Source organism: Bufo gargarizans, chromosome 3 (assembly GCF_014858855.1).
Source record: "Bufo gargarizans isolate SCDJY-AF-19 chromosome 3, ASM1485885v1, whole genome shotgun sequence".
NCBI lineage: Eukaryota > Metazoa > Chordata > Amphibia > Anura > Bufonidae > Bufo > Bufo gargarizans.
This window is the reverse complement of record NC_058082.1, coordinates 389365466-389653823: the sequence shown is the minus strand read 5'-3', so window position 1 is coordinate 389653823 and position 288358 is coordinate 389365466. Positions and strand designations below refer to the sequence as shown.

General features: G+C 44.6%; 1 protein-coding gene across 5 annotated transcripts; it reads left to right on the top strand.

The window, feature by feature from the left end:
• Positions 1 to 122494: 122494 nt before the first annotated feature.
• Positions 122495 to 267986, top strand: PARL (presenilin associated rhomboid like). 5 transcript variants are annotated; one of them, XM_044288241.1, is made up of 12 exons: positions 122495 to 122573; positions 132631 to 132751; positions 145647 to 145818; positions 152183 to 152323; positions 155051 to 155099; positions 163235 to 163330; positions 173865 to 174014; positions 175837 to 175911; positions 199019 to 199120; positions 209290 to 209396; positions 209694 to 209791; positions 267474 to 267986. In XM_044288241.1, exons 2-12 carry the CDS (start codon positions 132690 to 132692, stop codon positions 267577 to 267579), a joined length of 1158 nt encoding a protein of 385 aa, XP_044144176.1. In that variant the 5' UTR covers positions 122495 to 122573; positions 132631 to 132689; the 3' UTR covers positions 267580 to 267986. The 5 variants fall into 5 exon arrangements, with proteins under 5 accessions (XP_044144176.1, XP_044144177.1, XP_044144180.1 ...); XM_044288242.1 differs by having other exon boundaries at positions 175837 to 175907; positions 267474 to 267984; XM_044288245.1 differs by lacking the exon at positions 209290 to 209396 and having other exon boundaries at positions 175837 to 175907; positions 267474 to 267971.
• The last annotated feature ends 20372 nt before the right edge of the window (positions 267987 to 288358 follow it).

Below are 288358 nucleotides of genomic sequence, written 5' to 3'. Positions count from 1 at the left end.
CCACCGCTGGGCTCACTGACACATCATGATAGAGGTTGGTTTGACTATTATGCGGCGTGTGGCTGCCCTGATGCCCCCTCCATTAACCCCACTGTGTTACCATGGCCACTGATACGCCCCCTTGACACTACGTGGGTGCGGCCTTGTCATGTGTCCTCTCCTTCCCTCCACCCGCCGCCCTGCGCCTACGATGCGCTCCACTGGGAGATGTTGCGTCCCAGGGTGCGTACGTGGTGACGCGGCGACGTGGGGAGGTGGATGAGGGACGCATGGCTCGGCGCATGCGCGTGGCCGATAGGGAGACGCTGGCGCGGGCGCACTCGTCTGGTCCATGACGGTGAGGTCCACCAGTTTTTAAAGTTTAATATGATGCAGCTGCATCACGAATTAGCAATTTTAACCCCTAGTATACAGAGCACTTTTATATTTACACTTGATAAATTGGATGTTGGATATAAGGGACACTGTATAGTACATCTGACCACTCTGTATAAATGAATAGTATATAGATTGCATGATTTACACTGTTGACTAATGTTATAGATTATTTATGAAGATATTACCACTTTGATGTGAATATGTAGTATACACAGAAAGTCATGTGATGATGTGATGTTTGATGATCATGTGATCTTATTGTTAACATGTGTTTTCACTGATTGCACTGAGTTTGTAATGAATTGTGGGTATATATACCCCACAACAAGCACTGTTGTATAGCTTGACAAAGGCCTCATTGAGTAGGCTGAAACGTTGCTGTGAATCAAGCTTGGGGTCGTTACCCTACCACCAAAAGCTGGAAGTGCTGCCTCATTATTTGCTGAATACATATCTTGGAGGAGAAGCCTGCCTCTGTGAGGAATCTTGCACCCAGTGCACAACTTCTGACTGTGCTGCTGCAATATTTGTGTATATATAAAAAATATACAGGTCCTTCTAAATAAATTAGCATATTGTGATAAAGTTCATTATTTTCTGTAATGTACTGATAAACATTAGACTTTCATATATTTTAGATTCATTACACACAACTGAAGTAGTTCAAGCCTTTTATTGTTTTAATATTGATGATTTTGGCATACAGCTCATGAAAACCCCAAATTCCTATCTAAAAAAATTAGCATATCATGAAAAGGTTCTCTAAACGAGCTATTAACCTAATCATCTGAATCAACTAATTAACTCTAAACACCTGCAAAAGATTCCTGAGGCTTTTAAAAACTCCCAGCCTGGTTCATTACTCAAAACCGCAATCATGGGTAAGACTGTCGACCTGACTGCTGTCCAGAAGGCCATCATTGACACCCTCAAGCAAGAGGGTAAGACACAGAAAGAAATTTCTGAACGAATAGTCTGTTCCCAGAGTGCTGTATCAAGGCACCTCAGTGGGAAGTCTGTGGGAAGGAAAAAGTGTGGCACAATGAGAAGAGGTGACCGGACCCTGGGGAAGATTGTGGAGAAGGACCGATTCCAGACCTTGGGGGACCTGCGGAAGCAGTGGACTGAGTCTGGAGTAGAAACATCCAGAGCCACCGTGTACAGGCGTGTGCAGGAAATGGGCTACAGGTACCGCATTCCCCAGGTCAAGCCACTTTTGAACCAGAAACAGCGGCAGAAGCGCCTGACCTTGGCTACAGAGAAGCAGCACTGGACTGTTGCTCAGTGGTCCAAAGTACTTTTTTCGGATGAAAGCAAATTTTGCATGTCATTTGGAAATCAAGGTGCCAGAGTCTGGAGGAAGACTGGGGAGAGGGAAATGCCAAAATGCCTGAAGTCCAGTGTCAAGTACCCACAGTCAGTGATGGTCTGGGGTGCCATGTCAGCTGCTGGTCCACTGTGTTTTATCAAGGGCAGGGTCAATGCAGCGAGCTATCAGGAGATTTTGGAGCACTTCATGCTTCCATCTGCTGAAAAGCTTTATAGAGATGAAGATTTCATTTTTCAGCACGACCTGGCACCTGCTCACAGTGCCAAAACCGCTGGTAAATGGTTTACTGACCATGGTATTACTGTGCTCAATTTGCCTGCCAACTCTCCTGACCTGAACCCCATAGAGAATCTGTGGGATATTGGGAAGAGAAAGTTGAGAGACGCAAGACCTAACACTCTGGATGAGCTTAAGGCCGCTATCGAAGCATCCTGGGCCTCCATAACACCTCAGCAGTGCCACAGGCTGATTGCCTCCATGCCACGCCGCATTGAAGCAGTAATTTCTGCAAAAGGATTCCCGACCAAGTATTGAGTGCATAACTTAACATAATTATTTGAAGGTTGACTTTTTTGTATTAAAAACACTTTTCTTTTATTGGTCGGATGAAATTCCTTTTTTAGATAGGAATTTTGGGTTTTCATGAGCTGTATGCCAAAATCATCAATATTAAAACAATAAAAGGCTTGAACTACTTCAGTTGTTTGTAATGAATCTAAAATATATGAAAGTCTAATGTTTATCAGTACATTACAGAAAATAATAACCTTTATCACAATATGCTAATTTTTTTTAGAACGACCTGTATATACATATAAAAACAAATAAAAATAAATAAATAAAAAAGGAAAAAAACACACAAAAAAACACCAGATATATATATATATATATATACACATAGATATACGTGGAAAATAAAATCACTCTAAAAATATATAAACTGGAAAGGGAAGGGGGGAAAGGGGGGAAAGGGGGGAAAGGGGGAAACCGGCTGGGCACGTAATTAATCAATATTTTGTGTACTCGAGACTCTCATTCAGGCCAAAGGGTGTTAGCGTGTTCACACGGTAAATCTAAAACATCTCCTTCCTGGCCAAGTTCTGGAATGAGGATGGGACCCATTCAAGTGGGGTGACAAAAAGAAATTGTGGGTTCCCATCATGAATCTCTGAAAGTGTCTGGAGACACTGTGAGTTAATACCTTTCTTTTAATGTTCGACCGATGATCATTCATGCGCTCTCTAATCGTTTGGGTGGTTCGACCTATATATTTTAATTGGCATGTACATTCCAGCAGGTATATAATGTTTGTGGAGCAGCAGCTCAAATGATGTCTAAGGGTGAACACTTCATCTGTACCTGGACCTGGGATATTTATTGCCTTCCTACCATGTGTGATTATCTTGCAACATTTACATCTGGTTTTATAACATTTGGAGATGCCCGGACTAGCGGCTGTCATAGATGTTGATGGATCTCCAAAGATGGACGTTTGGGCATGTTTTTGTTTCAATTTGGGACATGAAGGGGACAATATGTTTTTTAAAATGGGAGCTCTTCTGAAAGTAAGCGAGGGAATAGGTGGAAGGATTTTACCTAATAATATAGGGTCCTTTTGTAGGATGGGCCAGTGTTTGGCTATAATTTCCCTAATCTTTTTGTGTTCGGTGTTATATCTGGTAACCAGGTAAGATTGGGTTTCTATCCTTTTCGTGGAGCAATCATTCTTGACAATACTCTTAGACCTAAGAGACTCTTCTTGTGAAAGTACCCGTTTTTCGGATCCTACTATAAGTGGTTTAGGACATCCTTTTTCTCTGAAGCGTTTTTTTAGAAGGGTTAGTTGCCCTTTGAGGATCTGATCATCAGAACAGTTCCTTCTCAGACCTTTCATTTGACTGAAAGGAATATTCCTTTTCCATTTCAGATAGTGGCAGCTAGCAAAATCGAGAAAACTGTTTGCATCCACTTTCTTAAAGAAGGTTTTTGTATGGATATTGTTATTAATGGAATTAAGGTGGATATCTAAGAATATGGCTTCTAACGGGTGTTGTTCGATGCTAAAAGATAAGCCCCAATCATTAGTATTAAGAACATTAAAAAAAAGAGATAAAAGTTCGATATCAGAGCCCTCCCAGATAAAAATGATGTCGTCAATATAACAATGGTAAAATCTAATCTTAGGATTGTGTAGAAGGCTGTGTAGTTCTTCAAAGAGGCCCATAAGGAGATTAGCTTAGGATGGCGCAAATTTCGTCCCCATCGCGGTCCCTTTCTATTGAATATAAAATGTATCATTAAAAGTAAAATAATTGTGATGTAAAATAAAATCAATTCCCTTGCAGATAAATTCCTTTTGTTCGTTTGGTAATGATGGGTCACCTTCCAGAAAATGTTTAACTGCCATTAGACCTAAATCATGTCTAATGTTACTATATAATGAGGTCACATCAAGGGTGACCCAAATATAGTTATCTTGCCACTGTATATTTTTAAGAAGATTAATTAAGTGGGACAAATCTCTTAGATAGGAAGGCAATAATTGAACATATTTTTGAAGGAAGGAATCAACGTAAGCTGAGAGATTAGTGGTGAAGTATGTATCCACTGGACTCTGGGGTCGAGTGGAGGGTGGACCATAGGCGCAAAACACAACCAGAGTTTGTTTCAAACCAATAGGTTTTTTATTTTTGTTATCGTGACAACGCATTTCGGGGTTCTGTGGACCCCTTTTTCAAGTCTAAAAAACATGTACATACAAATTATATAAAAAGGGATAATAGTAATAATAATATGTCCGTCAAGCTTAGATTTAGATGTAGATATAAATGAATGGATACATATATACGTCAATACCATGATGTCAATAAAAAGTAAAAAAATTATATAATATAATAATAAAAATATAAACAACTATCAATTGTAAAATATGGAAATAAAAATGTAAATATATATATATATATATATGAGAGGCGCCAATTGATTACGTGGCTGAAAATAAATAGCTGTTTGCAGGGCGCGTGTAAGGTTAAACAATCTTGATATAGATATGCAATATAAAGTTTAAGCAGTTAAATATTAAATTTCATGGTAAAAATGCCAATACGATTAGTCAAAAAAGAGACGCAGGATGAGCATTGCATTATTGTTACAGCGTCACTTTTGTAAGTTTTAGCTGAGGGTCAATGAACCTATATGGTGGATACATAATATATAAAAAAACAAAAAAAAAAACAAGGGCATGATGTGCTATTGGGTGGTAATATAAGGACTGAGGGTGAAGGCATGAGGCATGATAAGGTGTATACAAGAGGAAGTGGTGAGGGGAAGGAAGAGAGACAAGAAGCGCTGGAGTACATACCGGTGAGTGCTGCTGATGGAAGTTGCGCTGCTCCCAGCTTCTGGCACGTGCGGCGTCCAGATGCTGTGTGCTGGGAGCGCGCGCTGGGCCGGCAAAGAGGAGGAGAAGTGGGCAGGGACTGGGCCGGCTGGGTGGTGCGAACATCCTGAATGGGCGGAGCTAGCTGCTGGTGGTGACGCAAACGCCCTGAGTGGGCGGGGCTTATGTAGTGGGCGGAGCCTAGTGCCGCGATGCGATGCAGTGCCGACGCATGGACGTGGACGGGGGGGGGGGGGGCAAGGCAGCAATGTAGAAGGGCGGGAACGATGTGTGTGAGGGGGTGGGGCTATGAGGAAGCAGGGGATGACTGCAGGATGAGACTGAGAGTGGTGATGGGGACAGGGCGAAAGGGAGGGAAGGGAAAGCAACTATGCTAAGGGTGAATGACATGATGGGGGTGGGCGGGACGGGATATGAGGGGGGTGGGATAGTGAGTATGTTGGGGATGCAGGGGAATGAGTGCAAGGTGATGCTTGGTGTGTTGGGGGGAGGGGACGCAGCAATACTAGGGAAATAAATGGTGTAATGGTGGAAATTGAGAAAAGAGAGAGTTATGGGAAGGTAGTCCTGTTGGATTTAGAAACATTTGTTTTCTAAGCTTTCATTGAGACCGTAAGGGTCCAGTGTTTGGAGCTTGTATATCCAAAACATTTCTCTCCGTTGTAAAGTTCTGAAACTGTCGGAACAGCTGTCAGAGATATGTTCGATGGGCGTGATGGTTAGCCTAGTGGGATCCTTGTTGTGGATGGCCAGGAAGTGTCTGGACACACTGTGTTTTAGGTAGCCCCGTTTGATATTCCATCTGTGGTTGTTTAGGCGTTCTCTGAGGGTCTGAATGGTTCGACCTACATATTGCTGTCCACAGGCGCATTCTAAAAGATAAATTACAAAACTTGAAGCACAGTTCATGAGGCTTTTGATAACGAATTCTTCCCCTGTGGTGTTGCTCTTAAAGGTCGTTATGCGGTTATTGATATTATCGCAGCACTTGCATAGTTTATGGCTGCATTTGAAGCTCCCTTTAGATTCGGGGAACCATTTGGATGTGGTCATTGTGGCACGTTTTATTCTTTTTAGTTTGCTCGGGGCTAGTGCATTCTTTAGTGTGCGGGCCCTCCTAAATGTGAAGTGGGGCTTGCAAGAGATAGTTTCTTTGAGATAGGGATCGGCCTTCAGGATGTGCCAATATTTTGTTATGATGTTCCTTAGTGTTCCATGGTTGGGATTGAAGGTGGTGATAAAGGATGATTTCGATTTCATACGGTCGACCATTGTGTCTGGTTTCTTTTTTTTTTTTTCTTTTTTCTTTCTTCTCCCTGCCCACTTCTCCTCCTCTTTGCCGGCCCAGCGCGCGCTCCCAGCACACAGCATCTGGACGCCGCACGTGCCAGAAGCTGGGAGCAGCGCAACTTCCATCAGCAGCACTCACCGGTATGTACTCCAGCGCTTCTTGTCTCTCTTCCTTCCCCTCACCACTTCCTCTTGTATACACCTTATCATGCCTCATGCCTTCACCCTCAGTCCTTATATTACCACCCAATAGCACATCATGCCCTTGTTTTTTTTTTTGTTTTTTTATATATTATGTATCCACCATATAGGTTCATTGACCCTCAGCTAAAACTTACAAAAGTGACGCTGTAACAATAATGCAATGCTCATCCTGCGTCTCTTTTTTGACTAATCGTATTGGCATTTTTACCATGAAATTTAATATTTAACTGCTTAAACTTTATATTGCATATCTATATCAAGATTGTTTAACCTTACACGCGCCCTGCAAACAGCTATTTATTTTCAGCCACGTAATCAATTGGCGCCTCTCATATATATATATATATTTACATTTTTATTTCCATATTTTACAATTGATAGTTGTTTATATTTTTATTATTATATTATATAATTTTTTACTTTTTATTGACATCATGGTATTGACGTATATATGTATCCATTCATTTATATCTACATCTAAATCTAAGCTTGACGGACATATTATTATTACTATTATCCCTTTTTATATAATTTGTATGTACATGTTTTTTAGACTTGAAAAAGGGGTCCACAGAACCCCGAAACGCGTTGTCACGATAACAAAAAAAAATAAAAAAAAATAAAAAAAATATAAAAAAAAATAAAAAACCTATTGGTTTGAAACAAACTCTGGTTGTGTTTTGCGCCTATGGTCCACCCTCCACTCGACCCCAGAGTCCAGTGGATACATACTTCATACACTGACCCAGACGGCGGCCTGGCCCCCGCCAAAGGTGAACACGGACGTAACCGGCAGCACCAACCAGCAAAACTTAAACCACTCCTACTCGCCTCCAGTACAGTTGCACTGAACATTAGGTGCAACGACAGCAGGTGAGCAACACCATTCTTCCTGAATTGGAAGCCTGTTCTGAACCTACTCACCCTATGAGCGCCTTTTTCCTCCTTTGGCCACTTCTTTCTAGATTAGTGGTGAGGGAGTCAATCCCTGAAATAATTGGTCGGCTCGGGGGATTCTTGTAATTTTTGTGAATCTTGGGTAAAAAATAAAAAATAGCAATGGCCGGATGGAAAGGGATAAGAAATTGTCTTTCTTTTTTGTCTATGTTCTATTAATGATATAAGTGACTTTTTGAAGACATCTGTCGGATCACCATCTAGGGTTCTGTGAGTATTTTATTGGCTTCTTTGAGGTAATAGTCGGTATCCATGATTACGACTCCCCCTCCTTTGTCAGCGTTCTTAATGACAATTTCATTGTTGCTTCTCAGGTTTTTTAAAGCTTTTTTTCTCCTTGAAGGTCAAATTATGTTGTTTAACACCAGAGGATGACATTGGTGGTGGTAAGGGATTTAAACTCGTCAAGGACCATATTATAATAGCTCTCAAGGTGTGGACCTTTACTCTCTAGGGGGTAAAAAGTGGATTTCATAGAGAGTTTGGATGGGAGTGGGGCCCGTGGGGGGGTGAGCAACTTGTTTATCAGATGTTGGGGTGAGAAGGTCAATAATGGACCGTGTAGTTTCTGTTGTGATAGCAGTAGTGGTTGTCTTAGTAAGTTCTTTAATTTTAAAATGGCGTTTGAGGGTGAGATTCGAATAAATTTTATTAAGATCCACAAAGAGTTCAAAGGGATCTGGTGGATTGGATGGGCAGAAAGATAGCCCTTTACTAAGCAATTTTGTTTTATCGGTCGACAAACTATATTTGGAAAGGTTAAAAATGCCTTTAGCAATAATAGACTAAAGTGGAGGGGGAGTACAATCTATTGGAGTAGTATCAGATAAAATGATGGCCTCACTATGATGCGGGGTGTCTATTGGGACAATGGACACTTCATTTTTCTTTTTCTTTTTTTCTTTTCGGGTATGTTTAGATTTGCCTCCACGGCATCCTCTAGAACGTTACGCCTTTTTCCTGGATTGGGATAACGGGGTGAAGAATTGGGAAATCTTGTGATTCTGTTGGTCGGATGTCACCCTGTAGGGTGATGGACCTGTTGGTGTCAGAAATGGGGTAAGCTGTTGGACACTGCACAATGTAAGTCTGGCTGGTGGTGTCGGGGGAAGTGAGGTGGTATCTGATTATTAGCCTTTGATGCGTTCCATGCCCCGGAACTTCTGCTTTGTATGTCCTTTATGTTGTAATCACTACATTCGCCCCGATTTGTAATTATCAGCTTTCCCCCTGTTCTTTGGGTCTCCATATACACCTTACCACCCATTAAACATCCCTTTTCACTGTTATTTTCAGCCCTTGCTTGCGTCTTGTGACGGGCCCTTGGAACGCACTTCCGGTTGTTGCGTTCCATACACCGGAAGTTCCTTCTGCTGGGTTCGCATTCATTCCGACACCCTTTTGTGGCTCTTGGAATACTCATACCAGTCATTATTGGGACTGCTAGAGCCGTAGAAACAATATAGAGTATATACGGTGTTCTATTTCTTTAATACTTGTATTATTTGTATGTTTTGCATTTGTTACTAGTGAGGTCACTTCCGGAAGTGACACTGACGACTTTTTTGGCGCCAAATACGCCCCTTATTCTAATCTGATTCTGCTATTTATAGATGTTTGTTTGTTTTAACCCTTTGTATAAGCCTATTACTTGCTCTGCTCCTGAGGAAGGGGTTTATGTATCCCCGAAACGCGTTGAGCCCACCTGATTTATTTACCTATTAAAGGGATTATACCAGAAGACCCCTGGTGTGGACTACCATATTTTCCAACCATTCTACAAACAAACCAGGCGAGGGAGGTGGCTGTATTGGGCTTTATCCCTTTACACCCCTCCCTGGTGAAGTGATTTTCGGTGTTATTTCACCTTTTACTATATATATATATTTTTTTTGCTCTTATGTACTTTACTGAATATAGACTAGCTGCTTCTGCGGCTCTATTTTAGTATACGTAGCATTGTTGCGTACCGCCCCTATATTCTAATAAGGGGCTCATATTTACTATATACCAGTTTTTATACATTATATATATATATATATATTATATATATATATGTACTTCTATCTATCTCCAAACTCTATCTTTGGGATACATTTTACTCTAGCATCTACTATATTTTATTAGCGGTGTTGTGGAAATTTTATTATGCGGACATTTTATCTTAGGATGTGTGTGTGTTTTATAGATTGTCATCATGTCTCTCAGTGGTAATGGTAGATTATTGTATACATGTGTTTGTATGGGGTGTGTCTGCACATATGTCATCACTTCCTGTATCCTTGTCTTGGGCCAGCCCCTTTTTACACCTTTTGTTTTAGTCAATAAAGGACGTACTGGGCATGGAGGAGGGAGGGGATGTTCAGGAGAGTTGAATCAAGATGGTGGCATTTGTGTGGTTCTCTGGCTGTAGCTGATGGAGGATGGAGTTGCCTTTTCCTTACACTAACTTTGATGCGGGCTGATTACAACTATTAATATTTTACCACAACAGCGGATAGGCGCCAATCAGTGATTTTTTCCCTTTTATTGCTCTCGGGCACCCATGTGACGTCCATAGACACATCATCATCGACGTCACCTTCCCCACCACTAACATTAGAGATCTCGGAGTAGGCAGCAACAGCGGGGACCAACCTCCTTGGGCTGATCTGATCGTCAGACTGCTGAGTGGCGGCCGTTGCTACCTCCTCTTCCTGTTCCCATGCCAAGAATGGCTGCGCATCGGAAATATCTTGTGATGGATTGGAAAAAAAAATCTGTGACTCAAGCAGAGGGTATATGGTGGTGGTCATGTTGTCTTTGGGGGTGCACACAACAGAGAGTGAAGAGGGTGCAGATAGAGAGGAGGAGGAGGTTGCAGAAGCGGAAGGCTGAATGAGCCACTCAACCAAGTCTGGTGCGTCCTTTGACGTAATCGAACGCACCTTCTGCAACTTACCACTTTGGCTCCGGCCTGGTGCTCCGGCGCTACCCCTACCACCCCTGTGGAAGGGCCTGCCTCTTCCTCTGCATGTCATTTTTTAAATGACCCTGTGACAAAAGTCTCTAGAGAAGTACAGTGTATATGCTCCAATCTTTCGTTTTGGGGGGCCACTGGTATATCACACCAATTATAATACTGTTTTTCCAGTAACGTTTGACACTGTGTGTAGCAGAGGTAACGTAGCAAAAGAGGCTAAATTTCTGCAGTACCCAAATACACTATTATGAAAGTATATGGTTATATAACACCCCGCTTCAATCTGTCGTTTTGGGGGGCCACTGGTATATCACACCAGTTATAATTAGAGTTGAGCAAATTTACAGTTCGGGTTTGTACCGAACTTTAGGGTTTTCGGCACCTGGACCCGAACTCGAACATTTACGTAAAAGTTTAGGTTCAGTGTTTGGCGATTTTTATGGCGCTTTTTGAAAGGCTGCAAAGCAGCCAATCAACAAGCGTCATACTACTTGCCCCAAAAGGCCATCACAGCCATGCCAACTGCAGCATGTGACTCAGCCTCTATTTAAGCTGGAGTCACGTAGCGCCGCCCATCACTCTGCTCGGATTAGTGTAGGGAGAGTCTGCAGCTGCTGTGAGGGAGATATCAGGGAGAAATTTGATCAATAACTGATTTATGTACTCAGTGACCTACAGAAAAAGTGTTTTGTGGGTCCAGTGCACAATTTTTTTAGGCCTGCCCTGAGCCAACTACTGCTGAAAACAAACTTTGTTTTCTTCAGTTAGTCAATATCAATACATGATTGGCAGCCATTTTATGCAACGATAGTGCACCAGCATAGGCTTTCGCAAGTCCAGAAATACAGCTTTGGCATACTGGGGTGAAAACCCTCTAATATACTGCACATCTGGGATTAGAGAAGCATAAGTGACTGTCCCATTTAGGACAGAAATACAGCTTTTTGGTTAGGGTGAAAAAACCCTCTAATATACTGCACATCTGGGATTACACGTGCATAAGTCACTGTCACATTTAGACAAAAATACAGCTTTTTGGTTAGGGTGAAAAAACCCTCTGATATACTGCACATCTGGGATTACACGTGCATAAATCTCTGTCACATTTGAGACAGAAATACAGCATTTTGGTTAGGGTGAAAAAAGCCTCTAATATACTGCACATCTGGGATTACACGTGCATAAGTGACTGCCACATTTAGGACAGAAATACAGCTTTTTGGTTAGGGTGAAAAAAACCTCTAATATACTGCACATCTGGGATTACATGTGCATAAGTGACTGTCACATTTAGGACAGAAATACAGCTTTTTGGTTAGGGTAAAAAAAACGCTCTAATATACTGCACATCTGGGATTAGACATGCATAAGTGACTGTCAGATTTAGGCCATAAATACGGCTTTGGTATACTGGGGTGAAAAAAGCCTCTCATATACTGCACATCTGGGATTACACGTGCATAGGTCACTGTCACATTTAGGACAGAAATACAGCTTTTTGGTTAGGGCAAAAAAAACGCTCTAATATACTGCACATCTGGGATTAGACATGCATAAGTGACTGTCAGATTTAGGCCATAAATACGGCTTTGGTATACTGGGGTGAAAAAAGCCTCTCATATACTGCACATCTGGGATTACACATGCATAGGTCACTGTCACATTTAGGACAGAAATACAGCTTTTTGGTTAGGGTGAAAAAACCCTCTAATATACTGCACATATGGGATTAGACGTGCAGAAGTCACTGTCACATTTAGGACAGAAATACAGCTTTTTGGTTAGGGTGAAAAACCCCTCTAATATACTGCACATCTGGGATTACACGTGCATAAGTGTCACGCCGGACGGGATATCAGACATACAGATAAACCAGCAAACCAGGCTCTAGGCGAGAAGCAGCGGAAGGGTCACCTCCTAGCAAATCCCTGACTTCTCTCCCTGCTCTGGTCAGCCCACATTCAGACCTAGATGGTAGGAATGATGTGTCCTCGTGCCCGGGCTAAAACACCCTAGATTACCTGAGACGGTCAAAAGGGGAATAGGAGCAGCCTGCTTGCAAAGAACCTGGATGAGAGAGAATGACACCAACACAACCAAGATAGCAAACAACAAAAACTGAAACCACACTTATCTTTTCTGAGCTGGAACAGACAACCTTCCTTCGTTGCTACCAAGGCCAGAATTATTTTTATAACCCGCTCAGAGCACTGGGATGGAGTGCTATTTAAACTAATGACCCCACCCAGTGCACCTGATGGGAGGCGGATCCAGCAGGGCTCCAAAACATTAAACACATGCTGCTATTCTGGCCAATCTCTGCACATAGTCAGAGCAGGGCATGACAGTACCCCCCCTTCTACGGGTGACCTCCGGACACCCCGGACCAACCTTATCCGGATGGGATCTATGAAAAGCCCTCACCAGTCGGCTGGCATTGACATCCAGCGCCGGAACCCACATCCTCTCCTCAGAGCCGTATCCCCTCCAGTGCAGCAGTTACTGAAGGGAACCCCGAAGAATTCTAGAGTCGAGAATCCTGGAGATCTCGAACTCCAAGTTTCCATCGACCAGAACAGGAGGAGGAGGCAATGGCGATGGTTCCACCGGTTTCACGTATTTTTTTAGTAAAGACCTGTGGAACACATCATGGATCCTCCAAGTCTGCGGAAGATCCAGCCGAAACGCTACAGGATTGATCACCGCAGGTATTTTGTATGGACCAATAAATCTTGGACCCAGTTTCCAAGATGGCACTCTCAATTTGATATTTTTAGTGGACAACCACACCAGATCACCCACACACAGGTCCGGACCAGTCACACGTCTCTTGTCAGCCATTCGTTTATACCCCTCACCCATCTTCTCCAAATTCCCTTGGATCCTCCACCAGATGGAGGATAAGGCAGAAGAAAATCTGTCCTTCTCTGGCATCACAGAGAAACCAGTCCCAGAAAAGGTACCAAACTGAGGATGAAAACCGTATGCGGCAAAAAATGGCGACTTACCTGTGGACTCCTGCCTACGGTTATTCAACACAAACTCTGCTAGGGACAAGAATGAGGACCAGTCCTCCTGATTCTCCGCCACAAAGCACCTCAAGTAGGTCTCCAGGTTTTGATTAGTACGCTCCGTCTGACCATTCGACTGCGGATGAAAAGCCGAAAAGAATGAAAGTTGAATGCCAAGCCGAGAGCAGAAAGCCCTCCAAAACCTGGAGACAAACTGCGTGCCCCTATCAGAGACCACATCCGAAGGAATACGATGCAATTTCACAATATTATCCACAAAAATCTGTGCAAAAGTCTTGGTGTTAGGCAGACTAGTTAATTATATAAAGTGAGCCATTTAACTGAAACGGTCAACTACCACCAAAATCACTATTCTCCCGGAGGAACTCGGCAGATCCGTAATAAAGTCCATAGACAAGTGCGTCCAAGGACGAGACGGAATAGAAAATGGAAGAAGTGAACAGCCGGTCGAGTATGAGCAACCTTTGACCGAGCACAGGTTTCACAAGCTGTCACGTAATCCTCAATGCTCTTACGTAACCCTGGCCACCAGAACCTCTGGGACACCAGATCACAGGTGGACTTACCACCAGGATGTCCAGCAAGGACAGTATCGTGATGTTCCTTGAACACCTTGTATCGCAGGCCCTCAGGAACAAACCTCCCTGGAGGACAAGAATCAGGAACCCCCTCCTGGGCTGCCAACACCTCCATCTCCAATTCAGGGTACAGAGCGGAGACCACCACCCCATCCGCTAAAATCGGCGCAGGATCCTCTGAATCACCTCCCCAAGGAAAGCTGCGAGACAAGGCATCTGCCTTGACGTTTTTTACCCCTGGGCGAAAGGTAACCACAAAATTGAACCTGGTAAAGAACAGTGACCATCTGGCCTGTCTAGGGTTCAGACGCTTGGCAGATCGCAGGTAAGCCAAATTCTTATGGTCTGTATATACCGTAACGGGGCGAGACGCCCCCCCCCCCCGACCAGTGACGCCATTCCTCAAAGGCCAACTTGATAGCCAACAACTCCCTATCTCTAACATCATAATTCCTCTCGGCGACCGAGAGCTTCTTGGAGAAAAAGGCACACGGGACCCATTTGCCAGGGGATGAACCCTGTGACAGCACCGCTCCAACCCCCACTTCTGATGCATCAACCTCCACTACGAATGGCTGAGACACATCCGGTTGCACCAAAATGGGAGCAGACGCAAAAAGCTCCTTAATAGCCAAAAAGGCCTGCAATGCCTCATCCGACCAGACAGAGATGTCGGCGCCCTTCTTAATCATATCAGTGAGAGGTTTTACTATGGTAGAATAGTTTGAAATACATTTTCTATAATAATTCGTAAACCCCAAGAACCGCATCAAAGCTTTCTGATTCTCTGGTCGGTCCCATTCCAGAACCGCCCTGACCTTTTCGGGGTCCATACGAAAACCAGTATCAGAAAGCAGATATCCCAAGAACGGAAGCTCTTGCACCGCAAACAAACATTTCTCCAATTTGGCATATAATTAATTCTCCCGAAGGATCGTCGAAACCTGTCTCACATGATCCGGATGGGTCTTCAGATCAGGAGAGTAAATTAAAATGTCATCCAAGTAAACTACTACGAACCTCCCCACCAAATGATGAAAAATGTAATTGACGAATCGCTGAAATACTGCTGGTGCGTTCGTCAACCCAAAAGACATAACCAGGTTCTCAAAATGACCCTCGAGCGTATTGAAGGCCGTTTTCCACTCATCCCCCTCCTTGATTCTGATCAGATTGTAGGCCCCTCTCAAATCCAACTTGGAGAAAACCTTTGCTACAACAATCTGATCAAAAAGGTCAGAGATCAAAGGCAGGGGATATAGATCCCGGACCGTAATACGGTTCAATTCCTGGAAATCCAAACACGATCTCAGCGATCCATCCTTTTTTTTTTTACAAAGAACAAAACTACTGCCACCGGAGACTTAGATGGCATAATATGACCTTTTGCCAAACTCTCAGCGATATACTTTCGCATGACCTCTCTTTCGGGTTGAGACTTTGGCAACTTAGCCCCTGGGATGAGATTAACTGGAAAATCATAGTCACGATTAGAGGGCAATTAATGAGCCCCATCCTCCGAAAAGACATCCGAAAAATCTGAGAGGTACTGAGGTAAAGCCGTAGGGGACACACCAGAGATAGATGTGCCCAGACAATTATCCGAACAAAACTCACTCCAACCAATGATTTGTCTCGCTTGCCAATCTATAATTGGGTTATGTTTAGTCAACCATGGTAACCCCAAAACTATAGGAGCTGGCAAATCCTTCATGACAAAACAAGACATAATCTCAACATGTAAATCACCCACCCTTAAGTGAATACCATGAGCAATGTGAGTGAGACTCCTTTGAGAAAGAGGGGAGGAATCGATTGCAAAAACCCGAATCTCCTTTTCCAAAGTGCAAGTACTTAGACCTAGATTTTGAAGAAACAGGAAGTCAATTAGGTTTACCCCAGCACCACAGTCAAGGAATACTTCAACAAAAATTTCTCTTGACTCTAGCGCCACCCTAGCTGGAAGGAGAAAACGGGAATTGCAGGAAGCTTGCATACCTGTCTGCTCTACCACACCATTCACACCACCTAGAGTCAGCAATTTTTTTTTTCTTTTTCTCTTCCACCTGCGGTTTAACAAAAGGACAAGCCAAAACAAAATGACCACTTTTCCCACAGTAGTAACACAGTTTGTGCAATCTCCTAAAGTTTCTACTATCAGAACGGCATGAAACCTGACCCAGCTGCATGGGTTCCTCCGCTACCCCAGAGTTACCTGTAACATCACCCGGGGAGGCAGTCGAGACAAAACCACTCACAGAAGGGATCCCTTGTGCGGAGGGAGCCCTACTCCTTTCTCTGATACGTCTATCTAACCATACTGCTAAAGACATTGCATTCTCCAAAGAATCTGGGTACTCATGAAAAGCAAGGGCATCTTTCAATCTCTCAGATAACCCCTGACAAAACTGACTACGTAACGCGGGATCATTCCACTTTGATTCGGTCGCCCATCTCCTAAACTCAACACAGTAAGCCTCTGCAGAATGTTCACCCTGAAATAAATTACGTAATCTCGATTCCGCCATCGAGACCCGGTCTGGGTCATCGTAGATCAATCCCAGGTCCTTAAAAAATACCTCCACCGACCGGAAGGCCCGAGAACCGGGAGGCAGAGAAAAGGCCCATGATTGCGCGTCCCCCTCAAGCAGAGAAATGACTATACCTATCCTCTGACTTTCATCACTAGAAGACGATGGACGCAGCTGAAAATATAATTTGCAAGACTCTCTAAAACTGATAAAATCATCCGTACCCCCGGCAAATCGATCAGGAAGAGCAACTTTAGGCTCCACATAAATTTGACCTCCTCCTGATGCCAGAGCATTCTGACACTGTGTGACCGAACCATGCAGCTCCGCAACCTCTAGGGATAGCCACTGCATGCGGTTAACTAACGTATCAATTGACGCCATCACAAAAAAAATGCTGAGCAATGACAGTCAAAGTATGGTGGGTTATAATGTCATGCCTGACGGGATATCAGACATACAGATAAACCAGCAAACCAGGCTCTAGGTGAGAAGCAGGGGAAGGGTCACCTCCTAGCAAATCCCTGACTTCTCTCCCTGCTCTGCTCAGCCCACATTCAGACCTAGATGGTAGGAATGATGTGTCCTCGTGCCTGGGCTAAAACACCCTAGATTCCCTGAGATGGTGAAAAGGGGAATAGGAGCAGCCTGCTCGCAAAGAACCTGGATGGGAGAGATGACACCAACACAACCAAGATAGCAAACAACAAAAACTGAAACCACACTTATCTTTTCTAAGCTGGAACAGACAACCTTCCTTTCTTGCTAGCAACCCGCTCAGAGCACTGGGATGGAGTGCTATTTAAACTAATGACCCCACCCAGGGCACCTGATGGGAGGCGGATCCAGCACGGCTCCAAAACAAAACACTAAACACGTGCTGCTATTCTGGCCGATCTCCGCACATAGTCAGAGCAGGGCATGACAATAAGTCACTGTCACATTTAGGACAGAAATACAGCTTTTTTGGTTAGGGTGAAAAACCCTATAATATACTGCACATTTGGGATTACACATGCATAAGTCACTGTCACATTTAGGACAGAAATACAGCTTTTTGGTTAGGGTGAAAACCCCCCTCTAATATACTGCGCATGTGGGATTACACGTGCATAAGTCACTGTCACATTTAGGACAGAACTACGGCTTTTTGGTTACTGGGGTGAAAAAACCGTCTGATATACTGCACATCTGGGATAAGACGTGCATAAGTGAGTGTCACATTTAGATCACAAATACCGCTGTCATATAGAGTAAAAAAATAAAATAATAGAGTGCAATACCCTACATCAGGATTTATATTGGCGGTTAATTATTTTTAACATACTTAACCACTTTTTACTTTGCTTTGTAAACGCTAACTATGAGGAAAACATCTAATAAGGGACGCGGTCATGGTTGTGGTGTTGGTGGAGCCTATGGTGCAGGGAGAGGGCGTGGCCGTTCTGCCACAGCTCCATGTCCTACTGAACCTACTACCTCAGGTCCCCAGTAGCTGCCAGAATCTACAGCAATATTTGGTCGGGCCTAATGCCGTTCTAAGGATGGTAAGGCCTGAGCAAGTACAGGCGCTAGTCAGTTGGGTGGCCGACAGTGGATCCAGCTCATTCACATTATCTCCCACCCAGTCTTCTGCAGAAAGCGCACAGGTGGAGCCTGAAACCCATGCCCATCCGTCTGTCATATCACTCCCGTGCATATCGGGGAACCTGTCTGAGCTTCAAGTCATGCAACAGTCTCTTATGCTGTTTGAAGACTCTGCTGGCAGGGTTTTCCAAGGGCATCCACCTAGCCCTTCCCCATGGGTGGAAGACATAGAATGCACTGACGCACAACCACTTATGTTTCCTGATGAGGACATGGGAATACCACCTCAGCACGTCTCTGTGATGATGACGAAACACAGGTGCCAACTGCTGCGTCTTTCTGCAGAGTGCAGACTGAAAAGGAGGTCAGGGAGGAAGACTGGGTGGAAGACGATGCAGGGGATGATGAGGTCCTAGACCCCACATGGAATGAAGGTCGTGCCACTGACTTTCAGAGTTCGGAGGAAGAGGCAGTGGTGAGACCGGGCCAACAGCGTAGCAAAAGCAGGAGCAGGGTGCAAAAGCAGAGCAGCCGTCACCAAACACAGTTCGCCTGCTACTGGCCAACGTCAACAGGGACCGAGCACACCAAAGGCAGCTTCAAGGAGTTCCCTGGCATGGCACTTCTTTATACAATGTGCTGACGACAAGACCCGAGTGGTTTGCACGCTGTGCCATCAGAGCCTGAAGCGAGGCATTAACGTTATGAACTTTAGCACAACCTGCATGACCAGGCATCTACATGCGAGACATGGGCTGCAGAGAAGTAAGTACCTTCAAAACCAAGAAAGGGCTCAGGCCCCTCCTGCTCCCTCTTCTGCTGCTGCCTCGGCCTCTTCCTCCACCTCTGGAGGAATGTTGGCACCTGCCGCCAAGCAGAGGATGTGCCACCAACAACACCACCTCCATCACCAAGCATCTCCACCATGTCACACGGAAGCGTTCAGCTCTCCATCTCACAAACCTTTGATAGAAAGCGTAAATTCCAACCTAGCCACTCTCGATACCTGGCCCTGAATGCCAGCATTTCTAAACTACTGGCCTTTGAAATGCTGTCATTCAGGCTGGTGGAGACCGACAGCTTCAAACAGCTCATGTCGCTTGCTGTCCCAGAGTACGTCGTTCCCAGCTGCAACTACTTCTCCAGGAGAGCCGTGCCCTCACTGCACAGCCAAGTATCGGATAAAATCAAGTGTGCACTGCGCAACGCCATCTGTGGCAAGGTCCAAATAACCACAGATACGTGGACCAGTATGCACGGCCAGAGATGCTATATCTCCTTAACTGCACACTGGGTAAATGTAGTGGCAGCTTAGCCCCAGGCGGAGAGCTGTTTGGCGCGTCCTTCCGCCACCAAGGATCGCAGGGCATCATTCTTTGCCTCCTGTTGCCTCCTCTTTGTACTCGGCATCCTCCTCCTCTTCTACCACCTCCTCATCTGGTCAGCGACAGACCTTCACCACCAACTTCAGCACAGCCAGGGGTAAACGTCAGCAGGCCTTTCTGAAACTGATGTGTTTGGGGGACAGGCCCCACACCGCGCAGGAGTTGTGGCAGGGTATAGAACAACAGACCGACGATTGGTTGCTGCCAGTGAGCCTCAAGCCCGGCCTGGTGGTGTGCGATAATGGGCGAAATCTCGTTGCAGCTCTGGGACTAGCCGGTTTGACGCACATCCCTTGCCAGGCGCATGTGTTGAATTTTGTGGTGCAGAAATTCATTCACAACTACCCCGACATGTCAGAGCTGCTGCATAAAGTGCGGGCTGTCTCTGCCGTTCTCATCCTGCCGCCACTTGGCTGTCTGCTCTAGAGCGTAACGTCGGCCTTCCCGCTCACCGCTTCATATGTGACGTGCCCACCAAGTGGAACTCCACCTTGCACATGCTGGAGAGATGGGTGAGTTGCACTGTGGAACAGCACTTCACCACCAATGACTGGGCCTCCATGCAAGACCTGTGTGCCCTGTTGCGCTGTTTCGAGTACTCCACCAACATGGCCAGTGGCGATGACGCCGTTATCAGCGTTACAATACAACTTCTATGTCTCCTTGAGAAAACACTTAGGGCGATGATGGAAGAGGATGTGGCCCAGGATGAGGAGGAGGAAGAGGGGTCATCTCTAACACTTTCAGGCCAGTCTTTTAGAAGTGTCTCAGAAAGAGGATTTTTGCAACAGCAGAGGACAGGTACAAATTTGGCCAGCCAGGGCCCACTACTGGTGGATGAGGAGGAGGAGGAGGATGAGGAGGAGGAGGATGGGGATGAAGCATGTTCACAGCGAGGTGGCATCCAACGCAGCTCGGGCCCATCACTGGTGTGTGGCTGGGGGGATACGGAGGACGCAGATGATACGCCTCCCACAGAGGACAGCTTGTCCTTACCTCTGGGCAGCCTGGCACACATGAGTGACTACATGCTGCAGTGCCTGCGCAATGACTGCAGAGTTGCCCACATTTAAGCGTGGGCTGACTACTGGGTGGCCTTCGCGCTGGATTCCCGTTACAAAGACAATGTGCCGTCCTTAATTCCCTCACTGGAGCGTGATCTGAAGATGCATGACTACAGGCGCACGCTGGTAGACGCTCTCCTGAGAGCATTCTCGACTGACGCCGGGGGACAAGTGGAAGCACATGGCGAAGGCAGGGGAGGGGAAAGAGGTCACCAACGCAGCTGTGTCAGCGCCAGCACCTCAGAAGGCAGGGTTAGCATGGCCGACATGTGGAAAGGTTTTGTCACCTCGCCGCAACAACCGGCCCCAACTGTTGATATGGAGCGTAGTGATGTCCCGAACTATTCGCCGGCGAACATAGCTTGTTCGCTGCGGCGGGCGAACATATGCAATGTTCGGTCCGCCCCCTATAAATCATCATTGAGTAAACTTTGACCCTGTACCTCACAGTCAGCAGACACATTCCAGCCAATCAGCAACAGACCCTCCCTCCCAGAACCTCCCACCTCCTGGACAGCATCCATTTTAGATTCATTCAGAAGCTGCATTCTCAGTGAGATGAGGGACAGTGCTGCTGCTGCTGATCTAATAGGGAAAGCGTTAGCTAGGGCAGTGTTCTGTGTCCACAGACTCATCTGCTGTAAGGACAGCATCCTGACAGCACCCCCAAAAAGCCCTTTTCAGGGCTAGTACATCAGTGTGCTTTTTTTTATACACACTCACCTAAAGAATTATTAGGAACACCATACTAATACGGTGTTGGACCCCCTTTTGCATTCAGAACTGCCATAATTCTACGTGGCATTGATTCGACAAGGTGCTGATAGCATTCTTTAGAAATGTTGGCCCATATTGATAGGATAGCATCTTGCAGTTGATGGAGATTTGATGGATGCACATCCAGGGCACGAAGCTCCCGTTCCACCACATCCCAAAGATGCACTATTGGGTTGAGATCTGGTGACTGTGGGGGCCATTTTAGTACAGTGAACTCATTTTCATGTTCAAGAAACCAATTTAAAATGATTCGAGCTTTGTGACATGGTGCATTATCCTGCTGGAAGTAGCCATCAGAGTTTGGGTACATGGTGGTCATGAAGGGATGGACATGGTCAGAAACAATGCTCAGGTAGCATGTGGCATTTAAACGATGGACAATTGGCACTAAGGGGCCTAAGGTGTCCCCAGAAAAAATCCCCCACACCATTACACCACCACCACCACCACCACCAGCCTGCACAGTGGTAACAAGGCATGATGGATACATGTTCTCATTCTGTTTACGCCAAATTCGGACTCTACCATTTGAATGTCTCAACAGAAATCGAGACTCACCAGACCAGGCAACATTTTTCCAGTCTTCAACAGTCCAATTTTGGTGAGCTCGTGCAAATTGTAGCCTCTTTATCCTATTTGTAGTGGAGATGAGTGGTACCCGGTGGGGTCTTCTGCTGTTGTAGCCCACCTTTCTTTCCCATTCTGACATTCAGTTTGGAGTTCAGGAGATTGTCTTGACCAGAACCACAACCCTACATGCATTAAAGCAACTGCCATGTGATTGGTTAACTAGATAATCGCATTAATGAGAAATAGAACAGGTGTTCCTAATAATTCTATAGGTGAGTGTGTGTGTGTATATATATATATATATATATATATATATTGCAGTTGCCTGGCTGACCGTGTACGGGAGGCTGCAGGCTCAGTCACAGACAGTACTGTGTGCACACCATTCATACAGGGTGTCACAGACAATACCTTGCAGATAAAAAAAATTATATTTAATATTTTTCTGTGATATAATCGCAGTTGCAAGCCAGTGTGTGTCTGGCCCCAGACTGTACTGTGGCCACTGGCTAGGCCTCCACTCATACCGTTACAGGGTGTGAGTCACAAATACCTTGCAGATAAAAAAATTTATATTTAATATTTTTCTGTGATATAATCCGAGTTGCAGGCCAGTGTGTGTCAGGCCCACACAGACTGTACTGTGGCCACTGGCTAGGCCTCCATTCATACCGTTACAGGGTGTCACTCACTCACAAATACCTTGCAGATTAAAAAAAAGTTACATTTAATATTTTTCTGTGATATAATCCCAGTTGCAAGCCAGTGTGTGTCTGGCCCACACAGACTGTACTGTGGCCACTGGCTAGGCCTCCACTCGGCTAGGCCTACACTGGGATTATATCACAGAAAAATATTAAATATAATTTTTTTTATCTGCAAGGTATTTGTGACTCACACCCTGTAACGGTATGTTACAGGGTGTGAGTCACAAATACCTTGCAGATAAAAAAATTATATTTAATATTTTTCTGTGATATAATCCCAGTTGCAAGCCAGTGTGTGTCAGGCCCACACAGACTGTACTGTGGCCACTGGCTAGGCCTCCATTCATACCGTTACAGGGTGTCACTCACTCACAAATACCTTGCAGATAAAAAAAAAATATATTTTATATTTTTCTGTGATATAATCCCAGTTGCAAGCCAGTGTGTGTCTGGCCCACAGAATGTACTGTGGCCACGTGCTGCTAGGCCACCACTCATACCGTTACAGGGTGTCACTCACAAATACCTTGCAGAAAAAAAGAGAATTCAATGTATTATTTTTCTGTGACATAATCCCAGTTGCAAGCCAGTGTGTGTCTGGTCCACAGACTGTACTGTGGCCCCTGGCTAGGCCTCCACTCATACCGTTACAGGGTGTCACTTACTCACAAATACCTTGCAGATAAAAAAATATTATAATTAATATTTTTCTGTGATATAATCCCAGTTGCAAGCCAGTGTGTGTCTGGCCCACAGAATGCACTGTGCCCACTTGCTGCTAGGCCACCATTCATACCGTTACAGGGTGTCACTCACTCACAAATACCTTGCAGAAAAAAATAGAATTCAATGTATTATTTTTCTGTGACATAATCCCAGTTGCAAGCCAGTGTGTGTCTGGTCCACAGACTGTACTGTGGCCACTGGCTAGGCCTCCACTCATACCATTACATACCGTCACAAATACCTTGCAGATAAAAAAAATATATATTTAATATTTTTCTGTGATATAATCCCAGTTGCAAGCCAGTGTGTGTCAGGCAAACACAGACTGTACTGTGGCCACTGGCTAGGCCTCCATTCATACCGTTACAGGGTGTCACTCACTCACAAATACCTTGCAGATAAAAAAAAAATATATTTTATATTTTTCTGTGATATAATCCCAGTTGCAAGCCAGTGTGTGTCTGGCCCACAGAATGTACTGTGGCCACTTGCTGCTAGGCCACCACTCATACCGTTACAGGGTGTCACTCACAAATACCTTGCAGAAAAAAAGAGAATTCAATGTATTATTTTTCTGTGACATAATCCCAGTTGCAAGCCAGTGTGTGTCTGGTCCACAGACTGTACTGTGGCCACTGGCTAGGCCTCCACTCATACCGTTACAGGGTGTCACTTACTCACAAATACCTTGCAGATAAAAAAATATTATAATTAATATTTTTCTGTGATATAATCCCAGTTGCAAGCCAGTGTGTGTCTGGCCCACAGAATGCACTGTGCCCACTTGCTGCTAGGCCACCATTCATACCGTTACAGGGTGTCACTCACTCACAAATACCTTGCAGAAAAAAAGAGAATTCAATGTATTATTTTTCTGTGACATAATCCCAGTTGCAAGCCAGTGTGTGTCTGGTCCACAGACTGTCCTGTGGCCACTGGCTAGGCCTCCACTCATACCGTTACAGGGTGTGAGTCACAAATACCTTGCAGATAAAAAAAATTCTATTTAATATTTTTCTGTGATATAATCCGAGTTGCAAGCCAGTGTGTGTCTGGCCCAACCAGACTGTACTGTGGCCACTAGCTAGGCCTCCACTCATAACATTGCAGGGTGTCACTCACTCACAAATACCTTGCAGATAAAAATTGTTATATTTGATATTTTTCTGTGATATAATCCCAATTGCAAGCCAATGTGTGTCAGGCCCAACCAGGCTGTACTGTGGCCACTGGCTAGGCCTCCATTTATACTGTTACGGGGTGTCACTCACTCACTCACAAATACCTTGCAGATAAGAGAAATTCAATTTAATATTTTTCTGTGATATTATCCCAGTTGCAAGCCAGAGTGTGTCTGGCCCCAGACTGTACTGTGGCCACTGGCTAGGCCTCCACTCATACCATTACAGCCGGAGGATCTGACATCTCTCCAGGAGCAACTGGACAAACAATGCAGCGACCTCAAAAGCAAGATAGAGGCAACAAAGAGATCCAAATACCTGAGGGACACGGAAGACTACAGCATGCACCGGGTCTACAGATGGCAGGATGCCTCAGGCGCAGCGATTCAATCGTCATACAGAAGAGAGCGCAGGACCGGTTCAGGATCATCTGGTTCTGGGAGCGACATTACAAGTGGAATTCAAGGGCCTTTTTTAGCCAAGCGACGAGGAACAAGAAAGCCAATACCAGGAGAGCCGGGCGCCACCACGCACGAGGCAGAAGCTCCAAGGAAGACACGCTCACAGGTACGCAACAGAACTTAATATTGAACCTATCTTCTAAGAATTTAACTCCTGTGCAAATGAACCTGTTAGCGAAAGGCCTGTCTTTCAGTCCCACAGGGACTTTGGACACATTCACTCTGGACATGGACTTGCAACGCTTTTATCGCAATATGCGACTTAAAGCCCATTTCCATAAGGAGAAGGAGGACACTGACCAGTATGTCTCCACAGACTGTAGTTCACTAACAGCTAAACAATTTAATCTTAAGATTAAGAGTAATTTTATGCCTCCCAAAACACACCACCCAGTGGAGACCTTCATTCACCTGGTACAAAAAGATGTGGATACACTATTGTTACAGTTTAGACAAGGGGGCTTTAAAATTAGAAACAACTTAAATAGAGAGGAAACATCTGCACTCAAACACATGTTGGATGACAATTCTCTTATCTTTAAGCCCGCTGATAAAGGGGGTGCCCTAGTTGTACTAGATAAGGAATACTATATAACAGAAATCCTGAGTCAATTGAGAGATATCAACACATATCAAAAAATAGACACTGATCCGGTTTTTCGTATTAAAGGTCTCATTCAGAATGTTGCTGATAGGGCCAAAGAGGATGGAGTCATCGATGCCAAATTAGGAGAATTCCTGATTAATCAGTACCCAATCACTCCGGTGTTTTACACCTTACCCAAAGTACATAAATCTATGACCACTCCCCCAGGGCGACCCATTGTGGCGTCGACTGACTCCATCCTCTCTCGTCCAGCAATCTTTCTAGAAAAAGTGTTGACCCCTTTGACTCAAATGTCATCATCATATATACGTGATACAGGTCATTTTTTATCTGAGATTCACCGTTTGACAGTAGATGGGGACTGCATATTAGTCACATTTGACGTATGCAGTCTCTACACTTCCATAACGCACGAAAAGGGACTTGCAGCCGTTGCAGAACTGTTAGATGTTAGCACATATGTAAAAAAAGAAAAAGATTTTTTTCTATCACTTTTGAATATAGTGCTTGAACAGAACTACTTTCTATTCCAAGATTCTTTTTACCAACAGCGCCGCGGGACCGCGATGGGATCGAATGTCGCGCCGCCGTACGCAAACAGCTATATGTCATATTTTGAGAGTCATTTCGTTTATCCTGACCCACTGTACACACAGCATTGTATCTTTTGGCGCCGTTTCATCGACGACATTTTTTGCGTATGGCGGGGTGACATTCGATCCCTCACGGAGTTTGCCATGCACCTGAATTCAATCTGGACGGAGTTACAATTTGTCATGCATCAAGACATGGATAAAATTTCTTTTCTAGACACATGGGTCCTGAAGGGGAAAGAGGGTCGACTATATACTGATCTGTTTACAAAAGAGACGGATCGCAATAGCTTACTTGCGTTCTCCAGCAGTCATCCGGTCTCTACAAAGAAATCGATTCCCTTTTCACAATTTCAGCGGGTCAGGAAAATTGTTAGCAATACTGAAGTCCGTGAAACTAGGCTAGAAGAAATGGAGAAAAAATTTTAGCCAGAGGTTATCCTAGGCCACTCCTACAAGAACAGAGAAAGAAGGTAGACATTCCTGAAAAAACCAAGACAGTGAAGCAATCACGCATCCCACTGGTGGTCAAATATCACCCATTGACCCAACAACTAAGAGGCATTGTCAATAAGCATTGGCATACAATCTCAAAATCATACCCTCAGATTGAGGAATTTCAAAGACCCCCCATGATGTGTTTTAAAAGGGCTGATAATATCAAGGATAAAATAGTCAGAGCCGACATTGGTAGCAATAAGCGAGATTTGAGACAGAGCGTGTTATCTTCTCCCAGACAGGGTACATTCCCTTGTCTGAATTGTGTGAATTGCTCAAGCGTGATCAAGGGGTCTTATCTCTCACACCCACATTCTGGGGAGAGAATTCCCATAAGAGGTGTGTTCACGTGCGACAGCAGATTCGTCGTATACATTTTAAAATGTCCCTGTGGACTATTATAGGTGGGGGAAACCTCTATGAGGATCAAAGACAGGTTGAGCAAACACAAGTCCACCATCAGGAAGGGTAATTTATTGCTCCCTATACCTTATCATTTCCATGAGAAGAAACACACAATAGCACAATTACGTTACCAGGTGATTGAGGGTGTACCATTACCTCGCCGTGGTGGTGATCGAAATAAATTACTCCTGCAAAAAGAAGCATATTGGATCCATCGTTTACAAACGATGGATCCAAAAGGCTTGAACCGAGAGTACAATATAAGTGGTTTGATATGATGTTTTATACAAAAAAATTTTTGTTTTATTTTCCAGCGGAATTAATCATGGGACTCCTCTCATTGTTAAAAATGGAGACACATGGAGCTTTCTTATCTATCCTTGTATCTTGTCAGGGGGGAGGAGCCAGTGGTATGACGTCAGTTCCTCTATTTTTTTCTGTTATTTAAGACATGTCTTGAGGATAAGTTTGTATAGTCTGATGAAAGCACATGTTAGTGCTGAAACGCCGCGTCACTATGAATGAATAAGTGACTGAAATTAAATTCTGCATAAAGAAACCAGTGCGAGTGCCGGTCCTTCCTTTACAGCTGTAACATTGGGATGCCTGCCCGTTGACACGTGCACCGCCGAGCAACTTTACAGAGCAGTGCCGGCCATTTCACTTTACATACACATTACAGGGTGTGAGTCACAAATGCCTTGCAGATAAAAAAAAAATATATTTAATATTTTTCTGTGATATAATCCCAGTTGCAAGCCAGTGTGTGTCAGGCCCACACAGACTGTACTGTGGCCACTGGCTAGGCCTCCATTCATATCGTTACAGGGTGTCACTGACTCACAAATACCTTGCAGATAAAAAAAATCTATTTAATATTTTTCTGTGATATAATCCCAGTTGCAAGCCAGTGTGTGTCTGGCCCACAGACTGTACTGTGGCCACTTGCTGCTAGGCCCTCACTCATACCGTTACAGGGTGTGAGTCACAAATACCTTGCAGATAAATAAAAATTAAATTTATTATTTTTCTGTAATATAATCCGAGTTGCAAGCTAGTGTGTGTCAGGCCCACACAGACTGTACTGTGGCCACTGGCTAGGCCTCCATTCATACCGTTACAGGGTGTCACTCACTCACAAATACCTTGCAGATAAAAAAAATCCATTTTAAATTTTTCTGTGATATAATCCCAGTTGCAAGCCAGTGTGTGTCTGGCCCTAGACTGTACCGTGGCCACTGGCTAGGCCTCCACTCATACCGTTACAGGGTGTGAGTCACAAATACCTTGCAGATAAAAAAAACAATTTATTATTTTTCTGTAATATAATCCGAGTTACAAGCTAGTGTGTGTCTGGCCCCAGACTGTACTGTGGCCACTGGCTAGGCCTCCACTCATACCATTACAGGGTGTGAGTCACAAATGCCTTGCAGATAAAAAAAATATATATTTAATATTTTTCTGTGATATAATCCCAGTTGCAAGCCAGTGTGTGTCAGGCCCACACAGACTGTACTGTGGCCACTGGCTAGGCCTCCATTCATATCGTTACAGGGTGTCACTGACTCACAAATACCTTGCAGATAAAAAAAAATCTATTTAATATTTTTCTGTGATATAATCCCAGTTGCAAGCCAGTGTGTGTCTGGCCCACAGACTGTACTGTGGCCACTTGCTGCTAGGCCTCCACTCATACCGTTACAGGGTGTGAGTCACAAATACCTTGCAGATAAAAGAAAATTCAATTTATTATTTTTCTGTAATATAATCCGAGTTGCAAGCTAGTGTGTGTCAGGCCCACATAGACTGTACTGTGGCCACTGGCTAGGCCTCCACTCATACCGTTACAGGGTGTGAGTCACAAATACCTTGCAGATAAAAAAAAAATTCAATTTATTATTTTTCTGTAATATAATCCGAGTTGCAAGCTATTGTGTGTCTGGCCCCAGACTGTACTGTGGCCACTGGCTAGGCCTCCACTCATACCATTACAGGGTGTGAGTCACAAATGCCTTGCAGATAAAAAAAAAATATATTTAATATTTTTCTGTGATATAATCCCAGTTGCAAGCCAGTGTGTGTCAGGCCCACACAGACTGTACTGTGGCCACTGGCTAGGCCTCCATTCATATCGTTACAGGGTGTCACTGACTCACAAATACCTTGCAGATAAAAAAAATCTATTTAATATTTTTCTGTGATATAATCCCAGTTGCAAGCCAGTGTGTGTCTGGCCCACAGACTGTACTGTGGCCACTTGCTGCTAGGCCCTCACTCATACCGTTACAGGGTGTGAGTCACAAATACCTTGCAGATAAATAAAAATTAAATTTATTATTTTTCTGTAATATAATCCGAGTTGCAAGCTAGTGTGTGTCAGGCCCACACAGACTGTACTGTGGCCACTGGCTAGGCCTCCATTCATACCGTTACAGGGTGTCACTCACTCACAAATACCTTGCAGATAAAAAAAATCCATTTTAAATTTTTCTGTGATATAATCCCAGTTGCAAGCCAGTGTGTGTCTGGCCCTAGACTGTACCGTGGCCACTGGCTAGGCCTCCACTCATACCGTTACAGGGTGTGAGTCACAAATACCTTGCAGATAAAAAAAACAATTTATTATTTTTCTGTAATATAATCCGAGTTACAAGCTAGTGTGTGTCTGGCCCCAGACTGTACTGTGGCCACTGGCTAGGCCTCCACTCATACCATTACAGGGTGTGAGTCACAAATGCCTTGCAGATAAAAAAAAAATATATTTAATATTTTTCTGTGATATAATCCCAGTTGCAAGCCAGTGTGTGTCAGGCCCACACAGACTGTACTGTGGCCACTGGCTAGGCCTCCATTCATATCGTTACAGGGTGTCACTGACTCACAAATACCTTGCAGATAAAAAAAAATCTATTTAATATTTTTCTGTGATATAATCCCAGTTGCAAGCCAGTGTGTGTCTGGCCCACAGACTGTACTGTGGCCACTTGCTGCTAGGCCTCCACTCATACCGTTACAGGGTGTGAGTCACAAATACCTTGCAGATAAAAGAAAATTCAATTTATAATTTTTCTGTAATATAATCCGAGTTGCAAGCTAGTGTGTGTCAGGCCCACATAGACTGTACTGTGGCCACTGGCTAGGCCTCCACTCATACCGTTACAGGGTGTGAGTCACAAATACCTTGCAGATAAAAAAAAATTCAATTTATTATTTTTCTGTAATATAATCCGAGTTGCAAGCTATTGTGTGTCTGGCCCCAGACTGTACTGTGGCCACTGGCTAGGCCTCCACTCATACCATTACAGGGTGTGAGTCACAAATGCCTTGCAGATAAAAAAAAAATATATTTAATATTTTTCTGTGATATAATCCCAGTTGCAAGCCAGTGTGTGTCAGGCCCACACAGACTGTACTGTGGCCACTGGCTAGGCCTCCATTCATATCGTTACAGGGTGTCACTGACTCACAAATACCTTGTAGATAAAAAAAATCTATTTCATATTTTTCTGTGATATAATCCCAGTTGCAAGCCAGTGTGTGTCTGGCCCTAGACTGTACTGTGGCCACTTGCTGCTAGGCCTCCACTCATACCGTTACAGGGTGTGAGTCACAAATACCTTGCAGATAAAAAAAAATTCAATTTATTATTTTTCTGTAATATAATCCGAGTTGCAAGCTAGTGTGTGTCAGGCCCACACAGACTGTACTGTGGCCACTGGCTAGGCCTCCATTCATACCGTTACAGGGTGTCACTCACTCACAAATACCTTGCAGATAAAAAAAATTCAATTTTAAATTTTTCTGTGATATAATCCCAGTTGCAAGCCAGTGTGTGTCTGGCCCTAGACTGTACTGTGGCCACTGGCTAGGCCTCCACTCATACCGTTACAGGGTGTGAGTCACAAATACTTTGCAGATAAAACAAAATTCAATTTATTATTTTTCAGTAATATAATCCGAGTTGCAAGCTAGTGTGTGTCAGGCCCACACAGACTGTACTGTGGCCACTGGCTAGGCCTCCACTCATACCGTTACAGGGTGTGAGTCACAAATACCTTGCAGATAAAAAAAAATTCAATTTATTATTTTTCTGTAATATAATCCGAGTTGCAAGCTAGTGTGTTAGGCCCACACAGACTGTACTGTGGCCACTGGCTAGGCCTCCACTCATACCGTTACAGGGTGTGAGTCACAAATACCTTGCAGATAAAAGAAAATTCTATTTATTATTTTTCTGTAATATAATCCCAGTTGCAAGCCAGTGTGTGTCTGGTCCACAGACTGTACTGTGGCCACTTGCTGCTAGGCCTCCACTCATACCATTACAGGGTGTCACTCACAAATACCTTGCAGATAAAACAATTCAATTTATTATTTTTCTGTAATATCATCCGAGTTGCAAGCCAGTGTGTGTCAGGCCCACACAGACTGTACTGTGGCCACTGGCTAGGCCTCCATTCATACCGTTACAGGTTGTCACTCACTCACAAATACCTTGCAGATAAAAAAAATTCTATTTAATATTTTTCTGTGATAGAATCCCAGTTACAAGCCAGTGTGTGTCTGGCCCACACAGACTGTACTGTGGCCACTGGCTAGGACTCCACTCATACCGTTACAGGGTGTCACTTACTCACAAATACCTTGCAGATAAAAAAAAGTTATATTTAATATTTTTCTGTGATATAATCCCAGTTGCAAGCCAGTGTGTGTCTGGCCCACAGACTGTACTGTGGCCACTGGCTAGGCCTCCACTCATACCATTACAGGGTGTCACTCACTCACAAATACTTTGCAGATAAAAAAATTCAATTTCATATTTTTCTGTGATATAATCCCAGTTGCAAGCCAGTGTGTGTCTGGCCCCAGACTGTACTGTGGCCACTGGCTAGGCCTCCACTCATACCATTACAAAATGTCACTCACTCACAAACACCTTGCAGATAAAAAAATATATATTTTGTATTTTTCTGTGATATAATCCCAGTTGCAAGCCAGTGTGTGTCTGGCCCACAGAATGTACTGTGGCCACTTTCTGCTAGGCCACCACTCATATCGTTACAGGGTGTGAGTCACAAATACCTGCAGATAAAAAATAATTATATTTAATATTTTTTCTGTGATATAATCCGAGTTGCAAGACAGTGTGTGTCAGGCCCACACAGACTGTACTGTGTCCACTGGCTAGGCCTCCATTCATACGGTTACAGGGTGTCACTCACTCACAAATACCTTGCAGATAAAAAAAAAAAATATTTAATATTTTTCTGTGATATAATCCCAGTTGCAAGCTAGCGTGTGTCTGGCCCACACAGACTGTACTGTGGCCACTGGCTAGGCCTCCACTCGGCTAGGCCTACACTGGGATTATATCACAGAAAAATATTAAATATAACTTTTTTTTATCTGCAAGGTATTTGTGACTCACACCCTGTAACGGTATGTTACAGGGTGTGAGTCACAAATACCTTGCAGATAAAAAAATTATATTTAATATTTTTCTGTGATATAATCCCAGTTGCAAGCCAGTGTGTGTCAGGCCCACACAGACTGTACTGTGGCCACTGGCTAGGCCTCCACTCATACCATTACAGGGTGTCACTTACTCACAAATACCTTGCAGATAAAAAAAATTCAATGTAACGTTTTTCTGTGCTATAATCCCAGTTGCAAGCCAGTGTGTGTCTGGCCCCAGACTGTACTGTAGCCACTGGCTAGGCCTCCACTCATACCATTACAGGGTGTCACTCACTCACAAACACCTTGCAGACAAAAAATATTCTATTTAGTATTTTTCTGTGCTATAATCCCAGTTGCAAGCCAGTGTGTGTCAGGCCCCAGACTGTACTGTGGCCACTGGCTAGGCCTCCACTCATACTCATACCGTTACAAGGTGTCACTCACAAATACCTTGCAGATAAAAAAATTATATTTAATATTTTTATGTGATATAATCCCAGTTGCAAGCCAGTGTGTGTCTGGTCCACAGAATGTACTGTGGCCACTTTCTGCTAGGCCACCACTCATACCATTACAGGGTGTGAGTCACAAATACCTTGCAGATAAAAAAAATTATATTAGATTTTTTTCTGTGATATAATCCCAGTTGCAAGCCAGTGTGTGTCAGGCCCAATCAGGCTGTTCTGTGGCCACTGGCTAGGCCTCCATTCATACCGTTACAGGGTGTCACTCACTCACAAATACCTTGCAGATAAGAGAAATTCTATTTCATATTTTTCTGTGATATTATCCCATTTGCAAGCCAGTGTGTGTCTGGCCCCAGACTGTACTGTGGCCACTGGCTAGGCCTCCACTCATACCGTTACAGGGTGTGAGTCACAAATACCTTGCAGATAAAAAAAATATATTTTATATTTTTCTGTGATATAATCCCAGTTGCAAGCCAGCGTGTGTCTGGCCCACAGACTGTACTGTGGCCAGTTGCTGCTAGGCCACCACTCAAACCGTTACAGGGTGTCACTCACAAATACCTTGCAGATAAAAAAAATCAATTTATTATTTTTCTGTAATATAATCCGAGTTGCAAGCCCACAAATACCTTGCAGATAAAAAAATTATATTTAATATTTGTCTGTAATATAATCCCAGTTGCAAGCCAGTGTGTGTGTCATGGAACCATGAACCAGACGTACAACAAGAGATGAGTGGAAATAAGAAGGCTTTATTGAAAATAAAGCTGTAAGGCAAATGTCACAACCAGACAGCTGAGAAGCTCTGACAGAGGCCTTTCAGAACCTCCTCCTTGAATTTCTGTGTTGTGGTATTCAGCTCCTCCTCTCGTCAGCCTCTCTCAGCTGTCATGTCTTAATTGCTTCCCTTTAAATGCCTCCCCAGAATGCTTTTCTGGGCGGCTTATATTTCTTCCTGGAGTGTGTGTGCACGCTGATCTGTCCTCCTGTTTGCTTCAAAGTTAAGTGTACTTTTATATGTTAATATCTGTTTGCTGGATTCCAGATGACCCTGACTCCCTCCGTGTCTTGTGTAGGGAGCCGGTGGTCGTGTCCCCTCACTATAGTAGGGTGCTCAGGGCTTTATAGTCAAGGTTCGTGGATATGCAAACCTCCACCATTAGGATCTTTGCATAGGCTGAGCAGCCAGGGAAAGTGCCAGGTCTTCTGCAGGGGTCTCCCTTGGTTCCTTAGTTTTTGGATCCAGCGAGTCGTTTATACATGTTGCTTTGCCTTGTTACCTGTACACATTCCGTGACATTATAAGCCGCCAAAACCGTCTTAAGCATGGATCCGGTTTCACTTTTGGCTGAACGCTTCCAGGGTCTTTCATTGGAGGTAGCTGACCTCCGTAAGACTTTGTCTCAGCTTCAAGTGACCGGTTCAGCTTGCGTTCATGGAGCTTGTTCTGAGCCTAAGATCTCGCTCCCGGATACGTTCTCCGGGGGTAGTGAGAATTTTGTGCGTTTTAGAGAGGCTTGCAAACTCCATTTTCGCCTTCTTCCCCATTCTTCTGGTGATGAGGAACGGAGGGTGGGGATCATTATATCGCTGCTCAGGGGTAACGCTCAGTCCTGGGCCTTTTCGCTGCCGGAGGGGGCATGGCCCCTCCGTTCAGTGGATGAATTCTTTTTAGCCCTGGGTCAGATATATGATGATCCGGATCGTATTGCTCTGGCGGAGTCTAGACTACGTCTCCTATGCCAGGGTAAACAATCCGCAGAAATATACTGCTCAGAATTTCGGAGTTGGGCAGCTGATACTGGTTGGAATGATGCTGCACTCCGAAGTCAATTTTGCCATGGTCTTTCAGAGGGATTGAAAGATGCATTCGCCTTTCATGAAAGGCCTATTTCTTTGGACTCTGCTATGTCTCAGGCCGTTCGTATTGACAGGCGTCTTAGAGAGAGAGGAGAGATCTCTCCTTCCTGTCATACTCGGTCCCAGGACTGTGCAGCGGTCCCATTCTCTGCGCAGGGGTCTCAGTCGCTGTCAGCCCCTTCTGAGCAGGAGCCCATGCAGCTGGGGTTGATTGCTTCTGACAATAGAAGATTCAGCCCGCATGAGAGGGTTTGTTTTTGTTGTGGAGGTATTAATCATTTGGCAAATATTTGTCCCTCTAGGAGATTCAGGCAGTTCTCTGGGTATAATAAAGAAACAAAGAGGAAAAAATCTTTGAAAAAAGTTCCGTCTGTTACTATTGGCAGGATTGAGGCGGAAATTGAAGATTTTCCGTTTGCTTGTAGTTCCCGTTTTGTCCTGCCGGCTAGGGTGGCGCTAGAGAGCAAGAACATTTTTTGTGAGATTTTTGTGGATAGTGGAGCAGCGGTTAATCTCATTGATAATCACTTTGCGATAACTCATGGTTTCCAGGTGTGCGCTTTGAGAAAGGATATTCCTGTGTTTTCTATCGATTCCGCTCCACTTTCTCAGAAGTCATTAAAGGGCATAGTTCACAATATCCGTTTAATTGTGAGTGATGCTCATGTTGAGGATGTGTCATGTTTCGTCCTTAGCGGTTTGCCGACTCCTCTAGTGTTGGGGCTACCCTGGCTCACTAAACATAACCCCACCATTGATTGGCAAGCAAGGCAAATAAATGGTTGGAGTGACTTTTGCAGAGAGAATTGCCTCACGACATCTGTTTCTGAGGTTGCTACTAAGACTGTACCATCTTTTCTCTCTGAATTTTCGGATGTCTTCTCTGAGAGTGGAGTTCAGGATTTGCCCCCGCACAGGGAGTACGATTGCCCTATTAATCTCATCCCAGACGCCAAGCTGCCTAAATCTCGTTTATACAATCTTTCCCAACCTGAGAGGATCGCTATGCGTACTTATATCTCTGAGAGTCTGAGAAAGGGACACATACGACCCTCAAAGTCACCTGTTGCCGCTGGTTTTTTCTTTGTTAAGAAAAAAGATGGTTCTTTAAGACCTTGTCTGGATTTCAGGGAGCTGAACAATATCACAATTCGTGACCCTTATCCGCTTCCTCTGATCCCGGACCTGTTTAACCAGGTTGTTGGGGCTAAAGTCTTTTCCAAATTAGATTTAAGAGGGGCATACAACCTGGTCAGGGTCAGAGAAGGGGACGAATGGAAGACGGCCTTCAATACCCCTGAGGGCCATTTTGAGAATTTGGTTATGCCTTTTGGGTTGATGAATGCCCCAGCCGTTTTTCAGCATTTCGTGAACAGCATTTTTTATCATTTGATGGGAAAATTTGTATTGGTGTATTTGGATGACATTTTGATTTTTTCTCCCGATTTCAAAACTCATAAGGAACATTTACGTCAGGTCTTGCTCATCCTGCGGGAGAATAAATTATATGCGAAACTGGAAAAATGTGTGTTTGCGGTTCCAGAAATTCAATTTCTGGGGTTTCTTCTCTCCGCTTCTGGTTTTCGCATGGACCCCGAGAAGGTCCGCGCTGTGCTTGAGTGGGAGCTTCCTGAGAATCAAAAGGCGCTGATGCGTTTTTTGGGCTTTGCCAATTATTACAGGAAGTTCATTTTGAATTATTCTTCTATTGTTAAACCACTCACTGATATGACCAGAAAGGGGGTAGATTTTTCTTCTTGGTCAGTAGAGGCGCGTAAGGCCTTTTCTGATATCAAGGAGAGTTTTGCTTCCGCTCCCATCTTGGTGCAACCTGATGTTTCATTACCCTTCATAGTTGAGGTTGATGCTTCTGAGGTGGGTGTGGGGGCGGTCTTGTCTCAGGGTTCCTCTCCTGCCAATTGGCGACCGTGTGCCTTTTTCTCAAGAAAACTCTCCTCCGCAGAGAGAAATTACGATGTGGGAGATAGGGAATTGTTGGCCATCAAGTTGGCTTTTGAGGAATGGCGCCATTGGCTAGAGGGGGCCAGACACCCTATTACCGTATTTACTGACCATAAAAATCTGGCCTACTTGGAGTCAGCCAAGCGTCTGAACCCGAGACAGGCCAGATGGTCGTTGTTCTTTTCTAGGTTTAATTTTGTTGTCACGTTCCGCCCTGGAGTTAAGAATGTGAAGGCAGATGCCCTGTCACGTTGTTTTCCGGGAGGCGGGAATTTTGAAGACCCGGGTCCCATTTTGGCTGAAGGTGTGGTGGTCTCTGCTCTTTTTCCTGAATTGGAGGCAGAGGTGCAGGCAGCCCAGTCAGAGGCTCCTGATCTTTGTCCTCCTGGGAGGTTGTTTGTGCCTCTCGCTTTAAGACACAAGATTTTTAAAGAACACCACGATACGGTCCTTGCTGGGCACCCGGGGGTAAGAGCCACACTGGATCTCATCGCTCGGAGATTCTGGTGGCCTGCGCTTCGTAAGTCGGTTGAGGGTTTTGTGGCAGCCTGCGAGACTTGCGCTCGTGCCAAGGTCCCTCATTCACGGCCATCAGGTCCTCTCCTTCCCTTACCCATTCCTTCCCGTCCTTGGACACATCTGTCCATGGACTTTATCACGGACCTGCCTCGTTCCTCGGGGAAGACTGTGATTCTGGTGGTGGTGGACCGTTTTAGCAAAATGGTGCATTTCATCCCTTTTCCTGGTTTGCCCAATGCTAAGACGCTGGCGCAGGCATTTGTTGATCACATTGTCAAGTTGCACGGTATTCCTTCAGACATAGTCTCTGATAGGGGCACGCAGTTTGTTTCCAGATTCTGGAAGGCTTTCTGTTCTCGCTTGGGGGTTCGGTTGTCATTCTCTTCTGCTTTCCACCCGCAGTCGAATGGCCAGACAGAGCGCGTCAATCAGAATCTGGAGACATATCTGCGTTGTTTTGTGGCGGAGAATCAAGAGGATTGGTGTTCTTTTTTGTCCCTTGCTGAGTTTGCTTTAAATAACCGTCGTCAGGAGTCCTCTGATAAGTCACCATTTTTTGGTGCATATGGGTTTCATCCACAGTTTGGGACTTTCTCGGGAGAGGGGTCTTCTGGTTTACCTGATGAGGACAGATTCTCCTCGTCTTTGTCATCTATTTGGCAAAAGATTCAAGATAATCTAAAGAGCATGAGTGAGAGATATAAGCGTGTGGCTGATAAGAGACGTGTGCTTGGTCCGGACCTGAATGTTGGTGATCTGGTGTGGTTGTCTACCAAGAATATCAAATTGAAGGTTCCCTCCTGGAAGTTGGGTCCTAGGTTTATTGGGCCTTACAAAATCCTGTCTGTCATCAATCCTGTTGCATACCGTCTTGATCTTCCTCAGACTTGGAAGATCCATAATGTTTTTCATAAGTCCTTATTGAAACCTTATGTTCAACCCATTGTACCCTCGCCTTTGCCTCCTCCTCCGATTATGGTTGATGGGAATCTTGAATTTCAGGTCTCTAGGATTGTGGATTCTCGTCTTGTCCGCGGTTCTCTTCAGTACCTTGTTCAGTGGGAGGGGTATGGTCCTGAGGAGAGGATGTGGGTCCCAGTGACGGACATTAAGGCCTCTCGTCTCATCAGGGCATTCCATAGGTCCCATCCTGAGAAGGTGGGCTCTGAGTGTCCGGAGTCCACTCGTAGAGGGAGGGGTACTGTCACAACCAGACAGCTGAGAAGCTCTGACAGAGGCCTTTCAGAACCTCCTCCTTGAATTTCTGTGTTGTGGTATTCAGCTCCTCCTCTCGTCAGCCTCTCTCAGCTGTCATGTCTTAATTGCTTCCCTTTAAATGCCTCCCCAGAATGCTTTTCTGGGCGGCTTATATTTCTTCCTGGAGTGTGTGTGCACGCTGATCTGTCCTCCTGTTTGCTTCAAAGCTAAGTGTACTTTTATATGTTAATATCTGTTTGCTGGATTCCAGATGACCCTGACTCCCTCCGTGTCTTGTGTAGGGAGCCGGTGGTCGTGTCCCCTCACTATAGTAGGGTGCTCAGGGCTTTATAGTCAAGGTTCGTGGATATGCAAACCTCCACCATTAGGATCTTTGCATAGGCTGAGCAGCCAGGGAAAGTGCCAGGTCTTCTGCAGGGGTCTCCCTTGGTTCCTTAGTTTTTGGATCCAGCGAGTCGTTTATACATGTTGCTTTGCCTTGTTACCTGTACACATTCCGTGACAGCAAAAGTCCAAACGGATGGCTAAACCGAAGCAGGGTCTTGCGAAACCAGGGATCAGGAACCAGAAGGGTAGTCAGACAAAGCCGGGATCAGGAACCAGCAGGGTAGTCAGACGAAGCCAGGATCAGGAATCAGCAGGGTAGTCAGACGAAGCCAGGATCAGGAACCAGAAGCAGCAGCAGTCTTAGAAGCATGTGAGCACAGGGGGACCAAGCAAGGAACTGAAGCCACAGACCTCCTATATATATGAGCTAGGCATCCAGCTCCTCCCAGTGGGAAGGAGGAGCCGCAGGGTGGGAGGCTACAAGAAACCCAGAAACCAAGATGGCCGCCAGCACATGTCAAACGAAGGAGAACAGCAAGGAGGTAAGACCATGACAGTACCTCCCCCTCAAGGGCCCCTCCTCCGCGGAGTAAGGAACGGTTTCTGAGGGAAGCGTGCGTGGAAGGCTCGGAGCAAGGCAGGAGCATGGACATCTGCGGAGGGAACCCAGGAACGCTCCTCTGGACCATAACCACGCCAATGGACCAAAAACTGCACCCGGCCGCGGACCAGGCGTGAGTCCAGGATATTGCTCACCTCATACTCCTCACGATTGCCCACTTGGACCGGACGAGGCCGAGGAATCGAGGAAGTGAAACGATTACACACCAGTGGCTTCAACAGGGAGACATGAAACACGTTGGAGATCCGCATGCCAGGAGGAAGCGCAAGGGCATAGGCTACCGGGTTTACCCTGCGAAGCACTCGGAAGGGACCAACAAAGCGAGGCGCCAGCTTGGGAGTGGGCACTCGAAGGTTGAGGTTGCGGGTGGACAACCATACGCGGTCTCCGACCTGGTAGGAAGGAGCGGGCGCTCGTCTGCGATCAGCCTGGAGTCTCTGGCGCTGCGCAGAGACCTCAAGGGACCTCTGGATCTGTACCCAAGAAGCACGTAGGACGGAAAGGTGATCCTCCACAGTCGGAATATCCTGGGGAGAGAATACCTCCGGTAACACGGCAGGTTGGAACCCATAATTGGCCATGAAGGGAGACGTCCCAGAGGAAGAGTTCACCGCCGTGTTCCTGGCAAACTCAGCCCAAGGCAGGAGGTCAACCCAATTGTCTTGGTGATCGGAGACATAGCAACGAAGGAATTGCTCCAAGGCCTGATTGGATCGTTCTGCGGCCCCATTGGACTGAGGGTGGTAGGCCGAGGAGAAAGAGCAGATGAATCCCCAACTGGGAGCAAAAGGCGCGCCAGAACCTGGACACAAACTGACTCCCCCGATCCGACACAATCTCCTTGGGCAAACCGTGCAACCGGAAGACCTCCCTGGCGAAAATCGATGGCCAACTCTTGTGCAGAGGGTAACTTCTTGAGAGGAACACAGTGGCACATTTTGGAAAACCGATCCACTAATCACTGAGAATGACCGTATGGCCTCGGGATGCAGGGAGGTCCACAATGAAATCCATCCCCAGGTGTGACCATGGACGCTCCCCGGTGGTTATGGGTTGCAAAAGGCCCAACGGAAGGTGCCGAGGGGACTTACTCTGGGCACAAACGGAGCATGCCTGCTACATATGCGGCGATGTCGGAACGTAGAGAAGGCCACCAGAACAGACGTGAAACAGCCCAGGACAGCTGATTCTTTCCAGGATGCCCCGCGGCCTTGGAGTTATGGTAGGTTCGCAACAACCGAGTGCGCAACTCCTCAGGCACAAAACACCTGCCGTTGTGTCTCCCAGAGGGAGCACCAGATTGAGCCGCCAAAATCTGCTTACCCAGGGGAGAGGTCAGGCTGGTGCGAATGGCGGCCAGGATCTGATTCGGAGGTATGACCGAAGTCGGAATCGACTCCTCCCCGGACAGCTCGGAGTACTGCCGTGATAAGGCATCCGCTCTGATGTTCTTGGAACCGGGTAGGTAGGAGACCACGTAATTAAAACGTGACAAGAACAGAGCCCATCTGGCCTGACGTGGTGTCAATCTCTTGGCCTCAGAGAGGTAGGTCAGATTCTTGTGGTCCGTCAGGATGAGAACCGGAACCACCGAGCCCTCGAGCAAGTGCCTCCATTCTTTAAGGGCCTGCACGATGGCCAATAACTCCCTGTCACCAATCTGGTAGTTGCACTCCGCGGAAGACAGTTTCCGGGAGTAAAACCCACAAGGAAGCAGAGGACCCTCTGGTGTTCTACGCTGAGACAGGAGGGCGCCTACTCCCGTCTCAGACGCGTCCACCTCGAGGACAAATGGCAACCCAGGGTTGGGATGCGACAGAATCGGAGCCGACACAAAGGCGGACTTTAGAGCCTCAAAAGCTCGGATGGCCTCGGGCGGCCAGACCTGGGAATTACTGCCCTTCCTGGTCAGATCCGTGAGAGGCTTGGCTAGCATGGAAAAGTCCCTGATGAACTTCCGATAATAATTGGCGAAGCCCAAAAAGCGCTGCAGGGCACGAAGACCACTGGGCTGGGGCCACTGTAAGACAGCCGAAACCTTCTCAGGATCCATGGAGAACCCCTCAGCGGAAATGATGTAACCTAAGAAGGTTACCTGGGATCGGTGAAATTCGCATTTCTCAAGCTTACCGAACAGCTTGTTCTCTCGTAACCGTTGCAACACTCGTCTGACATCCAGAATGTGGGCCTCCATGGATTCAGAATATACCAAGATGTCATCCAAATAGACCACCACACACTGCTGCAACAGGTCACGGAAAACATCGTTGATGAATTCCTGGAAGACTGCGGGCGCATTGCACAACCCAAAGGGCATAACCAAGGATTCATAATGACCGGTCCTGGTGTTAAACGCGGTCTTCCACTCATCGCCCGCCTTGATCCTTACCAGGTTATATGCCGCCCTCAGGTCGAGTTTGGTAAAGACCGTGGCCCCTTTGAGGCTGATCGAACAGCTCGGAAATCAAGGGTATCGGGTAAGCGTTCTTGATCGTGATGCGATTGAGACCCCTGTAATCGATGCAAGGCCTCAACTCACCGCCCTTCTTTTTCACAAAGAAAAATCCAGCCCCTGCCGGGGACGAGGATTTGCGAATGTGTCCGCGTGAAAGCGCCTCCCTCACGTACTCCTCCATGGCCTCATTCTCCGCTACCGACAGTGGATAGACTTTGCCACGAGGCGGAACGGCACCAGATTGTAACTCTATGGCACAATCGTATGGGCGGTGCGGAGGTAGGGCAACCGCACGCACCTTATCGAATACATCCCGGTACTCCTCGTATTCAGGAGGCAACAGAGAGTCCGAGGAAGTACACAGCAACTTGACAGGCCCATGGATGCAACTAGCCCCACACTGCGGTGACCACGAGAGGATCTCGGCCGATTTCCAATCGAAAGTCGGATTATGCTTCTGGAGCCAGGGGTACCCCAAGACCACCGAGTAGTGTGGAGACGAAATAACCTGGAGACAGACCGACTCTCTGTGAACGGCACCAATGGCCATCCCCACTGGAAGGGTCTCATGAGTCATGTGTGGCGGCAGAAGGGGTCTGCCGTCTATCGCCTCAAGAGCCAGTGGAGAACCTCGAGGCTGCAGAGGAATGGAATTGGCGGCAGCGAACACACTATCAATGAACAAACCACCAGCACCAGAGTCCACCAACGCCTGGGTCGTCACCGAGCCCCCGACCCAGGAGAGGACAACAGTAATCAGTGGTTTGTCAACACGGGAAACCGGGGACGAGGAGACTCCACCCAAGATCTGCCCCCGACAGGATCTCAGGTGCGAGCGTTTCCCGGACGGTTCGGGCATGCCAACCGAAAATGCCCACCGAGACCACAGTACATGCATCGGCCCTCGCGTCTCCGGAGTACCCTCTCCCCCTCGGACAGGCGAGCAAACCCCAGCTGCATGGGTTCACCCCCAGACAAGTCATCCCCAGGAGGCGTGGGAGGAGAGGGAGGCACGGGTGGGACAGCAAACGTAGGCGCCAATCTGTTAGAAGACCTCCGCAGGCTCTCCTTAAAGGAAGGTCTCTCCCTGAGTCTGGTGTCAATCAAAATCAGGAAAGAAATAAGAGACTCGAGCTCCACTGGTAGGTCCTTAGCTGCAACCTCATCCTTCAAGGCATCCGAGAGACCATGAGAGAAAGCAGCGACCAGAGCCTCATTATTCCAGCCCACCTCTGCTGCCAGGGTACGAAACTCAATGGCGTATTCAGCTACGGATCGTGAACCCTGTCTGATGGACATAAGGAGCTTCGCAGCAGAGGCAGCACGAGCCGGCACATCGAATACCTTCCGAAGAGAAGCAACAAAACCGGAAAACTCGGCAACCACCGGATTGTTGTTCTCCCATAAAGGGCTGGCCCAGGCCAAGGCCTTGTCCGAGAGCAGCGAGATCAAGAAGCCCACCTTTGATCTCTCAGTAGGAAAGGCATGTGGCAGCAACTCGAAGTAAATGCCCACCTGGTTAAGGAAACCTCGGCACTGAGTTGGCTCTCCCCCAAAGCGCTGTGGAAGGGGGGCAGAACCGGTCATACCCCGAAACACCTGCAGGCGCAGCAACAGGTGTCGGGGTAGACTCTGGCGCAACAACCGGAGCGGCAGTAGGAGCGGGCCCAGGAGCGACAACCGACCCATCGGCAACGGAAGCTAAATGAGCCGTGCGTTCAAGCAGGGTTTGCAACGCCACAGCGAACCGACCCAACAGGTGATCCTGCTGATCAAGTCTGGCAACCAGCGTAGGTAGCAAGGATGGCCCTGTACCGTCAGAATTCATGGCTTGGTCCTAATGTCATGGAACCATGAACCAGACGTACAACAAGAGATGAGTGGAAATAAGAAGGCTTTATTGAAAATAAAGCTGTAAGGCAAAAGTCCAAACGGATGGCTAAACCGAAGCAGGGTCTTGCGAAACCAGGGATCAGGAACCAGAAGGGTAGTCAGACGAAGCCGGGATCAGGAACCAGCAGGGTAGTCAGACGAAGCCAGGATCAGGAATCAGCAGGGTAGTCAGACGAAGCCAGGATCAGGAACCAGAAGCAGCAGCAGTCTTAGAAGCATGTGAGCACAGGGGGACCAAGCAATGAACTGAAGCCACAGACCTCCTATATATATGAGCTAGGCATCCAGCTCCTCCCAGTGGGAAGGAGGAGCCGCAGGGTGGGAGGCTACAAGAAACCCAGAAACCAAGATGGCCGCCAGCACATGTCAAACGAAGGAGAACAGCAAGGAGGTAAGACCATGACAGTGTGTCTGGCCCACACAGACTGTTCTGTGGCCACTGGCTAGGCCTCCACTCATACCGTTACAGGGTGTGAGTCACAAATACCTTGCAGATAAAAAAAAATTATATTTCATATTTTTCTGTGATATAATCCCACTTGCAAGCCAGTATGTGTCAGGGCCACACAGACTGTACTGTGGCCATTGGCTAGGCCTCCATTCATACCGTTACAGGGTGTCACTCACTCACAAATACCTTGCAGATAAAAAAATTCAATTTAATATTTTTCTGTGATATAATCCCAGTTGCCAGCCAGTGTGTGTCTGGCCCCAGACTGTACTGTGACAACTGGCTAGGCCTCCACTCATACCGTTACATGGTGTGAGTCACAAATACCTTGCAGATAAAAAAAATTATACTTAATATTTTTCTGTGATATAATCCCAGTTGCAAGCCAGTGTGTGTCAGGCCCACACAGACTGTACTGTGGCCACTGGCTAGGCCTCCATTCATACCGTTACAGGGTGTCACTCACTCACAAATACCTTGCAGACAAAAAAAATTCAATTTTATATTTTTCTGTGATATAATCCCAGTTGCAAGCCAGTGTGTGTCTGGCCCCAGACTGTACTGTGGCCATTGGCTAGGCCTCCACTCATACTGTTACAGGGTGTGAGTCACAAATACCTTGCAGATAAAAAAATATATATTTGATTTTTTTCTGTGATATAATCCCAGTTGCAAGCCAGTGTGTGTCAGGCCCAATCAGGCTGTTCTGTGGCCACTGGCTAGGCCTCCATTCATACCGTTACAGGGTGTCACTCACTCACTCACAAATACCTTGCAGATAAGAGAAATTCAATTTCATATTTTTCTGTGATATTATCCCAGTTGCAAGCCAGTGTGTGTCTGGCCCCAGACTGTACTGTGGCCACTGGCTAGGCCTCCACTCATACCGCTACAGGGTGTGAGTCACAAATACCTTGCAGATAAAAAAAATATATTTAATATTTTTCTGTGATATAATCCCAGTTGCAAGCCAGTGTGTGTCTGGCCCCAGACTGTACTGTGACAACTGGCTAGGCCTCCACTCATACCGTTACAGGGTGTGAGTCACAAATACCTTGCAGATAAAAAAATTATACTTTTTTTTTTTTCAATCTTTTTATTTTAGAAATGTTAAAGGTCGAGAAGTTTGGCTTCCCCATTGCTATTATTGATGCAATCTTTACATTGTATTCCCGCCCGTCGGCCTCTCTTTTGGTCAACGATCATTTGTCTAGCCCCTTTGAGATAACAAACGGTACCAGGCAGGGTTGCCCTCTCTCCCCCACCCTTTTTGTTTTGGTGATGGAAACCTTACTTCAGAAAGTGAGACAAGAACCGCATATTAGTGGCGTTGCTACGCCAGGGGGAGAGTTGAAAATGCTGGCTTTTGCGGATGACCTACTGTTTCTGCTATCCAACCCAGAGAGGGGGTTACCCTGCCTACACAAACTGTTTGATTGCTTTGGGGAGGTCTCAAACTTTAAAGTGAATACTGCAAAATCTGAGTTATTGAATGTCTCCTTAGCAAAACATAGAATCTTGCAGCTTAGAAAGGAATCGTCTTTTTCTTGGGCCCAAACCTCTCTAAAGTATCTGGGAGTGAATATCCCTTCATCCATAACCAAAATTTATGATGCGAACTTCCGTCCACTCCTAGATGAGATTCAAAAAATCCTGATAGAGTATGATATTCCTTTGATATCGTGGATAGGTAGGAAGAATGTAATCCAGACATATGTACTCCCGAAGGTCCTTTATAAATTACAGATGCTCCCAATCGCACTACCACAATACTTCTTTACAAAGCTGAAATCGCTTTTCTCTCGTTACCTGTGGAAACAGAAGCGCCCGAGATTGGCACATGTCCTCCTTACCAGACCTGTAAACAAAGGTGGATTAGGACTGCCAGATGTTAGCACAATTTATTCAGCAATCCATCTGAGGAGATGGTTCAATCTGACTACCTTCTCTGCACAGGACTGTATTTCTGGGTGGTCAAGGGAGGCATATAGGGGTAATTTACTGAAGGATATGTGGCTCCCCTCTCACAAGAAGCGTATGATGTATAACTCATCAGATAGTAATCTGTTTTACAAGGGTGCCTCAAACGTGTGGTCATTGATGTCAACTGAACTGGCGCCTGGATTGTCACCATTGTTGCCTTCTAGTCTGATACCTGTAGTCATCGAAAAGGAGTCTTTGACTTTCCAACCTATGTGGGATCAGCTGGCTCATATCTCCGTTACTAATCTATTCCCGAGTGGAGGGGTTCCCAGCCGTTCAGATCTCCAGACATTAATACCGAACTTTAAGCTTACTTTTTTGCACTTTTCACATTTTAATAGTTGTTGTGCAGCTTTCTTACAGGCCAACTACCCCTTTAGGGCTCCCACCGACTTTGAAAAAGAGTTACTGACACCAGCAGGTAGACTGAACAAGTTGTCTAAGTGGTTAACCATTGTGAGGAGTGTGAAACACTTGAGTGACCCTGGGTTTGTAGCCTCTTGGGAAAAGGAACTGGGTATTTCTCTCACTGAGCCGGAAATTAAACAGATTCTTCAGCACTCCCATGGTCACTCAAGGTGTATTCGTCTCCAAGAGTCTCATTATAAAGTACTTACTCGCTGGTACAAGACTCCGGAGTTTCTGAAGTTACACGGATTAGCCCCTACAGATCGATGTTGGCGATGTAATGTGCAAGTTGGCTCACATACTCATATCTGGTGGAGTTGCTCAGTTATACGTCCATTTTGGTCCGAACTAGAGAATATAATCAAGGTAGTTGTAGGGAAGAACCTTGAGCTGACTCCGGAAGTGGTTCTACTTGGTTGCTCGTCGAAGGACGTATGTCAATCCTCTGCATCTTTAGTAACCTATCTTCTCGCTGCAGCAAAGTCCTTGATACCCTTGAAATGGCTGAGTGTAGACCCGCCCACCATCAAAGAATGGTGTGGGAAGGTACATCAAATTTGCAGATTCGAAGAGATGTCCAGCAGGTCATGTCGTGCTCACCACAAATTTCTTCGGATCTGGAGTCCTTGGCTATCTTCACCTTATTGTACGGATTCACAGGGTAGCCTACTTCCTGACTGATTTGATTGCCTTGTGATGTCGTTCTTTGAGGCAGTATCCCCCCCTCCCCCCTCCTTTCCCCCCGTCCCCCTCCTCTCTCTCTCTATCTTCTTTCTTTTCGTTGGTCTTCCTTTTTCTCTGTTCCTTTATTTTCTACTTTTTATAGTCTTTATTTACTTATATTCTTATTGGTTGATTGTTTTTTTTACCTTCTCTGACTTCCGCCAATCTTATTCAATGGCAGATTTCTACCAAAGGTTAGAGAATACAGCTATACATCAGGAAATTGTACTCTCTAGTATGACGTAATACTAGTATTAAATTATTTTCTGATTCATGTTATTCATCCGTGCCTGTGATATGTCCCTTGTGGGACACTGTAAGGTCTATTGTGTATGCCATGGATGTCAATCTATCTTTATATTGAATAAAAACAAAGTTGACAAAAAAAAGAAATGTTAAAGGTCTACATCATTACATTTTGGTATCACAAACCAACAACAAAACAACAGTACAGTAATACATAGTCTCATCCTATGTTTAATTTCTTTCCTATTTTTTAACCTCCCCCTCCCTCCAACCCCCTTTTCTTCCGCGGAGCTACTGTCATTGCGCCTGGTATTATCATTTCAGGTGGCCCCATATCCGCATCCAAGCTGCCTTTTTCCCTGCTGTTTGGGCAAGAATGTATTCATATTGCTTAACCCTGTTCATCTGTTCCATCCACTCCTGAAAATTAGGATATTCCGTAGTACCCCAATGTTTAACAATTATTATTTTGGCCAGTGCAATACCCCGAAGCCAGAGTCTCTGCTCAATTTTGGTTTTATCTGTCTCTGGGAAAACGCCCAGGATAACATATCTAATGCATACTTCGTATTTCATAGGGGAACTATCCCGCAATTTCCGAAATATTTTAATCCAATATTCTTTTATCCCTGGGCATTCCCACAGTAAGTGTATATAGTCTCCTCTGTCTTTGCTACATTCATAACAGTTCTGTTTCCTATCCTTATAAATGGTATGCAAAAAGAATGGTGTATAGTAGAGACGGAGTATGATTTTCAAAAGAATCCATGCATGGGCAGGGGAAACCGTTGATCTTTTAATATTTCTATACACAACGTTCCACAAAATGGGCTCCCCATTTTGCAAGTCCTTTTCCCATTTGGCCTCACTTCTGAATGTGATTGTTTTAGTGTATTCATATTTTAACTTTGCATAGATGTGTGATATAGAAGTGTTAAAAGTCATTTCTTGACAAGTATCTAAAAAAGTGTTACTTACTATATTTAAATAATTCTTATTCTCCGTGTAGTGAATAGCGTGACGTAATTGTTCATATCTAAATTTATCGATTTATCGAAATATCAATTGTAGAAATAAATAAGGTCCTGGGGCAAGTAAAATCTGAAAAGGCACCAGGAAGTGACGGGCTCCCTTTTGAAATTTATAAAACCTTCTCCCAGGTGTTAGTACCTGAACTAAAAACAACATTGGACGAGGCTAAAAAAATTGGGGACTTACCAGACTCTATGAAAGAGGCAATTATAACACTAATTCCAAAAAAGGGTAAAGAACAACTAGACCCGGGATCATATAGGCCAATATCACTTTTAAATACCGATGTTCAAATTTTGGCAAAAGTCTTGGCCGATAGACTCTCAAGGGTGGTTAAGGGTATAATAAACCTAGATCAAACAGGTTTCATACCGGGCAGAACGATATACTCAAATATAAGAAGGTTGTATTTAAATATTGAAGCTAACAGAACAGAAGCGGGGGAGAAAGCCGTATTATCACTGGATGCCCAAAAGGCATTCGACTGTATTGAATGGGAATATTTATGGGCAGTACTAAAAAGGGTCGGTATAGGGGAAGGGTTTATAAGATGGATACAGCTAATATATCAGGATCCGCGGGCCAGAGTGATGGTGGATGGGAAGCTTGTCCCTGCCCCTTGCCCTATATCGGGGCACTAGGCAGGGATGCCCTCTCTCTCCACTGTTATTCGCCATTGCGATCGAACCTATGGCAAGTATAATAAGAAACGATAGGGAAATTAAAGGCTTTCACTATGATGGAGGGGAAGAAAAATTGTTAATGTATGCGGATGATATTTTGTTATTTATGCACAGTACTGGAGACCAGTTTAATAGAGTTATAGATATAATAGATAAGTTTGGTTGTTTTTCTGGTTTAAATATTAATTGGGGGAAATCATATATGTTGATGTTGGGAGATGCACAACCACAGGGGTTCTTAAAGGTGCAGGTGTTAGGAAAACAAGAAAACTTTAAATATTTGGGGATACAAATCTCCGGAAACATAGGAGAATATGAAAAACTAAATGTACTTCCCCTAATAAAAGAACTTAGGGCCAAAATACACGTCTGGCGTAGATTACCAATTTCAATACAGGGTCGGGTAAACTTAATAAAAATGGTTTTTCTCCCCAAAATACTATATGTCCTTCAAAATGCCCCAGTCAGGTTGTCGCAGGATACCTTTAGATTGCTTGATAGGTTAATGGGAGAATTTCTTTGGAAAGGTAAGATTCCCAGAATAAAGAGAGAGATACTTCAGCTCCCAGTGAGAGAAGGTGGACTCGCAGTTCCGAATTGGTTTTTCTATTATATAATTACACAATATGGTCAAATAAAGAGTAGTTTGGATGGGTTGGTGGGTAGTCAGGTAGTAAATAGACTGGGATGGAAAGAAGAATGGAATTTTTTAGAGGTGTTGGAATCGGGTACACTGGGAGGAAAAAACACAGGAAATAGAGTTTTAAATTTAATGGAATATATATGGGTAGAGATTAAAAAAACACTAGAGATTAAAGGGTTTTTGCAATACACACCTATATGGAAAAATATTAACCTTAAGGAACTGCAGGGGATTAAAATGTACATCGACTGGGAGAAAAATGGGATGAAATACTTAAACCAGATATTCGAACAGGGTAAATAGAAAGACTTTAATATAATGGTTAGAGAGTTCGGTATACCGTATAAGGACATATACAAATACTTTCAGCTTAGGAATGCATTGAGGTCAGTTATGGAAGAGGATAAATATAAGATAGAAAGATCTGAGATATTACACAAATTTACTAATGGGTGAAAGAAGAGGAATAACGGCAAAAAGATATAAGATACTGATGGGGGGAAAAAAGAAACGGGTTACAATATTAGCTAGGAAAAAATGGGAGAATGAACTGGAATTTTTTACGGAAGAAAAATGGAACGATGCATTAAAGAACTATTCTCGAGTCTCAAATAGGGGTTCACACAAGATTTCACAATTTTTTGTGGTTCATAGGTTGCATAGATCCCCATGGATATTAAAAAGAATGGGCGTTAGATCCTCGGATGATTGTGTAAAATGTGGGGGAGAGAGAGCCGACTTAATGCATTGCTTCTGGAGATGTCCCAGATTGTTTAGATATTGGACAGAAATAACAGATACTATATATCGAATTTTGAAGGTTCAAATATCAGAGGATCCGATGACGTGTATTCTGGGGGCAACCGAACATCTGGGTTTGAATAGAGATATAAGTATGGTCCTTAGTAAGGTCTTATTTCAAGCTAGACTCTTAATACTCAAGAAATGGGTAGGGGTTGACCCTCCAACAGTTCGGCAGTGGAGAAAAGCAGTAGAGGACATGATTAAAGAAGAACGGGTGATGGAGGGCCATAGTAGAAAAGGAAAAATTATGGATGAAATATGGAAGAGCTGGTTACTTTAGGGCTGGATAGATAGATAGTGTTTTTTTTTTTTTTTTTTTTCGTATTACACGTCACCCCCCCCCCCCCCCCCCCTTAAAAATATTTGGGTATGTATGGAATAAGAATGGAATGTTTTTCCTTTCCTTTTTTTTTTTCTTCATCTTTTTCTGACGGTTGTAAATAAAAAGTTGTAATTTCTATTCAATATATAGATGATTATTTTTGAGACGATGGTAACAAAAGGATATTGGTAAAAGGGAAAGGGAAGAGGGAGGGTGGAAGAAGGGGAAAGGAAAAATAAATATAGCCATATATTGTTGTTATATATAGTACCTTATACTGTTAGTATAAATAGTGATGCACTTGGGAGGGGGGGGGGGGGTTGGGGGGGTGGTATGGGTAAAAAGTTAATTTGAATGATTATTGTAATGACTCGTTGGACGGTCAGATACTGTATATTTAATGTGTTTTGTATAACAATAAAGAAATATTTAAAAAAAATATCATTTATCGATAAATCCTGGTGTGATATCTGGTAGGATTTCATTTAAAGACTTAATCTGTCCTTTATGTATAACTTGTGCAATTAAACATATCCCATATTTTTCCCAATATTGAACATCGTCCAGTAGCATAACTTGTGGTAGATGTGCATTCCCCCACAGTGGGGTGTATTGAACTGCCTGGGTTACTCCAGCCATGTATCTAATTTGTTGCCAAATATACCCGAGCATCCTACCAAACGGGTTCATTATTGTTTTCTTCTCCATAGTGCCAGTTTCGAGAATGTGAAAGAGATCCTCCCAGGGTCTACAGTGCTCCCCATAGATAAGCCGAATGCATTTATTCTTTTGATTTCTCACACACCATCTCAATTGGGCAGCTATATAATATCCCTTTAAAAAAGGGACAGAGAGGCCGCTCTCTTCTTTATATAGATATTGTAACTTAATTCTGACTCGTTTGCGCCCCCATATTAGTTCATTGAAGAGGGACTCTAGCTTATTGAAAAATGTATCTTCTATCGTTATTGGACTAGCATTAAATATGTATAATAACATTGGTAGTAACGTCATTTTTATAAGTGCTATGCGATTGATTTGTGACAGGGGGAATTTGAGCCATGTTCTAATTTTCTCCTTAACTCTATCTATTATTGGAAGTATGTTCAGTTTCGTATAGTGTTCCAATTTAGTCCCTATCTGGATACCTAGATATAATAGGGAGTCTGCTGGGGTCAATATGCTAACTCGGAGCTTATAACCTGACGGGACCGGACGTTTTAGTGGGAGAAATTTTGATTTCTCCCAGTTTATCTCATATCCAGATAGACGCCCAAACTCATCCAGGCTATCCATAACCCTGGGCAAGTTCCTATATCCTCTCCCCAGGAACAGTAACATGTCATCCGCGTAAAGGCTGATTTTATCAACTTCTCCCTCACACCCGAAACCCGATATTTCCCCATCTGCACGGATTTTACATGCCATTGGCTCCAAGAACAACGAGAAGAGCAAGGGGGAGAGGGGCAACCCTGACGTGTTCCACGTGTCAAGGGGAAAGGGGCAGAGTATTTACCATTGATTCGAACCCTTGACACTGGATTTTGATAGAGAATGCGAACCCATTTGGAGAAGTATTCACCTATTTTAACCCGGGACATTACTCTCCAAAGGAAGGGCCACTCCACCCTGTCGAAGGCCTTAGCGGCATCTAAGGACAGGATTGAGCAGTCCTCCCCCCTCCCCCATCTGGATATTCAAAAAAACTCTCCTTACGTTGTCCTGTATATTCCTTTTCGGAATGAACCCAGTTTGGTCCACGTGGACAACTTTGTGGATAACTGCCTTTAATCTATTGGCTAGAAGCTTGGCCAGGATTTTATAATCTGTGTTCAACAGAGAGATGGGGCGATAAGATGTGACAGACAGCGGATCTTTCCCTTTTTTGGGGATTAAAGAGATGGTTGCTTCCCTCCATGAGGGAGGAAGAGAACCCATTATCCATGATTGATTTAATACCTCCAACATTCCAACATTTGGGGAAGGATAATTCCCTCATGTTTCCGGTATATTTCAAATGGGAAGCCGTCCATCCCTGGGGAGATAATGCCCTTAATAGATTGCAATGTGGTTTGTAGCTCAATCAGTTGAATAGGTCTATTCAACCAATCAATATCTTGTTGATCGAATTCAGGGATCTGGATGTTATCTAGATATTGATCTATTTTTACTCCCTGATTTTTAGGCCCCGCTTGATATAGCATCGAAAAGTATCTAGTGAATTCCCTTAAAATATCGTCGGTGTCTCGTAAGATATTTCCTACCTCTGTCCTAATTCCGGTTATGTTATTACTCCCTCTTTGATTTTTTACTATCATAGATACCAGTCTACTTGGTTTGCCGGACTCGCTAAAAGTTCTCAACCCTGAAAAGAACATTTTATTCTGGGCTTTTTTTTATATAAATATTGTTTATATTCATCTCGTGCTTTTTTAAGTTGACGTTGTTTTTCTGGGGTATTTACACAGGTAATTTCTTTTAACGCCTGACCTAGCCGGCCTTCTATTTCTTTTTGAGTTTCTGCAAAGGCATTTTTCTGTTTTCTAATTTGATATGAATATCTACCTCGAACAAATGCCTTAAGCGAGTCCCAGACCATATGGATGTGTGTTGAATTAACATTATCGCTCCAAAAGAGCTTTATTTCTTCATTAATCTTGTTAAGGTCCCTTATTAATGTCATCCAATGAGGATTGAGTTAAAAATTTTTATTCTGGTTTATTTTATTTTGGTTATGCAGTATTACCATGACCGGGCTGTGATCGGAAACGCCGTGACGTTCATAATTCATTTTTTTAACCTTATTGATGAGCCTGGGGCTGGCAAGGGCCAGATCAACTCGCGACATGGACCTGTATGTATTACTGAAACATGAAAATGCTTGCTTATCTCCATATAAAGACCGCCATATGTCGACCAATGCCATTTCTTTACACATTCTAGATAATAAAGAACTTGAGCCAGAGCTTAATTCATAGTTAGTTATGGTGGAGGTCCTATCTTTTCTAATGTCCATGACCGAGTTGAAATCGCCCATCACCAGCACCGGGCATTCCTCTCGTGCCGCGATATAATCCATAAGTCTGCATAATACCATTGTCGTAAAAGGAGGTGGAATGTATATAAAGGCAATAATTCTCCTTTGCCCCTGCCAATGACAATGAAGAAAAATATACCGACCCTCTTGGTCGATTAACTGTTCTATCGGCTCATAGTCTACCTGTCTATGCACGTAAACACTGATTCCACGGGAGTGTGTGGAGTAACAAGAATGATATTCATGAGAGGCCCATCTCCTTCCGCCGAGCACTGCCACTTTTTCACCTCTAAGGTGTGTTTCTAACAGAGCCACTATTGCTGGTAAATGTCTAGAAACAAGATCAAACACTACACATCTCTTAATTTTATCCGCAATACCGCGGATATTCCAAGTCAGTATTAGATAGACATCCCCTATATATATATATATATTTTTTTTTTTATACTTTTTTTATACTTAATATTTTTCCGTGATATAATCCCAGTTGCAAGCCAGTGTGTGTCAGGCCCACACAGACTGTACTGTGGCCACTGGCTAGGCCTCCATTCATACCGTTACAGGGTGTCACTCACTCCTGACGAAGCCGTAGGGTGAAACGCGCGTCGATGTTGTGCGCCCAGGGTCCACACGCCCACTCACCACCATGTCTTCAGGTACGTTCTGAGCCAGTACTGTTCCACACTTTTGCTTGGGACCTCTGTACACATCCATAGTGAGTCCCTCAACATACCCATGGTGTATATTGTTTATATTGCCACTCTAATTTGAGTACTCATTATTTCCATGGTTTGTTTCTACTGTCCTAGTACGATGTGTAGAGTGATAGAGCTCTTCCTTGTACCCAGTATGGTCATCTGCATGACTCGTGCATAGCATCTTTGCGGAGACATTACATTTGGCCATCCAGGTTATCTCTGAACTTATATCCATTCATACCGTTACAGGGTGTCACTCACTCACTCACAAATACCTTGCAGATAAGAGAAATTCAATTTCATATTTTTCTGTGATATTATCCCAGTTGCAAGCCAGTGTGTGTCTGGCCCACAGACTGTACTGTGGCCACTGGCTAGGCCTTTACTCATACTGTTACATAGTGTGAGTCACAAATACATTGCAGATAAAAATATATATATTTAATATTTTTCTGTGATATAATCCCAGTTGCAAGCAAGTGTGTGTCAGGCCCACACAGACTGTACTGTGGCCACTGGCTAGGCCTCCATTCATACCGTTACAGGCTGTCACTCACAAATTCCTTGCAGATAAAAAAAAATTCAATTTATTATTTTTCTGTAATATAATCCAAGTTGCAAGCCAGTGTGTGTCAGGCCCACACAGACTGTACGGTGGCCACTGGCTAGGCCTCCAGTCATACCGTTACAGGGTGTGAGTCACAAATACCTTGCAGATGAAAAAAAGGTTCTATTTAATATTTTTCTGTGATATAATCCCAGTTACAAGCCAGTGTGTGTCTGGTTCACAGACTGTACTGTGGCCACTGGCTAGGCCTCCACTGATACCGTTATAGGGTGTGAATCACAAATACCTTGCAGATAAAAAAAATTATATTTAATATTTTTCTGTGATATAATCCCAGTTGCAAGCCAGTGTGTGTCAGGCCCACACAGACTGTACTGTGGCCACTGGCTAGGCCTCCATTCATACCGTTACAGGGTGTCACTCACAAACACCTTGCAGATTAAAAAAAATTCTATTTAGTATTTTTCTGTGATATAATCCCAGTTGCAAGCCAGTGTGTGTCTGGCCCACTGGCTAGGCCTCCACTCATACCGTTACAGGGTGTGAGTCACAAATACCTTGCAGATAAAAAAAAGTTATATTTAATATTTTTCTGTGATATAATCCCAGTTGCAAGCCAGTATGTGTCAGGCCCACACAGACTGTACTGTGGCCACTGGCTAGGGTGTCACTCACAAATACCTTGCAGATAAAAAAAATTAAATTTCATATTTTTTTGTGATATAATCCCAGTTGCAAGCCAGTGTGTGTCTGGCCCCAGACTGTACTGTGGCCACTGTCTAGGCCTCCACTCATACCGTTACAGGGTGTGAGTCATAAATACCTTGCAAATAAAAAAAATATATTTAATATTTTTCTGTGATATAATCCCAGTTGCAAGCCAGTGTGTGTCAGGCCCACACAGACTGTACTGTGCCCACTGCCCACCACTTATATAGGGTGGCACAGTACCTTGCACGCATAGTACCACTTATCTAAAAAAAAATGACAGGCAGAGGCAGGTCACCACGCATGGGCCGTCTTGGTCGTGGTGCTGTGATTTCCACTGGCCCTGGAATAATTCGCAGTATTCAGAGGTCACGTACTCTGAACCCCAAAAATTCTGAGAAAATAGTTGACTGGCTTACACAGGACACCCAATCTTCAACAGCTTCTGCTAAGAACCTTGATGCACCATCCTCCTCCAGTTCAGCTTTGTTCATCTGCTCTCAAGTTACCACTCTCCCGCCCGCCACCACCACCACCACTTCCACCACAGCTGCTTCACTTGATCCCTCAGAGGAGTTATTTACACATCAGTTGGATGAAATTAGTGATGCGCAACCATTATTGCCAGAGGATGTAGATAACAGGGATATGTCTCAGTCAAGCAGCATTATACACATGGACGTACAGTGTGATGATGATGTTGTACCCACTGCTGCTTCCTTTGCTGAGGTGTCAGATACAAGTGAAGCGGTTGATGATGATGATGATGATGATGTGTCCGTGGATGCCACGTGGGTGCCTGCTCAAAGAGAAAAAGAAGAGGGGGAAAGTTCAGAAGGGGAGACAGAGAGAAGGAGGAGACGAGTTTGAAGCAGGGGGAGGTCGTCGCAAGGAGCTAGTGGCACAGTCAGACAGCATGTATCGGCACCCGGGGTCAGCCAGACAGCACGCCAATCAGATGGACCCTTGCCCCAACACTGTATGCCAGAGATGCCATGACTTCCTTTTCAGACACTGAGAACTGGTTTGGGATTGCCTTTTTTGAAAAAAAAAATTGTCCGGGTACCTTCCACTGTGGTGTCCCAATAGCGACAAATTTTTTGAAGGCCTCAGTCTCCACCAGCTGGTATGGTAAAAGCTGGCGGGCTAAGAGTTCCGTCAAGCCAGCTGTCAGACGCCGGGCAAGGGGGTGACTCTGTGTCATTGGCTTCTTGCTCTCAAACATTTCCTTTACAGACACCTGACTGTGGGCAGATGAGATGGAACTGCAGAAGGTGAGACGCGGAGTGGCGGGTGGTTGAGAGGGGGCATGGAGGACAGCAGTCGTTGACGTGGCTGAAGATGCTGGACCAGGAGGAGGATGGTGTTGCCACCAACAGAATGCCGTCATTGCAAAGCTCAGCAGTGTGGCATTGTTTTTTGTGTGTCTGCCTCTGATAACAGCAATGCCATTTGGAACCTGTGCCAAAAGAAACTGAGTCGTGGGAAGTCCAACACCCACCTCGGTACAACTGCTTTGCGAAGGCACATGATCTCACATCACAAACGCCAATGGGATCAACACATGAGTACAAGCAGAACACAAACTCAAAGCCACCATCCTCCTCCTGGTCCAGCATCTTCAGCCACGTCAACCACTGCTGTCCTCCTTGCCCCTTCTCAACCAACCGCCATTCCACCTCTCACCTTGAGCAGTTCCATCTCATCTGCCCACAGTCAGGTGTCTGTAAAGGAAATGTTTGAGCGTAAGAATCCAATGTCACCGAGTCACCCCCTTGCTCGGTGTCTGACAGCTGGCTTGACGGAACACTTTGCCCGCCAGCTTTTACAATACCAGCTGGTGGAGTCTGAGGCCTTCAAAAAAAAAAAAACGCTATTGGGACACCACAGTGGAAGGTACCCAGACAAATTCTTTTTTCAAAAAAGGCAATCCCAAACCACTACTCAGTGACTGAAAAGGAAGTCATGGCATCTCTGGCATACAGTGTTGGGGCATGGGTCCATCTGACCACTGATACCTGGTCTGCAAAGCACGGTCAAGGCAGGTATATCACCTACACTGCGCATTGGGTCAACCTGCTGACGGCTGCCAAGCATGGAATGCGTGGCTCTGCAGCTGAGTTGGTGACACAGCCACGAATTGCAGGCAGGCCTACTGCCACCTCCTCTACTCCTCCTACTCCATCCTCTTCCATAACCTCCTCGGCTGAGTCCTCTTCTGCAGCGGCGTCTGGCTGCACATTAACTGAATCCCCCCAGCTTCCCAGGGGCTATTCCACATCCCGGATACGACACTGTCACGCTGTCTTGGGGTTGACTTGCCTGAAAGCAGAGAGCCAAACCGGACCAGCACTCCTATCCGCCTTGAATGCACAGGTGGATCAGTGGCTGACCCCGCACCAACTGGAGATCAGCAAAGTGGTGTGTGACAATGGAAGTAATTTGTTGGCGGCATTAAATTTGGGCAAGTTGTCACATGTGCCGTGCATGGCACATGTGTTGAATCTCATCATACAACGCTTTGTGTCTAAGTACCCTGGCTTACAGGACGTCCTCAAGCAGGCCAGGAAGGTGTGTGGCCTTTTCAGGCGTTCCTACATGGCCATGGCGCACTTTTTAGACATTCAGCGCCGAAACAACATGCCAGTGAGGCGCTTGATTTGCGACAGCCCGACACGTTGGAATTCAACACTCCTAATGTTCGACCGCCTGCTCCAACAAGAAAAAGCTATCAACGAGTATTTGAATGACCAGGGTGCTAGGACAGCCTCTGCGGAGCTGGGAATTTTTTTGCCACGTTACTGGACGCTCATGCGCAATGCCTGTAGGCTCATGCGTCCTTTTGAGGAGGTGACAAACCTAGTCAGTCACACCGAAGGCACCATCAGCGACCTCATCCCATTTGTTTTCTCCCTGGAGCATGCCCTGTGAAGAGTGCTGGATCAGACTGTAGATGACAATGAAGAGGAAGAGTTGTGGTCACCATCACCACCAGAAACAGCCTTGTCATCATAGCTTGCCGGACCTGTGGCAACGCTGCAAGAGGAGAATGAGGAAGAGGAGTCAGAGGAGGAATGTGGCTTTGAGGAGGAGGAAGACCAACCACAGCAGGCATCCCAGGGTGCTTGTTGTTGTCACCTATCTGGGACCCGTGGTGTTGTACGTGGCTGGGGGGAAGAACAGACCGTCAATGACATCAATGAGGAGGAGGAACGGGAAATGAGTAGCTCGGCATCCAACCTTGTGCAAATGGGGTATTTCATGCTGTAATGTCTCTTGAGGGACCCTTGTATAAAAAGGATGAAGGAGAACGACCTATACTGGGTGGCCACGCTACTAGACCCCCGGTATAAGCAGAAAGTGGCGGAAATGTTACTAAATTATCGAAAGTCAGAAAGGATGCAGCAGTTCAATACCAAGCACAACGGGAATCTAACTGGGGAAAAGGCGAAAGTAATCCTCCTCCTACCACGACCACGGCGGCAAGGACAGGACGCTTTACAGATGTGTTGTTGATGGAGGACGTGCGGAGCCTTTTCAGTCCTACACCACAGCCCTTCGGTATCCAGCCTTAGAGAACGACTCGACCGACAGGTAGCAGACTACCTCGCCTTAACTGCAGATATCGACACTCTGAGGAGCGATGAACCCCTTGACTACTGGGTGTGCAGGCTTTACCTGTGGCCTGAGCTATCCCAGTTTGCGATAGAACTCCTGGCCTGCCCTGCTTCAAGTGTCCTTTCAGAAAGGACCTTCAGTGCAGCAGGAGGCATTGTCACTGACATATGAAGTTGCCTCGGTCAAAAAAGTGTTGATTACCTCACCTTCATTAAGATGAATGAGGCATGGATCCCGAAGGGACTGACAGTGGGGGATACGTTTGACTAACAAAAGGTCTGATGACATGCCTTGGCCTCAGAATGGTCCCCACGCTGCTGTATTTAATGTCTGCATACTGGATGACTTTCGTGAATTCTACGCCACCAACTAGGGTTCAAGCTGCAATATTTTAGTCACCTTTCTGCCTTGAAAACATCAATTTTTCCGGCCGCTGCTACAGCAACCTAATTTTTCAGGCATGCGTACACGCCTAATTTTTCTGGCCTCTGGTGCTGCAGTGTGGCTGCAAAAAGAAAACCAAAAAAAAAGGCACATACATGTGTCAATTCTCTTCGTGATCGGTACCTTGTTGTGGTGAAGGGGCTTGTGTATCACAATGAAGCGATCATAACCTCTATGAGAGTGTTGGCAATGTTGCCACACCCTAGATGATAAGGCCGTTGCTTCATTATGATCAGACTAAAAGCGATCGGCTGGATAATTATTCATAGAATAAAACAATAATTTTCTTTTTTTTTTAAGTTGTATGCGTTTTTAATACATAAAATAAAAAAATCATAATACAGTCTCTTAATAGTTTATTAGAAATAATGCAGACAATTTAAAAAAATCCCCATCAATTCCAATACAAAGCAAGTACAAAGCTCAGAACTAAATTATTTCAGGATGTCGTAATGGTTCGTTAATTCGACAATGGTTAATCAATTCGACACACGTCCCCGGATAGGGGACGTAACAGGGATTAAACTGATAGGAATAGTACTAGTTAAGACACCACTCATATAGGGTGTCACAGCACATTGCTCTATGCACGCGCAGTGCCCCAACTTGGGAGAAGGAGGACCGACCAAGCTGCTTTTTCCATCTCCCGGTTCCTAAAATCAATTCAGTTTGGTGTATCAGAGTTTGGTCTGTCACTTTGAAGGCAGTCGAAGGTACCCGGCCTAAATTTTTTTTCACAAAAGGCAATCCCTGATATGGGACGTAACATAGGCATTAAACTGATGGCATTAAACTGATGGGAAGAGAACTACAGAAAATACCACTCATATCGGGTGTGACAGTAAATTGCACAGCGCAGATGCAGTGACGTGGATTCAAACAAAGGGGAGGGAGCCAGCGTTTTTTTTAACCATCTCCCCGTTCGAAAAATCTATTTAATTCACCTTTCGGGGACCCTTGGTGTTGTACGTAGTTTGCGGTTGGGCAAATGGACTGTTTGCTGATGTTTGCGGTGCATTAAAGGGTTTCTACCACTTGCTTTGCACACATTACGTTTTCAGACACTAGCGATCCGCTAGTGTCTGATGTACAATACAAGCTAAGTATTATATTCTTCTGTTCGGCCGTTTGGTTTAAAAAAGCACTTTTATATTTATGGAAATGAGCCTCTAGGTGCTATGCGGGCGTCTTTGCAGCACCTAGAGGCTCCATCTACCTTCATAAACTGCCGCCCAGCTCGTCGCTCCATCACGCCCATCTCCTAGTGCTTCTGGCGTCTGAAATCTCGCGGGGAGCGGTCAGACATTGACTGTGCCTGCGCCGAATTCCGCCGAATGCAGAGACGAACGGCGCAGGCGCGAGATTTCAGATGCCAGAAACAGGGGGAGGATCGAATTCACTAGGAGATGGGCGTGCTGGAGCGACGAGCTGGGCGGCAGTTTATGAAGGTAGACGGAGCCTCTAGGTGCTGAAAAGACGCCCGCATAGCACCTAGAGGCTCATTTGCATAAATATAAAAGTGCTTTTTTAAACCAAACAGCCGAACAGAAGAATATAATACTTAGCTTGTATTGTACATCAGACACTAGCGGATCGCTAGTGTCTGAAAACGAAATATGTGCAAAGCAAGTGGTAGAAACCCTTTAAAAGGGGAGTTTGGTCTGTCAATGTCTGTGAAGCGGGCGTAACCCTTACACTACCTGATCGATACAACATTCTACCTGATCGTATACACACACTGGATGTTTTAAACCACGTTGTTCAAAAAAATTTTGGATTGTTAGGTGATTTATGCCCTTTATGGATTAAAACCCAAATCTGCGTCAACTATGTAATTTTCCATGGGAGTTTTGCTATGGATCCCCCTCCGGCATGCCACAGTCCAGGTGTTAGTCCCCTTGAAACAACTTTTCCATCACTACTGTGGCTAGAAAGAGTCCCTGTGGGCTCCAGGTTCACCCGTTCGCGAACATTTGCAAAAATTCGCACTCGCCGTTCGCGAACGGAAAATTTTATGTTCGCGACATCGCTAAGAGCGTGTTAGCAGGAGGCAGCATTTGAACAACATGATAAAACAGTACCTGTGCACAAGACTACACGTACTGACTGATGGTTCTGCCCCATTCAACTTCTGGGTCTCCAAATTGTCCACATGGCCAGAGCTTGCCCTGTAAGCCTTGGAGGTGCTGGCCTGCCATGCAGCCAATGTACTCTCTGAACTTGTATTCAGCACGGCAGGAGGCGTTATTACAGACAGACGCAGCCGCCTGTCCACAGCCATCGTGGACAAGCTCACATTCATTAAAATAAACCAGGCTTGAATACCACAAGACTTGTCTGTACCTTGGGCAGAATAGACATTTATACCACCATCAAACATACATTCTTGTACTCAAGTCAAGTGCAATGATTCTTTGTTTTCTTATTTCCCTATACACATTTGTTTGCAGAGCAGTTGCCATGCTCTTAAGCACATTTTACTGCCTTATACATCCCTCTAGCCTTTTCAATGACTATTTTAGAGCCATTTTAATTAAAAAAATGACATGACATGAACCCCCTTTTGCAGTGAATGAACCCCTGCTCTGCATTGCTGACAGGAGCCTAAATCTCTCAAAATCCTCTATTCTATTGCTGGGTGACATGAACCCCTTTTTGCCGTGAATTAACCCCTGCTCTGCATTGCTGAAAGGGGCCTAAATCTCTCAAAATCCTTTGTTCAATTGCTGGGTCACATGAACCCCCTTTTGCTGTGAATAAACCCCTGCTGTGCCTGGGTGACAGGGGCCTAAATCTCTAAAAATCATCTGTTGTATTGCTGGGTGATATGAACCCCCTTTTGCTGTGAATGAACCACTGTTCTGCATTGCTGACATGGGCCTAAATCTTTCAAAATCCTCTGTTGTATTGCTGGGTGACATGAATCCCCTTTTGCTGTGAATGAACCCCTGCTGTGCCTGGGTGACAGGGGCCTAAATCTCTCAAAATCCTCTTGCATTGCTAGGTGACATGATCACCCCTTTGCTGTGAATGAACCCCTGCTATGCCTGGGTGACAGGGGCCTAAATCTCTCAAAATCCTCTGTTGTATTGCTGGGTGACATGAACTCCCTTATGTTGTGAATGAACCCCTGCTCTGCATTGCTGATATGGGCCTAAATCTCTCAAAATCCTCTGTTCTAGTGCTGGGTGACATGAACCCACTTTTGCCGTGAATGAACCCCTTCTGTGCATTGCTGACAGGGGCCTAAATCTCTCAAAATCCTCTGCTCCATTGATGGGTGACATGATCCCCCTTTTACCATGAATAAACCCCTGCTGTGCTTGGGTGACAGGCGCCTAAATCTCTAAAAATCCTCTGTTGTATTGCTGGGTGACAAGAACTCCCTTATGCCATGAATGAACCCCTGCTCTGCATTGCTGACATGGGCCCAAATCTCTCAAAATCCTCTGTTTTATTGCTTGGTGACACTGAACAACCTTTTGCCATAAATGAACCCCTGCTCGGCATTGCCGACAGGGGCCTAAATCTCTCAAAATCCTCTGTTGTATTGCTAGGTGACATAAACCCCCTTTTGCAGTGAATTAACTCATGTACTGCATTGCTGAAAGGGGCCTAAATATCTCAAAATCCTCTGTTGTATTGCTGGGTGACATGACCCCCCTTTTGCTGTGAATAAACCCCTGCTAAGCATTGCTTACAGGGGCCTAAATCTCTCAAAATCCTCTGTTGCATTGCTGGGTGACATGATCACCCCTTTGCTGTGAATGAACCCCTGCTATGACTGGGTGACAGGGGCCTAAATTTCTCATAATCCTCTGTTGTATTGCTGGGTGACTGAAGGGTTCTGTTTCAGTCCAAAGCCTATTATTTATATAAGCTTGTATTTCATCATGATCTATACATTAATACACGAACACATGAACACGTAGCGGTCAAAGTTCTTAAAAAGCTGGCACTAAGAGGTTTTGCTCACATGTCACATATAGCCTTGGACTCTAATAAACGATAAGATAACTTAAAGGTGTAGCCGGCTAAGACGCCTGTTACTGGTTAACTTAAACATCATGTCATGTTCTACTATATATGTCTATGAGGATCCATAATAAACTCAGAGTGATTTTGAAACTACACAACACTGTGTCATATTTCATAATCATTCTCTCTGGCCAGATATTAGGAATCAGGTCAAGCTGAATACCGAAGTCTTGTACCTCAGGTACAATATAAGGGAAAGAAAAGAATATTTCCTTACAATTTGGGGGCTTTCGTCCCGAATTGGGAAGGTCATCCCTGATGTTTGGTAAGAAGAGACACTGATTTTTGTCCTTTAGGCCATTCCGGGGGCACTGACCACGTCTCGATTTAAATAAGTACATAAGGGACCCTTAGATAGACTTCGAAGTACTGTGTCAGGGATACAGTAAGCATAACTCAGGGAGTTTTTGCCTTAGGATTCATGGAATCCAGTAACAAGACAAGTGCACTTCAGAGGGCTCAGGGAGCCCCGTGAAAAATCTGTTCTGGGAACAGACGGTTTAACAGCTTGATTTGATTCTTAAAAAAAATAATTGTAGAAGTTTTGCATGATAAGTTGTTTGATAATTGTAGAAGTTTTGCATGATAAGTTGTTTGATAATTGTAGAAGTTTTGCATGATAAGTTGTTTTGTTATATAATAGGGGAAGTGACAGGCTGGGTCGTAAGTGTACAGCTGTCGTCCCAAGACTAACATTCTGTCTTGTTTTTTGCTATTACTGTTTTGAATTCTTTTTGTAAGAAAATACGTTTTGATAATGGGTAGTCAAACATCTAAGACAGAGTACCCTAAACCAGAACCAGGAGAAACATGTAAACAATATGTTGCCCGAGTCAGTCCTACAAAGTATTACCTTGTTAACTCATGGGTAGATAATTTGGCAGGGTGGACGGAGGCAATGGAAGCGGTAAACCCCTTTCCCAGGGAAGGAGACAATAGCATATATCACATGGACATGGTCAAGGGTCTATGCTTAGGCGACACTGTTGCCTGGCCATATTTTGAACCTGATCCTTCATGGGATATGGATTATATGCAGAAAGGAGGAGAACAATGGCTAGAAATAGCTCCCCACTAGTATGACCCCAACATATGCAAGACAACAAGATTATAAAAAGATCAAAAGACGATAGAAAATTACATGAGATACCGACTAAGAAGGAAAATGATAAAAAGCATCAGATATATCCCCCACCATCGTATGTACATAAAATGAACTGTTCAGCGCCCCTATCACCCCCCCACACACCGCTCCCTCTCTACCCGTCCTTACAGCAATATAAAAATGATGAAGAAGAGGATTTAATAGCAGCTAGTCACATAATAGGTAAACAACCCACACCCCCATTTGTATCGAGATATAATTTAAGGAAGAAAGAAAAAGAGGAAAAAGATAGTGAGACCAGGGAACCTGAGACATCCATGCCTTTTTTGACGGTTGGTAATCAACTAATGAAAAAGGCTTTGGACATAGATGACCTAAATAAAATTATTAAACACTGCCCCAAGCCTACTGTGGCTCTGTCTGGCACAGTGGCTTATTTAAAAAAAGCCTGTAAGGGGAGGAATTTCACCCAAGAAGACCTTAGACTTATAATTAATGGAATAGTGGGTTCCCACAGTTCATGGGATTGGAAAAAGGTAATAACAGTATCAGAAATAGACCCTAATACTAACGCAAAGGACTATATTTGTAACACTGAGCACGGACAACAGTTAATATGGACAGAGATAGAAGAACACATGATAGAGGTATTTAAACAAAAGTCTTCACTCCCAGTAGCCGTAGCATGTAAGCAAAAACCCTCAGAAAGCGTTACTGATTTCTGGAGGAGATTTATGGATTGCTGGAAATTGGAAGCAGGGCTACCGGTTCTCCAGAATGACAGTTTAATTATTTCTACATTTATTAACAATCTATCTGACAGACTAATACTTACAGTAAAACAGAGCGTCTCCACATGGACTTCAGACAGCATAGATCAATTTGAAAAACACCTTTATGAAAAGGAAGCCGCAGGGTGTTTTGACATTAGTAGATCCACTGCCCCCACACATGCGTATGCAGGGAACAGAGGGAGAGGGAGAAATAAGCGAAAGACAGCAGGAAACTTTCATAAATCAAATGATAGAAACCAAGACTTCCAAACTATGAATAACCGCTGTTATAACTGCGGACAGGAGGGACATTGGGCTAGACAGTGCACAATGCCCAGGAGAGACACGCAGAATCGGGAAGCACATAGCCAACAACAGCCCATGACACAAAGAGGACAGAATACAGATAGACAGGGTGCACAGACTCAGCCCAGGTTCCCCATTGATTGGAATAATCAACAACCCTACTGACGGGGCCTGGAGGGAGTCACCCCAGCTTTCACACAGGTCACCACCCACTGGAGAGATACACCGATTATTTTGCTTAAAGTTGCAGGAAGGAAGGTAGGATTCATGGTAGATAGCGGCGCCACCTCCAGTGTGCTAAACAAAGATATGTACAAGGGACCTTTAAGAAAGTCTGACCCCTCTATGGGAATTAACGGGGTATTAACTAAAACATATAAAACAAGTGCCCTCCCGATAGAGACAGTGGACGGTGAATACATCACTGACCATACTTTCAGCATCATACCGGATTGCCCTGTAAGTTTATTAGGAAGGGACCTGTTTGTGAAGTTGGACTTGGGGGTGACAGTGAAAAATGACGGACTAAGTATTCACTCAGCCACTATGCCCATAGTGACCCCGGCCATATGTACTTTTGCTAGTTTACAGGACCACCCTGAGCTAGGAGACATAAACCCTACACTATGGTCACAGGGCGACTATGACACAGGCTTGGTTGATTGCACACCTTATCAAGCCAATCTTAAACCCGGTGTCACACCGGTGTATCAAAAGCAATACCCATTGTCCAGGGAAAAGATTGAGGGACTACGGCCAATGATAGAAGAATTTCTGAAAAAAGGAATCCTCGAGGAGGTGATTTCACCTTACTCCATCCCTATCAATCCTGTGACAAAGGCAGATGGTACTACCCGCTTTGTCCAGGATTTGAGGGCAATCAACAATCTCATTGTCCCCATAGCCCCGGTAGTTCCTGATGTCACAACTCTCCTTTCCTCCATCCCTGCAGAAGCCGTCTGTTTTAGTGTGATTGATTTGAAGAATGCTTTCTTCTCAGTCCCAGTTAATAAGAGTACCCGACTCCTTTTTGCTTTTTCCTTTGAGGGACGCCAACTGACCTGGGGCAGAATGCCACAGGGGTATGCTGATTCACCAGTTGTGTACAGCATTGTTCTCCAAGCCACTTTGAAACCCTGGCACCCCCCCCAAGGTTCCATCCTGATACAGTATGTTGATGATTTACTGTTGTGCAGCATGTCAGTGGAGGCAAGTGTACATGATGGTATATCCTTGTTGAAATGGTTGTCAGAATGTGGTCATAAAGTGTCGTTAAAGAAATTACAGTGGTGCAAACAGCAAGTTGAATACTTGGGCTTTGTCCTCACACAGGGGGAAAGAAGAATCAGTCCCGGGAGACTCCAGTCTATTGCGGGCCTGGTCACCCCGCCCACCAAGAAGGAAATGTTGTCCTTTCTTGGTATGATAAACTACTGTAGACAATGGATCCCCGACTGTTCTTATTATGACAATATATTGAGGCAAGCCACTCTGGAAGAATCCCCAGAGTTAATAAGGTGGTCAAAAGAAATGTTAAATGCTTTCGATACTCTGAAATGTTCATTGATGTGTAGCCCAGGATTGGGCCTTCCTGATTATAACCTACCATTCCACATGTTTGCACGACAAAACTGTAAAACCATGGCGGGGGTACTCACTCAAGACCATGGGGGAAAGTTACGTCCTTGTGCCTTTTTCTCAAAGGTAATGCCTGTCCCTGTACAAGGGATGCCGGCATGTCTACGTACTCTTGCGGCCTGTGCAATGATGGTGGAATTGGCCACAACCTTTACACTGGGACACCACACTGTCTTGCATACCACCCATGACGTAGTGGGACTACTCAGAGGTATTCATACGCAGCACATGTCAGCACAAAGATTGTCAGGATATGAAGTCCTTTTACTCAGTGATCCATCATTACAGATTAAATATGCCTCACATACGGCAGGGCCAGCACCTATACTAAATGCATTACTAGGACTAAAAGGGACAGAAGACTTTTTATCAGACGAACATGACTGTCTCAAAGTACTTGAATACGAAACCTCTCCCAGACTAGACTTGTCAGCCACCCCCATACCAGATGCACCAGAAGTGTTTGTAGACGGTTCATGTTCACGTCCACTCGACACCGTCTACTGTGCAGCATATGCAGTAGTGATGCTGCCAGATATTATCCTTGAATCACGATCCGTTCATGTGCAATCAGCCCAAGCTGCAGAATTAATAGCACTTACAAGGGCATGTCACATACACAAAAACAAACCTGTCACAATATATACAGACAGCAGATATGCACACGGGGTTGTGTGGGACCATGGGGTAATCTGGCAACGTAGGGGTTTCACCACAGCTGACGGTAAGACAATATCACATTCCCAGCTTATAAATGATCTGTTGGCCGCCCTCCAGCTTCCTTCGCAAATAGCTGTTATACATTGCAAAGCACATACTCGAGGGAAAGACAGGATTTCCCAGGGCAATGCCCTGGCTGACAAGGTGGCTAAAGAAACAGCCCAAAAATATCCCAATCGGATTCATGAACCAGGCCCTTGGGCAATGGCTTGCCTAAAGCCTCCATCCTTAAGCTCCACACACATGCTGACAGAGCTCCAAAGATATGCCACAGAGGAAGAGGAAAAAGACTGGGTTTACCCTGTTTTGCAGAAAAATCCACAAACTGGATTGATCTGCAAGAACGGGAGACCATGTATACCCCAGCACAGCGCTGCACTTTTCATAGCACATTTTCACGGAATAGGGCACACCAGCATCAAAACAACATGCACCCTTTTGAGCCAGAATTTTTATATAACAGACATGCAACGTTTGGTTGCAGACTACATAGGCAGATGCCTGATTTGCCTTCGAGCTAATCCTGGTAATCAGGAAGAAGGATGGAAGTGAATGAGCCCCTCCATCCGCTGCTGCTGTCATGCTTCATCCCTCTTCTGTCATCTGCACCCAGCAATCACTATGGGTGTCCGTGGGGGAGGGGGGCTGGTGTTCGGACATTACTGATGTATGATCTCATTCCCCAGCCTGAGTCAGCGGCCGATCGTTCCATTATCCCCCATTAGTGATGGACACTGATCTCAGCTCTTACATTATTAAGGTTCCTGACTTCATGAAATGAATTCCTTTCATAGGTTCATTTTCCTGCTTCACTTTTAGAGGTGAAAGCCACCAGATAGAATGGGATAAAGAGAGTCCCCTCGCAACAGACCTGTAGGAATCAAAAAAAAAAAAAAAAAAAAAAAAAAATAAAAAATAATCCTGGTAATCCACATAGGATATTACACCAACATCTTGATTATCCCACAACTCCATTCACCCATTTACAGGTTGACTACACACATATCCCCAAGACAAAGGGTAAGCAAGAATACGCTCTGGTCATAGTGGACATGTTTTCTAGATGGCCAGAGGTATTCCCTACAAAGGCAGAAGATGCCAAGACTACAGCAAGGATTATCACTCAGCAGATAATTCCAAGATGGGGATGTCCCCTGGTCATTGAATCAGATCGGGGGCCAGCATTTACATCCAAGTTAAATAGAGAAATAGCCAGATTGCTAGAAGTGGAATGGAAATTTCATATCCCGTATCACCCCCAAAGCTCCGGAATTGTAGAACGCATGAATCGAACAATTAAAGACAAAATTAGAAAAGCCACAGCAGGTACTTTTGAGAAATGGAAACAAATCCTACCTATTATATTGGCAGAAATAAGAATGACTCCCAATAAACGGTTAGGACTGTCACCCTTTGAAATCCTTATGGGTAGGCCTTTTCCAACTCCTTGGGCAAGTCGCCCTCTAGTGGTACAGGAAGGCGACATAGACCAGATTAGGGAAGAATATGTCACAAAACTGATTAAAGTTCTTAGCAAAACTGAAGAAAAAGTTGCTTGTAAGTCTCCCTCTCTTCCACAGGAACCAACGCACCCTTTCCGGGCTGGGGACACGGTGGTGGTCAGGGTACTGCGAAAAGGGAAAGATCCCAAGGAGCTGGCATTCGGACCCCCTACCACGGTGGTAGCAGTCACTAGAACAGCGATTCTCACAGAGGAGGCTCCGATCTGGATTCATGCTAGCAGAGTGAAAAGGGTCCCTGAGGCTTCTTCTCCGGTGACAGAAGAAGAGGGTGAAGCAGGTGTGAAAGCCCTGAACAAAGAAGGGAGCTCAGAAGAGGCCTTGCCACAGTCTGAAGATGAGGACCCCACAATATTCTGGGAGATTTGTTTGTCTGCTGCTGATTATTAATCTTTGTGTTTTCTTGCCAATCGGACTCATTACCACTTGTATTTATCATCCAGAGGAGATAAGTTTATTATGTAGTGCATCAAATAATCTTACAGTCTCTAAAAGAGCTCAGGAGCAAGATCCTTTTGTTCCTGGCCCTTCTTATTCTGAACAAAATAGTATAATCAGGCTAGTGAAGGCCTTAAATGTTAGCTCATTGTGCCTTAAAGACTTACAGAGCCCAAGGGATCTTATACAAACATGTGTTGTTGCTGTGCCTACACCCGATGAATCCCTCCTTGAAGTCTGGTCAATGCTTAACAATACACAGTCTTTTATTCCTTTGTATGATTTCTGTGGGGAGTCTCAGAAATTAGAAGATGGCATGGATAATATTAGAATAACTACTATTAACGTAACTGCAGCAGAAACCTGTTTTACTTTTTCCCAAGAAATGACTTTACAGGTCCTTCTCAAATAATTAGCATATTGTGATAAAGTTCATTATTTTCTGTAATGTACTGATAAAACATTAGACTTTCATATATTTTAGATTCATTACACACCAACTGAAGTAGTTCAAGCCTTTTATTGTTTTAATATTAATGATTTTGGCATACAGCTCATGAAAACCCAAAATTCCTATCTAAAAAAATTAGCATATTTCATCCAACCAATAAAAGAAAAGTGTTTTTAATACAAAAAAAGTAAACCTTCAAATAATTATGTTCAGTTATGCACTCAATACTTGGTCGGGAATCCTTTTGCAGAAATGACTGCTTCAATGCGGCGTGGCATGGAGGCAATCAGCCTGTGGCACTGCTGAGGTGTTATGGAGGCCCAGGATGCTTCGATAGCGGCCTTAAGCTCATCCAGAGTGTTGGGTCTTGCGTCTCTCAACTTTCTCTTCCCAATATCCCACAGATTCTCTATGGGGTTCAGGTCAGGAGAGTTAGCAGGCCAATTGAGCACAGTAATACCATGGTCAGTAAACCATTTACCACTGGTTTTGGCACTGTGAGCAGGTGCCAGGTCGTGCTGAAAAATTAAATCTTCATCTCCATAAAGCTTTTCAGCAGATGGAAGCATGAAGTGTTCCAAAATCTCCTGATAGCTAGCTGCATTGACCCTGCCCTTGATAAAACACAGTGGACCAACACCAGCAGATGACATGGTGCCCCAGACCATCACTGACTGTGGGTACTTGACACTGGACTTCAGGCATTTTGGCATTTCCCTCTCCCCAGTCTTCCTCCAGACTCTGGCACCTTGATTTCCGAATGACATGCAACAGTCCAGTGCTGCTTCTCTGTAGCCCAGGTCAGGCACTTCTGCCGCTGTTTCTGGTTCAAAAGTGGCTTGACCTGGGGAATGCGGCACCTGTAGCCCATTTCCTGCACACGCCTGTACACGGTGGCTCTGGATGTTTCTACTCCAGACTCAGTCCACTGCTTCCGCAGGTCCCCCAAGGTCTGGAATCGGTCCTTCTCCACAATCTTCCTCACGGTCCGGTCACCTCTTCTCGTTGTGCAGCGTTTTCTGCCACACTTTTTACTTCCCACAGACTTCCCACTGAGGTGCCTTGATACAGCACTCTGGGAACAGCCTATTCGTTCAGAAATTTATTTCTATGTCTTACCCTCTTGCTTGAGGGTGTCAATGATGGCCTTCTGGACAGCAGTCAGGTCGGCAGTCTTACCCATGATTGCGGTTTTGAGTAATGAACCAGACTGGGAGTTTTTAAAAGCCTCAGAAATCTTTTGCAGGTGTTTAGAGTTAATTAGTTGATTCAGATGATTAGGTTAATAGCTCGTTTAGAGAACCTTTTCATGATATGCTAATTTTTTGAGATAGGAATTTTGGGTTTTCATGAGCTGTATGCCAAAATCATCATTATTAAAACAATAAAAGGCTTGAACTACTTTAGTTGGTGTGCAGTACATTACAGAAAATAATGAACTTTATCACAATATGCTAATTTTTTGAGAAGGACCTGTATATTGTGACGATAAAGGTATAAAAAAAGGATTACCTAAGAATAGTGTATATGATTATATTGATGACACTTGTAAAAAGAATATTAGACCTGCTAGCTCCCTGAATAATTCCATGAGTTGTAACAAAACCATTGTGACTCCCAGTTTTATCTATAATATCATGCTCCCTAAGGGATGGTTTTTGTCTTGTGGTAACAGCACCTACAATTACATCCCTGCCAATGTTATTGGAGGTCCTTGTGCGTTATCCAGGCTGACTTTAGCCCTTCCCAGTTGACCCCCTAGCAGGAGAGCTTATAGATCAGTTACCAAGACTTTATCAGAAGACTGTGACTCTACACTACCCCTTCTCAGCCGTACAGAATATATGAGTTTGGGCGTCTCCATAATAGGAGTGCCTGCACTGGCTATATATAATACTCGCACTATAAATTCTATTGCATGTGACTTGGCCAAATCTTTGAATCATACCTCTATCGCCTTATCAGACATGCTATTAGATCTACAAGGACTACGAGGAGCAGTGCTGGAAAACAGATTTGCGGTAGATTATTTGTTGCTGAAACATAATGTAGGGTGTCAGGATTTTGAAGGAATGTGTTGTTTTAATTTATCTGACCATTCCAGATCAATCCAATCCCATATTCAATCGTTACATGACATAGCCAATAATATTAAGACGGATGTTGATTCATCCTCCTGGTGGGACTGGTTATTGAGCTGGATGCCAGATTTGAGTTGGTTTTTGAGTTGGTTAATAAAATTATTTGTTAGTATTATAATCATAATTGCCTCCTTGATCATGATATGTTGCTTTATCCAATGTATACCGTCATTAATTAATACATTTAGGAGATTTAGGCAAGTCCCAGATACAACACAAGCTGCATATATTCAGATACCTCACGAAAACCCTGGGTCTCCAGAGGATTACCAGCTATATTTACAGAAATATTTTGAAAGGAAAAACAGGAAAGGAACAAAATGAAAAACCCACATTATATATGTAAATGGGTTTTAAAGAAGGGGTTGAAGGGTTCTGTTTCAGTCCAAAGCCTATTATTTATATAAGCTTATATTTCATCATGATCTATACATTAATACACGAACACATGAACACGTAGCGGTCAAAGTTCTTGAAAAGCTGCCACTAAGAGGTTTTGCTCACATGTCACATATAGCCTTGGACTCTAATAAACGATAAGATAACTTAAAGGTGTAGCCGGCTAAGACGCCTGTTACTGGTTAACTTAAACATCATGTCATGTTCTACTATATATGTCTATGAGATCCATAATAAACTCAGAGTGATTTTGAAACTACACAACACTGCGTCATATTTCATAATCATTCTCTCTGGCCAGATATTAGGAATCAGGTCAAGCTGAATACCGAAGTCTTGTACCTCAGGTACAATATAAGGGAAAGAAAAGAATATTTCCTTACAGTGACATGAACTCCCTTATGTTGCGAATGAACCCCTGCTCTGAATTGCTGACAGGGGCCTAAATCTCTCAAAATCCTCTGTTCTATTGCTGGGTGACATGAACCCCCTTTTGCCATGAATGAACCCCTTCTGTGCATTGCTGACAGGGGCCTGAATCTCTCAAAATCCTCTACTGCATTGCTGGGTGACAGATCCCCCTTTTGCCGTGAATAAACCCCTACTGTGCCTGGGTGACAGGTGCCTAAATCTCTAAAAATACTCTGTTGTATTGCTGGGTGACAAGAACTCCCTTATGCCATGAATGAACCCCTGCTCTGCATTGCTGATATGGGCCTAAATCTCTCAAAATACTCTGTTCTATTGCTGGGTGTCATCGAACAACCTTTTGCCATAAATGAACCCCTACTCGGCATTGCTGACAGGGGCCTAAATCTCTCAAAATCCTCTGTTGTATTGCTGGGTGACATAAACCCCCTTTTGCCGTGAATGAACCACTGCTCTGCATTGCTGACAGAGGCCTAAATCTCTCAAAATCATTTGTTCCATTGCTGGGTGCAGAGGCGGACATACCGCATGTGCAGCCGGTTCGGTTGCACAGGGGCCCAGAGCAGGAGGGGGCCCCTTCTTACCGGCTGCTGGGGGAGATAAGCAACTCCCAGGGCCGTCATTAAAGCGGGCAAAGGCAGCTGCCCCGGGCCCAGTTGCTCCTGGGGGGCCCAAGCAGGGGAGTACAGGCCTGGCGGGGGAGGGGGCCCGCTGCACTCTCATGTAATGGGAGCGCTCTGACCGGGCCCAGCATGAAGTACAGTGAGAATGCCGGGCCCAGTCAGAGCGCTCTTCAAACAGGTGGCACAGAGGCAAGAAGGAGGGGGAGGGGGGGAGCACTCACCCGGCCCGGCAGTTCTCGTCACTGTCGGGCTGTTAGTTTCTATAGTGAAGCAGGGAGACCTCTCTGCTCCCTGCTTCACTGATATTCAGAGCTCAGGAGCTCCCCCTGCTGGCCGCACATTGCGCTGCTGGCTGTGGGAGGAGCGCTTAATGCCCGGGAATCTGCCTCTAGCACAGCCAGCAGCACGATGTGAGTGTGGGAGCCTGTCATCAGGGAAGAAGGTAAGTATTACGTTCCCCCCCCCCCCCCATAAAGCTGCAAACAGGAGGCAACCACTAAAGTGAGGGGGCACAAAAGAGCCACTGTGAGGGGCACATATCTGGGTAAAACAACTACTGTGAGGGGGCACAGATATATAGGCATAACTACTATGAGGGGCACATATCTGGCATAACTGTTATACGGGAGCTCATATCTGGCATAACTATTGGCACTGGGCACATATCTGGCATAAACACTGTGAGGAGCACATATTTGGCATAACTGTTATAAGGCAGCTCGTATCTGGCGTAACTATGGGCATTGGGCACATATTTGGCATAACCACTGTGAGGGGCACATCTGGCGTAACTACTGTAAGGGGGCACAGATATATATAGGCATAACTTCTATGAGGGGCACATATCTGGCATAACTGTTATACGGCAGCTCATATCTGGCATAACTATGGGCACTGGGCACATATCTGGCATAACCACTGTGAGGAGCACATATTTGGCATAACTGTTATAAGGCAGCTCATATCTGGCGTAACAATGGGAATTGGACACATATTTGGCAAATAACCACTGTGAGGGGCACATCTGGCATAACTGCTGTAAGGGGGCTCATATCTGGCATAACTAGGGGCACATATCTGGCATAACTGCTGTGAGGGAGGCACTTATCTGGCCATAATGACTGAGGGGGCACATATCTGGGCATAACTACTGAGGAGGCACATATCTGGGCATAATGACTGAGGAGGCACATATCTGGCCATAAATACTGTGAGGGGCACATAGCTTGCAGAATGACTGTGTTGGGGCACATATCTGGCACAACTACTGTGAGAGAGGCACATATCTAGCAAAACCACTGTAAGGGAGGCACATATCTGGGCATAACAACTGTGAGAGGGGCCCATATCTGGGCATAATGACTGTGAGGGAGGCACATATCTGGGCATAACGACTGAGAGAGGCACATATCTGGGTATAATGACTGTGAGGGAGGCACATATCTGGGCATAACTACTGTGAGGGGCACATATCTGGCATAACAACTGTGAGGGAGGCACATATCTGGCCATAACGACTGAGGGGGCACATATCTGGCTATAACCACTGTGAGGGGCACATATCTGGCATAATGACTGTGAGGGGCACATATCTGGCAAAACGACTGTGAGGGGCACATATCTGGGCATAACTACTGTGAGGGGCCACAAGGAGGCATAACTATTTTGACGGCTTAATTACTGTGAGGGGCCACAATGTGGGCATTAGTACTGTATGGTAGCACTAGATTACCTTGCTATACATTGGCATTTTGCATGGCTCAGTCTTACAGGACCAGCACAGCGCCCCCTGCTGGCGATTTCACAGGGGCAGTCACCATCCCTTCCTTATGTGATTTTTCTTTTTCTCTATCACCACAGGGACCTTGTTCTCGATCCAGCAGACACCACACCAACGCCAGTGACATCCTGGATGAGGTAGGGTGAGTGTAGCCATGCATTGGGCTCAGGGCTCTTTCACACGAGAAGATCCTGTGCAGCTAATCCGCTGCGTGAAAGAGTGTCAAGCCCCGCTCCGGACAGCAGAGACATGGAGCATTACATGATTGATAATGCTCTTTACCTCTCTGTGACCTTTTTACTACAAAATCACAGTGACACTGTATGTTTTGTATTGCTATAAGTAACGTTAGGACGGGATTGGTTATGTTGAGAACTTGGCTTGGAGGGGAGGGGGCCCAGGCACATTCTTTGCACAGGGGCCCTCTGCTGTCTGTGTCCGCCCCTGGCTGGGTGACATGAACCCCCTTTTGCCATGAATGAACCCCTGCTCTGCATTGCTGACAGGGGCCTAAATCTGTCAAAATCAAAAATCCTCTGTTGTATTGCTGGGTGACATAAACCACCTTTTGCTGTGAATGAACCCCTGCTGTGCCTGGGAGACAGGGGCCTAAATCTCTCAATATCATCTGTAGTTTTGCTGGGTGACATGATCCCCCTTTTGCCGTGAATGAACCCCTGCTGTGCATTGCTGACAGGAGCCTAAATCTCTCAAAATCCTCTATTCTATTGCTGGGTGACATGAACGCCCTTTTGCCGTGAATGACCCCCTGCTCTGCATTGCTGACAGGGGCCTAAATCTCTCAAAATCCTCTGTTGTATTGCTAGGTGACATGAACCCCCTTTTGCCGTGAATGAACCCTTGCTCTGCATTGCTGACAGGGGCCTAAATCTCTCAAAATCCTCTGTTCTATTGCTGGGTGACATGAATTCCTTTTTGCCGTGAATGAACCCCTGCTCTGCATTGCTGACAGGGGCCTAAATCTCTCAAAATCCTCTGTTGTATTGCTGGGTGACATGATCCCCCTTTTGCCGTCAATGAACCCCTGCTCTGCAATGCTGACAAGGGCCTAAATCTCTCAAAATCCTTTGTTCTATTGCTGGGTGACATGAACCCCCTTTTGCCGTGAATGAACCCCTGCTCTGCATTGCTGACAGGGGCCTAAATCTCTCAAAATGCTCTGTTGTATTGCTGGGTGACATGAACCCCATTTTGCCGTGAATGAGCAACTGCTCTGCATTGCTGACAGGGGCCTCAATCTGTCAAAATCAAAAATCCTCTGTTGTATTGCTGGGTGACATAAACCACCTTTTGCTGTGAATGAACCCCTGCTGTGCTTGGGAGACAAGGGCCTAAATCTCTCAAAATCCTCTGTTGTTTTGCTGGGTGACATGATCCCCCTTTTGCCATGAATGATCCCCTGCTCTGCATTGCTGACAGGGGCCTAAATCTCTCAAAATCGTCTATTCTATTGCTGGGTGACATGAACCCCCTTTTGCCGTGAATGACCCCCTGCTCTGCATTACTGACAGGGGCCTAAATCTCTCAAAATCCTCTGTTCTATTGCTGGGTGACATGAACCCCATTTTGCCGTGAATGAACCCCTGCTAAGCATTGCTTACAGGGGCCTAAATCTCTCAAGATCCTCTGTTGTATTGCTGGGTGACATTATCACCGCTTTGCTGTGAATGAACCCCTGCTATGCCTGGGTGACAGGGGCCTAAATCTCTCAAAATCCTGTGTTGTATTGCTGGGTGACATGAACCCCCTTTTGCCGTGATTGAACCCCTGCTCTGCATTGCTGACAGGGGCCTAAATCTCTCAAAATCTTCTGTTTTATTGCTGGTTGACATGAACCCCCTTTTGCCGTGAATGAACCCCTGCTCTGCATTGCTGGCAGGGGCCTAAATCTCTCAAAATCCTCTGTTGTATTGCTTGGTGACATGATCCCCCTTTTGCCGTAAAGGAACCACTTCTGTGCCTAGGTGACAGGGATCTAAATCTTTCAAAATCTTCTGTTGTATTGCTGGGTGACATAAACCCCCTTTTGCCGAAAATAAACCCCTGAACTGTATTGCTGGCATGGGCCTAAATCTCTCAAAATCCTCTGTTGTATTGCTGGGTAACATGAACCCCCTTTTGCCGTGAATGAACCCCTGCTCTACATTGCTGACAAGGGCATAAATTGAAAAAATTCTTATCTTTAATTGTCGGGAGACATTTTACCATTTTTGGCGTATACAAACCCTTGCTGTGCCTGAGTGAAAGGGGCCTAAATCACTCAAAATCCTCTGATGTATTGCTGGATGACATGATCCCCCTTTTGCCGTGAATGAACCCCTGCTGTGCCTGGGTGACAGGGGCCTAAATCTCTCAAAATTCTCTGTTGTACTATTGGTTGACATGAACCCCCTTTTGCCATGAATGAACCCCTGCTCTGTATTGCTGACAGGGGCCTAAATCTCTCAAAATCCTCTGTTCTATTGCTGGGTGACATGAACCCCATTTTGCCGTGAATGAACCCCTGCTAAGCATTGCTTACAGGGGCCTAAATCTCTCAAGATCCTCTGTTGTATTGCTGGGTGACATTATCACCGCTTTGCTGTGAATGAACCCCTGCTATGCCTGGGTGACAGGGGCCTAAATCTCTCAAAATCCTGTGTTGTATTGCTGGGTGACATGAACCCCCTTTTGCCGTGATTGAACCCCTGCTCTGCATTGCTGACAGGGGCCTAAATCTCTCAAAATCTTCTGTTATATTGCTGGTTGACATGAACCCCCTTTTGTCGTGAATGAACCCCTGCTCTGCATTGCTGGCAGGGGCCTAAATCTCTCAAAATCCTCTGTTGTATTGCTTGGTGACATGATCCCCCTTTTGCCGTAAAGGAACCACTTCTGTGCCTGGGTGACAGGGATCTAAATCTTTCAAAATCTTCTGTTGTATTGCTGGGTGACATAAACCCCCTTTTGCCGAAAATAAACCCCTGAACTGTATTGCTGGCATGGGCCTAAATCTCTCAAAATCCTCTGTTGTATTGCTGGGTAACATGAACCCCCTTTTGCCGTGAATGAACCCCTGCTCTACATTGCTGACAAGGGCATAAATTGAAAAAATTCTTATCTTTAATTGTCGGGAGACATTTTACCATTTTTGGCGTATACAAACCCTTGCTGTGCCTGAGTGAAAGGGGCCTAAATCACTCAAAATCCTCTGATGTATTGCTGGATGACATGATCCCCCTTTTGCCGTGAATGAACCCCTGCTGTGCCTGGGTGACAGGGGCCTAAATCTCTCAAAATTCTCTGTTGTACTATTGGTTGACATGAACCCCCTTTTGCCATGAATGAACCCCTGCTCTGTATTGCTGACAGGGGCCTAAATCTCTCAAAATCCTCTGTTCTATTGCTGGGTGACATGAACCCCTTTTTGCCGTGAATGAACCCTTTCTCTGCATTGCTGACAGGAGCCTAAATCTCTCAAAATCGTCTATTCTATTGCTGGGTGACATGAACCCCCTTTTGCCGTGAATGACCCCCTGCTCTGCATTACTGACAGGGGCCTAAATCTCTCAAAATCCTCTGTTCTATTGCTGGGTGACATGAACCCCATTTTGCCGTGAATGAACCCCTGCTAAGCATTGCTTACAGGGGCCTAAATCTCTCAAGATCCTCTGTTGTATTGCTGGGTGACATTATCACCGCTTTGCTGTGAATAAACCCCTGCTATGCCTGGGTGACAGGGGCCTAAATCTCTCTCCAAATCCTGTGTTGTATTGCTGGGTGACATGAACCCCCTTTTGCCGTGATTGAACCCCTGCTCTGCATTGCTGACAGGGGCCTAAATCTCTCAAAATCTTCTGTTATATTGCTGGTTGACATGAACCACCTTTTGCCGTGAATGAACCCCTGCTCTGCATTGCTGGCAGGGGCCTAAATCTCTCAAAATCCTCTGTTGTATTGCTTGGTGACATGATCCCCCTTTTGCCGTAAAGGAACCACTTCTGTGCCTGGGTGACAGGGATCTAAATCTTTCAAAATCTTCTGTTGTATTGCTGGGTGACATAAACCCCCTTTTGCCGAAAATAAACCCCTGAACTGTATTGCTGGCATGGGCCTAAATCTCTAAAAATCCTTTGTTCTATTGCTGGGTGACATGAACCCCCTTTTGCCGTGAATGAACCCCTGCTGTGCCTGGGTGACAGGGGCCTAAATCTCTCAAAATCCTCTGTTGTATTGCTGGGTAACATGAACCCCCTTTTGCCGTGAATGAACCCCTGCTCTACATTGCTGACAAGGGCATAAATTGAAAAAATTCTTATCTTTAATTGTCGGGAGACATTTTACCATTTTTGGCGTATACAAACCCTTGCTGTGCCTGAGTGAAAGGGGCCTAAATCACTCAAAATCCTCTGATGTATTGCTGGATGACATGATCCCCCTTTTGCCGTGAATGAACCCCTGCTGTGCCTGGGTGACAGGGGCCTAAATCTCTCAAAATTCTCTGTTGTACTGTTGGTTGACATGAACCCCCTTTTGCCATGAATGAACCCCTGCTCTGTATTGCTGACAGGGGCCTAAATCTCTCAAAATCCTCTGTTCTATTGCTGGGTGACATGAACCCCCTTTTGCCGTGAATGAACCCTTTCTCTGCATTGCTGACAGGGGCCTTAATCTCTCAAAATCCTCTGTTCTATTGCTGGGTGTCATGAACCCCCTTTTGCCGTGAATGAACCCCTTCTCTGCATTGCTGACAGGGGCCTAAATCTCTTAAAATCCTCTGTTCTATTGCTGGGTGACATGAACCCCCTTTTGCCGTGACTGAACCCCTGCTCTGCATTGCTGACAGGGGCCTAAATCTCTCAAAATATTCTGTTGTATTGCTGGGTGACATGAATCCCCTTTTGCCGTGAATGAACCCCTGCTGTGCATGGGTGACAGGGCCCTAAAATTCTCAAAATCTTCTGTTGAATTGCTGGGTGACATGAACCCCCTTTTGCTGTGAATGAACCCCTGCTCTGCATTGCTGACAGGGGTCTAAATCTCTCAAAATTCGATGTTCTATTGCAGGGTGACATGAATCCCCTTTTTGCCGTGAATGAACCCCTGCTCTGCATTGCTGACAGGGGACTAAATTGAAAAAATTCTTATTTTAAATTGTCGGGCGACATTTTACCATTTTTGTCGTATAGAAACCCTTGCTGTGCCTGGGTGAAAGAGGCCTAAATCTCTCAAAATCCTTTGATGTATTGCTGGGTAACATGATCCCCATATTGCCGTGAATGAACCCCTGGTGTGCTTGGGTGACAGGGGCCTAAATCTCTCAAAATCCTCTGCTGTATTACTTGGTGATATGATCCCCCTTTTGCTGTAAATGAACCCATGCTGTGCCTGGGTGACAAGGGCCTAAATCTCTCAAAATCCGCTGTTGTATTGCTGGGTGACATGAACCCCCTTTTGTCGTTAATGAACCCCTGCTCTGCATTGCTGACAGGGGCCTAAATCTCTCAAAATCCTCTGTTGTATTGCTGGGTGACATGAACCACCATTTGCCGTAAATGAACCCCTGCTCTGCATTGCTGACAGGGGCCTAAATCTCTCAAAATCCTCTGCTGTATTGCTTGGTGACATGATCCCCCCTTTGCCGTGAATGAACCCCTGCTGTGCCTGGGTGACAGGGGCCTAAATCTCTCAAAATTCTCTGTTGTACTGTTGGTTGACATGAACCCCCTTTTGCCATGAATGAACCCCTGCTCTGTATTGCTGACAGGGGCCTAAATCTCTCAAAATCCTCTGTTCTATTGCTGGGTGACATGAACCCCTTTTTGCCGTGAATGAACCCTTTCTCTGCATTGCTGACAGGGGCCTTAATCTCTCAAAATCCTCTGTTCTATTGCTGGGTGTCATGAACCCCCTTTTGCCGTGAATGAACCCCTTCTCTGCATTGCTGACAGGGGCCTAAATCTCTTAAAATCCTCTGTTCTATTGCTGGGTGACATGAACCCCCTTTTGCCGTGACTGAACCCCCGCTCTGCATTGCTGACAGGGGCCTAAATCTCTCAAAATATTCTGTTGTATTGCTGGGTGACATGAATCCCCTTTTGCCGTGAATGAACCCCTGCTGTGCATGGGTGACAGGGCCCTAAAATTCTCAAAATCTTCTGTTGTATTGCTGGGTGACATGAACCCAATTTTGCTGTGAATGAACCCCTGCTCTGCATTGCTGACAGGGGTCTAAATCTCTCAAAATTCGATGTTCTATTGCAGGGTGACATGAACCCCCTTTTGCCGTGAATGAACCCCTGCTCTGCATTGCTGACAGGGGACTAAATTGAAAAAAATCTTATTTTAAATTGTCGGGCAACATTTTACCATTTTTGTCGTATAGAAACCCTTGCTGTGCCTGGGTGAAAGAGGCCTAAATCTCTCAAAATCCTTTGATGTATTGCTGGGTAACATGATCCCCATATTTCCGTGAATGAACCCCTGGTGTGCTTGGGTGACAGGGGCCTAAATCTCTCAAAATCCTCTGCTGTATTACTTGGTGATATGATCCCCCTTTTGCTGTAAATGAACCCATGCTGTGCCTGGGTGACAAGGGCCTAAATCTCTCAAAATCCGCTGTTGTATTGCTGGGTGACATGAACCCCCTTTTGTCGTTAATGAACCCCTGCTCTGCATTGCTGACAGGGGCCTAAATCTCTCAAAATCCTCTGTTGTATTGCTGGGTGACATGAACCACCATTTGCCGTAAATGAACCCCTGCTCTGCATTGCTGACAGGGGCCTAAATCTCTCAAAATCCTCTGTTGTATTGCTAGGTGACATAAACCCCCATTTGCCTTGAATTAACCCCTGCTCTGCATTGCTGACAAGGGACTAAATCTCTCAAAATCCTCTGTTGTATTGTTGGGTTAAATGAACCCCCTTTTGCCAAGTATGAACTTTTGCTTTGCATTGCTGACAGGGGCCTAAATTGAAAAAAATCTCATTTTCAATTGTCAGGTGACATTTTACCATTTTTGGTGTATACAAACCCCTGCTGTGCCTGGGTGACAGGGGCCTAAATCTCTCAAAATCCTCTGTTGTATTGCTGTGTGATATGAACCCCCTTTTGCTGTGAATGAACCCCTGCTCTGCATTGCTGACAGGGGCCTAAATCTCTCAAAATCCTCTGTTGTATTGCTGGGTGACATAAACCCACTTTTGCCGTGAATGAACCCCTGCTCTGCATTGCTGACAAGGGCCTAAATCTCTCAAAATCCTCTGTTCTATTGCTGGGTAAAATGATCCCACTTTTGCCTTGAATGAACCCCTGCTGTTCCTGAGTGACAGGGGCCTAAATCTCTCAAAATCCTCTGTTGTATTGCTGGGTGACATGAACCCCCTTTTCCCGTAAATAAACCCCTGCTCTGCATTGTTGACAGGGGTTTAAATTTCTCAAAATCCATTGTTCTATTGCTGGGTGACATGAACCCTCTTTTGCCGTGAATGAACCCCTGCTCTACATTGCTGACAGAGGCCTAAATCTCTAAAAATGCTCTGTTGTATTGCTGGGTGACATAAACCCCCTTTTGCCATGAATGACCCCCTTCTCTGCATTGCTGACAGGGGCCTAAATCTCTCAAAATCCTCTGTTGAATTATAAGTTGACATGATACCCCTTTTGCCGTGAATGAACCCCTGGTGTGCCTGGGTGACAGGGGCTTAAATCTCTCATAATCCTCTGTTGTATTGCTGGGTGACATGAACCCCCTTTTGCTGTGAATAAACCCCTGCTCTGCATTGCTGGCAGGGGCCTAAATCTGTCAAAATCCTCTGTTGCATTGCTGGGTGACATGAACTCCCTTATGCCATGAATGAACCCCTACTCTGCAATTCTGACAGGGGCCTAAATCTCTCAAAATCCTCTGTTATATTTCTAGGTGACATGATCCCCCTTTTGCTGTGAATGAACCCCTGCTGTGCCTGGGTGACAGGGGCCTAAATTTCTCAAAATCCTCTGTTTTATTGCTGAGTGACATGAACTCCTTTTTGCTGTGAATGAACCCCTACTGTGCCTGGGTGACAGGGGCCTAAATTTCTCAAAATCCTCTGTTGTATTGCTGAGTGACATGAACTCCCTTATGCCATGAATGAACCCCTGCTCTGCAATTCTGACAGGGGCCTAAATCTCTCAAAATCCTCTGTTATATTGCTAGGTGACAAACCCTCTTGTGCCGTGAATGAACCCCTGCTCTGCATTGTAGACACGGTCCTAAATCTCTCAAAATCCTCTGTTGTATTGCTGGGTGACATGATCCCCCTTTTGCCGTGAATGAACCCCTTCTCTGCATTGCTAACAGGAGCCTAAATCTCTCAAAATCCTCTATTCTATTGCTGGGTGACATGAACCCCCTTTTGCCGTGAATGACCCCCTGCACTGCATTGCTGACAGGGGCCTAAATCTCTCAAAATCATCTGTTCTATTGCTGGTTGACATGAACCCCCTTTTGCCGTGAATGAACCCCTGCTAAGCATTGCTTACAGGGGCCTAAATCTCTCAAAATCCTTTGTTGTATTGCTGGGTGACATGATCCCCCTTTTTCCGTGAATTAACCCCTACTCTGCATTGCTGACAGGAGCTTAAATCTCTCAAAATCCTCTATTCTATTGCTGGGTGACATGAACCCCCTTTTGCCGTGAATGACCCCCTGCTCTGCATTGCTGACAGGGGCCTAAATCTCTCAAAATCCTCTGATGTATTGCTGGGTGGCATGATCCCCCTTTTGCCGTAAATTAACCCCTGCTCTGCATTGCTGACAGGGGCCTAAATCTCTCAAAATCCTCTGTTGTATTGCTGGGTGACATGAACCCCCTTTTGCCGTGAATGAACCCTGCTCTGAATTGCTGACAGGGCCCTGAATCTCTCAAAATCCTCTGTTCTATTGCTGGGTGACATGAACCCCCTTTTGCCGTGAATGAACCCCTGCTCTGCATTGCTGATAGGGGCCTAAATCTCTCAAAATACTCTGTTCTATTGCTGGGTGACATGAACCCCCTTTTGCCGTAAATGAACCCCTGCTGTGCCTGGGTGACAGGGGCCTATATCTTTCAAAAACATCTGTTGTATTGCTGGGTGACATGAACCCCCTTTTGCCGTGAATGAACCCCTGCTCTGCATTGCTGACAGGGGCCTAAATCTCTCAAAATCCTTTGTTCTATTGCTGGGTGACATGAACCTCCTTTTGCCGTGAATGAACCACTGCTCTGCATTGCTGACAGAGGTCTAAATCTCTCAAAATCCTCTGTTCCATTGCTGGGTGACATGAAACCCATTTTGCCGTGAATGAACCACTGCTCTGCATTGCTGACAGGGGCCTAAATCTGTCAAAATCAAAAATCCTCTGGTGTATTGCTGGGTGACATAAACCACCTTTTGCTGTGAATGAACCCCTGCTGTGCTTGGGAGACAAGGGCCTAAATCTCTCAAAATCCTCTGTTGTTTTGCTGGGTGACATGATCCTCCTTTTGCCATGAATGAACCCCTGCTCTGCATTGCTGACAAGGGCCTAAATCTCTCAAAATCCTCTGTTGTATTGCTGGGTGACATGATCCCCCTTTTGCCGTGAATGAACCCCTGCTCTGCATTGCTGACAGGAGCCTAAATCTCTCAAAATCGTCTATTCTATTGCTGGGTGACATGAACCCCCTTTTGCCGTGAATGACCCCCTGCTCTGCATTACTGACAGGGGCCTAAATCTCTCAAAATCCTCTGTTCCATTGCTGGGTGATATGAACCCCCCTTTTGCCGTGAATGAACCCCTGCTAAGCATTGCTTACAGGGGCCTAAATCTCTCAAGATCCTCTGTTGTATTGCTGGGTGACATTATCACCCCTTTGCTGTGAATGAACCCCTGCTATGCCTGGGTGACAGGGGCCTAAATCTCTCAAAATCCTGTGTTGTATTGCTGGGTGACATGAACCCCCTTTTGCCGTGATTGAACCCCTGCTATGCATTGCTGACAGGGGCCTAAATCTCTCAAAATCCTCTGTTTTATTGCTGGGTGACATGATCCCCCTTTTGCCGTGAATGAACCCCTGCTATGCATTGCTAACAGGGGCCTAAATCTCTCAAAATCTTCTGTTGTATTGCTGGGTGATATTGTTGAGGAAGGGTTGAGACGTATGCATATATATCCATGCATGCCCGCAAACATGTGCGGGCATGTATGGTATATATGCATACATTAACCAACGCACCATGGGATGATGTGCGCAGATGTGCCCAGCATCTGCGCACGTCTGCCCATGGTGATCCCCAGGGGCTCATGGTGGCCTCTGTGGGAAATGTGACCCTTATAATATATGGTAGGGGCCTTGTGCCCCCTTATATGGTAGGGGCCTTGTGCCCCCTTATCTGTGCCCCCTAATATATGACTGCGTCCCCTTCTATAATAGATGTGATTAATGTATACATGTGTATGGATGTGCCCCAAGCCTCAATACACATGTATATTATATGCATATCCCCCCTCCTACACCTGAAACCAGGTGCATCGGTGTGAATGTGCCCCAAGCATTCGCACGGATGCAATCTGGCTAATTACATCAGAATGACTGGACTAGGGTCCGGTCATCCTGATGGATACAAATAGCTCAGATTCAACAGAATCTGAGCCCTTTGTTGTAATTGTCTCCAGCGCCGTTGGAGATAATTACGCATGATAGAAGAAGGGGAGAAGCCTCCCCTCCTCCTATTATGCGCATTCCGACAGTGCGATTACTATCGCACTGTCCGGAATGCTAGGTGCAGCAGACGGGAGATCAAAGGCATCTCCCGCCTGTCTGCAGCGCGTCCCCGATGTGCTGGACGGCGCAGTGACGTCATTTCACTGCGCCGCCCCACGTGGATGATGGGGGCGCGGCCCTGGTGGGCGGCGCGGGAGTGCGGGTGGCCGGGTTTAAATATCTGGCGGCCTGGCACTCAAATTAGTTAGGGTCTGGGCCCTCACATGCGGCCCCCTGGCTGGCGAGGATCACCCTAGAAGAACGAGCATGAGTATCACCCCCTTATTCCCTGACCCCCTGCTACCCACCTTATCATCCCCTATCTCCCTGGTGTGTGCCTGATACTGCACACCCTGGACCCTGGCAGATAACCCCCTCACTGCCAGTCCCCTGATATCTATTAACCCCTATCCCACCAACGATTCCCCCTCATACCCCCTACTGCTCCCTGTATACAACCTACTGTGCACCCTGGTCCCTGATAACCCTATCGCCTGGAATACTCTTTGCCTACCTTGGTTAACCCCTGCATCCCCCTGGTGAACCCCTGCATCCCCCTGGTGAACCCCTGCATCCCCCTGGTGAACCCCTGCATCCCCCTGGTGAACCCCTGCATTCCCCTGGTTAACCCCTGCACTGCTGCGCTGTAGAGCATGCCTCTGCTCTGCAAACAAACCTAAGAACCCCGTATTTCATGGCCTGCAGGTATTAACCCCTGCAGAGCCATTGTTGTGTTTAACCCTCTTGTAACCCCGTAGGGACAGTGCAGACGGTGGGTTATTGTTAATATACTTGTATGTGTGTATTGTATAGTTAGATTGTGGGTGGAATTTGGGAACGTGTAGTGTAGTTGAGTACTGTATATTTAGTGCTGTATTGTTAGTGTATTGTGTGCGTAGTGTATTGTAGTAATAAATACTGTGTTACTTGTACCTATCTGTGTAACGTGTAGTTATTGGTGATAGTACAGTAAGGCGCATGCAGCTAGCGTAGTGATTAGTGTAGAGCATAGCGAAAGTATTGTTATTGTTATAAAAAGGTATAAATAGGTGGAGTCATCAATAGACGGATCCTCCTATTTAGGAATATTAATTATCGATATTCGCATAATATTGGTGATTAATATCCCCCCTTTACAAATATGAACCCCCTTTTGCCGTGAATGAACCCCTGCTCTGCATTGCTGACAGGGGCCTAAATTTCTCAAAATCCTCTGTTGTATTACTGGGTGACATGAACCCCCTTTTGCCGTGAATGAACCCCTGCTCTGCATAGCTGACAGGGGCCTAAATCTGTCAAAATCCTCTGTTGTATTGCTGGGTGACATAAACCACCTTTGGCTGTGAATGAACCCCTGCTGTGCCTGTGTGACAAGGGCCTAAATCTCTCAAAATCCTCTGTTGTATTGCTGTGTGACATGAACTCCCTTATGCCATGAATGAATCCCTGCTCTGCATTTCTGACAGGGGCCTAAATCTCTCAAAATCCTCTGTTGTATGGCTGGGTGACATGATCCCCCTTTTGCCGTGAATGAGCCCCTGCTAAGCATTGCTTACAGGGGCCTAAATCTCTCAAAATCCTCTGTTGCATTGCTGGGTGACATGATCACCCCTTTGTTGTGAATGAACCCCTGCTATGCCTGGGTGACAGGGGCCTAAATCTCTCAAAATCCTCTGTTGTATTGCTGGGTGACATGAACTCCCTTATGTTGTGAATGAACCCCTGCTCTGCATTGCTGACAGGGGCCTAAATCTCTCAAAATCCTCTGTTGTATGGCTGGGTGACATGATCCCCCTTTTGCCGTGAATGAGCCCCTGCTAAGCATTGCTTACAGGGGCCTAAATCTCTCAAAAGCCTCTGTTGCATTGCTGGGTGACATGATCACCCCTTTGTTGTGAATGAACCCCTGCTATGCCTGGGTGACAGGGGCCTAAATCTCTCAAAATCCTCTGTTGTATTGCTGGGTGACATGAACTCCCTTATGTTGTAAATGAACCCCTGCTCTGCATTGCTGACAGGGGCCTAAATCTCTCAAAATCCTCTGTTCTATTGCTGGGTGACATGATGTCATGGTCTTACCTTCTTACTACTCTCCTTCGTTTGACATGTGCTGGCGGCCATCTTGGTTTCTGGGTTTCTTGTAGCCTCCCACCCTGCGGCTTCTCCTTCCCACTGGGAGGAGCTGGATGCCTAGCTCATATATATAGGAGGTCTGTGGCTTCAGTTCCTTGCTTGGTCCTCCTGTGTTCACATGCTTCTAAGACTGCTGCTGCTTCTGGTTCCTGATCCTGGCCTCGTCTGACTACCCCGTTGGTTCCTGATCCTGGCTTCGTCTGAATACCCCGTTGGTTCCTGATCCTGGCTTCGTCTGACTACCCTTCTGGTTCCTGACCTCTGTCTCCGCAAGACCCTGCTTCGGTTTAGCCATCCGTTTGGACTTTTGCTTACGGCTTGCTTTTCAATAAAACCTTCTTATTTTCCACTTATCTCTTGTTGTACGTCTGGTTCATGGTTCCATGACACATGAACCCCCTTTTGCCGTGAATGAACCCCTTCTGTGCATTGCTGACAGGGGCCTAAATCTCTCAAAATCCTCTGTTGCATTACTGGGTGACAAGAACTCCCTTATGCCATGAATGAACCCCTGCTCTGCATTGCTGACAGGGGCCTACATCTCTCAAAATCTCTGTTCTATTGCTGGGTGACACTGAACAACCTTTTGCCATAAATCAACCCCTGCTCGGCATTGCTGACAGGGGCATAAATCTCTCAAAATCCTCTGTTGTATTGCTAGGTGACATAAACCCCCTTTTGCCGTGAATTAACTCCTGCACTGCATTGCTGACAGGGGACTAAATTTCTCAAAATCCTCTGTTGTATTACTAGGTGACATCAACCCCCTTTTGCCGTGAATGAACCCCTGCTATGCCTGGGTGACAGGGGCCTAAATCTCTCAAAATCCTCTGTTGAATTGCTGGGTGACATGAACCCCCTTTTGCCGTGAATGAACCCCTGCTATGCATTGCTGACAGGGGCCTAAATCTCTCAAAATCCTCTGTTGTATTGCTGGGTGACATGATCCCTATTTTGCCATAAATGAACCCCTGCTCTGCATTACTGACAGGGGCCTAAATCTCTCAAAATCCTCTGTTGTATTGCTGGGTGACATTATCCCCCTTTTGCCGTGAATGAACCCCTGCAATGCATTGCTGACAGGGGCCTAAATCTCTCAAAATCCTCTGTTGTATTGCTGGGTGACATGATCCCTCTTTTGCCATGAATTAACCCCTGCTCTGCATTGCTGACAGGGGCCTAAATCTCTCAAAATCCTCTGTTCTATTGCTGGGTTACATAAACCCCCTTTTGCCGTGTATGAACCCCTGCTTTTCATTGCTGACAGGGGCCTAAATTGAAAAAATTCTTATTTTCAATTGTCGGGTGATATTTCACCATTTTTGGTGAATACAAAGTCCTGCTGTGCCTGGGTGACAGGGGCCTAAATATCTAAAAATCCTCTGTTGTATTGCTGGGTGATATGAACCCCCTTTTGCTGTGAATGAACCCCTGCTCTGCATTGCTGACAGGGGCCTAAATCTCTCAAAATCCTCTGTTGTATTGATGGGTGACATGAACCCCCTTTAGCCGTGAATGAACCCCTGCTCTGCATTGCTGACAGGGGCCTAAATCTCTCAAAATCCTCTGTTCTATTGCTGGGTGACATGAACCCCCGTTAGCCGTGAATGAACCCCTGCTCTGCATTGCTGACAGGGGCCTAAATCTGTCAAAATCCTCTGTTGTATTGTTGGGTGACATGATCGCTCTCTTGCTGTGAATGAACCCCATCTCTGCATTGCTGACAAGGGTCTAAATCTCCCAAAATCCTCTGTTCCATTGCTGGGTGACATGAACCCCCTTTTTCAGTTAATGAACCCCTGCTCTGCATTGCTGACAAGGGCCTAAATCTCTCAAAATCCTCTGTTGTATTTGTGGGTGACATGATCCCCCTTTTGCCGTGAATGAACCCCTGCTGTGCCTGGGTGACAGGGGTCTAAATCTCTCAAAATCCTCTGTTGTATTGCTGGATGACATGAACCCCCTTTTGCCGTGAATGAACCCCTGCTCTGCATTGCTGACAGGGGCCTAAATCTCTCAAAATCCTCTGTTGTATTGCTGGGTGACATAAACCCCCTTTTGCCGTTAATGAACTCCTGCTGTGCCTGGGTGACAGGCGCCTAAATCTCTCAAAATCCTCTGTTGTATTGCTGGGTGACATAAACCCCCTTTAGCCGTGAATGAACCCCTGCTGTGCCTGGGTGACAGGGGCCTGAATCTCTCAAAATCCTCTGTTGTATTGCTGGGTGACATGATCCCCCTTTTGCCGTGAATGAACCCCTGCTGTGCCTGGGTGACAGGGGCCTGAATCTCTCAAAATCCTCTGTTGTATTTCTGGGTGACATGATCCCCCTTTTGCCGTGTATGAACCCCTGCTTTGCATTGCTGACAGGGGCCTAAATTGAAAAAAATCTTATTTTCAATTGTCGGGTGACAATTTACCATTTTTGGCGTATACAAACCTCTGCTGTGCCTGGGTGAAAGAGGCCTAAATCTCTCAAAACCCTCTGTTGTATTGCTGGGTGAAGTGAACACCCATTTGCCTTGAATGAACCCCTGCTCTTCATTGCTGACAGGGGCCTAAATCTCTGAAAAACCTCTGTTGTATTGCTGGGTGACATAAACCCCCTTTTGCCGTGAATGAACCCCTGCTCTGCATTGCTGACAGGGGCCTAAATCTCTCAAAATCCTCTGTTGTATTGCTGGGTGACATGATCCCCCTATTCTCTTGAATGAGCCCCTGCTGTGCCTGAGTGACAGGGGCCTAAATCTCTCAAAATCCTCTGTTCTAGTGCTGGGTGACATGATCTCCCTTTTGCCGTGAATAAACCCCTTCTCTGCATTGCTGACAGGGGCCTAAATCTCTCAAAATCCTCTGTTCTATTGCTGGGTGACATGAACCCCCTTTTGCCGTGAATGAACCCCTGCTCTTCATTGCTGACAGGGGCCTAAATCTCTGAAAAACCTCTTTTGTATTGCTGGGTGACATGAACCCCCTTTTGCTGTGAATGGACCCCTGCTCTGCATTGCTGACAGGGGCCTAAATTGAAAAAAAATCTTATTTTCAATTGTCGGGTGACATTTTACAATTTTTGGCGTATACAAACCCCTGCTGTGCCTGGGTAAAAAGGGGCCTAAATCTCTCAAAACCCTCTGTTGTATTGCTGGGTGACATGAACCCCCTTTTTTCGTGAATGAACTCCTGCTCTGCCTGGGTGACAGGGGCCTAAATCTCTCAAAATCCTTTGTTCTATTGCTGGGTGACATGAACCCCCTTTTACCGTTAATGAACCCCTGCTCTGTATTGCTGACAGTGGCCTAAATCTCTCAAAATCGACTGTTGTATTGCTGGGTGACATGAATCCCCTTTTGCCATGAATGAACCCCTGCTGTACCTGGGTGACAGTGGCCTAAATCTCTCAAAATCCTCTGTATTGCTGGGTGACATGAACCCGCTTTTGCCGTGAATGAACCCCTGCTTTGCATTGCTGACAGGGGCCTAAATCTCTCAAAATCCTCTGTTCTATTGCTGGGTGACATGAACCCCCTTTTGCCGTGAATGAACCCCTGCTCTGCATTGCTGACAGGGGCCTAAATCTCTCAAAATCCTCTGTTGTATTGCTGGGTGACATAAACCCCCTTTTGCCGTATATGAACCCCTGCTCTGCATTGCTGACAGGGGCCTAAATCTCTCAAAATCTTCTGTTCTATTGCTGGGTGACATAAACCCCCTTTTGCCGTATATGAACCCCTGCTCTGCATTGCTGACAGGGGCCTAAATCTCTCAAAATCTTCTGTTCTATTGCTGGGTGAAGTGAACACCCATTTGCCTTGAATGAACCCCTGCTTTGCATTGCTGACAGGGGCCTAAATTGAAAGAATTATTTTCAATTGTCGGGTGACATTTTACCATTTTTGGCGTATACAAACCCCTGTTGTGCCTGGGTGACAGGGGCCTAAATCTCTCAAAATCCTTTGTTGTATTGCTGGTCGACATGAACCCCCTTTTGCCGTGAATAAACCCCTGCTCTGCATTGCTGACTGGGGCCTAAATCTCTCAAAATCCTCTGTTGTATTGCTGGGTGACATAAACCCCCCTTTGCCATGAATGAACCACTGCTCTGCATTGCTGACAGGGTGTCACAACCAGATAGCTGAGAAGCTCTGACAGAAGCCTTTTAGAACCTCCTCCTTGAGTTCTCTTTGTTGTGGTATTCAGTTCCTCATCTCGTTAGCCTCTCTCAGCTGTCATGTAGTTGAATTAATTGCATCCCTTTAAATTCCGCCCCATAATGCATTACTGGGCGGCTTATACTTCTTCCTGGAGTGTGTGTGTGCGTGCGCGCGCGCGCATGCTCATCCTGGTTTCCTGTCTGCTACAAAGTTAAGTGCTGTACATTTATCTGTTATTTTCTGTTTGCTGGATCCCAGGTGACCCTGACTCCCTCCGTGTCTGGTGTAGGGAGCCGGTGGTCGTGTCCCCTCACTATTGTAGGGTGTTCAGGGGTTATATAGTCGAGGTACGTGGCTATGCAACCATCCACCTCTGGGATCTTTGCATAGGCTGAGCAGCCAGGGAAAGTGCTAGGTCTTGTGCAGGGGTCTTCTCTTGGTTCCTTAGCTTTGGATCCAGTGAGTCATATATGCATGTTACTTTGTCTTGTTTCCTGTACACCGTCCGTGACACAGGGGCCTAAATCTCTCAAAATCCTCTGTTGTATTGCTGGGTGACATGATCCCCCTTTTGCCGTAAATGAACCCCTGCTGTGCCTGGGTGACAGGGGCCTAAATCTCTCAAAATCCTCTGTTGTATTGCTGGGTGACATTAACTCCCTTATGCCGTGAATGAAACCGTGCTCTGCATTGCTGACAGGTGCCTAAATCTCTCAAAATCGTCTGTTGTATTGCTGGGTTACATGAACCCCCTTCTGCTGTGTATTAACCCCTGCTCTGCATTGCTGACAGGTGCCTAAATCTCTCAAAATCCTCCGTTCCATTGCTGGATGACCTAAACCCCCTTTTGCCGTGAATGAACCCCTGCTCTGCATTGCTGACAGGGGCCTAAATCTGTCAAAATCCTCTGTTGTATTGATAGGTGACATAAACCACCTTTTATTGTGAATAAACCCCTGCTGTGCCTGGGTGACAGGGGCCTAAATCTTTCAAAATCCTCTGTTGTATTGTTGGGTGACATGATGCCCCTTTTGCCATGAATGAACCCCTGTTGTGCCAAGGTGACAGGGGCCTAAATCTCTCAAAATCTTCTGTTGTATTGCTGGGTGATATGAACCCCCTTTTGCCGTGAATGAACCCCTGCTCTGCATTGCTAACAGGGGCATAAATTGAAAAAATTCTTATTTTCAATTGTCGGGTGACATTTTACAATTTTTGGCGTATACAAACCCCTGCTATGCCTGGGTGAAAGGGGCCTAAATCTCTCAAAATCCTTTGTTCTATTGATGGGTGACAAGAACCCCCTTTTGCCGTGAATGAACCCCTGCTCTGCCTTGCTGACAGGGGCCTAAATCTCTCAAAATGCTCTGTTGTATTGCTGGGTGACATAAACTCCCTTTTGCCGTGAATGAACCCCTTCTCTGCATTGCTGACAGGGGCCTAAATCTCTCAAAATCCTTTGTTCTATTGCTGGGTGACATAAACCCGCTTTTGCCGTGAATGGACCCCTGCTCTGCATTGCTGACAGGGGCCTAAATTGGAAAAAAAAAACTTATTTAAAATTGTCGGGTGACATTTTACCATTTTTTTCACCCCTGCTGTTCCTGGGTGACAGGGGCCTAAATCTTTCAAAATCCTCTGTTGTATTGTTGGGTGACATGATGCCCCTTTTGCCATGAATGAACCCCTGTTGTGCCAAGGTGACAGGGGCCTAAATCTCTCAAAATCTTCTGTTGTATTGCTGGGTGATATGAACCCCCTTTTGCCGTGAATGAACCCCTGCTCTGCATTGCTAACAGGGGCATAAATTGAAAAAATTCTTATTTTCAATTGTCGGGTGACATTTTACAATTTTTGGCGTATACAAACCCCTGCTATGCCTGGGTGAAAGGGGCCTAAATCTCTCAAAATCCTTTGTTCTATTGATGGGTGACAAGAACCCCCTTTTGCCGTGAATGAACCCCTGCTCTGCCTTGCTGACAGGGGCCTAAATCTCTCAAAATGCTCTGTTGTATTGCTGGGTGACATAAACTCCCTTTTGCCGTGAATGAACCCCTTCTCTGCATTGCTGACAGGGGCCTAAATCTCTCAAAATCCTTTGTTCTATTGCTGGGTGACATAAACCCGCTTTTGCCGTGAATGGACCCCTGCTCTGCATTGCTGACAGGGGCCTAAATTGGAAAAAAAAAACTTATTTAAAATTGTCGGGTGACATTTTACCATTTTTTTCACCCCTGCTGTTCCTGGGTGAAAGGGGCCTAAATCTCTCAAAATCCTTTGTTTTATTGCTGGGTGACATGATCCCCCTTTTGCCATGAATGAACCCCTGCTGTGCCAAGGTGACAGGGGCCTAAATCTCTCAAAATCTTCTGTTCTATTGCTGGGTGATTTGAACCCCCTTTTGCTGTGAATGAACCCCTGCTCTGCATTGCTGACAGGGGCATAAATTGAAAAAAAAATTATTTTCAATTGTCGGGTGACATTTTACCATTTTTGGCGTATACAAACCCCTGCTGTGCCTGGGTGAAAGGGCCTAAATTTCTCAAAATCCTCTGTTGTATTGATGGGTGACATGATCCCCCTTTTGCCGTTAATGAACTCCTGCTGTGCCTGGGTGACAGGCGCCTAAATCTCTCAAAATCCTCTGTTGTATTGCTGGTTGACATGAACCCCCTTTTGCCATGAATGTTCCCCTGCTCTGCATTGCTGACAGGGGCCTAAATCTCTCAAAATCCTCTGTTCTATTGCTGGGTGACATGAACCCCCTTTAGCCGTGAATGAACCCCTGCTCTGCATTGCTGACAGGGGCCTAAATCTGTCAAAATCCTCTGTTGTATTGTTGGGTGACATGATCGCTCTCTTGCTGTGAATGAACCCCATCTCTGCATTGCTGACAAGGGTCTAAATCTCCCAAAATCCTCTGTTCCATTGCTGGGTGACATGAACCCCCTTTTTCAGTTAATGAACCCCTGCTCTGCATTGCTGACAAGGGCCTAAATCTCTCAAAATCCTCTGTTGTATTTGTGGGTGACATGATCCCCCTTTTGCCGTGAATGAACCCCTGCTGTGCCTGGGTGACAGGGGTCTAAATCTCTCAAAATCCTCTGTTGTATTGCTGGGTGACATGAACCCCCTTTTGCCGTGAATGAACCCCTGCTCTGCATTGCTGACAGGGGCCTAAATCTCTCAAAATCCTCTGTTGTATTGCTGGGTGACAAACCCCCTTTTGCCGTTAATGAACTCCTGCTGTGCCTGGGTGACAGGCGCCTAAATCTCTCAAAATCCTCTGTTGTATTGCTGGGTGACATAAACCCCCTTTAGCCGTGAATGAACCCCTGCTGTGCCTGGGTGACAGGGGCCTGAATCTCTCAAAATCCTCTGTTGTATTGCTGGGTGACATGATCTCCCTTTTGCCGTGAATGAACCCCTGCTGTGCCTGGGTGACAGAGGTCTAAATCTCTCAAAATCCTCTGTTGAATTGCTGGGTGACATAAACCCCCTTTTGCCGTGAATGAACCCCTGCTGTGCCTGGGTGACAGGGGCCTGAATCTCTCAAAATCCTCTGTTGTATTGCTGGGTGACATGATCCCCCTTTTGCCGTGTATGAACCCCTGCTTTGCATTGCTGACAGGGGCCTAAATTGAAAAAAATCTTATTTTCAATTGTCGGGTGACAATTTACCATTTTTGGCGTATACAAACCTCTGCTGTGCCTGGGTGAAAGAGGCCTAAATCTCTCAAAACCCTCTGTTGTATTGCTGGGTGAAGTGAACACCCATTTGCCTTGAATGAACCCCTGCTCTTCATTGCTGACAGGGGCCTAAATCTCTGAAAAACCTCTGTTGTATTGCTGGGTGACATAAACCCCCTTTTGCCGTGAATGAACCCCTGCTCTGCATTGCTGACAGGGGCCTAAATCTCTCAAAATCCTCTGTTGTATTGCTGGGTGACATGATCCCCCTATTCTCTTGAATGAGCCCCTGCTGTGCCTGAGTGACAGGGGCCTAAATCTCTCAAAATCCTCTGTTCTAGTGCTGGGTGACATGATCTCCCTTTTGCCGTGAATAAACCCCTTCTCTGCATTGCTGACAGGGGCCTAAATCTCTCAAAATCCTCTGTTCTATTGCTGGGTGACATGAACCCCCTTTTGCCGTGAATGAACCCCTGCTCTTCATTGCTGACAGGGGCCTAAATCTCTGAAAAACCTCTTTTGTATTGCTGGGTGACATGAACCCCCTTTTGCTGTGAATGGACCCCTGCTCTGCATTGCTGACAGGGGCCTAAATTGAAAAAAAATCTTATTTTCAATTGTCGGGTGACATTTTACAATTTTTGGCGTATACAAACCCCTGCTGTGCCTGGGTAAAAAGGGGCCTAAATCTCTCAAAACCCTCTGTTGTATTGCTGGGTGACATGAACCCCCTTTTTTCGTGAATGAACTCCTGCTCTGCCTGGGTGACAGGGGCCTAAATCTCTCAAAATCCTTTGTTCTATTGCTGGGTGACATGAACCCCCTTTTACCGTTAATGAACCCCTGCTCTGTATTGCTGACAGTGGCCTAAATCTCTCAAAATCGACTGTTGTATTGCTGGGTGACATGAATCCCCTTTTGCCATGAATGAACCCCTGCTGTACCTGGGTGACAGTGGCCTAAATCTCTCAAAATCCTCTGTATTGCTGGGTGACATGAACCCGCTTTTGCCGTGAATGAACCCCTGCTTTGCATTGCTGACAGGGGCCTAAATCTCTCAAAATCCTCTGTTCTATTGCTGGGTGACATGAACCCCCTTTTGCCGTGAATGAACCCCTGCTCTGCATTGCTGACAGGGGCCTAAATCTCTCAAAATCCTCTGTTGTATTGCTGGGTGACATAAACCCCCTTTTGCCGTATATGAACCCCTGCTCTGCATTGCTGACAGGGGCCTAAATCTCTCAAAATCTTCTGTTCTATTGCTGGGTGACATAAACCCCCTTTTGCCGTATATGAACCCCTGCTCTGCATTGCTGACAGGGGCCTAAATCTCTCAAAATCTTCTGTTCTATTGCTGGGTGAAGTGAACACCCATTTGCCTTGAATGAACCCCTGCTTTGCATTGCTGACAGGGGCCTAAATTGAAAGAATTATTTTCAATTGTCGGGTGACATTTTACCATTTTTGGCGTATACAAACCCCTGTTGTGCCTGGGTGACAGGGGCCTAAATCTCTCAAAATCCTTTGTTGTATTGCTGGTCGACATGAACCCCCTTTTGCCGTGAATAAACCCCTGCTCTGCATTGCTGACTGGGGCCTAAATCTCTCAAAATCCTCTGTTGTATTGCTGGGTGACATAAACCCCCCTTTGCCATGAATGAACCACTGCTCTGCATTGCTGACAGGGTGTCACAACCAGATAGCTGAGAAGCTCTGACAGAAGCCTTTTAGAACCTCCTCCTTGAGTTCTCTTTGTTGTGGTATTCAGTTCCTCATCTCGTTAGCCTCTCTCAGCTGTCATGTAGTTGAATTAATTGCATCCCTTTAAATTCCGCCCCATAATGCATTACTGGGCGGCTTATACTTCTTCCTGGAGTGTGTGTGTGCGTGCGCGCGCGCGCATGCTCATCCTGGTTTCCTGTCTGCTACAAAGTTAAGTGCTGTACATTTATCTGTTATTTTCTGTTTGCTGGATCCCAGGTGACCCTGACTCCCTCCGTGTCTGGTGTAGGGAGCCGGTGGTCGTGTCCCCTCACTATTGTAGGGTGTTCAGGGGTTATATAGTCGAGGTACGTGGCTATGCAACCATCCACCTCTGGGATCTTTGCATAGGCTGAGCAGCCAGGGAAAGTGCTAGGTCTTGTGCAGGGGTCTTCTCTTGGTTCCTTAGCTTTGGATCCAGTGAGTCATATATGCATGTTACTTTGTCTTGTTTCCTGTACACCGTCCGTGACACAGGGGCCTAAATCTCTCAAAATCCTCTGTTGTATTGCTGGGTGACATGATCCCCCTTTTGCCGTAAATGAACCCCTGCTGTGCCTGGGTGACAGGGGCCTAAATCTCTCAAAATCCTCTGTTGTATTGCTGGGTGACATTAACTCCCTTATGCCGTGAATGAAACCGTGCTCTGCATTGCTGACAGGTGCCTAAATCTCTCAAAATCGTCTGTTGTATTGCTGGGTTACATGAACCCCCTTCTGCTGTGTATTAACCCCTGCTCTGCATTGCTGACAGGTGCCTAAATCTCTCAAAATCCTCCGTTCCATTGCTGGATGACCTAAACCCCCTTTTGCCGTGAATGAACCCCTGCTCTGCATTGCTGACAGGGGCCTAAATCTGTCAAAATCCTCTGTTGTATTGATAGGTGACATAAACCACCTTTTATTGTGAATAAACCCCTGCTGTGCCTGGGTGACAGGGGCCTAAATCTTTCAAAATCCTCTGTTGTATTGTTGGGTGACATGATGCCCCTTTTGCCATGAATGAACCCCTGTTGTGCCAAGGTGACAGGGGCCTAAATCTCTCAAAATCTTCTGTTGTATTGCTGGGTGATATGAACCCCCTTTTGCCGTGAATGAACCCCTGCTCTGCATTGCTAACAGGGGCATAAATTGAAAAAATTCTTATTTTCAATTGTCGGGTGACATTTTACAATTTTTGGCGTATACAAACCCCTGCTATGCCTGGGTGAAAGGGGCCTAAATCTCTCAAAATCCTTTGTTCTATTGATGGGTGACAAGAACCCCCTTTTGCCGTGAATGAACCCCTGCTCTGCCTTGCTGACAGGGGCCTAAATCTCTCAAAATGCTCTGTTGTATTGCTGGGTGACATAAACTCCCTTTTGCCGTGAATGAACCCCTTCTCTGCATTGCTGACAGGGGCCTAAATCTCTCAAAATCCTTTGTTCTATTGCTGGGTGACATAAACCCGCTTTTGCCGTGAATGGACCCCTGCTCTGCATTGCTGACAGGGGCCTAAATTGGAAAAAAAAAAACTTATTTAAAATTGTCGGGTGACATTTTACCATTTTTTTCACCCCTGCTGTTCCTGGGTGAAAGGGGCCTAAATCTCTCAAAATCCTTTGTTCTATTGCTGGGTGACATGATCCCCCTTTTGCCATGAATGAACCCCTGCTGTGCCAAGGTGACAGGGGCCTAAATCTCTCAAAATCTTCTGTTCTATTGCTGGGTGATTTGAACCCCCTTTTGCTGTGAATGAACCCCTGCTCTGCATTGCTGACAGGGGCATAAATTGAAAAAAAAATTATTTTCAATTGTCGGGTGACATTTTACCATTTTTTGAGTATACAAACCCCTGCTGTTCCTGGGTGAAAGGGGCCTAAATCTCTCAAAATCCTCTGTTGTATTGCTGGGTGACATGAACCCCCTTTTGTCGTGAAAGAACCCCTGCTCTGCCTGGGTGACAGGGGCCTAAATCTCTCAAAATCCTTTGTTCTATTGCTGGGTGACATGATCCCCCTTTTGCCATGAATGAACCCCTGCTGTGCCAAGGTGACAGGGGCCTAAATCTCTCAAAATCTTCTGTTCTATTGCTGGGTGATTTGAACCCCCTTTTGCTGTGAATGAACCCCTGCTCTGCATTGCTGACAGGGGCATAAATTGAAAAAATTCTTATTTTCAATTGTCGGGTGACATTTTACCATTTTTGGCGTATACAAACCCCTGCTGTGCCTGGGTGAAAGGGCCTAAATTTCTCAAAATCCTCTGTTGTATTGATGGGTGACATGATCCCCCTTTTGCCGTTAATGAACTCCTGCTGTGCCTGGGTGACAGGCGCCTAAATCTCTCAAAATCCTCTGTTGTATTGCTGGTTGACATGAACCCCCTTTTGCCATGAATGTTCCCCTGCTCTGCATTGCTGACAGGGGCCTAAATCTCTCAAAATCCTCTGTTCTATTGCTGGGTGACATGAACCCCCTTTAGCCGTGAATGAACCCCTGCTCTGCATTGCTGACAGGGGCCTAAATCTGTCAAAATCCTCTGTTGTATTGTTGGGTGACATGATCGCTCTCTTGCTGTGAATGAACCCCATCTCTGCATTGCTGACAAGGGTCTAAATCTCCCAAAATCCTCTGTTCCATTGCTGGGTGACATGAACCCCCTTTTTCAGTTAATGAACCCCTGCTCTGCATTGCTGACAAGGGCCTAAATCTCTCAAAATCCTCTGTTGTATTTGTGGGTGACATGATCCCCCTTTTGCCGTGAATGAACCCCTGCTGTGCCTGGGTGACAGGGGTCTAAATCTCTCAAAATCCTCTGTTGTATTGCTGGGTGACATGAACCCCCTTTTGCCGTGAATGAACCCCTGCTCTGCATTGCTGACAGGGGCCTAAATCTCTCAAAATCCTCTGTTGTATTGCTGGGTGACATAAACCCCCTTTTGCCGTTAATGAACTCCTGCTGTGCCTGGGTGACAGGCGCCTAAATCTCTCAAAATCCTCTGTTGTATTGCTGGGTGACATAAACCCCCTTTAGCTGTGAATGAACCCCTGCTGTGCCTGGGTGACAGGGGCCTGAATCTCTCAAAATCCTCTGTTGTATTGCTGGGTGACATGATCCCCCTTTTGCCGTGTATGAACCCCTGCTTTGCATTGCTGACAGGGGCCTAAATTGAAAAAAATCTTATTTTCAATTGTCGGGTGACAATTTACCATTTTTGGCGTATACAAACCTCTGCTGTGCCTGGGTGAAAGAGGGCTAAATCTCTCAAAACCCTCTGTTGTATTGCTGGGTGAAGTGAACACCCATTTGCCTTGAATGAACCCCTGCTCTTCATTGCTGACAGGGGCCTAAATCTCTGAAAAACCTCTGTTGTATTGCTGGGTGACATAAACCCCCTTTTGCCGTGAATGAACCCCTGCTCTGCATTGCTGACAGGGGCCTAAATCTCTCAAAATCCTCTGTTGTATTGCTGGGTGACATGATCCCCCTATTCTCTTGAATGAGCCCCTGCTGTGCCTGAGTGACAGGGGCCTAAATCTCTCAAAATCCTCTGTTCTAGTGCTGGGTGACATGATCTCCCTTTTGCCGTGAATAAACCCCTTCTCTGCATTGCTGACAGGGGCCTAAATCTTTCAAAATCCTCTGTTCTATTGCTGGGTGACATGAACCCCCTTTTGCCGTGAATGAACCCCTGCTCTTCATTGCTGACAGGGGCCTAAATCTCTGAAAAACCTCTTTTGTATTGCTGGGTGACATGAACCCCCTTTTGCTGTGAATGGACCCCTGCTCTGCATTGCTGACAGGGGCCTAAATTGAAAAAAAATCTTATTTTCAATTGTCGGGTGACATTTTACAATTTTTGGCGTATACAAACCCCTGCTGTGCCTGGGTAAAAAGGGGCCTAAATCTCTCAAAACCCTCTGTTGTATTGCTGGGTGACATGAACCCCCTTTTTTCGTGAATGAACTCCTGCTCTGCCTGGGTGACAGGGGCCTAAATCTCTCAAAATCCTTTGTTCTATTGCTGGGTGACATGAACCCCCTTTTACCGTTAATGAACCCCTGCTCTGTATTGCTGACAGTGGCCTAAATCTCTCAAAATCTACTGTTGTATTGCTGGGTGACATGAATCCCCTTTTGCCATGAATGAACCCCTGCTGTACCTGGGTGACAGTGGCCTAAATCTCTTTTAAAAATCCTCTGTATTGCTGGGTGACATGAACCCGCTTTTGCCGTGAATGAACCCCTGCTTTGCATTGCTGACAGGGGCCTAAATCTCTCAAAATCCTCTGTTCTATTGCTGGGTGACATGAACCCCCTTTTGCCGTGAATGAACCCCTGCTCTGCATTGCTGACAGGGGCCTAAATCTCTCAAAATCCTCTGTTGTATTGCTGGGTGACATAAACCCCCTTTTGCTGTATATGACCCCCTGCTCTGCATTGCTGACAGGGGCCTAAATCTCTCAAAATCTTCTGTTCTATTGCTGGGTGAAGTGAACACCCATTTGCCTTGAATGAACCCCTGCTTTGCATTGCTGACAGGGGCCTAAATTGAAAGAATTCTTTTCAATTGTCGGGTGACATTTTACAATTTTTGGCGTATACAAACCCCTGTTGTGCCTGGGTGACAGGGGCCTAAATCTCTCAAAATCCTTTGTTGTATTGCTGGTCGACATGAACCCCCTTTTGCCGTGAATGAACCCCTGCTCTGCATTGCTGACAGGGGCCTAAATCTCTCAAAATTCTCTGTTCTATTGCTGGGTGACATGATCCCCCTTTTGCTGTGAATGAACCTGCTGTGCCTGGGTAACAGGGGCCTAAATCTCTCAAAATTCTCTGTTCCATTGCTGGGTGACATGAACCCCCTTTTGCCGTGAATGACCCCTGCTCTGCATTGCTGACAGGGGCCTAAATCTCTCGAAATCCTCTGTTTTATTGCTGGGTGACATGAACCCCCTTTTGCCATGAATGAACCCCTGCTCTTCATTGCTGACAGGGGCCTAAGGCTGAGTTCACACAGGCGAGATTTCCACGCGGGTGTAATGCAGAAGGTGAACGCATTGCACCCGCACTCAATCTGGACCCATTCATTTCTATGCACATGAGCTGTGATTTTCACATATCACTTATGCGTTGCATGAAAATTGCAGCATGCTCTATATTGTGCGTTTATCCCACAACGCAGGCCCCATAGAAGTGAATGGGGCTGATTGAAAATCGCAAGCAAGTGCGGATGCGGTGCGATTTTCACGCAGGGTTGCTAGGTGACAGTCTATTCACTGTATTATTTTCCCTTATAACATGGTTATAAGAGAAAATAATAGCATTCTGAATACAGAATGCTTAGTAGGTGATCAATTGAGGGTTAAAAAAAAATAAACTCACCTTCTCCTCTTGATCGTGTAGTTCCCGGTCTCTTCTTTCCTTTAATGATGAACTACCGGCTAAAGGACCTGTGGTGACGTCAGATCACATGCTCCAATCACATGGTCCATCACCTAGGTGATGTACCATGTGATTGGACCATGTGAAGAGCTCAGTGACATCACCACAGGTCCTTTGACAGGTCCTGAAGAAAGAACAGGAGACTGGCAGCTACGCGATCAATTGGAGGAGGTGAGTTAGCTATTTAATTTTTTTAACCCTCAATTGACCTTGCACTAAGCATTCTGTATAAAATAATGCTATTATTTTCCCTTATAACCATGTTATAAGGGAAACTAATTACATCTACACAACCTTGAACCCAAACCTGAACTTCAGTGAAGATGTTCGGGTCTGGGTACCACATTCAGTTTTTTATCACGCGCGTACAAAACTCATTACACCCGCGCGATAAAAAACGGACTGCTTTTGCGTACCTACTCGCACGGGTTTGCCGCAATGCACCTGGAACGCATCAGGACCTAATCCGGACACGCTCGTCTGCAAGGGGCCTTAGGATGGTCAAAGAGGAAAACTTAAGGCTCTTTCACACGATCCTGTGTTCTGGAAGCGCAGGGCAATTATCATGTTTTATAATACTGTGTGTCTCTGCATGACCTTACTACTACAGGATCAGACTGACAGCTTTATATCAATATGATCCTGTAGCAATAAAGTCATGCAGAGACATACAGCATTATAAATCATTATAATGCCATGCGCTTCCTAAGTCCAGAACACAGGATCCCTCTTTCACATGGAGCGTGATTCCCGCAGCTCCAATCACTGGCTGAGGTGGGTCATGGCTGCAGCCAGTGATTGGTTGATCCATTTGGACAGCCATTTCCTGCTATGTTGAGACAGTAGCAGAAGTGGGATACAACCTGGCACTGTCAAAACTGTAGCGGCAAGATTGCCGGCGAGGGAGAGAGACCCGTCATCCAGCCCGGAATGGGATTAAAAATCCTGCTGCAAGTATTGGACATGGGAGGTTATTCCTCTCAAGAGGTCAAGGGCTGATTGTTGTGAAGAGAGGGAATGACGGACAGCCAGAATGTTAGTGATAGGGAAGAGTGTACCAAGGGTAGGGGTACTAGCTTAGGTTTCATTTGTAACTGCTATGTAAGAATGCTAAAGAGTTTGGGATGCTAGAAATAAAAGTGGAGGGAGGAGTAGTCGGGCTTTCAAGCATATTGGGCCGTTGTGGTGGGGGGGGGGGGGGGGGAGCTGGTTAGGGAGCTCTTCTTATTACACCAGATTGAGCTTGGCACGCGGACTTCCAGCGGTCTCGGCCAAGTGAGAGCGAAAAAAGTGAAGTCCAGAGGGTCTCCAGGCTGGACATACCTCCATGAGGGGAAAAGTTCTGTGTTTAGGTTACAGAAAAGATTCTAGGGGTTTGGGGGGGGTTTGCGTTTTTTCTCTATTATGTGGTCATGATCTATAACGTTAAAGTTTTGCTGATGCCGTACTGCTGGGTGGGGGATCGGCCTCCTCCAGGTTGTCATTTACACTTAATCCAAACAGAGAGAGCACTATAAAGATTATCACCTGGAATGTGAAGGGGTTGAGAGCCCCTCAGAAAAGGATAATGGTCCTCAGGGATGTCTGGCATGGCATCTGTAAGCCACCTTTGGAGCAAGACTCTTTTGGCTACTAATAAGACTGAGTGCAACAAAATCGGGATCCGAGTTTGGTTCACCGGGCGGATATAATGGAAGACCAGGGCCTGGGGTTCCATAGACAATTCCACCGACCAGTTCTTCTTAATATAATCTATCACAGCGGCCCAAAATTTGACTACCTCAGGACACGTCCAAATGCCATGCCAGAAATCCGTAGCCGCCAACTTACAATCCTACACCACTTTTTTAATTGATCCCTCGGATCTGAATAGAGTTAAATGGGTTACCGCGAAACATAGCTACGATCACCATTTACATCAGCAGGCAAAACTATATATGGATCATAAGCAAGCATCATTATTTAAGTTTGGGAATAAGTCGGGCAAAATGTTGGCTAACCTACTGAGACCCCAATACCAGCCCTCACACATTAAATGTATTAAAAATGATAAGGGGGAAAAATTGACTGATCCCAAAAAAATAACAGACCACCTGGGATGATATTTTGAGCGTTTATATATGCAGGAAGAATATGAGTCAACTAGGGCGGAGGAACGGGTGTTTCTCTTCCTAAATTGTCAGAGGAGATGCTATCTCAAATAAATAGACAGATCACTGAGGAGGAGGTTAAACTGACTATAAAGTCTCTGAAAAACGGCAAGGCGCCGGGCCCGGATGGGTATTCGGCAGAATTCTACAAGGCATTATATACTAAGGTGGCCCCAACTTTGACTGCCCTTTTTAATTCATGCCTACAGGGAGGGGATATAATGGCCTCGGGCAACATGGCTCATATAAAACTTATCCCTAAACCTGGAAAGGATTTAACACTACCTGGCTCATATAGGCCAATCTCGCTAATTAACCAGGATTTAAAAATACTGTCCAAGTTGATGGCAAATAGGTTAGCAATATACATGCCTAATTTGATTGGCCCCCACCAGGTAGGTTTTATAAAGGGTAGGGCAGCAGTGTCAAACATAAGGACGGTTTTGGCAGTCCAGGATTTTCTGTCAGGACGTGACACTACTCACTGCAGCCCTGCCTTGCTATCAGTGGATGCAGAAAAGGCTTTCGACAATGTGAACTGGAAATGGCTCAAGAGATCCCTGGAAGCCTTTGGTTTGAGTGGTCCTTTTGGGATTTTCTTGGACAGGCTATATAAAAATCCTCAGGCTAGGCTGAATACCCCAGGATTTTTGTCAGAACCTTTCTGTCTCTTTAAGGGTACAAGGCAGGGCTGCCCTTTATCACCTTTACTTTTTAATTTAGCTTTGGAACCGTTGGTTCAGTTCCTAATGCAGTCTACGGTATATAAGGGTATCAAAATTAGGAATAGAGAGGTAAAGTTGATCTGCTTTGCGGATGATGTCTTGCTATTTGTGAACTCACCGAAGGCTCACCTTAAGAATATCTTGGATTCCATCCTATATTACGAGAAGGTTACGGGGTACCGAATAAATGTGGGCAAGAGTCAACTACTATATCTAGGAGACAGAGGGCCCGGGAGGGAAGGAGTGGAAGGGAGTTTAGAGGTGGACATAGCTCACACTTACCTGACCTATCTAGGAATCAAGATAGGGAGGAAATCTTCTGCTCTCTACCAGCTAAACTATGAACCCTTGATCAGGAAAATCGAGTTAGAATTAGAGAAGTGGTTGCAATTGCCATTAACGTTGTTTGGGAGGGCACACCTCTTGAAAATGGTGAGCTTCGCCAGACTGCTATACCCTATGCAGACCATACCATTGTTGATAAAGCATAGGGATGTGAGCAGGTTACAAAAAGCTTTCTCCCGTTTCTTATGGAGGAGAAAGAGAGCGCGTATTGCATATGACAAGTTGTGTTTAACAAAATGGGAGGGAGGCCTACAGCTACCGAATATCAGACTTTATAATGTGTCATCACTATTTAGACATGTGAGAGATTGGGTGAAGTGTACATCGCAGTTTTCCAATACCCCCCTCGAAAGGGAATTGGCGCACCCCTGGGATCTGGTTGCCCTTTTACATACCAGGATCAGGGATACTCCAGTGGGAATAAAACACCTTAGTTTGATTAGGGATACTATGACGGCCTGGAGATTAGTAAGAAAGCTATATAAGTTGCCCATGTATATTACTCCATATATGCCATTGTGGTCCTTGCCAGGTTTCTCGCAGGGTAGGCAATCCAAGATGTTTGTACAGTTGAGAGAGAAGGGCATACACATGGTAAAACAGATCCTGTCTACCTCAGGGACGGGGATCATGGGGTGGCAAGAGCTCCAGTCTAAATAGGATTTGCCGGCCTCTCATTTTTTACCATATGGGCAGATTGTGTCGTACTGCAAGTCGCAATCAGCGATTTTGGGGGAGGCAGAGAGGATGGCATGGTTTGAGCACTTGGTGGGATCCCAGGAGACATCCTTGTCTGATTTATACAAAAAGATTAGAAATGTATATTTGTCTCCGACTGGGGGAAAGGTGTTTAAGAAATGGGAGGAGGAATTAGGAGACACTTCTCTGATAGGGAAACTTCGGGAAGGCCTGGAAAGGGTGAGAGGGGCCCTCTCCAGTGAATCTTGGAGGGAGATGCACTTTAGAATATTACATAAGGTGACATACGCATTTGATCTTTCGTATAGAGATGCACCAAGTCACTACCTAAGGTGGTGCCCAAAATGCCACCTACCGAAAGCAGGCTTGTTACACGGGTTGTGGGAATGCCCGATTTTGCAGCCGCTATGGCATGAAACTATTAGTTACATAAAAGAGGTCTGGGGGATAGAACCCCAGCTTACCCCACTTAACTGCATCTTTCACGATGTTCCGTTGGATCAGAGGGGTGAAATCACACACTCTACACATATAAAGGGGGTCCATTTATTCTTATTGGCTGTCAAGAAAACTATTCTTAGACACTGGATAAAGGCGTCCATTCCCACATTAGATGAGGCGATAGGGACAATGAAGCATGTTCTTTACATGGATAGGTTAGACGCGGAGAGCAATAAGGAGAAAGCGACCAAGCAGTTCTTCCATAAGTGGAGACAGTTCATAGAATTCTCCTTGGATTTGGTAGAGAGGAAAGAGGTTGTGACTCCTTTCCTTAACTCCAAATGGTATTTGGAGGAACAACTGAAGGGGACGTTAAGAAACCTGTCAGTGGATTAAGGGGTTTAACAAGATTTACAAGATGACAAGTCACTTGGAGAGGACCGAACGGATGGGAGGCAGGATGGTATCGAAACTGGGCCCAAATCGGCTGCGAAATGTATAGATTGTGACCAAAGGTATTCTGGTTGTAAGGTTTGTTTTGTTGCGGGGGGAAGGGGGGGGGGAATTCTTAAAAATGTATGAGGAGATGGTAAATGGAATTTTGTTGTCATGCAAAAGGATGGAATTGTAATTATGCACTGAGTACAATGTATGGAACATTATACAGTGTCTGTATGCAAAATGAATCTCCTTTAACCACTTCAGCCCCGCTAGGTGAAACCCCCTTCATGACCAGAGCACTTTTTACACTTCGGCACTACACTACTTTCACCGTTTATCGCTCGGTCATGCAACTTACCACCCAAATGAATTTTACCTCCTTTTCTTCTCACTAATGGAGCTTTCATTTGGTGGTATTTCATTGCTGCTGGCATTTTTACTTTTTTTGTTATTAATCAAAATGTAACGATTTTTTTGCAAAAAAATGACATTTTTCACTTTCAGCTGTAAAATTTTGCAAAAAAAACGACATCCATATATAAATTTTTCACCAAATTTATTGTTCTACATGTCTTTGATTAAAAAAAAATGTTTGGGCAAAAAAAAAATGGTTTGGGTAAAAGTTATAGCATTTACAAACTATGGTACAAAAATGTGAATTTCCGCTTTTTGAAACAGCTCTGACTTTCTGAGCACCTGTCATGTTTCCTGAGGTTCTACAATGCCCAAACAGTATAACTACCCCACAAATGACCCCATTTCGGAAAGTAGACACCCTAAGGTATTCGCTGATGGGCATAGTGAGTTCATAGAACTTTTTATTTTTTGTCACAAGTTAGCGGAAAATGATGATGATTTTTTATTTTATTTTTTTCTTACAAAGTCTCATATTCCACTAACTTGCGACAAAAAATAAAAAATTTTAGGAACTCACCATGCCCCTCACAGAATACCTTGGGGTGTCTTCTTTCCAAAATGGGGTCACTTGTGGGGTAGTTATACTGCCCTGGCAATTTAGGGGCCCAAATGTGTGAGAAGTACCTTGCAATCAAAATGTGTAAAAAATGACCGGTGAAATCCAAAAGGTGCACTTTGGAATATGCGCCCCTTTGCCCACCTTGGCAGCAAAAAAGTGTGACACATCTGGTATCGCCGTACTCAGGAGAAGTTGGGGAATGTGTTTTGGGGTGTCATTTTACATATACCCATGCTGGGTGAGAAAAATATCTTGGTCAAATGCCAACTTTGTATAAAAAAATGGGAAAAGTTGTCTTTTGCCAAGATATTTCTCTCATCCAGCATGGGTATATGTAAAATGACCCCCCAAAACACATTCCCCAACTTCTCCTGAGTACGGCGATACCAGATGTGTCACACTTTTTTGCAGCCAAGGTGGGCAAAGGGGCACATATTCCAAAGTGCACCTTTCAGATTTTGCAGGCCATTTTTTACACATTTTGATTGCAAGGTACTTCTCACACATTTGGGCCCCTAAATTGCCAGGGCAGTATAACTACGCCACAAGTGACCCCATTTTGGAAAGAAGACACCCCAAGGTATTCCGTGAGGGGCATGGCGAGTTCCTAGAATTTTTTATTTTTTGTCACAAGTTAGCGGAAAATGATGATTTTTTTTTTTTCTCTTTTTTCCTTACAAAGTCTCATATTCCACTAACTTGCGACAAAAAATAAAAAATTCTAGGAACTCGCCATGCCCCTCACGGAATACCTTGGGGTGTCTTCTTTCCAAAATGGGGTCACTTGTGGCGTAGTTATACTGCCCTGGCAATTTAGGGGCCCATATGTGTGAGAAGTACTTTGCAATCAAAATCTGTAAAAAATGACCGGTGAAATCCGAAAGGTGCACTTTGGAATATGTGCCCCTTTGCCCACCTTGGCATCAAAAAAGTGTGACACATCTGGTATCGCCGCACTCAGGAGAAGTTGGGGAATGTGTTTTGGGCTGTCATTTTACATATACCCATGCTGGGTGAGAGAAATATCTTGGCAAAAGACAACTTTTCCCATTTTTTTATACAAAGTTGGCATTTGACCAAGATATTTTTCTCACCCAGCATGGGTATATGTAAAATGACACCCCAAAACACATTGCCCAACTTCTCCTGAGTACGGCGATACCAGATGTGTCACACTTTTTTGCTGCCAAGGTGGGCAAAGGGGCACATATTCCAAAGTGCACCTTTCGGATTTTGCAGGGCATTTTTTACACATTTTGATTGCAAAGTTCTTCTCACACATTTGGGCCCCTAAATTGCCAGGGCAGTATAACTACCCCACAAGTGACCCCATTTTGGAAAGAAGACACCCCAAGGTATTCCGTGAGGGGCATGGCGAGTTCCTAGAATTTTTAATTTTTTGTCGCAAGTTAGTGGAATATGAGACTTTGTAAGGAAAAAAGAAAAAAAAAGAAAAATCATCATTTTCCGCTAAATTGTGACAAAAAATAAAAAATTCTAGGAACTCGCCGTGCCCCCCACGGAATACCTTGGGGTGTCTTCTTTCCAAAATGGGGTCACTTGTGGCGTAGTTATACTGCCCTGGCAATTTAGGGGCCCAAATGTGTAAGAAGTACCTTGCAATCAAAATGTGTAAAAAATGGCCTGCGAAATCCGAAAGGTGCCCCTTTGCCCACCTTGGCTGCAAAAAAGTGTCACACATGTGGTATCGCCGTACTCAGGAGAAGTTGGGCAATGTGTTTTGGGGGGTCATTTTACATATACCCATGCTGGGTGAGAGAAATATCTTGGCAAAAGACAACTTTTCCCATTTTTTTATACAAAGTTGGCATTTGACCAAGATATTTTTCTCACCCAGCATGGGTATATGTAAAATGACACCCCAAAACACATTCCCCAACTTCTCCTGAGTACGGCGATACCAGATGTGTCACACTTTTTTGCAGCCTAGATGCGCAAAGGGGCCCAAATTCCTTTTAGGAGGGCATTTTTAGACATTTGGATCCCAGACTTCTTCTCATGCTTTAGGGCCCCTAAAAAGCCAGGGCAGTATAAATACCCCACATGTGACCCCACTTTGGAAAGAAGACACCCCAAGGTATTCAATGAGGGGCATGGCGAGTTCCTAGAATTTTTTTTTTTTTTGCATAAGTTAGCGGATATTGATTTTTTTTTGTTTTTTTTCTCACAAAGTCTCACTTTCCGCTAACTTAGGACAAAAATTTCAATCTTTCATGGACTCAATATGCCCCTCACCTTGTGGGGTATTATACTGCCCTGGCTTTTTAGGGGCCCTAAAGCGTGAGAAGAAGTCTGGAATATAAATGTCTAAAAATGTTTACGCATTTGGATTCCGTGAGGGGTATGGTGCGTCCATGTGAGATTTTATTTTTTGACACAAGTTAGCGGAAATTTTTTGTTTGTTTTTGTTTTTGTTTTTTCTTACAAACAAAAAATTTCCGCTAACTTGTGCCCAAAAAAATGTCTGAATGGAGCCTTACCAGGGGGGGGGGGGGGGGGTGATCAATGACAGGGGGGTGATCAATGACAGGGGGGTGATCACCCATATAGACTCCCTGATCACCCCCCTGTCATTGATCACCCCCCCCTGTAAGGCTCCATTCAGACATCCGCATGATTTTTTACGGATCCATGGATACATGGATCGGATCCACAGAACGCATGCGGACGTCTGAATGGAGCCTTACAGGGGGGTTATCAATGACAGGGGGTGATCAGGGTAATCAGGGTGATCACCCCCCTGTCACTGATCACCCCCCCGTAAGGCTCCATTCAGACATCCGCATGATTTTTTACGGATCCATGGATACATGGATCGGATCCACAGAACGCATGCGGACGTCTGAATGGAGCCTTACAGGGGGGTTATCAATGACAGGGGGTGATGAGGGTGATCACCCCCCTGTCACTGATCACCCCCCCTGTAAGGCTCCATTCAGACATCCGCATGATTTTTTACGGATCCATGGATACATGGATCGGATCCACAAAACGCATGCGGACGTCTGAATGGAGCCTTACAGGGGGGTTATCAATGACAGGGGGTGATCAGGGTGATCACCCCCCTGTCACTGATCACCCCCCCTGTAAGGCTCCATTCAGACGTCCGCATGATTTTTACGGATCCATGGATACATGGATCGGATCCGTAAAAATCATGCGGACGTCTGAATGGAGCCTTACAGGGGGGTTATCAATGACAGGGGGTGATCAGGGTAATCAGGCTGATCACCCCCCTGTCACTGACCACCCCCCCTGTAAGGCTCCATTCAGACATCCGCATGATTTTTTACGGATCCATGGATACATGGATTGGATCCACAAAATGCATGCGGACGTCTGAATGGAGCCTTACAGGGGGGTTATCAATGACAGGGGGTGATCAGGGTAATCAGGGTGATCACCCCCCTGTCACTGACCACCCCCCCTGTAAGGCTCCATTCAGACATCCGCATGATTTTTTACGGATCCATGGATACATGGATCGGATCCACAAAATGCATGCGGACGTCTGAATGGAGCCTTACAGGGGGGTTATCAATGACAGGGGGTGATCAGGGTAATCAGGGTGATCACCCCCCTGTCACTGATCACCCCCCCTGTAAGGCTCCATTCAGACATCCGCATGATTTTTTACGGATCCATAAAACGCATGCGGACGTCTGAATGGAGCCTTACAGGGGGGTTATCAATGAAAGGGGGGTGATCAGGGAGTGTATATGGGTGATCACCCGCCTGTCATTGATCACCCCCTGTAAGGCTCCATTCAGACGTCCGCATGTGTTTTGCGGATCCGATCCATGTATCCATGGATCCGTAAAAATCATGCGGACGTCTGAATGGTGCCTTACAGGGGGGTGATCAATGACGGGGGTGATCAATGACAGGGGGGTGATCAGGGAGTGTATATGGGTGATCACCCGCCTGTCATTGATCACCCCCTGTAAGGCTCCATTCAGACGTCCGCATGTGTTTTGCGGATCCGATCCATGTATCCATGGATCCGTAAAAATCATGCGGACGTCTGAATGGTGCCTTACAGGGGGGTGATCAATGACGGGGGTGATCAATGACAGGGGGTGATCAGGGAGTGTATATGGGTGATCACCCGCCTGTCATTGATCACCCCCCTGTAAGGCTCCATTCAGACGTCCGTATGCTTTTTGCGGATCCGATCCATGTATCCGTGGATCCGTAAAAATCATACGGACGTCTGAACGGAGCCTGACAGGGCGGTGATCAATGACAGGGCGGTGATCAGGGAGTTTATATGGGGTGATCAGGGGTTTATAAGGGGTTAATAAGTGACGGGGGGGGGGGGGGGGTGTAGTGTAGTGTAGTGTGGTGTTTGGTGCGACTGTACTGACCTACCTGAGTCCTCTGGTGGTCGATCCTAACAAAAGGGACCACCAGAGGACCAGGTAGGAGGTATATTAGACGCTGTTATGAAAACAGCGTCTAATATACCTGTTAGGGGTTAAAAAATTCGGATCTCCAGCCTGCCAGCGAGCGATTGCCGCTGGCAGGCTGGAGATCCACTCGCTTACCTTCCGTTCCTGTGAGCGCGCGCGCCTGTGTGCGTGCGTTCACAGGAAATCCCGGCCCTCGCGAGATGACGCGTATATGCGTCGTCGTGCGCAGGGCTGCCACCTCCGGACCGCACATCTGCGTTAGGCGGTCCGGAGGTGGTTAATAAAATGTGTTTTTTTTAAAAAAAAAAAAAAAACTGTAGCGGCAGGGGAGTGAGGTGGGCATAAGTCCTGTAAATTTATTACAGCACTTTTTGTCTTGTGCTGCAATAACTCTTTGTGTCAGCACATAAATTGTCTGGTTCAGGGGTGGACATATCGCATGAGCAGCCGGTTTGTTGCGCAGGGGCCCAGAGCAGGAGGAGGCCCCTTCTTACCAGCGGCAGGGGGAGATGAGCACTTCCGTTGTGGAAGCGCTCATCTCTATTCATCTTCATCATCCTTAGGACGGCGATACAGATGGCTGCTGCGGCGGGGCAGGGGAGAGGTGTCTCTCTTCCCCAGTCTTCACATAGGTTGCAGGCCTAGTGCCTATAAGCCTATCAGAGGCCGGCGCAGGCGGCGCAATGACATAATCGCACTGTCTGAGCCGTACAGCAAGGGACAAAGGCCGGAAGAGGCCAGCATCGCATCGCTTAAAGTATCAAGGAGGTAAGTAATAAGTATATGTGTTTATTTTTTTATTTACACTTTTCTAGGGGCCCTATCTGGCACTCATGGGGGCATCTACTGGGGCCCTATATTATGTACTGGCACACATGAGGGGCACTATGGAGGAGGAGCACTATGGGGGCCCTATTTGATTTGAAATACTGACACACATGGTGGGCACCATGGAGGGGGGGGGGAGTACTATTGGGGCCCTATTTTATATACTGGCACACATGGGGGGCACTATGGAGAGGGAGGAGCACTATGGGGGACCCTATCTTATTTACTGGCACATATGGGGGCACTATGGAGGGGAAGGAGCACTATGATGGGCCCTATCTTAGTTACTGGCACACATGGGCATTATGGAGGGGAGAAGCACTATAGGGGGCACTATCTTATATACTGGCACACATGGGCACTATGGAGGGGAGAAGCACTATAGGGGGCACTATCTTATATACTGGCACACATGGAAGGGCACTATGGAGGGGGAGGAGCACTATGGGGACCCTATCTCATATACTGGCACACATGGGGGCCACTATGGAGAATGGGGAAAAAGGAGCACTATTGGGGTCATTATATAAGGGCATTATACTGGCACACATTATGGGGGCATTTTATACTGGCACATTGTCAGTCACTATAGGGACAAGCGGAGGTGCACTTTTGGTGCACAATATAGGAGTATTTTATACTGGCGCCAATTATAGGGCACTATGGGGACTTTGGCTCAACTGGGAGCACTAAGAGTTTTTTGGGCACACAGTAGGGGGCATTGGCACACATTATAAGGGCACTATGCGGACATTATAAGGGCACTAAGAGGAGGTATATTTTATACCGCCACACAACAGGGTACATTTATGTACTGGCACACATTATAAGGGGGCATTTTTCTACTGTTACACAAAGAGTTATAAAGAGAATTATTTCACAAATTTTTTATTAGAAAATCATAGCATACATCATCGTCCACAATGTCAAATTACCGTACAGTACAGTATAATTTGCTCATCACATTGCAGGATAAAAGACACTGGATGTAAAGTTTTCATTTATATTAAAGAACAAAAAAAAAAAAAAAAAAACAAGGCCGTAAGAGAACGACCAACAAACAAACAAACAATAATAAACACTGCGCCACATTTAAAATCAAGCAGTAAAATTTAGGTATGTATCTTCTACACTTGTAGATCTGGCAAAGATGGATAGTGTTTGGATATATAAGACGCCCATTTTCGCCACCTTGCACTGACACATGATAATCGGCAAAGCTGTTTTGCAATCAGTAGCTCCATGCCATAATTATAGTGGACTTTAGCAATGATTTCTGGTATGGTTGGGATGTCCCTACTCTTCCACCTTTTAGCTATTGCAACTCTCGTTGCTGTTAGTATATGAAAAGCAATAGTGAGGTCCGCTAACTCTAAACATTCCAGCTCAAAGGAGAGCAATGCTAGTTCCGGGGACATGGGGATCGCCTTCCCTATTACAGTACCTATAAGTAACAATATTGTGGACCAGAAACGGTGGACAGCAGGGCAGGTCCACCAGATATGCATTAAGTTGCCAACTGCTGATAGGCATCGCCAGCAAACATTTGAGGTGGTTGGATATATAATGGATAGGCGATAAGGGGTATAATACCACCTATAAAGGAGTTTTCTTGAGGCCTCCAGGTGGTCGACACACTTTGAGGTTCTAGAGCTCAGGGAGAAAACAAAGGCCCAACGTGCTGGCACAAAAGATTTATTTAAATCTGTCTCCCATTTAGTCTGGAACGGGAATTTTGATATAGCAACTGAGAGCTGCAACCCCCTATAGGCCTCAGAAATACCTCCCTTCCGTATTTTGGGGTTCTGGAAATATGCAGCATACATAGAGGAGTGTGTAGAGTGTGTAATGTTCTTGGATGCTAGGAGGGGGCGTAATTGAAGGTACTTATAAAAATCTGACCACTGGACTTGATACCGCTCTCTTAAGTCAGTGAATGATATAAGGGCCTCATTGGTTAAAATTCGGGACACTGAAAGGATTCCTTTAGATTCCCATTGTGAGAAATCAGTATCCGGCAAGCAGGCACTGAAAGCTGACAACGGAGCATCCAAAATCCTGAGTGGAAGGATTTTCGGGATAAGGGGACACTTGGTCCACAAGGACATTCCAGCTTGACTAGTGATAGATGGAGATCGAGGGGGCGTTTTGGAAAGTAATCCCTGCCAAAGTAAGTGCTGCAATGAGGGTGCACCAGTTAAGCTAGTTTCCATTTGTACCCATTTCTTCGCTGTGTCATTAATCCACCAGCTTTTGAGTTGGTCGAGCACAGTAGCTTGGTAATAGGTAAGAAGGCATGGACATCCCAATCCCCCCAGTTTAACAGGCTTGTATAGGATATCAGCCGCTACTCTCGCCCTCTGTTTTTTCCATATAAATTGTGATATAAGGGCTTGGAGCGAAGCAATATATCTGCAGGGCACAATGACAGGCAAGTTTCTAAATAAGTACAAAATCTTTGGCAAAAGAAACATTTTGGACGCAGCAATGCGGCCCAACCATGAGAGAGGGTATTGCGAATAGGCCACTATTTCATGTTTAATTTGTGCAATGATAGTGTTGTAGTTAACAGACTGGAGGTTACCTAGGGGGAATGTGAGGGATATACCTAAGTAAGGAATACTTCCTTCGGCCCATTTGGTTATAAAGAGAATTATTACTACCGGGGGCATTATGGTGGGCTTTATTACAGTTGAGGGACTATGAGGAACTTGAATACTAGTATGAGCACTATAGGAGCATTATTACTTCTGGGACACAGTGGGGAAATTATTATTGTAGGGGCACTATTACTACTATGTCTTTTTCTGGTAGATAATTATTTCTATTGGTGGGATTTTGAGGAGCACTGTTACTTTGGTGGGCACCCTGGCACGGTATCAGCTTAGCACAATTATTTTTTGGGGAACATTATGTTTACACTATTAGTATCAGGGACACTGTTTCCTGGGCGCAGTTATTTTTTAGGACACTGTGTGCCAATAATTATTGAAGGGCAACTATCTGTGTGTAACTAGTATAGGGAGCACAGTGGGCACAATATTAGAGGAGTGTTGATTAGGTGGGAGGATGATGAAAAACTAGGAAACTAAGATGTCTGTGTCTGTCTGTCAAACCCTGCAGAGAGAAGAGATGACTGGAAAAAATCATCATGGCGGTGTGGTCTGAAAGGAGAAGATGACGACAGAGAACATCTACATCAAAGAAGACGTCACTGGATGTAAGAGGTATGTGGACCTGTATTAGGCTACCTTCACATCTGAGTTAGTGATTCTGGCAGGCTCTTCCAGCAGAGAACAGCCTGCCGGAATGCTCCAGCATTGCTGAATGCAGACAGAATGTCCGCCAGCCCCAATAACTATAATGGGGTCTGGCAGAAATCTGGCCACAATCTGGCAAAAATGCAGAGAATCAGCGGGAGCACCCAGGAATTTTGTCTAGGGGATGTCCGAAAGGCAAAAAATGTGGCACTGTGCCAATTCATTTTTCAAATCCCCCTTCATATTTAAAAATGGAGTGCGCGTAGCGTGCTCCGCTGATTCATTTGCCTGACCATTTCAAAAGGCCCAGTAGGAGTGGAATAATTTTTAGCTCCACCCATTAATAAAAGCCCCTCCTACATATAATATGCCACTCCCAACAAACACAGTACAGCTGAAATTCTATTGTTGAGGCCTGTCTCTACACATCATACGGAGAGGGGAGGCCTGTCCTGGCTGCACTGCCTGCTTCACATTCTACAATAAACAGCAGGCTACAGCCAGGAAGCTCCTCCGCTCTCCTCCCTCCCCAGATCCTGCTCAAGGCCTGTGGTTCCCCCCACCATCTGCCACCCGCCCGTGGCCTGCTGCCCCCTTTGACTGTCCTCACCCAGCTCTGAATCCTCCTTCTGCAAATGGCAGGGGGAGGAGCCGGAGCATCTCCTCTCCTACATAGCGCCTCATACCTCTTACATCCAGTGATGTCACCTTTGTTGTAGACGTTCTCTTTCCTCATCCTCTCCATTCAGACCAGACCGCCATGATGATTTTTCAGCCATCTCCCGTCTCTGCAGAGATTGACAAACAGACATTAGTTTCCCACATTTCCATCATCTTCACATCTTCTGAACACCCTTTCCTTCCAATCCAATACTATACTGCAGAAATAAGCCCCCTGGAAATACTACTACAACACAGATAGTGCCCCCTTCAACAATTATTGGCACACAGTGCTCTAAAAAATAACTGCGCATAGACACTAATAATGTAAAGATAATGTCCCCCAAAAATAATTGTGCTAAGCTGATACTGTGCCAGGGTGCCCCCCAAAGTAACAGTGCTCCCCAAAATCCCACCAATAGAAATAATTATCTGCCAGAGCACACTTAGTAGTAATAATGCCCCTATAGTGCCCATACTAGTAATCATGTTCCTCATAACCCCCCAGTAGTAATAATTCTTCTTATAATATGACAGTACATGAAATACCCCCCCTTAGTGCCCGCAGTTGAGGTAATGTCCCCATAATGTATACCAGTATAAAATACCCCTATTTAGTGCTCCAGTAAATGCCCTCATAGTGCTCCTCTTCCCCATAGTGTGCCCCATAATATGCCCAAAAAAAATGCCCCTTCTTAGTGCCCCAGCAGATGCCCCTATAGTGCTCCTCTCCCCCACAATGTGCCAGTAAAAAATGCCCCTTCTTAGTGACATCAGATGCCCCAATAGTGCTCCACTCCCCCATAGTGCCTCCCATAATGTGCCAGTAAAAAATTCCCCCTTAGTGCCACCAGATGCCATAATGCCCCCAAATAGAGCCCCCACTTCCCCATAGTGCCCCCAAATAATGCCCCTATAGTGCCATTAGATGCCCCATAGTGCAGCTCTCCCCTATAGTGCTCCCCATAATGCACAAAAAAAAAGCCCCTTTAGAGCCCCCATGGTGCCACCCCCATAATGTGCCAGTAAGAAATGCCCCCATCGTGCCCCCTCTGCAGCCTATCAGAAGAACAGGGAAGGGAGACGCCTCTCCCTCCCCTGCCCCGCCGCAGCAGAGCCATCTGTATGACTATGGAGATGAACGCTTCCAAAATGGAAACGCTCATCTTCTACTGCCCCACCACCGCCGCCAACTAGAAGCAGGGCTGTGCCACCTGTAGTGATCGGTGGTGCGGCCCTGAGGGATTAAAAAAATAATTATTATTCACTGGTTTTGGGAAGGGGTGTCCAGACCCGCCTGGACCACCCCTGTCAATGCGCCACTGACTATAAGTAATGTTAGGATGGAACTGGTCATGTTGAGAACTTTTGAGAACTTGGCTTGGAGGGGAGGGGGCCCAGGCACATTCTTGCACAGGGGCCCTCTGCTGTCTGTGTCCGCCCCTGGTCTGGTTATATACATTTTAATGTCCAAATTGCATGAAATATTGAATATATATATATATATATATATATATATATATACACATTGAGGTGTAGTATACAGGTAGGAACCAGGCAGGTAGTTTCTGAAACAGCTTAGTAAGTTTATTAATACACATTTATTTCCCAGGTCAAAAAGAGGGACATTTAAGGAGAAAAGAGGGAATTGAGTCAAAAAGAGGGACATTTGGGAGAGGCAGGGTACAGTGATATGTAAAGCAGGCACGCTACTTCCATGATCCCTTTTCTCTGTAAGCACCACTCCTAGTTTTGACCAAACCAGACTGTCTGAAAGCAGCTAATGAGTTTCAGGAAGTGCACAAATCACAACCTGCCTGCTCCTGAGGACTTAAAGGGACTCTGTCACCACTTTCTAACCCCCACTTTTAAAACTATAGTTCTGTCCATGGAGCCCCTGTGATTTCAATGGTGTTGTTATATGCGAAATCCGCAGGCTCGTTTTGATAAAAAAAGCTTTTAACTAACCTGTCAGTCATGAGGATAAGGTGCCCAGGGCGTTTCTCCTGGTCTGAACATGCCGCCAGCCGCCGCCGCCGTTGGTGCCCAGCTCCTCCTCTGCCTTGAATTAGCGCCGCCTGAATGTGAAGAAATACGCCTCCGGCTCTCCCTCAGTCCCCCCTCCTTCTTTTCTAAGATCCCGCGCGTGCGGCAGTGTTCGCGTTATCGGGAGGTTGAGCGAAGTGCGCATGCGCACTTCGCTCAATGAGGCTGAATCGTAAAGTCTGCACGGGCGCATCAGGCACAGGCCTGTGCGCACGCGCGAAATTTTGGAAAAGGAGGGGGGACTGAGGGAGAGCCGGAGGCGTATTTCTTCACATTCAGGCGGCGCAAATTCAAGGCAGAGGAGGAGCTGGGCACCAACGGCGGCGGCGGCATGTTCAGACCGGGAGAAACGCCCTGGGCACCTTATCCTCATGACTGACAGGTTAGTTAAAAGCTTTTTTTATCAAAACGAGCCTGCGGATTTCGCATATAACAACACCATTGAAATCACAGGGGCTCCATGGACAGAACTATAGTTTTAAAAGTGGGGGTTAGAAAGTGGTGACAGAGTCCCTTTTAGAACTTGCTTAGATGACGCTCAGAGCATAGATGAAACGGTGACTCCGCCTACCCACGTGACCGATCATATGGTCTTGACATCACCAAAGTCCTTTATCCACTGTAAAATGTATGGGCTGCTACGAGAATCTAGCCTCACTCCCAAATAAACCAAAGAACGCATGTACACCACTTACACAGTAACCTGTAACCTAATCGTACACAGAATACCCAGAAAAAAGTCCCGCAGCCCCTGAACAAAACACTTTCCTAAATGCTACTTTTCACCACGCCTCTCTCAGAGTCACATGACCTAAACCTCAGTGTATCCCATACATTCTAACCATTGTCCCCGCAGTCCGCCCTGCTGAGTGATCATAAGGTGAAGTGCGCAGTGAGCCCAAATGTAAGGTGACTACATGTAATGAATGTTGCTGCTTGCCTCATACCACGGCACATTGAATACAGTTCTGAGCTGTAGATAGCTCTTGATACAGCATATTGCTTAATGTTTGATTTTTGTCAGTGTAGAAACTCTAGCTATATGACTGTACGGATTTATCTGAAATGTCCTAAACTGAATAATTTTTACCCTAGAAATAAACCCCTTGAGATGTAGTTGTTATCATTAAAGGGGTTTCCTGGGAGTAACATATTTATCCCTTATCCTTAAGCTAGATCATCCTTGTCTGATAGTTGGGGTTTGATAGCCTCCACCAATCAACTATGTGAAGAGGCTGTGGTGCACTGGTGAGCTCTGTGCTCTCTTCACGTGAGCACGCGCTGTTCATCGTATAGCAGCTGTGCCTGATATTGCAGGCTCGGCCATGTGCCCAATGTACAGTCGTGGCCAAAAGTTTTGAGAATTACATAAATATTGGAAAAGTTGCTGCTTAAGTTTTTATAATTTGCATATACTCCAGAATGTTATGAAGAGTGATCAGATGAATTGCATAGTCCTTCTTTGCCATGAAAATTAACTTAATCCCCCCAAAAAACTTTCCACTGAATTTTATTGCTGTCATTAACCACTTCAACCCCGCTAGCTAAAACCCCCTTCATGACCAGGCCACTTTTTACACTTCTGCACTACACTACTTTCATCGTTTATCGCTCGGTCATGCAACTTGCCACCCCAAAAAATGATATTTTTCACTTTCAGCTGTAAAATTTTGCAAAAAAAACCACATCCATATATAAATTTTTCGCTAAATTTATAGTTCTACATGCCTTTAATTAAAAAAAAAAAATGTTTGGGCAAAAAAATAAATGGTTTGGGTAAAAGTTATAGCGTTTACAAACTATGGTACAAAAATGTGAATTTCCGCTTTTTGAAGCAGCTCTGACTTTCTGAGCACCTGTCATGTTTCCTGAGGTTCTACAATGCCCAGACAGTAGAAAAACCCCACAAATGACCCCATTTCGGAAAGTAGACACCCTAAGGTATTCGCTGATGGGCATAGTGAGTTCATAGAACTTTTTATTTTTTGTCACAAGTTAGCAGAAAATGATGATTTTTTATTTTATAAATTTTTTTCCTTACAAAGTCTCATATTCCACTAACTTGCGACAAAAAATAAAAAATTCTAGGAACTCGCCATGCCCCTCACGGAATACCTTGGGGTGTCTTCTTTCCAAAATGGGGTCACTTGTGGCGTAGTTATACTGCCCTGGCAATTTAGGGGCCCAAATGTGTGAGAAGTAGTTTGCAATCTAAATTTGTAAAAAATGACCGGTGAAATCCGAAAGGTGCACTTTGGAATGTGTGCGCCTTTGCCCACCTAGGCTGCAAAAAAGTGTCATACATCTGGTATCGCCGTACTCAGGAGAAGTTGGGGAATGTGTTTTGGGGTGTCATTTTACATATACCCATGCTGGGTGAGAGAAATATCTCGGCAAATGACAACTTTTCCCATTTTTTTAATACAAAGTTGGCATTTGACCAAGATTTTTATCTCACCCAGCATGGGTATATGTAAAATGACACCCCAAAACACATTCCCCAACTTCTCCTGAGTACGGCGATACCAGATGTGTGACACTTTTTTGCAGCCTAGATGCGCAAAGCGGCCCAAATTCCTTTTAGGACGGCATTTTTAGACATTTGGATCCCAGACTTCTTCTCACGCTTTAGGGCCCCTATAAAGCCAGGGCAGTATAAATACCCCACATGTGACCCCATTTTGTAAAGAAGACACCCCAAGGTATTCAATGAGGGGCATGGCGAGTTCATAGAAATTTTTTTTTGTTGCATAAGTTAGCGGAAATTGATATTTTTATTTTTTTTCTCACAAAGTCTCACTTTCCGCTAACTTGGGACAAAAATTTCAATCTTTCATGGACTCAATATGCCCCTCACGGAATACCTTGGGGTGTCTTCTTTCCGAAATGGGGTCACATGTGGGGTATTTATACTGCCCTGGCTTTTTAGGGGCCCTAAAGCGTGAGAAGAAGTCTGGAATATAAATGTCTAAAAAATGTTACGCATTTGGATTCCGTGAGGGGTATGGTGAGTTCATGTGAGATTTTATTTTTTGGACACAAGTTAGTGGAATATGAGACTTTGTAAGAAAAAACAAACAAAAAAAAAATATTTCCGCTAACTTGGGCCAAAAAAATGTCTGAATGGAGCCTTACAGGGGGTGATCAATGACAGGGGGGTGATCAGGGAGTGTATATGGGGTGATCACCCCCCTGTCACTGATCACCCCCCTGTCATTGATCACCCCCCTGTAAGGCTCCATTCAGACGTCCGTATCATTTTTACGGATCCACGGATACATGGATCGGATCCGCAAAACACATACGGACGTCTGAATGGAGCCTTACAGGGGGTGATCAATGTCAGGGGGTGATCAGGGAGTGTATGAGGTGATCACCCCCTTGGCATTGATCACCCCCCCTGTAAGGCTCCATTCAGACGTCCGTATGTGTTTTGCGGATCCGATCCATGTATCAGTGGATCCGTAAAAATCATACGGACATCTGAACGGAGCCTTACAGGGGGGTGATCAATGACAGGGGGGTGATTAGGGAGTCTGTATGGGGTGATCAGTGGTTCATAAAGGGTTAATAAGTGACAGGGGGGGGGTGTAGTGTAGTGTTTTGTGTTACTTTACTGCGCTACCTGTGTCCTCTGGTGGACGATCCAAACAAAAGGGACCACCAGAGGACCAGGTAGCAGGTATATTAGACGCTGTTATCAAAACAGCGTCTAATATACCTGTTAGGGGTTAAAAAAAAAAAACATCTCCAGCGTTCACAGGAAATCTCGGCTCTCGCGGGAGGACGCGTATATGAGTCCACCCAGAAGAGCAGGACTGCCGGCAGGATGCAATCCTGTGTACGGCGGTCCGGAGAAGGTTAAAGGGAGTCTGTCACCATATTTGAGCATATTAGACTGATCAAATAGCGTTATATGTGCCACCGAGAACTTAAAAACGGTACCTTTGTTATATCTAATGGAGTTTTCTTTCAGCCAAAAATGAACTTTTAAGATTCTGTAAATGCGCCCTCTCAAGTGCCCAGGGTGGCGTCTCAATCGTCCGAGCCCCAGGCAGCACCTCCTCAACGGCTCATAACCCCGCCCTCAGTGTGCCTCTGCCCGCCTGTTTTCTCTCCTCCTCTCCTTTTCCACTGCGGCTGCGCGGTCAAATTTGTAGCGAGCGCAGTGGAAAAGGAGAGAGGAGGAGAGTAAACGGGCGGGCAGAGGCACACAGAGGGCGGGGTTATGAGCCGTTGAGGAGGTGCTGCCTGGGGCTCGGACGATTGAGAGGGCGCATTTACAGAATCTTAAAAGTTCATTTTTGGCTGAAAGAAAACTCCATTAGATACAACAAAGGTACTGTTTTTAAGTTCTCGGTGGCACATATAACGCTATTTGATCAGTCTAATATGCTCAAATGTGGTGACAGACTCCCTTTAAAGGACCTGCTGGGGTAATTTCAGTAATCGTCTTGTCAGGTGAGAATGTTGACGAGCACGAGGCTGGAGATCATTATGTCAGGCTGATTGGGTTAAAATGGCAGACTTGACCTGTTAAAAGGAGAGTGATGCTTGAAATCATTGTTCTTCCATTGTTAACCATGGTGACCTGCAAAGAAACACGTGCAGCCATCATTGCATTGCATAAAAATGGCTTCACAGGCAAGGATATTGTGGCTACTAAGATTGCACCTCAATCAACAATTTATAGGCTCATCAAGAACTTCAAGGAAAGAGGTTAATTTCTTGTTAAGAAGGCTTCAGGGCATCCAAGAAAGTCCAGCAAGCGCCAGGATCCAGTGCCACCAGTGCAGAGCTTGCTCAGGAATGGCAGCAGGCAGGTGTGAGCGCATCTGCACTTACAGTGAGGCGAAGACTTTTGGAAGATGGCCTGGTGTCAAGAAGGGCAGCAAAGAAGCCACTTCTCTCCAAATAAAACATCAGGGACAGATTGATCTTCTGCAGAAAATATGGTGAATGGACTGCTGAGGACTGGGGCAAAGTCATATTCTCTGATGAAGCCTCTTTCCGATTGTTTGGGGCATCAGGAAAAAGGCTTGTCCGGAGAAGAAAAGGTGAGCGCTACCATCAGTCTTGTGTCATGCCAACAGTAAAGCACCCTGAGACCATTCATGTGTGGGGTTGCTTCTCATCCAAGGGAGTGGGGTCACTCACAATTTTGCGCAAAAACACAGCCATGAATAAAGAATGGTACCAAAACACCCTCCAACAGCAACTTCTTCCAACAATCCAACAACAGTTTGGTGAAGAACAATGCATTTTCCGGCACGATGGAGCACAGTGCCATAAGGCAAAAGTGATAACTAAGTGGCTTGGGGACCAAAACGTTGACATTTTGGGTCCATGGCCTGGAAACTCCCCAGATCTTAATCCCATTGAGAACTTGTGGTCGTCAATCCTCAAGAGGTGGATGGACAAACAAAAACCACTAATTCTGACAAACTCCAAGAAGTGATTATGAAAGAATGGGTTGCTATCAGTCAGGAATTGGCCCAGAGGTTGATTGAGAGCATGCCCAGTCGAATTGCAGAGGTCCTGAAAAAGAAGGGCCAACACTGCAAATACTGACTCTTTGCATAAATGTCATGTAATTGTCGATAAAAGCCTTTGAAACGTATGAAGTGCATGTAATTATATTTCACTACATCACAGAAACAACAATAACAAAGATCTAAAAGCAGTTTAGCAGCAAACTTTGTGAAAACGAATATTTGTGTCATTCTCAAAACTTTTGGTCACGACTGTACATGATGTCAGTGGCCTAGGAAAAGTCTGCAGCTGAATGTGGGGGGTGCAAGGAGTAGGACTCGCACCGATCAGATATTGATGATCTATTTTGAGAATAAGTCAGTAATATTTTGTCTAGTTTACTCAGATAAATGTATGATTGTTGAGTCCCCACCACTAGAACCCTCACAGTTGGGCCTCTCCCACATGATCATATTTTATGGGGCCACACATACACCCGTATTTTTGGCAGATCTGTGTGGTTATTCAGAAAATGATAGAATATGGTCTGGTCTGTATTGCGGATGAGAATAGTAATTTTTTTATATTTTCAAGGGAGTGAGAAAAATGCGGAATACACACTGTCTGTGTGTATGAAGTCTTAGTAAAACTGTATGGGGCTGTCTGCGTCAGTATGGGACGTCAATGCACACGTTCACCTCTTTGCGTGCAACTATGTGGTGAGGAGGTACAGGAGACATAATGATCAGTAGGGTCCATATGGTAGGAACACAATCACACAATTATCCCCTATTTAGATAGGTGATACATTTATTTTCTGGAGCAACCCCCTCAGACCTCTTTCACACGAGCATGACGGATTGGCTCCAGATGCATTCAGTCAAACTCGCCATTTTCAGTCAGTTTTGTCTGCGATTGCGTTCACTTTTTTCTGCGCGGGTGCAATGCATTTTGCTATGTTTTTCACGCGCGTGATAAAAAACTGAGGGTTTACAAACAACATCTCTTAGCAACCATCAGTGAAAAACGCATTGCATCTGCACTTGCTTGCGGATGCAATGCGTTTTTCACTGAAGCCCCATTCACTTCTATGGGGGCCCGGGCTGCGTGAAAAACGCAGAATATAGAACATGCTACATTTTTCACGCAACGCAGAACTGATGTGTGAAAAAAAAATGCTCATGTACACAAGGGAGTTTTCCACATGGGTGCAATGCTTGACGTGAACGCATAGCACCCGCATTGAATCATGACCCATTCATTTCAATGGGTCTCATTGAAATGAATGGGTCAGGGTTCAGTGCAGGTGCTATGCGTTCACGTCACGCATTGCACCCGTGTGAAAGGGGCCTTAGGGTCTAGACACGAACACATTTTCTGTGGCATTTTGTTTACCACAAAAAAAAGCCAGAGAAGCGGAAAAAAAAATCGGTGCCACAAACAGACAAAAAACACCCCCAATTAGAAAAAAAGGTCTTTAGGCGAAAAACGCTTGTCTCCCCCTTCATCTCATTTTTTATTTTGGACTATGAGCTGGCATTTTTTCAGCAAAAAATGCAGACGCAAAAACATTGCAAAAAAAAGCTAAAGTGATGAAAACCTCTACAAAATACCTGTGTGTGTGTGCTTTCAGCCTTAAGGCGACATGCACACGACTGTACCGGTTTTTGCGGTCCGCAAACCATGGATCCGCAAAAAAACTGAAGCAATTTGCGTAACGGGCGGCCCATTGTAGAAATGCCTATTCTTGTCTGCAAAACTGACAAGAATAGGACATGCTATATTTTTTTTTGCGGAACCACGGAACGGTGCAACGGATGCGGCCTAAGCCTCATTCACACGTCAGTGATTGTGAGCCAAAGCCAGGTGTGTAGGCTACACGGAAAGAAGGTATAAGGGAAAGATCTGCACCTGTTATGTGGTTAGAGCCACAGCTGGTTTTGGCTCAAAATCAATGATAGAAATCATTGACTGAACACTGTCTGTGTGAATGAGGCATTACAGAAGTTTTCTTATCAAGGCAATTATTGACTATATACCCTATAAGGACATACACAGTAGATATTACATGGGGTTTCTCTTACTTAAAGGGGTTACCGTTGAAGTACTGGTAATATTGATGACCTCTAACGTATTGCTTTCAGATTGCACTGTATTTTGTGTCGGCAGGTCCATGCCACTCCAGTCAGTAGTGTCTCTGTGCAGTGAAGGGCCCTTTACACTGGCGAAGAACAAGCAGATTGTCAGGAAGGAACAACGACAATCTGTTGATCGCTAGCAATGTAGACCGCAGCATTTACATACACCAAGCTCCTCCAGAGTATGGGGAGAAGCGATGGCATTAGCGTCCCCATACTGTCCAGTTGTTTCCCAGCAGCAGATTGTGTTTACACAGCAGAATCTGCCACTAGGAAGCAAGGCTGTTTAGTGCTGCACACAAGATCCAATTACCCGAGCTCTTCGCTCAATCCCCCAAGAGATGTTCTTTGTGAACATGCTTCATTCTGGTCAAGAGATGCGGATCCTAAACAGAGACTCCCCCTCTATTTTTATATATATTTTTTTTTTTCTGTTAAGGACACCCCCTTTAACAACTCGAATACACTCATTAACAAAAAATATATAACAGACCCATATAGAAATGTTGGATTGCTGCAAAAGTCTGCATGCAGTTTTATCTAAGGCAGATATGTGAATGATTACATGTGTGATCTGATTCTTTTTTTTAATCAAAAGCCCAAAGTCATGCTCTCACCCGTGCAACAAAATCGTGCAGCGTGCCACACACAAATCGTGCACTAGGTCGCGGTCTATCGCAGGCCCTCTTCATAAGAGAAGGGCCCCCACACAAACCATTCCCTATCCCTCCGGGGCCGAAGCTCCTGCAAGGGACTAGGACAAACGGCAACCCTCAGCTGAATCCAAGGGTATACCCATCTATGCTCCCACCCAAGGTGTCAGCCAGGACCTTCAACAAGGTCTGGACTCTCCCCAGAGGCCACGGGATTTGGCAGGGGGGTGAGGAACCAATATGGCCACCCCCCCCCCACCCCCACCCCCCACCTAGACCTCAGGGGTTACCCGTAACTCTGAAAATCCTAGTGACAAACAACTTGTAAAGTGCACACAGTGAACACAAAAAATAAATATAGTGAATGTGTGCCATGACGGCACAGACATTCGACCGGAATTATAAAAATTCCTCATCTTGTCAAGGCTGAAGCAGAGCAAAGAGAGGTGTGTGCTAAAATTGTGAGAAAGAAAGTGCTGTGCCAATGTGCCATCTCTCGGTAGGATTCCACCCTCGGTGAATTCCAGCACCCCAGGGTCACCACTCCTGGGGCACTTGCACTTTGGGCTTTCAACACAACTCGACCTAATGACATTGATCCAGCAACCCGGGCCACCTCGCACAGGACATTTCTGCCCTAATGCTGTACACAATTTGTGGGCCACTGTGTGGTTCTCTGCTCTTCTCTGATCCCATGGCTCAGCCTACCGCGGCCTTCCTCCATGGGCAGAGTTCAGTCCAGGAGTGAGCTCGACCGGACTGATGAGAACAGATACTATACCTGATCTTGGCCAAAAGGCAGAGAAGTGTGATCTGATTATATACTGAGTTTTGCCACTAGAGGACATAAGTCCTTCCCACCGCATATAAAGAGGCTCTCAGGGGCTACTTGGGTTGTCTACCTCTTGGTGAGAGATAGTTAACTGCTAGAAATAACTCTACAATGCAGTCAAAGACATTTTGCACATTTGATTTTGAGAGTACACATCATTGGACTGAGAGTAGCCTGATGTTCGATTTGACAAATCTCCTGACATTTAGGCCATTCTGACCTAGTGGCTACAAGGTGTTGGGAGCAGTGGTTACATGAGGACATCCACACACTGTGAAGAGGATCAGAACTGTCCAGACAGACCACCAGGAGAGAAGATCAATTGATCCACTGACGAGCACAAAAATCTGACACAGTTTCATTGTCTACCTTCCAGACACAGGTGCCACTTCAATTACGCATCCGTCGACTGCTACGGACTGGAAATATATCTTCAGTCCATGTTCTGTTTAGGATGCGATGATAGTCGAGTATAGAGGCCTGGTGGTGAGCTCTTCAATCCTGGAACAATACAACTGCTGGTGTGATGATCTGGGGAGCCATCGCATATTACAGTTGGTCATGCCTATTAGGCTCCTTTCACACTAGCGTTCGTCGGTCCGCTCGTGAGCTCCGTTTGAAGGGGCTCACGAGCGGACCCGAACGCTTCCGTCCAGCCCTGATGCAGTCTGAATGGATGCGGATCCGCTCAGACTGCATCAGTCTGGCGGCGTTCAGCCTCCGCTCCGCTCGCCTCCGCACGGACAGGCGGACAGCTGAACGCTGCTTGCAGCGTTCGGGTGTCCGCCTGGCCGTGCGGAGGCGTGCGGATCCGTCCAGACTTACAATGTAAGTCAATGGGGACAGATCCGTTTGAAGATGCCACAATATGGCTCAATCTTCAAGCGGATCCGTCCCCCATTGACTTTACATTGAAATTCTGGACGGATCCGTCCGAGGCTATTTTCACACTTAGCTTTTATATGCAAATATAATGCAGACGGATCCGTTCTGAACGGAGCCTCCGTCTGCATTATTATGATCGGATCCGTTCAGAACGGATCCGATCGAACGCTAGTGTGAAAGTAGCCTAAGTGGTATGTGCAGAACAACCTGCACAGCCACATGTGTTGCCTCTCATGGCAGGGCTTCCAACTGCTACTTTTTTGCAGGATAATGTTTGCCTACAGACAGCAAGCATCTCCCAGGAATGTCTCCAACAGACTGCAACACTTCCTTGCCCCTGCCTGGTTACCGGATCTATTGCCAGCATTTATGGTCAGAGACATCGGTGCGGAATACAGAGGGATCAGGAAAAAAATGTAGTCAGGGCGGGCGGAGTACAAGCAATCCAATATATATTCCAAGGTCAGGGCTGACAGCGTAGCGTCAATACGGAGGTCAGGCAGTGAAGGGTCCAGAAAACTGTCAGAAGTTGGTACATGGGCAGACAGAAAAAACGTCACTAACAAGCTAAGTAACCTATTGCCCAGGCACCCCTACAGAGGAAGGTGCCTTAAGTACTCAGAGGTGGGGTGAATTAGGATGTCTGCCCTTTGAGAGCTGGGCAATGCACCTGTGTCCTGTGGACAGAAGGGAGAAACCTAGTTAGCAGTCTGCAGCCTGCAAAGTAACAAAAGGCCCTAGCGGCCAGGTCCACCGCAAGGCAGCAGCAGAAGAGTAGCGGGTCCGGGCCTGTCCAATATAACATCCAATGTTTCTAGTACAACTGGATGATATTTGTAATGGTTCTCTGGATTTTTTGTGACCTGGGGGCTGGTGTCAACTGATAAGTGGTAAATTTGCTGTTATGGCAAAGCTTGGAACTGTGTAAATTTAAATAGCTTGTGTATTACTTTTATAAAAGTGACGTGTGCTCTATTTCAGTTACATGTGGTATGAGTGGCCTAAACAGAATCTAATTATTCTGATCATTCAAGACCAAAATGAACTCTGCTTGCTGGATAGTCAGCTCTTGTACAAGGACCAGACTGTGTCACGGACAAAGGTATGTGTTTGCAGTGTGCCCGGGAGAATGATGTGGAGGATGGGAGTATTTGTAATCACAATTTGGTCACTCACTGGGCCATGCAGTGATGAGAAGGGGGTCTCATACAGAGGACCCTTTCTGTCCTTTTGATATGATGGGGAACCTAAATCTTGTTTGCTTTCTCCTCAAGCAGAGATGTCTAGCTTGAATGTAAGTGCGTTACCTTTCTCTGACAAACGTTCTACATTGCTCCTTTGTGGCCACTATACAATACGTAAGATCCACTATCTCTTTAGCTCAAGGGGGCAGGCACACAAATTGTCCCTTTTTCTTTTGTTATACTCAGGGGAACAAAGTGTCCCTTTTCAGCACTGCTCTGTTGCTATTTTCTTGATTACAGCTTAGGCTACTTTCACACTAGCGCTTGATTGGATCCGTTCTGAACGGATCAGATCATATTAATGCAGACGGAGGCTCCGTTCAGTACGGATCCGTCTGCATTAATAACTTAGAAAAATTTCTAAGTGCGCAAGATGCCTGAGCGGATCCGTTCAGACCTTCAATGTAAAGTCAATGGGGGACGGATCCGCTTGAAGATTGAGCCATATGGTGTCATCTTCAAGCGGATCCGTTCCCATTGACTTACATTGTAAGTCTGAACGGATCCGCTCGCCTCCGCATGGCCAGGCGGAGGCGAGCGGAGCGGAGGCTGAACGCCGCCAGACTGATGCAGTCTGAGCGGATCCGCTCCATTCAGACTGCATCAGGGCTAGACGGAGACGTTCGGGTCCGCTCGTGAGCTCCTTCAAACCAGCCCTGCCTAGCTACTCTAACTATTGAATCTCCCACTCCATACATTGCAAACTGTGACATTAACATGTTAACCACTTGCAGTGGGGACACTGCATATTTATTTACTGTTACCGTAATTTATAGAGTGACAAAATATTTTGTAGCGCTGTACGGAGATTGTAATCACTCGCCCTGCTCTTTCTACGTATGGTGGATCCCAATCTGGTTTCCCACTAAGCCTCTTAGTATGTTTTTGGAGTATGAGAGTTTCTCAGAGTACCTAGCAGAAACCTGCACAAACACAGTGAGAGCATACTTAATCTACACAGATGCTGCCCTTGGTCAGAATTAAACCCCACCCGTATATTTAAATACCCTGGCCAATGAAATTTGACTTATTGTCACCCCCAGCACTTGGGGCACACAACCTAATAGCCTTTCCACAGAGTCCACAGAAAATCTCTACTCCTGCTCTACTAAACGAGATAAACAAGGCGGCAAATCATAATGAGGTGGTTATTATGGGGGACTTTAACTACCCACATATAGACTGGGAAACTTAAAATATCTCATAAAGGAAACAGGTTCTTGGCAATAACCAAGACAATTGCCTCTCCCAACTGGTTCAGGACCCGACTAGAGGGACAGCCATACTGGATTTAGTATTAACCAATAGGCCTGACAGAACAACAGAGGTGCAGGTTCGGGGACACCTGGGAAATAGTGACCATAAAGTAATAACCTTCCAATTAGCGTTTCTACAGGGAGGAACAAAAATACCAAACTTCAAAGAAGCTAAATTTAGCCAAGAGAGGCCATATGTCTAACTAACTGGGACAAAGTCCTCAAAAATAAAAATACAGCCACAAAATGGGATATCTTTAACCACCTCCCGTCCGCATGTTGAATATAAATGTCTGGGAGGTGGTTCTCTATTTCTAAATGGACCTTCCAGAATGTCCGTTCAGAAACTGCAGCTGCACGCTAATCGTGCAGGTGCTGATCGGGTTGTCCGCTTAGAGAAGGCAGGGAAAGTGCCCAGGTGACCCTGCCTTCTGGATTCACCGAGCGCTGTGCATGCGATCGCCGGGACCGGAGAGTGCAGGAGCTGTTTAAGACCTCGATCAGCCCTGCTCTGAGGCTGTACTGATGAGGTTGCGGGGGGGGGGGGGGGGGGGGTATTTCTCCTGTAAATGGGGCTACTATGTCAGCCCCAGTTAAAGGAGAAATCGACAGTGGAGAAAAAAAAAAAAGTAAATGTCCCACAATAAAAATAAAAAAACTGTCAAAAAAAGCTATTTTTGTCACCTTACATCACAAAAAGTGCAACACCAAGTGATCAAAAAGGCGTATGTCCCACAAAATGGTACCAATATAAGTCACCTCATCCCGCAAAAAATGAGCCCCTATATAAGAAAATCTCTCAAAAAATAAAAGAAATATAGCTCTCAGAACATGGACACATTAAAACATATTTTTTTGTTTCAAAAATGCTATTATTGTGTAAAACCTAAATAAATAAGAAAAAGTATATATATTGGGTATCACCATATCTTTAACAATCTGCTCTATAAAAATGTCACTTGACCGAACCGCTATAAAAACTATGCTAAAACACCTTGCCCATACAGCAGTTTATGACCACATGTGGGGTGTTTCTGTAAACCGCAGAATCAGGGTAATAAATATTGAGTTTTGTTTGGCTGTTAACCATCGATGTGTTAAAGAAAAGATTGGATTAAAATGGAAAATCTGCCAAAAAAGTGAAATTTTGAAATTTGATCTCCATTTTCCTTTAATTCTTGTGGAATGCCTAAAGGGTTAACAAAGTTTGTAAAATCGGTTTTAAGTAACTTGAGGGGTGTAGTTTCTACAATGGGGTCATTTATGGGGGTATCCACTATGTAGGGCCCACAAGGTGACTTCAGACCTGAATTGGTCCTTAAAAAGTGGGTTTTGGCAATTTTCTTATAAATTTTAAAAATTGCTTCTAAGCCTTCTAACGTTTACATTTTCAAAATCATGCCAACATAAAGTAGACATATGAGGAATGTTAAGTAATAAATATTTTATGATATATCACTTTCTGTTTTAAAAGCAGAGAAATAGAAATTTCGAAAATTGCGAATTTTTCAAAATTTTTGGTAAATTTGGTATTTTTTCATAAATAAAGGTGAAATATTTTGACTCAAATTTATGACTATCATGAAGTACAATGTGTCACAAGAAAACAATTTCTGAATGACTTGGATATGTAAAGGCATTCCAAAGTTATTACCACATAAAGTGGGATATGTCAGTTTTGTAAAATTAGGCCTGGTCAGGAAGGGGGCAAATGGCCCAGATGGGAAGTGGTTAAAAGCATCCTTTGAGGCAGAAGGGCATAAAAATCGTAAATCGTCTGGTTTCTTAGAAAAATGGAATACATATATTTCCAAGCATTTGTCTGCAGAGGAAGTACAGGTGCTTATGAATAATTTCAAATTTACAGAGTGGTACTTGACTAGGGACTTAAAAGGAACATTAGGGAATTTAAAGGTTAGATAGGGACCTGAATTGTTGAAATGATGTCATTATGTAAATCAGAATATGCAAGTTCAGCTGTAACCGGATGGAATAAGGGGATTAAGGGGGGGGGGGGGGTTGAGGGACTTAATGCAATCTACATTTGATTATGATAAATGGATATCTTGTATTCATGACAATTGTACTTGTCGAATCTATCTGTATGTTTCTTGATGTGCTTTTCAAAAATTGAATAAAAAATTGTTTGGAAAAAAGCATCCTAAAATCTCATTGTGAGAGGTACATACCGTATGAGAATAAAAGGTTTAGGAACAAAAAGAAACCAATGTGAATAAATAAGAACTGTAAATAAATAAATTAGAAAAAGAAAGCATATAAATCACTAAAACAGGAGAGTAGCACGGAAGCACTGAATAACTATAAGGAAAAAAATAGAACATGGAAAAAAAAACAACAAATAAAAGCGTCCAAATTAGAGACCGAGAGATTAAATGCCAAAGAGAGTAAAACTAACCCTAAAATGTTCTTCAGTTATATAAATGTTAAAAAGAATAAATCTGAAGGTGTCTGCCTTTTAACCACTTAAGGACCACAGGTTTATACCCCCCTAGTGACCAAGCCCTTTTTTACAAATCGGCACTCCACAACTTTTGCGGTTTATTGCTCGGTCATGCAACTTACCACCCAAATGAATTTTACCTCCTTTTCTTCTCACTAATAGAGCTTTAATTTGGTGGTATTTCATTGCTGCTGACATTTTTACTTTTTTTGTTATTAATCGAAATTTAACCCCTTAAGGACACAGCCTTTTTACACCTTAGGACCAGGCCATTTTTTGCAAATCTGACCAGTGTCACTTTAAGTGCTGATAACTTTAAAACGCTTTGACTTATCCAGGCCGTTCTGAGATTGTTTTTTCGTCACATATTGTACTTCATGACACTGGTGAAATGAAGTCAAAAAAATATTTTTTTTTGCACCAAAAAATACCTAATTTAACAAATTTTTGGAAAAATTAGCAAATTTCAAAGTTTCAGTTTCTCTACTTCTGTAATACATAGTAATACCCCCAAAAATTGTGATGACTTTACATTCCCCATATGTCTACTTTATGTTTGAATTGTTTTGGGAATGATATTTTATTTTTTGGGGATGTTATAAGGCTTAGAAGTTTAGAAGCAAATCTTGAAATTTTTCAGCAATTTACAAAAACGACATTTTTAGGGACCAGTTCAGGTCTGAAGTCACTTTGCGAGGCTTACATAATAGAAACCACCCAAAAATGACCCCATCTAAGAAACTACACCCCTCAAGGTATTCAAAACTGATTTTACATATGTTGTTAACCCTTTAGGTGTTGCACAAGAGTTATTGGCAAATGGGGATGAAATTTGAGAATTTCTTTTTTTTGTCTAATTTTCCATTTTAACCCATTTTTTCTACTAACAAATCAAGGGTTAACAGCCAAACAAGACTGTATCTTTATTGCCCTGACTCTGCCGTTTACAGAAACACCCAATATGTGGCCGTAAACTACTGTACGGCCACACAGCGGGGCGTAGAGGGAAAGGTGCGCCGTTTGGTTTTTGGAGGGCTGATTTTTATGGACTGGTTTATTTACACCATGTCCCATTTGAAGACCCCTGATGCACCCCTAGAGTAGAAACTCCCTAAAAGTGACCCCATCTAAGAAACTACACCCCTCAAGGTATTCAAAACTGATTTTACATTCGTCGTTAACCCTTTAGGTGTTGCGCAAGAGTTATTGGCAAATGGGGATGAAATTTGCAAATTTCATTTTTTTGTCTAATTTTCCATTTTAACCCATTTTTTCCACTAACAAATCAAGGGTTAACAGCCAAACAAGACTGTATCTTTATTGCCCTGACTCTGCCGTTTACAGAAACACCCAATATGTGGCCGTAAACTACTGTACGGCCACACAGCGGGGCGTAGAGGGAAAGGTGCGCCGTTTGGTTTTTGGAGGGCTGATTTTTATGGACTGGTTTATTTACACCATGTCCCATTTGAAGACCCCTGATGCACCCCTAGAGTAGAAACTCCCTAAAAGTGACCCCATTTTGGAAACTACGGGATAAGGTGGCATTTTTTTGGGGACTATTTTTAGGGTAAATATGATTTTTGGTTGCTCTATATTACATTTTTGTGACGCAAGGTTACCAAAAATTGAAATTCTGAAATTTCATCTCCATTTGCCATTAACTGTTGAGGAACACCTAAAGGGTTAACGACGAATGTAAAATCAGTTTTGAATACCTTGAGGGGTGTAGTTTCTTAGATGGGGTCAGTTTTGGGGAGTTTTTACTCTAGGGTACATCAGGGGGGCTTCAAAAGGGACATGGTGTCAATAAAAAAGGCCATCAAAATCGGCCTTCCAGAAACCATGTCGGTCCTTTCCTTTTTGCGGCCTCCCTTTTACTGATACAGCAGTTTACGACCACAAATGTGGTGTTTCTGTGAACTGCAGTATCAGGGTAATAAATATTAAGTTTTGTTTGGTTGTTAACCCTTGTTTTATTACCGGAAAAAACTGATTGAAATGGAAAAGTGCCAAAAATAGCGGTTTTGGCACTGTTTTTTTTTTTTTTTTTTTTTTTTTACTGTGTTAATCTGGGGGGTTAGGTAATGGGATATTTTTATAGAGGAGATTTTTACGGACGCGGCAATACCTAATAAGTCTACTTTTTTTTTTACAATTATTTAGGTTTTTGACTATATTATCTTTTTTGATACAAATCTTTTTTTGGGTATCTCTAAAGTCTAAGGGTCATTTTTTTTTTTTTATCCAATTATCTCATGTGGGGACTCATTTTTTGCGGGATGAGCGGACGGTTTTATTGGCACTATTTTGGGGGCTATATGACTTTTTTATCGCTTGCTATTAAACTTTTTGTTATGTAAGGTGACAAAAAAATTATTTTTTTGCACCTATTTTTTTTTTTTTTTTACAGTGTTAATCTGGGGGGTTGGGTCATGGGGTAGTTTTATAGAGGAGATTATTACCGACGCGGCGATACCTAATATGTCTACTTTTAATAAATTATTTTAGTTTTTTTTGGGTGTCTCAAGTCTGAGAACCAGTTTTTTTTATCCGATGTCAGTGCTAAATTGGGATATAAATTTAGTACTCCATGGAAGTGTGATACTCCCTGAAGCAACCGTCAATGCAGAGGCCCGGATGATCGGGGCAAGTGTCGCACTGAGTAGTTGTGTCCTTCCGTATCCCCCTCTTGCGACACACTCTGCACTTTTTTTGGGTTCGTCCCTTCTTTCCAGTATGGGGGACCACACCTGGAAAGTGTTGGCCAGGGACGATCCGGGCACCTACAGTTCCCGAGGTACTCCGGCCTGCTCTTTCCCGGTCCGAAAAGATCAGGGCCTTGAGGACTGCCTCATAGAACTGGAGGAATGTCCCTGTGCTGCCAGCGCTTCGGGATAGTACAAAAGAGTTGTACATGGCAACCTGCACCAAGTAGACCGCAACTTTTTTGTACCATGCCCGGGTTTTGCGCATGGCGTTATATGGCTTGAGGACTTGATCAGAGAGATCAACTCCTCCCATATACCGATTGTAAGCGACGATACAATCGGGCTTGAGGACCGTTGCCGCGGTACCTCGCACAGGGACAGGGGTGATGCCGTTACCATGAATTGTGGACAGCATAAGGACATCCCTCTTGTCCTTATACCTGACCAGCAACAGGTTTCCAGTGGTAAGGGCACGGGTCTCACCCCTGGGGATAGGTACCTGGAGGGGGTGGGCCGGGAGGCCGCGTTGATTTTTCCGCACGGTCCCACAAGCGGACGTGGATCTGGCGGCAAGGGACTGGAACAAGGGGATACTGGTATAAAAGTTATCCACGTAAAGGTGGTAACCCTTATCCAGCAGTGGGTACATAAGGTCCCACACAAGTTTCCCGGTAACACCCAGAGTGGGGGGACATTCTGGGGGTTGAATCCGGGAATCTCGCCCCTCGTACACACGAAATTTGTAAGTGTACCCTGAGGTACTCTCACAAATTTTGTATAGCTTCACGCCATACCTCGCCCGCTTGGAGGGCACATACTGGCGGAAAATGAGTCTCCCCTTGAACGCAATGAGAGACTCATCAACCGCGACCTCTCTTCCAGGTACATAGGCCTCCATGAATTTGGCCCCAAAGTGATCGATGACCGGCCGTATCTTGTACAGACGGTCATGGGCAGGATCACCTCGGGGGGGGACATGCTGCATTATCGGAATAATGCAGACATTTCCGGATGGCCTCAAACCGGGAGCGTGTCATGGCTGTACTGTAAAGTGGGGCCTGGTATAGGACGTCCCCACTCCAGTACAGCCTGACACTGGGTTTTTTGACCAGGCCCATATGCAGCACGAGGCCCCAAAATGTCCTCATTTCGGCTGCACTGACCGGCGTCCAGCCACCGGGCCTGGCCAAAAAGGAGCCCGGGTGTTGAGCGACGAACTGTTGGGCGTACAGATTCGTCTGCTCCACCATCAGATTTACCAGTGGGTCACTGAAAAAATGACAAAAAAAGTCATATTCAGTGTAGCCCACTGTGGAAATCTGGATTCCTGATTGGCCTACAAAATCAGGAATCACAGGCTCGTATCGCTCTGGGCTACACCAGACAAGTTCACCGGCAGGGGGCTCCGGTGGATTTAACTGGTGGGCCGGGAAACCAGTACGAGCCCCAGAGCTGCTCGTACTAGTGTGGGCCACAGGGTCCCTAACATGGCGGTCCCCTTGCTCCGCCTGGCGGATGACAACAGGAATGTGGGGTCATCCTCATCCTCACTGGGACTCTCGGAGTCAGAGGCAATCTGGGCGTATGCCTCCTCGGCCGAGAACGTCCGGCGGGCCATAGGGGAGTGTGTGTCTGCGTGTATATGTGCGTGTGTGTAACTCTTTATTTTGTGTGCGTGTGTGTGGGGGCACGGGTGTTCACGAACTCACCCTAAAACTAACAGAAAAAAAATAAAATAAACTAACTAAAAAAAAGGGCAAAAAATGTGGGGAAAAAAATTCAAAACCGCTGATCAACCGTCCGAAGTTGATCAGCAGTGGGGTGTGCGATGCGCTAACAGTGGCCGGACACTAAGTGCCGGCCACAGTCAGCGTACACGAAAAAAAAAAAAATGCACCCCAAAAAAGGTGGGGGGGGGGCAGGGGGGGTGGGAGGGCAAGTGGCAGCACCCCTGGGGGGTCTAGGGTCACACAGCTGTGCTGTGGACCCCAGACACCCTAACTTAGGGTGATGCAATCAAAGTTCAAAAACTAACTTTCCCTTTTTTTTCCCTGCCTAAACCAAACTTTCCCTAGCTGTCCCTATGTACCTGATGGGGTCCTGGGGGGCACAGATCGGGGTGCAGGCAGCGGTGGCAGACACGTGCAGGCAGCTCCTCTCTCCTCCGGCTCCGGAACACAAAAGGAGGAGGAGAGGAGCGCCTGCCTCTTTTGAATCTGCCGCCGGACCGCCCACAGACCAATCAGAAAGCGATCCTGAGTGGTGATGTCACCATCACCACTCAGGATCGCTGGATGGTGATTGGTGGGGTGAAATCACACCACCATCACCATCCTGTTCCGGGTTATCGGGACTTCAGAGACCCGAATAACCCGGAAACGCAGAAAACCGCAGGTCTGAATTGACCTGCGGTTTTCTGCGATCGCATACATGGGGGGGTCACCGGACCCCCCGGCGCATTTGCTCCAAGTGCCTGCTCAATGATTTGAGCAGGCACGGGGTTCCGATCACCGCCCGCCGTGCGGCGGTGATCGAAAATGCACAGGGCGTACATGTACGCCCTGTGTCCTTAAGTACCAGGGCACAAGGGCGTACCTGTACGCCCTATGTCCTTAAGAGGTTAAGGAAATTGTTGCAAAAAAATGACATTTTTCACTTTCAGTTTTATTTTTATTTTTAAACTACATATTTATATAAATTTGTCTCTGAATTTATTGTTCTACATGTTTTTGATAAAAAAAATGTTTGGGGAAAAAAATATGGTTTGGGTAAAAGTTATAGCGTTTACAAACTATGGTACAAAAATGTGAATTTCTGCTTTTTGAAGCAGCTCAGACTTTCTAAACACCTGTCATGTTTCCTGAGGTTCTACAATGCCCAGACAGTAGAAAACCCCCACAAATGACCCCATTTCGGAAAGTAGCCCCCCTAAGGTATGATGGGCATAGTGAGTTCATAGAACTTTTTATTTTTTGTCACAAGTTAGCGGAAAATGATGAATGTTTTTTTTTTTTTTTTTTTCCTTACAAAGTCTCATATTCCACTAACTTGTGACAAAAAAATAAAATTTTCCATGAACTCGCTATGCCCATCATGAAATACCTTGGGGTGTTTTCTTTCCAAAATGGGGTCACTTGTGGGGTAGTTATACTGCCCTGGCATTTTAGGGGCCCAAATGTGTGAGAAGTACCTTGCAATCAAAATGTGTAAAAAATGGCCTGCAAAATCTGAAAGGTGCACTTTGGAATATGTGCCCCTTTGCCCACCTTGGCTGCAAAAAAGTGTCACACATCTGGTATCGCCGTACTCAGGAGAAGTTGGGGAATGTATTTTGGCGTGCCATTTTACATATAACCATGCTGGGTGAGAGAAATATCTTGGCAAAAGACAACTTTTCCTATTTTTTTTATACAAAGTTGGCATTTGACCAAGATATTTTTCTCACCCAGCATGGGTATATGTAAAATGACACCCCAAAACACATTCCCCAACTTCTCCTGAGTCCGGCGATACCAGATGTGTCACACTTTTTTGCAGCCAAGGTGGGCAAAGGGGCCCAAATTCCTTTTAGGAGGGCATTTTTAGACATTTATATTCCAGACTTCTTCTCACGCTTTAGGGCCCCTAAAAAGCCAGGGCAGTATAAATACCCCACATGTGACCCCACTTTGGAAAGAAGACACCCCAAGGTATTCAATGAGGGGCCTGGCGAGTTCCTAGAAATTTTTTTTTTTTTTTTAATAAGTTAGCGGAAATAGATTTTTTTTTTTGTTTTTTTTCTCACAAAGTCTCACTTTCCGCTAACTTAGGACAAAAATTTCAATCTTTCATGGACTCAATATGCCCCTCAGCGCATACCTTGGGGTGTCTTCTTTCCGAAATGGGGTCACATGTGGGGTATTTATACTGCCCTGGCTTTTTAGGGGCCCTAAAGCGTGAGAAGAAGTCTGGAATATAAATGTCTAAAAATGTTACGCATTTGGATTCCGTGAGGGGTATGGCGAGTTCATGTGAGATTTTATTTTTTGACACAAGTTAGTGGAATATGAGACTTAGTAAGAAAAAACAAAAACAAACAAAAAATTTCCGCTAACTTGTGCCAAAAAAAAATGTCTGAATGGAGCCTTACCAGGGGGGTGATCACCCATATAGACTCCCTGATCACCCCCCTGTCACTGATCACCCCCCCTGTAAGGCTCCATTCAGACATCCGCATGATTTTTACGGATCCATGGATACATGGATCGGATCCACAAAACGCATGCGGACGTCTGAATGGAGCCTGACAGGGGGGTTATCAATGACATGGGGTGATCACCCTGTCACTGATCACCCCCCCTGTAAGGCTCCATTCAGACATCCGCATGATTTTTACAGATCCATGGATACATGGATCGGATTCACAAAACACATGCGGACGTCTGAATGGAGCCTTACAGGGGGGTTATCAATGATCACCCCCCTGTCACTGATCACCCCCCCTGTAAGGCTCCATTCAGACGTCCGTATGCGTTTTGCGGATCCGATCCATGTATCCGTGGATCCGTAAAAATCATACGGACGTCTGAATGGAGCCTTACAGGGGGGTGATCAGTGACAGGGTGATCACCCCATGTCATTGATAACCCCCCTGTCAGGCTCCATTCAGACGTCCGTATGCGTTTTGCGGATCCGATCCATGTATCCGTGGATCCGTAAAAATCATACGGACGTCTGAACGGAGCCTGACAGGGGGTGATCAATGACAGGGCGGTGGATCAATGACAGGGGGGTGATCAGGGAGTTTATACGGGGTGATAATGGGTGATCAGGGGTTTATAAGGGGTTAATAAGTGATGGGGGGGTGTAGTGTAGTGTGGTGTTTGGTGCGACTGTACTGAGCTACCTGAGTCCTCTGGTGGTTGATCCTAACAAAAGGGACCACCAGAGGACCAGGTAGGAGGTATATTAGACGATGTTATGAAAACAGCGTCTAATATACCTGTTAGGGGTTAAAAAATTCGGATCTCCAGCCTGCCAGCGAGCGATCGCCGCTGGCAGGCTGGAGATCCACTCGCTTACCTTCCGTTCCTGTGAGCGCGCGCGCCTGTGTGCGCGCGTTCACAGGAAATCCCGGCCCTCGCGAGATGACGCGTATATGCGTGACTCTGCGCAGGGCCGCCACCTCCGGACCGCACATCTGCGTTAGGCGGTCCGGAGGTGGTTAAAAAGGCTCTTTCAGCATGATCAACACTATTAAACCATACTTCCTGGTAGGGCTCATAATGCTGATTAAAACTATAACTTTCATTTGTCTGTATGCTTAATAGCTGCAGAGATACACTACTCACAGAAAGTTAGGGATATTTGGCATTCAGGTGAAATTTATGGAAAACAAAAAGTTCATGCTACAGTGATATTATTTCATGAACGTAGGGCATTTAAGTAGAAGCAGCAATGGTAATTTCCTCAGCTCAAACAATTTGTTGAAACAAAAGTTAACGACTGGTGGGTATCCCCAACAAAAATGTCAATGTCTCAATAACCTGTCATGTGCCTTGAGCATAAATTACAGGTTGGCAATTATGTCTCAAGCTGTTCACAAGTCAAATTATTGTCTCTGAGGCATGGCATACCACTCTTTTTGAAGTTCCTTCCTTAGGTTGTTAAGGTTCTGAGGTACAGAAGTACGAGCCTTTACACTGAGACTCGGCTAATCCCATAGGTTTTCAATAGTATAGTCCACTCCACTCCAGCCATTTTCCATTGATGCGACCTTGATGAACTACCGCATTGTCGTCCATGAAGATGAAATTAGGCCTGTGTTTTTCATGCAGAGGCACAATGACTGGATTAATGATGTTATTAAAGTTATGGGCTTGTCACTGTAGTGTCGGGCTCTTCTGTATTGACTAGACACACTTGCCCACACTGTAACAACACCACCACCACCAAAGGCCCATCTGCTGACAACAGTGGCTGATGCATAGCGCTGCCCTTGACATTGCCAACATTGTTGGTGGCGATCATTTCTGCTCAGCGTGAATAGACTTTCATTAGTGAACGGTAGTGAGGCCCACTCTTCCCTCGTCCAGCGTAGATGCTCCCTGGCCCATGTAAGACAATGACATCTGGTGACCTGAGAGAAGGCCTTGGCGCTAGTGCGAGTGCCGATGCTTTCTCAAACAGGTGATTGGCGGTGGTCCCAGGTGTTGGACCATTCTGATCAGAAAATGATGACTTATCCAGAGGATAGGTCATTAGTTAAAATATCTCAGAAAGCCCCTTTAATGAATGTAATCATACAGCTATGGTAATCTTCCTTGCCATTTTTTGCTTTTGATAGGGTTTTTATTGAACAAAGGCGTTGGTTTAGAAAAGTTTCAAGAAAGACTGAAAGAGCCGAAACGGAGGCTTGGAGGCACAATGGGTCACGAAATCCCATTGCAGAATCTGCTCACTTTTCTCGTATCCGCATACTGAAAAAGATGTACAAACCTTTTCTATTCACTGTTGGGGTATGTATATTACATTACTATTTGATTCGTTGATTAGCGTGCAATGCTGAATGTTTTCATGACATTAGACTGCATGACAAGTTAATTCCATCTACGATTTGCTGATGAGCCTTGGTTTATTTATAACTCCTAAATAAAAGAGGCATAAAAAATGCAAACATGTAGGTTCTTTTTTTTTTTTTTTTTGGTGTATACAATCCTAATTCCAAAAAGTTGGAACATTGTATAAAATATAAATATAAACGGGATGCAGTGATTTGCAAATCGCATAGACCCATACTGTAGTTTAATCACAGTTGTTAAAGCGGAATATTAATCACCAATATTTATGTAAATATTGATAATTAACCACTTCAGCCCCGCTAGCTGAAACCCCCTTCATGACCAGAGCACTTTTTACACTTCTGCACAACACTACTTTCACCGTTTATCGCTCGGTCATGCAACTTACCACCCAAATGAATTTTACCTCCTTTTCTTCTCACTATTAGAGCTTTCATTGGGTGGTATTTTATTGCTGCTGTCATTTTTACTTTTTTTGTTATTAATCGAAATGTAACGATTTTTTTGCAAAAAAATGCAATTTTTCACTTTCAGCTGTAAAATTTTGCAAAAAAAAAACGACATCCATATATAAATTTTTCGCTAAATTTATAGTTCTACATGTCTTTGATAAAAAAAAAATGGTTTGGGTAAAAGTTATAGCGTTTACAAACTATGGTACAAAAATGTGAATTTCTGCTTTTTGAAGCAGCTCAGACTTTCTGAGCACCTGTCATGTTTCCTGAGGTTCTGCAATGCCCAAACAGTAGAAAAAACCCACAAATGACCCCATTTCGGAAAGTAGACACCCTAAGGTATTCGCTGATGGGCATAGTGAGTTCATAGAACTTTTTATTTTTTGTCACAAGTTAGCGGAAAATGATGATTTTTTTTCTTACAAAGTCTCATATTCCACTAACTTGCGACAAAAAATAAAAAATTCTAGGAACTCGCCATGCCCCTCACGGAATACCTTGGGGTGTCTTCTTTCCAAAATGGGGTCACTTGTGGGGTAGTTATACTGCCCTGGCAATTTAGGGGCCCAAATGTGTGAGAAGAACTTTGCAATCAAAATGTGTAAAAAATGACCGTTGAAATCCGAAAGGTGCACTTTGGAATATGTGGCCCTTTGCCCACCTAGGCTGCAAAAAAGTGTGACACATCTGGTATCGCCGTACTCGGGAGAAGTTGGGGAATGTGTTTTGGGGTGTCATTTTACATATACCCATGCTGGGTGAGAGAAATATCTTGGCAAAAGACAACTTTTCCAATTTTTTTTATACAAAGTTGGCATTTGACCAAGATATTTTTTGCATCATTTTCCGCTAACTTGTGACAAAAAATAAAAAATTCTAGGAACTCGCCGTGCCCCTCACGGAATACCTTGGGGTGTCTTCTTTCCAAAATGGGGTCACTTGTGACGTAGTTATACTGCCCTGGCAATTTAGGGGCCCAAATGTGTAAGAAGTACCTTGCAATCAAAATCTGTAAAAAATGGCCTGTGAAATCCGAAAGGTGCACTTTGGAATATGTGCCCCTTTGCCCACCTTGGCTGCAAAAAAGTGTCACACGTCTGGTATCGCCGTACTCAGGAGAAGTTGGGGAATGTGTTTTGGGGTGTCATTTTACATATAACCATGCTGGGTGAGAGAAATATCCCATTTTTTTTATATGTAAAATGACACCCCAAAACACATTGCCCAACTTCTCCTGAGTACAGCGATACCAGATGTGTGACACTTTTTTGCAGCCTAGATGCGCAAAGGTGCCCAAATTCCTTTTAGGAGGGCATTTTTAGACATTTGGATCCCAGACTTCTTCTCACACTCTGGGCCCCTAAAAAGCCAGGGCAGTATAAATACCCCACATGTGACCCCACTTTGGAAAGAAGACACCCCAAGGTATTCAATGAGGGGCCTGGCGAGTTCATAGAAATTTTTATTTTTTTGCATAAGTTAGTGGAAATTGATTTTTTTTTTTTGATTTTTTTTCTCACAAAGTCTCACTTTCCGCTAACTTAGGACAAAAATTTCAATCTTTCATGGACTCAATATGCCCCTCACGGAATACCTTGGGGTGTCTTCTTTCCGAAATGGGGTCACATGTGGGGTATTTATACTGCCCTGGCTTTTTAGGGGCCCTAAAGCGTAAGAAGAAGTCTGGAATATAAATGTCTAAAAATGTTTATGCATTTGGAGGGGTATGGGCGAGTTCATGTGAGATTTTATTTTTTGACACCAGTTAGTGGAATATGAGACTTAGTAAGAAAAAACAAAAACAAACAAAAAATTTCCGCTAACTTGGGCCAAAAAAATGTCTGAATGGAGCCTTACAGGGAAGGGTGATCAATGACAGGGAAGGGTGATCAATGACAGGGAAGGGTGATCAATGACAGGGAAGGGTGATCAATGACAGGGAAGGGTGATCAATGACAGGGAAGGGTGATCAATGACAGGGAAGGGTGATCAATGACAGGGGGGTGATCACTCCCTATAGACTCCCTGATCACCCCCCTGTCATTGATCACCCCCGGTAAGGCTCCATTCAGACGTCCGTATGATTTTTACGGATCCATGGATCGGATCCGCAAAACACATGCGGACGTCTGAATGGAGCCCTACAGGGGGGTGATCAATGACAGGGGGGTGATCAGGGAGTGTATATGGGTGATCACCCCCCTGTCATTGATCACCCCCCCCTGTAAGGCTCCATTCAGACGTCCGTATGATTTTCACGGATCCATGGATACATGGATCGGATCCGCAAAACACATGCGGACGTCTGAATGGAGCCTTACAGGGGGGTGATCAATGACAGGGGGTGATCAGGGTGATCACCCCCCTGTCACTGATCACCCCCCCTGTAAGGCTCCATTCAGACGTCCGTATGATTTTTATGGATGCATGGATCGGATCCGCAAAACATATGCAGACGTCTGAATGGAGCCTTACAGGGGGGTTATCAATGACAGGGGGTGATCAGGGTGATCACCCCCCTGTCACTGATCACCCCCCCTGTAAGGCTCCATTCAGACGGCCGTATGATTTTTACGGATCCATGGATACATGGATCGGATCCGCAAAACACATGCGGATGTCTGAATGGAGCCTGACAGGGGGGTGATCAATGACAGGGGGTTGATCAGGGAGTGTATATGGGTGATCACCCGCCTGTCATTGATCACCCCCCCTGTAAGGCTCCATTCAGACGTCCGCATGTGTTTTGCGGATCAAAACGGCGTCTAATATACCTGTTAGGGGTTACAAAAATCAGATCTCCAGCCTGCCAGCGAGCGGTCGCCGCTTACCTTCCGTTCCTGTGAGCGTGCGCGCCTGTGCGCGTTCACAGGAAATCCCGGCCCTCGCGAGATGACGCATATATGCGTGACTCTGCGCAGGGCCGCCGCCTCCGGACCGCACATCTGCGTTAGGCGGTCCGGAGGCGGTTAATATTCATAAATAGACGCGAATCGTCTAGTGATGACTCCGCCTATTTATGCCTTTATCATAATATACAAATATAGATACCTCTGTTACCTATACACTACACTGAACTACACTACGTGTGACTTACTATCACTATACTAGGGCCGCGACTAGTAAAAACACCATACACTGTATTATGAACAATAAGGAATATTTATTACACAATACAAGTCTAACAATACGCTAGATATATATATATATATATATATATATATATATATATATATATATATATATATATATATTATTTATTTATTCATAGATCAATGGATATGAATATATATACATATAGAAGTACACACCGCAGTATAGAAACGGTACTACAATAAACACAATACAAACCTAACTACACTACACAGCACAATCCCAAATTCCATCCCACACACTAGCTATACTTACAATAATACTGCCTGGCTACTCACTGTCCCTACGGGGGTTCAAGAGGGTAAATTGCACAATTGTGGCACTGCAAGGGTTAATACCTGCAGGCCAAGGAACACAGGGTAACGAGTTATCAGGGTGAAGGTTGCAGGGATCAGGCATTGAAGGGGTTAATGCTCTGCAGGGATTTATTCACACTCTATATGTCACAGTCTAATATTTGCTTATAATTATAGATATATGGGATCAATGGGATAGATATATATATTTATAGCAGCAAACAACAATATAAGTACACACACTATAACAATACACTTCTAACTACACTAACACAGTCCCAAGTCTTCCCCAACTTCTAACTACAATTGAAATAATACACATGCATACACTTTACCAGCAGCCCACCCAATCCTGGCAATATACAATCCCTACGGGGAATAACCAGGGGTTATTACGGAACAGGGGATATGAGAGATCATAGGGGACTCAGGACAGGAGAGGTTAAGGTTAACCAAGGGTTATACAGGGGGTGACTGGGCTGCTTCCAGGGTACAGGCTCATCAGGGATTATTGCTGCAGCCAGGGGTTAGGGGATGGTTGGTACTCAGCCATTTCCAGGAGCATGTGGCCTCTCTTCCTTCAGGGAGCTGTTCCCATCCCCTATGTCTCTGATTGTAGTCCAGATTCCAAGAGACCGCACCTCTGTCCGGTTTGGGGTTTTATAGCCCAAAAGCAGCCCCCTCCTCCTTCTTCAACAGGAGGGTGATGACATCATCGTGGGGTCGTGTGACGGAATGCTAGAACGGAAACAAAGGACTTCCTGCCCAAGCTGTAGGCCCCCAGCTGCTACATAACACGTCATAAACGAACCAGGCTGATCATACATACTACCCAACCTGGGGGCACTTAGGTATATACATCCATATAGATGTTTGGGGCACATCTACATGCATGTCCATATACACAATATCATAAATGGGCAGTAATAAGCCCACCTGCATATGGATATATTATACATAGAGATGTATGCTGACAAGGGGGCATACATACATCTCCATGTATACACCCATACCACCTGGACCGGCCCATGCAAAAGGGCCAATATACATGCATATATGTAAGGGCATATATACATATATATTTAAATCCAACACGCCCTCAACATGCAAATTAACCTGAGATGAGTCAGAGCTTGAAAATATGACTCTTCTCTGGTCACACAAGTAAGATATGACTCTTTTATGTTAATTTACATAAAAGTCGGGAAGTACAAAAATGCATAATACTTATTGAATTCGTCTGCAAATTAAATTAAAAGTGTAATTTATATGTTTATGGTAAAACAATGAACATTCAGAAACGCTCAGTGAGGGTAGCATAGTAGAGGTGACAGGTTCCCTTTAAGCTGTACTTGGAGTTGTCATTTCCTTTCAGTACAGCGTCGTACTCTCCTGCTGCCGCTGATTACACAGATCGGTGTCGACAAGGAATAGTGTGTGAAGATGTATATCTATCTCGCTGATCGGGTAAAGTGCTGTGGGATCATTAAGGAAGCAGTTAGGGGGTCTGGCCATGCTGGATCTCCCTGACTGCCATTTATAAGATACAGGCACTTTTTTGTAAAAGCGTTTTCTTGCTAAAAATTGCATCTTGTAAAGCGAGAAATACGGTAACTCCTTTAGTACTTGATGGCATCAACATATCTCAAAAAAGTTGGGACAGGAACAACAAAAGAATGGTAAGTGGTACTAATAAAAACCAGATGGAGGAGCAATTTACGAAAAACTGATTCTAAAAACTGTGGTACAGTTTCAGAATAATGTTACACAATTTTACATTGATAAACATTTTATTGTGACTAAAATATGGCTGAGATTTCCAAATCACTGCATTCTGTTTTTATTCACATTTATTTCTACAGTGTCCTGACTTTTTGAGAATTGGGGTTTTAGTTCTGATTTAGATGACTGCAACTGTCCTACAAAGGTTTCTATTATTTTTAAATCATTAAAATATTCCTAATGCATCCTGTTAAATGTGTATATTTAAAGCCACATTTCATCAGGTGAATTGGAAGGAGTCTTCACATTGAAGTGAATGGGACGTCTTGGGTGTAATTGCAGTTGTGACGGTGCGCAGTTAAGCAATGAAGAGAAGGCTGTGCTGGTAGTAGTGCAGCCTTCTCATCAAACAGCCAATCGGAGGGGGTGCAGGGTGTTGGCCCCCTCCGATCTGAGGTAATCAGTGTAGAAAATGCAATAAAATGAAATGGTCGTCTCAATGCAGAATAGCTTCTTCATCACTTCTTCATCACTTCCTTGAATGGGGTTACAGGGATAGCTTTTTTTATCACCCCTCAGGGGTTACGGGGGCAGGGATGATATTTAATAGGCTGTGATCTTTCTTTTTGCCTGGTTTCACTTACAGCTTCCCCTCTTTAATGGTCCTGTGGCCAGTTTTCAGGTTGTTCTTTTGGAGCTGCTGCAATCTGGCAATATGAGTCCTTAAAAAATCGAATGAAGAATTATCTAGATGACGTTCGAGCAGACTGGCTGGAAAAGCTACGTCCAGCCAAACATGGGGACTTCAGAAAGCAGGTACAGTTCTAGTTTTTATTGACTTGAAGAAAAGTATTTAGACCTGATCTATTCAGTCAGGGTACTTGTTCAGTGACAGACCTGAAGAAATCCTGCTCAGGTCTTAGGAACCATCAAGAAAATGGTCAAACTGCAATATAATTTTTGAAATATTATAATAAGTCATGTTCACACTTTACTGATTCTTTGCTTTGTCAGAAAAATACATGGTTTCTGATATGAATTTCACAAATTTCAATACAATGAGCAAAATGGGACATTTTCAGGTGGCATATTTGGAAAAACAGAGCCCTCAAATTGCTCTTAAAACTGTCTGTTTTAAATCGTACAGTCTTGCCATTCCACACTGTGATCACATAAACCGTATCCCCAATAAACAATAATGCCAGCTCAGTCACCCTAACTTCTATTATTGTAAATGTAGGTCCAAATATGTCATAATTAAAGGGGTTGTCCGGGTTCAGAGCTGAACCCGGACATATCCCTTTTTTCACCCAGGCAGCCCCTCTGAGATGAGCTTCGGAGCATTTTATGGCGCAGGGCAAGGGAGAACGTATCTGAGCATGAAATGCTCTGATGATCATCTCAGAGGGACTGCCTAGGTGTAGAAGGGGATATATCCGGGTTCAACTCTGAACATGGACAACTCCTTTAAAGGGTCAGGGCTCCAAATCCTGTTTGCTTTCATCCGGCTAGCAATTAAATAATAAGTTAATTAATTAAAAAATAAAATTATGGCTGCCCACAGCCCCCCTGCACTGCCGATCTGTAAGAGGGGGGGGGGGGGGGGGAGTTCACTGTATGAAACAGAAGTATTCAGCTCCAATTAAAGTTAATAGAAGCAGTACAAATACATAAGTAGTAAGTTTCCACTAGCGGAGGCTGCACATGGAGAGAGGATTAGTGTTAAATGACTCTGTGCCACCAACTGTTAAATGCTAGTTGCAGTGTTGATTGGGACTTTCCAGCGTATGGATAATAATTTGGATTTGACATATTTGTAACAGGTCTTTGTTTAGTAGATTTCATTTAAAGGTCCATGTTGCTAAGTAATTCTAGTATGAATCTAATAGAAGTAATGTTCTCCATCTCTAAAGTAGTTACACAAATGTCCAGTATTGTATTGGAGAAGTCCACGAAAAGCATGCCCACAAAATTTTAAGGAATCGCATTACTCAAATGGTTCTCCAATTACACAAACTAAATGTGTGAAATTTAGATGGCAACCTACGAGCTCCAGACGTGTAGCTTGCAAAATGAATGACTTTCAGGCCTTAGTGCTGGAGGAACACATTGATATATTTTGTGTTGCTGAAATATGACATCTCTCTTTGGCTATCATTTAAAGCGGTTCTTTTGCTTTTTCAATCCCTACATGTTAAAAGGATCACATTTTCTGTGATGCAGGACAATTCCTCAGGGGTAACCACTCTCCACGGTGGTCAAAAGGTGAGGATCCTGAAGGGGATGCCTTCTATTATGTCTACTTTCACACTCACGTTTTGGTTTCCGTTTCTGAGATTCGTTCAGGGCTCTCACAAGTGGTCCAAACGGATCAGTTTGCGTTCTGAATGGAAAAGGATCCGCTCAGAATGCACCAGTTCAGTCTCCATTCCCCTTTGGAGACGGACACCAAAACACTGCTTGCAGCGTTTTGGTGTCCGTCTGACGAAACTGAGCCAAATGGATCCATCCTGGCACACAATGTAAGTAAAAGGGGATGGATCCGTTTTCTCTGACACAATCTGGTAACAATAGAAAACTGATCCGTCCTCCATTGACTTTCAATGGTGTTGAAGACAGATCCGTCTTGGCTTTAAGGATAATACAAACGGATCCGTTCTGAACGGATGCAGATAGTTGCATTATCTAAACGGATCCGTCCATGACGGATCCGCACAAAACACGAGTGTGAAAGTAGCCTAACTTCTAATAGAGAATATAAAAATGGGTTTTAGAATTTGAACGTCCCCTTAGACTACTTTCACACTTGCGGCAGGACGGATCCGACAGGCTGTTAACCATGTCGGATCTGTCCTGACGCTATTTCGCCGTGCCCCGGACCGCCACTCCGTCTCCATTGACTATAATGGGGACGGGGCGGAGCTCCGGCGCTGCACGGCGAAAGCCGCCGGACTAAAAAGTCCTGCATGTTCCGCTTTTTAGTCCGGCGGCTTTTGCCGTGCTGCGCCGGAGCCCCGTCCCCATTATAGTCAATGCGGCGGTCCGGCGGCACGGCCAAATAGCGGAAGTACGGATCCGACATGGTGAACAGCCTGTCGGATCCGTCCTGCCGCAAGTGTGAAAGTACCCTTAAATGGATTTAAACTCTTTACGCAAAACACCTGAAAAAGAACGCTATTGTCTCAACATGCTGCATTTTGAAATAAAGACCAGAGGCAAAAAAATCCAGTTGAAAATATAATACCACTAGGGATTTTTTTTGTTGTTGCCTTGAACATGTTTTGCTAGTCATCTTACTGGCCTTCTCAAATATAGAAAGCCAGTCGAATTGTCATCAAGAGAAAATAAAAGTCCATTTGCTCTGACGATTTTTGCTGTCCTTAATAGGGGGAGACAAAGTTTTAAGATTTAACCCCTCCCTCCATCCACATCCCCTCTTTTTTTAACTTTTTTTCAACATGATGGATATGTTTTTTTTTTTTTTTTTGCAACCGTAATAATTATATAACAAACTTTTTTTTTTTTTTGCATTTTTCTTTGTAGGTGAATGAGTGGTACAACAGTCTGAATGATGGACAGAAGACTGTGTCAGGTAATCGCCTGCAAACATCATTATATTAGAAATATTTGTCCGAATCAATTTATCGCAAATCGGATATATGGTCCAATTGGCCTGAAAATATATATGACACTTAGAAGTCTCTTTTATTTTTTTATTTTTTGTCTCTTTCCCCTTTAAAGAACTTGAATGCAATGACAACAATAGCAAATAATTTCAGCGACACTGACCTATATAGATAGCTATTAGTAAACATATGTTAACTGTGTTAACAAACAGCCATACCTGCCGGGTTTTTGCTATTTTAAGTAGCAGAGACCTGTTGCACATGTGTGCGATCAGCCATAAGCCACTACTACATTTGAAAAATTCTGTGGCAGTGTAGTTTCCAAAATGCAGTCACTTTTTGGTGGTTTCAACAACAGAATCAGGGTAAGGCCTCATGGACATGAACGTATTTTGTTTCTGTGTCCGTTTCTTGTCCGTTTTAGGCCTCTTTCACATGGGTGAGTATTCCGCGCGGATGCGATGCGTGAGTTGAGCGCATTGCACCCGCACTGAATCCCGACCCATTCATTTCTATGGGGCTGTTCACATGAGCGGTGATTTTCACGCATCACTTGTGCGTTGCGTGAAAATAGCAGCATGCTCTATTTTGTACTTTTTTCATGTAACGCAGGCCCCATAGAAATGAATGGGGTTGCGTGAAAATCACAAGCATCCGCAAGCAAGTGCGGGTGCGGTGCGATTTTTCACGCACAGTTGCTAAGGAGACAATCGGGATGGAGACCCGATCATTATTATTTTCCCTTATAACATGGTTACCATCACCATGGTAAAAGATCATGTGATGACCGGAGTGACGTCACCACAGGTCCTGTTCCTGCACAGAAGACAGACACAAGGAGATGCCAGCTGCGCGATCAAGTGGATTAAGGTGAGTTAAATTATTATTTTGTAACCTCTCCAGCTCTATTTTACTATGCATTCTGTATTCAGAATGCTTTTATTTTCCCTTATAACCATGTTATGAGGGAAAATAATATAATCTACAGAACACCGATCCCAACCCTCAACTTCTGTGAAGAAGTTCGGGTTTGGGTACCAAACATGCCGATTTTTCTCACGCAAGTGCAAAACGCATTACAATGTTTTGCACTCGCGCGGAAAAATCACACATCTTCCCGCAACGCACCCGCACCTTTTCCCGCAACTCCCATCTGAAAGAGGCCTTAGGCATTGCTACAATGGATCCGAATAAATATTTAGGTTTGTTTTTCTGTTAATCCTATGCTATTGTTAAAATAATAATTTTTTTTTTTTATTGGAAAACCTGGAAACGAGCTAGCTGAAACCCCCTTAATGACCAGGCCACTTTTTACACTTCTTCACAACACTATTTTCACCTTTTATTGCTCGGTCATGCAACTTACCACCCAAATGAATTTTACCTCCTTTTCTTCTCACTAATAGAGCTTTCATTTGGTGGTATTTCATTGCTGCTGACATTTTTACTTTTTTTTGTTATTAATCGAAATTTAACGATTTTTTTGCAAAAAAATTACATTTTTCACTTTCAGTTGTAAAATTTTGCAAAAAAACCGACATCCATATATAAATTTTCCGCTAAATGTATTGTTCTACATGTCTTTGATAAAAAAAAAATGTTTGGGTAAAAGAAAAATGGTTTGGGTAAAAGTTATAGCGTTTACAAACTATGGTACAAAAATGTGAATTTCCGCTTTTTGAAGCTGCTCTGACCTTTTGACCACCTGTCATGTTTCCTGAGGTTCTACAATGCCCAGACAGTACAAACGCCCCACAAATGACCCCATTTCGGAAAGTATTCACTGATGGGCATAGTGAGTTCATAGAACTTTTTATTTTTTGTCACAAGTTAGCGGAAAATGATTTATTTTTTATTGTATTTTTTTCTTACAAAGTCTCATATTCCACTAACTTGTGACAAAAAATAAAAACTTACATGAACTCACTATGCCCATCACAAAATACCTTGGGGTGTCTTCTTTCCAAAATGGGGTCACTTGTGGGGTAGTTATACTGCCCTGGCATTCTAGGGGCTCAGATGTGTGAGAAGAAGTTTGCAATCAAAATCTGTAAAAAATGACCGGTGAAATCCAAAAGGTGCACTTTGGAATGTGTGCCCCTATGCCCACCTAGGCTGCAAAAAAGTGTCACACATGTGGTATCGCCGTACTCAGGAGAAGTTGGGGAATGTGTTTTGGGGTGTCATTTTACATATACCCATGCTGGGTGAGAGAAATATCTTGTCAAAAGACAACTTTTCCCATTTTTTTTTTTATTTTTATACAAAGTTGGCATTTGACCAATATATTTATCTCACCCAGCATGGGTATATGTAAAATGACACCCCAAAACACATTCCCCAACTTCTCCTGAGTACGGCGATACCACATGTGTAACACTTTTTTGCAGCCTAGATGCGCAAAGGTGCCCAAATTCCTTTTAGGAGGGCATTTTTAGACATTTGGATCCCAGACTTCTTCTCACGCTTTAGGGCCCCTAAAAAGCCAGGGCAGTATAAATACCCCACATGTGACCCCATTTGGGAAAGAAGACACTCCAAGGTATTCAATGAGGGGCCTGGCGAGTTCATCTTAAAAAAATTTGGGGCATAAGTTAGCGGAAATTTATTTTTATATTTTTTTTTTTCTCAAAGTCTCAATTTCTGCTAACTTGGGACAAAAATTTAAAACTTTCATGGACTCAATATGCCCCTCAGCGAATACCTTGGGGTAAAAAACAAAAGAAAAAACCAGGCCGCAACGCAATAAATTTAATAACTTTAGAACAGAACATATAAACTTTTGAAACTGAACTTTAACTTTTTTGCTTACTGATGGTTTTTTTTTTTTTTTTTTTTTTTACCTTTTTATAGGACAAACCTCTCCTTCCCCATGGGACAATGTGCAAAGTGCAAATCGCCCTAAGATGTGGCGAAGTACATTATGCACTTTATCCCAGGTGAAAGGAGAGGTTTGCAGCAGCTCTGTGTGTAAATGGGCCCTAATAGCCCTGTGTGCCTGTCCTGGTGAGATGTGATCCCTATGCTAGGTGTACCTGTGTGTGGTACTTCCGGAAACACTCTCTAAAGCATAGGGCAGGGTGGTCAGGGCAGTCGGGACAGAAATAGCATGTGTCACGCCTTATTCCACTCCTGCTACAGACACGACATCTTTTTCGGGGTGACGGTTGGGTTGAGGTACCAGGAACGACATTGGGGAAATGTCGCTCGTGTAGACGGCTAACTACACTGGTGGATGGGGCCACGGAACCTCCTGGATACAGGAGGTTCTCGATGATCTCTTCCTGAACTTTGAGGAAGGATCCTGTTCTCCCAGCCTTACTGTAGAGAACAAAACTATTATACAGAGTCAATTGAATCAAATATACAGACACCGATTTGTTTCTGCCACAACTAAGTCCAAGAGCTCCGCAGTCAAGAACAGCTCAAAAAATCCCAGGGCCGAACCGATCTGAGCTGTCTCAACCCGAACTCCAGACTGGGCGGTGAAAGGGGGAACTACAGGTGCGGCTGAAGTTGGGGACTGCCAATCAGGGTTTGCCAGCACCTCAGGGATTCTAGGGGCTCTACGGGCCCATCTGTGCAGTGGCTGCAACGGGGTAACTAATGCACGTGCCACCGTACCAGCTTCAACTGCCCTTCTGGTGCTCACCACTTCACCATGTTCTACGGCAGTACTGGTACTAGGTCCAGGGAGGGCTGCGCTGCTGGTGTATGCCTCACCACGTAATCCGACAGCGCCAGCCCCAATCTGCTGCCCTTGAAGCAGATACTGCACAACCTGTGGTCTAGCGACACGGGGCCAGGTACGCCTGGTGCTATCAGGGACCTCAACCTCCTCGTCCGAACTTTGGGTCAGAGTGCCATTGCTTACTACAGGTTCATATTCTGACCCGCTAGATTCATCAGATGAGGGTTCCCATTCCTCATCCGACTGGGTCAGAAGCCTGTAGGCCTCTTCAGAAGAATACCCCCTGTTTGACATTTGGGCAACTAAATTTAGGGGTATTCCCTGAGACTACCCAAGAAAAAAAGCAAGCCTGTCTTACAAATGGGAGGCTAGCGAAGTACCGAAGGCCGCTGCGGTTGATAAAAAAAATATCAAAACTGATTTTTTTATCGCCGCAGCGCGTGTAAAGTGATTGTGCAGTGATCAAAAAAATAATAATTTTTGGTCAGTGCGGCGGGGCAGGCGTGGTCGAACGCACGTGTGGGCGACCGATCAGGCCTGATCGGGCAAACACTGCGTTTTGGGTGGAACGTGAGCTAAGATGACACTAATACTATTATAGATCTGACTGTGATCAGTTCTGATCACTTACAGATACTATACTATACTGGCCAGGAAGAAGTCACCAGGGCGCATGCGCGGACTCGGCGTGCGCGTTCAGTACAGCGCACGGCCGGCCGGCGAAAAGAAAAGTCGTCTGCGCACACACGGCCACCGCAATTCATGAGGAGAGCGGTGGCAGTACAGCGCACGGCCCGGTCGGGGGAAGACATCAATGAAGATGGAGCCCACCCCCTGCCGAAACCAGGAAGTGGACGGCGCAACGGGACCAGGTAAGTATGAAACGCTGTGTTGAGAAAACCCCTTTAAGCAATCAAGCATACAGCTTTCCCGCTCCACACCTCACTAAGATGATTGGGCTTAATGGCCACTGTCGTCATCAGCAGCAGCCTTGACCTCCTGCACAAACTCTTCCTCCGGTGGTAGCTCCTCATCCTTTACTTCTCCCTTCATAGGAATTTCTCCATGTGCTTCCTCAACCGCTGCTCTAAGATGAATATCAGGGGGATGACCTCACAATTGCCCCTACTGACAATTCTTTCGGCCTTGGGGTCTAAGTATGCGACACGTGTCATTCATCACTTTATACTACTCATACAGATGCATATGCAAGGTGGAAATCCAGTGAGTTGGAACATCATGGATCAGTCGGGGCAGTGGCAGACCGTTCATGACACAGCATGGCAACGCTTCACTCTACACCTATGATAGAAAAGAGTGGGAGCGGGAGCAACAGCCTGCAGTGCTTTTGTTGGGCACGGGAGGAGGACTTGGAGGATTCGGATAAGTGCCTGGTGTGGGAGCCAGATTGACAAACTTGGAGGTATCAATAGGACCTGGCATCGTTGCTGTGTTGCTGCGTCGCCACTGCCACGAGAAACATTGCCCTAGTTGGCTGTGAAAGACATGTACTGTCTCTGCCCGTAACAGCTGTTCCAGGTGTCATTGGTGGCGTGCATCTTGCAACACAGTGAGAATTGCAAGGAGCAGCCCACATTCTTTACCTGTCACGGACCAGGTGTTGCTAATGTGGTAATTTAACCTTGCTTATTTATAGTTGCTTCTCCCACAGTGCTGTGCGGTTTATAGCTTCTGTACCTGGACCTATGGATAGTTTATGGTTGGATCTTAGCTGAGTTCCTTGTGCTTCCATAGCTCCTTTGAAGTTAAGTCTTTCCTTTCCCTTTTGTATTTTGTTTGGGTTGCATTTCCCTATTGTTTGTATTAGGCCTGAAGGAGACTCCTGTTCGTCCTTCCTTTTGGAGGAACAGGTAGTCTCGTCCCTGCCATTAGTACCAGGGTCCTATAAGGCTAGATAGGACTCTAGGTATTCCTGCGTATGAACTCGCCTACCTTTGGGGTCTGTTCATACTGGCCTGATTCTCTGTCCCCCCCCCCCCCCCCTTCCCTCCTATGCTTGGTGTGGTGTTTCCCTCCCACACCGAAGTGTGACATTACCATGTGGCAGTACAAGGCATGGATGTTGTTGTTGTGTTTTTTTTTTTTTTATAATGGTGTCTAGGTATCTTCCAGTGAGACTGAGTGCCCCCTAATCAGGAAGAAATCCAGCACGTAACAATTCCTTCAAGTCGCTTTGGTCTTTATTTTCAGCCGTTAAAATACATTCAGTGAACACCACCTTCCCTCTCCGCCTCGTTGATGCGTTTCAAACAATATAGTTATTGCTACGAATAAAAACTATATTGTTCCAAACGCATCAACGAGGGGGAGAGGGAAGGTGGTGTTCACTGAATGTATTTTAACGGCTGAAAATAAAGACCAAAGCGACTTGAATGAATTGTTAATTGTTGCTGGATTTGTTTCTGCTTATGTCCAAAAATGAGGGTTGACCTGCACCTGTCCGCGCACCAAGGGGTAGAAAGGAAAGGCGAGCTGTATTTACTTTTCTGCTGCCTAATCACTTCCCTAAAAGCATGAGAACTGCTGATGATGGAGCGGAGGAGTAGTAGTCAAAGCAGGAGAAGCAGTAGTTGATGATGATAAAAGATTTGCTTCTAAACTTCCAAGCCTTGTAAAATCCCCCAAAAATAAAGTCCCATTCCCGAAAATGATCCAAACATGAAGTAGACATATGGGGAATGTAAAGTAAAATCTATTTTTGGAGGTAATACTATGTATTATAGAAGTAGAGAAATTGAAAATTTTGCTAATTTTTCCAAATTTTTGGTAAATTTGGTATTTTTTTGATAAATAAAAATGATTTTTTTTTACTCCATTTTACCAGTGTCATGAAGTACAATATGTGATGAAAAAACTATCAGAATGGCCTGGATAAGTCAAAGCGTTTTTAAAGTTATCACCACATAAAGCAACACTGGTCAGATTTGCAAAAAATGGCCTGGTCCTTAAGGTGAAAATGAGCCCGGTCCCTAAGGGGTCAAAGAGAACACAGCGCTCCTGTGATTGCTGCAGTCTCTACACTGTTTATCTGTTTGCCGTCGACATCACAGTGGCGAGATGCCAGCTGCTCGCAAACCAGTCATCACCAGGGAGACTAACTTGAGTATCTTCCATAGCACATAGGATTTTGTTGACTGCTCAGGAAAAAAGAAGGCGCTCAGGTTTAATTACAGCTCCCCCGTTCAATGGTACGGAGTGTAAATACAACTGCTGTTTGCCATACTGTTTAAAGACAGACTTAATTAAATGTCCCTCCCCAAACACACTGCACACCGGTATTGATAATTTACAACGGTAATAATGCAGTTAAATCACGTTCAATGTAACTGAACGGTATTTTGCTGTAAAATGTGTTTGCTGTAACACTAAACAGTATCTTGCAATAATATACAAGTTCAATAACACGGGTATTATAAATGTGTTATTGCAGTTAAATATGTTTCTTAGAACACTGAATGGTATCCTTTATACAACACATTAAAAAACACTGGTATAATTGCGAAAGGTATCTTGCATTAATATACAATGCACTCAATAACACAAGTATAATGGCGTTATTGTAGTAAATAGTGTTTGCTGTAACACCGAACATTATCTTACAATAATATACAACACGTTCAATAACATGGGTATAATTCACTGAAATGCTTAAAAAAAACAATGGGTAAATAGAAACGGTTTTTTTTTTTTGAAAAAAAGGGAGGGGCAGTTTCTTAGTGTTTCATACAGAAAATAGGATTTTCTTGAAGGAATCTAATGCAGATCTTGCCTGCAAGCTGTATGAAGTAACTGGGACGGTAACCAGTTCCTCACTCTCTGTGCTAAGCTTTCCCTGATAAAACTCCAAAATCTACCCAAGTATATCTCTATATTTTCTTCCTGTAGTGCCCCTATAGCAGGGCTGGCCAACCTGCGGCTCTCCAGTTGTTGTAAAACTACAACTCCCACCGTGCCGTGCTGTAGACTTATAGCTGTAGGCAGACTGGGCATGCTGGGAGTTGTAGTTTTGCAACAGCTGGAGAGCCTCAGGTTGGCCAGCCCTGCCCTGCCCTATAGTTTTCCTAGTAACTGGCTTGTGTCTGCCATTTGTTTTTTAGCAGACACTGCCATAACATCCTTTCATAAGCTTTACTAGGCACAGAATAGGGTTTCTTCCTTCTGAGCAGAAGGACCTGCCTGCATACAGCCCCCTGATTGGCTTGATCAGACTTTAGTTTACATCAACAAAATGTGCCCAAATTTGTGCAGCATTTTCTGGTAGGACATCACATTTAATCTACACCCCCTTTCTCATAACCCATGCCCCAGTGTTCAGCAAGGTGTAAAATGCTTCTTAAAGTGTCTAAACCTTATCTTTTAAATTGCTTCCCCTGATCAATCTTTCCGCAGGAATAATTGCAGCTAACCTTCTTGTATTCTGTCTTTGGAGAGTACCCAACATACAGCGAACAATGTTTCGATACTTTACTTCCAACCCTGCATCTCGTAAGTGATCATTTTCCCCACCTTGTAAATTTGCACATCTTTTTATTCATTGTTTACTTGAAAGGGATCACAAGATGAGATGTATGGGTATCTTAGTTTTTGAGTGAAGAGAGGCTACTTTCACACTGGCGTTTTGGTTTCCGTTTGTGAAATCCGTTTCAGAGCTCTCACAAGCGGTCCAAAACTTATCAGTTTTGCCCTAATGCATTCTGAATAGAAAAGGATCCACTCAGAATGCATCAGTTTGCCTCCGTCTCCATTCTGCTCTGGAGTGGACACACAATGTAAGTCAATGGGGACGAATGAGTTTTCACTGACACAATATGGCACAATAGAAAACTGATCCGTCCCTTATTGACTTTCAATGGTGTTCAAGACGGATCCGTTTTGGCTATGTTACAGATAACACAAATGGATCCGTTCTGAATGGATGCAGACATTTGCATTATCTGAACGGAAGCGTTTGTGCAGATCCATGACAGATCCGCACCAAACGCGGGTGTGAAAGTATCCTTAGTATTTTTCTTTCCACCAATAGGAAATAATAGGATATTGTGTTTGCAATGATTGGACATCAGTGTATTTGAGTTGGCTGAATGGGGGCTTTCTCAACCATCTTACTTCTGCAATGATTTCAGAATATTGTTGCAGTCGACTACTTATAGACAGTTGGCTTGGATATGTTGGTTTTCATTGTCACAGGTAACAGAGTATGCCATCATTTGTTAGGTTTTATTATCCTGGTGGGAGGTAATCCTGTACTTTATTGGTCACTAACTTTTCACATAACAGCATGAGTCAACAGTGCAGGTAAATATAAGAAGCTTTGTAATATATCCCATAAGAGAAAAATTCCCTTATCTCCACTTATTGGTTTCCCTCCCCCATCAAAGTAACATTCATGGTCTTCAGAGAATGAAGACCGTAATTAGACCAAGCTTTTTCCAGGCCAGTTATTGGAAACAAGTGTTCATCGGAATGCTCCTTTCTGATAATTGACTTGTATAATCATGCCACCGATCAGCTGATAAGTGAGCAAACACTTGTATGTAGGTTGTTCAGCATCTTTCATCAGGATGAAAGATTCATGATTATAGGCAGCACATCTCTAATTATACTGGCATAATTGCATAATTTTCCTATTTTATGATGTAAAGTCATGATTTTATGAAAGACACAAAGGCGAGTATTCCTTAAAGGGACACTGACAGGCCCAATAAGCATATTTAGCTATATATACAGTACAGACCAAAAGTTTGGACACACCTTCTCATTCAAAGAGTTTTCTTTATTTTCATGACTATGAAAATTGTAGATTCACACTGAAGGCATCAAAACTATGAATTAACACATGTGGAATTATATACATAACAAAAAAGTATGAAACAACTGAAAATATGTCATATTCTAGGTTCTTCCAAGTAGCCACCTTTTGCTTTGATTACTGCTTTGCACACTCTTGGCATTCTCTTGATGAGCTTTAAGAGGTAGTCACCTGAAATGGTCTTCCAACAGTCTTGAAAGAGTTCCCAGAGATGCTTAGCACTTGTTGGCCCTTTTGCCTTCACTCTGCGGTCCAGCTCACCCCAAACCATCTCGATTGGGTTCAGGCCCGGTGACTGTGGAGGCAAGGTCATCTGGCACAGCACCCCATCACTCTCCTTCATGGTCAAATAGCCCTTACAAAGCCTTGAGGTGTGTTTGGGGTCATTGTCCTGTTGAAAAATAAATGATGGTCCAACTAAACGCAAACCGGATGGAATAGCATGCCGCTGCAAGATGCTGTGGTAGCCATGCTGGTTCAGTATGCCTTCAATTTTGAATAAATCCCCAACAGTGTCACCAGCAAAGCACCATCACACCTCCTCCTCCATGCTTCATGGTGGGAACCAGGCATGTAGAGTCCATCCGTTCACCTTTTCTGCGTCGCACAAAGACACGGTGGTTGGAACCAAAGATCAAAAATTTGGACTCGTCAGACCAAAGCACAGATTTCCACTGGTCTAATGTACATTCCTTATGTTCTTTAGCCCAAATAAGTCTCTTCTGCTTGTTGCCTGTCCTTAGCAGTGGTTTCCTACCATGAAGACCTGATTCACACAGTCTCCTCTTAACAGTTGTTCTAGAGATGTGTCTGCTGCTAGAACTCTGTGTGGCATTGACCTGGTCTCTAATCTGAGCTGCTGTTAACCTGCGATTTCTGAGGCTGGTGACTCAGATGAACTTATCCTCCGCAGCAGAGGTGACTCTTGGTCTTCCTTTCCTGGGGCGGTCCGCATGTGAGCCAGTTTCTTTGTAGCGCTTGATGGTTTTTGTGACTGCACTTGGGGACACTTTCAAAGTTTTCCCAATTTTTCGGACTGACTGACCTCCATTTCTTAAAGTAATGATGGCCACTCGTTTTTCTTTACACACCTGCGTTCTTTTCTTTAGGCATAGAGTTCCGTCATCGGGGCTCTATGCCGGAAGAATCCTGATCAGTTTTATCCTAATGCATTCTGAATGGAGAGAAATCCGTTCAGGATGCATTAGGATGTCTTCAGTTCTGGACTGGAATGTTTTTTGGCCGGAGAAAATACCGCAGCATGCTGCGCTTTTTACTCCGGCAAAAAATCCTGAAGACTTGCCGCAAGGCCGGATCTGGAATTATTGCCCATTGAAAGGCATTGATCCGGATCTGGCCTTAAGCTAAACGTCGTTTCGTCGCATTGCTGGATCCGACGTTTAGCAGCCATGGTAAAGTGTAGTGGGGAGCAGGGGAGCAGCATACTTACCGTCCGTGCCGCTCCCGGGGCGCTCCAAGGAGCCGCACGGACTGTGCGCCTCCCTGGAGTGCTCTGACGTCATTCTGGAGCGCCCCGGGAGCCGCACGGACTGTAAGTATACCGCTCCCCACTACTACTATGGCAACCAGGACTTTAATAGCGTCCTGGCTGCCATAGTAACACTGAAAGCATTTTGAAGACGGATCCGTCTTCAAATGCTTTCAGTTCACTTGTGTTTTTCCGGATCCAGCGTGTAATTCCGGCAAGTGGAGTACACGCCGGATCCGGACAATGCAAGTGTGAAAGAGGCCTTAGCTGCTTTTTTCTTGCCATAATACAAATTCTAACAGTCTATTCAGTAGGACTATCAGCTGTGTATCCACCTGACTTCTCCACAACGCAACTGATGGTCCCAACCCCATTTATAAGGCAAGAAATCCCACTTATTAAACCTGACAGGGCACACCTGTGAAGTGAAAACCATTTCAGGTGACTACCTCTTGAAGCTCATCAAGAGAATGCCAAGAGTATGCAAAGCAGTAATAAAAGCAAAAGGTGGCTACTTTTGAAGAACCTAGAATATGACATATTTTCAGTTGTTTCACACTTTTTTGCTATGTGGAATTATATACATGTGTTAATTCATAGTTTTGATGCCTTCAGTGTGAATCTACAATTTTCATAGTCATGAAAATAAAGAAAACTCTTTGAATGAGAAGGTGTGTCCAAACTTTTGGTCTGTACTGTATGACTGCACAGGTAATATCATATAAGTATACCCCCTGTCCAGCTTATAAATACAGTAAACTGATGTTTTATAACCTGATAGAATCGTCTTCTTTCTGCCCAAGGGGCGCCATTTCAGTTCACTTGCGCCCAGCCAGCCTGGCCCCAACTGCCATTTTGAAGCGCTGCCCAGCTCATCAATATTCACTTCGCTGGGTGGCTTTAGATGTGTTCAGAGCTGCTCAGAAGAGTGCCCGGCGCAGCTGCTGAAGTGGCCTCAAAGAAGCAGAGGGGACGCAGGTGCGATACGCTCCCGGCCGGTGAGGGTTCCGGGGGCGCATGCGCTGAAGCTAAAATAGAGTCCGATGCCCATAGCTTTCTATTGGGCATGCACCGGATCTCCGAAGGTCGGGGACAGCAGAAGCCGCCCAGCGAAGTGAATATTGATGAGCTGGGCGGCGCTTCAAAACGGTGTTTGGGGCGAGGCTGGCTGGGCGCAAGTGAACTGAAACGCCGCCCCTGGGGCAGAAAGAAGATGATTCTATCAGGTTATAAAACATCAGTTTACTGTATTTATAAGCTGGACAGGGGGTATACTTATATGATTTTATTACACATTAGAAGACCTGTGCAGTCATATATATATATATATAGCTAAATATGCTTATCGGGCCTGTCAGTGTCCCTTTAACCCTTTCTTTACTGAACCACTCAGCAGCAAAGAAAAAACAAGAACATAACCACCAATGGGCTGGCTGATAGCCCCACCTCCTTAGTCCCATATAAAGAAAGCTCCATCCAAGCATATCTTCCTCTTTCTTTGTCGACTTGACACCCTCAAGAAAACTAATGAACTGGAACCAGCCATCGCAACTTGAACCAAACGAAGCTGAAAACGACAGCGAAGCAATGTCAGCCAACGAAGGGGATCAACCTCTTATCCGACGTTCTCCAGGTCCATCCTATGAGGAGAAATAAATAAATAGATAATAGTAGGGAGAACAAACGCAATCACGGCGTCTTCAAAACAACATTGGAACAGATAACCAGGTGCAATATAAATTCATACATATATCATAATATTCACTAAAGACAATGTCAACGCAGGGAGGGAGAAAGGAGGATGGGTCAATACTCGCCTCCGCGTCTTTCATAAAATCATGACTTTACCTCATAAAATAGGAAAATCATGCAATTTTATTTCAAGACACGGAGGCTCCTATTGCTAGTTTAAAGCCGGTTGACAATAGAGGCGAACACGTGCGGATCCGGCCTAAAATAAAACTCTCTAAATGTGGATGCCCATGACCAATCTGCCAGCCTCATGACATCCTCCAGGCGTGCCCAGACCCGAGGAATTGGGGAAAACGGTGGGAAGGCGTACATAAAGGCATCTGACCAAGGCTGAAGAAAGGTATCATCGCCTCCACGGCAGGATCTGGTCTCCAGCTGAAATATCTGGGAAGTTGGGCGTTCCAACGAGACACAGAGTTCTATAGAAAATGGACCCCAACGTGATGAGATGGTGGAGAAAACCCCCACATCTAACCTCCAATCGCTGGCTTCTGAAATGTAGCGAGAGTTCCAATCCAACGTGTTGTGGAGACCGGGAAGATATTCCACCACTACCGACACATTGTTGGTCAGGCAATGGTCCCAAAAATCCTTTGCTAAGTGTGTCAACATGGTGGAGCGGGTCCCCCCCATCGAGTTGATGTAACGAACCGCGGAAATATTGTCCATACGGAGATGGATGCAAGCCCTGGCTCTCCCACTGGTAAAGCTGCGAATAGCAAAGGACCCCGCTAGAAGTTCCAGCGCGTTGATGTGCAGGTGAGACTCGATCGCTGACCATGGACCTCTGGTAGATATTCCCTCGCAGTGGGCTCCCCAACCTTGGAGGCTGGCATCCGACACTACCACTATATCCGGTTGAGGGCCGTTCCATGCGGAAAGGTTCCCGATCCACCACTCCAGTTCATCTCGCGTGTCTTGATCCAAGGAAATCAGGTCCGCATACGTTGCACCCGCCGGCAGGTGGGCGGTCTTGAGTCGCTGAAGGGCGCGATAATGCAGGGGTGCAGGGAAGATGGCTTGAATAGAAGACAACAGGAGACCTATCACCCGAGCCAGATGTCTGAGAGAAATCTGCGACAAGGCCAGAGTGCGGAGCAAATCCTTGCGAATCGTCCGAACCTTTGCTGACAGAAGGCTGAGTGTCAATGAGGTAGAACTCGCCAGAAAACTGAGAAACTCCATGGTCTGGGAAGGGGTAAGACATGAATTCTCGTGGTTGATTATGAACCCGAAGCTGGAGAGGAGGTTTATAGCCATGTGAAGATGGACTTGGAGTGTAGCACAATCCCTGGCCATGATCAGGATGTCGTCCAGGTAAATTATAAGTCTCGCCTCCCGGCTACGGAGGTAAGCTACCACCAGCTGCATGAGTTTGATGAAACGCCAGGGGGCGGATGACAGACCAAACAGGAGGCACGTGAAGCGCCAAATGTTTTCTTGCCAGCGAAACTGGAGAAGAATCCTGGAAGAGGGAGCAACTGGGACCATTAAATACGCATCTTTGATGTCCAGCATGTCCCTCAGAAGGTGGATGCCCTCCATTTTGAAGTGCCGATACCTGAGAAAGGTATTTAGAGCCTTCAGATTGATGACGGGGCGATGCTGGTCCCCCCTTCTTTTCGACTACGAAAATGCTGCTTATTACTCCACCGTGAGTGTGAGGAGCTAGCTGTCACGGCTGGCGGTGGGGGAAACCCCCAGCCGTGCGGTGCCAGGAGATGATAGGGTTACCCCTTGGCCGGGACCACAGAGTTAGGGAGCAGGTCACCTCCTATTGCGTCCCTAACGCTGACCCTGTCTCCTGTCAGTATGAGCCGACCTTGGTGGTAGGAGGGCTCATAAGCCGGAACCTAAAAGTCCCTACGAGCCCTCAAGTCGGCCCTGAACTAGGGGACAGAGTAAGACGACCTGCTCCTCCTAGACACGGAGAAGCAGGAGTCTCAACGGCCAAGCAACACAGGGGGATACAAAAACAGCTATGGCAGTGACAGGCAAATGGGACCAACACATCACTCACCTGCCTCAGACAACAAACCCTGGATCCCATGTGCAGGTGCTGCAGTTCAGACACCAACGAACACAGCACACACCAGACATCCCACAGGAACCCAGGACCACAAGCTGCACTAACATAAAACCCCACACACACCTAAATAACACCGTGAAACATAGAAACACCAAACATAACCACAGACAGCCACAGTGAAGGAACGGATGTCAGTGCACACCACACAACACAAAGTGCACACAGACATACAAACGTGCATACACACAAACTCACTCACCTATCTCCGACGGCAACGGCATGCGTGGCAACCGTGTCCTCAAGAACAGCCCACAGGCCGAGACACTTCCACAGCATGTAAACAGCACCAGACGTTGCCGCGGACAACCACAGGTGAAGGGAGGAGTCCTAGTGCATACAAACATCACCTCGTGCACAACAAACAAACAAGGAGGTGCACAATATCACACGTTGCCAAGGGCAACCGCACACATGCCTATTGTCCGCGGCAACCGCACCTGAGGCAAACAACTAAGTGCCCCCAGCTGCGGTTGACAACACCAAGCTGCGGGCAACCGCATGCGGCTCCCAAGGAGTCACGACCATGACCAAGGGTCGTGACACTAGCTCCACGACTGCCTTTTGGAATAGGGCTTGTAGTTCTGTGTCTATTAGGGACTGAGAAGCTTGAGACCGGACCATGGACTGTGGGTGGGGGTGGGGGGGACGACTAGAGGGGGCCCCACGAGGTCTATGTGAAACCCCCGAATCGTGGTTAAAACCCAAGGGTCACTGGTAATAGAAGCCCATACATGCAAAAAATGTTGGAGTCTGCCCCCTACGAGACTGTCGAAAAAAAGATTAGGTGGAAGACTTACCAAAGGGGCGTCTGAGGTTAGGGTTTCCTCTATACATTCTCCCTCTTCCTGGCACGCCATGGGACGGGAAAAAGGTAGGTTGGTGCCTTGGGTCCTGGCCTGGAGTTCGGTAGGATTGGAAGGAGCCTCGACCCGTGCCACGGGTCTGAAAGGAGGAGCGGCCGGACAGACGGCACCTTGTACTGCCAGCCCTGGAGGAAACCCTACCACTGAAAACTCTGCGCATGGAAGACTGCGCTTTATCCAGGGCGATGAAGGTACCTACAAACTTCCCTAGGTCCTTTATAAACGGGTCTCCGAAGAGGAACCCCTGGGCCTCCTTTCCTGACTCTGTTAGGGCCATATTGGTGAGTTTAGGCTCAACTTTCATTAACATGGTCTTGCGTCGCTCAGTCGCCAATGACGTATTTGCATTTCCTGCCATGCAAATGGCTCTCTGGACCCAACCTCGGAGTTCCTCCAGGTCAACTTGTCCTCCCTCAGCTTTGGCAAATTCTGCCAGATCAAATAAATTCGCTAGTGGCCCCAAGATATCTAATAATTTGTCTTGGCAGGCTCGCAGAGCCGAATCCAAGCCTCTCCGGGGACTAAAACCCCAATTTAGATAAAAATTCGACCATCTTAGGGTCCACCACTGGTGTCTCACAAACCTTATTAGGGATAGCCGGACGCGGGCACTCGGCCCGAAGCTTATTCCGCATCTCTTTACTAAGAGGTTTGCGGATCATAGACTCCAAGTAACTGGCTACATGAGGGGCCGGAAGCCACTCGGCGGACCTAGGGTGATGGAGGGAGTCCGGATCAAATAACGGATCGCCCGCAGGGTCCGTAAGGGGAACGGGCGACCTAGAAGTCGTAGGCTGTAGTGGCCGGGGTGAGAAAGCCACTGATGCCCCTCGGTCATCTGCCATGTCTATGCCCTCCTCCTCGGAATCTCGTGGAGATTCCAGTAAAGCCTCCTCCTCGGACTCTCTGCAGGAGTCAGAATCAGACTCTGGATGGGACCGGGCTGATTTCCATTGCCGTGCACGTTCTGCCTGGCGCGGACAGGCTCGTTTGCTCGACCTAGGCGCGCCGTCATGGGATGGTACCGGGCCATCATTGCTATCAATTCTGAAGGCACTTAGGGTTGTCAAGGGAGGAGGATTAGGGGCCAGACTAGTGGATGGGTTTGCAATAAGCACCTGGGAAATCGAATGGGTCAGCACTGATGACATGGGCCCCATAGCAGTCATAATGGCATTGGAAATTGACTGTTGAAGGGCCAGAGCCTGCGCATCAGAGGATATACGAACTATTCCACCTGATGCAGGCATGGACTCTTGTAAGGCAGGAGGAGGAGGGTTATTCTCCTGACCAGAGCTACCTCAAGCTGGTGTAAGGGCCCTATGAGAAGACATCCTCTAACTGGAATGGTTAATACTGGTGACAGTTAACAACTATAATAATACTGGTAACTGTGAACAACTAATCTCTGGCCCTGGAGAGAAAAACGCTGCCTCCCCACTAACCTATTAAAGCTAAAGGACAGAGAAAGATGGGGTTAGTCACCTACACCTAAGACTGAACAGCCGCCGACGTGCAGTAGTTGGGAGCCTCCTGCCGAATACACAGGGCGGAGCGGCGATACTTGAGAAGATGGCGTCCGAAATCTTGCGAGATTTCGGACGCCGTAACGGCTAGCAAGACGGAGGTTGAAAAACCAAGATGACGCCCGAGATCCTGTGCGACTTCGCAAGATCTCGGTCATGCCGAGTGGACGCTGAGGAGAGAAAAACCCCCCTAATGGAGCTGGAAGAAAACGGACCAGGTGAAAGTTTGACCACCGGGGAAAACGCTAGGGGTGGTGGAAGGGGAAGGGGGAGGCAAAAACCTCAGACCACCAGGAGGGTAGAGGAAACCTGATAACAGGAACAAAATAGGGCGAATTACCTAAAAACAATATATATGAGGGAAAACCACAATCGAATGTAAGAGGGAACCCTCTCTTATAGGAGAAAATATCTCAAATTTGTGAAATATACAGATAAAATGCCACAAAACCTGAACCAGATTAGTGTGGATACTTAGCTGGGTGGCAGCAGCAAAGAAAGAGGAAGATATGCTTGGATGGAGCTTCCTTTTATATGGGACTAAGGAGGCGGGGCTATCAGCCCATTGGTGGTTATGTTTTTGTTTTTTCTTTGCTGCTTAGTGGTTCAGTAAAGAAAGGGTTAAGCAATAGGAGCCTCCGTGTCTTGAAATAAAATCATGCATTTTTCATCCTGAATAAAGATGCCGAACAACTTTAAATACAAGTGTTTGGTCACTTATCAGCTGATCCTGGCATGATTATACAAGTCAGTTATCAGGAAGGAGCATTCCGATGAAGACTTGTTTCCGATAACTGGCCTGGAAATAGCTTGGTCTACATGTACAATAAACATATACTGTATATCTTTTCTGTTTCTGGACATTACAGTGCAGCATGCTGTGCTATTTTGTCCTCCTTTTTAGTGGAATCTGCAACAAAGCCTCCTATACAGATATGAACAACCGCTAAAGGCCAGTTCACACAGAGGTTTTTGGTGCCCATTTTGGAGCGTTTCTTCCTCAAAATCAGCTAAAATAAACTTCTCAAAACTGCCTCCCAGCACTTCCTTTTTTCTTTTTTCACTGGGAAAAAGTGTGGGGAAAAACGAGCAGCATGCCCTATCTTGGGGCACAATCGGTGTTGAATTTCCCATTGAAAGAGGAAAAAACAGCTCAATGAGAGTCCAGGTGTTTTTTGTGTTTTCTGCACTTTTTGGGGCGCAGATCTGCTTCAAAAACCTCAAGCTGAAAATTCAACCCATTTGGTTAAAAAATAATTTTGAAGAATTTTTCAAAATCGGTAGTGTAACCTGGCCCTAATACATACAAGTCTGCCAGAATGGGGCATCCACCTCTATAACCATATTAGGCCTGTTTAGCGATAGATCGTTTAACATTTATGCAGCTTACCAGCAGAAAACTTTCAGGAACACAGACCAAAACAGAATTGTCACATTTATGATGCTTATATTACTTTGCTATTTAAATGTGCTATTTTTTTTTCTCTCCAGAGAATCTCTGCTTTCCCATGATTCTTTCCACGTTTAGCCATTTCTCTCTGTTCCATATGGCTGCAAATATGTATGTATTATGGACATTTTCATCCAGTATTGTTTCTATTCTGGGCCAGGAGCAATTTTTGGCACTGTACATGTCAGCAGGTAAGAATGTAGGGCTTCATACTACATAGGAATACACAAAAAAAATGGGTATGTTGAAACCAAAATCATTTTCAGACCTGCTTTGAAAAATTATAGCCCAAAAAACTTCCAGTTTTTATACATGGGGGCATTCCAATGAATAATTAAATGTTATCAGTTAATATCTTTTGTATATTGTTAGTGTTATCATCATAAGGAGGGAGTTGCTCTCACTACCTGCTGAGCCCTGTGCAAATGGTGTATCCACTGTTGCCTGTAATGTTTTGTTTAGAAGTCTAATTATAATCTTAAAAGTGTATATTCTAGCCAATCAGTCTGTTTTGCTCACTTGGGTAAAAGAATTGGATTTTAAAAGAAAAAATATTTCATAGAAAAAAAATTAAACAAAAATCTAGGAGAATCCGAACAACATAAATTCCAGTTTAAGGGTCCATTCACACGTCCACAAAATGGGTCCGCATCCGTTCCGCAATTTTGCGGAACGGGTGCAGACCCATTAATTTTCAATGGGGCCGGAATGTGCTGTCCGCATCCGCACTTTCCGCATCCGTGCTTCCGTTTCCACAAAAAAATAGAACATGTCCTATTCTTGTCCGCAATTGCTGACAAGATTAGGCATTTTCTATTGTAGTGCCGGCGATGTGCGGTCCGCAAATTACGGAATGCACATTGCCAGTGTCCGTGTTTTGCGGATCCGCAATTTACTTACGGACATGTGAATGGACCCTAAATACAAGACCAATATTACCACCAAATTAAGGGGTGGAGGTCACCTGGCTTAAAAAGCCATATTTTGCTTGTTTTTACTTTTAATCTACTTGTCCATTATTTAGGTTTCTTGTCATCTGTGGCACCACATGTGGCATTTTTCAAGTTACTTCTGTATAAAAACAGAATTAATAGATGAAAAAGTGTTATGTACCCGAAAAATGTTAGGGCTGCAGCTATCAACTATTTTTGTAATTTTTGTTATCAGGCTCTCCCCTAGTGCCATCAGTTTACCCCCCCCCCCCCCCCCCCCCCCTCCAGTACTATCAGCTTCCACCCAGTGCCATTAGGCTGCCGCCTCCCCCAGTGCCATTAGGCTGCCGCCTCCCCCAGTCCATCTTCTTCTCCAAGCGCTTCCTTATGACCTGACGCCAGACAGCATCAGGTCATAGTGCGTGCTTACATGCACCATGTCCTGATTTATCGGGGGGACAGTGCAGCGCAGTGCGGGCTGGCGGGTGACCATGGAGCAGTGAATAATAGCATATGACACAAGCGAATCCTCTATGCCAAAAATTTGCATTGGGGATTTTTTTTTGTGTGAAGTTACTAGATTCAATCGAGTAACTGTTTCAGCATTATTACAAGTCGTCCTACAAATTTAAACCCCCACATAGGTCATTAGAAGAAAAAATTAAAAACTTATGCGTCTTGGGATGGTGTGGTGTGTAAAAAAATGGTGTGTAAAAAAATGGTGTGTAAAAAAAAAATATATATATTATTTTTATGTGTGCAGTTTTAAAAAAAAAATTGTTATTGCCAGTACAAAAATAAATTAGCAGGTACAACAATGTGTTATCAGGACTGGCTTGAATAGTGACCTGTATAATAATATTTGATTATTCTGGTTTGGATGCGCCTGACAGCAGTCCGAAGGGAATATGTCAATGAACTTATTTGCTACAGAGAAGGCCCTAATAAATACACAATTGAAAATCCACATCATACTCTATAATTTGCAGTAGATAATGGTTTTCACAGTATTGGTAAACTAAATGTCAGTATGATTATTTAACTGTAGAAGTGCATTTAAAAAAATGTATTTTTTTTGTAGGAGTTGTGTCTACATTTGCAAGCTATGTGTGCAAAGCAGGCACTGGACGCTTTGGCCCATCCCTTGGTGCTGTAGGTATTTTTGCATTTTACTACACAATTTAATATTCACAAGCAGAGCCCTTGTAGCACTCAGTGGGTATTTTTACTGGAGTAGGGTTCCCAATCCTTTCAACAATAATTACAAAGACTCCAGTTAGACCCTGATTTTTTTTTTTTCCTTACAAATTCTCATATTCCACTAACTTGTGACAAAAAATAAAAACTTCCATGAACTCACTATGCCCATCACAAAATACCTTGGGGTGTCTTCTTTCCAAAATGGGATCACTTGTGGGGTAGTTATACTGCCCTGGCATTTTAGAGGCCCTAATGTGTGAGAAGTAGTTTGAAATAAAAATGTGTAAAAAAAAAAAAAAAATGCCCTGTGAAATCCTAAAGGTGCTCTTTGGAATGTGGGCCCCTTTGCCCACCTAGGCTTCAAAAAAGTGTCACATGTGGTATCGCCGTACTCAGGAGAAGTTGGGCAATGTGTTTTGGGGTGTCATTTTACATATACCCATGCTGGGTGAGAGAAATATCTCGGCAAAAGACAACTTTTCCCATTTTTTTTTTTTTTTTTTTTGATATAAAGTTGGCATTTGACCGAGATATTTATCTCGCCCAGCATGGGTATATGTAAAATGACACCCCAAAACACATTGCCCAACTTCTTCTGAGTATGGTGATACCACATGTGTGACACTTTCTTGCAGCCTAGGTGGGCAAAGGGGCCCACATTCCAAAGAGCACCTTTAGGATTTCACAGGGCATTTTTTACACATTTTGATTTCAAACTACTTCTCAAGCATTGGGGCCCCTAAAATGCCAGAGTAGTATAACTACCCCACAAGTGACCTCATTTTGGAAAGAAGACGCCCCAAGGTATTCCGTGAGGGGCATGGCGAGTTCCTAGAATTTTTTGTCACAAGTTGGTGGAATATCAGACTTTGTAAGAAAAAAAAATCATCATTTTCCACTAATTTGTGACAAAAAATAAAAAATTCTAGGAACTCGCCATGCCCCTCATGGAATACCTTGGGGTGTCTTCTTTCCAAAATGGGGTCACTTGTGGGGTAGTTATACTGCCCTGGGATTTTAGGGGCCCTAATGTTCGAGAAGTAGTTTGAAATCAAAATGTGTAAAAAATGCCCTGTGAAATCCTAAAGGTGATCTTTGGAATGTGGGCTCCTTTGCCCACCTAGGCTGCAAAAAAGTGTCACACGTGGTATCGCCGTACTCAGAAGAAGTTGGGCAATGTGTTTTGGGGTGTCTTTTTACATATACCCATGCTGGGTGAGAGAAATATCTCGGCAAAAGACAACTTTTCCCTTCTTTTTTTTTTTTAAAAAAATGCAAAGTTGGCATTTGACCAAGATATTTATCTCACCCAGCATGGGTATATGTAAAATGACACCCCAAAACACATTGCCCAACTTCTCCTGAGTATGGCGATACCATATGTGTGACACTTTTTTGCAGCCTAGATGCGCAAAGGTGCCCAAATTCCTTTTAGGAGGGCATTTTTAGACGTTTGGATCCCAGACGTCTTCTCACGCCAGGACAGTATAAATACCCCACATGTGACCCCATTTTGGAAAGAAGACACCCCAAGGTAGTCAATGAGGGACATGGCGAGTTCATAGATTTATTTATTTTTCTCACAAAGTCTCCCTTTCCGCTAACTTGGGACAAAAAGTTAAATCTTTCATGGACTCAATATGCCTCTCAGCGAATACCTTGGGGTGTCTTCTTTCTGAAATGGGTTCACATGTGGGGTATTTATACTGCCTTGGCATTTTAGGGGCCCTAAAGCGTGAGAAGAAGCCTGGAATATAAATGTCTAAAAAAAAATCCGCATTTGGATTCCGTGAGGGGTATGGTGAGTTCATGTGAGATTTTATTTTTTGACACAAGTTAGTGGAATATGAGACTGTAAGAAAAAAAAATATATATATCAATTTCCGCTAACTTGTGACAAACAAATGTCTAAATGGAGCCTTACAGGGGGGTGATCAGGGAGTCTATATGGGATGAACACCACCCTGTCATTGATCACCCCCCTGCAAGGCTCCATTTAGACGTCCGTATGTGTTTTGCGGATCCACGGATCCGCAAAACACATACGGACGTCTGAATGGAGCCTTACAGGGGGGTGATCAATGACAGGGGGTGATCAGGGAGTCTATATGGGGTGATCAGGGGTTAATAAGTGACAGGGGGGGGGGTGTAGTGTAGTATGGTGATTGGTGCTACTTATTACTGAGCTGCCTGTGTCCTCTGGTGGTCGATTCAAGCAAAAGGGACCACCAGAGGACCAAGTAGCAGGTATATCAGACACTGTTATCAAAAGGGCGTCTAATATACCTGTTAGGGGTTAAAAAAATCGCATCTACAGCCTGCCAGCGAACGATCGCCGCTGGCAGGCTGTAACATAGAATGTGTCGGCAGATAACCATTTGCCCAATATACTAAATACTATGGATAGCTCCTGGCCCTATCTTATATGAAGGATGGCCTTATGCCTATCCCATGCATGCTTAAACTCCTCCACTGTATTTGCAGCTACCACTTCTGCAGGAAGGCTATTCCATGCATCCACTGCTCTCTCAGTAAAGTAATACTTCCTGATATTACTTTTAAACCTTTGCCCCTCTAATTTAAAACTGTCCTCTTGAAGCAGTTTTTCTTCTTTTAATTATTCTCTCCTCTATTACCTTGTTGATTCCCTTTATGTATTTAAAATTTCTATCATATCCCCTCTGTCTCGTCTTTCTTCCAAGCTATACATGTTAAGGTCCTTTAACCGCCTCCGGACCGCCTAACGCAGGATCGCGGTCCGGATGCGGCAGTCTCAGGTAGAGTCACGCATATACGCGTCATCACGCGAGATGGTGTTCACATCCAGCCCGCGCATGCGCATCGCGGGCCGGTAAAAGTTTGAGGGGGGGTTCGATCATCAGCCTGCTAGCCAATGATCATCGCTGGCAGGCTGATGATTTTTTTAAAAACAAATCAGAAGCCAGTTAACACTTTATATTTATAAATATAAGGTGTTAAATGGCTGCTGTGCTCCTTTGGTGTACTCACAGTTCACAGTGAGTACACCAAACAGCACACTTAGCTCCCAGATCACCCCCCATCACCCCAATTAACCCCTTGATCGCCCCTGTCAATCACCTAGTGAAAGGGAAAAAAGTGATCAGTGTAAACGGTCACATTTTTTTTCCACTAGTATTGACTGATAGGTTTTAGGATAGTTTAGGCCCCTTGGTTAGGTAGTTAGCAATCGTTTAGCGCCCAGCCCACCGCACCGCAGTCACTGATTCGCTGATTATCGTATCGCTAATCAGCATTTGTACTTTTATAGTATCTGTAAGTGATCAAAACTGATCACATTCAGATCTATAATAGTATTAGTGTCACCTTAGCTCGCCCTCCACCCAAAACGCAGTGTTTGCCCGATCAGGCCACGCCCGCCCCGCCGCAGTGACAAAAAATGATTATTTTTTTGATCACTGCACAATCACTTTCCAAGCGCCGCGGCAATAAAAAAAAATCAGTTTTGATATTTTTTATCAATTGCAGCGGCCTCCGGTACTTCGCTAGCCTCCCATTTGTAAGACAGGCTTGCTTTTTTTCTTGGGTAGTCTCAGGGAATACCCCCTAAATTTAGTATTCCAAATGGCAAACAAGGGGTATTCTTCTGAAGAGGCCTACAGGCTTCTGACCCAGTCGGATGAGGAATTGGAACCCTCATCTGACAAATCCAGCGGGTCAGAATACAGGGAGTGCAGAATTATTAGGCAAATGAGTATTTTGACCACATCATCCTCTTTATGCATGTTGTCTTACTCCAAGCTGTATAGGATCGAAAGCCTACTACTACCAATTAAGCATATTAGGTGATGTGCATCTCTGTAATGAGAAGGGGTGTGGTCTAATGACATCAACACCCTATATCAGGTGTGCATAATTATTAGGCAACTTCCTTTCCTTTGGCAAAATGGGTCAAAAGAAGGACTTGACAGGCTCAGAAAAGTAAAAAATAGTGAGATATCTTGCAGAGGGATGCAGCACTCTTAAAATTGCAAAGCTTCTGAAGCGTGATCATCGAACAATCAAGCGTTTCATTCAAAATAGTCAACAGGGTCGCAAGAAGCATGTGGAAAAACCAAGGCGCAAAATAACTGCCCATGAACTGAGAAAAGTCAAGCGTGCAGCTGCCAAGATGCCACTTGCCACCAGTTTGGCCATATTTCAGAGCTGCAACATCACTGGAGTGCCCAAAAGCACAAGGTGTGCAATACTCAGAGACATGGCCAAGGTAAGAAAGGCTGAAAGACGACCACCACTGAACAAGACACACAAGCTGAAACGTCAAGACTGGGCCAAGAAATATCTCAAGACTGATTTTTCTAAGGTTTTATGGACTGATGAAATGAGAGTGAGTCTTGATGGGCCAGATGGATGGGCCCGTGGCTGGATTGGTAAAGGGCAGAGAGCTCCAGTCCGACTCAGACGCCAGCAAGGTGGAGGTGGAGTACTGGTTTGGGCTGGTATCATCAAAGATGAGCTTGTTGGGCCTTTTCGGGTTGAGGATGGAGTCAAGCTCAACTCCCAGTCCTACTGCCAGTTTCTGGAAGACACCTTCTTCAAGCAGTGGTACAGGAAGAAGTCTGCATCCTTCAAGAAAAACATGATTTTCATGCAGGACAATGCTCCATCACACGCGTCCAAGTACTCCACAGCGTGGCTGGCAAGAAAGGGTATAAAAGAAGAAAATCTAATGACATGGCCTCCTTGTTCACCTGATCTGAACCCCATTGAGAACCTGTGGTCCATCATCAAATGTGAGATTTACAAGGAGGGAAAACAGTACACCTCTCTGAACAGTGTCTAGGAGGCTGTGGTTGCTGCTGCACGCAATGTTGATGGTGAACAGATCAAAACACTGACAGAATCCATGGATGGCAGGCTTTTGAGTGTCCTTGCAAAGAAAGGTGGCTATTTTGGTCACTGATTTGTTTTTGAATGTCAGAAATGTATATTTGTGAATGTTGAGATGTTATATTGGTTTCACTGGTAAAAATAAATAATTGAAATGGGTATATATTTGTTTTTTGTTAAGTTGCCTAATAATTATGCACCGTAATAGTCACCTGCACACACAGATATCCCCCTAAAATAGCTAAAACTAAAAACTACTTCTAAAAATATTCAGCTTTGATATTAATGAGTTTTTTGGGTTCATTGAGAACATGGTTGTTGTTCAATAATAAAATTAATCCTCAAAAATACAACTTTCCTAATAATTCTGCACTCCCTGTATGAACCTGTAGAAAGCAGTGGCAGTCTGACCCAAAGTTCGGACGAGGAGGTTGAGGTCCCTGGTACCAACAGGCATACCTGGCCCTGTGTTGCTACACCACAGGTTGCGCAGGATCCGCTTCAAGGGCAGCAGAGTGGGGCTGGCGCTGTCGGATTACGTGGTGAGGCATACACCAGCAGCGCAGCCCACCCTGGACCTAGTACCAGCACTGCCGTAGAACATGGTGAAGTGTCGAGCACCAGAAGGGCAGTTGAAGCTGGTACGGTGGCACGTGCAATAGTTACCCCGTCGCAGCCACCGCACAGACAGGCCCGTAGAGTCCCTGAGGTGCTGTAAAACCCCGATTGGCATTCCCCAACTTCAGCCGCACCATTAGTTTCCCCTTTCACCGCCCAGTCTGGAGTTCGGGTTGAGACAGCTCAGATCGGTTCGGCCCTGGGATTTTTTGAGCTGTTCTTGTTGCGGAGCTCTTGGACATAGTCGTGGCAGAAACTAATCGGTTTGCCACTCAATTTATAGCCGCCAACCCGGGAAGCTATTATGCCCAGCCTTTCCGGTGGAAACCCGTCCAAGTTTCCTAATTAAAAAAATTTCGGGCCCTTCTCCTCAACATGGGTCTAACCAAAAAGCATGAATTGCGGTCATATTGGTCCACGAACCCAATTCATCACATGCCCATGTTCTCTGCTGCCATGTCCAGGGCACGATTTGAGGCCATCCTGCGTTTTTCTGCGATAACACCACCTCCTGTCCCAGAGGCCACCCAGCTTTAGACGAGTCCCTTATACATTATACCGGGCGTCTTGGCTTCAAACAATATAGTAACATAGTACATAATGACGAAAAAATACATTTGTCCATCCAGTTCGGCCTGTCATCCTGCAAGTTAATCCAGAGAGAGGCAAAAAAAAAAAACTGTGAGGTAGAAGCCAATTTTCCTCACTTTAGGGGAATCAAAAATTCCTTCCCGACTCCAATCAGGCAATCAGAATAACTCCCTGGATCAACGATCTCTCTCTAGTAGCTATATCCTGTAATATTATTACGCTCCAGAAATACATCCAGGCCCCTCTTAAATTCCTTTATTGTACTCACCATCACCACCTCCTCAGGCAGAGAGTTCCATAGTCTCACTGCTCTTACCGTAAAGAATCCTCTGCTATGTTTGTGTACAAACCTTCTTTCCTCCAGACGCAGAGGCTGTCCCCTCGTCACAGTCACCGTCCTGGGGATAAATAGATCATGGGATAGATCTCTGTACTGACCCCTGATATATTTATACATATTAATTAGATCTCCCCTCAGTCTTCTTTTTTCTAAAGTGAATAACCCTAATTTTGATAATCTTTCAGGGTACTCTAGTTGCCCCATTCCAGTTTTTACTTTAGTTGCCCTCCTCTGGACCCTCTCCAGCTCTGCTATGTCTGCTTTGTTCACTGGAGCCCAGAACTGTACACAGTACTCCATGTGTGGTCTGACTAATGATTTGTAAAGTGATATGACTATGTTCTCATCACGGGCATCTATGCCCCTTTTGATTCAACCCTTTATCTTATTGTCCTTGGCAGCAGCTGCCTGTTTTTTGCAGCTTAGTTTGCGGTTTATTAAAATTCCTAGATCCTTTTCCATGTTAGTGTTACAGAGTGTTTTACCATTTAATAAGTACGGGTGACTTGCATTATTCCTTCCCATGTGCATAACTTTACATTTGTCAGTGTTAAACCTCATCTGCCACTTATCTGCCCAAGACTGCAATCTATCCAGATCGCTCTGTAGTAGTATACTGTCCTCTTCAGTGTTAATTACTTTACACAGTTTAGTGTCATCTGCGAAAATTGATATTTTACTATGCAAGCCTTCTACAAGATCATTAATAAATATATTGAAGAGAATAGGGCCCAATAGTGACCCCTGAGGTACTCCACTAGTGACAGTGACCCAATCTGAGTATGTACTGTTAATAACCACCCTCTGTTTTCTATCATTGAGCCAGTTACTTACCCACTTACAGACGTTTTCTCCCAGTCCGAGCATTCTCATTTTATATACACTAACCTTTTATGTGGTACAGTGTCAAATGCTTTGGAGAAGTCCAGATACACGACATCCATTGATTCGCCGCTGTCAAGTCTAGAACTTACCTCCTCATAGAAACTGATTAAATTAGTTTGACATGACCAATCCCTCACGAAGCCATGCTGATATGGCGTTATTTGCTTATTTCCGTTAAGATGCTCTAACATAGCATCTCTCAGAAAACCTTCAAACAGTTTACCCACAACAGATGTTAAACTTACCGGCCTATAGTTACCAGGCTCTGTTTTTGGACCCCTTTTTGAATATTGGCACCACATTTGCCATGCGCTAATCCTGTGGGACATTCCCTGTCAATATAGAGTCTACAAATATCAGAAATAAGGGTCTGGCTATGACATTACTTAATTCCCTTAGTATATGGGGGTGTATGCCATAGGGTCCTGGCGATTTGTCTATTTTAATCTTTTTAAGTAGCTGTTGTACTTCTTCCTGGGTCAGACAGGACACTTTTAATGGGGAATTTATTTCAACATTCAGCATGTCATCTGACAGTTTATTTTCCTCAGTGAATACATTGGAGAAAAAAATATTTTACAGCTTTGCTTTCTCCTCGTCGCTCTCTGCGACTCCCCCCTCATTACTCTTTAACGGACCGACACCTTCAGATTTATACTTTTTAGCATTTATATAATTGAAGAATATTTTAGGGTTAGTTTTACTCTCTTTGGCAATTAATCTCTCGGTCTCTAGTTTGGACGCTTTTATTTGTTTTTTACATGTTCTATTTTTTTCCTTATCATTTTTCAGTGCTTCCGTGCTACCCTCCTGTTTTAGTGGTTTTATATGCTTTCTTTTTGTCATTTATTGCTTTCTTTACAGTTCTGTTTATCCACATTGGTTTCTTTTTGTTCCTTAACCTTTTATTCCCATACGATATGTACCTCTCACAATGAGATTTTAGGATGCTTTTAAAGATATCCCATTTTGTGGCTGTATTTTTATTTGTGAGGACTTTATCCCATTTAGTTAGGCCTATGGCCTCTCTTAGTTGGCTAAATTTAGCTTTTTTGAAGTTTGGTATTTTTGTTCCTCCCTGTAGAAACGCTCTTTTGAATGATAATTGGAAGGTTACTTTGTAGTCACTATTTTCCTGGTGTCCCCCAACCTGCACATCTGTTGTTCTGTCAGGCCTATTGGTTAATACTAAGTCCAGTGAGGCCGTCCCTCTAGTCGGGTCCTGAACCAGTTGGGAGAGGTAATTGTCTTTGGTTATTGCCAAGAACCTGTTTCCTTTATGAGATATACAAGTTTCAGTTTCCCAGTCTATATCTGGGTAGTTGAAGTCACCCATGATAACCACCTCATTATGATTTGCCGCCTTGTCAATCTCATTTAGTAGTAGATTTTCTGTGGACTCTGGTATATTAGGTGGTTTATAGTCCCTCACTTATATCTTCACGGAGTGTGGGCTTTAGCCTGGACTTTACATAAAGGCAGACCCCTCCCCCTCTCCGTTTTTTCTAAACAGACTGTAACCCTGTACATTAACTGCCCAGTCATAGCTATCATCTAGCCATGTCTCAGTTATTCCCACTATGTCATAGTCCTCCTCACACATCACTAATTCCAGTTCACCAGTTTTAGTAGTCAGGCTTCTGGCATTAGTATACATATATTTGAGAGGTTTATGTATATTTTTTACCCTACACCTTTCCTTCTGAACTGTTTTAGTCCCTCCTTCCATTCCTCCCCCAGTCCCACTACCTTGCCCCTGGTCTCTATCTGCACTATCTTCCCCTCCTATAACATAATTACCCCCCCCCAGTCCCTAGTTTAAACACTTATCCAACCTTCTAGCCATCTTCTTCCCCAACACAGCTGCCCCTTCCCCATTGAGGTGCAGCCCGTCCCTACGATTGAGCCTGTAGCCGATAGAGAAGTCGGCCCAGTTCTCCAGGAACCCAAATCCCTCCTTCCTACACCAGTTCTTGAGCCACTTGTTAATCTCCCTAATCTCCCGCTGCCTTTCTCGTGTGGCCCGTGGTACAGGTAGTATTTCGGAAAATACTACCTTTGAGTTCCTTGCCCTAAGCTTTTTACCTAAATCCCTGAAATCATTTTTAAGGACTCTCCACCTACCCCTAACTTTGTCATTGGTTCCGATATAGACCATGACCGCTGGATCTTCTCCAGCCCCTCCCAGTAATCTGTCAACCCCATCCGCGATGTGTCGAACTCAAGCGCCAGGAAGACCTCACACTGTTCGGCGATCACGGTCTTTGTGACAGATCCCATGCAAATGCGCCCGGTATGGGGTCAAATTGTATAAGCTCTGTGAAAGGGCCACATGCTATACCCACAAATTTCGGATCTATGAGGGTAAAGATCAGACCCTGGAGCCGGTCGGTTGCCCTGACTACCTGGGGAGCACTGGGAAGACAGTCTTGGACTTGGTGTCACCCTTATTTGGCAAGGGGTACCATCTTTATGTGGACAATTTCGACACAAGTGTGCCCCTCTTCAGGCATTTGTTCCTAGAACAGATTGGCTGCTGTGGCACCGCACGACCTTGTCCCCCAACGGATCGTTACCACCCGTCTTGCAAGGGGGGAGAGGGCTGCCTTGTGTAATAAAGAACTGCTCGCGGTGAAATGGAGAGACAAGCGTGACGTTTACATGCTCTCCTCCATTCACGCAGACACAACAATACAAATTGAACGAGCAACCAGTGTCATTGAAAAGCCCCTCTGTGTCCACGACTATAATTCGCTCATGGGAGGGGTGGACTTCAATGACCAGATGTTGGCTCCTTCTTTAATTTCCTGACGCACCAGACGCTGGTATAAGAAGGTGTCTGTATATTTAATTCAATTGGCTGCATATAATAGTTTTGTTCTCTACAGTAAGGCTGGGAGAACAGGATCCTTCCTCAAATTTCAGGAAGAGATCATCGAGGACCTCCTGTATCCAGGAGGTTCCGTGGCCCCATCCACCAGTGTAGTGAGCCGTCTACACGAGCGTCATTTCTCCAATGTCGTTGCTGGTACCTCAACCCAACCGTCACCCCGAAAAAGATGTGCCTGTAGCAGGAGTGGAATAAGGCGTGACACCCGCTATTTTACGTCCTGACTGCCCTGACCACCCTGCCCTATGCTTTGGGGAGTGTTTCCGGAAGTACCACACACAGGTACACTTAGCATAGGGATTGCGTTACACAGGACAGGCACACAGGGCTATTAGGGCCCTTTCACTCACAGCTGCTGGAAACCTCTCCTTTCACCTGGGATAAAGTGCATAATGTACTTCGCCACATGTTTGGGTGATTTGCGCTTTGCACATTGTCCCATGGGGAAGGAGAGGTCTGTCCTATAAAGGTAAAAAAAAAAAAAATCACCAGTAAGCAAAAAAGTTAACGTTCTGTTCAAAAAGTTAAATAAAGTTTATATGTTCCGTTCAAATGTTATTATAAAGTTAATAAATTTATTGCGTTGCGGCCTGTTTTTTTCTTTTTTGTTTTGTTGTTTTTTTTACCTTCCAGGTGGACCAACCGATCGACTAGCTGCAGCACTGATGTGCATTCTGACAGAAGCATTGCGCTGCTGTCAGATTACAGAAAGACAAGATTTCTCCTCTGCATTAAAAGATACGTTTGCCTTGGCATATGAGTTGAGGGGGCGGTGGTGTTCATATGCTTTGGCAAACACTTTGTATATAAAAAAAAAAAAAAAAAAATCCCCTCCCTTTTTTTTTTTGGGGCAGAGATTTTTTTCATCCACCTTGATCGATGCGAATGAAGAAATCTGTGCCGTTCATTTTTTCTTTCAGCCCAGAGGCTGAACGGAAAAAGAAATCTCATTACCCGTATGCTCAATATAAGGAGAATAGCAGAAACTCCTAATGCTGGCCATACATGTATTGATTGCAGAGTTTCTTAAATGCCAGGGCAGTACAAAAACCCCACAAATGACCCCATTTTGGAAAGAAGCCATCACAAGGTATTCGCTGAGGGGCTTATTGAGTCCATGAAAGATTGAAATTTTTGTCCCAAGTTAGCGGAAAGGGAGACTTGTGAGGAAAAAAACTAAAAAAATCAATTTCCGCTAACTTGTTTCCAAAAATAATTTCTATGAACTCGCCATGCCCCTCATTGAATACCTTGGGGTGTCTTTTTTTCCAAAATGGGGTCATATGTGGGCTATTTATACTACCCTGGCATTTTAGGGGCCCTAAAGCGTGAGAAGAAGTCTGGGATCCAAATGTCTAAAAATGCCCTCATAAAAGGAATTTGGGCCCCTTTGCGCATCTAGGCTGCAAAAAAGTGTCACACATGTGGTATCGCCGTACTCAGGAGAATTTGGGGAATGTGTTTTGGGGTGTCATTTTACATATACCCATGCTGGGTGAGATAAATATCTTGGTCAAATGCCAACTTTGTATAAAAAAATGGGAAAAGTTGTCTTTTGCCGAGATAGTTCTCTCACCCAGCATGGGTATAATTTTCTTTCCAAAATGGGGTCACTTGTGGGGTCGTTATACTGCCCTGGCATTTTAGGGGCCCAAATGCGTGTGAAGTAGTTTGAAATCAAAATGGCCTGTGAAATCCAAAAGGTGCTCTTTGGAATGTGGGCCCCTTTGCCCACCTAGGCTACAAAAAGTGTCACACATGTGGTATCGCCGTGCTCAGAAGTAGTAGGGCAATGTGTTTTGTGGTGTATTTTTACATATACCCATGCTGGGTGAGAGAAATATCTCGGCAAAAGACAACCTTTCCCATTTTTTTTATACAAAGTTTGCATTTGACCAAGATATTTATCTCACCCATCATGGGTATATGTAAAATGACACCCCAAAACACATTTCTCAACTTCTTCTGAGTACAGCGATACCACATGTGTGACACTTTTTTTGCAGCCTAGGTGGGCAAAGGGGCCCACATTCCAAAGAGCACCTTTCGGATTTCAGAGAATTAAAATTTATTGTTCTACATGTCTTTGATAAAAAAAAGGTGTTCGCTGATGGGCATAGTGAGTTCATAGAACTTTTTATTTTTTGTCACAAGTTAGCAGAAAATGATGAAATTTTTATTTATTTTTTCCTTACAAAGTCTCATATTCCACTAACTTGTGACAAAAAAATTCTAGGAACTCGCCATGCTCCTCACGGAATACCTTGGGGTGTCTTCTTTCCAAAATGGGGTCACTTGTGGGGTAGTTATACTGCCCTGGCATTTTAGGGGCCCAGATGTGTGAGAAGTAGTTTGAAATCAAAATCTGTAAAAAAAAATAAAAAAAAATAAAATGCCCTGTGAAATCCGAAAGGTGCTCTTTGGAATGTGGGCCCATTTGCCCACCTAGGCTGCAAAAAAGTGTCACACATGTGGTATCGCCGTACTCAGGAGAAGTTGGGGAATGTGCTTTGGGGTGTCATTTTACATATACCCATGCTGGGTGAGAGAAATATCTCGGCAAAAGACAACTTTTCCCTTTTTTTTTTTTCTTTTTTTTTTTTTGTACAAAGTTGGCATTTGACCAAGATATTTATCTCACCCAACATGGGTATATGTAAAATGACACCCCAAAACACATTCCCCAACTTCTCCTGAGTACGGCTATACCACATGTGACACTTTTTTGCAGCCTAGATGCGCAATGGTGCCCAAATTCCTTTTAGGGCGGCATTTTTAGACATTTGGATCCCAGACTTGCTCTTACGCTTTAGGGCCCCTAAAAAGCCAGGGCAGTATAAATACCCCACATGTGACCCCATTTTGGAACGAAGACACCCCAAGGTATTCAATGAGGGGCATGGCGAGTTCATAGAAATGTTTCTTTTTTTTTTGGCACATGTTAGTGGAAATAGTTTTTTCCGCTAACTTGGGACAAAAATTTCAATCTTTCATGGACTCAATATGCCCCTCAGCGAATACCTTGGAGTGTCTTCTTTCCAAAATGGGGTCATTTGTGTGGTGTTTGTACTGCCCTGGCATTTGAGGGTCTCCGCAATCATTACATGTATGGCCAGCATTAGGAGTTTCTGCTATTCTCCTTATATATATTTTTTTATATATATATTTTTTTTTTATATACAAAGTGTTTGCCAAAGCATATGAACACCGCCGCCTGCTCAGCTTATATGCCTCAGCAAAAGTATCTTTTACTGCAGAGGAGAAATCTCGTCTTGCAGCGCCGCATACACCGACTTTTGTGTAATGCTTCTGTCAGAATGCACATCAGTGCTGCAGCTAGTCGATCGGTTGGTCCACCTGGAAGGTAAAAAAAAACAAAACAAAAAAGAAGAAAACCAGGCCGCAACGCAATTAATTTTATTAACTTTATAATAACATTTGAACAGAACATATAACTTTTATTTAACTTTTTGAACTGAACGTTAACTTTTTTGCTTACTGGTGATTTTTTTATTTTTTTGACCTTTTATCGGACAAACCTCTCCTTCCCCATGGGACAATGTGCAAAGCGCAAATCTCCCAAAGATGTGGCGAAGTACATTATACACTGTCCCAGGTGAAAGGAGAGGTTTGCTGCAGCTGTGTGTACCTGTCCTGTGAGATGTGATCCCTATGCTAAGTGTACCTGCGTGTGGTACTTCCGGAAACACTCCCCTAAGCATAGGTCAGGGGAGTCAGGACAGAAATACCGGGTGTCACGCCTTATTCCACTCCTGCTACATACACATCATCTTTTTCGGGGTGACGGTTGGGTTGAGGTACCAGCAACGACATTGGGGAAATGTCGCTCGTGTAGACTGCTAACTACACTGGTGGATGGGGAAGGATCCTGTTCTCCCAGCCTTACTGTAGAGAACAAAACTATTTTATGCAGCCAATTGAATCAAATATACAGACAACTTCTTATACCAGCATCTGGTGCGTCGGGAAACTAAATACGGAGCCAACATCTGGTCATTGAAGTCCACCCCTCCCATGTGAAGGTTATAGTCGTGGACTGAGAGGGGCTTTTCCATGACACTGGTTGCCCGTTCTATTTGTATTGTCGTGTCTGCGTGAATGGAGGAGACCATGTAAACGTCACGCTTGTCTCTCCATTTCACCGCGAGCAGTTCTGCATTACACAAGGCAGCCCTCTCCCCCCTTGCAAGAGGGGTGGTAACGAGCCATTGGGGAAAGCCCGCGCAAACTAGTTTGCGCGGTGCCACAGCAGCCAATCTGTTCTAGGAACAAATGCCTGAAGAGGGCTACACTTGTGTAGAAATAAGGGTGACACCAAGTCCCAGACTGTTTTCCCACTGCTCCCCAGGTAGTCAGGGCAACCGACTGGCTCCAGGGTCTGATCTTTACCCTCATAGATCCGAAATTTGTGGGTATAGCCTGTGGCCCTTTCACAGAGCTTATACAATATGACCCCATACCGGGCGCGCTTGCTTGGGATGTATTGTTTGAAGCCAAGCAGTCAAGATCAGCTCAAAAAATCCCAGTGCCGAACTGATCTGAGCTGTCTCAACCCAAACTCCAGACTGGGCGGTGAAAGGGGGAACTACAGGTGCGGCTGAAGTTGGGGACTGCCAATCAGGGTTTGCCAGCACCTCAGGGACTTTAGGGGCTCTACGGGCCTGTCTGTGCGGTGGCTGCGACGGGGTAACTATTGCACGTGCCACCGTGCCAGCTTCAACTGCCCTTCTGCTGCTCGCCACTTCACCATGTTGTATGGCAGTGCTGGTACTAGGTCCAGGATGGGCTGTGCTGCTGGTGTATGTCTCACCACGTTATCCGCCAGCGCCAGCCCCACTCTGCTGCCCTTGAAGCGGATCCTGCGCAACCTGTGGTCTAGCGACACGGGGCCGGGTACGCCTGGTGCTATCAGGGACCTCAACCTCCTCGTCTGAACTTTGGGTCAGACTGCCACTGCTTTCTACAGGTTCAAATTCTGACCCGCTAGATTCATAAGATGAGGGTTCCCATTCCTCATCCGACTGGGTCAGAAGCCTGTAGGCCTCTTCAGAAGAATACCCTACTAAATTTAGGGGTATTCCCTGAGACTACCCAAGAAAAAAAGCAAGCCTGTCTTACAAATGGGAGGCTAGCGAAGTACCGGAGGCCGCTGCGATTTGATAAAAAATTATCAAAACTGATTTTTTTATTTTATTTTTTATCGCCGCAGCGCATGTAAAGTGATTGTGCTGTGATAAAAAAATATTTTTTTTTTTGTCACTGCGGCGGGGCGGGTGAACGCACTTGTGGGCGACCGATCAGGCCTGATCGGGCAACCACTGCGTTTTGGGTGGAGGGCGAGCTAAGGTGACACTAATACTATTATAGATCTGATTGTGATTAGTTTTGATCACTTACAGATACTATAAAAGTACAAATGCTGATTAGCGATACGTGAAAAAGTGACTGCGGTGCGGTGGGCTGGGCGCTAACCGACGCTAACTACCTAACCAAGGGGCCTAAACTATCCTAAAACCTATCAGTCAATACCAGTGAAAAAAGAAAGTGACAGTTTACACTGATCACTTTTTTCCCTTTCACTAGGTGATTGACAGGGGCAAGAAGGGGTGATCAAGGGGTTAATTGGGGTGCTGGGGCTAAGGTGTAGTGTTTGGTGCTACTCACTGTGATGCCTGCTCCTCTTCTGAGACCAACTGACGAAAAGGACCAGCAGAGGAGCAGGGAAGCCATTTAACACTTTATATTTTATAAATATAAGGTGTTAGATGGCTTCTGATTTAAGATTTTGAAAATCGCCAGCCTGCCAGCAATGATCATTGGCTGGCAGGCTGGTGACGAAATTGTTCTTCAACTTTTGCCGGCCCGCAATGCGCATGCGCGGGCCGGCTCAGACCGAAATCTTCGCTCATAGCGAGATGACGCACGGATGCATCCAGGAAGAATGAATCGACCGCCTCCAGGACGCATCCGTGCGTTAGGCGGTCCTGGGGTGGTTAAAGAGGACCTGTCACAACGGAATGCTAATCTGCAGGCAACGTGTTATAGAGTAGTATAAGCTGAGCAGATTGATGTATAGTTTTGCTGGGAAAGATTCAGCAAAACGTAAAACTTAATTTATACATTTAATGGGGTTCTCCAAGCAACAAATATTGATGAGCTTGTCTCTGGATAGGTTATCAATATCAGATCGGTGGGGGTATGACACCTGGCACTCCCACCAATGACCTGTTTCACCTGGTACTGCAAACTAACAGTATGCATCGCTCTATTGTACACTGTGGAGTTACCGGCACCAGCGTTTTCAAGCTAGGCAACCATTCACTTGAATAAGAGCTGAGTTCCATTACTCCGACAATCGCACTGCACAGTGTAGGGAGCTGTTTGCCTTTCCGGAGGATTGGTCATCAATATCTGTAGCCCAGAGAGCCGCTTTAATTAGATAGAAACATATAATGTTTACTGTATTTGCAGCTACCACTTCTGCAGGAAAGCTATTCCATGCATCCACTACTCTCTCAGTAAAATAATAATTCCTGATTAATACTTTTAAACTTTTGCCCCTCTAATTTAAAACTGTCCTCTTGTAGCAGTTTTTCTTCTTTTAAATATTCTCTCCTCTTTTACCTTGTTGATTCCCTTTATGTATTTAAAAGTGTCTATTATATCCCCTCTGTCTCGTCTTTCTTCCAAGCTATACATGTTAAGGTCCTTTAGTCTTTCCTGGTAAGTTTTTTGTCCTGCAATCCATGTACTAGTTTAGTAGCTCTTCTCTGAACTCTCTCCAAAGTATCAATATCCTTCTGGACATATGGTCACCATTACTGCGCACAATACTCCAAGTGAGGTCACATTAGTGCTCTGTAGAGCGGCATGAGCACCTCCCTCTTTCTACTGGTAATGCCTCTCTTTATACACCCAAACATTCTGCTAGCATTTCCTGCTGCTCTATGACATTGTCTGCCTACCTTTAAGTCTTCTGAAATAATGACCCCTAAATCTCTTTCCTCATATACTGAGGTTAGGACTGTATCACAGATTTTATATATTATGCTCTTGGGTTTTTACCCCCCAGGTGCATTATCTTGCACTTATCAACATTTAATTTTAGTTGCCAGATTTTTGACCATTCCTCTAGTTTTCCTAAATCCTTTTCCATTTGGTGTATCCCTCCAGGAACATCAACCCTGTTACAAATCTTTGTGTCATCAGCAAAAAGACACACCTTACCATCGAGGCCTTCTACAATTTCGCTGTTAAAGATATTAAACCATATGGGTCCCAGAAAAGATCCCTGAGGTACCCCACTGGTAACAATACCATGGTCTGAATATACTCCATTGACTACAACCCTCTGTTGTCTGTCCCTCAGCCACTACCTAATCCATTCAACAATATGGGAGTCCAAGCCCAAAGACTGCAATTTATTGATAAGCCTTCTATGTGGGACAGTATCAAAAGCCTTACTAAAGTCTAGATAAGCAATGTCTACTGCACCTCCACCATCTATTATTTTAGTCACCCAATCAAAAAAAATCTATAAGATTAGTTTGACATGATCTCCCTGAAGTAATCCCATGCTGTTTTTTCATCTTTCAATCTATGAGCTTTTAAATGTTCCACAATCGTCTCCTTTCCATTAATTTCCCCACTATTGATGTCAGGCTTACTGGCCTATAGTTGCCTGATTCCTCCCTACTACCTTTCTTGTGAATGGGCACAACATTTGCTAATTTCAAATCTTCTGGGACGACTCCTGTTACCTGAGATTGGTTAAATAAATCTGTTAATGGTATTGCTAGTTCAACGCTGAGCTCTTTTAATAGCTTTGGGTGTATCCGATCAGGCCCCTGAGACTTATTTGTATTAATTTTAGACAGCTGACTTAGAACCTCTTCCTCTGTAAAGACACATGCATCAAAAGATGAATTAGTCTTCGTTCCTAACTGAGGTCATTTTCCTTCATCTTCCTTTGTAAAAACTGAACAGAAGTATTCATTGAGGCAGTCAGCTAGTTCTTTATCTTCTTCCATATACCTTCCTTCTTTTTGTTTTTTTTTATTTGGTAATTCCTTGTTTTAGTTTCCTTTTTTCATTTATGTATCTGAAGAATGTCTTATTGCCTTTTTTCACTGACTGAGCTAATTTCTCTTCTTCCTGCGCTTTAGAAGCTCTTATAACTTGTTTGGCCTCTCTCTGCCTAATCTTTTATAAATTTACCTGTCATCCTCGTTTTTTTTTGTTTGTTTGTTTTTTTATAATTCCTAAATGCTATCTTTTTGTTTTTAATGATTTTGGCCACTTCTGCTGAGTACCACAGTGGTCTCTTCCTTTTTTTGCTTTTACTGACAAGCCTAATGCAATTTTCTGTTGCCTTCAATAGTACCACTTTTAAGTAGTCCCATTTCTTCTGGACTCCATTGAAACTGTTCCAATCTGATAGGGACTCGTATACCACTAATCTAATTTTAGAAAAGTCAGTTTTTTCTAAAATATAAAACTTGTTTCTGTATGGTCTGAATCAGTCACTGTACTCATAGTAAACCACACTGACTGGTGATCACTAGATCCCAAGCTTTCCCCTACAGTAATATCAGATACCAAATTCCCATTTGTGAATACTAAATCTAAAATGGCCTCCTTCTGGGTTGGCTCCTCAACTACTTGCTGTAGAGATAATCCCGTGAATACTAAATCTAAAATGGCCTCCTTCTGGGTTGGCTCCTCAACTACTTGCTGTAGAGATAATCCCGTGAATACTAAATCTAAAATGGCCTCCTTCTGGGTTGGCTCCTCAACTACTTGCTGTAGAGATAATCCCAGTAGGGAATTTAGAATATCTGTACTCCTGGCAGAACTAGCTATTTAGTTTTTTCAGTTTACATCAGGAAGATTAAAGTCTCCTATAATGATAACCTCTCCCTTCAATGTCATTTTAGATATTTCCTCAACTAGTAGATCATCTAATTCTTTTACTTGGCTAGGTGGTCTATATATCACACCTACACGAGTTACCTTATGATTATCAAGCTGCAAGGTAACCCAAACTGACTCTAAATTGGTCTTGCTAACTTGTATTAAATTAGATTTTATGCTATCTTTCACATACAGGGCCACCCCTCCCCCTTCTTGCCTTCTCTGTCTTTCCCATATAGAGAGAACCCTGGTATTGTTATATCCCAGTCTTTACTTCCATTGAACCACGTCTCAGTAACAGCCACTAAATCTATATTCTCAGATGCCATTATAGCCTCAAGTTCATTGATCCTATTTCCTAAACTGCAAGCATTTGTAGACAAGACTCTGATCTTGTCATTTCTTAACCTATATGCTACAAATTTTTCTAGCTATTATTCTACACTGCACCCTGTGACAAATTTATTTTGATATTCAGTTGCTGTTGGTTACATCCCATATAGGACCCTTGTAACATAGGATGTAGGAAGTCCATTGGTAAGAACAAGGGGCATGGTAACATAACATGTGTCTTTACAAATCCAGCAGGCTGTTCCGGCAGAGGACCTACATGCTGTAGTCCACCGGATCCGAATAATGCCATGCACTGGCGAACCCCATTGACTACAATGGGATCCAGACGCTTTTTGGCATAAATGTCGGGTTTTGGCCAGGCAAAAAGTAATGTATTTTTTGAGAACGTGCCCAGATCCCATTATAGTCAATGAGGATCCGGCCATTAACCGTTTTTTTTCTTTTGTTTAAACTAAGTACCTTTACAAGTGGGGTACGCTCTGCTGATGCTGCTATAAGTTTTCTTTTTTTTCTGAACTCCCCTCAGCTACCCTGCTGAGGGTTAATGGTGGAATGAGAACTAGAGTATACACACTTACACAGAGAATGCTATAAATGACTATAGTAGTCAAATGGGCCGTCTAAGAGTCCATTGACCCCCCCCCCCCCCCCATGTCGGCGATTGCGGCAAACCACAGGTCAATTCAGACCTGCGGTTTCTGTGATTTCTGCAGTTTCTGATCCCCCGCCCGCCTCCCCTTGTATAATCGTTGGTGGACAGTGGGTATACCAGGGTGTCAGCACATTGCTGACACCCTGGTATAAACGGCTGACATCTGTGATGCGATGTCAGCTGTTTAACCCTTTCCATACCGCGGTCCGTACGGACCACTGTATGGAAAAGATTAACCGCTCGGGGAGCTCCCTCCCTCTCCTATCGGGGGGCTTCTGTGCCTTTGCATCCCCCTGATGGAGAGGGAGAGAGCCCCCAGACAGCCCCCCTCCTTACCCTTCCCCGTCTGCGCAGTTCTGGCCACTACTGAGCAGACGGGGAGGTTCCCATGGCAACAGGACGCCTTCTCAGGAATCCTGCTGTCCATGGTGCTGAACAGATCTGTGCTAAAGGCATAGATCTGTTCAGACAAAGTGTAAGTAAAATACAGTACAGTATACTATATAGCATACTGTATTATACAGACATCAGACACACTGGATCTTCAAGAACTATGTGGGTCTGGGTAAAAAAAATGTGAAATAAAGTGAAAATGAAGTAAAAAATAAAAAAAAAACACTTATCACTAATTAAAAATGAAAAAAATAAAATTCCCTACACATGTTTGGTATCGCCGCGTCCGTAACGACCTGATCTATAAAACGGTCATGTTACTTTACCCGAACGGTGAACGCCATAAAAATAAAAAATAAAAAACTATGGTGAAATTGACATTTTGCCCATTTTACTTCCCAAAAAATGCAATAAAAGTGATCAAAAAAGTTGCATGCACCCCCAAAATAGTGCCAATCAAACTGTCATCTCATCCCACAAAAAAATAGACCCTACTTAAGATAATCGCCCAAAAACTGAAAAAACTATGGCTCTTAGACTATGGAGACACTAAAACTTTTTTTGTTTTAAAAATGAATTCATTGTGTAAAACTTACATAAATTAAAAAAAATTGTATACATATTAGGTATCGCCGCGTCTGTGACAACCGGCTCTATAAAATTACCACATGATCTAACCTGTCAGATGAATGTTGTAAATAACAAAAAGTGTAATATAGAGCAACCAAAAATCATATGTACCCTAAACTAGTACCAACAAAACTGCCACCCTATCCCGTAGTTTCTAAAATGAGGTCACTTTTTTGGAGTTTCTACTATAGGGGTGCATCAGGGGGGCTTCAAATGGGACATGGTGTAAATAAACCAAAATCTGCCTTCCAAAAACCGTATGGCATTCCTTTCCTTCTGCACCCTGCCGTGTGCCCGTACAGCAGTTTACAACCACATATGGGGTGTTTCTGTAAACTACAGAATCAGGGCCATAAATAATGAGTTTTGTTTGGCTGTTAACCCTTGCTTTGTAACTGGGAAAAAAAGGATTAAAATGGAAAATCTGCCAAAAAAGTGAAATTTTGAAATTGTATCTCTATTTTCCATTAAATATTGTGCACCTAAAGGGTTAACAAAGTTTGTAAAAACAGTTTTGAATACCTTGAGGGGTGTAGTTTCTTAGATGGGGTCACTTTTATGGAGTTTCTACTCTAGGGTTGCATCAGGGGGGCTTCAAATGGGACATGGTGTTAAAAAAGCCAGTCCAGCAAAACCTGCCTTCTAAAAACCAAACGGCGCACCTTTCACTCTACGCCCTGTTGTGTGTCCTTACAGTAGTTTACGGCCACATATGGGGTGTTTCTGTAAACGGTAGAGTCAGGGCAATAAAGATACAGTCTTGTTTGGCTGTCAACCCTTGCTTTGTTAGTGGAAAAAATGGGTTAAAATGGAAAATTAGGCAAAAAAATGAAATTCTCAAATTTCATCCCCATTTGCCAATAACTTGTGCAACACCTAAAGGGTTAATGAAGTTTGTAAAATCAGTTTTGAATACCTTGAGGGGTGTAGTTTATAGGGTGGTTTCTATTATGTAAGCCTTGCAAAGTGACTTCAGAGCTGTAGTGGTCCCTAATTGGGTTTTTGTAAATTTCTGAAAAATTTCAAGATTTGCTTCTAAACTTATAAGCCTTGTAACATCCCCAAAAAATAAAATATCATTCCCAAAATAATTCAAACATGAAGTAGACATATGGGGAATGTAAAGTCATCACAATTCTTAGGGGTATTACTATGTATTACAGAAGTAGAGAAACTGAAACTTTGAAATTTGCAAATTTTTATTTATTTTTTTTACTTCATTTTACCAGTGTCATGCAGTACAATATGGATAAGTCAAAGCGTTTTAAAGTTATCGCCACTTAAAGTGACACTGGTCAGATTTTCAAAAAATGTCCTGGTCCTTAGGTGAAATAAGGCTGTGTCCTTAAGGGGTTAAGCATAAAATAAGCTGTGTGCTAAAGAGGTTAATGTGCACTCAAAACACCCTAGTTACCTATCAACTATAATTACATGAAATATACATTCAAGATCTATTCTTAAAAGCAAGGACGTTTTTGATAAGAAGTACTCTACATTTTGAAGGGTCACTGAGTTAAAAAAAACAAAAAACTTTTGATGTCATAGAGACTTTCATTGGTGGGGGTGTGACTGCTGAGACCCCCACCAATTGCTAGAACAAGAAATGCGCTCTTACTATGATGCTGTCTGTCCTCACTGCAGACAGGTTCATAGAAAAAGTGTACTATGCGTGCACTTCTCTCTCCTCGTTCGAGCCATTGGTGGGTGTCACAGCACTCAGATTCCCACTGCTCAAAACTTTTAATATATTTCCGACATAAAAAAACTCAGTGACCCTTTAACGGCTTTACTTTTAAAATTTAGTGTTATTAAAGGCAGCTCTTTTGATTGGTGTATCAATGAGATTCACAAGGACAATTATAGTTTGTTCACTAAATATCCATGTACTTTTTTCATTCCTTTCTCAGTCTGGAGCAATCATGACAATCCTTGCCATGGTGTGTACCAAGATGCCGGAAGCCAAACTTGCCCTCATTTTCCTACCTATGTTTACATTTACAGCAGGAAATGTATGTATGAAAAAATTTGGTTTAATTTGTTGAAATCACATGTACATACACATACAGTTTCCCCAGGGGACCCAACACTATTGACATGCAGCTTACTGACTGTTCCATATATCTGAATGGAAGTATTTCTGCAGTATGTGTATGTATGTCTGTAAACCCTATTAATGTGGATAAGACAGTCATAGAAATTTGGGCAATAAGTCGGCCAAATGGAACCATACCACAGAGTTGCACTTATAAACTAGATCCAGAAAATGCATTTTTCAGTGGAAGATAAACCTTTCTAGTTATATAGAGTTTTAACCTGTTTCCATATAAGGGATCTGTCTTGGAATGTTGGTGGCACTTTTCCTTGAAAACCAGAGGGGAGGATGGGAGTGGTAGTGGCTCTGACAGTGACAGTTACTTGCACAAATCAGAGTGGCAGTCCTCACACAGGTGCTCCCTAGGGGCGGCAGTAACAAGAAGCTGCACCCTCACTTTCTCCAGGGCACGTCCTGATGTGGAGTTAATCAGAGTGTAATTCTTCCCCAATATCAATATATAGATGCAGCAATACTGGGGGTGTTATACTCCTTCCTTCTATCTTTGCAAAATCTCTCTCTTGGCAGAATCTAAGGCTATTGCAAACTTGACTATATTTCCCAGGCTGAGTGGTACGGGATTAAGATGTGGCTGGCAATGTTCCCTTTCACAGCAGCAAAGTCTCTATCAACCTTAAATGAGCACAATACCTTGTTGACTGACTCCAGTGCATGGCCTCACAGATTCTAGACCTTCTAGATCTTCCTTTTCCTTCTTCCTAGATATTTACTTTAATGTAGCAATAGCTTCTTTGCTGTGAATGTCACTGAGTTGATGTCGGGCCTAGTTTTCTGAGGAGTAGCTTCTCTCTCTCCCTCAGCTAGTGCACAATAACTCACACATTGAACTAGGGGTGGACCTAAGCATCCTAAAAGGGGTCTGGGTCAAGATAGTTACCCCAACCTAGTTAACCCTGGTCTATTGAGTGTAGTAAATCAGAAAATTACAATAAACCAATTAATATGACAAGAAACCCTTTTGTATTTACCCTGTTCTGTGGTACTGCAACCACTTTCCACTAACTTGAAACAGACTAATATCCCACTGGTATTATATATGTTTATCACTTTCAGTCTATTTAATTTTGATTTTGCTTCCCCACAAAACCAGCTTTGTGATCACTGTAAAAAAAAATCCCGTGGATTAGCTGTATAATGAAATGTAGGGCAAGTGCAGATGTGGTAGAAATGTTGGAGAATGTAAAGCACATTACGTGTGGATGAGGATTTTAAACCCTTACTCCCAAGTAGTGGAAAAGCTCTGTACAGAATTTAGCAAAAATACTGTGGATTTTGTCCTTTGCAATGCAGATTTGCTGTATTTAACAGCAAAATCTCTCTTGTAAAACCTCAACCATGTCTCACCAGCTATTGAATTGGACAGGGGAATTTGTCAAAGCAGTACTCCCATTTTATGGCATAAAAGAATCAGAAATTGTTGTGTAAACTGCATTCTGCATAAAAATTATGTGACACATTTATCATAATTTATGCCAGAAAACTAGAATAAATTATAGCTGAAATCCCAAGCCTGACCAATGTATTAAGAGGTGGGCAGCTACCCACCATTGATAATAGGTGATTGTCTTATCTCCCCCACCCTCTCCCTGCACATTGATATCTGCACAGCTCCCCCGAGCATGCCCATAAAGGTCAATGAACGTCTATGAACGACCAAGTTTCAATGGTCATGTATTTGCTTTAAAGCAGATCTCTGAATTTAGCAATAGCTCAGGCAAGATGGCCACCCCCATAATCATGTACAAAAGAAAAAGAATAATAAAAAAATCTACAATGAGAAAATATGCACACATTAGAAAAATGTGTATCAGTATGTGTTTTAACCATTTCAAAACCAGGCCATAAACCCCTACCCCCCCTTGCTGCTGATTTCTCCTCTAACAGTTAGAGAGGGAATATCCAAAGGTTCTAAAATGCAAGAATTGTTTAACTTTTTTTTTTTTTTTGCAAGGATGTTCAAAAATGTCCTTGCAGAGATAAGCAAGGATGTTCAAAAATGTCCTTGCAGAGATAAGCACGGACTGCCAACGAGCGGTATGAAAGTGATTAATTAGTAAATATAAATGTTGATGTATAAAAATAATAATCTTAATAGTGCCAACATATTCCACAGCGCTTTTCAATCAGGGGGTTAATGTACAATCACAGTCATAAATAATATAGCAACAGACAAGTCGGCAACTCAGACAAGAGAAATCACGGTCCTACTCGCAAGAGCTTGCAATCTATGAGGAGATGGGGGATGATACAAAAGGTTACAATTGCTTGATTTGTACAATGGCCTGGCCATCTTAACACAATAGGGTAGATATAAGGCTGCATAACCTGTCATCAGCCGAAATCTGTAGTTCTTCTGAGTGCGTGAGGTGTGGATATTTGACAATGGATCGGGTTTAGAAGAATGATGATGGTGAATGGAGAAGAGCTAGATCATGGGGTGTGATAGACTAACCTTAAAAGATATATGTTTTTAGGGAGCGGCTAAAACTGGTTGCTTGAGGTAGAGCATTCCATAAAACTGCTGCAGCTCGGGAGAAGTCTTTGAGACTGGAGATTTTGGATTATGGTGGATGTTAGTCGTAAGTCATTGGCTGGACGGAGAGCACAGGTAGGATGGTAGACAGAAATGAGGGAAGAGATGTAGGGTTGTGCAGCACTGTGGGGAGCTTTGTGGGTGAGAATGAGCAATTTAAATTGAATCCTGTACTAAATGGCTAATCAGGTCAATGACTGGCACAGGTGGAGTCATTAGCAGTTAGACAGATGACCGTGGCTGTTTCCTTAAGGATAGATTGGAGAGTTTTCATTGTTTCCACATAAAGAAAGGAGGATTCGTATTTAAGTTGCAGTTGACATGAAGCGATTGAATATAGGGGGTAAAGAAAGATCACTGTGAAACATAGAGACAGTGGGTGTGCTGCCTAGGCGTGATTTTAGCGCCACACACTGAGATAGGGATATCAGGCTTAGGTAGGTTAGTAGATGGAGAACACATCAGTTGTTCAGTGTTTGAAAGATACAGTTTCGGATATAGAGAGGAAATGATATTAGAGATGGTGGACAGACTGGTCACTGGTGTTCTGTAGTACAGTAGTAGAGGTGATGTCATGGCAGGAAGTATATAATTGGGTGTCATCGACATAGAGATGGTATTGACGGCCAAATAAAGTAGAGAAAATAATTAGCGGAGATATAGCAGATGAGGTGAGAGTAGATCAGACACTCCAGGAGTTTAGAGATGAAGGGGAGATTAGAGACAGGTCTGTAGTAAGTTAGGTAGGACAGGTCAATATAGTAGGCATAATTGGAACACACAGGGGTTAAATCTAGCAGATTAGTTAGAAACTAATTATATGACTATTCCATACATCGGAATGGGGTTTATTTTCCTATTGCCCATGATGGCACCACCGGAGAGAGGAGGATCCGCCCTCCAGATACAGGAAACCTACAGAATAAGATTGGGCGGACACTCTCCTCCCCTTCAGTGTGGTTTCCTGTCTCTGATGGGAAGCCTGCAGCATGTGTGCATGGATCCTTCCCTCTGGTGGCTCTCCCCTACTCACCTGCTAGTCCCAAAGTAAGTTTGGTGGCATCAGGTGGGGCGCTAAGGGCAGGCAGAGGCACAGCTGAGCTCCGGAAAGGGCGGTCAGTGTGCGGGAGCTCTGGAGACGCAGGCAGCATCGTTGTATGTGCCGGGAAGACGAAACGCCGGCCACCAGGGGGAAGAAGAGGAGTGGCTCTGGTTGTGAGCAGGCCATGAAGCGCTCCTGAAGTCACGTGACCGGCTTCAGTGCGTTGGCGGTGATGTAATCTCCAGGCACCCTATGAATTAGAGCGCGAGTTTCATCGTCCGGCGTCTCTCTTGTGACTGTGCTGAACTTCACTTCTGCAGGTATGGAAGAAGACAAGCTTTCTGAGTAGCCTACTGTTCCTTCTGCTCCGGTTAGGCCCAAAAAAGTTGTATAAAAAGAAAAAGGAGTGTGCCGTCTGCAGAGTGGGGTTATCTTCTGACTGGGATAAGAAAATGTGCCAGCACTGTATAGATAAGACGGTGGCTGAGGAATCCCCTTCATTTTACAAGTGCCTACAAGCATTAATCCGCTCGGAAGTTAACGCGTCCCAGGCTGCCAAAAGACAGCAAAGACCTAAGCGTTGAGGGTGCACTAGGGAACCCCTTTCTTCGGACGAGGGGGAGGCCCCTTTCTCGGTATTTGGGCCCTCTGTCTCATCTCAGACCTTTTCTGGGGAGGAATAAATGGGGGGGGGGGGGGGGGAGAGACCCTGCTTCCCTGTAGAAGACACTAAAAACTCCTTAAAGCCATTCGCTCGACAATGGGCATAGGGGAAACTCTGGAACCCTGCTCATTTCTAGATATTATGTTTGGGGGTTTGGAATCCAGACAACATGGTACCTTTCCAGTACATAAAAATGTGTCGGCTCTAATAAAAGGAGAGGGGAGAAAACCCAATAAGAGGGTATATATATCAAAGAATCTTTAAACGAAAATATCCCTTCAAAGATGAAGATACTGCCCCTTGGGATAAGGCACCTAGAATTGATGTGGCTATATCAAGTCTCCAGGAAGACGACCCTGCCATTTGAGGATACAGGAATATTAGAGGACCCTCTGGATAAAAAGGCGGATGCCTTTCTTAAAGGAGCTTGTGAGGCATCGACCTCCTCTTTTAGGCCCAGCATAGCCTCCATTTGTACAGCCCGGTCTCTTATTGTCTGGTTAGCCGAGCTAGAGTCTCAGTTAAAAAAAATAGGTGCCCCCGGGAAGATATCTTGACCTCCCTCCCTACGATTTAGGAAGGCAGCTGACTTTCTAGCAGATGTCTCAGCTGACTCAGGTTGGCAGCCAGATCGGCAGCTTTATCTAACTCGGCGCGCAGAACGCTATGGCTAAAAAATTGGAGTAAGGATATTGCTTCCAAATCAAAACTCTGTGGAGTCCCATGTGAGGGGGAATACCTTTTTGGTCCAAGCTTAGACGATCTTCTGGACAAGGCGGCAGACAGGAAGAAGTTTCCTGGTTTCCAGGGATCTTTTTCTTATAAAAATAGATTTCAGTCTGCCTTTTCGTCCCTTTAGGGGTAACCAGGAACAGGATAGAAAGGCCAGGGAAGACCGTTTCAGAGGTGAGAGGAAAAGCAGGAACTTTTTTTTTTAACCAGTCCTCCTCAGATAAGAGCAAGTCAGACCAGCAATGATGCCAGAACTCTGGTAGGGGGCAGACTGAAGGACTTCTTAGCAGAATGGAGGAAAATGTATTTAAGCCCTTGGATTCTAGATACCATTGGCAGGGGCTTAAAATTAGAATTCCTTCAGACTCCTCCTGCCGGATTCTTACCAACTGTCGATCCATCTTCGGCTCTAGGAAAATCAGTCATAGAGGAAGAGGTATTAAAATAGAAAAATAGGTTTTAACCCCGGTAACAGAAGAAAAGGGCAAGGAGTTTTACTCGCCACTTTTTCTGGTCAGAAAAACAGGCGGTTCTTTCAGAACCATTATAAATTTTAAAAAATTAAACCTCTTTCTTCAACCCAAAAGATTCAAAATGAAGACTATACGATCAACGATCAACCTCCTATATCCTCAGTGCTTCATGGCCGTTCTCGACTTAAAAGACGCGTACTACCACGTCTCCATTGCGATAGAACATCAAAGGGTTCCTAAGGGTGGCAATCTACCTGAAAGGTCAACTGGAACATTTTCAATTTCAGGCTCTCCCTTTCGGTCTTTCCATGGCCCCGAGATTGTTCACAAAGCTGGTGGCGGAAATGGCTGCCCACATAAGGGAAAGGGATATTCTCTTTATCCCTTACCTAGAGGACTTCTTAATTGTGGGTGAGACAGAAGAAGCCTGCAATTCAGCAGTATCAGAAGTCCGGTCCATTTTAAACAAATTGGGTTGGATAATAAACGAAGAGACGTCAAGACCCCCATCCAGCAAGAAGGCAGACCTTCCTGGGCTTAATACTGGACTCATCTCTCAGAAATGTTTTTTTATCTACAGAAAAGGTGGATATTGTTCAAAACAAGATCAGAAACCTGACCAGGAGATCAGTTACAGCAATGTCAGTCCTGGGCTCCCTCACGGCTTGCATTCCGACAGTAAGGTGGGCACAGCTACACTCCAGAGCCTTACAGTAGGAAATCCTGTCCAATTTAAAGGGAAGCAGGTCCTTAGACTCAAAGCTGAAGATCTCAGTCCAGACCCTCCAGAAGCTATCCTGGTGGTTAGATACAGAGAATCTTATCCGGGGTGCCCCGTGGAAGACAGACAGGTTAGTTTGCCTGACAACGGACGCCTAACAGAGTAAAGTCCTCCAATCTAAAAGAGTTGATGGCAGTCGGCCTTGCAATGAGGGCGTCCCTCCCAAAAATAAAGGGAAGAGACCTAAGGATTCTTTCGGACAACAGAACTGTAGTCTCCTATTTGAACAAACAGAGAGGGACAAGATGCTGAGCCCTCATGGAAGAAGCTTATGTCATTTTGGGTCTGGCAGAGAGAGTGTGCACCTCGATCTCAGCAGTTCACATCAGGGGTGGGGAAAACAAACAGGTGAATTTTCTGAGCTGGCATACCCTGTCTCAGGGGGAATGGTCTCTAGACCCTTTCATTTTCCAGAAAATAGTGGATCTTTTGGGGCATCCCAGAGATCGACTTATTTGCTACCCATTTAAACAAGAACGTGGCAAGATTCTATTCACTGAACCAAGCGGGATCCCATTGTGGGATAGATGCCCTGGCGCAGGAGTGGAAATTCCGCCTGGCTTATAGTAACATAGTACATAAGGCCGAAAAAAGACTTTTGTCCATCCAGTTCGGCCTGTTAATCCTGCAAGTTGATCCAGAGGAAGGCAAAAAAAAAAACTGTGAGGTAGAAGCCAATTTTCACCACTTTAGGGGAATAAAAAATTCCTTCCTGACTCCAATCAAGCAATCAGAATAACTCCCTGGATTAACAACCCCTCTCTAGAAGCTATAGCCTGTAATATTACGCTCCAGAAACACATCCAGGCCCCTCTTGAATTCCTTTATTGTACTCGCCATCACCACCACCTCAGGCAGAGAGTTCCATAGTCTCACTGCTCTTACCATAAATAATCCTTTTCTATGTTTGTGTACAAACCTTCTTTCCTCCCGACGCAGTCACAGTCCTGGGGATAAATAGATGATGGGATAGATCTCTGTACTGACCCCTGATATATTAAAACATCGTAATTAGATCTCCCCTCAGTCGTCTTTTTTCTAAAGTGAATAAACCTAATTTTGATAATCTTTCAGGGTACTGTAGTTGCCCCATTCCCGTTTTTACTTTAGTTGCCCTCCTCTGGACCCTCTCCAGCTCTGCTATGTCTGCCTTGTTTACAGGAGCCCAGAACTGTGTAGTCTGACTAGCGATTTGTAAAATGGTAGGACTATGTTCTTATCACGGGCATCTATGCCCCTTCTGATGCAACCCATTATCTTATTGGCCTTGGCAGCAGCTGCCTGACACTGTTTTTTGCAGCTTAGTTTGCTGTTTATTAAAATTTCTAGATCCTTTTCCATGTCAGTGTTACCGAGTGTTTTACCATTTAGTATGTACGGGTGACTTGCATTATTCTTTCCCATGTGCATAACTTTACATTTTTCAGTGTTAAACCTCATCTGCCACTTATCTGCCCAAGCCTCCAATCGACATCCATTGATTCGCTGCTGTCAAGTCTAGAACTTACCTCCTCATAGAAACTGATCAAATTAGTTTGGCATGACCGATCCCTCACGAAGCCATGCTGATATGGCGTTATTTGCTTATTTCCGTTGAGATGCTCAAAGATACCATCTCTCAGAAAACTTCAAACTGTTTACCTACAACAGATGTTTAACTTACCAGCCTATAGTTTCCAGGCTCTGTTTTTGGACCCTTTTTGAATATTGGCACCACATTTGCCATGCGCCAATCCTTTGGGACATTCCCTGTCAGTATAGAGTCTGCAAATATCAGAAATAAAGGTCTGGCTATGACATTACTTAATTCCCTTAGGATACGGGGGTGTATGCCATCCGGTCCTGGAGATTTGTCTATTTTAATCTTTTTAAGTCGCTGATGTACTTCTTCCTGGGTCAGACAGGACACTTATAATGGGGAATTTATTTTTACATTCTGCATGTCATCTGACAGTTTATTTTCCTCAGTGAATACATTGGAGAAAAAAATATTTAACAACTTTGCTTTCTCCTCGTCGCTCTCTGCAACTCCCCCCTCATTACTATTTAAAGGACCGACACCTTCAGACTTTTATACTTTTTAACATTTATATAATTGAAGAACATTTTAGGGTTAGTTTTACTCTCTTTGGCAATTAATCTCTCGGTCTCTAGTTTGGCCGCTTTTATTTGTTTTTTATATGTTCTATTTTTTTCCTTATAGTTTTTCAGTGCTTCCGTGCTACACTCCTGTTTTAGTGATTTATATGCTTTCTTTTTGTCATTTATTGCCTTCTTTAAAAAAAATTTTAATGCACATTGGTTTCTTTTTGTTCCTTAACCTTTTATTCCCATACGGTATGTACCTCTCACAATGAGATTTTAGGATGTTTTTAAAGATATCCCATTTTGTGGCTGTATTTTTATATTTGAGGACTTTGTCCCAGTTAGTTAGGCCTATGGCCTCTCTTAGTTGGCTAAATTTAGCTTTTTTGAAGTTTGGTATTTTTGTTCCTCCCTGTAGAAACGCTCTTTTGAATGATAATTGGAAGGTTATTACTTTATGGTCACTATTTCCCAGGTGTCCCCCCTACCTGCACGTCTGTTGTTCTGTCAGGCCTATTGGTTAATACTAAGTCCAGTATGGCCGTCCCTCTAGTCGGGGCCTGAACCAGTTGGGAGAGGTAATTGTCTTTGGTTATTGCCAAGAACCTGTTTCCCTTATGAGATACACAAGTTTCAGTTTCCCAGTCTATATCTAGGTAGTTGAAGTCACCCCTGGGTAGTTGAAGTTGCCTTTCCCCCTCTTCCCCTGATTCCCCGGGTTTTAAAAAAAATCAGGGAAGAGCGGGCCACAGTAATTCTAATCGCCCCCTTCTGGCCCAGGAGGTCCTGGTTCACGGGGCTCCGGACCATGTCGGCCATTGAGAGATCTTCCCTAGTTTCGGCTCCGAGGGGCCCCCCCTGTCTAGAAGTGGTGTTGAAGGCATTATCTGGGCCCCACTTTGAACCCATTGATCCCATCTCAATCAGGCATCTAACTTTGAAGCTGGCCATTTTGAAAGCTTTGACCTCCGCCCACAGTATTGGTGAGATCCAAGCCATTTCCATCATCTCTCCGTACACTTTAATCTTAGAGGACAAAGTCATTATTCGTCCTGACCCGGCTTTTCTTCCAAAAGTCCCCACCAAATTTCACCGTTCTCAGGAGATTATTCTTCCTACCCTTTTCCAAAATCCTTCCTCGGAGGAAGTAAAATCTCTTATCTAGATGTCAAGAGAGCCCTTTTGGCCTATTTGTCCTAATCTTTTTGGCGGAAGTCTTATTCACTCTTCCTGCAGTTTCAGGGGAGGAACAAGGGTTCAGCTGCCTCAAAAAGTTCTCGCGGTTGGTCGTTTCTACCATTTCCTTATTCTACCTATCCTCAGGGTTGTCTCCTCCTTTGGTCTGAAGGCTCACTCGACCAGGGCGGTAGCTGCTTCCTGGGCAGCGAGGTCCTCGGTCCCAATCGAGAGAATTTGCAGGGCAGCCACCTGGTCTTCACCTTCCACCTTTTTTAAGCACTACAGGCTGGACTTGAGCTTTTCTGGCGATTCTTCCCTTGGTAAAGGGGTTCTTCTCTCTACTTCCCACCTTTAGGGATTACTCTAGTAAGTCTCCGGTGGTGTTGTCATGGGCGATAGAAAAAAATTGTATTACTTACCGGTAATTTGATTTTACAGAACCCATGACAGCACCCTGGTTTTCCCTCCCTGGTGGTCCTTCTATACTGCACTGTGTGTTCCAAAAAAAAAAGGTTTAATTACATGTCTAACATATGTTGGCGGCCTTCCTCCGATACTTGGGAAAACTCACTGAAGGGGAGGAGAGTGTCCGCCCATTTTATTCTGCAGGTTTCCTGTCTCTGTACGTCGGATCCTCCTCTCTCCGGTGGTGCTGTCATGGGCTCTGTAAACTCAAATTACCGGTAAGTAATAAAAATTTTCAGAAAGTTCCTCATTTTTCATGTATTATAGAACAGATTTTCAGAGAGCGGGAGCTATCTGTATTTGATAAAATTCACCATTGATAAAGGTGTTTTGAGTGATATTTAAGAGATCCCCACTGTGGTGTCCCTAGTTTTAACTACACTGCCTTAAATTAATGACTGTTGTGATCATGTTATGTAGACATTGCATCTGAATTAGTTTTCGCTATTCACACAATAAAGTGCATCTTCTTTGAGTTTTTGTTCCTTAATCTATTTGATGGTTATCTTACACAGGCTCTCAAGGTTATCCTTGCTTTGGATTCTATGGGTTTGGTACTGGGCTGGAAGTTTTTTGATCATGCAGCTCATCTTGGAGGAGCACTTTTTGGAATGTGAGTTTTCCGTGCTATTTATTTATTTATGCATTTGTTTTGTATTTTGTAACCTTTTAAAATGTTTCAGTAAAATCATTAATTCTCTCAAATCCATCTGGTCTGGGAAAACGGGTATTTTCCTCCCAGCATGTGCTGCTGGGCTGATTTGCAGCCAGGTGAGGTCAAATAACGGTCCGGGTTTTGGCAGCACCTGTCTGTCCTTAAAGGGAACCTGTCATCTGGATTTTGGGTATAGAGCTGAGGACATGGGTTGCTAGATGGCCGCGAGCCCATCCGCAATACCCAGTCCCCATAGCTCTATGTGCTTTTATTGTGTAAAAAAAAAAAAGATTTGATACATATGCAAATTAACATAAGAGTCATATCTTACTTGTGTGACCAGAGAAGTCATATTTTCAAGCTCTGACTCATCTCAGGTTAATTTGCATATTTATCAAATCGTTTTTTTTACACAATAAAAGCACACAGAGCTATGGGGACTGGATATTGCGGATGTGCTAGCGTCATCTAGCAACCCATGTCCTCAGCTCTATACACAAAATCCCGGTGACAGGTTCCCTTTAAATTGTGATTTTTTTTCTCAATTATCTCTGAGTGGCTTCTAGCTGCTAACAAAATCTATGTATATGAGATAAACACCATATATAAAATAAAGTGTGTAGAAGATATAAAAAAAATAAGGTAGTGGACTTAGGTACACTTAAAAGATAAGGACTAAAAGTAAGTAATTACCCCTTACCATAAAAAGGGGGGGAAACGTTAATATTCAGTAGCCATATAATAAAACCATCTGACATCTGGTGGATGGTAGTAAATGAGAAAACAATACAAAATGTAAAAGATGATATACACCAAACTCGCTTCAACAGGGAGGGGTGTAATGGGATAAAGCTCAAGACACCCAAAACAACCACCTCCCTCGCCTGGCTCTCTTGTAGAATAGCTGGAAAATACGGCAGTCCAAAACTTGGTACTTCTAGTATATTCCGTTTAATAAATCATTTAGGTAGGCTTAACGCGTTTCAGGGAATAACAAACCCCTTCCTCAGGAGCAGAGACGGTATTAAGCATATACAAGGTATTACATAAAACATACATCTAAATATATCTTATGGTGCTCATTCAAACAAAGGGCGTTTTTGGCGCCAGAGAGATCATCCGCGTCACTTCCGGTTTCGGAAGTGACGACAGAGGTGAAATAAAAAAACTGAAACGGATAAATACTAATATGCACAGCAAGTATAGTGTATGGTTAACGGTGCAGATGTCGACCCTATTAGAAAATATAGGGAGAACAGGAGAATGTTGTATCTCAGAGCAAGGGCCGGCAGGGCCTATAGTTCCGGTATGTAGGCAGCTGGGCTCAGAAGCCATGTCTGTTGTTGCCATGTGTTGGGATCTGGGAGCCTTGTGTCTGATGAAGGCTTGCTACCTGTTTGGCGTCAAAGCAGGTTGGTGCTGCTATGAGCAAGGACTCTTTGAGGCTGAATTGCCGCATGGCGTGAATTACCACCAACACCGCAAGGTGACTCTTTGCTTGATTATGACTGCTTGTTTTGTCACTTGCCTAAAGTGTGAATAAAACACTGAACTGTTTGATCCAAAGAACTTGTTGCCTCTATACTGTGTCCGCTAATCCTGTCTACCAGAGCGAAATCCCACAGTTGTCAGGAAGTGCATCCCTAAGGGTAAATGCACATGTTCAGGATTTATGTGCAAACAATCTGCACTGAAATCCACAGGTGTTTGCAGGGAAATCTCTGCGGTCAATACACATTAATTGGTGCGGATTTTCCTCTCCCATTGGACTGGATGAAGAAAATCCATTCAGGAAAAATAAAATTAATTGACATGCTGCAGATTTTAAAATCCGCATCGTAAATCAAAATCTGCACAGAAAAAAATCTGCATTGTGTGCATGAGAATTTCAAATTCTCTTAGAATACAATACACAGTGGATATAAAAAGTCTACACACCCCTAAAAAAATGAGACAAAGATAAATCATTTCAGATCTTTTTCCACCTTTTAATGTGACCTATGTACAACTAATCTAAAACAAACTGAAATCTTTTATGTAGAGGGAAGAAAAAATATAAAAATAAAATATTTTTGCATAAGCATGCACACCCTTAAACTAATACTTTGTTGAAGCACCTTTTGATTTTATTAAAGCACTCAGTCTTTTTTGGTATGGCACATTTTGACTTGGCAAGATTTGCCCACTCTTCTTTGCAGAAACACTCCAAATGTGTCAGATTGCGAGGGCATCTCCTGTGCACAGCCCTCTTCAGATCACCCCACAGATTTTCAATCGGGCTCTGGCTGGGCCATTCCAAAACTTGAATCTTCTTCTGGTGAAGCCATTCCTTTGTTGATTTAAATGTATGCTTTGGGTCGTTGTCATGCTGAACGATGACGTTCCTCTTCATGTTCAGCTTTCTAGCAGAAGCCTGAAGGTTTTGTGCCAATATTGACTGGTATTTGGAACTGTTAATAACTCCCTCTAGCTTAACTAAGGCCCCATTTCCAGCTAAAGAAAAATAGCACCAAAGCATGATGCTGCCACCACCATGCTTCACTGTGGGTATGGTGTTCTTTTGGTGATGTGCAGTTTTGTTTTTGCGCCAAACTTATCTTTTGGAGATATAAAGTTCAACCTTGGTTTCATCAGACCATAACACCTTTTCCCACATGCTTTTGGGACACTTCAGGTGTGTTTTTGCAAAATGTAGCCTGGCTTGGATAGTTTTACTTCTTAACCACTTCAGCCCCGCTAGCTGAAACCCCCTTAATGACCAGGCCACTTTTTACACTTCGGCACTACACTCCTTTCACTGTTTATCGCTCGGTCATGCAACTTACCACCCAAATAATTTTAACTCCTTTTCTTCTCACTAATAGAGCTTTCATTTGGTGGTATTTTATTGCTGCTGACATTTTTACTTTTTATGTTATTAATCGAAATGTAACGATTTTTTTGCAAAAAAATGTCATTTTTCACTTTCAGCTGTAAAATTTTGCAAAAAAAACGACATCCATGTATAAATCTACATCTACATCTACATGTCTTTGATTAAAAAAAATGTTTGGGCAAAAAAAAAATGGTTTGGGTAAAAGTTATAGCGTTTACAAACTATGGTACAAAAATGTGAATTTCCGCTTTTTGAAGCAGCTCTGACTTTCTGAGCACCTGTCATGTTTCCTGAGGTTCTACAATGCCCAGACAGTAGAAAAACCCCACAAATGACCCCATTTCGGAAAGTAGACACCCTAAGGTATTCGCTGATGGGCATAGTGAGTTCATAGAACTTTTTATTTTTTGTCACAAGTTAGCGGAAAATTATGATTATTTTTTATTTTTATTTTTTTCTTACAAAGTCTCATATTCCACTAACTTGCGACAAAAAATTCTAGGAACTCGCCATGCCCCTCACGGAATACCTTGGGGTGTCTTCTTTCCAAAATGGGGTCACTTGTGGGGTAGTTATACTGCCCTGGCAATTTAGGGGCCCAAATGTGTGAGAAGAACTTTGCAATCGAAATGTGTAAAAAATGACCGGTGAAATCCGAAAGGTGCACTTTGGAATATGTGCCCCTTTGCCCACCTTGGCGAGTTCCTAGAATTTTTTATTTTTTGTCGCAAGTTAGTGGAATATGAGACTTTGTAAGGAAAAAAGAAAAAAAAATTAAAAATCATCATATTCCGCTAACTTGTGACAAAAAATAAAAAATTCTAGGAACTCGCCGTGCCCCTCACGGAATACCTTGGGGTGTCTTCTTTCCAAAATGGGGTCACTTGTGGCGTAGTTATACTGCCCTGGCAATTTAGGGGCCCAAATGTGTAAGAAGTACCTTGCAATCAAAATGTGTAAAAAATGGCCTGCGAAATCCGAAAGGTGCCCTTTGGAATATGTGCCCCTTTGCCCACCTTGGCTGCAAAAAAGTGTCACACATGTGGTATCGCCGTACTCAGGAGAAGTTGGGCAATGTGTTTTGGGGGGTCATTTTACATATACCCATGCTGGGTGAGAGAAATATCTTGGCAAAAGACAACTTTTCCCATTTTTTTATACAAAGTTGGCATTTGACCAAGATATTTTTCTCGCCCAGCATGGGTATATGTAAAATGACACCCCAAAACACATTCCCCAACTTCTCCTGAGTACGGCGATACCACATGTGTGACACTTTTTTGCAGCCTAGATGCGCAAAGGGGCCCAAATTCCTTTTAGGAGGGCATTTTTAGACATTTGGATCCCAGACTTCTTCTCACACTTTCGGGCCCCTAAAAAGCCAGGGCAGTATAAATAACCCACATGTGACCCTACATTGGAAAGAAGACACCCCAAGGTATTCAATGAGGGGCATGGCGAGTTCCTAGAAATTTTTATTTTTTTTGCATAAGTTAGCGGATATTGATTTTTTTTGTTTTTGTTTTTTTCTCACAAAGTTTCACTTTCCGCTAACTTAGGACAAAAATTTCAATCTTTCATGGACTCAATATGCCCCTCACGGAATACCTTGGGGTGTCTTCTTTCCGAAATTGGGTCACATGTGGGGTATTTATACTGCCCTGGCTTTTTAGGGGCCCTAAAGCGTGAGAAGAAGTCTGGAATATAAATGTCTAAAAATGCTTACGCATTTGGATTCTGTGAGGGGTATGGTGAGTTCATGTGAGATTTTATTTTTTGACACAAGTTAGTGGAATATGAGACTTAGTAAGAAAAAACAAAAACAAAAACAAACAAAAAATTTCCGCTAACTTGTGCCAAAAAAAAATGTCTGAATGGAGCCTGACAGGGGGGTGATCAATGACAGGGGGGTGATCACCCATATAGACTCCCTGATCACCCCCCTGTCATTGATCACCCCCCTGTAAGGCTCCATTCAGACGTCCGTATAATTTTTACGGATCCATGGATCGGATCCGCAAAACACATGCGGACGTCTGAATGGAGCCTTACAGGGGGGTTATCAATGACAGGGGGTGATCAGGGTGATCACCCCCCCTGTAAGGCTCCATTCAGATGTCCGCATGATTTTTACGGATACATGGATCGGATCCACAAAACACATGCGGACGTCTGAATGGAGCCTTACAGGGGGGTTATCAATGACAGGGGGTGATCACCCCCCTGTCACTGATCACCCCCCCTGTAAGGCTCCATTCAGACGTCCGCATGATTTTTACGGATACATGAATCGGATCCACAAAACACATGCGGACGTCTGAATGGAGCCTTACAGGGGGGTTATCAATGACAGGGGGGTGATCAGGGAGTGTATATGGGTGATCACCCGCCTGTCATTGATCACCCCCTGTAAGGCTCCATTCAGACGTCCGCATGTGTTTTGCGGATCCGATCCATGTATCCATGGATCCGTAAAAATCATGCGGACGTCTGAATGGAGCCTTACAGGGGGGTGATCAATGACAGGGGGGTGATCAATGACAGGGGGGTGATCAATGACAGGGGGGTGATCAATGACAGGGGGTGATCAGGGAGTGTATATGGGTGATCACCCGCCTGTCATTGATCACCCCCCTGTAAGGCTCCATTCAGACGTCCGTATGCTTTTTGCGGATCCGATCCATGTATCCGTGGATCCGTAAAAATCATACGGACGTCTGAACGGAGCCTGACAGGGGGGTGATCAGGAAGTTTATATGGGGTGATCAGGGGTTTATAAGGGGTTAATAAGTGACGGGGGGGGGGGGGGTGTAGTGTAGTGTGGTGTTTGGTGCGACTGTACTGAGCTACCTGAGTCCTCTGGTGGTCGATCCTAACAAAAGGGACCACCAGAGGACCAGGTAGGAGGTATATTAGACGCTGTTATGAAAACAGCGTCTAATATACCTGTTAGGGGTTAAAAAATTCGGATCTCCAGCCTGCCAGCGAGCGATCGCCGCTGGCAGGCTGGAGATCCACTCGCTTACCTTCCGTTCCTGTGTGCGCGTGTTCACAGGAAATCCCGGCCCTCGCGAGATGACGCGTATATGCGTCGTCGTGCGCAGGGCTGCCGCCTCCGGACCGCACATCTGCGGTCCGGGGGTGGTTAAGAAAAGGCTTTTGTCTTGCCACTCTACCCCATAGCCCAGACATATGAAGAATACGGGAATTTCTTGTCACATGTACCACACAGGCAGTACTTGCAAGATATTCCTGCAGCTCCTTCAATGTTGCTGTAGGCCTCTTGTTAGCCTCCCAGACCAGTTTTTTTCTAGTCTTTTCATCAATTTTGGAGGGACGTGGAGTTCTTGGTAATGTCACTGTTGTGCCATATTTTCTCCACTTGATGTCTTCACTGTGTCCAATGTTATATCTAATGCCTTGGAAATTCTTTTTGTACCCTTCTCCTGACTGATGCCTTTTAACAATGAGATCCCTCTGAAGCTTTGGAAGCTCTCTGTGGAACATGGCTTTTGCTGTGGGATGCATCTAAGAGAATTTCAGGAAAGACCAACTACAGCAGCTGAACTTTATTTGGGGTTAATCAGAGGCACTTAAAATGATGGCAGGTGTATGCTGACTCCTATTTAACATGATTTTAAATGTGATTGCTTAATTCTGAACACAGCTACAGCCCCAGTTATACGAGGGTGTGCACACTTATGCAACCACATTATTTTAGTATTTTTTTTGTTTGTTTGTTTTTGAATTGAGTGGTACAGTTTATAGGTCACATTAAAGGTGTAAAAAGTTCTGAAATTATTTCTTTGTCTCATTTTTTACATCACAGAAACCTGACATTTTAACAGGGGTGTGTAGGCTTTTTATATCCACTGTACATGACCTACAGCGTGGATTTTCCTCATGCAAATCCGCGCGTAAAACCCAGAAGCAATCCTGATCATGTGCATTTAACCTAACAACTAGTCCGTCTTCAGTTACACATTCCACCTGCTCCTTTCTGTGTCTGTTCACGACATGTTTTTGCATCTTGTTAAACAGTACAATGTTATTTTTTTTCTACGATTAAAACAAAGGTACATTTAAAATAAGATACAACAGGATGCTGTTGACTTCAGTTGTACTAAAAACAGGTTCCACCCGTATCTGTTTTTTCAGCAAGTAAAAAGTACTGTACCTTTCAACAGGATGCAAAAACGTGAAGCCAGCCTTACTGCTCAATTAAAAAAAAAAATTTGTGGAGAAAGTTTTCAACTTCAGTCTTCTGGTCATAATGTATTACTGTATCTGTCGTTCAAAATCCCTTTATTAGGTTGCTTTCTCGCTCATATCATTGGGGGACACAGGACCGTGGGTATAGCTTGCTGCTGCCACTAGGAGGTGACACTAGGCTGAAAGCTGTTAGCTCCTCCCCTGCAGGCTATACCCCCTCCAGCCTGGAGAGAGCATATCAGTTTTTAGCTTAGTTTCGTGGGAGGCAGATCTCCCTGACCTTTGCAGGTTGGCATTTGTATTTTTATTTGATCTTTTTATTCTTTTATTTTTATTCAGACTACTGGAAGGGGGCACAGGGTCGCCTGCGTCCCTTTATCCCCGGGAGGCTGGCCGGTCTACCTAATTCACCGCCTTGCCTCCTCCAAGAAGCCTCGCTCCCCTGCTTCCCCCCAGCAAAAGGGTCACCCTCTCTTCAGCCCTTCTCTGCCCGGACCCCTGTCGCCTGGTGCCAGCGGTCATAGGGTGGCCCTGCTGGTGATGCATCATATGGTGAAGAACACAGATGAAGACAGGTAAGTAGACCTGCTTCATCCTCAGTTGCAGTGGCTTCCCCAATGGGCTCTCCCTCCCACACTCCTGGTGGAGAAATCAGCAAGGGAAGAGAGTCTTCTCCATGTTCTTCCCCATCACCTGGACCCCGGGATCATTTATTATACGGCAGCATAGTCCCAGGCCGCGCTTAAGCGCCGGGGAAGGGGAACACTGCATATAAGGCGCCGGGCACCACGTTCAACCGCAGCGGTTCCAGTACCGCTGCGGTCCGGCAGGGAAAGGACGGAACATGGGGGAGCATTAGGGCACTCTGGCCGCAGCATCAGCGGTCACGTGCACAGTGCGGGAGGCGCGGGCTCCCCACTTCTGCATTAGGCTGCCGCTCCCGGGCTTGACAGGGGGCGTGGCCCAGGTTAGGCGGAAAGGACCATTCTTTAAGCCCCAACAGGCCTGGCGTCCGCGTGCTCAGCAGCCTTGCACAGCCCCAGGTAAACAGCCTTCAGCATGAAGGTTTGTCCCCAACCTCACAGCTGGGTGGGCGTCTCCTCCTGTTTCAGGAGATTTGGCACGCCCATATTCCGGACGCATGGGCGCTCGAGGTCGTCTCCTCGGGCTACAAAATAGAGTTCAGGTCTCTTTCCCCCCCCAACCGTTTCTTCCTCTCCCAGCCCTCCAGGGATCCCGTCCGGGCCGTGGCTTTTTTTGCACGTAGTCCAGTCACTTCTCTCATGGGGGGTGATTTCACCTGTTCCCTTCGGAGGAGCGGTTTACAGGTTTTTATTCCAACCTGTTTGTGGTCCCCAAAAAGGAGGGTGATGTGAGGCCAGTGCTGGACCTCAAACTGTTGAACCGTTATCTGCGGGTTCAAAGGTTCAGAATGGAGTCCCTCCGTTCCGTGGTTGCTTCACTGGTGAAAGGGGAGCACATGGCGTCCTTGGACATCCAGGATGCATACCTCCACATCCCCATCGCCACAGCCCACCAACGATTCCTTCGATTTGCCATCCAGTCAGCTCACTACCAGGTCGTCGCTCTGCCGTTTGGTCTGGCGACGGCCCCACGGGTATTTACGAAGGTTCTTGCCCCCCCTTCTGGGGATTCTGCGATCCAGAAGCATTAGGCTAGGTCTACACGACGACATTTGTTGCGCGACAAAAAGTCGCGCGACAGATAGGGCGCAACAGTTGTCGCGCAACATTTTGTTGCACCAATGTCGCGCGACAATTTTTATAATGGCAGTCTATGGTGTCGCACTGCAACATGCAACATGTTGCGACTGCGACGCGACAGTCGCAGAAAAATCCATCTTGAATGGATTTTCTGCGACTGTCGCGTCGCAGTCGCAGCATGTCGCATGTTGCAGTGCGACACCATAGACTGCCATTATAAAAATTGTCGCGCGACATTAGTGCAACAAAATGTCACGCGACAACTGTCGTCGTGTAGACCTAGCCTTACTCTTCTCCCGTATCTGGACGACATCTTGATCAAGGCACATACAGCGTCTCAATGCGAAGAGAGTCTTCGGATCACGATGAGCACCCTCACTCGCTTTGGGTGGATAGTCAACCTGAGGAAGTCATGCCTGTCTCCCACCACTCAGATCAGGTTCTTGGGCATGACACTGGACTCCGAAGCTGCCGTGGTACGTCTACCACTGGACAAGAGATCAGGCATTCAGAATGCGGTGCGTCTGCTCATCCAGCGCTGCAGGGTGTCGATTCGCAGCTGCATGCGAGTACTGGGTCTGATGGTGGCCTCCTTCGAGGCGATCCCATTCGCCCAATTCCACACCAGGGATTTTCAGCAGCTCATTTTATCCTCCTGGGACAAGTCCCGGGATTCTCTGGACCTCAGGATCTCACTGTCTCAGCCCGTGCGCGCGGCTCTTGGCTTGTGGATGGTACCGGACCACCTGTCCTCGGGGAAGTCTTTCCTCCCAGTGTCATGGACGATGGTTACGACCGACGCCAGCCTCCGCGGCTGGGGAGGGGTCTTCAGTCCCCGGACAGCCCAAGGCGTTTGGTCTCTGTCAGAGTCCAAACTACCTATCAATATACTAGAGCTCCGGGCCATCTACCTGTCCCTCTGCCATTGGACCCCCTATTTGCTGGGCCGTCCGGTCAGGATACAGTCGGACAACGCCACAGCGGTTGCCTATATCAACCACAAAGGGGGGGACTCGCAGCGGGACAGTGATGAACGAGGCCGCAAGGATTCTGCAGTGGGCGAAAGCCCACGTCCCGGTGATCTCGGCAATATTCATCCCGGGTGTGGACAATTGGACAGCGGATTTCCTCAGCCGAACGACGGTGGACTCGGGGGAGTGGTCTCTCCATCCGGGGGTGTTCAAGGACCTTTGTCTGTGGTGGGGATGCCCGGAAGGGGATCTGATGGCATCCAGGCTAAATCACAAACTCCCGTGCTTTCTGTCTCGCGCAAGAGATCCGATGGCGTACGACGTAGACGCCCTCGTGGCACCGTGGGACAACTTCGCGTTTCTGTAGGTGTTCCCTCCGTTGCCGCTCCTGCCTCGGATCCTTCGCAGAATCAGGATGGAGGGCATTCGGACGCTTCTGATCGCCCCAGACTGGCCTCGTCGAGCTTGGTACTCAGAGCTTGTTCTTCTGGGAGACGTGCCGTGGCCCCTTCCACTCAGACCCGACCTGGTCTCACAGGCCCCAGTCTTCCACCAGGGTTTACATACGCTGCGTTTAACGGCGTGGTTATTGAAACCTTCCTGTTGAAGCAAAGAGGTTTCTCTGATGCGGTCATTCGCACGATGATTAGGGCTAGGAAGCCCTCCTCCGCCAAAATCTATTATCAGACGTGGAAGTCTTTCCTTAAATTCTGTGAGGACAGAGATCTTCCTTCCAGGAAGTTTTCCCTCCCTACGGTGCTGGCTTTTCTTCAGGCGGGTTTAGAGCTGGGACTAGCTCTGAGTTCGCTGAAAGGACAGGTTTCTGCTCTTTCCATTCTTTTCCAGCAAACACTGGCGGTATTGCGTCCGGTCAAGACCTTCATACAGGGAGTGGCTCACACCGCGGCCCCTTATCGGCCACCGTTGCATTCCTGGGACCTGAATTTGGTGCTGTAGCGCTCCAGTCCGAGCCATTTGAACCTCTGTGAGAAGCCTCCCTCCACATGCTTTCATGGAAGGTCGCGTTTCTGGTTGCAATGACCTCCATCCGTCGGGTGTCAGAACTGGCGGCTCTCTCTTGCAAAGAACCCTTCTTGGTGTTCCATCAAGACAGTGCCCTCGTTCCTTCCGAAGGTGGTGTCGGCGTTTCATGTTAATGAGGACATTGTTCTGCCCTCTTTTTGCCCTGAGCCTTCTCATCCTAGGGAGGTGGCTCTCCACCTTCTGGATATTATACGGGCCTTGCGGATCTACCTGTCAGTGGTGACCCCCTTTAGACGCACGGACTCCCGGTTAGTGATCTCGGAAAGGTCCTCGTAAAGGTTTGGCAGCCTCCACCGACGATTGCTCGGTGGATTAGATCGGCCATTGCCAAGGCCTACCGCTCCAAGGGCAGGGTTCCTCCTCCCTGGTATCACGGCTCACTCTACCAGGGCGGTCGGGGCTTCTTGGGCTCACCTTCACCACGCTTCGGCATCTCAATTGTGTAAGGCAGCGACTTGGTCCTCTTTACACACCTTCACGAAGTTTTACTGGGTGCATTCTTTCGCCTCGGCGGATGCTGCTCTCGGCCGCAGAGTTTTACAGGCCGCGGTGTAGTGTCTTACATGAGGGAGTTGGGGGCCAGTGGTTGTTTTCCCGCCCCGGGGACTGCTTTAGGACGTCCCACGGTCCTGTGTCCCCCAATGATATGAGCGAGAAAACAAGATTTTTGTGAACTCACCTGTAAAATCTCTTTCTCGCTGTATTCATTGGGGGACACAGCACCCACCCATTTTTTCTTATTGTTATGAGGCCAGTGGGTCAGAGTTGCCGGTTGGGGCTGGTGTCCGGTTCGTTTTTTGTTGGGCAGTGGTCCTTACTGGTTGTGTTTTTGTTTCGGTACGGTTTCTCCTACTGCTGAAGCACAAACTGATATGCTCTCTCCAGGCTGGAGGGGGTATAGCCTGCAGGGAAGGAGCTAACAGCTTTCAGCCTAGTGTCGCCTCCTAGTGGCAGCAGCAAGCTGTACCCAATGTCCTGTGTCCCCCAATGAATACAGCGAGAAAGAGATTTTACAGGCGAGTTCACAAAAATCTAGTTTTTCATAGTAGGCTATAAAATTGATGTGACCTGTACATTTTAATGTATTAAAATATCTCCATTCCTTCTCTTCACCTACCCACTGTCATTAATCATGATGTAAAATTTTTTCAACTGAAAAGTACAGTTTCAGCATTAACTGAACAGTGAGGTGAATAGGGCCCTATTGGAGGATGCTGCTTTTATCTTTAAAGGGAACCTGTCACCAGGATTTTGTGTATAGAGCTGAGGACATGGGTTGCTAGATGGCCGCTAGCACATCCGCAATACCCAGTCCCCATAGCTCTGTGTGCTTTTATTGTGTCAATTTTTTTTTTTATACATATGCAAATTAATCTGAGATGAGTCCTGTCCCTGACTCTTCTCAGGGACAGGACTCGTCTCAGGTTAATTTGCATATGTATTAAATGACTTTTTTGACACAATAAAAGCACACACAGCTATGGGGACTGGGTATTGCGGTTGTTTTAGCGGCCACCTAGCAACCCATGTCCTCAGCTCTATACACAAAATCACAGTGACTGGTTCCCTTTAAAGAGAATCTGTTGTCTCTTTCCCCACCGCATTTTACTGGTGGTTTTTTTCTATTATGCTATCTAATCAGTGCTCTGGTTCAATCCCGGTTGGTAACTCAGCACAGGTGGCTTGTCAGAACATGGCCATAGCAACGTATGAAGTGCTGAAACTAACAACACCAATTGCTCTGGACTGTGGGGTGGGGGTGGGCTAGGAAGAAAAAAAAAACGCACCTGCCACTAAATTTGTGCATCTACAGGTGGAAGAGATAACCGTTCTTCTTTAACCCGCCTCTGGACCGCCTAACGCAGGATCGCGGTCCGGAGGCGGCAGATACATCATCTCGCGAGACGCGAGATGACGCGATTAGCCGGCCCGCACGTGCGCATCGCAGGCCGGCATTTGTTCGAGGGGGTCACGTCATCAGCTTGCCAGCCAATGATCATGGTTGGCAAGCTGATGATTTTTAAAAAAATTCAATCAGAAGCCATCTAACACATCATATTAGTAAATATGATGTGTTAAATGGCTTCCCTGCTCCTCTGCTGGTCCTTTTGGTCGGTTGGTTCCAGCAGAGGAGCAGGCTTCACAGTGAGTACACCAAACACTACACTTTAGCCCCAGATCACCCCCCTGCACCCCAATTAACCCTTTGATCACCCCTTGATCGCCCCTGTCAATCACCTAGTGAAAGGAAAAAAGTGATCAGTGTAAACTGTCACTTTATTTTTTTTTTCCACTGGTATTGACTGTTAGGTTTTAGGATAGTTTAGGCCCCTTGGTTAGGTAGTTTAGCGATCGGTTAGCGCCCAGCCCACCGCACCGCAGTCACTGATTCTCTGATTAGCGTATCGCTAATCAGCATTTGTACTTTTATAGTATCTGTAAGTGATCAAAACTGATCTATAATAGTATTACCCTGGGTTCACACCTGAGCGTTCTGTAAGGAGCGCTCTGTATGCGCGATTGTACCGTCGTTTACAATCGCGCATACAGAGACAGGCGAACAGACATTGTCGCTCAGTCCCGAATATCTATGTACGGGAATGCACGACAAAACGCCCCAAAAAAGCTCAAGAACTTGTTTGAGCGTCGGGCGTTTTACAGCGCGATCGTACGCGCTGTAAAACGCCCAGGTGAGAACCATTCCCATAGGGAAGCATTGGTTTCTTGTTGAGCGTTTTACAGCGCGTAGGAACGCGCTGTAAAACGCTCAGGTGTGAACTTAGGGTTAGTGTCACCTTAGCTCGCCCTCCACCCAAAACGCAGTGTTTGCCCGATCAGGCCTGATCGGTCACCCACATGTGCGTTCACCCACGCCCGCCCCGCCGCAGTGACAAACATTTTTTTTTTTATCACTGCACATTCACTTTACACGCGCTGCGGTGATAAAAAAAATCAGCCTCCGGTACTTCTCTAGCCTCCCATTTGTAAGAAAGGCTTGCTTTTTTTCTTGGGTAGTCTCAGGGAATACCCCTAAATTTAGTAGCCCAAATGTCAAACAAGGGGTATTCTTCTGAAGAGTCCTCCAGGCTTCTGACCCAGACGGATGAGGAATGGGAACCCTCATCTGACGAATCCAGTGGGTCAGAATATGAACCTGTAGAAAGCAGTGGCAGTCTGACCCAAAGTTCGGACGAGGAGGTTGAGGTCCCTGATAGCACCAGGCGTACCCGGCCCCGTGTCGCTAGACCACAGGTTGCGCAGGATCCGCTTCAAGGGCAGCAGAGTGGGGCTGTCGGATTACGTGGTGAGACATACACCAGCAGCGCAGCCCTCCCTGGACCTAGTACCAGCACTGCCGTAGAACATGGTGAAGTAGCGAGCACCAGAAGGTAGAGCCCCTAGAATCCCTGAGGTGCTGGCAAACCCTGATTGGCAGTCCCCAACTTCAGCCGCACCTGTAGTTCCCCCTTTCACCGCCCAGTCTGGAGTTCGGGTTGAGACAGCTCAGATCGGTTCGGCCCTGGGATTTTTTGAGCTGTTCTTGACTGCGGAGCTCTTAGACATAATCGTGGCAGAAACAAACCGGTATGCCACACAATTTATAACCGCCAACCCGGGAAGCTATTATGCCCAGCCTTTCCGGTGGAAACCAGTCCAAGTGTCCTTTTCTGGGCCTTCTCCTCAACATGGGTCATATTGGTCCACAAACCCAATTCATCACTTGCCCGTGTTCTCTGCTGCCATGTCCAGGGCACGATTTGAGGCCATCCTGTGTTTTTTGAACTTTAGCGACAACACCACCTCCCGTCCCAGAGGCCACCCAGCTTTTGACCGGCTCCACAAAATTTGGCCCCTCATAGACCACTTCAACCTGAAATTTGCAGATTTGTATACCCCAGAGCAAAACATCTGCATAGACGAGTCCCTAATACATTTTACCGGGCGCTTTGGCTTCAAACAATACATCCCAAGCAAGCGCGCCCGGTATGGGGTCAAATTGTATAAGCTCTGTGAAAGGGCCACAGGCTATACCCACAAATTTCGGATCTATGAGGGAAAAGATCAGACCCTGGAGCCGGTCGGTTGCCCTGACTACCTGGGGAGCAGTGGGAAGACAGTCTGGGACTTGGTGTCACCCTTATTTGGCAAGGGGTACCATCTTTATGTGGACAATTTCTACAGAAGTGTGGCACTCTTCAGGCATTTGTTTCTAGAACAGATTGGCTGCTGTTGCACCGCGCGAACTAGTCGCGCGGGCTTCCCCAACTGCTCGGTACCACCCGTCTTGCAAGGGGGGAGAGGGCTGTCTTGTGTAACGAAGAACTGCTCGCGGTGAAATGGAGAGACATGCGTGACGTTTACATGCTCTCCTCCATTCACGCAGACACGACAATCCAAATTGAGCGAGCAACCCGTGTCATTGAAAAGCCCCTCTCAGTCCACGACTATAACCTTCACATAGGAGGGGTGGACTTTAATGACCAGATGTTGTCTCCGTATTTAGTTTCCCGCAGAACAAGACGCTGGTATAAGGTGTCTGTATATTTAATTCAATTGACTCTGTATAATAGTTTTGTTCTCTACAGTAAGGCTGGGAGAACAGAATCCTTCCTCAAATTTCAGAAAGAGATCATCGAGAACCTCCTGTATCCAGGAGGTTCCGTGGCCCCATCCACCAGTGTAGTTAGCCGTCTACACGAGCGACATTTCCCCAATGTCGTTGCCGGTACCTCAACCCAACCGTCACCCCGAAAAAGATGTTGTGTCTGTAGCAGGAGTGGAATAAGGCGTGATACCCGCTATTTCTGTCCTGACTGCCCTGACCACCCTGCCCTATGCTTAGGGGAGTGTTTCCGGAAGTACCACACACAGGTTCACCTAGCATAGGGATCACATCTCACCAGGACAGGCACACAGGGCTATTAGGGCCCATTCACACAGAGCTGCTGCAAACCTCTCCTTTCACCTGGGACAAAGTGCATAACGCACTTCGCCACATCTTTGGGCGATTTGCGCTTTGCACATTGTCCCATGGGGAAGGAGAGGTTTGTCCTATAAAGGTAAAAAAAAAAAAAAATCACCAGTAAGCAAAAAGGTTAACGTTCAGTTCAAAAAGTTAAAGTTTATATGTTCTGTTCAAAAGTTATTATAAAGTTAATAAAATTATTGTGTTGCAGCCTGCAAGACGAGATTTCTCCTCTGCAATAAAAGATACATTTGCCGAGGCATATGAGCTGAGGAGGTGGCGGTGTTCATATGCTTTGGCAAACACTTTGTATATAAAAAATAAATAAAAATCCTGGCAATGATTTATTCATCCACATCGATTGATGTGAATGGAGAAATCTGGTTTGCCAGGGCATAGAGCTAAGTGGGTATGGATGTTGGGCGGAGCTCCTATGTCCTGGCAGACGCCTTTCCCCTCCTTTTTTTTTTTTTTGGCAGAGATTTTTTCATCCACTTTGATCGATGCGAATGAAGAAATCTGTGCCGTTCATTTTTTTCTTTCAGCGCAGAGGCTGAACGGAAAAAATAAATAATCTCATTACCTGTATGCTCAATATAAGGAGAATAGCAGAAACTCCTAATGCTGGCCATACATGTAATGATTGCGGAGACCCTCAAATGCCAGGGCAGTACAAACACCCCACAAATTACCCCATTTTGGAAAGAAGACACCCCAAGGTATTCGCTTAGGGGGCATATTGAGTCCATGAAAGATTGACATTTTTGTCCCAAGTTAGCCGAAAATGAGACTTTGTGAGAAAAAACAAAAAAAAAAATCAATTTCCGCTAACTTATGCCAACAAAAAAAAAGCCAACTTTATATAAAAAAATGGGAAATGTTGTCTTTTGCCAAGATATTTCTCTCACCCAGCATGGGTATATGTAAAATGACACCCCAAAACACATTCCCCAACTACTCCTGAGTACGGCGATACCAGATGTGTGACACTTTATTGCAGCCTAGGTGGGTAAAGGGGCACACATTCCAAAGAGCACCTTTCGGATTTAACCGGTCATTTTTTTAAGATTTTAATGGCAAACTACTTCTCACACATATGGGCCCCTAAAATGCCAGGGCAGTATAACTACCCCACAAGTGACACCATTTTGGAAAGAAGACACCCTAAGGTATTCCGTGAGGGGCATGGCGAGTTCCTAGAATTTATATTTTTTTTTGTCAGCGGAAAATGATGATTTCTTTTTTCCTTACAAAGTCTCATATTCCACTAACTTGCGACAAAAAATTAAAAAATTCTAGGAACTCGCCATGCCCCTCACGGAATACCTTGGGTTGTCTTCTTTCCAAAATGGGGTCACATGTGGGGTAGTTATACTGCCCTGGCATTTTAGGGGCCCTTATGCGTGAGAAGTAGTTTGCAATCAAAATCTGTAAAAAAAATAAAAAATAAATGGCCTGTGAAATCCGAAAGGTGCTCTTTGGAATGTGTGCCCCTTTGCCCACCTTGGCTGCAAAACAGTGTCACACGTGGTATCGCCGTACTCAGGAGAAGTTGGGGAATGTGTTTTGGGGTGTCATTTTACATATACCCATGCTGGGTGAGAGAAATATCTTGTTCAAATGCCAACTTTGTATAAAAAAAATGGGAAATGTTGTCTTTTAGAAAGAAGACACCCCAAGGTATTTTGTGATGGGCATAGTGAGTACATGGAAGTTTTTATTTTTTGTCACCAGTTATATGAAACTTTGTAAGAAAAAAAAAAAAAAAAAAAATAATAATAATTTTCCGCTAATTTGTGACAAAAAATAAAAAGTTCTATGAACTCACTATGCCCATCAGCGAATACCTTAGGGTGTCTACTTTCCGAAATGGGGTCATTTGTGGGGTGTTTGTACTGTCTGGGCATTGTAGAACCTCAGGAAACCATTTTTTTTTTTTTTTTTGGCCAAACATTTTTTTTTTATCAAAGACATGTAGAACAATACATTTAGTGAAAATGTTATATATGGATGTCGTTTTTTTTTGTTTTTTTTTTGCAAAATTGTACAACTGAAAGTGAAAAATGTCTTTTTTTTTTTGCAAAAAAAAATCGTTAAATTTCGATTCGAACAAAAAAAAAGTTAAAATGTCAGCAGCAATGAAATACCACCAAATGAAAGCTCTATTAGTGAGAAGAAAAGGAGGTAAAATTAATTTTGGTGGTAAGTAGCATGACCGAGCAATAAACGTTGAAAGTAGTGTAGTGCAGAAGTGTAAAATGTGGCCTGGTCATTAAGGGTGTTTCAGCTAGGGGGGTTGAAGTGGTTAAAGGAGTTTTGTGACTAAAGACATGGCTTATCCACACATTTGTTCAGCTCTCCTTTTTTCCTCCCGATTGTAGCTGCCTTGGACTGCTAAATCGTCGTCACAGGACCACAGTTCTCCCAGTAGGCGACTTGTAAAAAAAATTAGCTCTGTATTGTAAACTGGAATGCAGATGGTGCATAGTGGCTAATATAGGTCACAAAAAGAGCAAGCCTATAAAAGTTATATGTGAGTGCTTAACCACGAGATGCTCCCATGATCTTTCTCTTACGTCTCCATCCTTTCTTACTTTGGCAGAAACCAGCCAGGTGAGCTATTATTGCACTGAACTGTCCATCTGAGTTCAGATTAGTTGGGAAGTATGGTACACATTTAAATAGCATTGGAGTAAAGATTGATGACTTCTAGTAACATTTGGTAAAAAATTATAGAAATTGTATAATAGATGGGAACAGAACAGTTGTGGGGGAAATTTAGTTACTGGCCTCTCCATCTCCACATACAATAGTTTTTGTTTACAACAGTCATAGAAAATGACAGTGGGGATAAGATTTGGGAAACTTGGCACACAATTTTATTGTTCTAAGGTGTGAGATCCCCTGCATGTTTTGACACATTTTAAATGTTTTAATATTAATAAAATATAACCTGAGTGCAATAGATTCTTTAAACTATCCGATTTTAAAATTTGCCACATTTTTGCATCTTATTATAAACAAATGTGACATTAACATAGCAGTATAATTTCTAAGGCTGAAAAAAGACTTGCGTCCATCCAGTTCAGCCTGTTCCCTGCAAAGTTGATGCAAAGTTGCAGAACTGCGGTCCTAGGTTCGAATCCGACCAAGGACAACATCTGCATGAAGTTTATATGTACTCCCTGTGTTTCCTCTGGGTATTCCGGTTTCCTCCCACACTGCAAAGACATACTGATAGGGAACCTAATTGGGGACAGCTCAATGCTAATGTCTGTAAAGCGCTGTGGAATATAGTAGTGCTATATAAATGCATTTTAAAAAATCCACAGGAAGGAGAAAAATCCCATCATTTAGAAGCCAATTTTCCTCAAGAAAAATCTAGACTCCAGTCAGGCAATCAAAATAACTTCCTGGATCAAAATCCCTTCTCAAGAATTCTAGTAACTATAACCTCCTAGGGGCACCAGGACTGGGACCTCCAAAAGGGTAGAATCAGAACCAGTTTGGCTGATTGCCCCCGAATCTGGAGTAGAACCCTCGGAATCAGCGTGAACGGCGGGAACGCATACATAAGGGACCCTGATCACTGCTGGAGGAAAGCGTCTTCCGGGTCCGGTCGCCAGCTGAAAAATCTGGGTAGTTGTGCGTTCAATCGTGACGCGAAGAGGTCGATAGAGAAGGGGCCCCGTTGGGATGAAACGACAGAGAAAATTGTCACATCTAATTTTCAATCGCTGGAGTCGGATATGAAATGCGAGCTCCAGTCTGCCCGAATATTGTGGAGGCCCGGGAGATATTCCGTGACCACCATGACGTCCCTGGCCAAACAATGATCCCAGAAATCTTTCGATAAGTGTGTCAGTAAGGAGGAACGCGTGCCGCCCATGCAATTGAAGTATCAGACCGCCGACACATTGTCCATACGGAGCCTGATACAGGCCCTGACTGTGCCGTTGACAAAGCTCCGTATCGCTAAAGATCCTGCCAGGAGCTGTGGTGTCGTGATTCGTCCAGAGACCAAGGACCTCCGGTGGAGACGCCGTTGCAGTGAGCCCCCCGTGAAGACTGGCATCCGATTCCATAATGAGGTCCGGCTGGGGCCCAAAGATCGCCCTGCCATTCCACACCAAGAGATTGTGGATCCACCACATCAACTCGTATGTGGTCTCTACGTCCAAAGCGAGAGTGTCAGCATAAGACGCTCCCGCCCCTTGGATGCGCAATTTTGAGGCGTTGCAGCGCTCGATAGTGTAGAGGTGTCGGAAAAATCGCCTGAATGGATGATGCCAAGAGACCGATTATCCCCACCAGATGTCTCAGGGACACCTGAGGCAACGTAAGGGAGTGTTTTAATTCCTTGCGAATAGCTCGAACTTTCGATTGGGGAAGACAGAGTCTGAGCGACAGAGTCTATGGTGAAACACAAAAACTCCATGGATGTGGAGGGGATTAGGCAAGATTTTTCCTGGTTGATGATGAATCCCAGGTTGGAGATGAGCGTCATGGACATTTCCAAGTGTTCCTGGAGGACTGAGGGACTGTGGGCCATGAACAGGATATCGTCTAGTTAAATAATTAATCGCACTCCCCGGCGGCAAAGCCAAGCCACTACAGGGCACATCAGCTTGGTGAAACACCACAGGGCGGAAGAGAGGCCGAAAGGGAGGCACATGAACCGGCACAATTGATCGTTACATCGAAAACTTAGTAAATATCTGGAACTGGGTTCCACAGGGACCGTCAGGTAGGCATCCTTGAGGTCTAGTTTGGCCATCCAATCCCCCAGGAGAAGCATGTCCCTTTAGGAGATGGATGCCCTCCATTTTGAAGTGGCGATACTGGACAAACGTGTTCAAAGTCTTGAGATTGATAACAGGGCGCATTAGGCCCTCTTTCTTTTGAACTAAGAAGATGTTGCAGACAACTCTTGCGCGGCCCGTGGGGGTTAGTTCTATCACCCCTTTCTGGTATAGTTTGGATAAACCTTGCACATAGACGTCTGTGCCTTGTCGAGGGCCGTAAAGGCACCTACATACTTGTCTAGCTTCTTAATAAAGGAGTCCTCAAATAGGAGCCCTTGAGCATCTTTGCCCGCCTTTCTATGGCGAGAGATGTGTTGACATTTCCCGCTATACAGATGGCCCCCTGAATCCACCCCCTGAGCGCCTCAGGGTACACCTGCTTACCCACCGCTTTAGCGGATTCGGCCATGTCAAAGATTTTTGCCAGAGGGCCTGTTATATCCAGCAGCTTGGCACGCCCTCAGGGCAGAGTCTAAACCCTTGCGAGGTTTGAACCCCGTCTTTGCCAAGAACTGCACCATTTTTGGGTCACCACTGCTGTTGCGCAAATTTTGTCCGGGATTAGTGGCCGTGGGCATTCAGCCTGTAGCTTGCAGCGGGCCTCCTTATTGAGAGGTTTGCGAATCATGGCCTCCATATATTGTACCACATGTGTGGCCGGGAGCCATTCTGAAGACCGGGGGTGGTGTAACGAGTCAGGATCAAACAGCGGCTCTCCTACCAGATCCGTAAGGGAAACGGCAGACCCTGAAGCTACATCTGGGTAAGCGCCAGGAGGCGGCAGGCTCGGAGAGGGATCACCCTGTGAAGTCGGATCCACCACAGTATCTGCCAAATCCTCCTCTGAACCATGCAGAGATTGCAACTGTGCCTCCTCCTCAGACTCCCTATTGGAGTTGGACTCGGCTCGGGCTGTGACCGCGCCGACTTCCATAACCGCGCATGTTCTGCCTGGCGCGGACAGGCTCTCTTACGAGATCCAAGCGTGTTCTCAAGTGATGGAGCAAAACTATCAGTCATGTGAGTTCTGGATGCAGAAGAAGGTGGTAACAGCAGTAAATTTAAACCCTGGTGTGCTGAATGAGGCTGGGCTACCAGAACCTGGGAAATGGAGTGTGTAAGGACAGAGGACATAGAGCCCATAGCCGTAATTATGGCATTTGAAATTGATTGCTGCAGCGCTAAGGCTTGAGCCTCTAAAGCAGAGGGCTCTATTACTCTCCTGGGGGATGGGGACACCTGGCCCCTGGAAGAAGGGTCCTGTGGGGGCAATGCAGGGGGTGGTGTAAAACTTGATGGCTGATGCGCCATTTTAATAATGATGCTGGGGGTAAGTCACCCCGCAGGAAAACCAAACCGGTGGTAAAGAGGGGTACAATACAGAAAGAACCTAGGAGCAGGCTTTTTTGCGCAAACCGTAGAGCCACAGGGCCGTAAGAGACTGCGGTCAAATGCGGGAAGACGGGGTGTGGTCGCCAGAAAACTCTGAGGAAACAAATCCCCCGTCCCCGAGATCGGACCAGAGATCTCACGAGATCTCTGGTCCGAAGATCAGGCAAGAAGACGAGCACTGTCCGGCAGAGAAAATGGTGCCCGCGACCAGAAGAACTGCAAGAGGAAGGAGAAGGTGCACCCTCCGGCAGGTAAAAACAGAGAACTAAGGTGCAACACTAACCGCCCGGAGGCCTCACTCAGGCCAGGAGGGAAAGACCGAGCCTTAGGGGGAGCGGAGCTGAGGGAAGAACTCTATATGTCGGAACGCCCTCACAGCAATAGATAAGGAAATTACAAATACACAGATATAAATCTGAATAGAATACAGAATATAGAATATAAAAACGTGAGACGCCCCAGACGGCGTACCCGGGGTCAAGGAACGGCTGAGGACTCTGACGGGGCGAGCTGCAAAATGGGTCTGCTATGACAGAGAACAAACCAAACACAAATGTACTTATCTGGTAGCAGCAAAGAAAGAGGAGGATCCCAGTACGAAGACGCTATATATACACTGGGACTAAGGGGAGGGGCTGTTGCCATGGTTTCTGTGTCCTCATTGTTTTTATTTGCTGCTATGGTAAAATCAGTACAGAGAAAGATGAGCAAAAGGAGCCTCCGTGTCGTGATATAAAATCACTCGTAGACCCATAGACAACTCCTTTAAGGAAGTGTGTACCAAGGAGGCACCCGTAGACAATAGCGTGTGACGTGACACTGAAGGTCCGCAATCTTAGTTATACACAGCACGGCTTTCTCTTCGTGCGTGCGCTACTGTCTGGAGCCACACGCAGGAGAAGGAGGGAGTTGAAGACACAGCTACAGCGAGAAAGAAAGTGAAAGCAATTTGGGTAAACTCTATCCCACAGCACCAACGGCAAGTACTGTTATTATGTCTATTGGAATCTTATATAGTCAGGGCGAGTTCCCCATTGCTCTATTGTGTTGTCAATTTTCATATCATTAAGCGTACTGGCAATTAACCCTCAAGAACCCAGCAGCAGTGCAAACACACCTAGGACCATCTGGTGTAGCACTTATTGGCGGCAGCGCTGGTATCGCCAGATATTGTTTTGAGTATGAGTTTTGCTTCATACACAGTGGTTTCACACCCACTGCCATAACAGTCCCCTTGTCAGTCAGTCTCTTTTTTTCTAAACATAATAACCAGACTAACCCTGGTCCAGTGTACAACTTACCTCCTCATAGAAACCAATTATATTAGTTTGACAGGACTAATCCATCATACATCTGTTCTGATATGACGTTATACACTAATTTTCATTGAAGGGTTTCTACCACCTCATTTTGACCTAATTAGCTCTCAGACACTAGCGATCTGCTAGTGTCTGATCTACCTAACAATGCTATTTTCAGACCTTTGTGTGGATCCGTTTCACTAAAAAACTAACTTTTATTGATATGCTAATGAGCCTCTGGCTCACTATGTATGCCGCCCCGCTCGTCCGTCAAGCCCGCCCATCTCCTCTAGAATGCCATCCTCTATCTCAGCCAGCAGACGAATTCTTGCGCCTGCGCCGTGTGCATCCGTTTTCGGTGGAGGCTCAGTGACTGTCTGAACGCTCCCTGCATCGGCACCTCCACTGCGCCATCTGTTCCTCGGAGCACTGTGACGTAATCGGCGCAGGCGCAGTGGAGATGTCTGTGCAGGGAGCGGTCAGACATCCACTGCGCCTGCGCCGAATACAGACTTGCACGGCGCAGGCGCGAGAGTTCGTCCGCTGGCTGAGATGGAGGATGGCATTCTAGAGGAGATGGGCGGGCTTGACGGACGAGCGGGGCGGCATACAGTGTGAGTAGACTGAGCCTCTAGGTGCTGAAAAGACGCCCCCATAGCACCTAGAGGCTCATTAGCATATCAATAAAAGTTTTTTTTGTGAAACGGATCCACACAAAGGTCTGAAAATAGCATTGTTAGGTAGATCAGACACTAGCAGATCGCTAGTGTCTGAGAGCTAATTAGGTCAAAATCCTTTAACCACCTCAGCTCCCCTAGCTTAAACACCCTTAATGACCAGACCACTTTTTACAATTCTGCACTACACTACTTTCACCATTTATTGCTCGGTCATGCAACTTACCACCCAAATGAATTTTACCTCCTTTTCTTCTCACTAATAGAGCTTTCATTTGGTGGTATTTCATTGCTGCTGCCATTTTTACTTTTTTTGTTATTAATCGAAATTTACCGATTTTTTTTTTTTTTTTATTTTTTTTTTTTTAGCCAAAAAAATAAAAAATGACTTTTCACTTTCAGTTGTAAATTTTATTGTATTTTTTAATCGACATCTATATATAAATTTTTCTCTAACTTTATTGTTCTACATGTTTGGGTTTGGGTAAAAGTTATAGCGTTTACAAACTATGGTACAAAAATGTGAATTTCCGCTTTTTGAAGCAGCTCTGACTTTCTGAGCACCTGCCATGTTTCCTGAGGTTCTACAATGCCCAGACAGTAGAAAAACCCCACAAATTACCCCCATTTCACAAAGTAGACACCCTAAGGTATTCGCTGATGGGCATAGTGAGTTCATAGAACTTTTTATTTTTTGTCACCAGTTAGCGGTAAATGATTATTTTTTTTTCTTACAAAGTCTCATATTCCACTAACTTGTGACAAAAAATAAAAACTTCCATTAACTCACCATGCCCATCACGAAATACCTTGGGCTGTCTTCTTTCCAAAATGGGGTCACTTGTGGGGTAGTTATACTGCCCTGGCATTTTAGGGGCCCTAATGCGTGAGAAGTAGTTTGAAATCAAAATGTGTAAAAAATGCCGTGTGACATCCTAAAGCTTCTCTTTGAATGTGGGCCCCTTTGCCCATCTAGGCTGCAAAAAAGTCTCGCACATGTGGTATCGCCGTACTCAGGAGAAGTTGGGCAATGTGTTTTGGGGTGTCATTTTACATATACCCATGCTGGCTGAGATAAATATCTCGGTCAAATGCCAACTTTGTATTACAAAATGGGAAAAGTTGTCTTTTGCCAAGATATTTCTCTCACCCAGCATGGGTATATGTAAAATGACACCCCAAAACACATTGCCCAACTTCTCCTGAGTACGGCGATACCACATGTGTGACACTTTTTTGCAGCCTAGGTGGGCAAAGGGGCCCACGTTCCAAAGAGCACCTTTAGGATTTCACAGGGCATTTTTTACACATTTTGATTGCAAAGTGCTTCTCACACATTAGGGCCCCTAAAATGCCAGGGCAGTATAACTACCTTACAAGTGACCCCATTTTGGAAAGAAGACACCCCACAGTATTTTGTTATGGGTATAGTGAGTTCATGGAAGTTTTTATTTTTTGTCACAAGTTAGTGGAATATGAGACTTTGTAAGAAAAAAAGAAAAAAAAATCATTTTCCGCTAACTTGTGACAAAAAATAAAAAATTCTAGGAACTCGCCATGCCACTCACGGAATACCTTGGGGTGTCTTCTTTCCAAAATAGGGTCACTTGTGGGGTAGTTATACTGCCCTGGCATTTTAGGGGCCCTAATGCGTGAGTAGTTTGAAATCAAAATGTGTAAAAATTGCCCTGTGAAATCCTAAAGGTGCTCTTTGGAATGTGGGCCCATTTGCCGACCTAGGCTGCAAAAAAGTGTCACACATGTAGTATTGCCGTACTCAGAAGAAGTAGGGCAATGTGTTTTGGGGTGTCTTTTTACATATACCCATGCTGGGTGAGAGAAATATCTCGGCAAAGGAAAACTTTTAAAAAAAATGTATACAAAGTTGGCATTTGACCAATATATTTATCTCACCCAGCATGGGTATATGTAAAATGACACCCCAAACACATTGCCCAACTTCTCCTGAGTACGGCGATACCACGTGTGACACTTTTTTGCAGCCTAGATGCGCAAAGGGGCCCAAATTCCTTTTAGGAGGGCATTTTTAGACATTTGGATCCCAAGACTTCTTCTCATGCATTAGGGCCCCTAAAATGTCAGGGCAGTATAAATACCCCACATGTGACCTCATTTTGGAAAGAAGACACCCCAAGGTATTTAATGAGGGGCATGGCGAGTTCATAGAAAAAAAAAATTGGGGCACAAGTTAGAGGAAATAGATTTTTTATTTTTCATTTTTTTTCTCATAAAGTCTCACTTTCCGCTAACTTGGGACGAAGATTTCAAATTTTCATGGACTCAATATTCCCCTCAGCGAATACCTTGGGTTGTCTTCTTTCCAAAGTGGTGTCATTTGTGGGGTGTTTGTACTGCCCTGGCATTTGAGGGTCTCTGCAATCATTACATGTATGGCCAGCATTAGGAGTTTCTACTATTCTCCTTATAGTGAGCATATAGGTAATGAGTTTTTCTTTTTTCCCGTTCAGCCTCTGGGCTGAAAGAAAAAATGAACTGCACAGATTTCTTCATTCACATCGATCAATGTGGATGGAAAAAATCTCTGCCCCCCAAATAAAAGGAGCGGAAAGGCGTCTGCCAGGACATAGGAGCTCTGCCCAACATCCATACCCACTTAGCTCGTATGCCCTGGGAAACCCGATTTCTCCATTCACATCAATCGATGTGGATGAATAAATCATTTCCGGGATTATATATATTTTTTTAATATACAAAGTGTTTGCCAAAATCATATGAACACCGCCGCCCCCTCAGCTCATATGCCTCGGCAAACATATCTTTTACTGCAGAGGAGAAATCTCGTCTTGCAGCGCCGCATACACCAACTTTTGTGTAATCTGACAGCAGCGCAATGCTTCTGTCAGAATGCACATCAGTGCAAGGTAAAAAAAACTAAACAAAAAAGAAAAAACCAGTCCGCAACGCAATAAATGTATTAACTTTATAATAACATTTGAACGGAACATATAAACTTTATTTAACTTTTTGAACAGAACGTTAACTTTTTTGCTTACCGGTGATTTTCTTTTTCTTTTTTTTTACTTTTATAGGACAAACCTCTCCTTCCGCATGGGACAATGTGCAAAGCGCAAATCGCCCAAAGATGTGGCGAAGTACATTATGCACTTTGTCCCAGGTGAAAGGAGAGGTTTGCAGCAGCTGTGAGTGAAAGGGCCCTAATAGCCCTGTGTGCCTGTCCTGTGTAACGCAATCCCTATGCTAAGTGTACCTGTGTGTGGTACTTCCGGAAACACTCCCCAAAGCATAGGGCAGGGTGGTCAGGACAGTCAGGACAGAAATAGCGGGTGTCGCGCCTTATTCCACTCCTGCTACAGACACAACATCTTTTTCTGGGTGACGGTTGGGTTGAGGTACCAGAAACGACACTGGGGAAATGTCGCTCGTGTAGACAGCTCACTACACTGGTCGATGGGGCCACGGAACCTCCTGGATACAGGAGGTTCTCGATGATTTCTTCCTGAAATTTGAGGAAGGATCCTGTTCTCCCAGCCTTACTGTAGAGAACAAAACTATTATATGCAGCTAATTGAATCAAATATACAGACACCTTCTTATACCAGCGCCTGGTGCGTCGGGAAACTAAATAAGGTGGCAACATCTGGTCATTGAAGTCCACCCCTCCCATGAGCGAATTATATTCGTGGACACAGAGGGGCTTTTCAATGACACTGGTTGCTCGTTCTATTTGTATTGTCGTGTCTGCGTGAATGTAGGAGAGCATGTAAACCTCACGCTTGTCTCTCTATTTCACCGCACACAGTTCTTCGTTACACAAGGCAGTCCTCTCCCCCCTTGCAAGACTATGGTAACGAGCCGTTGGGGGAAGCCCCAGCGACTAGGTCGTGCGGTGCCACAGCAGCCAATCTGTTCTAGAAACAAATGCCTGAAGAGGGGCACACTTGTGTAGAAATTGTCCACATAAAGATGGTACCCGTTGCCAAATAAGGGTGACACCAAGTCCCAGACTGTCTTCCCACTGCTCCCCAGGTATACAGGGCAACCGACCGTCTCCAGGGTCTGATCTTTACCCTCATAGATCCGAAATTTGTGGGTATAGCCTGTGGCCCTTTCACAGAGCTTATACAATTTGACCCCATAGCGGGCCCGCTTGCTTGGGATGTATTGTTTAAAGCCAAGGCGCCCGGTAAAATGTATAAGGGACGCGTCTACGCAGATGTTTTTCTCAGGGGTATACAAATCTGCAAATTTCTTGTTGAAGTGGTCTTTGAGGGGCCGAATTTTGTGGAGCCGGTCAAAAGCTGCAGCGCTTGCAAAGTGATTGTGCAGTAATAAAAAATAAATAAACATTTTGTCACTGCGGCCGTGGGTGAATGCACGTTTGGGCGACCGATCAGGCCTGATTGGGCAAACCCTGCGTTTTGGGTGGAGGGCGAGCTAAGGTGACACTAATACTATTATAGATCTGACTGTGATCAGTTCTGATCAGTTACAGATACTATAAAAGTACAAATGCTGATTAGCGACACGCTAATCGGCGACTGCGGTGGGCTGGGCGCTAAACGATTGCTAACTACCTAACCAAGGGGCCTTAACTATCCTAAAACTATCAGTCAATACCAGTGAAAAAAAAAAAAGTGACAGTTTACTCTGATCACTTTTTTCCCTTTCACTAGGGGATTGACAGGGGCGATCAAGGGGTTAATTGGGGTGATGGGGGTGATCTGGGGGCTAAGTGTTGTGTCTTGTGTACTCACTGTGTTCTGTGCTCCTCTGCTGAAACCAACCAACGAAAAGGACCAGCAGAGGAGTACAGCAGCCATTTAACACACTATATTTTTAAATATAATGTGTTAACTGGCTTCTGATTCGTTTTTTTGAAAATCAGCCTGCCAGCGACTATCATTGGCTGGCAGGCTGATGACTAACTTGTCCTTTAACTTTTGCCGACCCGCGATGCACATGCGCGGGCCGGCTGTGAGCGTAATCTTGCATCTCGCGAGATGACGCATAGATGCGTGACTGTGCCTGAGTGAGCCGCCTCCGGAACGCGATCCTGCGTTAGGCGGTCCGGAGGCGGTTAAGGTACTCCAGGATGGCACCGCTTTGAAAACCTTCTGTTTAGCAAATCCAGTCAATTTCAGGGCAGGGCCAGAGGCCATGAAAGAGATCTGTGGCTTTCTGAGCACAGCATGGGCATTCAGTTATCCAGTCCTATTTGACTGGTGTTACATTCAATATTAAATGTAAAAATAGCCCGAATAATTTTCTGATGCATTTCCCTCCACATTTAATTCACTATAGCTCTCTGACGTGCTAATAATCCCTGCTTGGCCAGGTCTTTAACATCAGCAATATTCAAAATGGACTCCCATTTCTTCAACACAGCATCTGAGTTTTGAGTATGAAACCTGTCTCTCAATTCTTGGTACAATAAACATTGGAATCTCAATATAAAGTTGTCAAAAGCATTAGGAGCCCACTTATTAGACATGACACCGTAAATCCTTGCAGTATGATTTAATCTGCACCATTAGTAGTAAAATAGTCCTCGCCAGTTTGAATGTAGAGGACAGCTCAGAAGAAGTAGCCTAACGCTGTTCCTTGGGATGAAATAGGTCCCCCAATGTAACGACAACTTTTTTTTAGACCACTTCCTGAATTACTTATTAATGTGCCCTGGCAAAGAATTCTGGTTGTCTTCAAAGGCAGATGTTTGAAGATTTGATATGAGAGGCCAAATTGTTTGCAGAGAATCTTCCATGTTGAAATTGTGTTATCGTTTAATGAAAGTTGGTAGTAGGGAAAGTTTGTGTACTGTGACGAATACCGTACCCCGGCTGACGTCGGACGTCAACTACATCGAGCTCACGAGATACGGTATGGTCACTCGTTACCAAGCTGGAGGAGTGCGTAAGGTCAGTCTTGGTACAGTTTTTACAGATTCCTCCTGTCCACATGGGCACAGAGAGGCAAAAAGCTGAGAGAGCCTTTTCACTGCCCCAGTGAAACAGCGTGTTCTCAGCCCGGGAAGACTGCCACCAGTTTCTTGTTTGATATAAGCCCTGTCCGCTAACGGGATTATATAGGGTAAGAAACCAACCCGCGGTAGCGTATATCTAGGCCGAAACATGGACGTGGGGATTCGTGATCGAGATACAAGACAGCACAAGATTAAATTATATATTTAATCGCCTTAAGGGCTCACTAGAAATAACACTATACACACAAAGAATATATATATAGTGGTTTGAGGTTACAAATACAGGTGGTATGGTACAAACAGGATTAAACAGAGCAAAAGTCAGTTTACCAGATATAGGAGTCCTTTGGGTTGTGATGAATGGAAACAGCTGATTAACCACTCTGGACTCCTCCTATAGTAACACTATCCCTGAGTGCAGCCCTCATTACCCCTGCTCTACGTGTTTCTGTGCGGTGGTATGCCCGCCCTTCATCAGGAGCAGGTACAGGAGGTAATTTAGTATTGTGTTTGATATTTGAATCCCTGCACAGAGTGGTGTGCAGGATCGCAGTGTATCGGCGCTGTGACAGCCGTATCAGCCGCCTGAACGCCAGCTCTAAATAGCTCTAACTCCTTCCCCAGCAAGCACAGTTACAGAGGGTAGCCAGTCACAGCGGAGGTGTGTCACGCCTCTCCTCCCGCTGCGCGGCACCCACTACAGGTTTACAGTGGTGATCATTGTTGGACTGGGGTACCTAGGGCCCACCAGTAACATTTATTTTGTGGGCCCACAGTATCGATACATTCAAATACAATAAATAATCAAACAAGTTTTTTATATGAACATAGGCTGGTTGAGGTGCTGTACATTGAATATATGTATGTAGATTTCACTGCAGACATATTTATTTATTTATTTTTTTTTTTTTTTTTTTTTTTTTATTATTTTATAAACAGTATAAAGACAAGTTTCTAATCACATATCAGACAGTGTATCATATTCATGCCAGAGAGCAGACACGTACAACAAAAACAGCTGTAATCAGGGCAGTCCAGCTGTAATACCAGTTCATAGGCACAGAATCCACAGCCCAGAAAACACAGTGGAAAAAAAAAGGAAAAACATAACCCACCCCCCCCCCGCCCCCCCCCACCCCCCACCCATTTCCACCTGGCTTGGTGCGGCCGCCTCGAGGGGCGGCGGAATATTCTTGCCCCCCTCGTAAGAATTTTTCATTCGAACCTTTACAGTTTCACATATGTTTCACGTATGTTTTTTGCGTGGGCTGTGTTGATAGAGTTTATCTTTTAGGAGTATGTAATGGTTTGTTGGTGTATATTTATACCGTGGTCTCCACTTCTGAAAAATCATCAATTCTGATCAGGGGTATTACGGCTAGCTATTTCCCTTCTCTGTAGGCCCATTCCGATGGCGTCGTTTAGTCCGCGTCGTTTCATACCCTCAAAGTGTGTTATTCTCGTCCTTAAACTTTGCCAATCATTAATTGTTGGGGGTCTATCTTTCACCCACTGTCTCAAGATAATCACTTTGGCCAGTAGAAACCCCTTTAACCAGTATACCTGTTCGTTTTTGGGGGTTATATTTATTAGTGTGCTCCACACATATTTATTAGTGTGCTCCATCTAAGGGATTAGATGTCACTTACAGCATCTTTGATTATATATCATCATGAGGTTAGGGATCGTGCATATTATTTCAGGGAAAATAACCTGCGAGCTTATAGGGGTGATGGTTGCATCTATGTACTGTTGGTTTCTGTGCAGAGACATAATGTACAAGGTCGTGGACACACATGGTATATGCCCATTTGTGCCTTATGAGTCATGACCATTACACGGATCATCCATGGATTAAAGCAGAGCTATGTATGGTAAAGTTGTTCCTCACCACACTTTGACATAGTATATTATATGCCATATACAGTTGTGTTCAAAATTATTCAACCCCCAATGCTGTAAAGGGTTTTAGGGAATTTAGTGTATATTTTTAATTGTGTTCAGAATGAAATCTTACAAGGACTTTTTAAAGAACCAAATGCAACTAAAATTACGTAAATTGTTTTTGTAATACAGTATTAAATGTTTTTTTTTGTGATTTCTTCATTGACACAATTATTCAACCCCTTAAAGACTACCACTCTTAAGAACAGAGGTTCATTCAAGTGTTTTCGATCAGGTATTGAAAACACCTGTGGATGTCAAGGAGCAATCAAGCATAATAAGCACCAATTAGGCAGATTTAAAAGGACTGTGATACTCAGCTCCTTCTAGACATTTACTGATGTGTTTACAAACATGGTGAAGTCAAGAGAATGGTCCAGGAAGACAAGAGAAGAGGTGATTTCTCTTCACATGAAGGGCAATGGCTATAAGAAGATTGCAAAGATGTTAAACATACCAAGAGACACCATAGGAAGCATCATTCGCAAATTCAAGGCAAAGGGCACTGTTGAAACGCTACCTGGTCGTGGCAGAAAGAAGATGCTGACTTCGACCGCTGTGTGCTACCTGAAGGGCAAAGTGGAGAAAAGTCCCCGTGTGACTGCTGAGGAACTGAAAAAAGATTTGTCAGATGTGGGTACTGAAGTTTCAGCTCAGACAATAAGGCGCACACTGCGTAATGAAGGCCTCCATGCCAGAACTCCCAGGCGCACCCCTTTGCTGTCTTCAAAGAATAAGAAGAGTCGACTGCAGTATGCCAAAAGTCATGTTGACAAACCACAAAAGTTTTGGGATAGTGTTCTGTGGACTGATGAAACAAAATTAGAACTGTTTGGGCCCATGGATCAACACTATGTTTGGAGGAGGAAGAACAAGGCCTATGAAGGAAAGAACACCTTGCCTACTGTGAAGCATGGCGGGGGGTCAATCATGCTTTGGGGCTGTTTTGCTTCTACAGGTACAGGGAAGCTTCAGCGTGTGCAAGGTACCAGGAGATATTGTCACGGCTGAGGATGGGGAAAACCCTCAGCCGTGCGATGCCAGAAGATGAACAGGGCCAGGACAGGAATCAGAGAGCAGGTCACCTCCTACACATCCCTAATTCTAACCCTGTCTCCTATCTGTATTAGCCAACCCTTAAGGTAGGGAGGGCTCATACTCCGGAACCTGATATTCCTGCTAGCCCTCCGGGTGGCCCTGGACTAGGAGCAGGGTAAGACGACCTGTTCCTCCTAGACACGGAGGAACAGGAGTCTCACTGGCCAAGCTACATAGAAAAGGGAACATGAACAGACATATGGCAATGACTGGTAAGTGAGACTAGTACCACACTTACCTGCCACAGACACACGACCTGGAACCCATGTACAAGTGCTGCTGTCCACAACAACACAAAGGACACAGCACACAACAGACATTACACGGGAACCCAGGAAACCATATGCTGCAATAATAAAGAGACCAAACAAACATCTTCTAAACACCATACATAAACCTTATGACCACAAGGATGGCCCCCACTGGCAGATGGTATAACAGGAGGATGTCTCCAGCAACCATGGCTGAAGAACCCCTCAGCTAACTGATCTCAGCAGAGGCTAAATAGCCCATGTAGCCACACCCACACAGACACACCCAGTGATCACACACACAGAAGAGAGTTAACCCTTCCAACACAAGGCAAGGGAAGACATAAACACACACTTCACCTGTTGCCACGGGCAACGGCATGCGTGGCAACCATGTCTTGGGGATCAGCCATAGGGCTGAGACACTGCCACCACATGCACACAACACCACACGTTGCCACGGGCAACCAAGTGAAGGAAAGTGTCACAAAACACACCATAGGCCGTGACAGATATTGGATGAAAATGTGATGCAGTCCGTCACAAACCTGAGGCTTGGGAGACGTTGGACCTTTCAACAGGACAATGATCCCAAGCATACCTCCAAGCCCACTAGAGCATGGTTGCAGATTAAAGGCTGGAACATTTTGAAGTGGCCAACGCAGTCACCAGACTTCCGATTGAGAACCTCTGGTGGGACTAACCCTGGGTTCACACCTGAGCGTTCCTCAAACGCGCGTTTTACGCGCGTTTTTTGTAATAGTAAACGCGCGTTTGACGCGCGTTTGTGTCATTGACTGCAGAGTCCTATGGCCACAAACGCGCGTCAAAACGCCCCAAAGAAGCTCAAGTACTTGTTTGAGCGTCGGGCGTTTTACAGCGCGTTCGTACTCGCTGTAAAACGCCCAGGTGTGAACCATTCCCATAGGGAAGCATTGGATTTCATGTCTTGAGCGTTTTACAGCGCGTTTGAACGTGCTGTAAAACGCTCAGGTGTGAACCCAGGGTTAAAGAAAGCAGTAGCAGCGCGCAAGCCTAAGAATGTGACTGGAGGCTTTTGCTCATGAAGAATGGGCGAAGATACCCGTAGATCGCTGCCAGACACTTGTGTCAAGCTATGCTTCACGTTTAAAAGCTGTTATAACTGGAAAAGGATGTTGTACTAAGTACTAAGATTGAATGTCACTTGGGGGTTGAATAAAACTGATAATTATGTGAGCACAGAAAATACATTTGTGGTTATTTCATTATACATGTTATGTTATATTTGTCTGACTTACAAGTGCCTCTTTGATTTAATTGTAAACAAGATGACTGAAATTATCAAAATCAATGTCAAACTGGCCAAAACACTCAATTTCAGTGGGTGTTGAATAATTTTGAACACAACTGTAGCTTTATATCCTTGCTGGAGTGAGAAATCACCCCAGATAAAGCATGCATATGAAATTGCATCATTTAGACCCTGCAGTTTCACAGTTTGCATCCTGAAGATCCACTCGGCTTCTCTACGTAATAATAAAGTGTCCACATCACCCCCTCGTATAGGTCGTGTAATATGTTCATTACCCTGAAATTGAACTCGTGCCCCTTCCTCAGTATGGCACTCGATCATATGACATGCAACTGGTGTTTCCGCCTCATTCCTGATATCAGAAAGATGTTCACTGATCCTCTTTCTGAATTCACGTTTTGTTTTGCCGATATATTGTATCCCGCATGTACAAGTGAGGAGATAAATCACTCCTATCGTTTAGCAATTTATGAATGATCTTAGTTCATATGTTGCCCCTGTACTGGTGCTACTGAAATATTTGCCCTTCTTTATGTACTTACAGAAGGAGCCTGTTCCGCATTGGAACGTGCCTTTGGCGTAATTTTTCTGCCACAACTTAGTTGGTTTTTGGGCCACATACAAACTGTGGACCAACCGGTCTCTTAAATTGCAATTCCGACGATAGGTGATAGGATTTTGTGTCGGCAAATGCCCAATGTCGGTGTCTAATTTCAGAATCCCCCAGTAGGTTGACATGATCTCCTTAATCTCTCGATGGGATCTATCATATGTGCCGACAATCCTGCACGTATTATCTTCCTCACTCCTAGCCTTTGGGCACAAAAGTTGTTTGCGATTGCAACTAAGTGCATGTTGGTATGCCCTTTTTAAAGGTTGTTGATGGTACCTGCAGTTCTTAAACCGAGCCTGCAGGTCCCTCGCTGTCACCCTAAAATCTGCTAGCTCTGAGCAGTTTCGCCGGGCTCTCATATACTGCCCTTTAGGGATCCCCATTGTCGGGGCTAGTGGGTGGCCGCTCTCCCACCTCAAGAGATTATTCGTGGCAGTCGATTTCCTGAATAAATTATTTGTTTTTCTGCCTGCTGTATCCAATGTGATTGAGATGTCCAGAAATGATAACTCCCTGGCCTCTATAGTGGATGTCAAGAATAGCCCCAGTTGATTTTTATTCAATTCCGCAACAAATTGATGGAATTTGTTCTCTTCCCCTCTCCATAAGATAAACATATCATCGATAAATCTGATCCAGAGTATTATCGATGACGTGAATTGTTCCATCTCCTCAGAGAACACAACCTCACTCTCCCAACAGCCCAGGAAGAGGTTAGCATATGTCGGGGCACATGGATTCCCCAACGCCATCCCCCTGAGCTGGTGGAAGATCTGGCTAGAAAATAAAAACAAATTGTGTCAAGATGAACGTGATTATTAAGATTATTTCTTATGAAATTAATCACCCCTTTGCTGGAGAAAAAATTGTTTAGCCTGGCACCGTTTGTCATGGGGGATGGAGCTATATAGGGCTTTGACATCCAGGCTTGCTAGCCAAGTGTCCTCTTCACATTGGATCCTTTCCAATCTCTTTAGGACATCCATTGTATCCCTTACATAGGACGGGAGTCCCGCCACGAATGGTCTTAGAATTACCTCCACATAGGTACTAATGTTTGATGTGAGACTCCCTATCCCAGATGCAATCGGTCGCCCTTAAAGGGGTATTCCCACTTCATTAAATAGGGTTACATTAAATCATTGCCCCCCCACTGAACATTTCTTATTATACAGGATACAGGTAATAAAAAAAAAAACATACCATTCGGCATAAAAATGCTCCTTTCACTCCCCTGTGTTTATACTGGTATCCCATGGATACGGCCACATACTTGCGGGGCATGTATGGGCCGCGCCTGCGCACAATGTCCTACCTTCTCCCCAGCCGGCCGCTCAAGAACGCGCACGCTGGCTGAGGCCGCGCATGCCCAAAGAGATCACAACAGCCGTGTCTGACCCTGCATGCTGGAGATAGTGCCGGGGAGAGAAACGATCTGCCTGCCACGCTGCTGTCCTGCAGATGCTAGAGGAGGAAGGAGGATCACAGTGATTGATATGCTCCCCTATTAGTCCCGGGCCGACTCCTTCTGGGCGCTGGAGCACACGGCGTCCTCGGTTGCTATGACGCCGTGCGCTCCCTCCTGCCGCTGGAATACAGTGATACACTCTTATAGATCATAGCAGTGTATTACTGTTTTCCGGCAGCAGGAGGGAGCGCACGGCATCATAGCAACCGAGGACGCCGTGCCACAGATGCCCCCCACCCCATAAGTGCCATCCACAGATGCCCCCCCACCCCATAAGTGCCATCCACAGATGCCCCCCCACCCCATAAGTGCCATCCACAGATGCCCCCCCACCCCATAAGTGCCATCCACAGATGCCCCCCACCCCATAAGTGCCATCCACAGATGCCCCCCCACCCCATAAGTGCCATCCACAGATGCCCCCCCACCCCATAAGTGCCATCCACAGATGCCCCCCCCACCCCATAATTGCCATCCACAGATGCCCCCCCACCCCATAAGTGCCATCCACAGATGCCCCCCCACCCCATAAGTGCCATCCACAGATGGCCCCCCCCCCCCATAAGTGCCATCCACAGATCCCCCCCCCCCCCCCATAAGCTGGGTAATAAGTCTGTGATGGTATCGGACATCGGGAAAGCTGGGTAATAAGTCTGTGATGGTATCAGACACCGGGAAAGCTGGGTAATAAGTCAGTGAATATATCTATCTATATCTAGCACAGATCATATGGCTACTAGCTAACATGCATTTGGGCTGTAGTGATTTATTGTTTTTGCTGCATTGGTTTGTAACACAGATTTTATGTGTAAAAGTGTATTAGAATGCAGGACAGCCACAAGTTACTACATTAGTTCACTAGCATTGGTCAGTGGTCACTGAGTGATTCCCCAGCAGGGGGAGGGGCTTTACATACTCTGCAGGCTGCCAGACTGATGACTCATCCACATGAACGAGCACGCAAGGACTGAGCTCTCAGGGTGAGTCATGAGGAGGCGTGGCTGGCCTTCACTCAACTGCCTGAGCCAAACCAGGAAGTTAACAGGACTTCTACTTCTACTGCTGGTAAGATTGAAAAAGCAAGATGGGAATACCCCATTAAGTTTTGTCAACCCTTTATGCAATTTCGGCAAGCTGTAAAATGTAGCCAATATTGGATAGTCAGGGCTTAGGAATATGAATTCATTTTTGCTTATGAGATTGTCTCCTTGGGCCTGACATGAATTCTCATTTAAGTTCCTCCCTGAACACAGATGTAGGGTCAGAGGGTAGCTTCTTATATGTCTGGGGGTCATTTAGGATGTTCATACACATTTTTTCTTATTGTTTGTAATCCAGAATAACAATATTACCCCCTTTATCTGATGGCTTGATTATTTCTTTATGAAGCTCCAATTGTTTAAGGGTCCGCCATTCCTCACGTCATGTTAATATCCCCTCTGTCACCCTCCCCTGTGTGACATCTGCAGGTAACGCAATTACTCGGTGACAACCGTTACAAACGTGTCAATTGGCATGTTATCGTTTACAGGGGGATGCTTTTTGGAAGGCTTCTTTAATTTTGTGAATGGCCCATCACCCATATTTTGCTGACCCTCGTCATATAGATCCGCTAGGAGTTGTACATCTGGGAGATCTTGTTCGTCTATACCCAACTCCTGGCAGGTGCGCTTATCATGAGTGATAAAAAAAACTTTTTCCATTTTAATTCGTGTGAGAAAAGTTGTAAATCTTTATTTAACCCACGCAAAAAAAAAAAAATCACGGAAAGGAACAAAAGACAGCTCCTTTTTAAGTAATCGTGCTTCAGATTCAAGTAGTGAACATGTATAAGTCACTTTAGGGGTAGATATTATTCCTTGTTCCGCAGAAAATAATCTGACACTGGGGGGGGGGGGGGTACTCTCTAAAAAAGCACCTCTATCATTTCTGTCCCTCCTCCCACGATTTCTACCACTAAAGGGTCTTCTCTGGCTTTGCGTAGCCCCTCTACCTCTCCCTGTATTATGTTCACTATCTGTGTCGCATTCAGATGATGAAAGTTCTGTATCGATCTCAAGTGGGGATTTTTTGCTTGGAGGTCATTGTAACGGATCTCCTACCACCCCGACCGGGTACCTCCGTTGATGTATGCTCCCAGTGCTTCCTGAGGACTCCAAGCACTCCGCTCTACACCAAAACCACCACAGGAGCCAGGAACAGCTCTTACAAGAGCTAGTAGTTATAGCCAGGGGAGTATAGCAAATCTTCAGCGTATAGCAATCCCCACACACATGAGACGAGGCTCTATGTTGAATGTAAAACAGGAACTCTTTAATGGGTAATTTTTCAGCCTTTTATGCAGGTCTTCAAGCAAGGGACACTCCCCCTGGGGCCCTTGTAGAAGACTGTGACAGTTTATATTTTAGCCAATCACATGCATTTACAGTATTGAAACCTTCCCAGCAATTGTACAAAAAAAAAAAACCTTCCCTCTGTCTGTAACGCAATCAACAAGATACAATGAGCATTGTCTTTGACGCAGTTAACTAACACACTGGCATTGTCTGAGACACAATCAACAAAATACAATTACCAAACGTAATGGGCTAACTTAATCACTCAGACAGAAAACACATTTTTCCCAACACACAGAAAACACCTCAAAACCCTACACATCCTCATACTGTATACATCCATTGATCGCTCTGATCTGGGTGAACAACATATCCAAAAATCACCCAGATCTGAGCAGGGGTTCCCGAATTCCATGGAAGTCACATTTGGCCGGCCGCAAGCATGGCTTTCCTGCCCAAAACAGTTCCACAGATTCAGAACTCCTTCAAAGTTAGTATGGGCCATAATCCTGGGGCAAGAGGCTGGCAACCAGGCCCCTCCAAAACCCAGTGGCGAGGTTGGTTTCGCTACAGTAAGGCCGAATGCACATGGCCGTGTTTGCGGCCGAGAGCGGGCCGTGAAAACCCTGCCGGGATTCCTGCTGACTGCTGGCGCGCACAGCGTCATGGGTTGCTATGACGCAGTGCGCTACATGCAGCCGCTCCTGTACAGTAATACACTATACTAGTGTATTACTGTCCAGCAGCGGCTGCATGAAGCGCACAGCGTCATAGCAACCCATGACGCCGTGCGCTCCAGCAGTCAGCAGGAATCCCGGCATGGTTTTCACGGCCCGCACTCGGCCGCGGAACACGGCTGTGTGCATTTGGCCTTATAATCAAAAATTCTTCCCTCCTTGAAATCTTTGATATCCCTATTGAACAATGAATGTTTCTTTTCTTTCAATTGGGCAGTGAACTTTTCGATGGTCTGTTATAAATTAATTTAATTTCTATTATACTCAGCGTTGTCACAGAATTTTCTGATTTGTTCTAGTTCGTTTTTCACATCCGACTCACTTTTACTCAACAATTTTTGTTCTTCCTCCAAGAAGCCTAAGAGAGGACTCTACTGATTCCTTTTCCCATTTGCTCAGGAATTCACTAGAATTCCTGAGCAAATTGGCTCGTAGGTAGGATTGGGTTTCTCAACCCCCTTGGAACAATATTATTTTTCAGATATGTTTCAAGGGCTTGTATCTCCCACCACGACCGTATATAGTGTTTATATGTCTTAGTGAGATTCTTGAAGGCAATTCTGTACTTGTCTTTCATGCTTTTTCCGGGAAAAAAACCCTGTAATAGATCACCCATCCATCTGTACGCAGTAATATCGCCAGATAGGAAACCTGACATTTTTCCTTACAAAAATTTAAAATAAATACTGAAAATGATAAACAATTGATGCTATGTATATGTCCCTAATTTGTCGATACTAAAAAATTATTACTGCCTGATAGGAACGCTAAAACAAAATAATAAACTGTATTACTTTATTCATTAAAACTGGAGTCAAAGACTCATAACTCAAAAGTATCAGGCTTGAGTATATCCCCAATGCGGAACATGCTCCTTCTGTAAGTACATAAAGAAGGGCAAATATTTTAGTAGCACCAGTACAGGGGCGACGTATGGACTAAGATCATTCAGAAATTGCAAAATGATGGGAGTGATTTATCTCCTCACTTGTACATTCGGGATACAATATATCGGCAAAACGAAACGTGAATTCAGAAAGAGGAATGGTAAATATCTTTCTGATATCAGGAATGAGGCGAGTTCAATTTCAGGGTATCTAACATATTACACATCCTATATGAGGGGGTGATGTGGACACTTTATTATTGCGTAGAGAAGCTGAGTGGATCTTCAGGATGCAAACTCTGAAACTGCAGGGTCTAAATGATGCAATTTTGTATGCATGCTTTATCTGAGGTGATTTCTCAATCCGGCAAGGATATAACGCTATATGGCATATAATATACTATGTCAAAGTGTGGTGAGGAACAACTTGACCTTACATAACTCTGCTTTAATCCACGGATGATCCGTGTAATGGTCATAAGCCACAAATGGGCATATGCAGTCAAGGCCATAAATATTGGGACATCGACACGATTCTAACATTTTTGGCTCTATACAACACCACAATAGAAATGAAACGAACAAGATGTGCTTTAACTGCAGACTGTCAGCTTTAATTTGAAGGTATTTACATCCAAATCAGGTGAAAGGTGTAGGAATTACAACAGTTTGCATATGTGCCTTCCACTTGTTAAGGAACCAAAAGTAATGGGACATAATAATAATCATAAATCAAACTTTCACTTTTTAACCCCTTAAGGACCAGGCCATTTTTTGCAAATCTGACCAGTGTCACTTTTAAGTGCTGATAACTTTAAAACGCTTTGACTTATCCAGACCATTCTGAGATTGTTTTTTCATCACATATTGTACTTCATGACACTGGTAAAATGAAGTAAAAAAATAAAATAATCTTTTTTATTAAAAAATACCAAATTTACCAAAATTTTGTAAAAAATTGTACATTTCCAAGTTTCAATTTCTCTACTTCTATAATACATAGTAATACTTACAAAAATATTTATTACTTTACATTCCCCATATGTTTACTTCATGTTTGGATCAATTTGGGAATGATATTTAATTTTTGGGGGATGTTACAAGGCTTAGAAGTTTAGAAGCAAATCTTGAAATTTTTTCAGAAATTTTCAAAAACCCACGTTTTAGGGACCAGTTCAGGTCTGAAGTCACTTTGTGAGACTTACATAATAGAAACCACCCCATTCTAGAAACTAAACCCCTCAAGGTATTCAAAACAAATTTTACAAACTTCGTTAACCCTTTAGGTGTTCCACAAGAGTTTCAGAATTAAGACTTGTTGGCTAATTTTCCATTTTAATCAATTTTTCGAAGTAACAAAGCAAGGGTTAACAGCCAAACAAAATGCTATATTTATTGCCCCGATTTATGTAGTTTGCAGAAACACCATGTCCCATTTGAAGCCCCCCTGATGCACCCCTAGAAGTAGAAACTCCATGAAAGTGACCCATCTAAGAAACTACACCCCTCGAGGTATTCAAAACTGATTTTTACAAACTTTAACCCTTTAGGTGTTGCACAAGAGTTATTGGCAAATGGAGATACAATTTAAAAATTTCACTTTTTTGGCAGATTTTCCATTTTAATATTTTTTTCCAGTTACAAAGCAAGGGTTAACAGCCAAATATTTATGGCTCTGATTTTGTAGTTTACAGAAACACCCCATATATGGTGGTAAACCGCTGTACGGGCACTACGGCAGGGTGCAGAAGGAAAGGAATGCCATATGGTTTTGGAAGGCAGATTTTGCTGGACTGTGTTTTTTTGACACAATGTCCCATTTGAAGCCCCCCTGATGCAGCCCTAGAGTAGAAACTCCAAAAAAGTGACCCCATTATAGAAACTACGGGATAGGGTGGCAGTATTGTTGGTACTAGTTTAGGGTACATACGATTTTTGGTTGCTCTATATTCCACTTTTTGTGATGCAAGGTAACAAGAAATAGCTGTTTTGGCACCGTTTTTATTTTTTGTTATTTTCAACATTCATCTGACAGGTTAGATCATGTAATATTTTTATAGAGCAGGTTGTCACGAACACGGCGATACCTAATATGTATACTATTTTTTTTATTTATGTAAGTTTTACATAATGATTCCATTTTTTAAACAAAAAAAAATCATGTTTTAGTGTCTCCATAGTCTGAGAGCCATAGTTTTTTCAGTTTTTGGGCAAATATCTTGGGTAGGGTATGAATTTTGGGGGATGAGATGACGGTTTGATTGGCACTATTGTGGGGTGCGTATGACTTTTTGATCACTTACTATTACACTTTTTGTGATGTAAGGTGACAAAAAATAGCATTTTTTTTTTTATTTTTTTTATACGGTATTCACCTGAGGGGTTAGGTCATGTGATATTTTTAGAAAGCAGGTATTCAGGTAAAATAACCTGCAACGCTATAGGGGTGATGGTTGCATCTATATACTAATGGATTATGTGCAGAGACATAGTGTACGAGGTCGTGGACACACATACAGTCAGGTCCATAAATATTGGGACATCGACACAATTCTAACATTTTTGGCTCTATACACCACCAAAATGGATTTGAAATGAAACAAACAAGATGTGCTTTAACTGCAGAGGGTATTTAATTTGAGGGTATTTACATCCAAATCAGGTGATGGACGCGGCGATGCCTAATATATGTATACTTTTTTTATGTAAGTTTTACACAATTATTTCATTTTTGAAACAAAAACTACAAAATCAAGTTTTAGTGTCTCCATATTCTGAGAGCCATAGTTTTTTCAGTTTTATACTTGGTTGCATTTCCTTTGCAGTCAATTACAGCCTGAAGTCTGGAATTCATAGACATCACCAGACGCTGGGTTTCATCCCTGGTGATGCTCTGCCAGGCCTCTACTGCAACGGTCTTCAGTTCCTGATTGTTCTTGGGTCATTTTCCCTTCAGTTTGGTCTTCAGCAAGTGAAATGCATGCTCAGTCGGATTCAGGTCAAGCGATTGACTTGGCCATTGCATAACATTCCACTTCTTTCCCTTAAAAAAACTCTTTGGTTGCTTTTGCAGTATGCTTTGGTTCATTTTCCATCTGCACTTTGAAGCGCCGTCCAATGAGTTCTGACGCATTTGGCTGAATATGAGGAGATAATATTGCCCGAAACACTTCAGAATTCATCCTGCTGCTTTTGTCAGCAGTCACATCATCAATAAATACAAGCGAACCAGTTCCATTGGCAGCCATACATGCCCACGCCATGACACTACCACTACCATGCTTCACTGATGAGGTGATATGCTTAGGATCATGAGCAGTTCCTTTCTTTCTCCATACTCTTCTCTTCCCATCACTCTGGTACAAGTTGATCTTGGTCTCATCTGTCCATAGGATGTTGTTCCAGAACTTCGAAGGCTTTTTTAGATGTCGTTTGGCAAACTCTAGTCTGGCCTTCTTGTTTTTGAGGCTCACCAATGGTTTACATCTTGTGGTGAACCCTCTGTATTCACTCTGGTAGTCTTCTCTTGATTGTTTACTTTGACATAAATACACCTACCTCCTGGAGAGTGTTCTTGATCTGGCAAACTGTTGTGAAGGGTGTTTTCGTCACTAGGGAAAGAATTCTTCAGTCATCCACCACAGTTGTTTTTCGTGGTCTTCCAGGTCTTTTGGTGTTGCTGAGCTCACCGATGCGTTCCTACTTTTTAAGAATGTTTTAAACAGTTGTTTTGGACACGCCTAATGTTTATGCTATCTCTCTGATGGGTTTGTTTTTTTCAGCCTAATGATGGCTTGCTTCACTGATAGTGACAGCTCTTTGGATCTCATCTTAAGAGTTCACAACAACAGATTCCAAATGCAAATAGCACACTTGAAATTAACTCTGGACCTTTTATCTGCTCATTGTAATTGGGATAATGAGGGAATAACACACACCTGGCCATTGAACAACTGAGAAGCCAATTGTATAATTACTTTTGGTACCTTAACAAGTTTGAGGCACATATGCAAACTGTTGTAATTCCTATCAATCACCTGATTTTGATGTAAATACCCTCAAATTAAAGCTGACAGTCTGCAGTTAAAGCACATCTTGTTTGTTTCATTTCAAATCCATTTTGGTGGTGTATAGAGCCAAAAATGTTAGAATTGTGTCGATGTCCCAATATTTATGGACCTGACTGTATGTGTGTCCACAACCTCGTACACTATAATGTGTCTGCACATAATCCATTAGTATATAGATGTAACCATCACCCCTATAGCGTTGCAGGTTATTTTACCTGAATAATATGCACGATCCCTAACCTCATGATGATATATCGAAGATGCTGTAAGTGACATCTAATCCCTTAGATGGATCACACTAATAAATATGTCTGCAGTGAAATCTATGATCGCTATTTTTGACCGCCAACAGGTTCCCCTACTCATGTGGTTGCTATTAGCAGCAACACTCCCCAGCATCACCACTGTAAACCTGTAGTGGGTGCCACACAGCGGGAGGAACAGTGTGACACACCTCCGCTGTGATTGGCTACCCTCTGTGACTGCGCTTGCTGGGGGAGGAGTTAGAGCTTTTTAGAGCTGGCGTTCGGGCGGCTGGTACAGCCGTCACAGCGCCGATGCACTGCGATCCTGCATGCTACTCTGTGCAGGGATTCAATTACACAATACTAAATTACCTCCTGTACCTGCTCCTCATGAAGTGTGGGCATACCACCGCACAGAAACGCGTAGAGCAGGGGTAGTGAGGGCTGCACTCAGGGATAGTGTTACTATCGGAAGTGTCTAGAGTGGTTAATCAGCTGTTTCCACCTGGGCTCCTGACGGTTTTCTCACACACAGCATAGTACTATCCCTGTGGTGAACTCTTGTATAGCAGTGATAGGATACTGGACAATATACCTACCTTATGTTTGAGGAGGTGTCTATGTCCAGATTCTAGAGTAACACTGATGCGCACATTGACGGTGTTTCCAAGTCTTAATAGGGTTCAGAGATAACACCCTCCTATACCCTAGCAATGCATTTAGGGAGAGGAGATACAAAAGCAACTTGTATATCTCTTCCCCTGCACCCTGGGGATATACCCTAACCTGATACTTTTTAGTTATGATTTTTGACTCCGTTTTTAATTAATAAAGTAATAGTTTAGTTTAGTTCCTATCAGGCAGGCGAAATAGCGGAAGGACGGATCCGTCAGGGTGAACAGCCTGTTGGATCCGTCCTGCCGCAAGTGTAAAAGTACCCTAAATCGCCGGTTCCATGATGTCTGATAATGTGCATTGAACTGGGGAATGGCCTAGACCCCCTGCAGGTAAGTTTTTCCTGTTCCATTAGCTGGGTTCCTGGCTGGCTGAATGGAGATGAGAAACGTAAACAAAGGTGGACTGCTAGAGGCTCTCTGCCATCTGGCTGGCTTTGAAGCAGGGCCCCCCTGTGGAGCTCATTACCTCTGCTACCTTTCAGCAGATGGTTGGTGTGGGAACATGGCTGACAGTGAATATTAATTCATATTCCTCACATGTACAGTTGCCCTAATATCACATGGTGAAACCAAGCTCTCCTCAAGATGTAGATTAGAATAGTAGGATGTTCTGTTCATCCCATTTAGTAAATGATGATTTAAACAACCCTCAAATTAGGGAAATTCACCACACTCTGGTCACAACACATCATAATTTTAGTCAGTGAAATGCTTGTTCGTCCACCATGCCAGATAAATCTGCAAAAAAGCTGATTCCAAACCCCAGAATGTTTTAAGAGCAGGGTGATCGTCTGTAAAGAATAGAGCCATTTAGAAAATACTCATCCATTGATGAGGTGACAGCAGCCAAGGATTGACAGTGGCACAGAGTACCAATGCTGTAGTTCCAATTTTATTTTCATGATTAATGGAGGGTAATTTAGGTTTTATAAGTGCACCCAATTTTAACCCCGAGATGTGTAATGTACGATTGTGAAGGGTGAATTCCAGGACAAGAAGTCCAAATGTCCTCCCTTTGCAGACAGTGGCAGGAGCTCACATTCTAAGACATTGATTTTGTTCCCAGAGTAGCTGCAAAATTGTGGGAGCGCGCCACGTAGTATGTCGTCAACCTGTTTATGGGATTCGCCAGAAAAAGTATGATATCCTCAGCGAACAGAGCTGCCTTAACCCATTGGCTCCCAACAGATATACCCTCAAACAGTGAAGTCACAAAGGAACCTCACCAGTGGCTCTAGAGATTAAATAGTAAACGCATGTCTTAATATTTGACTCCCATAATGTCCCTCTGTAGAACCTGTATATAATGTCCCCCTGTACTCCCAGTATACAATGCTCCCCCCAGTGCAAGTATATAACGCTGCACCTAGTTGCCAGTATATAATGCTCCCCCTAGTGCCTTGGTGCCCCCAGGGCCAGTATAAAATTACCCCCCCCCCCATTCTGCCGTGCCAGTGCCTTGGTTCCCCACAGTACCAGTATATAATGCTCCTCCCAGTGCCTTGGTGACCCCAGTGCCAGTATGCAATGCTCCCCCCAGTGACTTGGTGCCACCAGTGCCCAGTATATAATCCTCCCCCCAATGCCTTGGTGCTCTCAGTGCCAGTATATGTTCCCCCCATGGGCAACATTCATGCGGATTCCGCAGACTGATACAGACCCATTCAACATATTCAATTTTTTTGCAGTGCGGAGGCACGTAGAGAAACCCCACGGAAGCACTACGGAGTTCCTCCGTTCCGCACCGCACCTTCCGGATTGCAGACCCATTCAAGTGAGTGGGTTCACACGGCTGGTGCCCGGAAATTGCGGACCCGCATGTTTGCGGGCCGCAATACGGGAACGGCAGGGAAACTGCCGTGTGCATGAGCCCTTTGTGTCTGTACTTTTTGAGGACATAGTACCAGTTAATGATGTTAAGAGCATCTCTAAGCTGAAAAGATTTTGCCTTCCTAAATTTCTAAATTGTTATACCTACCTGATTAATCAGTTTTGAATGATAATTGGAAGTTTATTTTATGATGGACGCAATTTCCCCCAACCTGCACCTCTGTTGGTCTATCAGGTTTATTGGTTAATATTAAGCCCAAAAGGGCCATCCCTCTAGATGGATCCTGCACCATTTGGGAAAGGTAATTCATTTAGATATTGACAAGAACCTGTATCCTTTATGAGATTCATAGGTTTAATTTTTTTTTTATTGATATCTGCATAGTTGAAGTCCTTCACAATCACTAAACTCATTATGATTTGCCACCTCATCTATTTCTCTTATGATGCAGACATGTTTTATTGTCTGTTTTTTGTTTTTTATTAAAGGGTTTAATGATGTTAACGGTCTATCCTATGGATAGCTTGAGCTTTCAATGGGCCCTTCAAACAACTGTTCGGTGGGGGTTACGGCCGTAGGACCCCGGCCAGTCTGATATAGATGATGTATCCTGAGGATGTCTTCAGTATCATGATTCTTGACAACCCCTTTAAGTTGTATTAAATTTCATTATACACCTCGATTTATACACTCCTTGTTTTATAACAAATAGTAAAATGGTAAAAATAGTAAAATAACTGATATAAATGCTATTGTGGTCTGCAGAACCTTTGACCTGTGCTTTTTATGCTGTTTCTTGTTTAAATTGTAATTGTATTGTAACCTGATTAAGGAAATTTTCCCTTTAAAAACGTGTAAAAAACAAAACAAACTGAAACCAGAAGAAACTATGCAGAATTTCACAATCTATTATCGAGGAATGCGCCTAAAGACTGATCCCATTTTTGCATAATTTCTTTCCATAACAGATTTCCTGCATATACATGCCTTCACTCCAGAATTCTGGCTTCAAAAAGTCATAAAATAGGGCTTTTGCAACTTTTCTCTTTTGTTAGTCATGTTAAACTCTTAGGCCACTTTGAAGATGAGCGAGTGTCATGCTCCGGACTCACAGCACCTATCCTGAACTTCCAGCACTGCTGGGGTCACATGGCATTGTATTTATTTATGATGCTATGTAACCCTTACAATTCTGGAATGTATTGGATAACACTGGCATAATGCTGTTAGTGTTATCCTATACATACCAGACCTCTAAGGGTTACATAGCATCATAAATCAATATAATGCTATGCGACCCTGGCAGTGCTGGAAGTTCAGGACAGGTGCTGTGTTGCGAGTCCGGAGAGTGACACTTAATCATCTAAAAGTGGCCTTAGTGACCACCCATATGCCTTTTTACAACAGTTACTAAGGGGCCTTAGGCAGGGCCTTTTCAATTAAAAGCAAATTGCAAAAATAAAATCTGCCCCACATGTTTGGTATTGTCGCATCTGTAGCCATCCGCACTAAACAAATATTGTGTAAATTATCACCTACAGTGAATGCCGTAAAAAAAAAAATTATAAAATTTAGAAATTGGTAATTTTTGCTCAGTCGACACAAAAAAAACATAATAACAAGAGATCAAAAAGTGTTATTTATGAAAACTACAAGTCTGTCCGACAAGAATCAAGCCCTTACACAGCTCTGTCGAAAGAAAAATAAAAAAAAAGTTATGGATCTTGGGATTTGGCAATGCAAAAAGATTTTATTTATTTTTTTAAAACAATGGTTTTATTGCACAAAAGAAGTAAAACGTAAAGAAAAAAAATATATATATGTATTTGGTATCCCTGTAATTGCATTGACCCAGAAAATTCATTAAGTCACAAAAAAAAATCACAATCTCAATCCAGTGGAAGGGTGGAGCAGAAAAACTGGGTAGACAAAAGTCTATGTTTAAGGGTAAGACAAATTTATCAAACATCATGCGACATTGGAGAAATGTGGCATAAAGTGCCCTAACACAGACTCGAACAAAACAGTTGTCAAATGCAGTGTTATAAATGAACAAATGAGGCAAATCTAAAACGTACCCTTTATTGTTACTACAGATAAAAAAAATACACTCATTGTCACGAACAACAATATACTCAGATATATTAAGACACTAACGTTCACAGTGTCTGCCTAACACAGCCACCAGGATAATACTACTTTCACACTCTCGTTTTTGCTTTCCGTTTGGGAGATCTGTCATGGACTCGCAAGCGGTCCAAAACGTATCAGTTTTGCCCTAATGTATTCTGAATGGAAAAGGATCCGCTCAGAATGCATCAGTTTGCCTCCGTTCAGTCACCATTCCGCCTGCAGCGTTTTGCTGTCCGCTTGACGAAACTGAGCCGGACGGATCCGTTTTCTCTGACACAATCTGGCTCAATAGAAAACTAATCTGTCCTCCTATTGACTTTCAAAGGAGTTCATGACTGTCCATAATACAAATGGATCCGTTCATGACGGATGCATGCGTTTGTATTATTGTAACGGATCCGTTTTTGCAGATCTATGGCGGATCCGCCCAAAACACGTGTGAAAGTAGCCTAACCAAACATGGCTCCTTAGCTCTCCAGCGGCCCTGTCATGTTTACCAGAGTTCTTGGGCAGCGCGCCTCCTTATGCAGCCAGCCCCGGGAGCTGCCTCCTAGCCTACCAGCTCCTGCCGGCTTCCCCTGCCTGACCCGCCCTGTATCACTCTGGCTTGCCAATAACCAACCAATAACAAAGCTCCTTGCTGTAAAGAGCTTTGTTATTGGTTATTTCCGGCACAGGCAGCATCGCTGCACTGCTTGTGCCGTTCACAGTGCTCACTGCATTGATGAATGTAGGGGGAAAGTCATAGGCGTATTGGTACGCCTTAGACTTTTTCCAGGGAGTATAGTGGCCTGAACAAGCGGCATAGACTCTTGTACAGGCGTTATTGCGACCTCTGATCACAGATAATATATGTAGATATACATCTGTGGATCTTAATACATACAAATGTGTACTGGTAGGTATAGAGTAAGTATGACGTAATGCAAGATTGGCCCCCAAATGTCTGAGAAGGGTTCAGCTCTCACATCCCACACAGCAACCCATCTCATGCACATAAAAAACTAAGGTACAGGATAAGTAGCGATCAAATGGAGTGTAAGCTGTTGATCACTCCTAGATCAATAGGCAATAGTAGCAATGAGAACGTGCACTGCTGCTGCGAATAAAAAAGCAACAGGGAGACCACTGTCTAGATAAAACTTTGCATGGTCTATAGATGGCACCCATTACAGTAAGGCCGAATTCACACAGCCGTGTTCCGTGGTCCGTGGTATGCCGGGCTGGATTCCTGTTCAGAGAAGGAGCGCACGGCGTCATTGGTTGCTATGACGTCGTACGCTTCATGCCGCCGCTGCACTACAGTTAATACACTCGTATAGGAATCCAGCCCGGCATACCACGGACCGCTCTCGGCCACGGAACACGGCCGTGTGCATTTGGCCTGAATGTGTGTAAAAAGAAACCCTGCCCGAAATGCCGGCATTAATTTACATTGAAATGTATTAGTGCTGGATCTGGCATAAAAAATACTGCAATGCATGCTCAGACTGGTAAAAATTTAAAAAAATATATAAATGATCCAGAGAGACGGATCCGTTCTTCCAATGCATTTGTAAGCTGGATCCGGATCCGTCTACAAATGCTGTCCGTTTACATGCAGATTGCCGGTACTGCTTGCCGGATCACTCTGCGGCAAGTGTGAAAGTAGCCCTACTCAGTCAAAACTTTTTTTTTTTTTTTTCAAAGATTTTAGAAAAATCTTGTTTTTGTGTTGCCATATTCTGAAACCCATCTTTTTTTTTTTTTCAAGTGATTTTTATGTAGACGGCTTTTTTTATTTTTTTATTTTCTTTTTTCATTTGAAACTTTTTTTTACCCTCCACAAACACACTGCATGCCGCGGTCAGCGCTGACAGTGATATACAAGGGTTTAATGCGCTGGCAACATTGTATTCACCAATGCCTGTGTATACAGCTACAGGACTTCAAGGGGTTGTGTCACTTCAGCAAGTGGCATTTATTATGTAGAGAAAGTTAATACCGGGAACTTACTAATGTATTGTGATGGTTTTCCATCACATTATACACTGCTGGTTTCCATGGTTACAACTAGAGATGAGCCAATTTCATATTTTGAAATTGGTTCACACTCTGTTGGTTAAAGGTGAATTGCGTTATGGATTCCGTTACCACAGACCATAACGCAATTCTATGACGGAATGTATAATGGAATGCCTTTAAAAGCATTTCGTTATACATTCCGCCATAATAGAAGTCTATGGCCTGCATAACGGATTTGTCTGGTTTTCATTATGCTGGAGTCCCCTCCTAAGTCATGCTGGGTATTCTAGCTTAAAACTGTTTCTTCAGATGGCTTAAATAAGCAACTTAGTTCTGGCTATCTGACCTCCTTTAAATAGTAATTTAGGTCCTTGCACGCACTCTTAGGCTAGGTCTACACGATGACATTTGTCGCACGACAATTTTTATAACTGTAGTCTATGGTGTCGCGCTGCGACTGTGACGTGACAGTCGCAAAAAATCAATTTGAGATGAATTTTTTTGCGACTGTTGCAGTCGCAGCATGTCACATGTCGCATTGCGACACCATAGACTACCGTTATAAAAATTGTCGCGACAAATGTTGCAGTGTAGTTGTGCCCTATCTGTCGTGCGACTCATTGTCGTCGTGTAGACCTAGCCTTATTAATTGTAATAACATTTTTATGAGTAACTTTTTGAAACCTGTTCCAGCTATACTTGTGTTGCTTATTATTATTATCCCATTCTGCATTGATTGTGTAGTGTCTAGCCAGAGCCACTTATTGTTCTCTCCATTTTACATAGTATGCATGTTAAGGTTATTGCCCTAGTCATCTTAACGAAAGTACACCTGAGATTGCTCTGTCCTGATGTGACAGGAAAATCACAAGCAGAGAGGTTAAAAGGCCTTTGCACACCTTCCACCTTTTGTTTTTTTTCCTGTACCAGTTCAGGACAAACTGCAGAAAGGTCACGACTTTTAAGCCCTGATGAAAGGAAGCTGCCGCAGAGCGAGGGTTAATGCGCCGGCATATGTGTTTTCACCGATGCCTGCACATACAGCAGGGGTCTAGCTATCAGTGACTGCTGGACCCCTGCAGTGCTCCAGGCAAAAAAAATAAAAAATAACCAGGAGCCATTGGCTCCTAAACTAAACATGTTAGGAGCCAAATTAAATTTTTTAGTCTCCAAATTTAAAATGCATATAACAATAATAAAAAAAATGACTTGACGGAGAAGATGAGACGCAGGTCACAGTAGTGAGCCAGCACTACATACCTCTCACATCTTTTGGGGGACAAGGTGACTAAAAATGGTGAATTGCGCGGTTTAGATTTTTTTCTGTTGCAGCCTTCACCAGAGGGGAAATACCATATCTCACAATTTTTGGGATGTGGCGATATGTAATATGTTTATTTCTCGTACATTCCATTGGGGGACACAGACCATGGGTATAGCTTAGAGGTATTACTAGGAGGGACACTATGCAAAAATGAAGCTCCTCCTCCTCGGGCTATACCCCCAGACACCTCCAGGAGGACTTCAGTCTTTGCTTAGTGTCTGTCCAAGGAGGTGACGCTTACTCTTCTCCTGTTTTTTTTTTTTTTTTTCTGTTTTCAGATGGGGACGCAGGTCAGCATTGCGCTTTTCTGGCCCCCGTGGAGTGTCTGCCACCGTCTTTCGATGTGTCCTGGCTACCTCCCATCCCCCCACAGAAGAAAAAGTGGATCCAGGCTCAACATGTCAGCTCTGGCATCCCACCAGCTGCTGGGACGCCTGCTGCCTACCCTCCTCCAGAGCACTGTTCTCCTGGATTGGAGTCAGAAGTCTGAAGAGGCGCATCCCTGCTGGTCTGGACATCGAGGGAGCATGCTGAGCAGATAAGTATTGCCCAGTCCCTCCCCCTCCCTCTGTGTCTGTTTGTCTGTGGCTACCTGGGTGAGCTTGAAGAAGGATCCTGAACTGGAGTACTGGCATCTCTTCCCCCTTAAACTGTGGGCTTCAGCGCTTCTCTCGTCGGGCCTTGGCTGCTGCGATCCCTCAGCACCCGCCGGCAGGCCGCTTCTCCATGGCCTCGTTAACCCCTGCTGCACCACGTGTTTGTTTAAATCGCGCGCATATTTTTGCGCATATTTTCGCGCGCGCTTGTTTCGCACGCTTTTTCCGCGCCATAGTGACGCGTTCGGGGGGGCGGAGCCTCGGCATGCCGCTCTCACTCTCCTTACACCGGAGACTCTGTTTGCTCACGGCCGTGCAGTTCCTCATCTCTCTACACCTTAGACTTCTGCTAGCGTTGCCTGGGTGGTAGGAGAACAGCTTGCTCTGCTCCTGATCTTTGCAGCAACTGGTAGGAGATCTTTTACTGTGGGGTTCCATCATGCCAAAGCCTGGGGCACTTAAATCTGCCAAGGCCTCCTCTCAGGCTCTTTTGGTGTCATGCAAGGTGTGCCTTCTGCCTCTGGCACCTGTGACTCGTGCCCTGCTCCTGGACAGGATCAGCCTCCTTCTCTTGCTCAGCCCAGTCCTCCCTCTGCCCCTGCGGAACCGGCGGTACCCGCCTGGGCTTCCGCCATGTCTAGTGCGGCAGCGGATCTGGCCCTAGTTGCCAAGGCAGCCATGTCCTTCATGGAGCGTATGGCAGCTACTACTCCAGTGGCGTCCACCGCTCCATCTCCTCTCAGTGATTCTCACAGGGGGCGTCTGACGTCTTAAGAGGCAGCGTGAGCGGCAGCATTCCTCATCGGATGACTCCGCTTCTCCCCCACGCCTTGAGGCATGCCCGGTTGACTCTCCCTCTCGTGGGGAGCGCAAATCCGAAGGTGAATTGTCCGGATCGGACGAGGCCACGGAGCGGGAACCCCTGCCTAAGCTTTCCACCATGGTATCCGGATTGGTGGAGGCTGTCCGTGACACTTTTAATATCCACGGAGATTCCACTCCCTCCACTAGTCGGGAGTTCTCCCTCTTTCCGCCCAAGAGGCCCGAATCCGCGGTGTTCCCCGTTCATGAGGAATTCACAGCGGTCATATCAAAGGCTTGGGACCGACCCAATCAGAAATTTTCGGCCACCAAGCGCATGGATACGCTTTACCCTTTCCCCTCTGACTCGGTGGAAAAGTGGACTTCTTCCCCTAAGGTAGATCCTCCGGTGGCCAGGTTGGCCAAGAACACGGCCCTTCCTGTCCTAGACGGTTCCTCCCTGCAGGATGCGGTGGACAGACGCCTGGATTCACTTTCCAAGTCCATCTTCTCTCTCTATTTTATAGGTGATTAATGTGTTTTTTTATTTAGTTTTTTTTACATTTCATTTCTTTTCTTTTTACATTTTTTTTTTTTTTTTTTTACCCAGACCCATTTGGTTCTTGAAGATCCAGTGGGTCTGATGTCTGTATAATACAATACAGTACACTATATATTGTATTTTCACTTTACACTTAGTCTGATCAGACATCTGCCTTTAGCAGAAGTCTGATCAGACTTAGCCTTACCATGGCAAGCTCGAAGGCTGTGAAGGCGTCCGGTTGCCATGGTAACAATCACCCGCTGCCACAACAGAGCAGCGGGTGATGGGGAGGGGCCCCCCTTGGCATTGTCATAGAGTATTTCAGCAGGCACTCTGTTCCGATCACCGCCCGTACCTATGCACCCTGTGTCCTTAAGTATCAAGATATCAGGGCGTACCTGTATGCCCTGTGTCCCCAAGAGGTTAAGTGTTCTTGCATGGCAATCTTGCAAGACCATCTCACATATATTATTACAGCCAAATTTACCACCCTAACGCCACAGTTTTTACACTATATAGACAGTAATATACGGAAACGTGCGGATTGTTCCCGATTTGGTGTGCTATTACTTTGTGGATCGTTTCGCCGAATGGTTCACGAAATATCGGCGTTTTTGTGGTGAAATTGGTCCCTTAGGAATGAATGGTGGAATGTTCAAAACTAGAGTGGGAACTGACGAAATCTAGAGTGTGAGCTGAAAAATCAGGACATGATTTCTAAACTGCCACCACTCCCTCATTGTCAAGCCCACCTACACGAATCTTATATCAAAACATTCAGCTATTTCTGCTGCCACTAAAAATGTCCACAGCTAAGCCATAGTCCTGATAGTTTTCACAACTCATGCCGTCCATTGACATTCATTGAAACTCCACTCCAGCCCCCTCAGATTTGAAGGGCAATTTCTAAACTGCGACTGTGTCTTCATTTTTAATATTTCATAGACATGCATAAAAATGTAGGTCTGGGTCTTGTGAGTCTCACAATATAAAGCTTTTCGCTGTAGGATTTATATTTTTTAAACTACAACCATTTGAAGATGGCAACCGCCAGTAAAGCGAGCAAGTTGCAGCAGTTTGTTTTAACCGCTCTTCTCTGCCCTTGCTGTAGAGCGAGTTGCCATAGGAACCCAGGTGTGTGAGCAGCCAGCAGAGAGTCAAAAGCTAGAGTGTGAGCTGAAAAATCAGGACATGATTTCTAAACTGCCACCACTCCCTCGTTTTCAAGCCCACCTACACAAATCGGCTGCTAATGTTTTTATAAATGTATGTTTTAATGTAACTATGAAGCACTTTGGGCAACAACATTGCAATTAAATTTGCTATATAAATAAATAAAAGTTGAAATGCATTTCTCACTCTATCAAGCTTGCCATGTGCACTTTTTAAATCTGATCAATCAATTGCTTAGTGTAATGTTTACTATCTTTACTCACTCCAGACACTCACTCTGGCCAGTCCATAAAGTTACTCACTCCAAACACTCCATACAGATACTCTGCCCAGTCCAACCTTTCCACAGTTACACCAGCCACTCCAACCACACAACAGTTAATTAAGCCACTCCACTCTCTCCAGTTGTAGACTACTGGTGGAGGCAAGAACACTTCACACAATTTCCCCAGAAATTTTAGCTTTTCTAGTGTTCACTTGTTATGCTACTATACATTGAATAAGTTCAATATAGAAACAGTATGCAGTGAAGACCTAAGCTTCCCCTAATGGTGGCTGCATGAAGCCAGAATTTTATAATTTAATTATCTCTATACAGGTAGTTTGGTGCTGGTGCTTGATTTCAGATGGTTGCTGTTTCTGTCAGCCCCATCGAGTTGAGCAGGCAGTACACATGTTGACCATCACTTAACACATCACAGTGGTAGTGTGGTGAGGAGGAATGTGGGACTTGGAGAACCCTGTTCTTGTGAGCAGTAGAGGTCCTAGTGATAGGGCCCCATTTAGCCTACCTCCTCCTCCATTACACCCAGATTATTTTTCAGAGGACTAACACTTTCAGTATTTTATTATTTATGTTGTTGAAAAAATAGTTTTTACTCTCTGGTTACATATTTGCTGCCTTTTATTTGTGTCTTGCACATTATAATTTGAATGCCTTGCTCCTTCTACACATTTCAGAAGTTTACTTGAATAGATTAAGCCTCTTTTCATATCATCATGGTTTCTGTTCTCTGCAGAGCCCTGACATCTTATGGACCTGAAATAATGGGTGCTCTTGGGTTTGTGTTATTTTTTGCCAATAATAGCTTTGCACACTACTTTTTCTTGCGTATAATAAAACTTAAAGCATTAGGCCTCTTTCACACTTCAGTGTTTGGTCAGTGATTTCCATCAGTGATTTGTGAGCCAAAACCAGAAGTGGAGCCTCCACAGACATGAGGTAGAAGGGAAAGATCTGCTCCTTTTCTGTGTTTAGAGTTGCACCTGGTTTTGGCTCACAAATCACTGATGGAAATCACTGACCAAACACTGAAGTGTGAGATTTATAGTACGTTCACACATTCAGGATTTGCAATATGAACACATGCTATGGATTTTCAGAGAATCCTGTTCAAATATAAAAACATGATGATAGTTAAGAAATCCCTGTTGCAGTCATTATTGTTATATTTTTTTTTTTAAAGCATAAGGTAAGACCTACACAGCCTTGACATTTACCATATTTTGCCTGCTCCAGTGCTAACTTTTTATACATTTTGATTAAGTTCAATAAGTGATTACTAATAACTCCTTGTAAATGTAATCAAAGATAATATCCCAAGTTGCTATAGAATATATAACTAAAGAATAACTTTGATTAATAGCATATTGTTTCCCCTACAGCTGGTATGCCTTGTACGGACATGAGCTTATCTGGAAAAAGAGAGAACCTTTAGTGAAAATTTGGCATGAGTTCCGAAGTAATCCCCCAAGAAGTGGAGGATCATGACATCCAAAGGCATCAGAGCAACAGTGTGGCCAAGATGACTACATGGTGTCTCCAGTACTAATCTGGATATATGTTTTCATTTATTGCATTGTAAATGTTTGTGATCTGAATGAAGAGAACATTTTTGAGGGACTAATACCTATTTCCTTGTGCCTTTTAAAACAGCATTTTTAAACCCACATTTACTTTTACATGTTGTTTTTAGAGGTGTTTTTCAGCATTTTCTTTATTTATTTTTTGGACCTGCATGTGGTGATGGTGGCATAGAAACACCACATCATGCTAGCTTCTGGCGTCATAATAAATTTGCAATAAAGGTCAATAAACACACCAAAACTGCAGATGGCAAGAGAGCATGCACTTATTCAGATTTATTTTTTAAAATGGTAAAAAAAATGCCAGAGCCACATTCATCTGTCTAAGGACACCAACTAGAGTTTTTCAAATTCTTTTTACCAATCCTCTAATAAGCTTGCAATTTGCTGGCTATTTTAATTCATTGGCTGTTTGTTTAAGCAGTTTTAAGATCAATTTTGGGCAAATTGCAGAAAATCACATCTAGGCTTAAAATATATTTTATGGACTGGTGAAATTTTTAAACATGGCAAAAAAATATCTATTTACAATGTTCTACTTATGGGTCTGATGCTGTCTCGTAAAATTTTATTTTTTTAATAGGACATGTTTTTACCACTGCTGTTTGGAAAATTTAGGGGGAAATTTATCAAAACTAGTGTAAGGGAAAACTGGCTTAGTTGCCCATAGTAATCAGATTCCACCTTTTGATTTTTTTCTTTTTAGCATATTTGAAAAATGAAAGGTGCAATCTGTTTGCTATGGACAACTAAGCCAGTTTTTCTTTACACCAGTTTTGATAAATCTCCCATAATAAGTCCACCCTCAGATAACTACAGTATTCATAGACCATTAAGTAGCCATACTTTTCAGGTCAGTGTTTGGGTTTTATTACAATTCCGTGATGGATTCAGTTACCATGGGCCATAACAGAATTCTATGATGGAATGAATAACAGAATTCCTTTAGAACCATTCCGTTTTGCATTCCGTCATAATAGAAGTCTATTGGCCGCATAACGGAAATCAGACAGATTTAAAGGCATGCCATCATAGAATTCCGTTATGGCCCGTGGTAACGGAATCCATCACGGAATTGTAATAAAAACCCAAACCTCGAACTTGTAAAACACAAGTTCGCTCATCTCTACTTACAATCTACAAGGGATAGGAGGAAAAAGTTGGTAAGGATTGTTCTGAACAAGCGGTCTGAAAAAAAATGCCTTACTGGGGGCAGATCCTTGCCTGTGTTTATACACATACCTGGTAGTTTCAAAAGAATCAGTTGCTTACTCTGAACAACCATTCAAAAACTAAGCCTTAACCCGTAGAGGACCCGCGCATGTACGGCACAGCTGGATGTGTCTTAAAGAGGACCTTTCACCATTCCTGATATGTCTGTTTTAATAGCTCTATGCATTCTCCATGTAATAACAATTCTGGAACATCTATTCTTATGACTATGTTGTGTCATTCCTTTATTATTTCTACTAGAACTTATGAATGAATTGCTAGCAGCCTTCAGTAAGGGTACAGAGGGGAGGTAACCAGTTGGGGGGGGGGGGGGTGTACCTGCACAGACTCACTATCCAATCAGTGATGCCGTTTTCAGACTGTGCAGGTACACACCGCCAACTTGTTACCTCCCCTCTGTACCCTTACTGAAGGCTAATAGTAATTAATTCATAACTTATTGTAGACATAATAAAGGAATGGTACAACATAGTTATAAGAATAGATGCTCCAGAATTGTTATTACATGGGGAAGGAATGAAGCTATTAAAACAGACATCTGCTAGCCGTGGTCCGTGCATTGTTCTACTATGTGCCCCTGAGAATTGTTTTAACACTTGAGACGTGAAGACCGACCTACTATCTGAATTTTCTACCGTGAGGAAATGCTGGACCTTGTCCAAAACCCGATTCAACGTGGTTGTAGGGAGTCTGAGGTTAGTGCGGCAAGAAGCTACGAAGCCATAATATACAAAATTTTGTCTATGTGCTCCCATGAGTGAGGGAATGCAATCGCAATAAAGCTACCTGCGAAAATGAATTCCTTTGCGTGGGGACCTGGTTGACAAGATATGATCGACTACGGTCAGAGACTGAAATGCTAGAGGGAATTGACCTACTTGTTCCTCCTCTGGCAGGACCTGAACGAAGCATGAACAATTAAAGCAAGACTAAATATCTGCGTAAGACATGACAATGATGCTGTAGGGCGAACCAGACCAGTTTGTAGTCAAAACAAAGTGAGCGATCAACATGGATTATTAGGAATTTAGGGAAGCAGATATGTATGTGATACATACGGGCCAATCAGCCCAGATGGACAACCAACCAGGCAATCAGCCCAGCAGGACTGAAAACAGTCATCGGGCCCCCGAAGCCATGGGGCCGAGTTTTTTTTTTTTTCTTAAGAAATTATAACTATAATAAGTGACCAGAATAAGGTGCAGGTGAAATCAAACCATGAGCCTGACCAATGTGGCAGGCGTTACCCGAGAAACTACGTGGCCTGAACAACATGCAAGGCGAATATCGTTAGAAACGAGACCTGACAGACGTGGAAGGTGACCCCCAACTGCATGACCTGAAAAGACTAAGGGATACGTGACAGAAAAATGGAGATAATAACGGACATTAATTAAAATGAAACCTTAAATAACATAAGCTGGCAAGCGGGTAAAGATGTGAGCCATTCAAAAGCATAGCTGCACAGGTGGACAGACAACCATTGGTCGGACCTCTGAAGCCATGGGGCCGAAGCAACCACCAGGGGCCCATAGGGCCGGGCAGCAAACCTTAAGAATTAAGGACAGCTGGGGAAAAGATTGGGGCTTAACCCGACAGGTTTAGTAATCAACCGGGACTCGATAACCTAGAAAGACAAGGGGTAAGCATCTTAATGAAATGAGGCTGAAATGAACCGCAAGTACTAATCTGTAAAATATAAATAACCAAAAGAAAACTTCTGAAAGGTGTGCGATGGAAAATAGTATCAGATGGCCGTATGACCTACTAATGTCAATGACAATTGTGAAATCCTCTAAGCCAAGAGCCACTCCAGCGAGTCTCTTATGGCGGGAGCCATGCGTGTGAGTCTCTTATGGCTGGAAAAAGTATCAGATGGCCGGGCGAACTACAAGTGTCGGTGCCATTCGTGAGGTCCTATAAGCGAAGAGCCACTCGTGCGAGCCTCTTATGATTTTTTTTTTTAATAAACCACTTATGCAGCACCAGAGTGCCTTGGGGACTCGCATAACCATGGGATACCAACCAGCCTACAACCATGTTGTACCCCTAACAAACAAAACATGAAAAAACGGTCATGGGGCCCCCGGAGCCATGAGGCCGGATCAGTCATTTGGACCCCTGAAGCCAGAGGGATGACGTTGCGGTTACGTTAAGTAATTAAAACGTAAGCCGGACCTGATGGGATATGAAGCGACTTGAATGATTGGATTAGCCAGAAGGTGGCCTAAGGAACATAACTGCCAACAGGTGTTGAAAATATAGACATTAGTAATCCGAAGCACGTGCATACATAAAACACTAACCACCGCGAACCATGAAACGTAAACATGAAATTGAAGGCATTGCAAGTTCGCCAAGAGAAGTCTCGTATCGTGACAAACAAATGAACAGCTTGTGAAAACATAGCAGGAAACTTACTGGCCCAGTGATTTTTGGTGAACTGGAGCAGGAGACCAGTCTGAGTGATTATGAACCAGGATTAAACAGAAAGTAGGCCTATGGAATGTAACAGACCACCGAGGAAAGGAACGCAAGCATGAAAAGAACGCAGTTATGTTTGTTGGGAGAGAGGTACCAGAGCGGTGGGTGCAGACTGCCCCGGTGAGATTATTGAATAAAACCATGATGTAGCAATGAACAGGAGAATGCAGCTTTGAGTGGGAGCAGAGTACAACACATGATGTAACAACAAATGGGTGAATGCAGCCTTGGATGTGAGTGGTACGTGAAAAACATGGTATGGGCGCAGCTCTGAGTATGGGTAGCACATGAAAAGCATGGTATAAAGCAGACGTATAAATGCAATCTGAAAGTGAGCAGAGTATTGACGTGATGCGAAGGCAGCTATAGTAGTGAATGGAGTATAGGACAAGATGTAAAAGCAGACATGCGGACGCAGCTTTGGTGAGTGGGGTATACGACCTGGTGTAGCAGTAGAAGTGTGAACACAACTCTGGGTATAAGCAGAGCATGAAATTTGGTATAACAGCAGCTCTGGTTGTGAACGGAGCATAACATAGATGTAATAGCGACGTGAATGCAGTTCTTGAAATGGGCCTGGAAAGAACCTGTAGTAGCATAGGACATGTGAACGCAGCTCTGGGTGCGAGTAGAGCAAACATGATATACCGATAGTGGTCGTGGGTGGAGTGCAAAAAATGATTTGACAGCGTAGTGTGAATGCACCTCTGGGTGTGGCCAAGAATGAAGTTGGTAGAATAGCAGCTCTAAATGTGAGTGGAGCATAAACATGATGTAACAGTGAACGTGAATGCAGCTCTGGAACAAGCCTATTATGAACATGTTGTGACAGCGGACGTGTAAACACAGCTCTCAGTGAGCAGAGCAAACATGGTATGCCAGTCGACACATGAACACAGCTCTGGTTGTGATTGGAGCAAGGTGTGAACACCAGGGTGGTGCGTCTCGAAAATGGAGTAACAGTAGCAGCTGTTAGCCGAGTACACAACATGTAATAACAGGCATGTAATACGGATCTGGCTGTCGGCTGGGTACAGAATGAGATGTAACAGCCAACAGGTGACCGCAGCTTGAATGTGAGACCAATCTGAGTGAATACGAACCAAGAGTAGGAAAGTACAGTACAGTAAGGACGTGCGGATGCAGCATAAGACATGAAATAAAAGCTGAAAGTGTAAATGCCGCTCAAGATAACAGCAGAGCATGAAAGTGCGGCAGGGTTTTTAAGTACACGGAGCAGTGAAATACATGAAGTCTAAAGATGGTGGTAGCGGGGGGGGGAGACCCGTGGCAAGGAACAGCTCCAGCAAGAGGCCTAAACAATAACAGCTGCGTCTGATCTCCAAACATGACGTCACGTGCAGCCCGGGTAACTCTTCCTTTACAGCAAACCGGCTGAACTAACTTTTCATACAAGATGAACAAAGCAAAGTGATACTTGTAAGATTTATAGGAACTAACTCCTAATACCAACAAACAAAGGTGAAAAGAAATAGAAGTATTTAGCCCCAAGGAGCAAACCTGAGGTAGCAGATTCTGAGGCAAAGCCTCCCATTCGCTAGCAAAGTCGGTTCCGACCAGCCAAGAGAAACGTCCCCAGCCCAACCTACTTATGTAGTATGGTGCGTGCATGCTAGGGTAGCAGAGAGAAAAATAACAAGCTCCATGCTGCAAAGAAAGATTCCTACCACCAGAGAAGCTAGTTTGCTAATGACAACCAGCAGCAGCTGTGCACCTGAAAACACACACCGGTGATTGAGGGTGTGGCTCGTATATGAAGAGCCTCCGCCCCTCCCACAAATGCAGGCTGACTAATCAGCCTTACCAACATATATATATATATATATATATGTGTGTGTGTGTGTGTGTGTATATACAGTACAGACCAAAAGTTTGGACACACCTTCTCATTCAAAGAGTTTTCTTTATTTTCATGATTATGAAAATTGTAGATTCACACTAAAGGCATGAAAACACAGGTATGAATTAACACATGTGGAATTATATACATAACATAAAAGTGTGAAACAACTGAAAATATGTCATATTCTAGGTTCTTCAAAGTAGCCACCTTTTGCTTTGATTACTGCTTTGCACACTCTTGGCATTCTCTTGTTGAGCTTCAAGAGGTAGTCACCTGAAATGGTTTTCACTTCACAGGTGTGCCCTGTCAGGTTTAATAAGTGGGATTTCTTGTCTTATAAATGGGGTTGGGACCATCAGTTGCGTTGTGGAGAAGTCAGGTGGATACACAGCTGATAGTCCTACTGAATAGACTGTTAGAATTTGTATTATGGCAAGAAAAAAGCAGCTAAGTAAAGAAAAAACGAGTGGCCATCATTACTTAAGGTCAGTCAGTCTGAAAAATTGGGAAAACTTTCAAAGTGTCCCCAAGTGCAGTCACAAAAACCATCAGGCGTTACAAAGAAACTGGCTCACATGCGGACCGCCCCAGGAAAGGAAGACCAAGAGTCACCTCTGCTGCGGAGGATAAGTTCATCTGAGTCACTAGCCTCAGAAATCGCAGGTTAACAGCAGCTCAGATTAGAGACCAGGTCAATGCCACACAGAGTTCTAGCAGCAGACACATCTCTAGAACAACTGTTAAGAGGAGACTGTGTGAATCAGGCCTTCATGGTAGAATATCTGCTAGGAAACCACTGCTAAGGACAGGCAACAAGCAGAAGAGACTTGTTTGGGCTAAAGAACACAAGGAATGGACATGAGACCAGTGGAAATCTGTGCTTTGGTCTGATGAGTCTAAATCTGAGATCTTTGGTTCCAACCACCGTGTCTTTGTGCGACGCAGAAAAAGTGAACGGATGGACTCTACATGCCTGGTTCCCACCGTGAAGCATGGAAGAGATGGTGTGGGGGTGCTTTGCTGGTGACTCTGTTGGGGATTTATTCAAAATTGAAGGCATACTTCATGGTAACCACAGCATCTTGCAGCGGCATGCTATTCCATCCGGTTTGCGTTTAGTTGGACCATCATTTATTTTTCAACAGGACAATGACCCCAAACACACCTCACGGCTGTGTAAGGGCTATTTGACCATGAAGGAGAGTGATGGGGTGCTGCGCCAGATGACCTGGCCTCCACAGTCACCGGACCTGAACCCAATCGAGATGGTTTGGGGTGAGCTGGACCACAGAGTAAAGGCAAAAGGGCCAACAAGTGCTAAGCATCTCTGGGAACTCCTTCAAGACTGTTGGAAGACCATTTCAGGTGACTAGCTCTTGAAGCTCATCAAGAGAATGTCACGAGGGTGTCAAGAGCCACGTCTGACTCCGTTATACCCGGGGTCAGGAAGTCGCAGCGGGTGGCTGCGCGCTCTATGTCTAAAGATCACGTTGTTTCTTAGTGATTGTTTTCTGTGTTTGCCTTGCAATCCTTTTTGTCTCACTCAGGGATCCGTAGCTTCTCCTCAGCTGTTTCTGTCTGCCACTCCCAACCTCCTTATATTCTCCTCTCACACTTCTCTAGTTGCCAGTTATAGAGCTTCCTGCCTGGACTTCTATACTGAACCACTGGAGCTGTGAATCCTGGTTGTTGTTCCAGAGTGCTACCCTCCGGATCCCTGTTGGGCTTTTTGTTGTCTCCTGTTGTCGCCCACCTGGGATTATATGTTTAGTCTGTATTGTCTGTCCTCCCCTTGGTGTTTTCCTTTAGAGCTAGTGGTGCGGACTAGTGTTCCCACCGCCCTGTTCAATATCTAGGGCTCATCTTAGGGAAAGCCAGGGTTTTAGGCACGTGATCGGCGTACGGGTGAGGAACCCGTCTAGGGACGTCAGGGCAGCCAGGTGCCAGCCGCAAGGTGAGTCAGGGGTCACCACCTTCCCTCTCACTTGGGCAGGGCCTTCCTCTTTCCCTCCCTCTGTGTGATAGTCACGCCGATCGTGATATTATAACTGGCCCTTATTTTTTGGGAGAAAATAAAATAATAATAATAAAAAAAAAATTTCTCTCTACTTAGAATCCAATATGGATCCTATTGCTGCTTTGGCAAAACAGCTTCAAGGCCTGTCTTTGGAGGTGGCAGGATTGAAGGCGTCTGTCCTCCAACAACAGCAGCAAATGCAGCAGACCGCAAGCCCAGTGGTTGCTATGGGTAACCAGGTTGTTACAGAACCCAAGGTTGTTCTTCCTGACAGATTTTCTGGGGGAAGGGACAAATTTGTGACGTTCCGTGAGACCTGCAAATTATATTTTAAGCTGCGCCCTTACTCCTCAGGTAATGAAGAACAGCGGGTGGGGATTGTTATTTCCCTGCTTCAGGGGGACCCGCAATCCTGGGCGTTCTCGTTACCCCCTGGTTCCCAGGCTCTCCGGTCAGTGGAGGGATTTTTTGGGGCTTTGGGTCTCATATATGATGACCCTGACCGAGTCGCCCTGGCTGAGTCGAAGTTACGGAGACTCCTACAGGGAGATCGGCCAGCAGAGAAATATTGCTCAGAGTTCCGTAGGTGGGCTACGGATACTCAGTGGAACGACCCGGCTCTCAGGAGTCAGTTCTGCTCTGGGTTATCTGAAAGGGTTAAGGATGCGCTGGCGCTGTAGGAGACCCCCCTTTCCTTTGATGCTGTTATGTCCCTCTATATATCAAGGGTCAGTACAGAGATCTATCCCATCAGCTATTTATCCCCAGGACTGTGACTGTGATGAGGGGACATCCTCTGCGCCTGGAGGAAAGAAGGTTTGTACACAAACATAGAAAAGGATTCTTTACGGTAAGAGCAGTGAGAATATGGAACTCTCTGCCTGAGGAGGTGGTGATGGTGAGTACAATAAAGGAATTCAAGAGGGGCCTGGACGTATTTCTGGAGCTTAATAATATTACAGGCTATAGCTTATAGAGAGGGGTCTTCCTCTGGATCAACTTGCGGGATAACAGGCCGAACTGGATGGACAAATGTCTTTTTTCGGCCTTATGTACTATGTAATATGTTACTATCAGAATAGATAGACGTCTTAGGGAGAGATCGAAAATTCCTGAGCAATTGGTAACCTCTCCCAAGCAGCAGTTAGTCTGTACTGACTTAGATGAGCCTATGCAGCTAGGAGGAACTTCTCGTCAGGTCCGTCCTCCTGAGGTTCGCCGTAGGTGGGGGGTTTGTTTTTTCTGTGGGGGGGAGGGGTCATTTCATTAATGTCTGTCCCTCCTTTCTCAAAAACAAAAGACCGTCGGAAAACTACTAACCCCAGGCTGTGCGGCGGATGTCAGCCGGGGGGTATACGTTTCCTCCATACGAACATCTCAATTTGTGTTGCCAGCGGTTATTGTTTTTGGTGTTAAGACGGAGTCTATTTCTTTTTTTCTAGACAGTGGAGCAGGGGTAAATTTGCCCCATTTTGCCCGCACTATGGGTTTGTCTCTCTGTACGCTGCAGAGACCTATTCCCATATTCGCTATTGATTCTGCTCACTCACATTGTCCATAACTTACACCTTCGGGTAGGGGACCACCATAATGAGTGTCTTTCATGTTACGTTCTGGAGGGCCTTCCCTCTCCTGTGGTATTGGGTCTTCCCTGGTTGGTAGCGCACAATCCAGTGGTGGATTGGCAGGCCAGGGAGATATTGGAGTGCAGTGAGCATTGCAGAGAGAATTGCTTAAATAACAATTGCTTAATCGCCTCCATAGCTTCCCTACCTACATTTATTTCGGACTTTGAGGACGTTTTTTCTGAAAAGGGTTGTCAGAAGCTACCACCTCATCGTCCTTATGATTGCCCGGTTAACCTGATTCCCGGTGCAAAATTACACAAGTCCAGGTTGTATAATCTTTCGGGTCCCGAGAGACAAGCAATGAAAGATTATATCTCCGAGAGTCTGGCTAAGGGACACATCAGACCCTCTTCTTCACCCGTGGCTGCAGGGTTTTTCTTTGTTAAAAAGAAAGATGGGGGCCTGCGTCCTTGCCTAGATTTCCGTGAGCTAAACCGGATAACCATCCGAGACCCATACCCTCTTCCTCTCATTCCTGACCTTTTTAATCAGATTGCGGGTGCTACGTGGTTCTCCAAACTTGATCTTAGGGGGGCCTACAATCTGATTCGTATCAAGGAAGGGGATGAGTGGAAGACAGCTTTTAACACCCCTGAGGGGCATTATGAAAAATTTGTCATGCCTTTCGGTCTGACCAATGCCCCTGCTGTCTTCCAACATTTCGTTAATGATATTTTTAGTCATCTCATCGGCAGGTTTGTAGTCATATACCTAGATGATATCTTAATTTATTCGGCTGATCTGAAAACACATGAAGTACATGTCAGGCAAGTACTGCAGGTCCTACGGACGAATAAATTATATGCAAAAATTGAAAAATGTGTCTTCGCCGTTCTGGAAATACAGTTCCTGGGATATCTATTATCTGCTTCAGGTTTCCGTATGGATCCTAGGAAGGTCCAGGCAATTATAGATTGGGATCTTCCTGAGAACCTTAAAGCTCTACAACGGTTTTTGGGTTTCGCAAATTTCTATAGAAAGTTCATTAAAAATTATTCAGTGATCATTAAACCCCTTACTGACATGACTAGGAAGGGGACTGATTTTTCTAAATGGTCTGACGCCGCTAAAATTGCATTATACTCTCTAAAAGAGAGATTTACCTCGGCACCTGTTCTAATTCAACCTGATGTCTCCCAGCCTTTTATTGTTGAAGTAGATGCGTCAGAGGTGGGAGTGGGGGCTGTATTGTCTCAGGGTCCGTCTTCTGGCAAATGGCGTCCTTGCGCTTTCTTTTCCAAAAAGTTATCTACAGCAGAAAAGAACTATGATATTGGAAATAGGGAACTGTTGGCGATTAAACTGGCGTTTGAAGAGTGGCGTCACTTCTTAGAGGGAGCAATCCACCCCGTCACGGTGATTACGGATCACAAAAACCTTCTGTACCTAGAATCGGCTAAGCGTCTCACCCCTAGACAAGCTAGGTGGTCGCTATTCTTTACCAGATTTAACTTTGTAATCACCTATCGTCCTGGGGCAAAAAATACCAAGGTAGACGCATTATCTCGTAGTTTCCCTGGAGGGGGTAATGTTAGTTATCCGGTACCTATTTTACAAAGAGGAGTGGTTGTCTCTGCTGTACACTCTGTTCTAGAGGGAAAGGTGTTAGAGGCCCAGGGGGACGCCCCGGCCTCTTGCCCCTCAGAGAAATTGTTTGTACCGTTAAACCTGCGTCTTGAATTATTAAAGGAACATCATAATTCGGCACTTGCTGGGCACCCGGGTAGTAAAGCAACCTTGGAGCTATTGTCTCGTCGTTTTTGGTGGCCAAGGTTGCGTCAGGATGTAATGGATTTCGTGTCTACTTGTTCTACTTGTGCACGCACGAAAGTCTCTCATACACGTCCAGCAGGGTCTTTATTGCCACTTTTCATCCCCAATAGGCCATGGACACATCTGTCAATGGATTTCATCACTGACTTACCGTTGTCTGCGGGTAAAACAGTTATCTTGGTAGTAGTAGACAGGTTTAGCAAAATGGTACACTTTATTGCGCTACCCGCACTTCCTAATGCTAAGACTCTTGCTCAGGTGTTTATCAGTGAAATCGTGAAGCTTCACGGGGTCCCTTCCGATGTTGTTTCGGATCGGGGAACCCAGTTTATTTCTAAGTTTTGGAAAGCTTTTTGTTCCCGTTTGGGGGTACACTTGTCCTTTTCCTCAGCTTTCCATCCTCAGTCGAATGGACAGACTGAGCGTACCAACCAAAACCTAGAAACATATTTAAGGTGTTTTGTGTCTGAAAACCAACAGGTGTGGTCATCATATTTACCGTTAGCCGAGTTTGCCATAAATAATCGCTGTCAGGAATCCACTGGCAAGTCACCATTTCTTGGTGCATACGGTTTTCATCCCCAATTTTGTACTTTCAAAGAGGGGGGGTCTTCTGGGGTTCCCGAAGAGGAACGGTTTTCTTCATCTCTTTCATCGGTATGGCAGAAGGTGCAAGCTAACTTGAAAAATATGAGTGGTAAATATAAATGCATGGCCGATAAGAAACGGTCGCCAGGTCCGGACCTAGGAGTGAATGACTATGTGTGGTTGTCTACTAGGAATATTAAGTTGAAGGTTCCCTCTTGGAAACTGGGCCCTAGGTTCATTGGTCCTTATAAAACAGTAGCCGTCATTAACCCTGTGGCTTTTCGCCTGGAGCTACCTCAGACTTTTAAGATCCATAACGTCTTCCATAAGTCGTTACTCAAGAAGTATGTTCCACCTCTAGAACCATCACTGCTGCCACCTCCTCCTGTTATTGTGGATGGTAATCTGGAGTTTCAAATATCCAGAATTGTTGATTCTCGTCGGGTCCGCCGCTCTCTTCAGTATCTGGTGCATTGGAGGGGTTACGGTCCCGAGGAAAGAATGTGGGTTCCAGCATCAGAGGTAAACGCCAACAGGTTAATTCAGGCTTTCCATGCCTCTCATCCTGAGAGACTTGGTCCTGAGTGTCCGGAGGCCCCTCATGAAAGGGGGGGTACTGTCACGAGGGTGTCAAGAGCCACGTCTGACTCCGTTATACCCGGGGTCAGGAAGTCGCAGTGGGTGGCTGCGCGCTCTATGTCTAAAGATCACGTTGTTTCTTAGTGATTGTTTTCTGTGTTTGCCTTGCAATCCTTTTTGTCTCACTCAGGGATCCGTAGCTTCTCCTCCTCAGCTGTTTCTTGTCTGCCACTCCCAACCTCCTTATATTCTCCTCTCACACTTCTCTAGTTGCCAGTTATAGAGCTTCCTGCCTGGACTTCTATACTGACCCACTGGAGCTGTGAATCCTGGTTGTTGTTCCAGAGTGCTACCCTCCGGATCCCTGTTGGGCTTTTTGTTGTCTCCTGTTGTCGCCCACCTGGGATTATATGTTTAGTCTGTATTGTCTGTCCTCCCCTTGGTGTTTTCCTTTAGAGCTAGTGGTGCGGACTAGTGTTCCCACCGCCCTGTTCAATATCTAGGGCTCATCTTAGGGAAAGCCAGGGTTTTAGGCACGTGATCGGCGTACGGGTGAGGAACCCGTCTAGGGACGTCAGGGCAGCCAGGTGCCAGCCGCAAGGTGAGTCAGGGGTCACCACCTTCCCTCTCACTTGGGCAGGGCCTTCCTCTTTCCCTCCCTCTGTGTCACGTATGTGATAGTCACGCCGATCGTGATAGAGAATGCCAAGAGTGTGCAAAGCAGCAATCAAAGCAAAAGGTGGCTACTTGGAAGAACCTAGAATATGACATATTTTCAGTTGTTTCACACTTTTTTGTTATGTATATAATTCCACATGTGTTAATTCATAGTTTTGATGCCTTCAGTGTGAATCTACAATTTTCATAGTCATGAAAATAAAGAAAACTCTTTGAATGAGAAGGTGTGTCCAAACTTTTGGTCTGTACTGTGTATATATATATATATATATATATATATATACACACATTTTTAGCTAGTGTTCTTTTTTTTGTATCTGCACTAAATTTGTATACTAAAATGTCTACACGGACGCACCAAACCTCAGCTTGCGTGCGTTGTGCAACCCTGAGCACCAATAAGTACAAGTACAATTTTTTTTACTGGTCGCTTTCTTTTTTTTTTATATATATATATTTAGTGTTACATAGAAATTAATTTTAGGTAGTGTTAGTGTAGATTTTTGCACACACATTATATCTGTATGCGTGCGTCCTGCACCTGCTGATCAGAAACATCCATTTTTCTGACTGGTCTGCTCAGTTTACTGTGCACATATTTTTTTTTTATTATCTTGTAGTTAGTTTTTATATATATATATATATATATATATCTATATATATATATATATATATATATATATATATCCATATTCATATATATCAAAAACAATTTTATTTAGGTAGTGTTAGTGTACACTTCTTTGCCCGCACATAATATCTGTGTGCGTGCGTCCTGCACCTGCACATCTATTTTTCTGATCGGTCTGCTTAGTTTACTGTGCAGATTATTTTTTTTTTTTCATGTAGTTAGTTAGTTAGCACGACCAGTAAAATATACAGTGGTTTATTCACCCATGTGGTACAGTGAGGCAACGTTTCGGCTCATACACAGAACGTTTCGGCTCAAGCAAAGAACACAATTGAAGTGCAAAATATAAATAGCGCAAACAATTCATATGTGATAATTACATGATTAAAAGGTGGAGCAAGCAATATACATGATAATATTACAAAATCACCATAAAACATTATTAAATCAAGTGAAAAGAAGAAATGTGATACATAATTACAATCCTAAGTACACGATTGCAGATAAAATACATTATCAGTGAATATTTCAGCAAAAACAAATATAGTAGATAAGTGATGACAATTAAGTACAAGAGCTATATATTATAATAATAGTGATGCGATGTCAGGGGGTGGGACATAGGAATAAAACATAATCATACCCATAAGGTGTAATGTGAACCACTTGAATAACAGTACGCAGGTGCCAGGTTGCGTCAAACGTGTGGGACTAGATGCAGTCAGTGGAGCATGCGTACTACATGCCTACCACTCCTATGGCCATTGTGCAGCAAGTCACAAAAGATAAATCTCAGAGCGCATGCCCACATGATGTCATAGCAGGTAGCGCCATTTTTGGTATTGGCAAATTGCCCAGAGTTGTTTTGCACTGGAATAACGGCATGCAGGTGGACAATGGTAAGGGGGGATACTCCTTGTCAAAGGTGTACACCCTTCACCTCAATGGTCTAGCAATGTAAGCACGATCGGCACTGCCATTTCAATCATGCAATACAAACAGCCCCATAAAATCCTCCTGATGAACCCGGGACATTAAAAAATATATATATTGACACAACCTGGAAGATGGCAAAAAATAAAACAAAATAGCAACGATAGCATGGGGACACAAAATTATTCCGCAGGGCATGCATGTTCAACTTCCATATGGCTCGACCAAAAATATGTTATATTATGGCTTACTTGTGTTCAAAAAACATCCACCCACTCAGAACAAAGACAAGAACAATATATACAGTGCTGTCATAGGGCAAACCAATCCTCTATGTATACAACCCAGGGTTATAGTCAATATTGAGACCATTAGGACTAAGACAATTCAGGGTATGAATCACCTACAGATCCTTTTTCTTTAACAACAATACTGTATTACGCCCTCTCCTAGGTGGGGGGATGTGGTCAATGATCCAACATTTCAGCTCACTTTCTAAATGATTGAAATCAGAAAAATGTTTAGGAATAGACAAGTCTTGATGTTTTTTCCTTATTGTGTAACCATGGTTGTTGAGGCGAGTCTTCAGATCTGTGGAAGTCTCGCCCACATACAACAGTTTACAAAGACAAGTTAAAACATAAATAAACAAAATTGGAGTTGTATGTCAGGTAAAAAGGTATAGGATACCTAATTTCAGTCACAGGATGAATGAAGAATCTACCCTTGCAAATATATCTGCAATTGACACAAGAGAGACAGGGAAAACTACCCTTGCTCCGCTGGGTCAATGTACTCTCTGTCAATCTGGATCTAGGGCCGATGTCTGCTCTTACTAATTGATCCTGCAGATTCCTGGATCTGCGGTATGAGAAAAGAGGGGGGAAACTGAATTCAGGGATTTGACCAAGGCACCCTTCCAAAATGCCCCAATGCCTCTTGATGATGCCGTTAATTTCATTGCTATGTTCAGTGTGCTTAGAAATAAAAGGAATCCTGGTATTGGACCCTTTTACTTCCTTTCTCATCAAAGTTTTCTTTCTATCAATGGTGTATGTCTTATCAACTTGAGACTTAAGTAACTTAGGGGGGTAACCATTTTGCAGGGATTTGTTGACCATAATATTTAACGTATCATCAAGAGCACCAGGGTCAGATACATATATAAATCTACATATATATAGAAATCAATTTTTGTTAGGTAGTGTTAGTGTAGGTTTTTGCACGCAATATCTTTGTGCGTGCATCCTGCAATAAAAAAAATAATTCTACTCCTTTTCGCTATATTTCAAATTTACAACAAGCACCTTCACGTGTAAAAACACAACATACACACCCCTCACAATAAAGGTTTACACATTTCTCACGTCAGACCCCAATAAAATAGAAATGGCCCATCCGTCCCAACGAGTATGCTCAGCTGAAAAGGCATACGCCATGCTTACCGAGTCTTCCAGTGAGGGAGAAGAGGGATGCCACTTTCCTCTACTCCTCTATCCCCTAATCATCATCCGGTGATGAGTGACCCTCTAGAAGGCGCCCCAGTGTAGCAGCGGAGGCAACTCCCCAGAGTGAACCCTTATGGACCCCACCCCCTGATGATTTTATCAGCCCCAAATTCCAGATTTTGTGGGCAGCTCTGAAATACAGATGGATAGTGCTGGTTTCACTGAACTAGAATTTTTCAAAACCTTCTTTGAACATTTTGTAAATTTAATGGTGGCCCAAACCAATTTATATGCCCAACAATTTATTGCTCAGAACCCTACATCGGCATATGCTGAGCAGCAAGTGCAGCAGAGATGGAAGTTTTGGGGGACTTGTGCTGCATATGGGCGTTGTAAAAATGTTAGACAATATTGGAATTCGGACATTTTCTACCAGACTCCAATTTACAGTAAGACCATGACACGGAAGCGATTTGAGTCAATTCGGAAATCCCTACAATACAACGACAATGCACAATGCCGACCCCAAAACAACCTGACATTTGACCGTCTGTTCAAGGTTAGGCCTGTCATTGACCACTTTAACACCAAGTTTGCTGAGGTGTGCAACTGTGATAAAAATGTCTCTGTAAGCGAGTCCCTATTAATTTTCAAAGGGAGGATTAGATTCCGCCAGTACCTGCCTAGCAAACGGGCAAGATATGGCATAAAGATTTACAAACTTTGTGAGAGTAGCTCTGGGTACACCCACAAGTTCCGCATTTACGAAGGGAAAGGTTCCCAGATAGAACCCCCAGAATGCCCCCCCCCCCCCCATCCTAGGAGTTAGTGGAAAGATTGTGTGGGACTTGCTATACCCACTGCTGGATAAGCGTTACCACCTCTATGTGGATAACTATTATACCGGCATACCCCTATTCATGTTCCTAACTGCCAGAGGTACTGTGGCTTGCGGCACAGTGCACAAAAATCAGAGAGGCCTCCCTAGATACCTGGTAGGGCAACCACTGAGAATGGGTGAAAGTAGGGCTCTCATCCATGAGAACATGCTAGTGATTAAATACAAAGACAAGAGGGATGTCCTTGTACTGACCACCATTCATGCTAACACCAGCTCCCCTGCTCCTGTACGAGGTACCACAACCACTACCTCTAAACCAGTTTGTATCCTAGACTACAACAGGCACATGGGAGGGGTGGATCTTTCAGATCAACTTCTGGAGCCCTACAGTGCCACACAAAAAGCAAAAGTGTGGAACAAAAAGCTGGCCGTACACGTACAGATAACAATGTGCAATGCGTACGTGCTATTTCATTCTACAGGCCACACAGGAACTTTCTTTCAGTTCCAACAGGTAGTTAGCAAGGCCTTAATTTTTCAAACCCAGGCCAGGAAGAGTCCCGGTACTCCAGAAAGTCATGGTGCACGTGTTGTACCAGGGCAACATTTTCCAGGTCAAGTCCCCCAGACAGCAACGAAGGGAAGGACCCAAAAAAGATGCAGGGTGTGTTCAAAAAGGGGGATAAGGAAAGATACAATTTACCACTGCAAAACCTGACCTGTGCATGCAGGAGTGTTTTAAAATCTACCACTCATCCATGGAGTATTAATTTAATTTCATGTTTGTACGGGGGTGCACTTTCCAAAATGGAGTCACTTCTTGGGGGGTTTTTAATTTCTGGGGACCTCAGGAATTTTTTTAATGCGACCTGGCACCTAAAATCCATGTCTGCCAATTCGGGCCTGCCAGTAAAATCCATATTTTGCTGTTTGCACGCTGTGCGCCCAAGCACATATGGGGTGTTGCCATAATGTGGGTAACATACTGAGGTGCATTTTCTGCTATTACCCCTTGTGAAAGTGAAAAAAATTGGCCTAAAGTCAATTTTTCTAGAAAACAATTACATTTTTCATTTTCACAACCAATTCCATGAAAAGCCTTTGAGGCCAAAGTGCTCACTAACTGAATTGGTCTTTTAAAAAAATGGGTTTTGGAAACTTTCTGGAAAATCTAAAATTTGCATCTACATTTCAAAGCCATCTGGCATCCTAAAAAAATGAAATTACATTTACAAAATTATGCCAACATAAAGTAGACATATGGGTAATGTTGATTGATAACTATTTTATTAAACTTTATTCTATTAAACTTTTGTGAATTTCTCCTAATTTTCTGTAAATTTTGATGTTTTTTCTAAATAAAGGAAAAAAATATTGACTTACATGAAGTACAATGTTTCAAAAGAAAACAATCTCAGACTTGGTTAGATAAGTAAAAGCATTCCAAGTTATCATCACATAAAGTGATCCATGCCATATTTGAAAAACAGGCCTGGCCAGGAAGGTTAAAACAGGCCTGAGATAGAAGGGGTTGATTTCAGCAAAATACCTCTTGTGTTTAAATGCTCGTTCCTCCCCTTAATACCTTGAGTCATTAATAGCTTTTATTATCTCACCCCAGAGTCTCTACACTTGTCAGCACAAGATGCATAAATCACCACATTGGACCTCAAATGCACATGGTGCTCCTTTACTCCTGAGCCCTGTTGTATGGCCAGGGAAAAGATTAGGGTCACATGTTTCTAAAACCAGGAAACACAGCATAATAATACTGTCAGAGGGCTTACTTTTCACACTGGAAGACACTGGGCACAAAATATTGGGCACTTGAAATGACACCTGTGGTGTCAAAATTTTCTATTTAGTAAAGAATAAAAATCCACTACTAAATTGAAATGGCAATATGATGATTGCATGTTTAGGTCCCCTTGGAGGCCTAAGAAAAAAAAAAACTAAAAAAAAAACAGTTTATAAAAAAATAATAATAATCAAATCACTACCTTTCTTAAAAAATTAAAATGTATAAAAAAAAATTAACATCATAGGCAGGACCATGTCCAAAAACGCCCATGCTATCAAATTATAAAAATATGTATCCCATATGGCAAATGGCCTAACAGAAAATAAAACATCAAAATGGCAAATTTGCTGTCACTTCACCTCCCCCAAAAAATTAATAAAGTAATAAAAACTGGTATACTTAACTATTATGTTATATGGCAATGAAAAGAATAAATTAATTTTTTACCATTTTTTCCTAGTATTAAAACACCCAAAAATATATAAATGTATTGTTGTAATTAGTGATTGGCGAATTGACTTCAAATGAAACATCCAAAGTCGATTCGCATAAAACTTCGTTCTAATACTGTACGGAGCAATATTGCTCCGTACAGTATCGTGTTCATTAAAGCATTAACCCCTTAGTGATCACCCGTGCGCCTTTTTACGGCAGCCCAGTCTAAGCGGTGCATGGGTCATCAGCTCTCACGTGAGAGCCTCGGCGTTGCTCTAACGGCCCAGACCGGCAGGAGTGCCGATCCAGGCTGTTTAACACTTTACATGCCCTGGGTAATGGCGCCCACCGCATGTAAAGTGCTGCCAGAGGGAGAGGACTTCCTCTGTCTCCCATCGGCACCCCGCAAATGCAATCCATAAAAAGAAAAAAGTTATGAGTCATGGGAAGCGGCAATGCAAAAAGGGTTTTATTGCAAAAAAGTTGTAAAACGTAAAAAAAAAAAAAACAATATGTATTTGGTATCACTGTAATCGTACTGACCCTTGTAAACGCTTGGTCAGTGTGAGGGATGAGTATCCATTCTGTATGAACATGTTCTCCATCTTGTACATATGTGGAAAAATTAATGAACCAGCTGGCAGGACTTAGGAGTCTCTGTGTATATAAATCAAATGCTCCTAGCTGCAAGGCCAAGGTATTAGCCCCCTCGCTTTCTTATCAGAGTCTAACGTAACAAGAGAGAGTTATACTCCTTGTTAGTTTGGAATGCGCTGCTAACCAGTACTAACTTTGAGATGAGATGCTGCAGTCTTAATTAAACTATTAGAAGTTTTTAACCATTAAAGACTAATTCTGTTAGTATGGTACGGAAGTATTGCCTTTTATGAATAACCAATCAAATCATTAGTTTCGCTCTCCACCCCCTTTGGTGGTGTGCCAGATTTGTCTGTTATCTATACTGAAATGTATGCTTTTTATGGAATAAAGTAGAGTAGTTGATTCATCAAGTGCGTCTGTGTCAGCTCGCTCTTAGCGCTCATAAAACTTAAATTTGGAATCCTGACAATCATGGGGGGGTGGTTGTCCTAACAGTCAGTAAGACCCAAAACAGGCTGGTCACTAAGGGGTTAAGATGCCATGATCAAGTGTGATTGGCATCTAAACCTTGAAAAACCATGTGGCCAATGGGGATGTCGGCAGTTGACTTTAATATGCCAGGTGTCTCTGAAGACCTACAATTCTTATGTTGGCCAGCAGGTGGCAGGCCACCATAAGAAAGGAGCAATTCACATATTACCATGCTCCTGTATGAAACATTGTAATATTGAATAAAATAAAAATGATTGAGTGTTGTAGCCTCCTACACTGGCTACAAAAACATAAAAAAGGGGAAAAAAATAAAAATATAAAATTAAGAAAATATTAAAATTTAAAATCACCTCCCTTTCCTTAGAATAAAATAAATACATATAACAAAAAATATAAACTTCATGAGCATCACTGTGTCTGAAAATGCCCGTACTATTAAAATATAAAATATTTTTCCAATAGGGTGTAATGGAAAAAAAGTATCAAAATGGCAGATTCACCATTTTTCCATTGCTTCTCATGTAAAAAAATGTAATCAAAAAGTCACACACAGAAAATTGTATCAATAAAAACTACAGATCGTCCCGCAAAAAATGAGCTCCCACACAGCTCAGTAGACATCACTATAAAAAGTTATGGGGGTCAGAATATAGTGATAT

What these genes read in the sequence shown, in the direction of transcription:
- PARL (XM_044288241.1), top strand. Translation starts at nt 132,690, where the DNA reads ATGAACTCTGCTTGCTGGATAGTCAGCTCTTGTACAAGGACCAGACTG. An exon ending in ATGGGGACTTCAGAAAGCAG is followed by an intron (nt 152,324 to 155,050) that starts GTACAGTTCTAG and finishes TTTTCTTTGTAG; the next exon opens with GTGAATGAGTGGTACAACAG. An exon ending in TGGACAGAAGACTGTGTCAG is followed by an intron (nt 155,100 to 163,234) that starts GTAATCGCCTGC and finishes ATCTTTCCGCAG; the next exon opens with GAATAATTGCAGCTAACCTT.